This window comes from Sorex fumeus, unplaced genomic scaffold (genome assembly GCF_029834395.1).
Source record: "Sorex fumeus unplaced genomic scaffold, SorFum_2.1 ptg000008l, whole genome shotgun sequence".
Lineage (NCBI taxonomy): Eukaryota > Metazoa > Chordata > Mammalia > Eulipotyphla > Soricidae > Sorex > Sorex fumeus.
The window spans coordinates 74,057,340-74,318,628 of NW_026606065.1; the positions used below are offsets into that span (position 1 = coordinate 74,057,340).

The 261,289-nt window shown below is 41.4% G+C and overlaps 5 protein-coding genes and 4 non-coding genes across 11 annotated transcripts; 3 read left to right on the plus strand and 6 right to left on the minus strand.

Moving 5' to 3' along the window:
* Positions 1-2,853: 2,853 nt before the first annotated feature.
* Positions 2,854-120,754, minus strand: ELF1 (E74 like ETS transcription factor 1). Of its 3 annotated transcripts, none has more exons than XM_056109782.1 (9): positions 120,562-120,754; positions 52,175-52,473; positions 30,424-30,604; positions 19,983-20,090; positions 16,836-17,003; positions 10,956-11,039; positions 9,939-10,131; positions 7,065-7,511; positions 2,854-3,738 (listed from the first exon to the last, which is right to left on the minus strand). In XM_056109782.1, exons 2-9 carry the CDS (start codon positions 52,244-52,246, stop codon positions 3,135-3,137), a joined length of 1,857 nt encoding a protein of 618 aa, XP_055965757.1. In that variant the 5' UTR covers positions 52,247-52,473; positions 120,562-120,754; the 3' UTR covers positions 2,854-3,134. The 3 variants fall into 3 exon arrangements, with proteins under 3 accessions (XP_055965757.1, XP_055965759.1, XP_055965758.1); XM_056109784.1 differs by having other exon boundaries at positions 16,836-16,931; positions 120,562-120,753; XM_056109783.1 differs by lacking the exon at positions 120,562-120,754 and adding an exon at positions 88,806-88,910.
* LOC130019427 (U6 spliceosomal RNA) lies at positions 31,220-31,326 on the plus strand. Its single transcript, XR_008791757.1, has one exon. It is a non-coding gene; the product is annotated as a U6 spliceosomal RNA (small nuclear RNA).
* LOC130019438 (U6 spliceosomal RNA) lies at positions 105,609-105,715 on the minus strand. The gene has a single exon (XR_008791768.1). It is a non-coding gene; the product is annotated as a U6 spliceosomal RNA (small nuclear RNA).
* TRNAE-UUC (transfer RNA glutamic acid (anticodon UUC)) lies at positions 120,460-120,531 on the minus strand. Its single transcript has one exon. It is a non-coding gene; the product is annotated as a tRNA-Glu (tRNA).
* A 613-nt stretch (positions 120,755-121,367) lies between the features above and the next one.
* WBP4 (WW domain binding protein 4) lies at positions 121,368-144,683 on the plus strand. The gene is made up of 10 exons (XM_056109785.1): positions 121,368-121,481; positions 122,456-122,528; positions 126,002-126,064; positions 126,141-126,264; positions 132,444-132,611; positions 134,883-134,929; positions 135,363-135,438; positions 139,012-139,205; positions 141,385-141,557; positions 143,395-144,683. Coding segments are annotated over exons 1-10 (1,131 nt in total). The 5' UTR covers positions 121,368-121,479; the 3' UTR covers positions 143,606-144,683.
* A 9,303-nt stretch (positions 144,684-153,986) lies between these two features.
* Positions 153,987-154,093, plus strand: LOC130019477 (U6 spliceosomal RNA). Its single transcript, XR_008791805.1, has one exon. It is a non-coding gene; the product is annotated as a U6 spliceosomal RNA (small nuclear RNA).
* An 11,546-nt stretch (positions 154,094-165,639) lies between these two features.
* Positions 165,640-170,031, minus strand: LOC130019207 (kelch repeat and BTB domain-containing protein 6). The gene has a single exon (XM_056109821.1). It carries the CDS (start codon positions 169,829-169,831, stop codon positions 167,819-167,821), a length of 2,013 nt encoding a protein of 670 aa, XP_055965796.1. The 5' UTR covers positions 169,832-170,031; the 3' UTR covers positions 165,640-167,818.
* Positions 170,032-205,127: 35,096 nt separating this feature from the next.
* Positions 205,128-209,773, minus strand: LOC130019220 (kelch repeat and BTB domain-containing protein 7). The gene has a single exon (XM_056109839.1). It carries the CDS (start codon positions 209,730-209,732, stop codon positions 207,660-207,662), a length of 2,073 nt encoding a protein of 690 aa, XP_055965814.1. The 5' UTR covers positions 209,733-209,773; the 3' UTR covers positions 205,128-207,659.
* A 6,439-nt stretch (positions 209,774-216,212) lies between these two features.
* On the minus strand, positions 216,213-245,484 carry MTRF1 (mitochondrial translation release factor 1). Its single transcript, XM_056109826.1, has 10 exons — positions 245,420-245,484; positions 244,084-244,500; positions 241,503-241,594; positions 236,503-236,584; positions 235,724-235,831; positions 233,126-233,298; positions 228,988-229,105; positions 227,312-227,448; positions 224,754-224,852; positions 216,213-216,523 (listed from the first exon to the last, which is right to left on the minus strand). Exons 2-10 carry the CDS (start codon positions 244,490-244,492, stop codon positions 216,410-216,412), a joined length of 1,332 nt encoding a protein of 443 aa, XP_055965801.1. The 5' UTR covers positions 244,493-244,500; positions 245,420-245,484; the 3' UTR covers positions 216,213-216,409.
* Positions 245,485-261,289: the final 15,805 nt, after the last annotated feature.

Below are 261,289 nucleotides of genomic sequence, written 5' to 3' on the forward strand. Positions count from 1 at the left end.
GGAAGTAGTTCCTGTGTACTTCTGAATGTGGCAAAAAAAGTGGAGTGTGGGAGGCAAGTACTGATTTTTATTTATTGGTGTTGGAGAGAGAGTACAAAGGGCAGGGCGCTTGCCTTGCAGGTGGCCAACTGGGGTTCAATCCCCAGCATCCCATATAGTTCCGTAAGTACTGCTAGAAGTGATTCCTGAATGTATGTAGAGCCAGGCATTATTCCAGAGCCCATTCACACATACACACGTATGTATGCATATTTATATAAATATACCTGTACTTATTTTTTGTTTGGAGTTCACACCTGGCAGTGCTTACTTCTGGCTTTGCACATAGGAAACTCTTCACAGGGCTAGGGGAGCATATGGGACGCTGGGGATTGAACGTGGGTCACCCACATGCAAGGCAAGTGCCCTACCTGCTGTTCTATCTCTCTGGCTCCAAGATAGTAATATTTTTAAGGGTTCTGGGCCATTCCCAGTGGTGCTTAAAGGACCATGTGGTGCTGGGGATTGAACTAGGGTTGACCATTATATGTCATATGCCTTAATCCCTGTACAACATTCTGATCTGAGTTTTTCTTGTAATATTTTGTTTGCTTTCCAAATTTTGGGTTTTTTAGTCATAGCCAGTGAGAGGCTATTCTCATCTTGATGCTTTGGTGAGGTCCAGGAGTTTTGGGAGATCTCTGCAGTGATAGGGGTTGAACTTTGGCTTCCATGAGTAAAACATATGCCAAACCTTAAAAACAAAAAACAAAAAAACCCAGAAAACAGAGAATGAAATTTTGGAAATAAATTTTAAGGCACTGTAATTTACATGGGCTGGAGCAATAGCACAGCGGGTAAGGCGTTTGCCTTGCACGCAGCTGACACGGCCGACCCGCATTCAATTCCTTCGCCCCTCTCAGAGAGCCCGGCAAACTACTGAGAATATTCTGCCCACACGGCAAAGCCTGGCAAGCTACCCACGACGTTAAGCTACCCATGACATATTCAATATGCCAAAAACAGTAACAACAAGTCTCACAATTTGTTGTGAGACGTTACTGGTGCCCGCTCGAGCAAATCGATGAACAGTGGGAGGACAGTGCTACACTGATTTACATATTGATAATGACAGGATTTCGTTCATTAAATACTCTAACAATAGGATCCCACTACTGTGTCAGCTTTCCTCCACCATGTCCCAGGACTGTGCGCCCCCTTCAGTGTGCCATGATACGCTTCCTGCTAAAAAGCAGTATTGTTTCTGTTGCCCTGAGGTAAAGAGATAGCTCAGTAATCTGAGTGCATGCCTTTATATCCCTATCTTTCTTTATATCCCATATATGAGGGCAATCATTCTGTATGTCTCTCTCCTGACTAACTTCACTCAGCACGATGCTCTATGCTCTCCAGAACCATCCACACAGCAAATTGCATGATTCTGTCTTTTCTTATACCCGAAGGAAATTTCTGCAATTCTAATCTCATTAGAAATTTGGCCTGAGTTGTCATGGACTTTGTTACATAACCAGTTAATACCACTGTATATACTTCTAATATTTTCAGTATACTGCACTTAAAATAACGTGTTTGAAAACAGACACACTAAGGATTTTTTACATGATTTATTTAATAATAAACCAATTAAAGATACAAAAACGTTTAGGATTCCAAAATTAAAATTTTTGTTTAAATACAAATTCACTCTGTATATGAAAACATACAACATTAGACTCTAAACATAATTTTCCATCTACAAAAATTTTTTGCTACACTAGAAAATTTTCAGAAAACATTTTTTCCCTGTGAAATTAAATGTACATTATTTACAGTTGGAAAAACTAATCTAAAAACTTTATTTCAGAAAATTGGATATATATGTATATTCTTTATATGCAATTTCCCCCTCCACCCCCAATAAAAAATGATCCAAAATACAAAGCAATTATGCTTCTTACAATAACTGACTTCTCAGCCAGATTAGCCCAAAACTCGGTTGCATTCGGAGCCTGTAAAAGCAGCCTTAACTCTTTCAGAATAGCAGTATATCATTTAGCCCTCAGCAACTTAAGTTTATTAAGGAACCACATTGGATAGTGGTCTAGAAAGTTAATGAACAAAGTAGGTAGAATTCGGGTTCTATGGATAATGAAAGAATAAATTTGTAGGTCACATTTTTTGTAAAGTATTTCAGTTATATTTACATTAGAAAATAAGCTGATAATGTCTTAATGAATATAAATACAGATGTTAGAATAATACAACTTAGAAGAAGAAAAGATGTTGATATTTGATACCATCTAGTCTAATTCAATGCATCTCTTTCTTTTCTGGGAGAACTGAGCCCCAAAGAGATCAAGAGGAGTTCCTGACACAGTTAGGAAACCCCCTCTCGGGCTGATGCTGTTACACTATCCTGCTTCTGACAACAGTTTTAGCCATCTTGTGGGCAGGTTTTAATTTTAATGTTGCATTTTATATATTCCGTTTAATATACAGTGCTGTTAACTAAAGTCAATCTAAGTGAAACCATAATTTTAACAAAGTACATAATAGATATCTTGTACTTGAAGGAATCAAGACTTAAATGGAATGAGAATAGTTTCTATGTTAATTTCAGTTGTTTTATATTTATGTACAAAAGAATCCAAAAAGGTCATGTAAATTTTTAATAAAAAATATTTTAAATGTTTGTGAGGGCTGGAGAGAAAGCGCAACAGGCTAGAGTACATGCTTTGCATGTAGGAGGCCCGGATACACTCCCCAGCACCACATGGTCCCCTGAGCACCGCCAGGAGCAACCCCTAAGCACTGAGAGGGCAGGGGAGAGCAGGAGAGCAGCCCCTGATACCCCCCCCACACACCAGGTGTGGCCCCAACCCCTCCCCACCACAAAAAAGTTCATGATATAGCAACTGGGGAAAAAAATCTTGACAGAATGTCTTCATAGTGTAAAATGCCTTTTCCTTCACAAATGATTTAGAAAACAAAGAGAAACACTTGGGTTTTCCCCTCATCTCATGAAATCAAAATTAACTCTAAATTATTTCTTACAATTAACTACAAAATTCATAGACCACAGAATTCAGAATCAGATCGTTCCCATACAACTGAAGATGACTTAAAAAACACAGACAATTTCTTTGGTATGGCAATTAAAAAGAGTTCGGTTCCAGCAATTCGTTTTGTTTCACAGCTACCTGAGAGGTAAATCCATTGGGATTGGACACCACCATCACATAAGGCTGTGGCTGTTGCTCAGTTTTCTCAGGGTCTTCTTTCAAATTATCTTCAATCTCCTTTTTCTCAACTTCCTCTGCTAGAGTTTTTGTTTCTTGAGCTTTGATAACCGAAGTGATCACAGTGCCAGGTGGGTGAGCAACGACTTGTGAACTGCGAGGAGAAAAGGTCACCACTGGTGTAGTGGCATTGAAGGATGGAGATGAAGTCATACTGACAGTTCCATTGCAAATGGACTGAACATTGCTGGTAAGAACCTGCTGGACCTGGGCAGGGCTGAGGACAATGGAAGAAGGAGAACCAGGCTTCTGGGACTGTATCATGACATTTTCTTTCAGTACAGTCATGGGCTGTGATGATGGAATGGCTTGCAAAATAAATTTTGGAGACGCAGCACCTGAAGATGGATCTGTACTGGCTATAACTGTTGTGATTGGCACTGTCTGGAGTGTTACTGTATGTAACTGCTGGTTCCCAGGAGACACGACCACTGGGACTTGGGCTGGAGCCTGTATGGTCCTATTGAGATCATAAAACAAAGTGAAAAATTAGCATACTCTCTAACGTAAACATATGATAAGTCATTTGACAAAATATTATGCATCTTAAATGCAACTTCCCATATTGTTTTCAACACAAAACAATTTTTTGTGAAATCCTGTATAATCACTGTACATAATGATATAAAGAAATCTCCAACAGAAAACTCTCAGGCACTTCAACTATAATATAATCTGGTGAGGGGCTGGAGGGCTAGTACAGTAGGGCATGTGCCTTGCACACGGCCTACCCAGGTTAGATTACCAGCATCCTATATGGTCCCCTGAGCACTGCCAGGAGTGACCTAAAAAGCAAAAAATAAAATAAAATAAAAAAATATATATATACATACATATAATCTGGTGAAAAAAATCTTGGGGTCAGAAAGAGAACTTGATGAGTTGAGCACATGCAGGCAGGAAACCAAAGGAAACCAAGATTGGATCCCTGGAACCACATGGTCCTTTGTGTACAGAGTACAGAACCACTTGGAGATCCCTAAGTACAGAGCTGAGAGTTGTCCCCAAGCATAGCTGAGTATGGACAAACAAAAACACAACCAAAAAGACGTCATACCGGGGGCTGGAGAGATAGCACAGTGGGTAGGGTGTTTGCCTTGCACGCGGCCAACCCGGGTTTGATTCCCAGCATCCCATATGGTCCCCTGAGCACCGCCAGGAGTAACTCCTGAGTGCAGAGCCAGGAGTAACCCCTGTGCATCACCAGGTGTGACCCAAAAAGCAAAAAAAAAAAAAAAAAAGACGTCGTACCAAGTCCATTAATACAGATGGGAAAGTGATTTTGTTGGATGAGACTATTATTTTAAAATAAATATATCTGATTCACATTCATCATTTTGATATTTAAGAGATGATGCCATCAATAGAATCATATACAGTTATCAAAATTCAATATACTTGTAATTGTCTTCAACCATTCTCTCTAGAGAGAGAGGAAAAATGTTCAATCAACTTAATATAAAAGTCACTTTGGAGCCAGGAAGCAGTTCAATGTGCAAAAGCACATGATTCACATCTAACAGCCCTGGGGACCCTCCTCAGCACATGATCCCTAGGGAACCACAGAAAGCCCTGAACACCAAGCTTAGAGAAGCCTCCAGCTCCACTAGACTTGGCCCAAAACAAAAGACAAATAAACCACTTCAGAATTAAATAAGCGTGTGACAAGATTATTCTAAGAATTTTATCACTTTTATTATGCTGCGCAGAGCTTTAAACTCAGGAGCTCACATATATAAGTCAAGTATTCATAGTCCACAGTTCATGTAGCATATCATATGACACAGTCATAAATTTATTTACCTCATAAGAGTTCTATTAGCTAGTGGAAAGCGCAAAAACTAAGTTCAAGTTTAGGCAAAAGTAAATTCAAGCACAAAATTTAGCCATAAAGCCACAAATTTAACAAAATATATTAATGCAAAATTCAGTTTATTAATATTAATTTCATCTATCTAAGATGGGCTGGAGCAACAGCACAGGGGGTAAGGCATCTCTCTCTCGGAGAGCCTGGTAAGCTACTGAGAGTATCCCGTCTGCACGGCGGAAGCTGGCAAGCTCCTCGTGGCGTATTCAGTATGCTAAAAACAGTAACAAGTCTCACAATGGAGACATTACTGGTGCCTGCTGAAGCAAATCGATGAACAATGGGAGGACAGTGCTACAGTGCTATTTAAGATGTACATAATGATATGAGTCAGTCTCAGAATTTCATAGATGTGGAAGTTATAGTTATTGCCTATTATTTTGGGTTTTTTTTTTTTGGATTATATCCAGCTGAGGTCAGGGATCACTCCTGCTGGGGCACCTCGTGCAAAGCAAGCACCTCACCTGCTGTATTATCACCCCAGCCCTTACTATCTATTGTTAACGTGAAACTAATGTGTTTGAAAAACTCAGCAAAAAACTGCATTTCAACTTTTGTTTCCTCTGAATTGTATAAAGCTATTTTACAAAAGTTAGATAATTTCTACTTCAAATGGCCAACATGTGGGTCCAATAAACCAAAGGGGTTCAAGTGCAACAGCTGAAATGTGCAACCCTCAGCAAGCACGACAACTAAGTGTATGCGTCCCATGCTCATCACAGTAACAGCAAAGGGAAGGGAAGGGGAAGGTCATAAAATAGAGCGTTGTACAAAATTGCTTTTTTTTTTCTTGGTTTGTGAGCAGCGCTCAGGGATCACTCCTGGATCTGCACTCAGAAATCATTTTTAGTGGGCTTGAGGGACTGTATAGGATCCTGGAGATTGAACCCCAGTCTGCTGGGTGCAAGGCAAGTGCCCTACCTGCTGAACTATCCCTCCAATCCTCATACAAAACATTTTTTAATCCTCCCTTCCCTAAAAAAAAAAAAAAGAAGGAGAAGTACAATACAACAAAGGAACTGCAAAGACATCAGATGAGTAAAGTCTACCCATACATGGAGAATACTGATACCAAAGTGCAAACTGCCACCCATATCACTAAGTTGTCAAGATCAGCCTACAACAGGATATTCGGTATTATCAGGTTTTTTTATTTATTACAACTCTTAAAGGGATGTAAAAGGAACCTTATATTCTTCACCGCCATACCTGTTTGAGTTTGAGAATTGTTCCATCAAAGTCTCTTGTTCAAAGAATAATGTCTACTTCTTAAGACCTCCATGTGTACTGAAAGGCCAATCTCTCTCCATTTCCACTAAATTTACAGTTTCTCATTTGGTTTGAAAAAAAAAACAAACTGAAAGTACTGCCTGGATATTCTTATAGGTGACTCACTCCAACCTCTTTTCTAAATTAAGCCAGTTAAAAATGTGTAGTGAAAGAATTTCTTGCAAATTATCATTATGCTAGAGAAATGATATTAAAAGGAAATTTATGGACAATGTATTAATAATCAGCGTTGTATTTTTCTCAGAGAAACATTAAAGATCAGAGCAATTAAAATTGAAAAAACTAAAAAAAAAATGTATAGTGAACTCAACCCAGGAAGTGGCTCTTGGATGTGTGTGTGCCCTGGATGAGTGAGAACCAGGATACCGCAGACACACAAGCACAAAGTAGAGTGGAATAGACAAATCGACAGGTTACAAGTAATGCTAAAGTTTAAAAATGAGAAATCTTAATACAAGAAGAAGGCATTGATTATACTGCTGCTGAAACAATTTGTTGACAAAGTATTCTAGCTTGAAATCTGTTTCATTTTTATTTCCACTTCTGAATCCGGAATCACTTAAAAAAATAATAGCTCTGGTAAGCAACATCACATAATGATTATGCAATGGTAACTTCAATTTTCTCACCTAATACTCTGAACGGAAGAATTTAACGTTTCATCCTGCACATTATTGGTTCCCGTTGCTTCTCCATCTGGGACAGCTTGTACTGGTTGCACTACATGAATAGTTCGGAACAGCTGGGTAGGATAAGGAGACTGTGTGGGTTGCACTGTCCTCAGAACTTCTGGTGTCTGTGCAACTTCCACAGGATCTTTGGATTTTGTAGCTTTTGAATTCCCAGGTTTCAGAACTGTAGTGACTCCTTTTATTCCCGAACTTGAAGATACTCTGGATCGGCCTGGTTGATTTCTACTTGCAGTGGTTGTAGAAGACAGTGATGAATCTGGAGACTCTATGCTGGAACTAGGATCCTCATCATCTATATAAATGAGATCTTTCGGCATTTCCTTGAACTGATACACCAAGCGCTGACCTTCTACTTTTGCCAGAATACCCCTTTGATAATAGTACCTATTCAAAGCAAATAATTTCATATTTATTCCATTAAATGTAAATACAATCAATTAAAACTGTTTCTAGTCACAAAATTACAAACTAGTGAAAAAATTCTAAATGAAAGGTAATCTATAAGAATATTTTCTTAAAAGTTCTTTTCTAAATATATGAATGCATACAGTTATTTTCAGATAAAGTCCTTATTACCAAGTCAACCTAAAGGTAACTCTGATTAGGAAATCTTCAATAAAGTATAAGGATTAGTCTAGCCCTTCATTTTTTCCTTTCTTATACCCTTCTGCTGGGCTGGAGCGATAGCACAGCGGGTAGGGTGTTTGCCTTACAAGCGGCTAACATGGCTGACCCGAGTTCGATTCCTCCGCCCCTCTCGGAGAGCCCGGCAAGCTACCAAGAGTATTCGATATGCCAAACACAGTAACAACAAAGTCTCCAATGGAGACGTTACTGGGCCCGCTCGAGCAAATCGACGATCAATGGGAGGGCCTTTACCTTTTACCTTTACCCTTCTGCTAACTCTCTGGAATAATCAAATCTATTACAAACCTCAATTTATGTTCCATGCCTTTTAATCATGTCCCTGCAAATTTTTAAGTTCAATTCTAAAAATCTAACTTATGTTTTATATAGAATTAATGTACAAATAGAAATAATTAAAATTTTGGGGGTTGGAGTGATAGCACAGCGGGTAGGGCGTTTGCCTTGCACGCAGCCAACATGGCTGACACAGGTTCAATTCCCAGAATCCCATATGGTCCCCCGAGCACCACCAGGAGCAATTCCTGAGTGCATGAGCCAGAAGTAACCCCTGAGCATTGCTGGGTGTGACCCAAAAAGCAAAAAAAAAAAAAAATTAAAATTTTATTAATTTTAATTCCATTTTTAAAATGTAGGCTTTAGGCCCCAGTACACATTATAACTAGCTCTAGTTTTAGATTACCAAATTGTAAAATCATTGCTACTGTTAATAAATCTTTCTCACATACTTGCATACTATGAAGAAAAGATGGTATTACCAAAAAAAAAAAAAAAACCCCAAACCCAAATGTCAGTTCAAAAATAGTGTATGGCAGAGGAGGAGGGAAGAGTTAGAATCCGAGCACATAGCCCTGAGCACCACTGACAGGTGGGGGTGTGGGTTCAGCAATGGGATGTCAGGCTGTGTATTTGAGCCCCCTGAAAAACACCCCACCAAAAAAAAATCACAATGTTTAACCGTTCCAAGGTATTAATGTATCGCATCAATAACAACAATCTATCACATATATACCTAAATTCTGCATTTTAAAACTCACCTTCCTATAAACCTTATTCAACTATTTTACTGTGCTGAATTTTATGTTTAATAGCTCAAAACAAAAACCCTGTGATCAATGTACAATTCCTGATAACAGAGTGTTTCTGCTCCGTTTATAAATGAATATCTGCTGCTGCTTCTTTTTTTTCTTCCGGAAGTAAAACATTCCTCCTATTGGACTAGGATTTTAATTAAATGAGCATTTATATGGCCCAGAGAGATAGCACAGCAGGTAAGGCTCTTGCTTTGCATTCAACTGACTCATGTTTGATCCCAGCATCCCATATGGTTTCCAAGTCACCCAGGGAGCGATTCCTGAATGCAGAGCCAGAAGTGAGTCCTAAAAACAGCCAGTGTGGCCAAAAAGCAAAACAACACAAACCAAACCGAGTACTGGTAAATCTGGAGAGATAGGACAGCAGGTGAGGTACTTGCCTTGACATGGCCAATCCAGTTCAATCAGTGGTGCCACATACCCTGAGCACCTCCAAGACTGAATCCTGAGCACAGCCAGGTGTGACCTCACCCCAAACTACTCAAACTCCTCCAAAGAGATTTTTTTAAATCCCTCTTTTTGAGGGAAAATTTGTTGCTTTAGCACTTAAGATAAAATACAGCATTTCTTTGATTCCTTAATTTTTTTTCATTTTTTGAAAGTTTCTTAAAAGCACTTACCTTATACTTAAAGTATTTAAGAAATATTCTTTTGTTACTGTTGTTGCTGTTTGTTTTGGGGCCACACTCTACAATGCTCAGGGGCCACTCCAAGCTCCATGCTTGAGGGTCCACTCTTTTTTGTTGCTGTGTTTTGGATTACACCCAGCGATGCACAGAGGTGACTCCTGGCTCATGCACTCAGGAATTACTCCTGGTGGTGCTCGGGGGACTATATGGGATGCTGGGAATCGAACCCAGGTTGGCCACGTGCAAGGCAATGCCCTACCCGCTGTGCTATGGCTCCAGCCCCTTGGGGGTCCATTCTCTCAATGCTTGGGGTTAGCTGGGGAGGAGCCATGCAGTCCTGATCTCACCAGCCCTCCTCCATGCAAAGCATGCATACTACACCCGACTTATCACCCTGCCTCAGAAATGACACTTTTAACTTTCAGCTACACAATTTCACGTACCTGAGAGCTCTTCCCATGGTCTCATAATTCATATCAGGCTTGTTTTTATGCTTCCCCCACAACCTGGATACTGCTTTGGAATCTACCAACTTAAAAATGCCTTTTTCTCTCTGGGTCCATTTGATATATTTAGGACAAGTAGCTTTGTCTTGGAGCAGTGCCAGTAAAAACTCCCACAGATAAATTGTGTTTCCTGAAACAAAAGCAATTTATTTTTAACTAAATTTATTTGAAGTAACACAATGAAACACATTAAAATTCCTTTAGGTGAATTTTATAATAATATAAAAACCTTACACAATTAAATTAGTATTACTTACATAAGCCAGACTTTTTTTTTTCTTTTGGGTGACACCCAGCAATACTTGGGTTACTCCAGGCTCTGCACTCAGGAATGACTCCTGGCGGTGCTCAGGGGACCATATAGGATACTGGGATCGAAATCAGGTAAGCCTCGTGCAAGGCAAATGCCCTACTCAATGTACTTTCGCTCCGGCCCCAGACATACATTTTAGGAACTAATATAGATCTCTTTCTTAGTACTATAAAAGATGCCTAACGAGCAATCTTGCCAGTTAGGTTTTTGATGACTTAGTGAAAAAAAAAAAAAAACACTCAGACAACTTTATTCCTTTTGCCTCTTTAAAAACTATGATACAGAACAGTGAAAATATGAGGTCCAGATTTTCCATAAATATTTTATTCTGTTTTGGTAGCAGTTATGAAAATTCTAAAACTCCACAACAATGAGGCATCTTTGAACTAAACACCTAACCAACCTGAACTCAAAATTTTGGCAGACTCTTTTTGAAAGAAAGGATGGATTACTTTGACAGAAAAATAAAATTGTCTTGAGTTCTATTATCAGTTTACTTATACAAAGGTATTTCAGAAGTGTAAGGCAGCACTCAGATATATCTTACTATGGTGGTTTCTACTTATAAATCTGCATATTTCGAAGCGATGTGAACGTTACTTGACATTTAAGTAACTCAGGGAAATTAGAGTGTAGCTTACCCTTCCCATCTTTGTTTTTCTTCTTCACAGATATGTTTGGGGTCGAGGCTGGGGAATCTGGTCGTGGTGGTTTAGTTTTTCTCCCTGAAATGAGAACAGCTCTATGTAAATAGTTGTCCTCAAAAATGAGAGTGTGTGTGGACAGTTTAGTTGTTTATAAATACTATTCTGTTGTTTACTCGAAATTTCAAATACTTTATACACAAGCCATATACACTGGGTTTTTATTTTGGGCCTGGCAGTGTTCAGGACTCACTTGTGGCTCTGCTCTACGGGGTCACTCCTGGTAGGACTCGGGACAATATGGGGTGCTGAGGGTTGAACCCAAGGCCACATGCAAGGCAAGCACCCACCGACAGCACTGTCACTCTGGCCTGCATAAAAATATTTCTGAAAGTAAATAATGCTTTAGCTCATTTGTAAAAATGAGATGAAGTTTAAAATGTTTTACTTCAAACTTGCTTTTGTCTCTTCTGAATACATGTCTGCATATAGTTTTCAATACTAAAATCTTCCCCAAACCTTTAAGATACAGAAAGTAAATGAGGCATATTTGTGACATAGAAAACAAACAACTTAGTTATCCTTCATATAATTACTAAAATCCCCCCTAACTGTGTTAAATTGTGCTATATGCAGCCTTACTTTGGGTCAACTGACTATCCTAGAGCCTGTGATCTATTTTTGCCATATAATTAAATCACAGTTCAGTGTCTGTCCTATAGGTTAAGAAACCCCTGCTGGCCAAACAGATTACTACTCTGTGAGAAATATTAAAAATTAAGAACAAAAGGTTATTCCAGCTAGTACTTCATACCTAGTTAGTACTCATACATTCTTTAGGCTCACTGTCTCTGTGTCTATTACAAGGATTAATTCAGGATAGTATAGTATAGAACAGTAACTTAGTCAACAACACATTCCTAAACAGAGTAAAATAACATTTCTGAAGTTATCTAGGTAACTAAAAGTCACAGTAAAGAGAGTCAAAAAGATCACTCTTGGGGCTGGAGTGAAAGCACAGCGGGTAGGGTGTCTGCCTTGCACGTGGCCAAATGGGGTTCGATTCCCAGCATCCCATATGGTCCCCCAAGCACTGCCAGGAGAAATTCCTGAGTGCATGAGCCAGGAGTGACCTCTGTACATTGCCAGGTGTGACCCAAAAAGCCAAAAAAAAAAAATCACTCTTAGGGTCAGTGAGAGTGGACAGAGATTAAGGGAGGGCCTGCCTGGTATGCAGTTGACTCAAGTCTGATGCTTAGCACCACATATGGTTCCCTGAGCAATGTCAGGAGCTATCCCTGAGCCAGGAGTATGCTCTAAGCACTGCCTGGTGTGACCCATTCTCAAAAAACAGCTCAATATACAATTGACATACAATATAATAATTGCATATTTGATTAAGACTTGGTAAATTTTGACATATGTGATACTTCCACTAGATACACACTCCTGAAGGTACTTTCTGCTCAATCATAATCCTTGTATCACATCACTCTGCACCCGGAACAGACATATAACTACTCATTGTAGCACTGTCCTCCCACTGTTCATTGATTTGCTTGAGCAGGCACCAGTAATGTCTTACTGCTTTTGGCATATCGAATACGTCATGAGGAGCTTCCAGGCTTTTCCATGCGGGCGACATACTCTCGGTAGCTTGCCGGACTCTCCAAGAAGGGTGGAGGAATCGAACCTGGGTAAGCCGTGTGCAAGGCAAACACCTTACACACTGTGCTATTGCTCCAGCCCCAAGAGTGATCTTTTTGACTCTCTTCACTGTGACTTTTAGTCACACTCAAATAACCACTCATATTTTGTCATTATATATTAGTTTGTAGTTTTCACAATTTTATATGGAACACATTATTAATATCATTGTGTTGAGATTTGTATCAATAGTATGTTGAGATTTGTATCAATAGTATTATCACATAAGGTAAGTAGTTTGAAATCATTTTCTTCCATCATGTAGGTCACTTTTTTCTTTCTCTACTTTTGTTTCTTTTGCTCTTCCAAGAGATTCTGCAGTTAATATAGCCCCACTTACTAATTATTGCTTATGTTGATTGTGCTCTAGGTGACATATTCAAAAAGCTGTTACCAAGTTCTGTTATTCTGTGTTGGCTAAAAGAGAGAGTACCACTTAGTCTTTGTTAATAGTCCTATTCTTGAGCCAGATTACTTAGTTTCAAGAAAGTTTTTGTTTTTGTGCTACACCTAAGCAGTGCTCAGGGCTTATTCCTAGCTGTGTGCTCAGGGATCACTCCTACTGGGGCTATGGGACCACATGTGGTAGTGTGAATCAAACCCAGGTGAGAATCGTGCAAGGCAAGTAATCTACTCACTGTCCTATCTCTCCAGCCCTAGACTATATATTCTTTTGTTTATTTGGATTTATCTGGGGGCTGTGGTGGCACACCCGTGATGATCAGAGGTTACTCCTGGCTCTGCATTCAGGAATCCCTTCTCTGTTGGTGATCAGGGACCATATGGAATGCCAGGAATGGAAGCCAGGTTGGCCATGTGCAAGACAAGTGCCCTACCCTCTGTACTATCTCTTTAGCACCGTAACTCTGGGATTTTCTTTCTTTTTAAAGATTTTATGTATCTTATTTTTACCTAAAGGTGACCCTAATTTATTTATAACTTCATTATTTTTTTAAATTTTATTTTTATAAAGTAGTTAACAATATTTGATTACATTTAATATTCGAACACCAATCCCACCACCATTACAACTTTCTACCACCATATTTTGGATGTTTCCATCCAGAACCCCAACCCCTGCCCCAAAGTAGAAACAAAATAATTTATTTTGTATTGGGCTGGAGCAACAGTGAATAGGGCATTTGCCTTGCACGCAGCCCTTAGCCAACCTGAGTTCGATTCCTCCACCCCTCTTACAGAGCCCGGCAAGCTACCTGTGATGTATTTGATATGCCAAACACAGTAACAAGTCTCACAATGTTACTCACTCAAGCAAATCGATGACAAATGGGAGGACAGTGACACTGACAGTTTGTTATGAATAAACTACTGAAAATGATCCAAAAAACTTTCCTCAGAAGAGCATGTAGGGCTGGAGCCATAGCACAGTGGGTAGGGCATTTGCCTTGCACGCGACCAACCCGGGTTTGATTCCCAGCAACCCATATGGTCCCCTGAGCACCGCCAGGAGTAATTCCTGAGTGAAGAGCCAGGAGTAACCCCTGTGCACTGCTGGGTGTGACCCAAAAAGAAAAAAAAAAAAGAAGAGCATATAAAGATTGTTGTATTTTACCCAGGGGCCATTAAGCCCTTCTATAAGAGATTATAAATATGTTGTTAATGGTTGAGCCTTGTGTGCTCATAAATATATATATGTAAAAATATATTTCCCACTAAGATTGGTTGCCTTCTACTTTAAACCCCATCAAACGTGGTGTGCTACTCTAGGAGCATGAGTCTTGTGAGGTATAAGATGTTGCACTGCCGCAGGGATCAGTTTACACGTGGGTGAGGCTAGGCCAGAGCATGTGGAGAGCAGCCATGAGCATGGCGGTTGAGTTCTGGAGGTTTTCGGATGCCAGGGTGGGGTCCCTTGGGGTGGGGAGGGGCCTCACCCGCCCCTCTCCAGAGTGCCACTCTGGGAGTTTCTTCTACGCTTGCTGCTTCTCATTCAGGAACTTACTTTTTCTGTGTAATTCTGTTCCAAGGAAATATAATTCATCTGTAATGGTCTTTATTAAAGGAATTCCAGTGTAGCCTCGATTAAATATATGACTTTACCAAGCAGTAGTTTTTTTGTGTGGAAGGGGGTGAGCACACACACCTGGAGATGCTCAGGGATTACTCCTGGCTCTGAACTGAAGAATTATTTGTGGAGGTGCTCAGGAAACCACATGGGATGCTGGGGATTCAACCTGGGCCTATTACATGCAGAGTAAGCACCCTACATGTTGTACTATTGCTCCAGCCCAACCAAGCAATTTTATAAGAATTTCTGCCTGCATCCCAAGGTATTCCCATACTTGGGGTCAATTAAATAATATCCTTCTATAGTGGTCACCCTTAGTGATGCTGTGAGGGCCCCGGAGGCTACTCCCTATGATATACACAGAGACCACAGTGCTTTGAGGATAATGCAGTGCCAGAGTTCAAATTCAGAACCTTGCACATGATTGGCAGATGCACAACTTCATGTGCTACATTGCCAGTCCACAAAGCTATTTATATTTGTGTGTGTGTTTGTAATGTGTGTATATGTGTGTGTGTGTGTGTGTGTGTGTGTGTTTTCAGTCACACTCAGTGGTACTTGGGGTAACTCCCAATGATGCTCAGGGAACCATGTAGTGCCAAGGATCCAACCTGGGGCTCCAGCATGCAAAGCATATGCTCCATTCTTTTGAATTATCTCCCCAGCCCCTTGGGATAATTTTTATGTTAATTATTTGACCAGGAATCCCTAGAGTCAGTCAATATTTAAAATTTAATTGTAAATGCAGGTGAAGACAAGTTGTCTTATGAATAGCTCCCCTACCCGCCCCCCCAGTCTTGAGCCCCAGGTGAGAAATACAAGTGTTCTCGACAGCTGTATGTGATAATGGGTGAACTGTTTTTCTCCTAGGGGCACAGCCGTTCAAGGATCTTAACTGCATGCAAGAAAATCTGACCAATACCCTAGCTCAGTAGCCTGCCAGTTTGTAGCCTGCCCACACGGCAGAGTCTGGCAAACTCCCCGTGGCGTACCCAATATGCCAAATACCAGTAACAATGATGGGTCTCATTCTCCTAAAGAGCCTTGAATATAATCTCAGGGCTAGGGTGAAGGAGACGTTACTGGGGCCTGCTCGAGGCAATCGACGAACAACAGGATGGTCGTAATTCGTGATTTGTGACCCTAGCTCTAACTGGACTACAACTAAGCATTTACTTCTAAATGAGCAATAAAACCCAAGCCCCTTGGATTATCAAGACTGGCACGCCTTTCTTTCTTTCTAGTCCTTCAGAGCTGCAATGTCAGCGCATTATTGCTTTTTATTTTCCTCCTCATTTACGACTCATAGAATGTTACCGGATAACTTGTGAAATATTTAACTGAGACAAAAACTTGAAGTATTAAACAAGCTGAACCAGATGTGGAAAACCATGGAATGAAAAGGGTGTGACACACGAGTAAAGACTGGTCCTAAAACTTGTGAAGTTAAAAATTTTCTTTAACATGGCCTAACACTTTCCTCTTAAATTCCTTACCTGTCAATTCCCAAGGCTACATTTTCCCCGCTGGAAACTTAGATTAAAACTGTATTGTTAGCTTTTAAACCATGTGCCAGGAAGCAAGCTGACATACCTTAATCCTAAACTCTTATCTTGGATAAAAGGGCTTAGCTAGAGGACCAAGGCTTAGGAAGTTAGAAAATCCTTTTTCTATAAGATAAAACTGAATATTTTAAATTAGAAAATAGAAATTTTTAAAAAAGAGTTAAGTACAAAGAAATATCTCTCAATAGAAATTGAGAAGCTTTGTGCTCTTTCCTTTTATGTCAATTTTAACTGGAATAGAAATACCCTTGAATAAACACTGTCCTTCCATTGTTCATCGATTTGCTCGAGCGGGCCCAGTAACGTCTCCATTGGAGACTTCTTGTTACTGTGTTTGGCATATCGAAGACATCACGGATAGCTTGCCAGGCTTTGCCATGCGGGCGAGATACTCTCAATAGCTTGCCGGGCTCTCTGAGAGGGGCAGAGGAATTGAACTTGGGTCGGCCATGTTGGCTGCGTGCAAGGCAAACGCCCTACCGCTGTGCTATCACTCCAGCCCACCCTTGAATAAAAATTTTATTTAAATTTTACACCAAGATTTGATTGTTTCCCCTAAACAAATACACCACCCACCTTTCTTCCTCTTAGGCTGCTCCGGTGATGAGGCTCCAGGGGAGTGTGCGTACGTCTCTTGAACTTGCTGCGTTTCCATGACTTCAGGAATCCCATCTAATGTGACGGATACATGGGTGATGGGGGCAACAACAATGTCATCTTCAGATGAACTAAATATATTATTATCTAATGGAAATAAAATCAACTAATTATAATCAACTTTGGTTTATAAAACTAAATTTCATAAAATAATTTCCTGCTTCTGTGGAAGATGGAAAGGAAATCTTGAAAGCTAGTTTCTGGATTTTTTATTTTCTCTAGTTCTAACTCAGGTACCTTAAATTAGGCCAGATTACAATGGACAATTCCAATGCCTTCCTTTTTTTTTTTTTTTTTTTTTTTGCATTTTGGGCCATACCCGGTGGTGCTCAGGGGTTACTCCTGGCGGTGCCCGAGGGAGCCAAGTGGGATGCTGGGAATTGAACCTGGGTCAGCTGCGTGCAAGGCAAACGCCCTACCCACTGTACTATCACTCCAGCCCCCCAATGTCTTCCTTGTCCGACTTCCTAAACCAGTCAATCTTTTCTCCTCTTAACTTTTTTTCTTTTTGGATCACACCCAGTGATGCTCAGGGGTTACTCCTGGCAGTGCTTGGAGAACCATATGGGATGCTAGGAATCGAAACTCGGGTCAGCCTCATGCAAGGCAAACACCCTACCCTCTATTCTATTGCTCTGATCCCTTTCCTCTTAACCTTCTTCACATTGTAACTTACTCTCTGAAACATCAGAATGATCTGATCATACTATTCTACAAAAATCCTATATTAAAAATTAGAAAAAAATTGATGTATCTTCCCATAGTTGGGTGGTGGGCATTAGTTAAGAACTCCAAACCCACAGCATGCTGAAGTTCCCACAATCTCTATCAGACTTATCTTTCCAATCTCATCTCCTATACATCAAGAATCTTACACTTCAAGAAACTGGTAAAATTAAGTACAGTGGGTAGGGTGCTTGCCTTGCACATGCCAACACTGGTTCAACCCCCAGTTTCCTGAACCCTGCCCAAGAGTGATCCCCAAGCACAAAGCCAGGAGTGAGCACTGAACAGTACTTGCCATCTGTGGACCCACCAAACAAACAAAAAATAAATCTTATACTTTACCATTGGAGGGGAGGGGAGAGATGGGTTACACCTGGAGGTGTGCAGGGGCTGCTCCTGGCAGTGTCCAGGTGACTGTAAGTGGTTCCAGGGATGAACTGGCCACACTATGTCAGCCACATGGAAGGAGAGTGCCTTACCCCTTAAATACACTATCTCTCTGGCCCCCTCCCACTGAAGCATATTTTTAATCTCTAACAATTTTTCTCCCCACAGGCCTGTGGTCTTTGGCTCAGTTCCCTCCTCTCTATCTTAAACGTCCCTTCTGGATTCCTCACTTATAAAAAGCTTATTATCATTTATAGCCCACTCTAAACACTCCCTTGAGAAAGCCTATCTCTGAGATTCTCAGCTGGAATATTCTCTACGTCCAGGCCATCTTGCTTTCTCTCCAATACCTTTATTTTTCCACTTTTATAGTTATTCACCCAAAGTACTTCCTTCAAAATTGTTATAAACTTGAAAGAAAAAATACCTGTTCATTAGTATATCACATTATTGTCTAATTCATGACTATAATACATAGGATAAAAACACCCTTAAATGACTTAGTAACAATTTGGTGAGTTTGACTATTTTCTTTTCTTTCTCTCTTTTTTTTCGTTGTTTTTTGTTTTTTTTTTTACACCAGGCAGAATTTTCCTGGCTCAGGAATCACTCCTGGTAGGGATCAGGGAAGCATATGGGGAACTGGGGATGGAAACAAGGCTGGCCATGCGCAAGGCAAGGCCCTACCCACTCTATTGTCTTTTAAACTGACTCTGAGCTCATGAATTGCTTCTGGCAGGGCACTGGGTGAGGTATGTGGTATTGAGGGTTGACCTGGGTTGGCCAGGTGTACCTTATTTGAAGTACTATTGCTTCAGTTCTGAGAACATATATTTTAAAGCAGAACAAAGGCCAGAGGGATGGTTTGCATGATGGAGTCCCAGGCTCAATCCCCGGCACTGTAAGGTCCTCTGAGCACCTCTGGGAATAATCCCTGACCACTGAGCCAAAGGTGGTGACTTGAACACCATTGGGTACAGAAACAAAATGAAACAAATAAATATAAAACAAACTAAAGTAAAAGCAGAACAAGAGGGTTAGGGTTGTAGCTTAGCAGTAAAGGACTTGTATTGCATGTAAGCGTGTATTAAACACCCAGCAGCGCGCGCACACACACACACACACACACACACACACACACACACACACACAGAAACACACACAGACACAGTGAGGGTGATAAAAAATTAAAAGAACAATAAGGACAGGGAGATAGCTCAGTGATGGAGTCCAGGTTTAGAATGTTTGAGGCCTGGAAAACTCCCCAGCAAAATTAAAATAAAAGCAGACAAACAATGTCACAATAAACTTTATGCAATGAAGGGTCAGAAAATTTTCAAAGATTTTTGCCTACTCACTCATAATTATCTAGAAATTATTAAATTCTAATAGAGTCATCTATAAATGCCCAAAAAGTGAGTCTTACAGAAGACATACTGAATAGTTAGCTATTTGACAACTTAATTACTTTTTTATTATTTCTAAAGGCCTCCTCAATTTTTATAAAACTCTTGTTTAAACGGAATACTTTAGCAAAGGCACATCAACTACTACTATAAATACATTTATGAAGGGGGTATATGAGTCACACCTGGTGATAATCGGGGGGAATGCCTGGTTCTGTGCTCTGTATTCACTCCTGGTAGTGTCCAAAGATTTGAACCAGGACCAGCCATATGCCAAGAAAAAGCCTTACATCCTATACTATCAATCCAGCCCCCTGGTCTCTCTCTATTTATTTTGGTTTTGGGTCACACTTGGCAATGATCAGGGAACCATATATGGTGTCAGGGATCAAACCCAGGTCAGCCACATGCAAGGCAAGCACCTTACCCACTTTACTATCTCTGTGGCCTCTCCATGGTCTCTTGATATATATCATCTAATAGAAAAAGAAGGTGAAACTGAATTTTCAAGGTAATAATTATGAACATTCATAAATCAACCACTCACTTAGCCGTTTTTCATCCAGCATTGGGCCAGGGGAGTCCATATTGAGGAGAGCTTCTGCAGCCTCGATAGTTTCAATAGTTTCATCCCCATTTTGACAAGAAGCTTCAACTATAATACATTAAAAGGAAAAGAATATGAGCTACAGGACAGATGTTGCTCTGGAACACATACTCTGGTCATTTGAACCATAGTACATCCCTTAATAAACTCCAAGAGAACATAGGACTGCTGAATCTTCCTAGGCAGACAGGCTCAAGACAGGACTGAGACCTCTGTTGCCTTCTCAGAACAGGGGTGGGCACATGCCCCTTGCTGCCTGAAGACACAGCAGCCAAGTCATAGCCAGCACCCTCCAACACAGACACGGCCCAGCTCCAAAAGTGAACCTCATCAAACTGCCAAGCCACCAAATTGTGGCAGATCTTATAGCTTGTGGACTGTGTGGTCTTGACACCTCAGAATTTCATGGTATTGTCATTCCAGTAGAATCACAGTAAATCTGACTGGAAAGCTGTACAGAAGACCACGCAAGCTCAATGACTCTAAAGAGTAACACAGAAGGTTCAGCTAGCACTAACCAGCACAGAAGATCCTCAGACAATGACTTCAGTAACATCACTGTGAGACATGACAATTGCTACAAACTGACTCTTATTGATCTAAGATTTGATAATTCCATTTACCTTTGAAATGGAACAAACAATAAGAAGTGAATCTGATTGTGTCTGCAAGGGGGCAGGCTGGGATGGTGAGTGGGAAACTGGGGGCTTTGGCAGAGACAACGTCACACTGGTGGCAAAACTGGTGTTGGAACATTTAGTGCCTCAAATAACTATATTATGAACCACTTGGTAAATCATGGGATGATAATAGAGAAGTATATAATAAATATAGATATTTATTTATATACAACACTTTTTATACCAACACATAAAACATGATCAGGGGACCATGCAATTTGGGGGATCAAATCTATGCTTCTCTCGTGCAAAGGAAGCACTCAGTTCCTCTACGTGCTATCTCCCCTGTCCAAAGACTGGATAGAAATTTTAAAGATGCACATGTGTGAAAGTATCATGCTAAGCAAAATGAGTCAGAAAGAGAGGGATAGACATAGAAAGATTGCATTCATCTGGGGGATATAAAGTAACAAAATATGAGATTAATACCCAAGAATAGCTGAGATCAGCACCAGGAGGATTACTCCATAGCTTAGAGGCCAGCCGGGCATTCTAGGGGAAAGGGCAGCTCAGATAGAGAAGGGAGCACCAAATAAAGGATGTTTGGAGGATCCTCCCAGGAGGGGAGATGCATGTTGAAAGTAGACTATGGACTGAACATGTTTGCCACTCAATGCCTCTTTTGCAGACCACAACACCCAAAAGGAGAGAGAGAACACAAGGGAATGCCCTGCCACAGAGGCAGGGTGGGATGGGGGTGGGGGTGGGGGTGGGAGGGATATTATCCATGGTGGTGGAAAATGGGCACTGATGGAGGGATGGGTATTTGATCATTGTATAATCGAAACCCAAGCACAAAAAATTGTAAATCTACAACTGTACTTCATGGTGTTTCACTAATAAAAAGGAAAAAAAAATGTAAAAAAAAAAAGATGCACGTGTGTGTGTGTGTGTGTGTGTGTGTGTGTGTGTGTATGCATGTGTAATGATAAGTTCCAGGGTTGAACTGATAGTATATAACTTAATGAATGCTGAATGCAAGTCTTTAATTTTATACAAAAAATGAGGCTGGAGAGGTAACACAGTTGATAAGGTGCTTGTCTTGCACATCACACTCACCAGGAAGAGTGTTCAAACTTTTTCAAAAAATCACTACTCGCAGACTTTAACACGCTGGGTTGCAGAGCACTGCCGTGATGCCAGGGGCCCCAAATGTCTCCAGCCCCAAAACCAAAACTTATAAAATATTAAAAGTTTATAGCTGGGATCGAGCTCAGTTGTACTTTATTTGTTGTGTGATTTTGATTTGGGGTCACACTTGGCAGCACTGGAGAAAGGGGAAAAAAAAAGTAGGTCTGCTGGGTAGATGGAATAGCAAAAGGAATGTGTCTAACAATTTGGCCATCAGCTATCAAAAGCAAAAAAATTTTTTTGGTAGAGAGGGGGGCCCATATCCAGTTGTGCTCAGGATATACTCCTAGCCATATGATCAAGGATTACTTTATTAGCACACAATAAAAAAATATTATTTCCTTAATATCAAAAGACATGCAAATGTCTTAAATAGTTTCAAGTATCATAAATGATCATGTGTGCAGGCAGAATGGGTGGAGGAGTAAACAGTCTTTTGTTTGGATCAGGATCCAAATATGGTCCTCTCAGTGCAAATGACTGGTAAGTTTTCTACTTTGTTTTGAAGGTGGGAAATATTTGAGGCCACACCTAGCAGTGCTCAGCTGCAGGCAAGGCAAGAGTCTTGCTGCTTATTCTATCTCTATATTCTTCTTCTTCTTCTTCTTCTTCTTTTTATTATTATTATTATTATTATTATTATTAATCTCTATCTTCTTATTCTATAAGAAGTAGGACTCTTGCCTTGCCTGCAGCTGAGCTGATATGTTTTCTTAAGATCTGGGGTACTCCCCCACTTCTCCATCATCCTTATCTCTATTTTTTTCCTTGCAAATGAAGAAATTAGACTGTTTGCTACACAGAATCCAGAGTCTGGATCTTGCTAATTGTAATCCACTGTGCAGTGCAGCATTTTTTTTTCTATTTTCCTCTAAACTCATAGTCAGTCCTAAAGGCTCAATTAAATTCTGATTAAATTCGGGGGGAAGGTTGTTTCATATGTGAAGATACCATCTTCCATTCAAAAAGCTCAAACATTTGATATTCTCTTTTGTGATATTATCAACTGTTGATGCTCAAAACATAGACATATTAATCATAGATTACAAAATGCTGCTATTTCACTTTCACTTCTTGTTTTTGCTTTTTGGGTCACACCCAGAGATGCTCAGGGGTTACTGCTGACTCTGAACTCAGGAATTACTCCTGGCGGTGCTTGGGGAGACACATGGAATGCAGGGGATCGAACCCAGGTTAGTCTCATGCAAGTCAAATGCCCTATCATTTGAAGCATGTGCTTCAGGGGGCTGGAGCTACAGTACAATAGGTAGGGCACTTGCCTTGTACATCGCCAACCTGGGTTCAAGCCCTGGCATCCCATAAGGTCCCCAGAAAATCACACAGAGTAATTCCTGGGCACAGAGCTAGGATCAAACCCTGTGCCCCTCCAGGGGTGGCCCGAAATAAAAACAAAAGAGCATGCACCTCAATCCTCTGAGCTGTATCCCCAGCCTAAAATTAATTATTTAAGAATGAAATAGTTTGAGGCTGAAGTGATAGTACAATAGATGAGGCATGTGCATTGCATACAGATGACCTAGGTTTGATCCCTGGCATCCTGTATGGTCCCCCAAGCACTGCCAGCAGTAATTCCTGAGTGCAGAGCCAGGAGTAATCCTTGAGCATTGCCAGGTGTGACCTAAAAAGAAAAAATAATAATAATTCTTTGTGTGATTATGCAAAAACTCAGTAGGACAATTAGGCTGATGCTCTACTGTGCTTCAATTTTTAGAAGTTGCTCATTTTTTTTCTCTTTTGAATTAAAACTTTTACAAGGATCCAAAGTAAAACACACAAAGTACCTGAGATGAATGCTACCTTTCATTTGTACTCCCTCCTTTTTTAAAGTAACCACTTTAATTCATTTTGATGTATCTTTGTTTCTTTTTTCTTTCTTTCTTTCTTTCTTTCTTTTTTTTTTGTGCTTTTTGGGTCACACCCAGTGATGCACAAGGGTTACTCCTGACTTTGCACTCAGGAATTACTCCTTGCAGTGCTCAGGGGACATATGGGATGCTGGGAATCGAACCTGGGTTGGTCATATGCAAGGCAAACACCCTACCTGCTGTACTATCGCTCTAGCCCCCCATCTTTCTGTTTCTTAAATATAAACCAGCACACATTTCTGAAATGACATCTTATTTTGAATGAAAAGTAGCCAGTCCCTTGCTATTCTGATACATTGGAACTGGGCCAGGGAAACAGGTCAAAGGGCTAGAGTACATGCTTTGCATGCCAGAGCCCTGGGTTCAGTTTAGTACTTCATCGTCCCCCAGAGAACTTCTGGGAGCACCCCCTTCCCCAAGTACCATGCTGGGAATTATACCTGAGCACCACTGGGTGTAGCCCAAATGACAAACAGAAAGTTAACTCTGGAATCCATTCCATAGTCATATCTAGAGATCATGCACTTGGGGGTACCGTAGTCATGTACTCCCAGGGCAGAACTCAGGGGATCTCTCATGAGTTTGGCATGTGTTCTACCATCTCATCTAGCTCCCTGCTCTGTACCTTTTGAATTTCAAAATGTGAGGCAAGTTGGGGCTGGAGTGATAGCACAGCGGGTAGGGCATTTGCCTTGTATTCGGCGAACCCGGGTTCGATTCCCATATTCCATATGGTCCCCTGAGCACGGCCAGGAGTGACTCCTGAGTGCAGAGCCAGGAGTAACCCCTGTGCATCGCCGGGTGTGACCCAAAAAGCAAAAAAAAATTTTAAAAATTAAAAAAAAATGTGAGGCAAGTTAACCACATTTAATATCAATGATCTGCTTTGTAAAATCTGTTTCATTCAGTTTTGAATTTAGGTCAATAAAAAGTAAATTGTTGGATGCTACATGAAACAAAATACAAAAAGGGAATGTCTAATTTTTAAAACAAAATGTTGCCTCTTCATTAAATGGATGACAAAGGTTTTGTACAAGTCTTATGACTTACTGATTTCAATAATAAATCCTACACACCAATAAATACACACCAATAAGTTCAAACTTTTTAAGTTTTTTGTAACAGATTTGCTAGGATCTGGCAAGTATTAATTTAAATCCCTTTCTAAATTAGGGAACAATTTATTAAAGGCATTTAGTTTCTGTTAATTACAAACCTTAAGTCTGACCTTATAAAACAAGCAATTGTCACAAGAGACAAAAACCAAATTGTCTGAAAAAGAAGATTTACTCATGGATACAGTTATCACATCTGTAGAAAAGTAATTCCTACCATCTTCTGTAATCATTTCCCTTTGGTGTCAGGTGTTTTAGCCTCAGGAACCTGGGTTTGATCCTCGGAATTGTGGTCTCCCAGCACTGGTGGGTGTGGTCCTGGACCCCTCTACTCTCAGTCTGCCACCTACGCTGCAGGGGATGACCCGAGCAGTTCAGCATCTTCTGACCCCAGCATCAACCCATCTGGTTGGCTGAATGTCAGTGGGGGTAGCCCCTGAAGACCCTGAATACAGTTCGAGAAGCACCTCCTGGACCAACCCTCTGCCCCCCCCCCCCCCCGCCACACACACACACACACACTACAAAATGCAAACAAAGAATTCACTTTTCTTTTCTTTTATTGGGATGACATCCAGCAATGCGGTGGGGGCACCATGGCCATTTGCTGTGGTGCTCAGGACCTCATGATGTTGTGGATGAAACACAGGACCTAGCACATGCCTTGCATGTGCTCTACCACTTCAGCTCTATCTCTGGCCCCTAGCAATTTCACTTTCATCCTCAAAGATTGGCAACAGAAGAATATCCACATAGATAAGAGTTCTTAGTCAAATGGTTAAAAAAAAATGGGGGAGGAGGAAACACACCTAGTAGTGCTTAGGGGTTACTCCAGTCTCTGCACTCAGGAATTAATGCCTGGCAGTGCTTGGGGAATGATACAGGGAGTTGGGGACTGAATCTGGTCAGCAATGTGTAAGGCAAATGCCCAGACCTGTTGTACTATCACTTTGGCCCTATTAAAAAAAAATTTTTTTTTAGCAGCACAATCTTTTCCAAATAAAACCTTGTGAACAATCCCAAACATATAAATAGTACTATCTCTTTGCCCTTCTGTTTCTTGGGTGTTGTGTTCTCCCTCCCCCACTCTAGATTAGAAGGATTTTTTTTTTTCTCATGACACTGAATGGAAGAGAAAACAAAAGCTGGGGGTGGAAGATAAGAAGAGGCAGGAGAAAAAAAAAACACAACTAGAAAATCTAGGGAATTCTTCCACATTTTTAAGAAATAGCTTGGTCTCTGTACCCATTCAATACCACTTGCATTTTTCTGGAAGAAAGAGACCTGTCTTCGTCCTTCTTCAAGTGGAAGATTCAAGAACATAAAGCACTGAAAGGTAGAAGCAGTTCCTTTTCTTTAAGATCCCAGATCTGCTTTCCTAGTCTATTTCTTCCCCAAAGATTAAAACCAATGAAAATACCTTTAGGGAAAATCCTGGTTCTTCTAGAGAGTAGCCATAATGAAGGCATAAGTAAGTTGTATTAAAATGCAACAGCAAAAATCTCATCAGTGGGGCCAGAGAAAATTTATCTTACATGGTTAACTTGGGTTCAATCCCCAACACCACACTTGGTACCCTAAACACAGCTAGGAGTGATTCCTGAGCAGAGCTGGTATGGCCCCAAAGCCAAGCAAACAAATGAAATACTAATTACCCAAAAGAGCTAGAAACCTCTGATTAAACTCTTTATGTTGTTCAGAACAATAATGAAAATTTTGAAAGTTTTATTAACAAAAATCATTTAATCCGTGAATTAATTTTAACTAAATCTTTGAAAATGTACATTAATATGTACTAAAAAGGTGATGAGGCCATTGCTGTGATTTTTGTTAAGGGCCACCTAGCAGAGCTTGGGGGCTGCTCCCCATTTGGTGCTCAGGGGTCATTCTTGGCAGTTCACTGGGGATCACTCAGCCTTCTGTGTGCAAAGCATGTGTTCCAGTCCATTGAGCTATCTCCTTCATCCCTTCAGTGGTGCTCTTGGCCAAAATACTTGATATCAGTACAAATATAAAAAAATACACATGTAAAATTGAGTGATATTCTATAATGTCTGACCAGCAATTTGACCAGCAATTTATCCAAAGTGTCAAGAGTATGAGAAATGAAAAATAAATGAATTTATTACAAACTATTACAAACAAATAACATTAACAGAGCAGAGGCCAAGATGCCAGAAAAGGGTATCCTGTGAATTGCAGTAGGTAGGGAATATGACAAAACAGATATGATCCAAAAATTCTGTGAGTGGTCCTGCAGAGAAAGAATGCGGCAGCAGGGGCTGGAGCGATAGCACAGCGGGTAGGGTGTTTGCCTTGCACGCAGCTGACCCTGGTTCGATTCCCAGCACCCCATATGGTCCCCCGAGCACCGCCAGGAATAATTCCTGAGTGCATGAGCCAGGAATAACCCCTGTGCATTGCCGAGTGTGACGCAAAAGAGCAAAAAAGAAAAAAACCCAAAAAAAAGAATGCAGCAGCAATCTACCTGAGTGTTCCCAAGTGGGAAGAGCAAGGGCACAGTCATCTGCTGGATCCTATACCTAGAAGTTTGGAGAGCCGACTGCAGAGGCTGACCATGGAGGCACTGTAAGTGCAGTGAAATTTGTAGGTTGCAAATACACTGTGGTCTCCACTGCACAGAGCCTGCGCGGGTAGCTGGTCCAGTGCCTCACAGTCTCCCAGGCAGAAAGAGTGGGATGCACCTTTGCAGCTACAGGCACAGAAGCCTATTTCCACCAGCCCTTCAGGCAGAGACTTCTGACCCTATGGAGCACCTGACAAAGACAAAACAGTGTGTTCTCACCCCACACCCACACCGTGGAGGAGTTATCTATCGATTTAGTTAGAGAATAAGCTGAGTCAGAGTGGGGTGGGGAAGAGCAGAACTGTGAATACTGGAGGGCCCAAACCCAAGAACTGCAGCCAAAGGACCAGGGTGAATCACTGGGAACTCTATATAAAAGAAGAAAGCAGAGATTCCTTCTACAGAAGTTCAATAGCAGCTGGGCTCAACATAAACACAGCAGCACAGGATCCAAGCAGAACTGGCAATGTAGGATTTAAATTGCAACCTCGGCCTACACAAAGCCAGGCCCTCACCCATAGCCCTCAGTGCTCAGCAGATCTAATGAACGCATGGAGGAGTCCATCAAAATTAATGGGTGAGGATAATATTCTATAAGGGTCCCCTAGTACCCAACAGGTCTATAGTCTCTCAATGACAATTTCGAAGGAAGCTGTTTAATGAAATGAAAGAAAAAATAATGCAGATCTCCAATAAAGAAAGAATTATGAGAGAAGACATGAGAAAATAACAGTAGGAGTGACAGTGCTGAAAAACATGGTAGATAAAATAAAAATCTCACTCAAGGTCTCATAGTAGAGTGAGAGAAGCTGAAAAACAAATCAGTGAGCTTAACGATGTAAGAAATCATCAATAAGTAACAGAAGATGGGAAAATGTCTGAAAGGAACTGAAGAATGTATCAGAGAATTATGGGAAGAGTTCAAGAAGAACAATATAAAACTCATGGGTGTCCCTATGGAACAGAAAGGCAAGATGAAGAACTATTGGTCATAGAAATTATATCTGAGATTTTCCCAAGTTGAAGATTGAGTCACACACCCAGATTCAAGACGTTCAAAGAGTTCGAGTTAAAATAAATAAACCCATATAGGAAAACTCCAAAACACTGTAATTAAAATGACAAAGCCAAAGACAGGGACAGACTCCTGAGAACAGTAGGAACTTATATACAAAGAGGATCTCATTAAGATTCGTAACAGAAACAAAGGAAACGTACAGGTCCAAAGAAAATGCTGGGACATAGCAAATAAGCTGAACAAAATAAACATCTTAATAAAGCATATCCTATCTGCTAGATTGTCTGTTACTCAAAGGAATGACAGAAAGCTTCATGGATAAGCTGAAGAAGTTCACAACTCTGAAACCAGCTTTGCAAGAAGCATTAAATGGCCTTATTTAAGAGGCAAGAAAACCTTCACACCCGTGATTTATACAGAATGATGGCAATAAAATCTTTCACCTCAATAACCTCAATGGTCTGAATTCAACAACCAAGAGGCACCATATGGCAGGATAGATTAGAAACTGCACGATTCATTTTTCTTACAGCTTAGTAGTATTTCATTGTGTATATATACCAAAATTTCTTTATCTATTCATCTATTCTTGGGTATCTAAGTTGTTTCCAGATCTTGACAATTAAAAAAAAATGGGAGGTGGAGGAACCAGAGCTTATTGTTGGCACTGTGCTCAGGTTTAACGGCACTAGAGGCACCAATATGTGGTGCCAGGTACCAAACCCAGGTCATCAGGGTATACAACAAGCACCTCACCCACTTTACTATCTCACTGGCTCAGGATCTTGGCAATTGTGAATAGTGCTACAGTCAATATAGGGAGCGCAACTATCTTTTCAAAATAACCTTTTTGGACTTTTGGAGCATATGCAAAGATGAAGAATTTGTCATGCGGAAATTCAGTTAATTTTTTTTTTTTTTTGGTTTTTTAGGTCACACGTGGATCTGCACTCAGGAATTACTCCTGGTAGTGCTCAGGAGACCATGTGGGATGCTGGGGACGGAACCTGGGCTGCCGTGTGCAAGGCAAAGGTCCTACCTGCTGTACTTTGCTTCAGCCCTCAGTTCTTAACTTTTAAAAAAGTTTCTATATCATATTCCAGAGGCTGAACCGGACAACATTCCCACCAACAGTGAATGAGGGCTCTGTATAGCCACAGCTCTACCAACACTGACTGCTTCTATTATTTTTGATGTGTATCAGTCTCACTGGTGGAAGATGATATCTCCATTTTTCCATTTTATTTTATTTTAGGCACCGTGGCTTATAATACTATTAATGGAAGGGTTTGTTGTATAAATCATCCTGGCACCACACCCTCCACCAGAGTACCTACTTCCTTCCACCATTGTCCCAGTGTCCCCCTATCCGATTCTCCCCCCACACATCCCCAACATGGTAAACATCCTACTTAAGACCAGTTCTCAGTTTAATAACTCACTTTTACTTTTATTTGTGTTTCTCTGGTGATAAAAAGCACTTCTGCATATACCTATTGGCCATCTGTATGTCGTCTTTGGGGAAAAGTATGTTTAGCTCCTCACCCCGTTTTGTAATGGGGCTGTTTATTTTGTTGTTAAGTTTTGTAAGTGCATTATATATCTTGGATACTAGTCCTCTGCCAGATGTGTAGCCAGAGATTATTTTTTCTAGTCTATAGGGCGTTTTTAAATTCAAGTTATCATTTCTTCTGTGGTGCATAACTTCTTTATTTGATTTCATGTAATTATTTTTATTCTTTTTGCTTGGTATTGAAGATGCTGCTAGAGCCAATATCATGCCAAGTTCTACATACAGTTTCCTCAATGTAATTTATGGATTTGGGTCTACTATGGAGGTCTTCTCTTTGTATGTATCTCCCAGACCCTGTCCTCCCTTACAGAAAAAATAGGGGGTAAGGACACTGCCTAAAACTCTGCTGAAATGTTCTGCTAGTGGGAGCACACCTGTAAAGGTGACATACCTGTAAGGGTAATGTCATCATCATCATCATCTATGATTTCTTCTTCGGCAACATCTAGGGAGCTCTCAGTAATCATATCATTGGGTTCTTCCACACAGGCCAGACCTGCATAACTATTGAGAATATCAGCACCAGGAACATGTTCCACAATTACAGCAGGAAAAACAGCTGGATCACCAAGCTGGGAAGGACAAGAGGGAGAAAACATTAAGTTTTGACATAGCATAAAACAAATATACACCTATATATATATATGTGTGTGTGTGTGTATATATATATACATAATGAATATTTTTATAGAGCCAGGGATCAAACCCACATTTTCCATACACAAGGCAAGCAGCCTTCTACTGACCAACATTTCCCAGTTCCACCCTCCAGCCTGCCAACCACACCCCAGCTACTGTTACCTTTACTATTAAGAAAACTTTAGACTTAGGAAAGTTTCAAGGGCTGGAGCAATAGTACAGCAAGTAGAATGGCATCCCATATGGTTCCCCCAGGATCGTCAGGAGTGTAGAACCAGGAGTAACCCCTGATCATCGCCGGTGTGACCCAAAAAGCCAAACCCCCCCAAAAAGGGGGGGAAAGTTGCAAAAACAGCATTAAGAATTTCCATATAACCTTAATCCATATATATTCTCTTGGTTTTAATATATAATCATGTATCACTCTCTTCACATATTATTTCTATATCTCTTTGTCTCTTTGTTTGAAAATGGCAGGCTTACTTCTTTAACCCTGAAGTGTAGATTTCTTAAATACATAAATGTTTTATATAAAAATAGCAGTTATAGTGCTCGCTTCTGCAGCACATAAACTAAAATTGGAACGATACAGAGAAGATTAGCATGGCCCCTGCGCAAGGATGACATGCAAATTCGTGAAGCGTTCCATATTTTTTAATTTTACTCCATGGCTTGGAGGCCAATCACACATGCTAGGGGGAAAAGGAGCTCAGATAGAGAAGGGAGCACCAAATAAAGGGCGTTGGAAGGATCCTCCCAGGATGGGAGAAGCATGCTGAAAGTAGACTATAGACCAAACATGACTGTCACCTATTGCCTCTTTTGCAAACCATAACACCCAATAAGAGAGAGAGAACAAAAGGGAATGCCCTGCCACAGAGGCAGGGTGGGATGGGTGGGATGGGGGGTGGGAGGGATACTGGGACCCGTGGTGGTAGGAAATGGGCACTGGTGGAGGGATGCGTATTTGATCATTATATAATTGAAACCCAAGCACAAAAAATTGTAAGTCTACAACTGTACCTCATGATGTCTCACTAATAAAAATTTTTAAAAAATCAGAGGTAGAAAAATAAAGTATCAAGACAAAGAAAGCTAAGGAAGGAAAAAAATAGCAGTTATAAAAAATCAGCAAAGTATATAAAAAGAAAAGCAAGGTAGCACTGACTTAAGGAACAACTTCATAGTTTCTCCACTATAAAGTTATTTTTTTCTTTTGCTAATAATAAGAATCTATGGGAAGACAGCTTAACCATGTAGATATATTGAATTTTGTTTGGGGAACCCACACCAGGCTATGTGCTAGGTCCTTCCCATAGAACTACTCCAGGCTCCAAGGGAAGGGGCCACAGCTGGCTATGCCCAGGAGATCATAGGTGGTATTATGATTTGAAATGTGTGGCATCAGCAAGGCAAGTGCCTTCTCCTCTGTACTCTCTATCCTCTCTCTCCAGCCTAGATATGCTGTTTATTAAAGAAAAATTACCTTGAAGAACTATCATAAAGATATGAAAATGTTTTTGCTTATACATATCAAGCACTGTTATTTCCCATGAGTAAATCGGCTATGATACTATTAACACAGTTTCTTACAACTAAGCAGCTTCACTGTTTTAAAGTTAATGTCTACAGCATGTCACAGAAATTAAATATTATTTTCTATCGTAAGAACTTAATTATCTAAATTAGATATGTCATGGGTGCTAAATGGAATTCATGTCTTCAAAAGCTATTTGAGAATTGTCTTATTTCAAAATGTTTCTATTTCAGAAAAAAAAGTAGAACTTTGGGCCAGAACAACAGTACAATAGATAGGGCATTTGCTTTGCATGCAGTCAACAGAGGTTCAATGTCCGGAATTTCATATGGTCCTCCAAAGCCCGCCAGGAGTAATTCCTGAGTGCAGAACCAGGAGCAGAGCCAGGTGTGGCTCAAAAGACAAGTGTAGCCCAAAAAACTTTCATTTCTCCAAAAATTCATTAAGATCCTAGTCTTCCAGCCTGGCTAAGGTCAGAAGTGGGTTAATTTTCACATGATTTCATTTTTATGCTGCAAAAATCTAACACACCAGACGACAACAGGACTACTCATCTGCATCACAGACAGAAGAGGAAGTGCAGTAAGAAATTTATCCAAGGTCATACATAAATCAGAAACAGAGGCATCTGGAAATTCCCAGCAGTAGTCCTCAACCAAATGGAACTAAAGAATTTCCATTTATGCGAATCTACTTCACTCCAGAGTGTGGCCATCACAAGGATTATCTCCAAATTGTTATCTGAATTTAATTACTTGAGTTTTTAAGCCCTCTAAGTTTCAATAACTATAGAAAATTACTTACCACATTCTTCCTTGCTCTATTTTACCAACATGTAATAGAGCTGGGTATTCTACAGAACTTGGAGGGTTTCAGAAATAACAGTCACAGTTTATCATTAGAAACTGGTCCTCCTACTCCAGTTTCTCCACTCCCACGACCCATTTCTTTGTTCCCTCAGAGACAATCTATAGGTAATCAAGCAGTAACACGGTCTTTCACTCAAGCAGTAATACAGTCGTTTACTCAAGCAGTAATACAGTTTTTGTGTATCCTAATTTGTTTTAAGTAATCAAGTCTAATTTGAAGATTTTAATAGTGTTAAAGCTTTTATATAAGAAAAAATTAAAACCAAAAGGAGGAAAGAATCAGTTTCTTTGAAAGAAAAGACTGACTTAAAACAAAAAGGAATAAATGGTTCAATGATTTAGAAGGCAGCACACATTAAAAATGAAAGACCCAACAGATCAGAGCTTTCTCTAATTCTGCTCTGACTTCCTCAAAAGAAGAGCAATGGGGCCATGGAGATAAGTTATAGGGCTGTGGATGATTATGGGAGGCCCAGATGCAATTCACAGCACCAAATGGTCCCTGAGCACCACCAGAAGCAACCTCTGAGGACTGAGCCAGGAGTAGTCTCTGAATACCACCAGGTGTGGTTCAAACACCCAAAGTCAAAAAGAGAATGAAGAGCATCAGATTCCTAAAACTGACTGAGTTTATAATAGTACAATAGAAGGTAATATGCATTTTTAAAACTTTGTTGTGTTTGGGGCCACACTGGCAATGCTCAGGGGTTACTCCTGGCTTTATATTCAGGAATTATTCTCAGTGGTGCTCAGGGGACCATATGAGATGCCAGGGATCAAACCCAGGTCATCAGCATGCAAGGCAAATGCGGCTCCCACTGTACTATCACTCTGGAGTATATTATGCATTTTTATGGAGTAAATATGGGTAAGTAGCATGCATGTAGCAGCCGTACAGCTACTGCCTTTCTTCTGCTATTAGTTAACATCTATTAGCTCTTTACAAGTGCCAAGAATCCTATTCATGGGGCTGGAGCAATAGCACAGCGGGTAGGGCGTTTGCCTTGCACGCAGCCGATCCGGGTTTGATTCCCGATATGGTCCCCTGAGCACCACCAGGGGTAGTTCCTGAGTGCAGAGCCAGGAGTAACCCCTGTGCATCGCTGGGTGTGGCCCCAAAAGCCAAAAAAAACCCTATTCATTATTTTACAAGGATTATGATCTTATTTAATCATCACAAAACCTATGATAGCAATATACTGGTTCTCATTTATGGTGGGGTGGGGAAAATGGAGGGCCCAAAGAAAAAGGAAATAAATTATCCCAAATTATATAGCTATATTTACTTGAATAAAACTATAGGTAAAATTTTTACTTGAATCTATAATCACTTCCTGTACTATTACAGGAAACCTTAGACATGGTGCGTTCTCTCTCTTTCTCTCGCGAGATAGTTTTTACTGAATGAAACTTAGAATGATTTGAGGGGAGAGAAATAGAGGAAGTACTTGTTCAAGAGAGACCATAGGCTTCCCCAGAGTAGAAGCAAGACAAGCAAGCAAGATATATGCTCAAGAATACATGCTGAAGAGCAAACTGGTTCTGATTTTTGTCATTGTTGCCATATTTAGCTGGTGTTGGGAAAAAAATAGTAATAGGCAGAAAGTTGAAGCAAGGTTTAATAGTATCTTTAGAAAAAAATAGATAAAAAGTTGAAGTATGGTTTAATAATATCTTTTGCAGGGCTTCTCCAATCTGAGACTGCTAGAATATATTATAATTTTTCCCATGAACATAGCCAGTTTCCTTGGCTTCCCAATTCGGCTGACCACTTGTTCTTCTAAGGTGCTTGCTCTTTCATTTCTAAATCCACTGAAATGGAGATGTACATCCAAATATATTCACCCTTAATTTCTCTAGGATGCTAATAATTAATATATAAAAACAGACCAACTCTGACACTCTTCTCTCTCCTTCTCTCTCTCTCTTGCTCTCTCATTCTCCCTCACCCCTACACACACACCTCAAATTCTGAACTATGATCAGGGTTGATCATTCCTGGAAGTGCTTAGGAACCAAGTGGTTCAGGAGATCAAACCTAGGGATACTCACTGTACCAAGGCACAGAACCAGAAATAAGCCCTAAGCACTGTCAGGTGTGGTCCTCCCCCACCCCACTCCCGACAGAAAAAAAAAAAAGAAAAAAAATTATTCCCCCACATGCCAAGTATGTGCTCCAGCCCACAGCCAACTCTAAATCTTCAGACACATTTGAATCTGTATGTACAACATATGTCACAGAAACCCCTCACAGCTCACTGGAGAGTCTCCCCCCTATAACTATAACTATAACTATAACTTCAGAAATTCCAGGTGCCAGCTGGGCTTATAATAAACTCCTGCCTTCAAAAGTGATTGACTAGCTACTAGTTAAATCTAATTACATTTACAATAACACTATTCCCAAGCAAGGTAACATTCTGAGATACCAGGGGGTAGGACTTAAACATTTATGTGGAGCAAGAAACAAAAGGGCAGAGACTGGAGCGATGGCACAGCGGGTAGGGCATTTGCCTTGCACGTGGCCGACCTGGGTTCGATTCCCAGCATCCCATATGGTCCCTTGAGCACTGCCAGGAGTAACTCTGAGTGCAGAGCCAGGAGTAACCCCTGTGCATCGCCAGGTGTGACCCAAAAAGCAAAAAAAAAAAGAAACAAAAGGGCAGGAAATGGAATCCACCCACAACAGATTTCATTTAGCTTCCTGGTTCCCTCTACTCTAAATAATTTCTATTTTATACATATATATGTTTATAACTTTGGCAATAAAGACAAATACAGGCTAGAGAGATAGCACAATGGGTTGAGTGCATGCTCTGCAAGCAGAAGGCTCAGGTTCAACTCCTAGAATCACATGGTCCCTCAAGCATTGCTAAGAGCAACCAAGCACAGAGCCAGGAGTGCCACCACATATGACCCAACAACAAATTTATATGATTATATATAGAAATGACTATGTATCTATCATGAATATATATACATGTTACTATCTAATATTTTAGTTTTTGTTTGTGGGCCACACCCAACAATGATCAGGGCTTTACTCCTGGGTCTGCACTCAGGAGTTACTCTTGGTGGTCCTTGGGAACCATATGGGATGGAGGAATTGAACCTGGGTCAGCTGCGTGCAAGACAAGCATCCCACCTGCTGTACTATCTCTCCAGACCCTACATGTTACCATTTCTAAATTGGGAAAACACATTATTCTCCAACTCTTTTTGATGAAGACCAATCAAGTCTTATCTCATCCATTTTTCCCTACATCATTTCAAACAGACCCCCTCCAAATATTTATTTAAAAGAAGAACTTCAGGAATCCAAGCATTATTCATAAAATGGCCACCTCCCTAACAGCGAGCAGTAAGGTGTTACTGCCTCCATTCTGAGGAACTGGAATGGGTTTTGAGGTCACACCCAGAGTGCTCAGGGCTCACTCCTGGCTCTAGGCACAGGGATCAGTCCTGGTGGGCTCAAGGACAGTATGTGCTATGAGGGATGGAACCTGGGTCAAGTATATGCAAGGAAAGAGTACTGTACTATCTCTCCTGCCCTGATAACTGCCTCCTTTAAGAAATGAAAGTGCCAGGGCCTCAACAGAATCAAGTCAATCAGAATATATAGAGATATAGAGATATACAGCTCATCAAGGGACTCTAGTGTGATGGCAGAGTTCAGAACTGGGGAGGAGTGGGCCCTTCTCTTTCCCCTCACACCAATGGGACTCTCAAGGGATGCCACATCCGGCCACTGTCTACTTAAACTCCCACACGGCCATGATCCAGAGACACACAAATGAATCTTGGACCCGAGCAACTTGCTGCAGCAATTTCTTCAGACCCTAATTATTAAAATGTTAAAACTCCTGGAGTGTGTGGCTGCGACATTATATTGTATCATAACAAGCAATACAAAACACATTGTCTAGCATTGTGTTTTCAGCAGGTATGAATGTTGGTGGGTCTGGTCTCGAAATATCAAAGGTAGCTAAAGTAGAGGAAGAGAGTATTGTGCAAATTGTCTGCCACACAGGCAGGGGAAGGTGTGGAATGAGGGGGGTGGGGGTACTGGGATTTTGGTGATGCAAAACATGCACTGGTGAAGGGATGGGTGTTTGATGACTGCACGATTGAAGCTCAAGCATGAAAGTTTTATTACTGTACCTCACAGTGAATCAATTAAAAAAAATTGTTTTGGAATCACACCCAGCAATGCTCAGGCTTATTCCTGACTCTGCACTCAGGGATAACTCTGCCTGGGAGACCATATGGGGTGCCAGAGATTGACTGAGCCTGTGTTGGGCCCGCACTCTACCAACTGTACCCACTGTTCCCCCCCCCTCTCTCTTTTTCTCCACACACACATCCCCCCCTCTCTTACCCACGCCCACCTCAAATTTATACTCAGTTTTTTAGTTCTTCATTGAAGTATCTTGTGCAATTTAGGGGTCCTGAAAATGTGTGATTTAGAGATCTGTAGTTATTTAGACATAGTTTACACACACGTGTTATAACCTTTCCATCATCCTTGCTTTCCTTCTCTTATTACTAAAGTACTATTAAATTTTCAGTTGTTTGAGTTTTCTCAAATTCCCTAATTCTTAAAGGTCAGGAAGATGTTAAGTGTTTTTCACTGATGTTTTAGCTGCTCTAACTGTTAAATGTGTCCTGTCCTTATGCCAGAAACAGTAGAACAGAAAGTTTATCCTATACCACTTTACTGTCTTGACACCCTTTCCAATCTTGAAAGTTATGATATCCTTTCCCAATTTTGCATTCTGTAATGACTTCAGAGAGCTGTTGGGTTTTGTTTATATTTAGTACCATTCATAGTTGTTCTCACCAGCACTAAAGGTATATGAACTTATCACACCCTAGAAGTGGTACTCTCAATGAAAATACAGATTTTTTTTTTCTTTTTGGGTCACACCTGGTGATGCACAGGGTTACTCCTGGCTCATGCACTCAGGAGTTACTCCTGGTGGTGCTCAGGGGACCATATGGGATGCTGGGAATCAAACCCGGGTAGGCCACATGCAAGGCAAATGCCCCACCCGCTGTGCTACCTATGCTCCAGCCCCTACAAATCTCTTTAATAATATATGAGGACTATCAGAATTAGACTCTTATCTCATTCCCATCACATCTTGTTTCGTTTACCCATTTGCTCATAACTCAAACACACCTTTCATAAACATTCCAAACTGGTTCGCCTTTAGCACCTTTTTGTATATTTGTTTGTTTTGGGGGTCACACCCAGAAGTGTTTGGCTCTGTGCTCAAGGGAACTTGTAGTGCCAGAGATTGAATCTGGGAATCTTTCATTTAAAGGATACACTTAGATTTCTGAGCTCTCTCTCTCACCCTCCCTTAGCAGCTTGTTTTTATCTTGCCTAATATTCCTTAACTCTTCACTTAAATGATTGCTCATTTTCATGAAATCATGAAATTATCATTTCGCAGGTCAAAAAATCTGTGTATTTACCATTCGTTTTCAGGAGGTGCCTATCGTGTTCAGGCGTCCATGGAGTATCAAGGACAGAACCCAGAACTCCTATATGCAAAGCATATGCTCAGACCTTTGAGTTACCTCTCTGGTCCCACTACTGTGTATCTAATAGAACCAGTGGTAATTAAAATACAGTAAATAAAGGGACAAAAGTAAAAGGTTCACTGTGAACACTGTGAAGAATGCATAATTCCAGAGTGATAATTATTCCAAGATATAAATTAAGAAGATCTGGCTGAAGCGAGATACAAGTGTGTCCAAATCTATAACTAGAAGGTAGAACCTGACCTATTACTAAGAAATAAGATGTGATTGTAATCTTCATATTCAATTTCCAGAGTTTTTAATTTTTTTGTTTAGATCATTATGAGAATAATACAAACAACACACAATAGAGGGAAAACCAGTGCAGATAATCCTTTTTAAAGATAGGTGCAAATGGGAATACTTTCAAGCAGTTTTTTCCTATCTCTTTGCCTCAGGACAAGGGAAGAGGGGCTGGGAATGTGGCTCAATAGCAAAGGGGTGCTGTGTGTGGGGGGGTGGTACGCGGCCTCCCCCAGTAACACAGTGGGTAGAAACCTTATTTCTTCCAGGATCTTCAAGAGCTCACTCCCTTCACTTCAAGGACTCCTTCAATAAACTTACAAATTAATCACTGTAATTGTGCTAGGAACTGAATCGAAAGGCCCCATTCATATTTAAAATAATTTCCTTATTCTTTGATATAAAGAACAAAAAAATTCACACCATACTCAATCAGGAAAACTCTGACAATATTTATCATAGAGAAAATATATTACATAGACACATGGTGAAAACTGAGTGATGAAATTAGTGAATGCACGGGGTCTGGAATTAGAATGACCAGATTTAGGATCTTCAGCTTCATACCCGTGGTGTCTTCAGTTCATATTCATCTAAAATGAAAATAGTGGGCTGGAGAGACAGTACAGCAGGCAGAGCTATTTTTGCACTTAGCCCACCTGGGTTCAATCCCCAGCATCTTATATGGTCCCCCCAATGCTGCCAACTTCTGACTACAGGGTCAGAAGTTGCCCCTGAGTATTGCTGGGTGCCATCCTCCCCCGACAAAAAAAATTAAAATTGTAATAGCATCCAGACTTCTAAGAATTAAACAACATGTAAATATATCCCTTGTTATAAAGCATGACACATAATAAACATCCAATAAAATACTTGGATAAAAGTCCTTTAATATTTAATTTAGATAAAAACACACTTAAAACTTGGCTTACTAATTATACGCATACATAAAATCATCACATTGTGTACCTTAAACAATGCCGCCATTATAACTCAACAAAACTGGGGGGAGAACTTGGCTTACTACAATCTTTCATTGACAGACATGGTTTTGTTTTCAATGAGAATAGTCCTTTCAGAACACTGGTGAATAAAACTTAATCATTTACAGCTACTCAGCAGCAACCTTTTTTTCAATTAAAAGCAAAAGTTGGTCACATACATGTGTTCACTGTGTGAAAATCCCGTACACTCGCAATCTGTATATGTTCGCTTAAATGTCAATAAAACGTTTATGATGCAGAAGTCCATCTGAGGGAAGCAGGAGACTTTACAATAATTTCACTCCCTATTCTCCTAGTTCTCTCAGCTGTGGGTGTATTCTTGGATAGGGTGAAAGTCAGAAATTGGGAGGAGGATACCGAATAACCAGATCAAATTCTAGGAAAATATTCCTTCATTACCTCAGATGAAACAAAAATTAAATGAAAAATCTAGGGCAGGGGAGATGAGGTGGCACAGGGATCAGGGACACATGGGTTGCATGTGCAGGACCCCAGTTCAATTCCCACCACAGCATATCCCACCTCTTACCCAACCCTAGAAGCCCCACTGAGCATAGCAGGGTGTGGTCCTAGAGTCCTTCGACCCAAAATCAAGTACCATTAGACCAACCAGCATTACGCAAGTAGGGAAGCCTAGTACTGAGTCACTCAACCCGGTTGGCAGAATCCTGCCTGAAGTGGCCCCTGAGCTCCTAAGCAGTGCTTGGGAGTCTTAGCCCCCACCAAAAAGTAAATAACTAAATGAAATTAAAATCTATAGGGACGGAGAGATAGTACAGTGGTGAGGAGTCTGCCTGCCTTGCAGGGTTCAGAAATTATAGAAAGAGGACTATAGACATCGCATATCCAGATGGGAACACACACACACACACACACACACACACACACACACACACACACACACGCATGTGCGCACACGAAAATCAAGATAGCTGCTAAGCAAAATAGTTCTAAATTAAAATCACTTCAACAGGTTCCAATGTACATTTACAAAATGCTTTAGGGACCAGATTAATATATGAATATATTTGTATTCCAAGAAGATAATCTGACCCCTTCTTTATAATTCCCTGACCCACTGTACTATCTCTCCAGCCACTAGCTTAAACTTTTTGAGACAAAGTTGTGTCTGTGAGCAACATTTAGTCCTTAATTCAACCTCCCAGAAATGTCTCTTTAGTTACAAAGGACTTTCTTAAGACACTGAAGAAACCAAGAATGACCATACTGCGCACAGTATTGTAAGGACTCCAGATATCTTCCAGTATCTGTATTGCAAACCAAAATGCTTGTGCGTGCGTGTATGGATGAGCAAGAGAGAGAGATGAGAGAGAGAGAGGGAGAGAGGAGGAGGAGGATGAGAAGGAGGAGGAGTGCTTGTCATAGAGGCAGGCTGGGGGGTGAGGGTTTGGTGGGAGGGAACTTGGGAAACACTGGTCACTGGTACTGGGAAATGGACCCTGGTGGAGGGATGGGTGTTGGAACACTGTATGACTAAAACCTAATCATGAACAGCTTTGTAAGGGTCTATCTCACAGCAATTCAACTACGAAAAAAGGACATGCATATAACCAAGCCTACCTGACAAAGTTCCCTGCCCACCCCCCAGGGCCAGGGACTTAACCCAGCTTTCATGCATGCAAGACATGCACTTTAACTTAGCCACATCCCCACCTCTAAACATTAACTCTTAGTACTTGAACAAAATACCCATCTTGAACAGAACTGATTCCTATCGAAACGTTTAGGTTTTCATTAAATCTTGAGTTTATTTTAAAATATGTATTTATCCATTTCGAAATTCGTTATTCAGGCCTATACACACACATCTCTCAGATTTTGGTAAGAGTGTTACGCTGGGTTTGTAAAAATAAGTTAGGAGGGGATGTAGAGAGAGTACAGCAGGCAGTATCTGTATTGCAAACCACATGGGGTGGGGGAGGAAAGCGGGAAGAGAGGGAGGGGAGAGAGAGAGAGAGGAGAGAGAGAGAGAGAGAGAGAGAGAGAGAGAGAGAGAGAGAGTGAGTCTTGCACACCCATCCTGGGTTCAATCCCTGAAGCAGATCTGGGTTCTTTTCATGTTATTCTATACGGTCCCTTGAACACCAGAAGTAATTCCTGAGTGCAGAGCCAGGAGTGACCCCTGAGCATTGCTGAGTGTGCCTTCATGTCTGCCCCCTCCCCCCCTCCCGACCCCACCAAAAAGTTAGGAAACTCTTTCAACTAAAACTATTTTTTTTTCTTTTTTTGCTTTTTTGGGTCACATCCAACAATGCTCAGGGATTGCTCTTGGCTCTGCACTCAGGAACTACCCTTGGTGGTGCTCGGGGGACCATATGGGATGCTGGAAATCCAACCCGGGTCAGCATTGTGCAAGGCAAACACCCCACCTCCTATGCTATAGCTCCAGCCCCTGTCAACTGAAACTATTTAAACGATTCATTAGAACTTAAAATAACTTGGGGCCTAAGCTATAGTGCAGGGGGTAGGATGCTTGCCTTGCATTCGGCTTCCCATATGGTCCCCTTAGCAGGACCAGGAATAATCTGAGCATCACCAGATGGGACCCCAAAACAAAACTGAATAAACAATAATTAAAATATAGTTAAAAAATAATGAAATAACTATGTATGACACTCTTTTAGGCCTGCCAATTTTATGCAAGTGAGTGATGATTTTTCCCCTGAATATTTTCTCAATATGTTGTTCTTTGAGGGGGTACAAGGAGGTTTACTAATCAATCTTCACTAAACAAAATATCAAATATACAGAAAATTATTTCCTAATAAATTTTCTATTTTTCACTGGGGGGAGAGGTTGGGTCAGATTTGGCTATGCTCAGAACTTACTCACCGCTCTGTGGCAGGGACTACTCCTGCCTGGTAGTGTGTGGGGAACCATTTGTGGTGCCAGCGATCTACCCAGTGCATGAAGGGCAATCACCTTAACCCCTGGTACTATCTCTCCAATCGCATTAGTAGATGCTCTATAAGAAGGTTACTAAGTCAGAATCAGAATCCAGGTATCTTTAGGGGAAAACTAGTAAATGAGTAGACGTTATTTCTTTTTTCTTTTTTGGGTCACACCTGGTGATGTACTGGGGTTACTCCTGGCTCTGCACTCAGGAGTTATTCCTGGCGGTGCTCAGGGGACCATATGGGATGCTGGGAATCGAACCCGGATCGGCCACGTGCAAGGCAAACACCCTACCCGCTGTGCTATCTCTCCAGCCCGACAACGTTATTTTTAACAAGACTCTAAAATGTCTTCGTAATCCTGCCTTAGAATCTGTTCTAGGGTTCTATAGCATTTCTTCTGGTCCCAGGAATAAATTCAATAATATTCTACTGGGGCTGGAGTGATAGCACAGTGGGTAGGGCATTTGCCTTGCACGTGGCTGACCTGGGTTCGATTCCCAGCATCCCATACGGTCCCCTGAGCACCACCAGGAGTAATTCCTGAGTGCAGAGCCAGGAGTAACCCCTGTGCATCGTCAGGTGTGACCCAAAAAGAAAAAATAATCCTACTATTTAAGACAGGAATACTGTCTCTGACACTGGGTGATCTGTGTGACACAAATGAGGTGGAGAGCGCTGGTGGAGGGCTCAGCAGTAAGAGCACTTGCCCTGTGGACGGTAGGCCACAGGCCCACAGTCTGTTTCCCAGGGCTGCTCCACACTGTCGGCTGTGATCCTGGGAGCACTGCTGCTATGAATCCTGACATAACAAGTGTGCTATCTCCAGTGTACTGTGACCAATTGTGCAAAACCTAATAGCAGCAATACAGCTACAACAACAGGAAGAGAAGGGGAGAAAAAAATGTATGTGGAGAAAACTAGTAAATGATTAAGGACTATGGAGACGACAGAAGATAATGTTTAATGCTTTCTTGACACAAAGATTAACATCTTTTGTTTTGTTTTGGGATCATACCTGATGGTGCTCAGAACTTAATCCTTGCCCTGCACTCAGGATCACTCCAGTCAGGCTCAGGGCAAATGGGTGCTGTGGACTGAACCCTGGTCAGTTGTATGCAAGGCAAGAACCTGGCCAACAGCACTATGCATCTATCTGGATCCAATGAAAGTCACCATCTTAAAGCAACATCACGGTACGAAATTCAGTATTTTTCTATTTGTTCTTTCAGTTTCCAGTGGCTCTTTCCCTTCAATATTCTAGGGCTCATGGATCATAAAAAATTCATTCATTCATTCATTCATTCATCATCCTGTTATTCGTCGATTGCCTCGAGCAGGCCCCAGTAATGTCTCTTTCATCCTAGCCCTGAGATTATATTCACGGCTCTTTAGGAGAATGAGACCCATCATTGTTACTGGTATTTGGCATATTTGGTACGCCACGGGGAGTTTGTCAGACTCTGCCCTGTGGGCAGGCTACATTCGATAGCCTGCAAGTTTGTCCAAAGTAGGAATGAGATAATAAGATATCAAAAAATTCATGATGCAAATATTTTGTTATAACCACTACAGTATAAAGGGAAAATTATTTTAATCTTTAATAAGATAAAGTAAAGGTAAAGGCCCTCCCGTTGATCGTCGATTTGCTCGAGCAGGCCCAGTAACGTCTCCATTGGAGACTTTGTTGTTACTGTGTCTGGCATATCGAATACTCTCAGTAGCTTGCGGGGCTCTCCGAGAGGGGCGGAGGAATCGAACTCGGGTCGGCCATGTTGGCCGCGTGTAAGGCGAACGCCCTACCCGCTGTGCTATCTTTAATCTCACTACAATGCTGTGTAAAACATGCTCCCAACCTCTTTGAAAGTTCTTTAATACAATAAGCAATAAGATAGAATAAAAATCAAAAAGCACTTTAATGTGGTTAATGGTGGTGGTGAAGAAGTATTTCATAAGGGCTATGCCAGTTAATTCCTGTAGCATGATGCTATTTTGTTCAGATAGGCCTACTAACAAGGGAGAGAGAGAGAGAGAGCTAAAATTTGAATTTAGGTAAGATAACTTCAGAGTCTTCCTAAGTCTATGAGCTTAATCACTACACATATTCTTTATGAACACTGAAGAACAGAACTACAGCTGGGAAAGTGTGTTTAATGTCTACTGGCTCCAGTTTCTGAAGCTATCTAGTTTAGCTTCACTCTTGCACAACACAGCAAAAAACAAAAGATCTAAATAAAAAGTCCTTTCTCCAAACTTCCCCAAGATAATGTTTGAAATTCCGTTGTAAATCCCTGTGGAGTTTATTTAGCTAAATCTAATCCCTGTTTAGGACATTCATGGTAAGTAGTCTTCTTTTAGTCTCAGCTCATATTTTTCTTTTAAAGTCAGGATAAATTACAACTGGCCATGAAAATCAAAAAAGTAAAAGTTACTGACTACAATCTCCCTTTTCTTTTTTTCTTTATTTTTCCAGGGGGCACACCCGATGAGCCAGGGGGACAATATGGGCTGGCCGGGATCTAACCCAGGTTACCTGCATGCAAGGCAAGCACTACACTCCAGCAAAATCCCAGTTTTCTTAATCTTAATGTCTTAAAACGTGTGGTATGGCTCACTTGTTAAACGTAAACAGAAGCAGTGTAAAGAGTTAAAAAATAAAATAAATACAGGTGTTGTCATTCAGGAGGCGCAAGATGGATCCCTAGAACTACTTGTCTCCCAGGTACTGCCAGGTCAATCCCCAAGCATAGCCAGGTATGGTCCAAAAACAAACCAACCAAAAAACAACGGGTGCTTTGGGGGGAGGGGGAGTAAATTTTAATCATGGTTAAATGTTTAGTTACAAACAAACTAGAGAAAATTATCAACAGAAGTCACTATCAGATTCCTAAATGTTGTAAACATGTAGGTACTATGTAACTAAAAAACTTAAAAAGCCAATTACTGGAGCTAAAAAAGATGGACAAGTATCTTATGTTATGTATAAAGCATTCAAAAAAATGAGACATAGCTTTCCCGAATATAGACAGTTTAGCTGTAACAAAGACTAGCTGATGACAGACAATAATGGAAATCAATCATCTCTCAAAAAAAACTAAACAACAGCAGATCAAATTACATCAAGATAAAACTACCTTATGTTATAATGTTATTACTATATTCCAATAGTGCAGTGAGAGTAGACTTGCCTAAAGTCACACAACTGGTAACTGAGGGAAGCTGGTTTCCCAGCTGATGCCTCAAGGCCAACACTCACTTCTCTCCCCCCCCCCCCACCCCCCGGAACACTCCCTTCTGATGTGGTGGTGGCCTCACATTTATATGCAAGATATGCAGTTCTATCACTAAGCCACACTCCAGGCCCTCGGCTGACAAAAACAGGTGCTGGGGCACTTGAGTGACACCAGCTTGATTCCCAACACCACATGCTGAGCAACCTGAGCGAACAGTGGCTGAGCACCTCCAAGGTGGTTCACACAAAACCAAAATACATCTCCCAGGGCTAGAGATACAGTTCTTGAGTTCAAGGTCCCCTGAGCAGCACTTGGCATGATCCCCAAATACTAAGCTGAGACTAGCCTCTGAGAACTGCTGGGTGTGGCCCAAATAACAAGATGTACCCTCACCCCAAAATAAAACAAAGAAAAACCAAAAATCTCTCTCTCTGGCTCAGGAAAAATTTAACAGGATTCAGTCAATAAATGTCTTAACTTATGCTAAATGCTTGCAGTGGGGGGTGGGGTGAGGCATACAGAGGAGGCAACTTCTTCAAATGGCTTGGTACTGATCTACAGAAATCAGTAATGCATATATAAAATTTTAACATGGCAAATAAGTGACAATGAAAATAAGAGACAGCATTTCCCCCTCCAAAAAAAGGATGAAATTGTAAATTCCCAAAGAATGAGTTTAACATACGTTTCTAAAAAGCCTGGTCCTTAAATCTTGAAAGGTGATTAGAACATCAGTAAATAACAAGTAGGAACACAGGAGATCAAACATGGGAAGCATAAAACAATTTGAGGGGAAAAAATCATACAGTAGATTGGCAAAATTAATGCAGTGAAAGAGTAAAATACTGAAACTTTTCTGTCACAAATTTTTTTTTTATGATTCGCCACACCTGGTTATGCTCATAGCTTACTCCTGGCTTAGTACTCAAGGATCACTCCTGGCAGCCATATGGGATGCCTGGGATTAAACCCAGGTGGGCTATAGGCAAGGCAAGGGTGCTACCCTGCTGTACTATCTCTACTATCTCCCCAGCACCTAAAAGCTTCTAACTATTAGGTAATTAGGTTGATGATATAGTCAAAAGAATTCCAACAGAATGTTTAATTTTAATTAGTTGAGAATATAAGTCAATAGCAGAATGCACTCTTTGCAAACAGGAGCTACTGGGCTCTATGCTTCCTTTCCCCAATAGGAGCAAGGGAAAGGAAGGGGGAATGAAGGAAGGAAAACAGGAAGAAAACGACAAGCAGGAGCACATTTGTCACATAAAGTCAAGAAATAACTGAAATTCTTCTATGGTTAAGTTTTCTCAAAGTCAGAATGTGGTCAAAGGTTCCATCCTCTGAGTAGTGGTGATTCCCTCAGTAGTTTGTCAAAAAAGAAACACAAAAATTGTTATTTCTTGCATAGGGCTGATCCCTAAAATCACATATTGTCTCCTGAACACTGGCCTGGCCACTGCTCTCTCTCCAGCCCAGATATACCTCATTCCTACCTACAAATATTCCCAGTTTGGGAAGAGACAGGAAGAAAAGACTTCCAAATGACTTGGCAGTGCCAACAAAGCTGGTATTTCTTTCCAGCTTCCACCTCCATCCCTACCCAGGAGAATGATTACAAGTAATATGAATCAATTAAAAGGAAATGATCAAAGTGGTAGCAACCAGAAAAATATGTCAGTTTCTTTAGACTACTACATTTATAACTAAAGACCATAAATGAAAGCAGGAAATATATTCAAGTCTAGTGGCTTTAAATACTGACTGTAAAATGAGCCAACCAAATCAATAAAGAATCATGAAACAAAGTCAATCACTTTAAAATATAAATACTTTTTAAATTTGAATAGTTAAAATCCCAGTCGTTTTTAATTTAACTGAAAAGCTAATTCTAAAATTTATTTTTAAATCTATTCAGTTTTTGAGGGAAGAAAATCATATCAGATATCAAATTTATAAAATGAAACTAAAAAAGCAATGTGAGAGACATAATCAGAAACAGTAAAATGTAACAGAATATATCAACAAGTTCAAAACTAATGTCTACAGATATCTTTGTTTTTCTCCCAACTTTTATTTAGAAACAATACTGTTAATAATTTCAATTATAATTGCAAACCACGGTGCCCAAAAGGAGAGAGAGAGAGAGAGAGAGAGAGAAGAAAAGCACATGCCATAGAAGCAGGCAGGGGGTGGGAGGAAAAGATAGTGCTGGTGGTAGGGGAAACGGACATGGTCTCTCTGAAGAATGATTTGGTGATGATTTTTACTTTTAGTAAACCCAGTAATTTGGCTTTTAGAAATTTAATAGTTCTAGTCATACACATGTACAGAGATACACTATATATATAGATACAATTAACAAAATGACAGTGCTAAATTACTATCTATATTCCAATAGGCATTTCAATACGCAAACTCATTTAACCTAATGACAACCCTAAAATACAGAATGCTATTACATTCTCATTTTCATATAAAGAAGCTGAGGCTTAGAAATGTCTTAATTGGGCTGGAACGATAGCACAGCGGGTAGGATGTCTGCCTTGCACGCGGCCGACCCAGGTTCGATTCCCAGCATCCCATATGGTCCCCTGAGCACCGCCAGGAGTAATTCCTGAGTGCAGAGCCAGGAGTAACCCCTGTGCATCGCCGGGTGTGGCCCCCTCCCCCCCCAAAAAAAGAAAGGTCTTAACCTTTATTATTTGCCCAGAGTTACAAATATATTAAGTAATGATGCAGGATGTAAATCCAGGTGTTCTGATTCTCACATCTGAGCTTTTTTGTTTGTTTTTAGTTTTAGGTCACACCTGGTCGTGCTTAGGGCTTACTCCTGACTCTGAACTCAGGGATCACTCCTGATGGGGTTCAGAGGACCATATGGGGTGCTAAGGATAAAACTTGGGTACTTGTGTGGCAAGGGTGGTGCCCGACTTGCTGTAGCATCTCTCTGGCCCCATGAGCATTTAACCACTATGGTGAGGTCTTCTGCCTCCCAAATGAAAGCATTCACAGCAATGTCATTACTTTTCTTTTTTTTAAAAAAAGCACTTACTGGTAACAGCCAATTATCTTTATCAAAAACTGGTAAATTAAATTACTCATTTATCAATGTGGAAAAATCAGTGGTATCGAACCAATTCATATAAGTAGAGAAATATACCAGGTAAAAACAAATCACAAAAAAAAATTAAACATCTTTTGTATCTTAAAAAATAACTTTTAAATGTAAACTTTTTTGTACATGTATTAGTCTTCTGTCTGGGGGGGGGGGGGCGGGGGGAGGATCCTGATCCAGGTATTTCTGGAGAGAATAGGAGCAGGGAATGAGGATGAAGAGAGACTTTTAAAGCACTGTTATTTATTTTATAATAGGTTATTTGTTTTGTTCTGTTTTTTGCTCCATCAATACTTTTTTAGTCAAGCAAACTTAAAATTCAGAGCTATATATACACATACTGTATAATTAATCTAACAATTTTTCTGAAGTTTCAAATTTTAAAAAAACTAGGTGATTTCTTCTTGAGAACAAAAAGAGTAACCTACTTTATTTGGTTTGGAAGAGAATATAAATTTTGAGTGTAAAATACCCATGCAATAAGATGAACATGAGTGACTGACAAGGAACCTGGGCTCTCTGTGTGAATATCCCCTGTCTTGGGGTCTCTGAGGGACCCCTCACCTATACCCCCTGCCCCCACTCCCCAGTGGGACCACCAAATTCTCTGGTTTACCCTGGGATGACTTAAACAATCACTGGTATGTTTCATGAACACAAAACACACCTTGTGGCTTCCAAAAACAATACCTGTGCAGTAAATACACCGCACTACATACGGTCCCCTGAGCACCTCCAGGAGTCCTAAGACTCCCTATTTCTTGAGAGAGCCAGAAACAGCCCCTGAGTAACCCCAAAATAAATTAATTTTACTTAAGAATAAATTTAACAATAATGAAGTAGAACCACAGGTTAGATACATGCTAGTAAGACTGACTCTACTAAATATATTTATACCCATGTCAACCAGTAGAGTTTGCAATGCTCATGATTACAGGTTAAAGAACACTATACCTGGCCAATTGTTGCAAACATTTTGATAGTAATTGTAAGTAAGATTGCGGTACATCCTTGCAAGAGTAGTTCATCAGTGGAAGTCAAACTGTTTAGGTTCAAACTGCAGCTCCACTATTAAGTTTATGAGTGGTAGCAAGTCACTTAACCTCATCATTGTGAAGTGGAGATAACTGGGTCTCGAGAAGACGTACAATGGGGCACTGCTTGGGAGCTCCTTCCCTCCGTCCCGAAAAAGAAATTCAAGTATCTGCCTCATTGAATAAGTTATTTATAAAGACCTTTTAAGCTAACATATCCATTTTTTTTAGAGAAAAATAAATACAAGAAAATATTTCTGTGTATAGTCTAAACTCAGGGTACCATCTCCCACCCAAAGACATTAGGAACCTTTCCTAGATAGACTAAATACATCATATGTAGCAAAGATAAGCACTGCTCTCTATAACTTCTTTTAAGGTAATGTAGACACACCTATCACTATTGCACCATTATGTAAAATGGATTTCTCATGGTCAAGAATGTCAACATCATTGTGCCAGAGCACAGCAGTGAGTGGCTGAGAGCTCTGTTCTCTGTAGCCACATCCTGAGCTCAAATCTCACTGCATCAAGTCTGAATCTTTCATCTGAGAGAGATGCAGAGTAAACACACTGTTCTCATGCCTTAACATACACAGAAACATCTGTTTCAAAACACTCACTCCTCCTAAGATATCTTTAATAATGTCTCTAGAGTAAATCTATGTAAATATTACTATTTTTAGATTTAGAAATCAAGTGGTCTTTCAAACCATTTTCCTTATTAGCCTATGTTAATCTTGAGATTAAGATATCTTAATCCAAATTCTCATCTTTTGGGGCAGGGGAGACAGCTCAAGGGGCATGCAAAAGGTGCCTTATTTGATTCCCAGCAGCTCATGGCTTCCCCAAGCATGCCTGGTGGCCCTTACCCGGGACCCCCTGCACTTCGCAACTACTGGGGAGGCCCCAATTAAAAAAAAAAACACTCATTTGTTCTCTCTCTCCTTTTGGGTGCTGTGGTTTTCAAAAGAGGTATTGAGTGGCAATCATGTTCCATCTATAGTCTACTCTCAGCACGCATCTCCCATCCTGGTGGTGGAGAATGGGCACTGGTGGAGGGATGGGTATTCGATCATTGTATAACTGAAACCCAAGCACAAAAATTTGTAAGTCTACAACTGTACCTCATGATGTTTCACTAATAAAAATTAAAAAAAAACACTCATCTTTTATGAACACAGCTTTTTTATTGTTACTTAAAAATACAATTGAAAGAGCACAGAAATTATCATGCCTTACCAAAAGCAAGAAACAATTTTATTTTTATTATCTGCAGAAACTCTTTCTGATTATGACCTGCTAAATTACATAGTCCCTAAGCCTCTAGCTTCCTCCTAAAAGTGAAGAGGGACTAGAATAAATTTAGACCTTTCCCTCAGTATCTCTTGGATCTTTAGAAAAAAGCAATTTTCGCATTTTGTGCAAAAAAAAAAAAACAATAAAAACTAACTTTAGAAAAATGCTTCAGTTCAATCCTCTCACACAACAGATGATGAAATTTTTTTCTAGAGAAGTTAAGTAACTTCCTCAAAGTCACATGCTTTGCACTGAAATAATATGTGACTAAGTGACGACTAACATTTTTTCATTGTCTCTAAAAAAAAAAGCCCAGGATTATAAATAATAATCAAACACATAAAGTTGAGTAATTGCAAAAATTATTGTAAAACAATATAAAAAATCATATGCCTTGTTGGAATGTGCTCAAAAACTTTTCAAAGCACTCCGGAATAATTACCAAAGGTATTTACTATGAAGTTTCACTTTACAAAAAAAGAAGCTTATCCCCTTTTAACCACATCAAAGATCTGGATAAGACTCTTAATGAATTAACTAATATTTGAAATGTAACATCACCTCCAAAATTTTAGACTATCTACTATTGTCTTTTGAAGTAAATTATTTTGATACAAATGAAGAAACCATTATCAAAATAAAGGTATTTCTGATTCTCATACCTGTTGTTCATCCTCCATGACGTTACTAGCAAATTCAAACACCAGGTCGTTCTGTTGCACAACAGCAGCCATAATAAAGCATTCCTCTTAGATCCACATGAGAAAAATTCCAAATACGTTCAAGTATCAGGCAACAATGTCCAGAGACTAATGATAAAAATCTTCAGTTAAGTCTGTGAAGCTACTGTATATCCAGGTTATCCTTAGGAAAGCTGGTTCAAATTTTCTCAGTTCACTGATAATTTTATGCAATCAAACTAAGGCACTTCTGAAAGTTTTCTTCGCTAGGGCTTCTTAACCTGAAAAGCAAAAGTTTGAGTTATGAGAAAAGCAATCATGGCAGTCTAGAATATAACAGTACTGAGTACAGCATTTCTAAAGTATTTTTGTGACAGTTTTCAATCAAAATTAACATGACAAAGTTAAAAGAACACAGGTTTCCACAAAAGACATATTTCCTCAGTAGACTTCATCCTTGTTAGTTCAGATAACCTCTCATTACAGAAAATAAAGCTGTTCTTCTCTTTTGCCCTTAGAGTACTAAATGTTAAAAAAATTAAAAAAAAAAAGTCACCCAGCAATCAACTAGGTTTGTATTCACATTAAGGCATATAGACAATATTCTGCTTTTCACTAATCCAGCAAATCATATACTCAGAATTCCATGAGAATTTCGTAATTAAAAATAAAAATAAAAACATCAGACAGTGTCCCTATTAGGAGATATATAGATAGAAAGGAATAATCTCATACATTTAAATTTTACTAAGCATTATTTTAAGAACTTTTAAAAAGCAGCAGATATTAAAGCCCACTCTTTGTTCTTTAAAAAAATAAAAATAAAAAGGTTTCTGATAAGTAGAATGCTTTACCCTGTCTGCAGTAGCTTCTTTTTAATGCACTGAAATGTATCCTTATCTCTACCACAGGCTTGCAAGCAACAGGAAGGAAACGGCACTTGACCACGTCATGGCAAATTAGAACATGCAAAGAACTGCATTTTACAACAGCAGAAAAACAGAAAGTCAACTTAAGAGTGCAAACGATTTCACAGTCAAAGGAGAGATGTTTAAAAAGTGCCTACCAAAGATGTTTGCTTATTAAAAGAAAAATCACCATTAACAGACAGAAAGAAGGGAACTTTTTCAAAAGTTTCTTGAATACTGCGTTAAGAGTAAAGGTGCCATAGCGACAGTACGGTTGGATAGACACTTGCCTTGCACACAGATGGCCTAGGTTTGATTCCCAGCACCACATTTGGCCCCCTGCTCTTGCTCAGAGCTATCCCTGAGTACAGCACAGGGCCAGGAGTAAGCCCTGAGCACAGCCAGGTATGGCTCCAAACACACACAGTTTCATTGCTTACTGCAATATTTGATTATAACCCCCAATGTGGCATGAAGAGAAAAAGATATAAAAAACAACTATATTAAAGGTCAGGGATGGGGGGCTGGAGCAATAGATAGCACAGCGGGTAGGGCATTTGCCTTGCACGTGGCCGATCAGGGTTCAATTCCCAGCATCCCATATGGTCCCCTGAGCACTGCCAGGAGTAGTTCCTGAGTGCAGAGCCAGGAATAACCCCTGTGCATCGCCGGGTGTGATCCAAAAAGTAACAAAAAAAAAAAAATAAAAAAGGTCAGGGATGAAGGGGATGAAGCTTCATGGCAGGCAGAGAGAGGACCTTGCATGTGGGAGGCCCTGGGTTCTACTCCTGAACCACAAAAATGTTTTTTTAACGTTTCATTTTGTTTTGTGAGTCACATCTGGCAGTGCTCAGGGCTTACTACTGACTGTATGCTCAGGGAGCAGTCATGTAGAGCTCAGCATATAGGATGCCAGCAACTGAACTCAGGTCCACTGTGTGTAAGTAAGGCAAACAAACACCCGACCCACTTTACTGTCACTCTGGTCCCCTAACTTTTCAAACAGTAAATGACCATATTACATAACATGTAGTTCTCTGAAATAATAGTTACCATTTTAAGTAGGGAACTGGAGGGTGGGGGGGGCACACCCAGCAGTGCTTTAGTGCCCTTATGGTGCAGGGCATTGAACCTGAGCCTCCCGCACACAAAGTGAGTACTCAATCTGTTGGACTATCTTTACAGATACCATTTTAAAGGGACAAGTTCTTGAAGGAAAACTGAAACTGTGAGTTAGTTTTCTTGAAAACCTAAATCTTGCGAGTATGTGCTAGCCAAATCACATACTCAATCTCCAAATTTCAGTAAAGTCAATTCCCTACATATTCTGGGCTCGAGGAGTTGCCACAGAGGATTGTGGATCCCTCACTGATAAAAAAAAAAAAAAGTTAGGGTTGAGAATCAGTCCTGGAGCAATATAGCACAGTGGGTAGGGCATTTGCCTTGCATGCGGCCGACCCCGGTTCGAGCCCCAGCATCCCACATGGTTCCCCCAAGCACCGCCAGAAATAATTCCTGAATGCAGAGCCAGGAGTAACCCTGAGCATCGTTGGGTGTGACCCAAAAAAGCAAAAAAAAATAAAAAATAAGTTCGAATGGGGCTGGAGCGATAGCACAGCGAGTAGGGTGTTTGCCTTGCACGCGGCTGACCCGGGTTCGATTCCCAGCATCCCATATGGTCTCCTGAGCACCACCAGGAGTAATTCCTGAGTGCATGAGATACACCAGGAGTAAGCCCTGTGCATTGCCAGGTGTGACCCAAAAAGCAAAAAAAAAAAAAAAAAAACAAAAAAAACCAGAATCAGTAGTCCGAGGCCTGGGATGTGTAGACAGGTTAGGGTGCATGCCATGTATACCTGGGCCCTCATCTGATCCTTGCCACCACAAGTGTGCCCCTCCAGCGTCACTGCCCTAGAGGCTCCTGAGCACTTCAGGGTTAGAGTACCATCAAATCCTCTGGCCCTGGCATAGATTTCTCAGGCCTGGTTGGTTGAGAATTGCCAAGAGTGGTCCTGCTCCCTCCTAAAAAGGATTCAACCCTGGGCCCAGGGAGGTCCTCCACAGCAGAGCACCTGCCTGTGGCTTTTGGCTCATAAGTCCAACCCCTAACACTGCTGACAAAGCAAATCTCATACCACAGCCACAACTATCTGATTTCTGGCACAGTGCAACCAATTACGTGATCCCTAGGGAGCGTCTAGTCATCATCACCTTTATTTAAAAAATAAAACAGACACACCCAGAGGTGGTTCCATGGCTAAAAGCATCTGCACTGCAAGCATGAAGCCATGAGTTCAATCCCTGGTGCCTTGCACATTCACCAAGCACAGTTCCAGTGCCTCCACTAATCACAGAAAACTGGCAGCCTAATAGTGTGCAATCTCCAAGCAAGTGCAAGTGGTTCTCTGTCACCATAACAACAAAGGCCACCAAGAGAAAGGAAAATAAAAGGTTTGAAATAATTCAATCTGGGTAATATTTCTACTCTCTTGAGTTCAACATCAGCAGTTTACACATTCTCTCTATCTCTCTCCTCTTAATAATGAGCTCAATATCAAGTAAGCATATTACAGTAATTTTTGAGCAATGCACTGTATCTGAAGCGGAGCTTGGGGGGTGGGGGGAATGTTGCTTATGGCCAGGGACATAGCTCAATGGTAGAGCACATAGTCTCACCATGTTTTAATCAATGGCGGCTCCTCCTCCTCCTCCTCCTCCTCCCCACCTCCCACACTGTACACAACTTCTTTGGGTAAGTGACCATTGTCTAAAATTTCTTCGGTACCTTCCAAACCTGTGTACACAAAGAAACGCACAGCATGGTCTCAAGCACCACAGAAGCAATCCCCTGAAAACCTTCTGAGAAGGAGCACATTAGCACCTCAGCGTACAGTCCCCAAACAAAAAAGGATTACATTAATAATTACATATATATTTTTGCTTTTTGGGTCACACCCGGCGATGCTCAGGGCTGACTCCTGGCTCTGTACTCAGGAATCACTCCTGGCGGTGCTCAGGGGACCATATGGGATGCCGAGGATGGAACCCGGATTGACCATGTGCAAGGCAAATGCCCTCCCCGCTGAGCTATCGCTCCAGCCCCTAATAATAATATATTCTGGATGCCAAAAGTATTTATATATTATTTAGAAACACAGTAGTTTTGATAAAAAAGAAACTATTATTCTAAATTTGAAAAAAATCACAATACGAAAATACAGCCAGAGTCAAGTGTGATAATGCACTTGCCTTCTATGTGTGAGGTCCTTGATTGGATCCCAGACTCTACAAGGTCCCTTGGGAGGGGACGAGGGAGGGAGGGAGGGGAGGAGAGGAGAGGAAGGGAGAAGCAAGCAAGCTGAGTGCAGGCTTTACATGCTCAATACCCATAGTTCTCTGAGAACTCCAGAGAGTAGACCTCAGGATTGCTAGGTGTGGCCCCAAAAGAGAAAAGACTTCTGAAACTATTTGTTCAAAACATGAAATGATACTCTAACAAAGACCAAGGTGAATAAGTCAATGACAAAGTTTCACCTTCTTTCAACTGCAAGTATATAACGTTTTTTTTTTTTTTTTTTTCCCCCAGGGAGGGGAGCCAGGGTGGTAAGCAGGGGGCCACGCTGTGCTGGGGACTGAGCCCAGGCTTCCAGTATACAAGGCGTGTATGTCCCTGCCTGTCGAGCCCTCTCCCCAGTTTCTCATATACTGTTTTCATCAGCACTTCCACATTGGCATTCTGCTTTAAAATAGAGACAAGCAATCCACACACCATCTCTGAACACACCAGTTATATACACACTACAGCAATCAACAGCAATACGCCAAAACCTAAATGGCAGCCTCTAATCACAAAGCGGCTTTTCTTGGATAGAGACACCTTTAACCTGATGAGTGTTTCTACTAATTTCTAGATAGTGAAAAGTTCATAAATTGAAAATGTGTATAACTTTTGCAGTCTTTTATTGGCTTAGTCGGGCTTCTGATCCTGCTTTCTTCCACTCCTTCCCATTCTATTCTATGAAACATTTGTAGTACCAAAATGGTTCTTTTTAACTCTTGGCCTTAAAATATTGCCCCAGGGGCCACACATGTTGCCTGGGAACAATCCAAGTCTCCTACATGCTAATTTGAAGCATGGACTCCAAGAGCTATCTCTCCAGCCACCAAGGTGGTTCTTGAGAAGAAATTTTCTGATTTCTGATTTAGACATATCACCTGTATATATTAATAGGTACATAAATAATAAAACCTTGGGGTATTAAATTTTTTTCAGTAATAGATGAGACTCAGCATCTAGATCAGTAACTCAATTTTATGAACATATTGTGTGCCACTGTCAAAGGTATCAATCTGACAGCATAACAGCGCTACAACTAGAATGCTGATTTCCTAAATCAAGACTGTCGGTGACTGCAATACACAGCCTCATCTCTAAAAGATAAAACCCTTTATGGCCGACCCGAGTTCGATTCCTCCGCCCCTCTCGGAGAGCCCGGCAAGCTACCGAGAGTATTCGATATGCCAGACACAGTAACAACAAAGTCTCCAATGGAGACGTTACTGGGCCCGCTCGAGCAAATCGACGATCAACGGGAGGGCCTTTACCTTACCTTTACCTATGTCTGGGATAGTTTAGAACAGATGTCTAATACAAATATCAATTTGAAAACAAATTCCATATCTAGTTCAGGTTCTGGCCTTCAAACCCACCCACTCACTAAACCATTAGGTAAGTTCCCTATCAGGGTTCCTCAAAGCTAATGTGTCAAAACCGGTTAAAATTAAACAATTTTATTCCTCAAATCTTCTCAAGTATGAAAAACCATGAATATTCGAGCAGCTCTTGGCACAGATCTCTCCAGACCCTAATTATTAAAATTAAAATTAGAATTCTAAGACCACATGGCTGCAATAATTCTAACCAGCAGTACAAAACAAATTATCTAACATTGCCTTTTCGGCAGGTCTGAGTGTTGGGGGGAAATTCCAAATAATAATGATGGGACTGGTGTCAAAATATTTAATATAATCAAAGTAGAGAGAGAGTAATGAGGAAATTATCTGCCACACAGGCAGGGGTAAGGCTTGGGATAGGGGTTATACTGGGGTTTTGGTGGTGGAAAATGTGCACTGGTGAAGGGATGGGTGACCGAGACCCAAACATGAAAGCTTTGTAACTGTTAAAAAATAAATAAATAAAAATTTTTGAACAATCTTGAGTATTAAGATTAAGGGGGGAAAGCCCCTTTCACCCTAATAAATTGTAAAGTCCTTAAGTAAAATTAGTGCCTGGTTAAATTGTCAACAATTGGTACATATAGTATATTCAGGAACACTTCTGTATTAATAGTTTCCAAACATGCTTCATTTTCAAAGTCATTTAGCTTTATAAAATAACAAATAACTGAAATAATCTGCTAGTTTCATTCAACACTAAAGGCTTATTTAATTTAAAGTCATCTAGCTGGGGATTCACCAAGTAATAAAAATTTCCCAAGCTGGATCTCAAGTCATTTAAGAGGTTAGAACCACATTTCTATTTTTTTTTCTTTTTGGGTCACACCTGGTGATGCTCAGGGGTTACTCCTGGCTCATGCACTCAGGAATTACTCCTGGCGGTGCTCGGGGGACCATATGGGATGCTGGGAATCGAACCTGGGTCGGCCATGTTGGCTGTGTGCAAGGCAAACGCCCTACCCACTGCGCTATCGCTCCAGCCCCACACATTCCTTTTTTTTAAGGAGACATTTCACCGGAATTTCTCACTAGTAAGATCCTTAGCCTTTAATCACCAAAGTAAGCTTCAGATTTAAGGTGAAATAGTAAAACAAATCAAACATCTGAGAGTATTGGCACTAGATCCAGACCACTGAGGTCTGACCCTTTTGCACTGCAGTCCTGGACAAATAACTTAGGTGTCAGTTCAGGGTCTTCCGATAAGCCGCTGCTTCTCATTCTGTAAAATGTGTATAGTAAATAACACAAAAACCAAGAGGTGTGAATATGAGATGCAAAATGTGTGTGCAGAATCCCTGGCACATAAACTTGACTCAACTACCATTAGCTTTGGTATAGCCTAAGTATGGGACAAGAGATATGTGATGGGTACATGCCAGGCAACTATATTCCGCAGGTCTGATTTCCATATTCTTTTACCACAGCTACTGGCTACACTCCACGAAAATACACCATAGCCTATTATCAACAGAACGCTAATTGTACTTTAGTGCCTAAATATTTGGTGCCTATTTGATAAAGTCAATTGCTGCAAAACTGGGACCTCACCCTGTCTGGCAAGCAGCCCTTAACATAGTGTTCCATTATAAATAAAAAATAAAGGCCCTCCCGTTGATCGTCGATTTGCTCGAGCGGGCCCAGTAACGTCTCCATTGGAGACTTTGTTGTTACTGTGTCTGGCATAGCGAATACACTCGGTAGCTTGCCGGGCTCTCCGAGAGGGGCGGAGGAATCGAACTCAGGTCGGCCATGTTGGCCGCTTGTAAGGCGAACGCCCTACCTGCTGTGCTATCGCTCCAGCCCAGTGTTCCATTATTCTCATGTTTCAGACAGAATGAACTTACTGATTATAAACACAAAATGCTGGTTACCACAATCAATTAAGATGGTTAATTTCATTATGAAAGATTCCATGTATTATAAAAACGTGATAGTCAAATAGATTAATACTTCTCATACTTACTTCCTTAATCCCTGGTTGAAAACAAATTTGGGTTTCCTTCAAAAGACTTTAAACCCTTGTGTTTAAAGGGTTTTTTTGTTTGATCATTTGTTTGGGGGCCATACCCAGAGGTGCTCAGAGGTCACTTCTGGCTCTGCGTTCAGGAATGCTCCTGGCAGTGCTTGGGAAGCCATATGGCAGACCAGGAACTGAACCTGGGTTGGCTATGTGCAAGGCAAATGCTCTAGCCACTATACTTATCACTCCAGTCCCCTTGTGTTTATAAGGGTTTAAAACAAGAGTTTAAACCCCTGCTAACTGAAAATAACATTTTATTGTGGTTCTAATTTCTGGGTCATACCCAGATGTGCCCAGGGTCTATGCCCAGCATGGTGCTGGGGGATCCCAGGGGTGCTCTGGAGACTATAAGTCAAAAGAATCTAACCAAGGACCTCCTACATACAAATCATGCACCAATAACCCTCTGATGTATCTCTATCACTATATTCCTACAATAGTATTTTAAAATGACTATTGTTACCCTATGGAACCACCAACCAATTATAATGAAAACTGGTAAAGAAAACCAATCAAATGGCAAAATAGGTTTTGGAAAGATCATTCTAGCTCAGAGGACAAAACGCACCAATCAGAGCTTATGGTAGTTGAATAACTACCCTTAATAAAGTATTTGACAGTGTCTGTAGGGCTGAGAGTATCTTTTTGTTGTTGTTGTTGTTGTTATATTGATTTATTGAATTACTGTGGGAAAAGTGGCAAAGCTTTCAGGTTTAAGTCTCGGTCATACAATGATCAAACACCCTTCCCTTCACCAGTACTTATTTTTCACAACCAAGATCCCCAGTGTACCCCCTCTCCCACCCCTCCCGATGCCTGTGAGGCAGATGATTTCTACTTAACTCTCTCTCTACTTTTATTACATTCATTATTTTGACAAAAGATGCACCATTATTGTTTAGAATTTCCCCCCAACAATCAGAACTGCTGAAAAGGCACTGTGAAATAATTTGCTTTCTATAGTTGGTTATGAGAACCATATGATGTCGCGAGGCTGCTACTGTGGCCGCGCGATTTTGGATTTCTAGTATTTTACTAATTAAGTCTGGAGGGATTTCTGCCAAGCGCCAGATAATAACGAGATTGGTTTCTGTGCATCTGGTGCTATGGCTGTGCCAGGGGGCAACTCATGACCTCGGTAGGGCATGAAGGACGAGCCGATACTGCCCCCCATCCCATGAGGCTGCAGTTGCCCCATCACCGCCAGCTCATACCTGGCTTTCCAATAAGATCTGCGGTGGCGGCCACCTTGCTGCAGGGAGGGGGGGGGTGGAAGGAGACAGACACCCTTTCCCTCTCAGAGAGGCATGGCACCATAGTTTACCACATAATCCATTCACTTTTCTGCTGCAAACTCCTGGGTTCTGGATTAAGTCCTTGTGCCTCTGGAGCCATGGCTATGCTGAAGAGCCGTTTGTGGGGGGCAACTTGTGACCGAGAGTATCTTAAGAGCTAGATTTCTATAAGTAACCACAGATGCCACATAACTGAACAGAAAGTTGTGCTGTTGTTGTTGTTTGGGGGGGCCCACAAACAGTGGTACTCAGGGATCACTCATGGTGGTGGACAGGGAACTGTGTATGGCCCTAGGAAATGAGCTTGGGTTAGTCACATGAAAAGTAAGCACCTTATCACCTGTATTTTCTCTCCAGCCCCCAGAGAGTATTTTTACATTTTACATAGTAATTTAACAAACTACTCTTTCAACATATATGCATGCCCATCATAAAAAGCAAGAATATTCTGAAAAAAATTACATTGAAAGAAATAAATTAAAAATGAACAAAAAGAGAATAAGGAAAGTTAAGAGACAAAAAGCTACACAAATTAGAAATGAGATGCAAGGCATAAAGCCATAAACTACAATGACTGAAATTCTTGCACAATAAGTTACACTTGTCTTTTACATGTATTTTATATTATGGTAGAGGACAGGAGAAATGAAAATATTAAACACGGATATCAAGGTAAATTCTGAACAAAACTCAAAGGGCCTGCCCATTCTCTAAGTGTTGAAGTTTGGAGCTGATAAAAGCACTAGGGATTACTTAGGACAGACAATGTACCCCTTGAATAGCTGTACTGGGTATTTAACAATCTGGGCAACCAAATCTAAGAGCTAAATGAGGGCCAGAGTAATAGCACAGCAGAGAGGGTGTTTGCCTTGCACGCAGCCAAATTGGGTTCAATCCCCAGCATCCCATATGGTTCCCCAAGCACCACCAGGAGTGATTCCTGAGCACAGAGCCAGGAGTGACCCTTGAGCATTACTGAGTGTGATCCAAAAACTTTAAAGGAAAAAAAAAAAAGCTAAATGAGGGGGCGGGGCAGGGGGTGGACAATATGAAAGGTCCAGATGCCCAGCCCAATTTGATATTCATGCCTGTATAGTTACATTAGTAAAATTTTAATAGTATTTTTCTTCAGCAGAATATCTGAAAAGATAACAACTCCCTTATATAGATATCCATAGCCAAGGTCTTTACATTATTTTATGCAATATATGTATATCTAGTAATTAATTTTCAATCATATATTTACATTTGCAGTATAAGAGTTTGTAGATTTTTCTATTACTGATTTAAATCTTAAAAGTATTATTATAAATGTTAATTAGCAAGCTCTAGCATATCAGCCCATCTTAATTTTTTTCCTTCAATCACATAAAAAGTGAAAAAGAACAGTGGGGGAGATAGTTCAAAGAGTGATCTGGCATGCACTGGCCCTGGGTTCAATCCCCAGTAGCTCTAGTCTCCCTAGAACTACTCTTGGGTGTAGGTAGCCCTAGTGGCTGCTGGCACTGCTGGGGGAGGCTCAAAAAGGGGAAAAAGAAAATTAATTTTTTTCATAAAGACTTTTAGAATTTAATAACTCACTAAAATACTTTCAAATAAATTTACTGACCTTCTTCCTAACTCTATAAATATGCCTATGATCGCTTGTTTTTTAATTACAGATTTGGAAAAAAAATAGCAAACACAGTTATAATTAACCAAATTTAAACTTATTCAAACAAGATCAGTGAGCCTTATTAAATAAGGTGTGGGGTGGGGGGCTGGAGCGATAGCACAGCAGGTAGGGTATTTGCCTTGCAAGCGGCCAACATGGCCGACCCGAGTTCAATTCCTTAGCCTCTCTTGGAGAGCGGGACGGAGAGTATCTCGTCCTCACGGCAAAGCCTGGCAAGCTACCCGTGATGTATTCGATATGCCAAACACATTAACAATTGTCACAATGGAGACATTACTGGGCCCACTCAAGCAAAATCGATGAACAATGGGAGGACAGTGACAGTGGGGGGGGTGGGGGGGAGGGGAGGCGGAACTGTAAAAGAAATCTCACTATATAGTCTCTCTAGTGGAAAAAAAAATTGTTTTGGGGGAGGTGAGGAGTGGAAGGTGGAGGTGTTGAGCCACACCCAGTGGTGATCAGGACTTACTCATTTACTCATGGCAGGGCTCAGGGAACCATATGGAGTGCCAGGAATCAAACCCCAGTAGGCCATGTACAAGGCAAATGATATAGCCCTCATTACATCACAAGAACAAATTGTCCCCCCTGCATTCAGCATGCTCCTACTTTAATTCAAAAAGAAAATGATTCTATTTACATTATTTCAAATAGTCAAGGATTCCAAGCAATAGAGGAGTTTCAAAATTATTTTGAAATTCACATCAACACTATATTACTCAATATTACCACCAATATCATAAGTATTCGATATGCCAAACACAGTAACAACAAAGTCTCCAATGGAGACGTTATTGGGCCCACTCGAGCAAATCGATGATCAACGGGAGGGCCTTTACTTTTACTTTACTTTTTATCATAACTAACTATCCAGTCTTAGATTTCTTTCTTTGGGAGGTGGTTTGGGTGAGGAAAGGAGTGGGAAAGGGAAGTCAAGTATCTAGAACTTTTTCAGAAGTCTGATTTTATTTTTGTGTGAATGAAGCACAATCTAATGTTTTCTGTATAGAAAGCCTCATGAGGCTTCTGCTGACGAGTAAGGCCAAAGTAGAACAAAGAAATCGAGTAAGATCAGCTTACTTTCAACCATGTTAAGGTTTTTGGTTTTTTTAAGTAGATATGCACAAAACAAACAGGCTAACTTCTCTATGCTTTTACTTTTTTGCTGACACCCTGATGACCAGTTCCAGAATTCTCCAGGGCAAGTTGCAATTACTCACTATCCAGACCTGAAATTCTGGTTCTTTCACATTGTTCTCCACTTTCCATCATTGGCCACTGGGGCCTGTTTGGTATCAGATTACTGGCAGGCAGCATTTATAGCACCTTGCAAAACAGCTGAACAGATCACATACCTAGACCTGTCCGTACCTGTGGTTTTAAGATTAACCCCTTTTCAAGAATGTTTTTAAAACAGGAGATATTTAGACCAAAGAGAAATGTCCAAGAGTAATCAGATACTGTTTCAACAACTACAAAAAAATTTTCTTCTTTCCTTTCTCAAAAAGTTGGAAAGTGATAATTTAACTGGTGCCTTTTAATTACGCAAAAAGTAACTACAGGAATGACCCTCCAGCACCCAAATCTGAACTCAGACAGAAAGACAAGTATTCGTAGAACACAAACATGTATTTATTAGCATATGTTAAAAAGGTATTTATTAGCAAAACCTGTTCAAGTAGTTAAAACACTTTTTTAACAAACAAGAATAGGCTTGCTAGGAAATTTTTTTCCCCTCTGGCTGTTTATCCAGCAGGTTAATATTTTCACCTTAGAATAATACATGGTCTAGTGCAGTGTTTCTTCAACAGGAGAATACAATAGAACAGGTTCCAAAAGAAACAAGTGTTTCACTCAGGTATAAATTAATGGGGGAAGAGTCAGCCATAGGTTGTTTAAAGTCCTTCAAGAAATGTGTCTGCAGCTCACCCCCACCTTCCACTTCTACTATTGCATGGCATACTACTATTTTAGAAGAGGCTATTTTGTCATAAAAGTTCCATTCTTCCAAGGAAGACAAATCATTAGCCGAAAGTAAAATGTAAAGGTAATACAAATAGCTTACTAGTTATTGATTGCATTTTTTTTTTTTTTTTGCTTTTTGGGTCACCTGGCAATGCACAAGGGTTGTTACTCCTGGCTCTGTATTCAGAAATTACTCCTGGCAGTGCTCAGGGGACCATATGGGATGCTGGGAATCGAACCCGGGTTGGCCGCGTGAAAGGCAAACGCTCTACCTGCTGTGCTATCTCTCCAACCCCTGATTGCAGTATTAAGTATTACTTGTTCCATGTATATTCATTTGGTGGATTTTTAGTAGCTCTACTCTAGCTAGCTTCCCCTAGGTTCTAGAGGAGAAACGCACCAAAAATGAAAAGATCAAGTTACTTCTCTACTTAACTTTTTCCACTAGCCATACGAAAAACTTCAAACCCATTGCTAGGGTTTAAGTGGCCTTCCTGATAGGAAAAAAAAAAGTATGAGTAATATGTATTCAGTTGGATTTGTAACATAGGGCATCCACTGGACAGGAAAGATGAACAGAGCAGCAACATTGTATGGATCAACAGTGAAAGTACACCTGTCACAGTTTTACCACTTTTCATTCCCACTTCAAAAACAAATACTGTAGCTTCTGTAGCATCTCTGTGATATCTTCCAAGTCACAGTGGGAATATATTTAAGAACAGACTGGAGCTGGAGAGACAATACAAGGCTTAGAGTACTTGCCTTGCATGTGGCCAACTCCCCTTTGATCCCTGGCACCACAAGGTCTGAAGCACCTAATGGAAAAACCCCAGAGCACAGAACGAGGAATAGTCCCTCTACACCACCAGGTGGGGCTCAAACAACCACCACCTCTCAAAAATAAATAAATAAATAAATAAATAAAATAAAACCTCCAGAGACTGAGGATTTAGGTCAGGAGTTGATACCCAGGTGCCACAAGTTTGCCCCTTCCCACTCCATCACTGCCAGTTGCGACCTGAGTGGTCCCCAGCTTTGCTGGCCCTTAACAGCACCTCATCACTGAGTCTTAGCATAGAACCATCTTACAACAGTTGGCAGAGAAATCACCCAAAGTGCCCCCCCACCCCCGGAACACACTGCTTGGGAGGCTCCCCATGCTTCCGCCAAAATGAATCAACTCTAGAAAAGCAAGTGTTTTCAGTTCTTCTCAAATGATCAAGTTTGACGCATTTGAAGATTCCTTGTGTAGTGTCAGAGTACAATGGGTAACGCACTTGTCTCGCATGCAGCTGTCCCAGGTTCAACCCTATGCGCCCTATATGTTCCCCAGGGTCGTTTGAAGAGTGATCCCTAAGCGCAGAGCCAGGAGAAAGTCCTGAACAAAGCCACCTGTGGACCAAACCTCTCCCTAAAAGCAGGGTCGGGGGTGGTAAAGAGACAGTATAAAAGGTAAGGTGCATGCCTTGTACCTGCCCAACCTAGGTTCACTCCCTAACACTCAAGTCCTACCAGGAGTCATGTCTGAGCAGAGCCAAGAGTAAGCCCTGAGCTTCGATGGATGCACTCCCTACCCAACAAAAAGGCTCCCTTGTTCACAAAACTTCCTGATTCCTAAGTATGATCCCCAAGCATGAACAGACCCCTCATGACTCTTAATAAACATTAAGTCTGTTTTCATAGTGTACCATTTTCTTCTTTAAACAAAACTATTTTAAATAAGTTCACATACAATCAATTAATTTTCATAGTCTATAATAATATGCTTAAAATGGAATCTCTCTACAATATTCTTCATAACTATTAGGCACTCACCTGATTCTAAACTTAATGGCACCTGAAACACAAAAGCAGCAAAACCAAAAATGATATGCTAAATAGAGCATGAGTTCAGTATCTTAGTTTATAGAAAATATTAAATAGTGATACATGGAGTGTACATATAGTAATATATTATATAGCATATGTAATAGAAAATACAGCAATATATTAGAAGCTTAAAATTCAGACATGTAAGATTTAGAAGTTATATGTAATTTTTACTTTTCTACTGCACATGGCTTAGATAAAAGCTAACTTTAATATGAAATTCATAAAAGAGAAGTGAAAATCTCTCATTAATATAATTCCTCAGTAAGCTTTTTAATCACGTAAGTCCAACCAAAGTACATGAGCAACATTTTATTTCCTAATATGAAGGAAGGAGTCAGGAAGGTTTCCAAGGTTTGTTTTTATTTGTTTGGGAGGATGGGTGTTGGGGGCAGACCCAATGGTATTATGGACTTACTCCTGACTCTGTGCTCAGGGATCACTGCTGGTGGTGCTCAGGGAACTCAGGTGCCAGGTGAGTTGTATACAAGGCAAACTTAACCCCTATACTATCTTTCTCCATAAGAAATATGTTTATTTTATATATATATATATTTGATGTATATCTAGAAATAAAGAGATCCCATAACACTCAATTTTCAGAAGTTATAATGCTTCTATTGATTGACTCAATAATAAAAGGTTGATGAATATATATTGAACTTCCTCAAAAATCTGTACTGTGAAAAATACAGAGCTAACATATAGCTTTGTTTCCCATAATTCTACTGGGGGAAGTAAGACCAAGAAATACAACAATGAAACACTCAAAATAAGTACAATAATTTCTCCTTATCCATAGCTTTGATTTCCAAGTTTCCAGTTACCCAAGTCAACTATACTCTGAAAATATTGTATATACTAAAATATTCTGAGAACTAGAGATCATAGTCATGTAACTTTTACTACAGTACATTTTCATTAGTTGATTTTCTTATTACTGGGGTTTGGGGCGGGGGGGAAATGTTCTCAAGTCACACCAAACAATACAATGACGTCTGGCATCACATATGGTTCCGGGTCACTCAGGGTTGGTCAAACACAAGGACCTTAACCACTCTACTATCTCACTGGTCCCCTTACTACTTTTTATTTTTGCTTTTTGGGTCACACTTGGCGATGCACAGGGGTTACTCCTGGATCATGCACTCAGGAATTACTCCTGGTGGTGCTCGGGAGACCATATGGGATGCTGGGAACTGAATCCCGGTCGGCTGCATACAAGGCAAATGCCCTACTCGCTGTGCTATCGCTCTAGCCCCCCCCCTTATTACTTATTGTTATTAACCTCTTACTATGAAAATTAAGCTTTATCATAGGCTTATATGTACAGAAAAATACATAGTGTATATCTAGACAACATGTATACACACACATTTGTATCTAGGATTTCAGTCATCCACTGGGGGGTCTTGGGATGTATCTTCCATAGATAAGGGACTACTGCATGTAATAAAATGCTAATAATTTTTTGTTGGTGTCATTTTTTATCCTTTTGGGGGGAAGGGCACACCCTGCAGTGCTCAGGACTGACTCTCAGGGGATCACATAAGATGCCAGTAATCGAACCCATGTGGGCAGCATATGTACTATTGCCCTGGCCCAAAATGCTAATAAATGTGGTCAGTACTTTAGCTTCTGAGAAGAGGAATATGATAAAAATGGGTGAAGGAACACTGCACAAACAAGCAAAAGACCTAAACTGAAATCTTAGAAGGATGCATAGAATGAGGAAACATTGTAGGGCAAGAAAAATACATTGTGTGAGAACAGTATGTGTGGATATCAATGCCAAGAATTGCAGAATACTGAGAATCAGAACTGATTAATCAGAGCTTAAAGAGATTTAAGTGGGTTAACAAGAGACCTTAGAGTTGATAATGGGAAATAATAGGAAATAAGATTAAATATGCAGAACAAAATCAAATTATGGACAGACTTAAAAGTATTTTACGTTTGATTTGGGAGAATTTGAAAATTCCTAGAAGTTATCAAAACCAGTTCAAGAACAGAATGCAGTGCCTATGTTTACAAAGCTCAAAGCAAGTAGTAGCTGTAGGGTCTGTAACCACCCCCAATAATAATGAGAGCTTAAACAAACATTCCACAGTTTTGCTACACTGTTAGCTTCCAGCCCTCCTTAAATTCTTCACTAATTACCTATCACACAGGCTCTCAAGAATTTATTTACCTTTATTTGTATGGGAAGAGGCAGGTTTGGGGCCACACCCAGCAGTGCATAGGGGCTATTCCTAGTTCAGTGCTCAGGGGACCGCTCGGTGCCAGGGGTCGTGCCAAGGACTGCACAGAGACCTCTTGCATTCAGCGCCTGGGCTCGGCCTGCTCAGTGACCTCTCTAGCCCAATAAAGGTTTTTAAACCACCTAAGCTGCAAGGAAATTTTAAATAAAAATGACTTGAATTTACTTCAAATTTTTCTTGTTCACCTTAGGATGGGAAGAGTGAAGAAACAGGAATAACAAGATTTTCAAAAGGATTAGATTCATTACCATATGACCTTTCTTCATACTTAAGTGCATATCAAAACTCCCCTTTTTCTATTAACAGACTGTGAAAATCTGAAACATATGAGCTACTTGCGTATATGAATAACTCGATCTTGTCATTTATACTAAACATTTCCAATGCATGAAGCTTAGTTACTTACTCAATTAAGAAAGATGCGTGATCGTGTCAGATATAAGTGCCTTGGTCACTTAACAGAAACCACTATTCCCAATACTCACTGTCACTGTCACTGCCCTCCCATTGTTCATCGATTTGCTCGAGTGGGCCCAGTAACATTGTGAGACTTGTTACTGTGTTTGCATATCGAATACGTCACAGGGAGCTTGCCAGGCTTTGCCGTGCGGGCTAGATACTCTCGGTAGCTTGCCGGGCACTCCGAGAGGGACGGAGGAATCGAATCGGGTTGGCCATGTCAGCTGCGTGCAAGGCAAATGCCCTACCCGCTGTGCTATTGCTCCAGCCCTTCCCAATATTCAAGGAATCTATTTCTTTCAGGGCGAAGGTGAGAACGGAAGAGCTTCTGTAATATCTAGTTGACTAAAGAGACTACACCAAAGTTGGCTCTTTATTAGAGGTAAAGCAGAAGATGAATTTCTACCAGGAATAACATAGAGGTAACCTCGGGGCCCCTATTTCACACTAATTTTTTATTTGACTTTTAATTAATTAATATTTAACAGCTGAGCTGTGAAATGTGAAGCCCTGGGCTCATCCGCAGCACTACAATCCATCAACCAATCAAAGAGTTTAATGGGATTTAAAAAAAAAACATTTATTGCTTTACAAATAGAAAATTCTCCCTGTATCATCCTATAATGTGTACTTGATGACTTTCAGAAATCACACCAGTACTCTCTATATTATTTTATTCCACAAGCCCCCAGTAAGGATCTCTTAGATGGACAATCCCCTCTATCAATTAAAGTAGCAATTAAAATAATACACTTGGGGCTGGAGAGATAGCACAGCGGGTAGGGCATTTGCCTTGAACACGGCCGACCCGGGTTCGATTCTCAGCACCCCATATGGTCTCCTGAGCACCGCCAGGAGTAACTCCTGAGTGCAGAGCCAGGAGGAACCCCTGTGCATTGCCAGGTGTGATCCAAAAAAGCAAAATAAAATAAAATAAATAAATAAAATAATACACTTGATAAAGGAGTAGATACAAAGTCATTCTCCATTGTTAATTCATCATTATTTACTATATGCATAAGATTATAAATCACTTGAGCATAAAAATATAAATTTTTTTATTTATATTCTTTATCAAATACATTTATTTAATAGTCAGAGTACACTATAAGGAAAATTAAAATTCGGTCACAAGATCAAAGGAAATCTTCTTTGTCAACTAAAAAGTACATAATGAAGTTCTCCCTTAGAATAGGTATAGAGGGGGTTGGGAATATACCTGGTCAGAGAGCACTTGCCTTGCATATGTGAGGCCTTGGGTTTAATCCCTAGCAAAGCAAAACAAAAGAAAAAATAAAAGTTTGGGCAAGGGAAATGGCACAAAGGTCTGGAGTACCTGCTTCACATGGAAGAACCCGGGAATGAATCTCAGGTATCACAGGTATCTCAGGTATCACATGACTAACACTAACACTCATACACACACAGAAACATACACACACCACCACCACCACAACACCCCATCACCAACAACATTCCCTGCTCAAGCACTCCTGGGTATGACTCCCTGCCCTCCAAAAAAAAATTTTTTTTAAATAAAATTTGAGGTCACTGTGTACACCAAGACCTTAGAAATGTCAACACCATTGTAAACATATTCCCTTAACTATAATAAATTTTAAATAATCATTAAATTAAATGGTAAAAGAAGGGCTAGAAGATAGCTCAAAGGGTTGGAGTGATACCTTACATGCTCAAGGCCATAAGTTTGATCCCCTCAAGGCCACCCCAGCAACAACAGGTGTGGTCCTGGTGGCCTCTAGCACAGCTGGCCCTGAGCACATTCAATCTGTCAAGGCAAACACTGATCACAATGAGCAGCTTCCCTTGAGTTACCTGGGCATTATTTAGGAGACCCCTAAAATCAACAAATATATGAAACAGTAAAAGAGAGCCAGGCCTGCATGAGGTCCTGTGAAGGTCTCTGAGGCCCAGTACATATAAAGTTTCACTCACCAATGTTCTCTACCACATACACACACACAAAAATGTTTAATATTAGTGTTCTCATGTTTATTTTATGTCTGTTTTATCGTTTTACAAATTTTACAAGACGTACTTGCTTGCAAGAACCAACCGGTAGTAGGCCATATTGGGTATTTTCTAACGTGGTTCCAGATATATGTCCCCACCAACAAATCACACAAGAACAGGAAGCCCTATGTAGGCTACATTCTACAACCACCTTATTTATTTTACACACACATAGCCTAAATTGGTTCAAAGATTCTTATGAAGCTCCTTAAAAATAAAATTGGTTTATGGAATTGGAGCAATAGTACAATAGCTAGGGTACTTTCCTTGCACATGACCGACCTGGATTCAATCCCTGGTACCCCATATGGTCACTGAGTCCTGCCAGGAGTGATTTCTGAGTGCAGAACCAGAAGAAGTAAGCCCCAAGCACTGTTAGCTGTGGTCCCTCTGCAAAATGAAAAATTTTTAATTGGTTTAATCTCTAAAAAGTAGATTTGAATTTTCTTTTATTTTTTTTGAAATGCCATGATTTACAAAGTTGTTCATCTTACAGTTGTTTCAGGCATTTAGTGTTCCAACATCATCAGTGTGACCTTCCCTCCTCCAATGTCCCCTTTTTCTTTCTTCCCCCATCTCCAAAGGTTTGAACTCTTAAATTTGACTTTATTTTTATTTAATCATATAAATTTGATATTAAAAGTAAGGTAATTGCCTATTTGTGCTTTTTATTGAGAAGTTGTCAATATACATTTTATAATATAAAAAGTCTACTAGAACAGGAAGGTCTATTCCAACTTGCAAAATATTTTGCTCTGAAAACTGTAATATACAAGCCAAAATTCCTGACCGTACAGAAGATCAGATATAAACAGAGAGAAGCAAAATGTTGTATAGGAAATAATCCATTCCATTTGATGCAGAAATCAAGAGAACAATAAAGCACAAGACATTCTTTTCCAAATTAATCTAACTGTAGCACTGTCTTCCCGTTCATCGATTTGCTCGAGCGGGCACCAGTAATGTCTCACAACAACTTGTGAGACTTGTTGTTACTGTTTTTGGCATATCAAATACGACCTGGGTAGCTTGCCAGGCTTTGCTGTGTGGGTAATATACTCTAGGTAGCTTGCCTGGCTCTCCGAGAGGGGCGGCGGAATCAAACCCGGGTCATGCGCATGCAAGGCAAACTCCCTACCCACTGTGCTATTGCTCCAGCCCAAATTAATCTAAAGACAGAAGCAAACCATTTTGATGCTCAGCAATCTAAGATAATGAAGGTGTTCTCAGTCACACTTTTAATTTTATTTATTTACTTTGGGTCACACCTGGAGATGCTTAGGGATTATTCCTGGCTCTGCACTCAGTAATTACACCTGACGGTGCTCTGGGGACCATATGGGGTGCTGGGGATAGAAACCAGGTCGGACATGTGCAAGGCAAATAGCTTTAACTATCACTCCGGCCCCCTCAGTCACACTTTTAAGAGGACCAGTACATAACCGCCACTTTTAACAAGGATGGATACAGATAAATTTCACGGAGATAACTTAATTTCAGTAAAAGTCAAAACGAATAGAGGAAAGGGAAAAATAGGGAGAAAATATATAATAAATTTTCTTACATATAAACCATAAAGAAAATTATAGCTTTTTCATTAGCTGGTTGATTCTGTAATGAAAAGAAATATCAGGCATGAAGTTATTTCTGCAACAATTATCTATAAAATTTGTATATACTATGTACTGAGAGTACCAAAAGGAAAAACAAAACCTGCACAAAGCTAAAAAAAAAAAAAGTAAGAGAAATAACTACCGTAAAATGTAAATAAGTCTACCAAGTGATAAAAGAATAAAGAGAAAAAAATACTTTTCTCTGAGGAAACATCACAGGAAATGATGTTTGTATGTACTATTCAGTCATTTCTCTTGGTAAGCAGAGTGTAAGAAAGAGATGATGCGGTGTGGTAGGGCCTGTGCAGTAAGGCTGGCATTCCAGGTAGAAGCACAGGTAAAGCTAATAGCTTACATCACTGAATATGGAAAAAAAACTTCCACCAAAATGACATAGATCTAGCATGAAAAGATTTACGGACTGTTAAGACAATTCAATCTTTACAAATTTCCATTCACTATCTTAAAGTTGTAGCTCAGATTTTACTTTTAAAAATATTTTAAGTATATACTTAAAATATTTTTAATCTGTTTTTGGAGGGTATGGGGGGTGGCCATAGCTGGTGGTGCTAGGGCTTATTCCTGGCTCCATACTCTGAGATCACTCCTGGCAGGCTCAGGGGACCATATACAGGGTGCCACGAATCAAATCCATGATGCCCACGTTCAAGACAAGCTCTCTATGCACTGCAGTACTGCTCCAGCTCTGATTTTTTTTTAATGTTTTAGAAGTTGCAAAGATATACCAAAAAAATGTTTAAGTACTGCTGATATACAAAAAAAAATTTAAGTATTAAAAGTTTGAGCTTAACATGCTAGCCTATCATTTTGTACTGAATATACGCCATATATACAAATCTGAACATGAATCTTTTATATCTGTAAAAGTAACACAAGAGTAAACATGTGAATTATGTAAAAGTTATATTTTCTATAGTAAATAGTTAGAATTCATACTATACGTATAATATAAAACAAGTTTATTTAACACACCTAGTATCGAGTGCCATAAATTTACGGAAACAAGCTTTATACTTAACTGGTCTCCCTAATTGGAAATTAAAGAAGTAATTGTACATCTGTGTCTCTGTTCCTCTCATCGTGGTTTAACTGACAGGAAGCAGAGAACAAGATATGGCATACAAATGTCAAGTATTTCCTGCCTTCTCTGCTACATCTTTATATCTTGTTTTATAAATAGTCCAATTATTCATGTAAAAATGTATCTAAATATGGTGTCAGAGAGACTATACACTAGGGGAAGAATGTTTATAAAAATAACAAAAAAAGGTCTTTAACTTGAAATCTACTATTATATTATGCACACAAAAGATTTGTAGTTTTCTGAAGTATTTTTAGGAGTAAACACTTTTATCATTAAGACTTAAAAACCACAATGACTGAGAGAAAAAAAAAATCTAATGTCTGAAAGATAGAACAGCCCTTAAACTATTTTACCTTGCTGGATAGATAAGTCAACTTGAGCACTGGAGATTATAACCCACTCCCCACCTGGTCCAAACCTCCCCCAAAAGATAACACAGCAAATAAAATGAACCTTGAAGAATCTGGTTCAGAACAAAGGAGGACACAAACCTTGCCTTTTAGATCTCCGCCCTTTTATCATGGCTTCTTATCAGCGCGCCGCCAGACTGTAAGTTGTGTGCCATACTATCTCCACCCCCTCGCTCATTTCTTTATAGTAATAACGTGGCTTACATTATTTACTTACATATCAATTATTAACTATACGCAAAACAAACAGAACTTCATTTTTTCCTTCTTTTTCTGTGGTGCTGGGGGTTGAATCCAGGGCCTCACACACGCAAGGCAAGCACTCCTTCCACTGAGCTGCCTACCAGCCCTACCTCTCTACGTTAGACAGGTGAATCCTTTAGCAAACTTTCAATTAACTGAAACTCTTTACATCATGGGGCTAACTTTCAATGCCTAGTTTCCCCCTAATTTATCACTCATATTTTTATAATTCAAAAAACACAGGCACAACACAATAATTTTCTCCATTCATATTGGTCAATTATTACCTAAGCTGTAAACTACCATAACTGCAATTAACCAATATTTGATGCTCTTCCACTCTAGGTCAATGTCCAAAATGACTCAATACTTTGCTTCACATTAGCATAATCTGAGCTTTTTGTGATCTCTCTGTCCTAAATGAATTTAAAATACACCTAAAAATCACCATTATACATGACACCATGCTACTGTTACTTACGTGAATGACTTGGAAAAAAATTCATTTTCCCTAGTATTTTTCAACTGAAAAAATCCAGATCTTCACACTTTTAAAAAGTACAAAAGGAAGTAAGTCCTATACTACGTTCCTCCCTAGCTGGGGAGTTTCTTCTCCTTTCCTTTCTGCTTTCCAGTAACCTCTCTATCTCCAAAAATAGGAAAATAAGAAGTGCAAAAGTTAATGGTGCCTTCCAACATAGTGAAATATGTTACATCTTCAGTATATTTCTGGTCTAACTTGTAAGTGCAGTACCTCAATTGTCCCTAAAGCCTATGGAATGAGATTTAAGTATTGCCAGAAAAATGAGGCGAGGGACTGGAGTGATAGTACAACGGTAGGGTGTTTGACTTGCATGCGGTCGACCTGGGTTTGATTCCCAGCATCCCATATGATATCCCTAAGCAAAGCCAGGAGTAATTCCTGAGTGCAGAGCGAGGAGTAACCCCTGAGCATCACCAAGTGTGACCCAAAAAAGCAAAAAAAAAAAAAAAAAAAGGCGAAGGTATAGTTTTCTACACACTCTCTTCCTACACCCTCTCATTCTGATGCTTGAAAGGATCATACCCTCATGGTGCACAGATAACCCACTACAAACTCATCAAATTAACAGAGATATAAAACTTTTCTATTCTACCAAAGCAAAAGACCATTCCATTCCATCTTCCTTTCTGCCTACTCTTAGGACTAACAGGGAATTAGCCCACAGCTAATTATAAATTACCTTATAGCAATACACAAGTTTATCCGTGACCCAAAAAATTCAAGGACCAAAGAGACTGTCTGGTTTAAAACGTTTACAAGAAAAAAACATTTTCATATGACTAAAAGTGGCTAACAGATAAAATCTGCTTCACATACAAACTTTTCAAACTATTTCTCAAACTAAAGCACTGGCAACACTAATTTGATTATTCCAATTTAAATCTAAAATTTTCTAATTATTTTGTTTTAAAACACATGCTTTGTGTTGTATATTTTATTTTTTGCCTTGGGGACAAACCCAATGGTGCTCCGGGCTTACTCCTGACAGTGCTCAGGGGACCATATTTGGTGTCAGGGATTTGAATCAGGATCTGTTTCATGCAAGCAAGCACCTTACTCACTGTACTATCTTTCTGACCCTGTGTGATATATTTAATAGTATTATTAAACTGCATATATTCTTCCTGCAGGTTTTAAAGTTCTTCAAGATAAAAAATTCTGAACAAATAAGGACTTGAGAGATGTACAGGAGGTAAGACACTACTGGCCTTGCATGTGGCCATTAAGTCACTCCTTAGCACAAAGCAAAGAATTGCCCCTAAGAACTACTAGGTATGGCCCAAAACAAAACAAAATTTTAAATAATAAAAGATAAGTTGTAAAGGAATATTACATATTAAATATGTCCTAGAATTAAGTGCTTAGGAAAATATTACTAAAGACAAACCATGATTATAGGCTTCCACTACAAGTATCTAAGAAGGATAAAGCAGCCTATGTTCAATTTGTCCCTCACAAAGCATTCTGATATATCAAATATAGTCCAACTTGGGTAAACCACTAATAAAATCCTTGGGAGCTTAATCCCATCAGTCTCTAACTTGCCTAACAGAAGAAGGCTTCACCACTACCACCATCACAGTAAGGACTACTGGCATATTCTAAGTTGCCAAGAAAAAACTCTCCAGCCAGTCTGACTAGAAGTTAAGTAAAATACAGCAATTTGAAGTTCTCCCAGATCACAAAATGACTAACAGAGGAACTGAATCTATAATTGAAGTGGCTTCAATTATATTCTCTTCAATTATTTGAAAGCATACTTATCTTTTCCACTTGGCATGTAAAAATGATTAGTATCACTGCCAATTCCTGTTACTGTGAAAAACTCAAGTCAACGCACAGAAATTTCTTAGACTGAGAGGGGCACAGTAATGAGCTGCCTTCTTCCCTTGTTTAATTTCCTTTCAGCCACAAGGATCACCAACTATGGAAATGCTGAGGTTCGGAATGGACACTTGCACTGTCTTTGAGAAATGCGCACTTCATTAGAAGCGTGAAAATATAGAAAAATACCATACAACATACCGTACAACATACATATTTAACACAGCACTGCAGCACTATCATCCCGTTGTTCATCGATTTGCTCAAGTGGGTACCAGTAACATCTCCATTTGTTCCTATTGAGTGCTAATGTAGCTCAATGGCATCTTCTCGCTCCAGGAACACTAAGTGGGACTTGTTGTTACTGTTTTTGGCATATCGAATATGCCGCAGGGATCTTGCCAGATTCTGCCATGCTGGTGGGATACTCTTGGTAGCTTCCCGGGCTCTCCAAGAGGGACAAAGGAATCGAACCCAAGTCGGCCATGGGTAAAGCAAACGCCCTACCTGCTGTGCTATCACTCCAGCCCATATTTAACATAAACTTGTATCTATTGTTGTTCAGCCACGAGACTGTACATATCACAATTTAATCAATCCTTATTTTTGGACATCTGAATTATTTCCAATGCTGCATTCTCAAAATGTAATCCTCAGGCCCAGAGAGGATCCAGAAAATTCTTTCAGGAAACTAATGAATCCACCACTACTTACACAGAAATGTTAATGAACTATTTGCCTGTTTACAGCATGTTGACAATTCCATTGATAATGCAAAGACAGACAACTGCTAGGGTCTAGTCTGAATCATGGCTACGTCGCCAAGGAGCCAGGGATTTACGTGGCTCAGTGCTAAAGCAGAGCCCTGGCAAGTGTGAAACAGAGTCCAGGCACAGAAAAATAAAAAAATAATGTTTCCTAACTATACCAGTCATTGTATTCCTTACTAGCAGTCATCCATTTTGGTTGTTTTTTTTTTTTTGCTTTTTTTTGGGCGGGGGGGGGAGGTTACACCCTGCAGTGCTCTGTGACAGTGCCTGAACTGAATTGAACTCGGGGCTCACACATACAAAGCATGCAGCCCTCCAGTCCAGGACTCACATTTAAAGAAAAAGACAACTTTAAGATCCCTGCTAAAGAATGAAAACTATTTATTCTTGGGCCAGAGAAACAGTACAACAGGTAGGGTGCTTGCCTTGCAAACAGCCACCCTGGGTTTCATCCCCACATCCCAATATGGTTCCCTGAGTGCAGAGACAGGAGGAAGCCCTAAACACTATCAGGTGTGCCCCCCCCCAAAAAAAAGAAACAACAAACAAAAACAACACCTATTTTTTCCATCTCATATATAAATATACCTTAATATTCTGGGGGATGAAAGTGGAACAATGGTGATCTTGAAGAAAAGCACTAATGCTATTGTTAGTTGTGAGCTAACTTAGCTGCTTTTCATGGAATGCCATTCTTACTTAAAAAGAACTGTTCATTATCCAGAATTGGATATCTGAAAGGCTTTTTCCCCAAAATGGACAAAGTGAGTCTGTGATTTCTGGAACAACAACTAACAGTTTATTTGAAAATGTAACTCTAGTTGACTTGAAAATGCAAGCTTCATTCATAAAAAGCAATACAAAAGAGAGTATGGGGGAGACTGTCTGCCACAGAGGCAAGGGGAAGGGTGCGAGAGGGGGATACTAGGGACCTTGGTGGTGGAAGATGTGCACTGGTGGAGGGTTGGCTGATCGATCATTATATGACTGAAACTCAAACAGGAAAGCTTTGTAACTGTATCTCACGGTGATTAAAAATAATAACAAATAGTAATTAAAAATAATAAAATAAACAACATTCTAAATTTTAAAAAAAGTAATGTGGAGTTCATGCTCAATTCAATCAGCTTAGTCAATGGCTGAATATAAAGAGCAGGAACGCTACATTTTTTAAAAAAAAGAAAAAAAAGAAAATGCAAGCTTCAATTGAAAATCAGAATGGGGGGAGGGGATGGTGTGTGGATTTTATCCACTACTTTGAGTTGTGTTAGTTCTCTAATGCATAGCCTTTGAACAAGTTTTGCTGTATTTTAAAACATTACTTTCAAAAGTATGTCAACTTCTGAAACACTCAGATAACCAATGAATGACTATAAAATCAGAAAAGCATTATCCAAAGAGCAAGACCGTTGGATTTTAATGTCACAAAGAACAAAGAGCTCATTTGAAATCAGGATTTCAGAGTCATTTGACAGTAACCTAAGTAATAAAATGGGAAGTTTGTTTATACAGACTATAAACATGCACATTTTAAAGGCATTGTCATCAACCCTTAACATTTAACTTCCTCAGTACATGAGTAACAAACTTTTTTAAATTTAATTTGCATTCCTTTACTAGAAAGTTTAATGTCTTAATAAGATAATTTAATATTTCCCCCAATTTTAAATATTTATTTAACAAAGGAATTTGAAGGAATACAAATAAATGTCTAGTAAAGAAAAACTACAAATAAACTTTAAGCTAGGGCCAAAATAAAAGATTTATCTCTAAGAATGACACTTGAAGCAGAAGTTTTAAATGTGCAGTAATTTTTTGTTGCCAGCTTTCCTTCAACACTCAAAAAAATTTAAAACCATGTAGAGACTTTAAAAAGTCAATATAAAGCACATATTTACCAATACACAAGTTCTTTACAAGAGGCTATTGTCCACAATTAGAAGAAAGAAGGAAAAAAGAATAGTAGATCTATAGTCAATCAAATCAAATACCTGGAAGCAAACTTAAAAGAAATTTTGTATAAAGACTATGTACTGAAAATAAGACATTGCTAAGAGAGAAATAGAGGGTGGCAAAGAAACAGAAAGATACTGAGCTCATAAAATGGAAGAAAAAAAAGTTAGATGACCATATTGGGTCAAAAAAATAGCTCAATAAACTGAATACAAGATTTGAAGGCAGGACGTCAGAGTTCAATCTTTGATACTACATGGTCCCAAAAGCACTGCCAGGAACAACTCTGGAGCACCAAGTTGGGAGTAGCCATTAAGTAAAGCCTGTATAGCCCTAAAATAAAAAAGATCATATCACCTACAGCAAATAACACCCAAAGCTATCATACAGGGGGAAAAAATAATCAAAATATGGCAGCATAGGTTAAAGAGAGAGCTCACAGGGCTTGAGCGCATGCTTTGCACATGGAAGCCCCAGGTGCCATCAGAAACCATCTCTAAGCATCATCCAAGCGTAATTCCCTGAGCACTACCAGGTATGACCTCCCTCCCCGAAAACAATGAATATGGAGGTTATCTCTCCTGAACTTCAAACTACACTATAATTAAGAATCAAAATAGTTGGTATTAGAGCCAATACACACAAGCTAATAAAATAGAACTGAAAGTTCAGAATTAAACCCAATCACATACAACTAAGTTTCAACAAAGAAGCCAAGAGTATAAAATAGATGAAGCAAGGAATTCTTCTTCAATAAAATGGTATTGGAAAATATGGATAGCCACACACATACACATTAAACTAAATTGTTATTTCATATCATTATTTAGGAGCATATATAAAAAGTAACTGAAAATGGACACATAGATACATGACCTGAAACCATAAAATACAAAGAAAACACAGACAATGAACTTTTGGGCAATCCATCCCAAAGATGTCATTGGTGGTTTGACTCCAAAGGCAAGGGAAGCAAAAACAAAAGTAAAAGTAAACAAGTAGGATTAATAGCTAAAAGAGACTATGTACAGACTGTGTGGGTGTGGGTGTGTGTGTGTGTGTGTGTGTGTGTGTGTGTGTGTTTATAATATTTTTAAGGCTATTGTATAATCAAAGAAACCACTACAAAAAAGAAAATCAACTCCATGGGAGAAAATCAAACATTTATAATATACAAAATGAAGAACTCATTGAACAAAAATACAAAGTCCCCAATCAAAAAATGGGCAAAAGAAAATATTTAAAGATTTCTCCAAAGAAAACATACAGACACAGACATAGATGGTCAACAAGCCAAAAAAAAAAAAAAGAAAGAAATGGTCATTATCAGTATCAGAGTAATGCAAATCAAAACCACAAGGAGCTATCACCTCACACCAATAAGAGTTTATCTACAAAGTCTGGAAAGAACAAGTGTGAGAAGGTGCAGGGCAAAAAAAAAAAAAATTCTTATAAACTGTTGGTGGGAATGTAAATATGCCCAGCCTCTATGGAAAACAATATGCAAATTTCTTAAGAAAACTAAACTTATAAACTAAAATTAGAAATACCATGACTCATAAATACCAAATAACCAAGTTTATCCAGGAATATGGAAATACTAATTTGAAAATATATATGCACCCTATGTTCATAGCAGCATTTCTACAATAGTCAAGAAATAACCTATATTGCACTCACAAATGACTAGATAAAGAACTTTTATATATTGAATGAAATACAATACTCTGATGTTTAAAAAGATGAAATAATTTGGCCAAGCATAACAGAGATTAAGGTGCTCGTATTGTGAACTCGAGGTTGATTCGCAATACCATATATGATCCCAGAGCATTGCCAAGTAATCCCTGAGTATAGAATCAGGAGTAAGCCCTGAGCACTTCTGGGTGTGGCCCCAAATCCCTGGCTACCCCATCCCCTCCCCCCCAAGATGAAATCATGCGTTTTGGTGTAACACGGATTAAATTCGAGAGACTTACACTAAACATAAATCAAAAATTTAAAAACAATCACCAGATGGTTTTACCCATATGAGGAATATAAATAACAAAAGCAATTACAATTAACTCTTAAGACCATGAGGAAAAATATATGGTTGGGGACAGGAATAGATGTGAAGTTGCATTCAAAATGTATTTATATTTACTGCAGCAGACAAGATATGAAAACAACCAATGACCGATGAGGGTCCAATGAAAGTGAAAAGGACAAAGATGTGCTGTAGGGGCCAGGGAGATATCTCAACAGGTTAAGAGCATGCTTTGCATGTGGTAAGTCACCAGTCCAATCTCTTCCATGTCATGGTCCCCAAATATTGCCAGGAGAAACCCCCAAACACAGAGCTAGGAAAAAACAAACACTGTGCACTACAGGATGTTGCCCAACTAAAAAAAACAAAAAAGATTATGTCATATATAGGTAATTATAGATAATGGATATATATAATATGGAATATTACTGCTGTAAGAAATAAATGAGCAGGGCTGGAGCATTAACACAGTGGGTAGGGTGTTTGCCTTACACGCGGCCGACCCAGGTTCGATTCCCAGCATCCCTTATGGTCCCCCAAGCACTGCCAGGAGTGATTCTTGAGTGCATGAGCCAGGAGTAAGCCCTGTGCATCGCTGGGTGTGACCCAAAAAGCATAAAATAAATACTTTAAAAAAAAAAGAAGAAGAAAGAAAGAAATGAGCATTATCATTCATGACAAAATGTGTGGAGTTGAATGGGGGGGGGGGGTCATGCTAAAGGAACTCAGGAGAAAGTAAAAAATGGGTTAACTTACTCATATGTGGGATATAAAAAAAAAAAACCTTTCAAGGAAACAAAGACAACTGAAAATAAACTCTAAGTTTCTGACCCCAGAACTGAGGTTACTAAAAATGGGAGGAAGAAAGGGGTTGAAAGGATGAGGGTGGGGTCCATATGGACTCTGGTGGGAGATATAATGATGATAGTTTTGGTTGGGCGTGTTACTATAACATATACTTAAAATTTATGAAACTACCCCCAAAACATAGTCCAGTAATCTTGCTTTTGGTTTGGGGCCACACCCAGTGGTGCTGGTAAATACTCCCAACTCAGTGTTTGGGGATTGCTCCCAATAGTTCTCAGAGGACCATAAAGAACTGGAGACTAACCCAGGGCCCCCATAAGGAAAGTATGAGTTTCCATCCTTTGACCTGCATCACCTAGCTGGTAGGTGTATTTCTCTTAAAATAAAATGATTTCAAGAGAACAAAATATGGAGATAAAACTACTAACTATAGAGAACTGACTACTACAAGAAGTTAAAGGGTAAATGAAAGAAATTCTGATACCATAAGGCAGAAAGAATGAAAGGGGGGAAAAAAAGAAGTTCTGATGATGAAGATGGTATCAATTCACATATTTATAACTGGAATAAAAAGTTTCTGCACAGAAATCTGAACAACCTAAATCAGGCAGGATGACTCTTTACTTTCTTCCAACAAAGCAACCATCATACATTATTTTTTTTATAAAGTGTGGGGCAACTTAACATTTGTAATACAGACTGACACTTTAACTACAGTATAACAGACCATTCGACCACTTATATACTATAGAGGTGAAACCAAAAAATAATCCTTTAGTAACTTCTCCATACTAATAGGATTAAAAAATCAGCTGGTTGAAACTGCTCTCATCAAGCTGACTCACTAGTATTATTAATTTTCAATACTTCCATGAAGCAGCTCCAAGCAAAGGAGCAAAATACACTAACCAACTGAAAAAAAAGCATTCATTTTAGGCAACTCAACCAATGAGATTCTTCCCATTCTTACAATAGTCAGTGAAAATCTAAGTCTGTTAGATGGAACATAAGACAAAGGCTATGTGTGTCTGTGAAGCAGTTGAATGTAAAAAACAAAACTAAAAACAAAATCAGGGCAGAGGATGTGGCTTAATGGTAAAGCACATGGCTCATATGTGTGAAGTCCTCGGTTTGATCCCTGAGTTTCAGAGCGGTCGGGAGAATGGAAGTATATATATATTTTTTGTTGTTGTTTTATTTCTGGGTCTCATTCTGCAGTGCTCATGGCTTATTCCTGGCTCTGCGCTCCAGGATCACTTATAGTGGTACTTGGAGAACCATTTTATGATGCCTAGGATCAAACTCGGGATCAGTCACACGCAAGGTAAGTGCTCTACCTGCTATACTACTGCTCTGAACCCAGAACTATATTTCTTTTAAGAATGAAACCTCAAAAATCATATCCAGCATCACTTAGTAGTAAAAAAACAAACTAGGGTCTGGAGAGAGAGGAAGTAAGGCACTCATACACGTTGCCACCAACCCTGGTTTGATACCCAGAAGCACATATGGTCCCCAGAGCCACACCAGGAATAGTGTGGCTGAGGAGTGTGGTAAGTCAGGAGTGTCTTAAGCACCGTGGATCGGAGCACCCCAATTTTTTTTTAAACTCCCTTCACTGTCTGTGAATAAGGAAATAAGAAAATGAGTTTGATCCTCAGAACCAAAAACAACTCAAACAAACAAACAAACAAAAAACATTAGGAGAGCTGTAGTCCTTTAAGAGATAAAGAGCATATTAATCTGATAACAAAGTCAATTTAATCTATATTTTGTGGTCAATGTCAGTAAGCTGGGAAGTGCAAAGAAGAAAATGAAAGAGGAAGAGTCAGAAAGAGCAAAGATGGCACAAAATATGAGCAAAGAAAAAAATAATGGGAGAAGAGGCTAACAAAATTAAGACGGAAAACATATTACTCCATTTTCATTATAAGACACAATGGGCTTCCAAGAATCATTGTTGCTTTAAAATTCAAATATTAAAGTGCTAAGTGAAAGCTCTTAAACCTGTAATCTCCTTTTCTGAGCGTGTGTCCCACCAACTGTATCACAATCATCTAGTGTATGAAAACAAATACTGATAAGCCAAACAGTAGTTCTGATAAATCAGAACTTAAGTTGAAATCATTTAATACTCTAACACAGGTTGAAATTTTTGCTTTAACAGCATATTATTAGGTAACTGTTACTTTTTTTCCTTGGTTACAACGCCAGACAAACCTTGGTTTTTAGAGGGACCTTACTGAACTTTCATTTTTGAAAATTAAAGTACACACAGTAATATACAAAAATATTACTCATGATAATAACATTTTTATATGATTAAGTACATATTGTAATTTAAATGCAGTGACCGGGTTAGCAGCTCACAAACCATCACATGGGGCAGTTTACTCCACCCATGGGAATCCCTCAGCTCAGGTGGTGGTAGGAAGTCTGGTTCTGGAGAAGCCTGGTTTTTCAAAGTTTCTCACTGAACTTTTGCTTCAGAGCTAAAAATCACACCCTCATGCTGCCTAGAAGCCTGGAACTTTAGGTCACCTGCTGTAAAGAAGCTTCAATCCTTGCCCCAGGTTCCTATGATGTAAATCTTCTCTCTGGGTTTATTAGTTAAGCTTATTTGAACTAAAGAGTGTTGTTGGGGAAGGAACACTTTATATGGCTTCTCTCAGCAGTTTCGAGGAATGGTCAAGGACAACCCCTTTGTCATAAGGAAAAAAACAAAGCACCCCTGAATTTGGAAACTGACTAACATGCTCATCAAATAGATTAAGTTGAAAGCCACAGGCCTTTTAAAAATTTAGCACCCCTAGAAGCAGTCTACTCAGGTACTTGTACTTATGTGTCAAAAGTTGGAAAATGCAAGAGTAATAGAATAAAGTATCTCTGATTTCAAATATATATATATATTTGAGTTACTCCTGGCTCTGCACTCAGGAATTACCCCTGGCAATGCTCAGGGGACCATTCAGGATGTTGGGAATCAAACCCAGGTCAGCCGCATGCAAGGCAAACGCCCTACCCACTGTACTATTGTGCCAACCTCTCAATTATATTATTATATTATTGGTGAAAATACTCTTTTGTTGTTGTTTTGTTGTTGTTTTAAGGTCAACTCAGGCAGCGCTCAGGGAGCCATAAGTGATGCCTGGGATCAAACCCTGGGTGGTAGTGTACAAGGCAAGCACTCTAGCTGCTTTACCATCTCTCCACCTCTGGTTAAAACAGGCAAATACCATTCGTTACCTCCTACTAATAATTCCTAAAGACCCATAAACTTTCCTGACTGTTAAAAGACTCAGTCATCTTTCATGTCTATGCAAACAGTCCAAACCTAAATTCTACTACTCAGTGATTTATTTCATCTACATCACCAAGCCCCAATTCCCCAGTAAGTTCTCAGTTTGTGAGAAAAACAGTCCATGTTTTCATGCCTTCTGTCCCTGCTTACTTTGGAGGATCTAATATGGAACTGTGTTCAGAGACTTCACAATCTAGGAGATTCAACATCATATATCAAGTAATAGGAGAGTAGAGAATCCAAATTTCAAACCCTAAAGTACAGAAGATCTAAAGTACATCTTAATCATCTCAATAAACATATAATTTCCCTCCCACCCCATGTCAATGGGGATATTAATGGTGGGAAATGTACAGTAGTGAAGGGATGGATGTTGGAACATTTTATGACTGAAACCCTGTCACCAACAACTTTGTAACTGTGTATCACACTGTGATTCAATTAAAAAAAAAAGAATTTTAAAAAATGTATTCTTAGCACCATACCACCACACCCAACTATATGTCATCCAGTTCATTAGCAACTCCTCTTGATCTGGAAAAAAAAAAACCCACAAAAAACAAAGCATAAAAATGTAATACGGCTGGGGAGATGGCTCAAAGGGCTGGAGTTAATCCCTTTAAGTATCTGTCTCCCATGCAGCACCAAGAGTGACCCCCAATACAACTGGGTGTGGCCCCAAAACCAAGATGAAAGAAAAGTGCCTATATATATAGTAAACTTTCTTTTTTTTGGGTCAGACTCTTGTCTTTAAGATTTTTTTTTCTTTTTTAATGAATCACCATGAGGTACAGTTATAGACTTACAAACTTTGTGATTACGTTTCAGTCATAAATAATCAAGTACCTATCCCTCCAGCAGTGCCCATTCTCCACCACCAATGTTCCCAGTACCCCTCCAGCCACCCCTACCCCATCCCCCCACCTGCCTCTGTGGCAGGCACACTCCCTTTTACTCTCTCTCTCTCTCTCCTTTTGGGTGTTACGGTTTGAATGCAGATAGTAAGTGGCCATCATGTTTGGTATGTAGTTTTATATAGTAAACTCTTAAAAAGAAAAAAGAAAAGAAAAGAAGAGATGTCAAATGCAATAAAATTAATTATGGGAAGGTTAAATTCAAGATGACTACAGAGACTCCAGATTTTATAAACTCATGCAAAGTTTCATTTACACAAACATACACATATACATTTTAATACCTGGCATCATATTAGGCAGTATTTATTTTCCTAAAGAATATGAGGTAAAACTAAAGTAGAAATAAGCACCTAAATTCCCAACTACTTGTTTTCCATCTACACATGCCCATGTTAATGTCACAAAGCTTCAAACAACGAAAAACTCTAACAGCGAAAGAAACCTGTTACAGAAGTTGAACAAATACAACATCATTTCTCTAATAAAAAAGGAAACGGGTTTGAACACATTTCCAAAATTATGAATCCATTTGGCTGCATCTTATCATCAAGCAACCTAATTAAGGTCTTATTTACTCTTAAGAAACTACACATCATTTCAAACAAAGCAGCAATTGTTGGGATGAAGGAGCAAGAGCAGTTCCCGAGTGTAAAGCCAGCCATTAAGCGCTGCACAACCTTGAGCGAGTCACAGGACCTCCACCCACCTGAAATGCACTGCCTGTATGTGCTGCATTTAAAAATTACCAGTATCTAAATTTTAGGAAACGAAATCCCTCAATTTCTCTTATTTTTGAATCCCTTGATTGCGCTCTTACACACACACACACACACACACACACACACACACACACACAAAGGCAGAAAAAAGTTTGATTAACTTCTTCCTACAGACCAGACCAGAAGTAAATAGAGCCTCAGCACTCTCAATGAGGTTGACTAAAGGAGAAATAAGCAAACAAAGATGCTAGCAAATGGCTCAAGGCTGAACTGGTAAAATGTCTGCTGTGCCTTTACTGTACAACCACAAAACTAGCTATTAGTAGCAACATTTCCTTCAAAGAAATAATAACTGGTTTTTTTTATCTTACCTTTCCTCTGACTTCAAGCACTTAGAAAGTTACCAGTTAGCAAAGAACTACCTAAATATCACCAGTACATAATAAGTAATTTGTAAGGTTTTATTTCCAAAAACTTCATTTGTAATCACTGTATACCCAAATTTACTTTCGATTCAGTGTGAATTACAAAACAATTTTTTCTAATAGTAAATGAATCATTCTAGTCTTTTCTTCTTAATAACCCCCTTTTCTTAGCTAAACAAACATTCCTTTCACTTAAACTACTATTTAAAAGTCCTATTTTTAAAGCACATGTTTAGAATCATTTCACTCACTTAAGGACAGAAAAGCCAGTGAGCCACGCACCTAAACCAAGCTGTCCCCAAACCTGCTCTTAACTAAGCTGCAAAAACAAAGCCATGGCCCACTATATTTTTCTCTTAGCACCCTGATTACCCATAAATATAGTACAGTAGTTAATCGTAACATCCAAGCTACCTTCGTAGCTACAATCAGATTTTTAATAAGTATAATCTGACCTAGTTTGCTTCAAGAAAAAAAATCTCTTTTCATTCTCGTCATAAAGAGGGGAGGGAAGAAATCACACAAAATATAAAGAATGCTTTACTAAGATCTAACTTTTGAACGCTTTGTTCAAGTTGTTAAGTGCAATCAGGCATGTGACTGACTACACACATTTTTTCAGAGAGTTTCAGCACACATTCAGCCATGTTGTTCGACAGGTAAAAACCACCCTCCGTTTATCAGCTCAGAAAATAGCCAGAAGCAAACATAAACCGTAACAAGTTACCTGTAAATAGTTTCTTTCTCTTTAGATACTGTCCTTGAGCTTGGAAATAAAAAAGCAATCCGGCAAGTTTTGTGCTGTTAAAATGGCTCCTGTAGATTGGGGAAGTGGTGTCTGTGCTTCAGCTTATGAGTCATACGTGAAACTAAGTGTTTCTAAGGGAGGCACGCCCATGTTGCTGTGAACCCAATTATTCTGCCAGGTCAAACATGCAAATCTACAGGTAAAAACGGGGAGAGGGACAGAAAAAGGAGGGAGGCAGAGGCAAGGATCAAGATCTACCTTGATTAAGCCATTACCCTACACATAGTACCATAATTTAAAAGCAACAATAAAATAGAATATGCATTTATAGGAAAGCAAAATTTAAATCCATGTTGATTTTAAAAAATAAAATCTCCAATTAAAAATATTTTTAAATAGTAAGTTACTTTAACTATGAAAGGGAAACAAAATGTAAGAGAGGGAATGAAAAGAAGACAGCAAAGTTTCTGGCTTTTAACTTAACAATGGACTGGGGAGTTTAACCTGGCTACTTATTAACCCTTGTATGAAAGGGCTATATTGCTAGTAATCTGGAAAAGCTAGCAAACTGCAATATCAGATGCAGATTTATAAGTTTACTAAACAGATAAAATCCACTTGAAAATTCAAAGTTCAATGGAAAAGTAAGTGTGCATTAATCTGGATTTTAAATTTTAAAACAAAAAATAAGACTTAGAAACTAAAATCTGATATAGCAAAAATGATTTTAAACATAAAAACAAGCTTGAGAAAAGCCCATTATAAGCAAATTACCGATGCAACTGTGGTTCATAATATCAACATCTAAGCAACAGTCATTGTTTTCTTCACTTTTCAAACAAAATCTTCCACAAATCCAAGTTTCCCATGTGTCAGACACCAGGCTAAGAGCCTAAAAATACCAGCAAAAACTGTGAGTGGTGAAGTCTTACCGTCTAAGTTATCTAACCTCTGGAAAGGTACCTAAGCAGCTGAAACAGTATTACCACTATTAGCCTTGCCCCTCACTGTGTAAATATTAATTTACTCTAAGAACATGAATTGATAAAAAAAAAAAAATGGTCTTACAGCACTTCCAAAAATGCCTTAAATACACTGGCGGAGGGATGGGTACTCGATCATTGTATAACTGAAACCCAAGCACAAAAATTTGTAAGTCTACAACTGTACCTCATGGTATTTCACTAATAAAATTTTTTTTTAAAAAATGCCTTAAAAAACAAAGTGCAATCACTTGTTAGCCTTCACGCTATTATTTTTACGAAAAGAAATAGTAAGAAATAGCCAGCATTTTTCTTTCAGTGAATTACTTGGAAGAAATCATTCTGTCTTATAGTACACCTGAGAGGACAAGCTGTTGCTGAATTACGAATTTTACACACTGCTACAAAAACGTGATTAAGAACCAACGTTCAGTCCATTAGATGTCTATTAATCTCAATCCTTGATAGTTATGTTTTACTAAAATAAAATCACTGTTTAATGATTTACCATTAAAAATGCTTTAAACATTTTTTCAATGGTTAAGACATCAAATTTAGCTTAGAGAGTGTTTATCTAGAATGACTATTCAGAACAGAAAACTAATAGGTCCTCTGAGTAGAACAGGATCATGTTTACTGAAAAACCTACTTGTTTTCTAGAGCTAAAAATTTAGACAACATCTGTGTACGTCTAATTATTTGGCTATCTTTTAGCTAATTAGTAATAGGGGGAGCAATAGTACAGCAGGTAGGGTGCTTGTCTTGCATGTGACCAACTCAGGATCATCCCCCAGAACCACACACGGTCCTCCAAGACTGTCAGAAGTAATCCCTGACCCAAGAGCCGGGAATGAGTCCTGAGCAAAGTCAGGTGTGCGCCCCCTCCATCACACACTCACAAAATAGACACAGAAATTACAAGGCATAAAAGAAAACAACAGGAAAGAATGATGTCAAAACAAACTAGTAACATGAAATAAGATTAAGACACTATAAAACTACAAAAAAAATATTGCTTTAAAGGGGCTCTTTGAAGCCATATCAATATAACCTATATACTACATACTATATATATCACCATAAACTACCTCCAGGTCAGCATTATCTCCAATAAAGGTTTTTAAAAGATATAATGAGACAGATCAAGTGTGTGGAGTTTTTGGTGTTTTTTTTTTTCTGGTTTGGGGCCCATACCCAGCATTGCTTACTGCCATGATACTGGCCGAGTTCAGGTGACCATGTCCAGCCAGTAATCAAACATCAGGCCCCCTGCATGCAAGGCTTGCAGCTTGGTCGATCTCTCCCCAACAGTAAAGCGTGTTTTTAGTAAGTATGTAAACAAAACAGGTAAGTTTCTGCTACTGAGAAAATCCATTTGTACAAACCTCACGACTTAGAATGGCAGATATTTAGAATATGATTTAAAAGATTTTGTAGTTTATTTTCTCCCTCCCCTTTGCTGTGGTTGTGATGATAGGGTCACATCCTTGGTTGTGAAAATTCACACTCTTTTGCTGTGAGGCTTGCCCACTTGGCTGTGGTGTACCGGTGCTGGATGCTTTGTTGTGGCACTGTGGGTCGCACATGGCAATGCCACTGGGATGGTGCTTAGTTTGTGGGGCAGAGCTGAGATGGAACGTGTAGCATCACGCCTGCTAGGCAGCCTTCTGCCCCAAAGCTATCCCTAGGCCAGGGATTTTGCAATTTAAAAGATTAAAAAGAATTTGGCTATTAAGTTAATAAGAGACATAAACTGTAAACAGTTATCCCTCTTCAATGGAAATCAATGTTTCAGCTGTTCCTAAGGAGATAATCCCAGAGTTGCTATGAAGATAGATCCTCGGTGAGGGGTGTCCATCTCGACATTATTTTATTACCTATAGGAATGAGATATTGGTTCTATGAAACAGCACCCAGAACTCGACTGTCATCCCCCTTCCCCTGCAACATACACACACACACACACACACACACACACACACACACACACACACACACCTGGCAAATAGTTCACAGTCCAAGTTCTAGAATCAATCTGCCTGGGTTCAAACCCCAATTCTGCTATTTTCCATTATCCTGGGCAATTATTTAACAATGCTGTGGCTTAATTTCTTTAGGCTATTTTAGGCTAAAAGGATTATGGTGACAAAACCTCCCCATGCACCAGTTTTCAGACACATAATTTCCAAAGATAAGAAAAAATCCAGGTTTTTTGGTTTGCTTTGTGTCTGTGGTGCCGAAGATCAAACTCCAAGCTTCACACGGGGAAGGCAAGTACTCTGTCACAGTGCTATATCTCTGCCCCTTAAATAATTTTTCAAATGATGAAATTATTCAAACAAATTAGCATTTCTAGGATTTTTATGTGAAATTTCATCACCTAAGACAAGATTTGACTAAGTTAGCAGTCAGAGATCTCAACATCATTGACCAACTGGGAAAAACAAATCAGCCACAATACCATTATATGCCATTAACATTATCTTTTTACAAAACCAGCACAACACACTGACAATACAAAATATTGGAGAGATTACGAAGCAACTACAACTTTCATAAACTGTAAGAATGAAAAATGTTATAGCCTACCTGGAACTAAGTTTAATATTTCTTATAAAGTTAGACATAGACATCATAAAATTCAGCAACCCCACTCCTAGATATTTACTCCAGAAAAATGAATATATACATGAAATAAATTCTACAGGGGCTAGAGAGATAGCACAGGGGCTAGAGAGCATGCCAAGCATGCATCAAACTACATCACAATGCCTCCCAGCATGATCACCAGATGCAGTCTTTTAGACAGTCTCCTCCTGACAGAACCTCTGGGTGTGTCCTAGTATTCCCTAGCACCACAGGCTACAATACCACTCTCTCAGGCCCTAGGGACAGAACACCAGCCAGGTTGGTGACATCATTGTCAGAAGTAGCCCGAGGATCCCTGGAGTTAAAAAGATACCCCCAAAAATAAAATTTCTACAGAGATATAGCAGTTTTGTTCATGATCAAAATACTAAAACCCCAAATATCCATAAAATGGTGAATACGTGCATATAACATATTCGGCAATTAAAAAAAAATCTAAGAACTTTAGGCTTATACTGCAACATGAATGAATCTGAAAACATTCAGCTTTGCATGTGGTCAACCCCAGTTCAATCCTTAGCACAGCATATGGTCCACCTGAAGCATCACCAGGGAACACTGCTAAGCACAGGGGCAGAAATAACCTTGGGGACTGCAGGGGGTGGTATTAAAGAAATTAGAGTTCATGGGGCAGAGTTCAAAGGGCTAAAGCATATGCTTCCAGCACTGCAGAATTCAGAAGCCACTCATACATCAACTCTGTACCCACCAAAAATAAAAAGGAAAAAATAAACAACCACTGATCCAGTCCAACTTCATTTTAAGAAGGGAAAGGAGGTCTATTAAAAAGAAATCAACTTGAGGACCAGAGTGGTAGTACAGTAAGTAGGGTACTTGTTGTGCATGTGGCGGGCCCAAGTTTGATCCTCAGCACCAGCCAATATAGTCCTCCAAGTCTGCCAGGAGTGATCCCTGAGCACAGATCCCCAAACACCACCATGTGTGACCCAAAAGCAAAACAAAACAACCAAGCAAACAAAGGATTTCAACTTGAGCAGTGTTGATATCTGATTTGAAGTATACCTATCCACTTATTAATTTAAAAAATATTTATTGACCATGAACAATGTGCCAGCACAGGTCTAGGACTTATATAGCAGTGAACAAAGATCCACTATTGATACATAATCTATACACAATCGGTGCTTACATCTTAGCAAGACAAGATAAACCTTATGAATGAAATAGAAGTATGCTAATTGTGAAAAAAAAGATAAAATGTTTGTGTGTTAGTGATAAAGACAAAGAAGAAAAAAATCAAATCTCAAAGAGTCAACTGCCATTTCAGAAAGAGTAAATAGGAAGGAATCATCTTTTCCATGTCACAAGTCATGAAGACACATTTAAGAATATTTTAAGAAGAATAAAGTCTGTGCAAAAATTCTGTAAGAATCCTTTGTGGCGTATTCAAGGAGAGCAAGAAGGTCAGCATGGTTCTCTGGAGGGAAAATATAAGGTGAGTAATTGGAGGAAGGGTACTCAGAACTGTAGAGGAGCCTCATTAGAGGCTTTAACTGGAAAGTTCGAGTATATGAGTCATATATTTGACTGCTGTGTTGAAAAGACAGTGCAGAAGGGCAAGGAGAAGATAATGTAATCACCCAAGAAAGATAAGGAGTATAAACAAATGAAGCTGCAGAAGGGGAAGATACAATTAAGGGCATGTTGAGAAATGTCCAGCACAATCTTGGAATGGATGAAAAAAGTAGGTTACAGGGGCAAAAGAAAGGCTTCAAACTCCATTTTTGAAAGTCGGAGAGCAGTAGCCACCAAAACTGAGATAGGAAACAATATTGATTGTGATAGCCTGGAGGGGGAAACATCAAGAACTCAGATTATAGCACATTAAGTCAGAGATATTCCTTGTGGGATGCCAAATTGGGTATATTGTCCTGGAAGTGACTATATAGTCTTGAAGCTGGTAGTAGAGGCAGATAATAAAGTAGTGTATGTTTATCCCACACACACACACACACACACACACACACACACACACACACAGAGCTATATGGGCAAACATTACTAAAGGCATAGATATCAATGATAAAAGTAAATATATGGGAGACTTTCCCATACACATTGCTATTCTTTGGGGCCACAGTGCAGTTAGTTTTGCACATAAGTAAAACCAGATGGTAACCCCAGAGCACTTGAGGCAGAACCTGGACCCTGCAGCTTCTAGAACCAGTGATGACTGTGGGACAGTTACTTCAAAACCATTATGGAGGGGGACTAGTAAGGCAGGGAGTTTTTGCCTTGCATGTGGCCAACCTGGATTCAATTCCCGGCATCTTCTATGGTTCCCCAGCACTACCAGGAGTAATTCTTCAGTGCAGAGCCAGGAGTAGCTCCTGAGCATTGCTGGGTGTGACCACCCCCCAAAAATAAACAAACAAAAAAATCTATTATGGAATTTCAGTTTCGTCTTATAGGAAATAATGGGAATCAAAAGATCTGGTAGTCTATAGTCTTGACAGTCTATTTCAGTTCTGACATTCTATGTCAGACTGTTGGTTCAACAGTCTCTCCAACTCTTCTGAATAGTGTTTAAGGAACTGAGATTAAGACAAACAAACAAAAAAACACATTAAAGCTATGCTTAAAAAGAAGTCTGCTCCACAACACCCAAAAGGAGAGAGAGAACACAGGGGATTGCCCTGCCACAGAGACAGGGGGGATGGGGGGATGGGGGTGGGAGGGATATTATCCATGGTGGTGGAAAATGGGCACTGGTGGAGGGATGGGTATCTGATCATTGTATAATTGAAACCAAAGCACAAAAAATTGTAAATCTACAACTTTAAAAAAAAATAAAATACAATAAAGGGGAAAAAAAAAAAGAAGTCTGCTCATAAAATTTATGTAGTTTTTTTCTGTGATAATAAAAATCATGCCTTTAGAATAACTTGAAAATTTTATGAAACCCTCAAAAAGTCACACCTATAATTTTAATAATAATCTGATTCATGTTTCAGCAATAGTATTTCACTCTTAATCTTATGGCAACAGTATATTTTAAACAAATGGGTTTTTAGCACAAATCCAAAAACATTTCACCTTAAATATACCAAAATTCCATTTACAAAAGGGGGGGGACAATATGATAAAAGACAAGCATTTAAACTTGGGGGGGTGAGGGGGTGTGGCTTACAGCTGGCTGCTCAGGGCTTACTCCTGGCCCCGTGCTAAGGGATCCTTCCTGGTGGGGTTCAGGGGACCATATGCTGGTGTTCTAAGCCAAGGCAAGCGCTTTACCTGCTGCTGTTTTCTGGCCCCACCTTTAAAGTTTTTTTTAACTCGTCTCAGCAACATGAATAAAAATTTACTTTATTAATTTTTCTCCTTAATAAAAAGAGCCAAGCATAAAGGAAGAAGCAGGGGGATTTTAGAATACGCTAAAAACACAAGACCTTTAATACTCCTGACCGAAACAGAGAAATGAAACCAACAGGGGCTTGGGTTTGAGTCCCCATCCCACTATTAACTACTTACATGCCATATGACTACTTACACTCTCTAAGCTAATGTTTTCAATTCTGTACAAAAATAATGTTAAGTCCCTATTTCATAAAACATTCATTTACAGGCTGGAGAGAGAGAGAGAGGGAGAGAGAGAGAGAGAACAGCAGATAAGGCATCAGCTTTGCATATGGCTGACCTGGCTTTGATTCCCGGCACTCCTTATTGACCTCCAAGCCCTGCCAGGAATGATCCCTGAACAAAGAGCCAAGAAAGAATACGCCCTGAGCACTACAGTGTGTGCCTCAAAACAAAATAAATAAAACAATAATTTTAATGTCTTATATTTGTGCCAGAATACATCATTTGTTTCCAATTACCAATAAGGGGGGGCAGTAAACACATGTATTAGCAGTACATTCATACTAGCAATAAAATAGAATTCACTTGATAAATATAACTTGGATGAACCGCAAAAGCACTGTGCTAAGAAAAGGAAGCCACTATCAAAGAATTACATACTATAAGGTCCTAGAGATGTGGTATTCTTAAGAAAACATGGCTATAGGATTACAGGCCCTGAATCCAAGAAGCCAAAGGGTCCCAAAGAAAACAGACCCACTAGGAAGATTCCAAGACACAACGTAGTCAAAATGAAAAACTCCAAAGACAGAATTCTAAAGGTAGCAAGATCAATAAAGCAACTTATATACAAAGGAGATTCCCTAAGATTCACAGTACAACTGTCAAATGAGACTCTATAAGCCAGCAGAGAATAAATGTTGTGCAATATCCCAGTATAAAAACTCAACAGAATGAACAACCTCACCAAGAATGCTCTTTCCAGCTAGATTATCATTCAGATTTGAAGGAGTGATAGTAACCTTCAGGAACAGGTAACAGCTTAAGGAATTCATAGCCTTGAAAAGTTTTACAAGTGTTAGAGGTGCTTCTTTAAAGGATAGGACAAACTTCTCTGCATAGGACAGTGAGTATGGCACTCATTCATGATGCTTGGAGCTGCCCTCTACTCCATTATGGAAGGTACATTTACTCTTAGCTAACTAAGGGATTTCATTCATTTTCAATAATATCTCATTTATATTGAATGTGTTGTCTTACTACTCTTTTCAGTATCCCCTTTCTTAGGATAAAACACTGTATTTTTTTTTCTTTTTGGGTCACACCCGGTGATGCACAGGGGTTACTCCTGTCTCATGCACTCAGGAATTACTCCTGGTGGTGTTTGGGGGACCACACAGGATGCTGGGAATCTAACCCTGGTCGGCCGCTGTGCTATTCAGTCTCAAAACACTGTATTCTCAGTTTCCCCTTTAAATTTTCTTCTTTTCACTCTTACTAAATTTTATAGTTGTAGGTTTACCTATTTCATGGAAACTCTGAAATACAGTGGCAAATAATTTTCTTAGTTTTATTAATGACAGGAAAGAGAGGATTACCATGAGACCTAAGTACAAAATAAAAGTTAATACAATATTTTCAGATACCAAAGTTGAAAAATTTATGTAAATCAGAGTATTAGAGTGAATGATTTTAATCTTCTCTATATAGGTTAAAATCAGATAGCAATCAATCACCACAAATCGGCTTTTATTGATTTGTTTTCTGATCATTTCATTTACCATTCCTCTAAGTTTTCTTGGAGCAAGCAATATGAAACAACTTGCTTCGCGCCTGCTAAGAGGGCAAGCTGGGGTTTGGGGGAGGGGGGGTGTGGAGTGAAACTGGAGACACTGATGGAGAGAAGGTCCCAGTGGTGATGGAATTGGTGCTGGAACATTGTATACCTAAAACAACTGTATTATAAGTACCTTTGTAAACCACAGCATTTTAAAAAACAAATTTAAAAAATGTATTCACAGGATGTCTTTGCAAGATGTGAACAGATGCACTGTAGCACTGTCCTCCTGCTGTTCATGGATTTGCTAAATTAAAAAAAAAAGTAAAAAGAAATAAGTAGACAAAAGCTGTTTTGTTCCAGTCCCAATGATGAGAAAATACCAAATCTATCCAATTAAGACATTCTACAAAATTTCTTTGGGTAGGTGTAGGATCAAGCTACATATGATATGCTAGGAGTCAAACCTGGATTGGCCACATGAAAGGAAAAATTCCTTAACCTCTGTACCCTCTCTCCAAATCCCAGAGTTCTTAATTATCTCATGGGATGTCATATTCCACTTTTACTGGCCTTCTCCACTCCGTGAGCCTTCTGCAAAACTGTTCTTTCTACCATCAGTAAAGAAGCGTTTACTCCCAGTGCATCACTGAAACCCAATCACAAACAACTTTGTATATCTCACAGTGATTCTATTAAAAAAAAAATTAAAAAAAGAAGTGGTTACTTCCTTCTGTGTCCTCCCACAGCATTATGTAAATATTCTTAAAGCATGCAAGAATCACATTGTTTAGCCATTCTGACAAATATTTACACGTTACTACAATGTGCAAATCACTCTGAATATTCTGGGTACACAGCAGTGAATTCATTTGCTTCCCAGTTTTTCCTTTCTCTGGTGAAATATCTGTTGAAGAAAAGCTTATTAGTTGTTGTTTTTAATTTTATGTTGGTCATTCATTTCAACCTGATGATATTCCCACAATTATTATTTAATCGGGCTGGAGCGATAGCACAGCAGGTAGGGTGTTTGCCTTGCATGTGGCCGACCTGGGTTCGATTCCTCTGTACCTCTTGGAGAGCCTGGCAAGCTACTGAGAGTATCCCACCCACACAGTAGAGCCTGGCAAGCTTCCTGTGACGTATTCGATATGCCAAAAACAGTAACAAGTCTCACAATGGAGACATTACTGGTGCATGCTTGAGCAAATGGATGAACAACGAGAGGATAGTGCTACAGTGCAGTGCTATTATTTAATAATAATTTTCAGGGGAAAATTCATAGGTTATAATATTTGGCTTGGGGCCGGAGCAACAGTACAGTGGAAAGGGCATTTGCTTTGCACAGGACCAACTGAGTTCGATCCCTGACATCCTATATGGTCCCCCAGCACAGCCAGCAGTTAATTCCTTAGTGCAGAACCAGGAGTAACACCTGAGCATTGCCAGGTGTGACCCCCCAAAAATAAATAAAATATAGGCTCAATTATAAATGTAATTTTTCACATCTACATAACCAAAACCATTTTCAGATTTCTGTATAAGCACTCTTAAATCATACAAAAAAAAAAAAGTAAGGCCTAACCAAACAACTATACAAACCCCTTCTTCCTCCCAGAATAGTCTATAAATTGGTTAGTTAGATTGGGTCTGGCAGCCCAGTTCTGGGAACATGCACAGTAATAAGTTAAGCTCTATGTTTGTTAAGAGAACAGCTTTTGGATTTGTCCCAGTGTTTATACTTGAATAGATCACAATGTTAACTACAAATAAGATTTTAAAAACTGGGGGGAGGTGGTAAGGAGGAGACGGAGAAGTTGTCCCTGAAAGATCAGGACAGATACATTTGGATTGTAGCCCTTTTCTCAAGTTTTGGTCTCCTAACCCTTGCAGGCTTATTTGTTTCAGTAATTGTATCACTAGGGGTCATACACTTGATTACTTTGCCAGGGACTCACACTGTACTAGATGAGTTAGTCCCAAGGACCAAAATCAGAACTTCATACATTGTGCTGAGCTACTGAACCACATCCCTGCTCCCACCTTCACACGTTTATTTACACAGTCCTCTGTCTATAAATTTATACGATGAAAAACAAGCTGAAGTGGCTGACTGAGGTGGGGGTGGGGTGGAAGGAGAGTACTGGGGACATTGATGGGGGGCAACACTATTGAAGGTGTTGGAGCAGTGTATGAAGCTCAATCATGGAAAAATTTGTAACTGCTTATCTCATGGCGATTTTATGTTGTTTAAAGTTGAGGGCTGGAAATAAATAGCAGTGTTTCTAAAAAAATAAATTAAGAAATCCAAGGGCTGGAAAAGATGGCATAGGGGTAAGGAGCTTGCCTTGCACACAGCCAACTCAGGTTCAGTCCCTAGCAACATGTATGTTCCCTGAGAACTGCCAGGATTGATCCCCAAGTATAGAGCCACAAATAAGCCCCCAGTACAACAGTTAGGTGTGGTCCCAAACACCACCCCATGTCTCCCCTCCAAAAGATGAAAAATCTTTTTCATCTCGGCAGTGCTCATAGCTCACTCCTGGCTCTAGGCTCAGGAGTCACTCCTGGGAATCCTCTTGGATCCACATCTGACACCAAGATTGAACCAGAGCTGGTCATATGCAATCCAAGAGTCTTAACCACTGGTACTATCTCTCTGGCCCTGGACTTCTCAATTTTAACATAATCAAAGAGTATTCCTGGCATTGGAGAGATAGAAGAGTGGGTAGGGGCTTTTGCCTGTTTGCCTTTCAAACAGCCAACCTGGGTTCAATCCCCAGCATCCCATTTGGTCCCCAGAGTCCACCAGGAGTGATCCCTGAGTACAAAGCCAGGAGTAAACTCTGAGGACCCTTGTCAACACTGGTTGTTGCTGTTCTTTGTGATGAGTGCCAGTCTCTCTGATGTGAAGTGGTATCTTGCTGATTTGCATTTTCCTGATGATTAGCAATACTGATGAGAGCAATTTTTCATATGCCTTTTGCTCATTTCTATTTCTCTTTGAGGAAGTTTCTATTCATCTCTTCTATTTTTTGATAGGGTTGGAAGTTTTTTCTTGTAGAGTTCTCCCAGTGCTTTACATGTCTTGGATATTCACCATTTATGAGAGGAGATGGGAAAATAATTTTTCCCAGTCACTCTGTAGGCTGACTTTGTATTCTGGTCTTTGTTTCTTTCTTTCTTTTTGCTTTTTGGGTCACACCCAGCGATGCTTAGGGGTTACTCCTAGCTCTGCACTCAGTAATCACTCCTGGCAGTGTTGGGGCGTGGGATGGGGAGATCATATGGGATGCTGGGGATCAAACCCAGGTCAGGCATGCAAGGAAAACACCCTTCCCACTGTACTATCACTCCGGCCGCTCTTTGTTTCTTTTGAAGTTCAGAAGCTTCTTAATTTAATGTAGTCTCATCTGTTTACCTCTGTTTACCAAGAAAGTGGAAGCATTTCATCCTTAAAGGTGTCTCTAACTTGAATGTCCTGGAGAGATATGCCTATATTTTCTTCTATGTACATTACAGATTTAGGTCTGATGTCAAGGTCTTTAATTCATGTTGATTTGACTTCTGTGTTTTGTGCATGGTGTTACGAAAAGATCTGAGTTCATTTTTTCACGTGAGGCTAACCAGTTTTTCTAACACCACTTGATGAAGAGGCTTTCCTTGCTCCACTTCCTATTTTTTTCTCCTTTATTAAAGGTTAATTGGCCATATACCTGAGGGTCTGTCTCTGGATTCTCTATTTATTCCATTGAGTAGAAGGTGTATAATTACTACTGCTTTATAGTAAAGTTTGGAGTTGGGAAAGTAATGTCCACCATCTTAGTTTTGTTTTTTTTTTCCAGAAGAGCTTTGACTATTCTGGGAGCTTTACTGCTCCGTGTAATTTTCAGAAGTGTTTGATCTATTTCTTTGAAAACTTCTATGGGTATCCTTATAGAGACTGCACTAAATCTGCATAATGTTTTGGGAAGGATTGCCATTTTGATGACATTAATCCCCCCCAAACCATGAGCAGGAGTGAATTTATCTTTGTATCTACCAGTTTCAGTTCTAGGAACTCATTCTAATTAAAAACATAGGCAAAGATGGAGATAAAAACTCAGCACTCATTGTTCTAACTAGTAAAAATCTATTAACTAAATCATGTTACAGAAATCACATCCCATTCTACAGAACTTACCATATTATTCATTTAATAATGACAACATTGAAGAGGCAGGAATAGCAGCCCTGTTATGAGGAAATGGTCATGAGTTCAAATCCCCAGTGTCCCCATTTACCAAGCATGGACCCTGCAGCTTTGTTTGTGCCTGGCAGCTCTCCTGTCTATAATACTCAGCACCACAAGTAATTTCCAGCTTCCCCCAACACCACCACAAAAAGGCAGCAACCTTCAGCTAGTTAAAACTGCAAAGAGTGCAAATATAACAGCCAGGAAGAATAATCTCTGGATAGCATGTCTGAATACTACAGTGATCACTGGTGAGCACTACAACCATAATCTGTGCAAGCTCTGGAGAGCACACACACAAGTACCCCAACTCAACAGTAACAACAATAGGAGAGAGGAGGGGAATTAGGGGGTGGGGTGAGATTTTCCTTCCTTTTCAAGACTGGAAAATATATCACTTTAAGTACATGCAACGTTTTGCTTATCCTTTTATCGACTGACAAACGTTGCATTTAGTTCTACCTTGTCAGTAGTGAGAATAATGCACTGAGAATATGAGTGTACAAATATCAGAAACTCTTTCACTTCATAGGGGTGTACAGCCAGAAATGAAATTACTGAATCATCGGTTAACTCTTAACTTTCTGAAGATTTGCCATCTAGTTTCTCTTAATGGCTGTATCAATTTACACTGCCACAAATAGTTGACAAAGGTCCCCAATTTTATTTTATTTAATTTTTTAATTGAATCATCGTGAGACACAAAGATGTTCATGGTCAAGTTTCAATCATACAGTGTTCCAACACCCATCCGTCCACCACTGTACATCTCGCACCACGAATGTACCCAGTCTCTCTTCCGCCACCCTCACCCCAGTCTGTTTGTATGGCAGGCACTCTCTCTCCCCTTAACCCCTCCCCCTCCTCCTTTCCTTTTGAGCATTATGGTTTGCAATGCAGATACTGACAGGTTATCATGCTTGTTCCTTCACCTGTTTTCAGCAAGCAATTCTTACTCAGAATGATCATTTCCAACTACCTTTATCATCATGGTCCCTTCTCCATCCCAACTGCCTGCTCCCCCAGCACTTGAGGCAGGCTTCCAGCCATGGACCAGTCTTCCTGGCCCTTGTTTCTACTGTCTTTGGGTATTAGTCTCAAATTATGCTCATTTTTCAAAAATTTTTATTAGTGAAACACCATGAGGTACATTTTTATATCCCACAAATGAGTCCAATCATTCTATGTCTATCCCTCTCCTTCAGACTCATTTCACTCAGCATGATACACTCCATGGCCATCCATTTACAAGTGAATTTCATAGCTTTATTTTTCCAAGAGCTGCACAGTATTTCATTGTGTAGATGTACCATGATTCCCAAAATTTTACAGATTTCACCACTCGTTGTTTTAAGCATGAAGTGGGAACTATTATAATGCTTTCTTTTCCCTATGAATGTGTTTTAAAAATTGCTCCTAAGAGCCACAGCAATAGTTTAGTGGGTAGGATACTTGTGTTGCACTCAGCCAACCAGGATTTGGCACCCCATCTGATTCCCCAAGCCCCACCAGGAGAGATCCCTCAGCACAGAGCCAGGACTCAGCCCTGATCACTACAGGGTCTATGGCACAAACACATAAAAGAAAGGTACTCTTGACATGAGGAAATGGAAAGATATCCCCTGCTCATGGGTCGGGAGACTTAACATTGTCAAAATGGCAATACTACTGAAAGCATTGTATAAATTCAATGCAACCCCTACAAGGATACCCATGACATTCTCCAAAGAAATGGAGCAAACACTCCTGAAATTTATATGGAACAATAAGCCCCCACGAATAGCTAAAGCAATTCTTGGGAAAAAGAAAATGGGAGGAATCAACCTCCCTAACTTCAAACTGTACTACAAAGCAGTAATAATTAAAACAGCATGGTACTGGAACAAAGGCAGAACTGCAGACCAATGGAACAGGGTTAAATACACTGACATCTCCCCTCAATCATATGATCATCTAATCTTTGATAAAGGTGCAAGAAATGTGAAGTGGAGCAAGGAAAGCCTCTTTAACAAATTGTGCTGGCATCACTGGACGGCTACATGCAAAAAAAAATGGGCTCAGAACTCTGCCTAACACCATGTACAAAAGTAAGATCAAAATGGATTAAAGACCTCAACATCAGACCAGAAACCATAAGGTACACTGAAGACAAAGTTGGCAAAACCCTCCATGACATTGAAGCTAATGGTATCTTCAAAGATGCCACGCCACTGGCCAAACAAGTGAAAACAGAGATAGATAAATGGGACTATCTTAAACTAAGAAGCTTCTGCCCCTCCAAAGAAACAGTGACCAAAATACAAAGACAGTCTACAGAATGGGAAAGGATATTCGCCGAATACACATCTGACAAGGGGTTGATATCAAGGATATACAAAATACTGGTTAAACTCCACAAGAAGAAAACATCCAACTGCATCCAAAAATGGGGCAATGAAATGAACAGAAACTTTCTCAAAGAAGAAATTCGAATGGCAAAAAAGCACATGAGAAAATGCTCTACATCATTAATCATCAGGGAGATGCAGATCAAAACCACAATGAGATACCATCTCACACCTCAGAGACTGGCCCACATTCAAAAGAACAAAAGCAACCGATGCTGGCGCAGATGTGGCGAGAAAGGGACACTCCTTCACTGTTGGTGGGAATGTCGACTGGTTCAGCCCTTCTGGAAAACAGTATGGACGATTCTCAAAAAATTAGAAATTGAGCTCCCATTTGACCCAGCAATACCACTCCTGGGAATATATCCCAGAGAGGCAAAAATGTATAGTCGAAGAGACATCTGCACTTGTTTGTTCATTGCAGCACTCTTTACAATAGCCAGAAACTGGAAGAAACCTGAGTGCACAAGAACAGATGACTGGTTAAAGAAACTTTGGTACATCTACACAATGGAGTACTATGCAGCTCTTAGAAAAGATGAAGTCATGAAATTTACATACAAGTGGTACAACATGGAAAGTATCATGCTAAGCGAAATGAGTCAGAAAGAGAGGGATAGACATAGAAAGATTGCATTCATCTGGGGGATATAAAGTAACAAAATATGAGATTAATACCCAAGAATAGCTGAGATCAGCACCAGGAGGATTACTCCATAGCTTAGTGGCCAGCCGGACATTCTAGAGGAAAGGGGAGCTCAGATAGAGAAGGGAGCACCAAATAAAGGGTGTTTGGAGGATCCTCCCAGGAGGGGAGATGCACGTCGAAAGTAGACTATGGACTGAACATGTTTGCCACTCAATGCCTCTTTTGCAGACCACAACACCCAAAAGGAGAGCGAGAACACAGGGGATTGCCCTGCCACAGAGACAGGGGGGGATGGGGGGTGGGGGTGGGGGGGATATTATCCATGGTGGTGGAAAATGGGCACTGGTGGAGGGATGGGTATCTGATCATTGTATAATCGAAACCCAAGCACAAAAAATTGTAAATCTACAACTGTACCTCATGGTGTTTCACTAATAAAAAAAAAAGAAAAAAAAAGGTACTCTCAAAATATGTTCCACCGAAAAATAACTATTCTAGATGCTATTACATTTTTTTTTTAATTTTCGTTAGTGAAACACCATGAGGTACAGTTGTAGATTTACAAATTTTTGCACTTGGGTTTCAATTGTACAATGATCAAATACCCATTCCTCCACCAGTGCCCATTTTCCACCACCACGGGTCCCAGTATCCCTCCCAACCCCCATCCCCCCCCCCCCCCCCCCCCCCCCCGTCCCACCCTGCCTCTGTGGCAGGGTATTCCCTTTTGTTCTCTCTCTCCTTCTGGGTGTTGTGGTTTGCAAAAGAGGCACTAAGTGGCAAAAAATATGGAACGATTCACGAATTTGCGTTTTATCCTTGTTCAGGGGCCATGCTAATCTTCTCTGTATCGTTCCAATTTTAATATATGTGCTGCCGAAGCGAGCACTGTCAGTAACTTTATAGGTCAGTAACTTTGTAAATCTGTCACTGTCACTGTCTTCCTGTTCATCGATTTGCTTGAGCGGGCCCAGTAATGTCTCCATTGTGACAATTGTTACTGTGTTTGGCACATCAAATACCGAATACGCCATGGGTAGCTTGCCAGGCTTTGTCGTGCAGGCAAGATACTCTCGGTAGCTTGCCAGGCTCTCCGAGAGGGGCAGAGGAATCAAACTTGGGTTGGCCATGTTCGCTGCGTGCAAAGCTAACGCCCTATACCCACTGTGCTATCGCTCCAGCCCAACTTTGTAAATCATGGCTCTTTAATTAAAAAAAAATTTAAAAATATATATGACCTTTCAAAGCATTATTTTAAGGGACACTAAAGTTTCTGTGAAACAGCAAACAAAATAAAACAAAATACTGGGGGCGGGGGGGGGAGGCAGACGAGGGTATAAATTAAAGGTCCTCCTAATGCATTGCTGAGATTCTGATTTCAACTGCCTGCTTGGAGTTTTCGCTTCTCAAACCTAGTTCTGCCTTCCATCAGGATTCCTTCCCTCACCCCCGTCCCCCATCTGTGTGCTGGGACATGGCCTGTGGCCAACCCTTTTCTTCAGCTCTTGCAATTGAGTCAGTGCCAGGCTTAGTGGGTGACTGAATGGGAAAGCCGTACCTCTTCCTAGTAATAAGGTCATCTCCGTCTCTTGGGATAACAGAGCATCAGTGATAAACAGATTCAGAAAAACTGAGATACAATAAATCCCATGGGAAGATGGCTTGAGGGCTGGAGCACATGCTCTGCATGTGGGAGCCATCTGATCCCTGGTACCCTATGCACTCCCCACCCCTACCCCCAAGCACTGCCAGCAGCCCACCAAAGGCAGGGTAGAGAACCAAATGAATAAATCCCATCACAATCTTGAAAGCTTGAATGAAACAGTTACTTAAATCTGGAAACAGATATAAAGCTTCAATCAGTCAATATCGTTGACACATTCTACATCAGAAATGTATCCTGGTCTTGGAATTGGAATCCAAAGGATACTTTAAATTAAAATATTAAATTAAAACTTTATTAAAAATTTAACGTTAAAATTCGAATTGTATAGAAAAATTTAAAAGACTTTAGACCATCTAAAAAGACACTCTGTGGGCTGGAGAGATAGCACAGCGGGATACAGCATTTGCCTTGCACACAGTCGACCCAGGTTTGATTCCCAGCATCTCATATGGTCCCCCGAGCACTTCCAGGAGTGATTCCTGCATGTAGAGCCAGCAGTATCCCCTGAGCATCGCTAGGTGTGACCCAAAAAGAAAAAAAATTGCTCTTAACTCATATCTATATACTTTTTTGGCAAAGAATGTGAAAAAAATAAAAACAAAACAACATATTTTTGGCAATAAGCAAGAAATCCTTATTTTATCATTTAATGTAATACTAAAAATCAGCATCAGACTGTACTCTGCAGTACAAGGGTTAAGGTGCATGCCTGAGCATTACTGGGAGCATCTCTGGAGGTCTCCAATACTGCCTGTTGTGGCCCTGTATTCCCTGTGCACCGCTGGGTGGTCCAGATAATCCCGCCACTGCAGGGCAACTGCAGTTCATGGGAAGGGGGACAGTACAGGCTCGTCCTTCATGCCCGACCAAGGTCACGAGTTGCCCCCCACAAGCACGGCCATGGCTCCAGAGGCAAAAGGACTTAATCCAGAGCCCAGCAGCTTGCAGCAGAAAAGTAAATGGACCATGCATTAAACTACGGCACCATGCCTCCCCAGGAGGGAAAGGGTGTTGCTCCCTTGTGCCTTTTTCCCCCCTAGCAGCAAGGTAATTGCCGGTATGAGTCGGTGGTGATGGGGCAACTGCAGTCTCATGGGAAGGGGGGCGGTACAGGCTGGTCCTTCATGCCCTACCGAGGTCACAAGTTGCCCCCCCACAAGCGGCTCTCGGGCACAGCCATAACACCAGACACACAGAAACCAATCTCATAATTATCTGGCTCTTTGCAGAAATCCAAAATCGCGGCCGCATGACATTATATGATTCTCATAACCAGCTATAGAAAACAAAGTATTTTACAATGCCTTTTCAGCAATTCTGATTGTTGGGGGGGGGGGGAATTCTAAACAATAATGGTGCATCCTTTTGTCAAAATAATGAATGTAATCAATGTAGAGAAGAGTTAAGTAGAAATCATCTGCCTCACAGGCATTGGGAGGGGTGAGAGAGGGGTATATTGGGGTCCTTGGTGGTGAAAAATGAGTACCAGTGAAGGGAAAGGTGTTTGATCATTATATGACTGAGACTTAAACCTGAAAGCTTAGTAACTTTTCCCACAGTGATTCAATAAATAAATATAAGAGGAAAAAAAATAAATTTATGAAAAAAGAAAAAAGTAAGGTGGAGTTCATGCCCAATTCAATCAGCTAATCAGTGGCCGAATAAATAGCAGTACTCCTACATACAAAAAAAAAAAAATCCCGTTACTGCAGGGTCTGAGCACCATTGTGGCCTCTGCCCCGGAACTGAACCTACTGTCAGGAGGAGCCCCTTAGGATTCCTCTTGGATATCCCTTAGGAGGCCCAAAAAACAAAAGCAAAATTACTCAGTGTTCAGCTGGAGATATAGCTCAGCTATAGGGTACTTGCCTTGCATGCATGAGGCCCTGGGTCCAATCCCTGACACTTCAAAAAAATATAGGGAAAAATATTACTCACTAGCCCTCAATTGTAAAATATTAAATCAATGGATGTAGCAAAAGATAATTCAGAAAAGTTTCCCACAGCCCCAGACATTTACTCTGAAAAGGTTAAAACTCAGGCATTTGGAGCCAGAGAAATAGCTCAATGGGTTCAAACACAGGAGGGTTGCACCCCACTGAGCAATAGGTTGCATGTAGGAAGTCCAGGCTCAATCCCTAACACTGTATACTCCTCTGAGTATTGCTGGGAGTGAGCCCCAGAACTGAGCCAGAAACTGCCCCCAAACCAAATCAACCAAAATAAATAAAACCCCCAGATACTAAAAGTATCATATTTATGATACTTTTCAGAAAAACAAACAAAAATAATCCCCTCATCATTATATTTGACAATTACTTCATTACCAAAATGTAAGTGTCCTAAAGATCAGGTTATTTAAGAGACTAAAAGTTCAATTAATACTTTGTCCATTTTCTTCCTCACCTAGATATCAGACTCAGGTAAAGGTAAAGGTAAAGGTAAAGGCCCTCCCGTTGATCGTCGATTTGCTCGAGCGGGCCCAGTAACGTCTCCATTGGAGACTTTGTTGTTACTGTGTTTGGCATATCGAATACTCTCGGTAGCTTGCCGGGCTCTCCGAGAGGGGCGGAGGAATCGAACTCGGGTCGGCCATGTTGGCCGCTTGTAAGGCGAACGCCCTACCCGCTGTGCTATCGCTCCAGCCCAGAAAGAACATATAATTGCTAACCTCAGAGTGCTGCTTCTGCCCACTTTTACTTCACTGATAACACAAAATAGCTCTACCATTCCTCCTGACACTGCAGGGAATACAGGTGTGGAGGCTATTTACAACACTAGGCTTCGAACAGCTCATCTGCTGGCAAGTTTTATTCTGTAGTGCTCAAGACTGAAACATTTCCTGACTTGCAGAGAACAGTTAAGTCTTTCACAATCACCATTTCATTTTGATCAAGCTGGTTTACCAGTTTAATTTGTGAGCAGACTGCTTTTCTAAATAATACATAATAACACAAATCACTTACATAAATGCAATCAAGGCCAATTCATTGAACTTGGATTTTTTTTTTTTTGCTTTTTTGGGTCACACCCCGCAATGCACAGGGGTTACTCCTGGCTCTGCACTCAGGAATTACCCCTGGCGGTGCTCAGGGGACCATAGGGGATGCTGGGAATCGAACCCGGGTTGGCTGCAAACACCCTACTCACTGTGCTATTGCTCCAGCCCCTGAACTTGGATATTTTTAACAATTAAAAACTAACTCCATTTAAAAAAAGGGGGGGAAGCTTAAGAGATATCTCATACAGCAGGTAAATCATTTGCCTTGCACACAACTGTCCTGGGTTCAATCCCCAGCATCAGATATGGTCCCCTTTGTACCACAATGTGAGCCCTGAGCACAGAGCCAGTAATAACCATTAGAATCAGCAAGTGTGATCCAAAAACAAACAACAAAAACTGGGAAAGAAGTCAAACTGTCACTATCTTCAGACAACACAGATTAAAAACCCAAAAGAAACCACCAAAAAACTCTTTAAAAACAATAAATCAATACAGCAAGGTAGCAAGTTACAAAATTAACACACACAATTCTGTGGTATGTCTGCATGCAAATAATGAACTAGAAGGAAAAAAAATTAAAAAGACAATTCTTTCCAAAAACATACAAACTTAGGAATCAACAAAGGAGGCAATACAAAGGAGGACATATAGCCAAACTGTAAATCACTGTTAGACTAGACAACACCAGGGAAAAGAAAATTGTTCCCTGTTCATGGAATTGGAAGATCCATCATCAAAATGACCTTCCTACTCAAAACATTCTAAAATTGCAATGGAATACCCATAATTCCAACAAAGTTCTCCAAAGACTTGGAAAAAAATTACTAAATTTGTTTCAAACTATGAAACTCCCTGAAAGTAATTCTAAGAAAAATGAAATGGAAAGTATTGTTTTTCCCAACTCTGAATTGTACTACAAAGCTATAATAATAAAACTGCATGGTACAAAGACAGACTCACAGACCAATGAAACAGAATTAAGTCCTAAATTAAATCCTCAGATTTATTGGCAGTTAATCTACAACAAAGGAGCTAAATGAAGTGTACTCAGAAGCCAGGAAAATAACTTCAACAAATGGTGCTGGGAAAACTAGAAAGCCACATAAAAAAAAAAAAAAAACTTGAACCGTATTCCACACCATTCACAAAAGTTAATTCAAAGTAGATTAAAGACTAGACGTCAAGATTAGACCAAAACCCATTAAAATACACTTAAGAAAACATAGGTGGAACTATTCAGGAAATGTATCTCAGAGGTATCTTCAATGAGCTGACCACTGAGACCAAGATAACAAAAACAAAAATAAGCGAATGGGACTGTATCAAATAAAAGCGTTTATGCACAGCAAAAGAAACTCAGGCTGAAATAAAAAGACACTGACAAACGGTAGAAAATTATCTGCACACAATACATCACATGAAAGTCTAGTAAGATTTATAAAACAGAAAGCACAGCAACAAAAATCCAACCCCTCCATCCAAAATGCGGAGAGATGAAGAGACACTCTTCTCGAAGAAGGTATCTGGATGGCAAAATGCCTATGAAAAGTGACTGTCAATGATCAGGGAAATTCAAATTTAAAAAATGAGGTATTTTCTCATACTACCAAGAATGGCACATATCAAAATGTCTGGAATTAGGGTCAGAGCAACAGTTCACTGGATTGGGCACTTGCCTTGCATACAGACAACACAGGTTCTATCCCTGGCATCCCATATGGTCCCCTGAGCCCCACCAAGAATGATCCCTGAGCACAGCACCAGGAAAATGGTAAGTCCTGCATAACATTGGATGTGAAATGCTAGCCTCCCCCCAATTTTTTTAAAATATTTTTTTATTGAGGTACTGTAATTTACAGTTATTCATAGTGCCCAACTTTACAATCAGCCATGATCAAATTCCATGTGGATGGTTTACCCGACCTCAGATCTCAACCCCATCACACCAGTATCAGACATCATTTCCACCTGGGCTCTGGGGCCACAGGGGGTGCCAGGGACCTAACCCTCAGCCACATTGCAAGGCAAAAGCCGTAACTGCTGTCCTATCACTCTGGCTCCACCCCCCAATTTTAAAAAAAAACTGAAAATAAGGCACTGGAAGAGATAGTACAGTGAGTAGGATACCTGCCTTGCACAAAGCATATGTGGGTTCGAACCCCAAGACCCCATACAGTCCCCTGAGCCTTTTAAGAGTGGTCCCTGAGCTTAGAGCTATGAGTAAGCCCTGAGCAATGCCAGGTGTGATTCCAAAACAAAAGACTGGAAATATCCAATGTTTGTAGGATTATGATGAGAAAGGAATCCTTGATTCACTGTTGGTGGGAATGTCATCCAGTTTAACTTCTGTATAATGGAGATTTCTCAAAAAACAAACAAACAAACAAACAAACACAACAACAAGAAAACCAACTCTCATATTATCCAGTGATATCACTTCTTTTTCTTCTGCGAAAACACAAAAACATTAATTTGAAAAGATATACGCACATCTATATTCATTGCAGCACTCACTACTACATCCAAGATACAGAAACAACCCAAATGTCCACCATGGATGAATGGATCATGTTATTGTTGTACTGGAAGTTTGCTTAATCAAGCACACCCAGACAGACTTGGCAGGAAAACAAGGAGGTCTTTATTTACACTGGCTGGCTGGGCTAGGAAACATAGCCAGGCAAAGCACCTAAAGCTATATACTCAGGGATCAGGGGTTCCAGGAGCACTTATACAGAGCATCTGTGGGGTTTGTGACTTCTTGTCTAGCATGAAACAGACTGTACAGGAAAGATGTTGGAGTAATAATATGGCAACAAGTGCAGCAATGATGCCTGGATTACATTATGGAGTCAAGTACAGCAATGACGTTGGGGTTACAGTTCAGAAGAATATCATTAGATAAGGAATTACAATTATGACATCCTAAGATAAAAGTGTTTATATCAAGGTAAGTTGGGCAAGATCATTTACAGTAAGAAAAAAAGGGAGTTCCCTAAAATAAGGGGGTCTTTTGGTTTTGCAGTTAACTGTATGTACATATAAGTTATGAATCACACATTACATTATGATATAAGTACACTACAGAATAGTATGCATCTATAAGAAAGGATGAAATCATACGATTTGCCACATGAATGGAGCTAGAGTTTGTCATGCTGACCATGCCTAGTAGCAAAAATTACCTGCATGCTTAAAAAAAATCTATTCATCAGACTTATTTCCATTAGACATATTTACTTCCTTCCTTTAAATGTTTCCTTAAATGTGCCACTTCTGTTGCTGCTACCCTTTTTAGGAAGAAAACCAGAGACAAGGATAGCTGTTAAGTTATTACACTACAAAAGACCGAGATCAAGGCCCAACTTAGGGAGAGTGGACGTAGGGGCAGGAATGAGAAAATGGGTACAGGCACCAAGACAACCTTCTATTCTCCAGTTCATCCTATACACGATTGCCAAGTTAATTTCATTAAGCATTTACCAAATTACTAGAAATTCCTTACTAGCTAAGTCAACACCTTACACCCACACTGAAGGACCTTTACAATCAGAACTTTACAAACTGTGTATGTCAAAGAGACAAAGGGCTTGCAAGAGTCAAAAAGATTCATAAAAGAAATTTCCCAACTTCCTTCCTTCCTTCTGGTGTTTTCTGAATGTTCAGCGTGCCAAGCACTGTACAAAGTGCTGATATCGAGGGAACAAGTCAAAGGTCCCTGCTCCAAGTAATACTTCTGACTAAAGGGCAAATCCCTGGTTCACAACCATTAAGAGGGTACCATAGCATGCATCTGAGCTCTCTGCAGGTTCGGGGTCTTTACAAGTAAGGGTCACTGGAAGCACACTTGGGGTCAGGGGCATAATAGAGATCTAAGACGACATCTGCTACAAACACTAATCTATTTGTGCTACCTTATTTTCCATTCCTATCCTCAGCTCAGCTAAAATGTGCTAGCAATTGCTCACATGCCTCTGCTCCTGCTTACTTCCTCTTAACTCCTTGTCTCCAACCCCCACTTTTATCACTGACAAAAAGTTTTAACCAGCTTTCAAAGACCATCAAAGGCCTGGTGGTCCCCAGCACTGCAGGCCTGAGCAATGAAGTGACTGGTTTATTACTGTCTGTAGGACCCTGGTCCCAATGAGCACTGCTTTCAAAGACTCCGCATGACCACCAAAGACACATGGCCAGACCAAGAAGTAGAATTTAATATATTTCCTACATTCAGAGTTGTACACTGATGAGGGTCAGGGACATAGTTTGAAGAGCTAGAATGCATACTTTGCAGTGGCAGGCCTGGGTTTAATCCCCCATACCACACAGTTACCCGAACCCCCACCAAAGTGACCCCAAAGCTATACAGAGTTGAACATTACCATCGTCTAATCTTAGGACTCTTTTCCCCCCCTTTTTGGTTTTTGGGCCATACCCAGCAGTGTGTAGCACTTACTCCTGGCTCTGTTCAGGGTACCAGAAACAGTTCCTGGGAGCAAACCTGGGTCAGACTTTCAAGGCTCCTTACTATCTCTCCGGTCTCAATTTTTAGAGCATTTTAATCGACCTAAAATGAACCCTTAATTATACATGACCAATCACTTTTTAACCACCTTCAAAAGTTCCTTCCCATCCTAGACAGCCGTTAATTTTTTCTCTATAATTTGTCTATTCTAGATATTATAACAGTAATGGCATCATGTAAAACTTCGGTTTTTGTTTGGAGCTTTTTCACTCCGCAAAATGTTCTTGAGATTGATCTGCGTTGGGCTGGAACAATAGCACAGCGGAAAGTCGTTTGCCTTGCATGCAGCCAACATGGCCGACCTGAGTTCAATTCCTCCGCCCCTCTCGGAGAGCCCAGCAAGCTACCGAGAGTATCTCGCCCGCACGGCAGAGCCTGGCAAGCTACCCATGATGTACTCGATATGCCAAACACAGTAACAAGTCTCATGATGGAGACGTTACTGGGCCTGCTCGAGCAAATCGATGAACAACGGGAGGACCGTGACCGTGATCTGCGCTGTGATACATATGGTATTTTGTTCCTTTTATTGCCAAATATTGGTGTGAATGTACACGTTTTATTGCCAAGTATTGGTGTGAATATACACGTTATATATTCATTTATCAGTTTGAACATGTCTGTTGTTTCTACTGTTTATGGAAAATGCTGTTGCTATGAATGTGTACAAACTTTTTATTTGGACATGCTTGACATGCTTTAATTTTTTTTTTAGGCATGTACCTATGAGTAAAATTATGGGATCATATAGTAACTATGTAGCTGTGTTGAGGGTGTTGTTGTGGGCTATATTTAAGCATTGCTGGGGGGGGGGGGGCAATCTTCTCCTTTAAGCTAGGATTTTTCCCCCAGCAGAGCAAGGGGCAGGATGGGAATTGGGCCTGGGACTTCTGCCTCCAAAGCACGTGATCCTCTAAATGTGCCATCTTGTTTAACATTTTGAGGGGATGTCTAAACTATTTACCAAAGTGATAGCACCCTTTCACACTCCACAGGTAATGCGTGGGTGTCCAACTTCCTCTCTGTTGTCTGATCCAACCCATCCTCCCTTCATCCCTCCTTTCTTACTTCAGACCTCCCAAGCAGTGCTCACATCTGGGGACACTCCTGCAAATACTCAAACCTCTTGGGATTAGTGGTTCAACACTAGGTGCTCTAGCCCTGAAGTGCCTGAGACCATTACAGCCACCTGGTGGTCTCAAGACATACCTGGTTTTGAGGGGATGCAGAGGGTGCATGGAGTCCACGTTCAAACTTCAATCCCACACACCCCCTGACTGCTGAGCTATCTCTAGGCCCTTACTGTTTGAATCTTACAGAATGAGTAAGACCCCACAATACAGTATCTCCAATACCTTATATTCTAGAATATAGTGGAATAAGACAAGAAAGTAGGGGATTGGGGCAATAGTACAGTGGGTAGGATGTTTGCCTTGCATGCAGCTGATCTGGGTTCAATCCCCAGCATCCCAATTTGGTTCCCTGAGCACCACCAGGAGTAAATGCTGAGTGCAGAGCCAGGAGCTGTGACTCAGAAAGCCAAAAAAAAAAAAAAGATTTTTTTCAAAAGACAAAAAAGAGACACAAATAGATTTCAGATTTTTTTTTTAAGAGTAATATAAAATAGGGATAAGTAACCAGAAAAAAAAAGAGTCTTTAGTCAGGCTGGTTAGAAAAGGCTTCTCTGCAGATGTGGCGAGAAAGGACCCTCCTTCACTGCTGGTGGGAATGCCAACTAGTTCAGCCCTTTTGGAAAACAGTATGGACAATGCTCAAAAAATTAGAAATTGAGCTCCAATTTGACCCAGCAATACCACTCCTGGGAATATATCCCAGAGAGGCAAAAAAGTACCGTTGAAATGACATCTGCACTTCTATGTTCACTGCTGCACTGTTCACAATAGCCAAAATCTGGAAAACAACCGAGTGCCCGAGAACAGATGACTGATTAAAGAAACCAGTCATCTGTTTCTTTGGTACATCTACACAATGGAGTACTATGCAGCTGTTAGAAAAGATGAAGTCATGAAATTTACATACAAGTGGTACTACATGGAAAGTATCATGCTAAGCGAAATGAGTCAGAAGGAGAGGGACAGACATAGAAAGATTGCATTCATCTGGGGAATATAAAGTAACAAAATAGGAGACTAACACCCAAGAATAGCCGAGATAATTACCAAGAGGTTCACTCCATGGCTTGGAGGCCAGCCGAACACGCTAGGGGAAAAGGCGGCTCAGGTAGAGAAGGGAGCACCAAGCAAAGGGTGTTAGGAGGATTCTCCCAGGATGGGAGACACATGCTGAAAGTAGACTATAGACCAAACATGATTGCCATTCAATGCCTCTTTTGCAAACCACAGCACCCAACAGGAGAGAGAGAACAAAAGGGAATGCCCTGCCACAGAGGCGGGGTAGGATGGGGGAGTGGGAGGGATACTGGGATCATTGGTGGTGGAGAATGGGCACTGGTGGAGGGATGGGTACTTGATCATTGTATAACTGAGACCCAAGCACAAACATTTGTAAGTCTACAACTGTACCTCATGGTGTTTCATTAATAAAATTTTTTAAAAAAAGGCTTCTCTGAGAACATAACACTGACACGAGATGAAAAGTTGAAGGGGAGAGTATTTAAGGCCGTAAAAACTTCAAGTAATAAGACAAAAAAGACCAACTTTGGCCTGTTCAGTAAACAGGAATGAGTCAGTGTGTATTTAATATAATGAAGTGGCAGAAGGTAGGAGACAAAGTTGGAGGTAAGTGAGACCAGCTGATGGTGGCATTGGAGATCACTTGAGAGTCCATGGGCTTTTACCCATACTCCCTGAAACTGTGGGCACCCGAGCACGACTTGGGAACACCCGTACCCCCACAATTCCTTTTTTCTTTCTTTCAGTATAGGTGTTTAGTTATGCGAATAGTAAACCCTGAACACTTCTGGTTACACTCAATGGTAGCTAACAGTAAAATACCAAAACTAATACATGCCAGATAGTTAGTATAACTTTATTTTGTCACCCAAGAGAGAATTCTTAAAATGATTTACCAGTGGTATTTTGGTAACAAGGCGTAAGCATATGAATGAATCCTCACAAACTCATCACTTTGTCTTAACAAAGTGTATTTCTTACCAATTACTAGCAGCTCTTAGAACAGTAGTTTTTAATATGGTGAGCAATAGCACAGTGGATAGGGCATTTGCCTTGCACGCTGACGACCCGGGTTTGATTCCTCCATCCCTCTCAGGGAGCCCAGCAAGCTACCAAGAGTGTCTCGTCCCCACAGCAGAGGCTGGCAAGCTCCTCTTGGCTTATTCAATATGCCAAAAACAGTAACAAGTCTCACAATGGAGATATTACTGGTGCCGCTCAAGCAAATTGATGAACAATGGGAGGACAATACTAATATGGTGAGGAAATAATTTTCAGATCATTCTCATAATTTAAATCTATTCATTCTTTTAAATTGAATTCCAGTTGATTGCTTTTTTTTTCAGTTTTATTTTATTTTAGTGTTTTGGGGAGTCAAACCTGGCAGTGCTCGAATGGACCATATGTGGTGCCAGGGATTCGAACCATGGCTGGCTACAAGGAAAGTACCATAAACTCTGTACTGTCTTTCTGACCCTCTTCAGTCTTTCAATTAAATATTCAATAGCACAGCGGGTAGGGCGTTTGCCTTGCACGCAGCTGACCGGAGTTCAAGTTCGATTCCTCCACCCTTCTTAGAGAGCCCAGCAAGCTATCGAGTATCTCGCCCGCACAGCAAAGCCTGGCAAGCTCCCCGTAACTTATTCGATATTCCAAACACAGTAACAAGTCTCACAATATTACTGGGCCCTCTCCAGCAAATCAATGACCAATGGGAGGATAGTGCTGCACTGCAATTAGTACTGAACTAATCAGGAGCTGCTGAGCCCTGCCAGGAGTGATCCATTAACATAAAGTCAGGAATAAGCTGTGGACACAGCTGGGCATGGTACAAACTCAAAAAATGAAAATATTCAATTGCTAAATCTAAAACCTAAGAACATGCTGATATAAACTATGAGCTTTTGGATTTCAAAAAAATTACCCAAAGTAAGTAACACTTTTAACACTCTATCGACATCATCAAAATTTACCACATTAAAACTCCCTCTGCAGCCTGGGCTTGACCTGCCTCGGCTTCCCCTCCAGGCACTCTGCTCCAGCATAACCAGAGTGAGTACCTGCCAGCCCCAGCTTCCCACTCCCCTCCTCAGCTTTATGATTCACATTGCCCAGTAGGAGAAATCCAACCAGTTCTTCAAGGTCCAATGCTCACTCTCCTCCCCAAGTGAACTGATTTTTCATTTCTGTGCTCCTGCAGTGCTTGTCAGATGTTGCTTTTACCTGGTTCCACCTAGCATACATGGTCTACGATGAGTCTGCAACTCCGACGGTGATAATCATCAAACTGCTCCCCTCAGCATACCCTCCAGTACACAGCAAAGGCACCATCTCCATGGTGCTCAATTGAAAAATCACTAGGTAGGATATGTGACACCGTAACAAAAGGGCAAAGTCAGAAGGGAAGACTTGAAGGCACAGGGATCTTTCCTTCCAAATTAAAATGAGCGTTTTCTTAATAATGACAATATTCAAATGAAACCTTTCCACTTTCACTGCCTAACCGAGTCTTGCAATTCTAGCTAAATTGTGGATGACCTGTGTTATCAAGAACTTCCAGGCTCCAAATGCAGAGCAGAGGTGAAATTACCTACAGGAGGTTACATACAGCATGGGGTAAAATGTGATTCCATTCAGCATTGTAGTCTCCGCCTCTTAATATGAAGAACCTGAGATCTGGTATCTCTCAAAAGCATGCTTTTGGTTTAATGCAACTATTCAAATGGGGATGACTAAAAAAATATTTTATAGTTGTGGAGGCTTATTTACAATCCATAGTAATTCTTAACCATGCCTACCCATATAAGAGATTTCAAAACTCACCGCGCAGTTTAAACTACCAGTTTGGGAATGCGCATACACTAACAACTCCAAACATCTTTTAGTAACGTCAAGGACCCGAAACCCATCCTCGGGACGGCCCGCTTTTTCAAACTTCCGTTTCCAGAAGCCCAATAGACATGATCGCTCACCCCATCTTCTCATTTCAGCTAGCTTTTTAAGATAACGCTTTTGTTTCGTATACAGCTCACATGCTGCTGACACAGCTGCCTCTTCTTTGTAATAAACACAGGGCTTCTATACTTAAAAACACAGTGAAACTTTGTTACAAAATCCCCTCTGCAGTCTGGGGTCGATTTTCTCTTCCAAGTCTCCCCCCGCCCCCCATACACACACCCCTGATTTCCTATCAACAGCGCTCCAAACATTGCTCTTTCGAAAGTCAATTTTCCCCTGCAAAGACATCTCATCAGAGTGGTATTTTTCTTCTCCGCAACTCGTGGGGAGGAGGGCCAAGGGGGGAGGGGGAGGGGGAGGGGAGGAGGAGGAGGAGGAGGAGGAGGAGGAGGAGGAGGAGGAGGAGGAGGAGGAGGAGGAGGAGGAGGAGGAGGAGGGCCAAGGGGGGGGGGAGGAGGAGGAGGAGGAGGAGGAGGAGGAGGGGGGGTGGGGGAAATTCCCGTTCCCCAAGGCCTTTCCAACCAAAAAAAAAAAAAAAAAGCATTCATGTCTCTCCGTGGGTTTTAAGTCTGGAGGGACAGTTTGTTGAGCTGCGACCAGCGCCCCCCGCCCCCAAAAAAGTCTAACTGGGATGGGTTACATAGCAGATGGGTTTCGGGGCTTGGCTCCTCCGCTGCCGGGAGGCGCGGGGCGACCCCCGGCGGTGCTGGAGGTGGGTCCCGCCCCAGGAGGTCCCCACCGCGCCCGGAGAGGCTGTTTTGTTGGGATGGGCGGAGGAAAGGGGGGGGGGGGGGGTCTTGCGAACGCGGGCCGGAGAGCTGGGGAGGCAGCTGGCCCGGCGCGGGCTCCCCGGGGGGGGGGGGGGGTAGGGGGGCGGGCGAGGGCAGGGGACAAACACGCCCCGCGTCGCTGGGGACGAGTCAGCCAGGGGCGGCCGGGAAGGGTGTGGGCCCGAGGGGGGTAGCTGGGAGGCGATAAGGCGAGGCCGCGTTAGTTAATCATCATCACCCGCGAGCCTGGAAAAGGACGACCCGGGGCGGGAAAGCAGCCCGGTGGAGGGGAGGGGGGGGAAAGTGAAACTCCGGCCGCTGCCGCTCCGCCCCGGGCGAACCACCTCTTGCTCCAGCTCGCAGGGCGCAGCCAAGCCGGCGACCCGACCGCTCCCGAAACCAACTGCATACACTCGAGTTCTTGAGGTTCTTTTTTTTTCCCTTCCATAGACCCACCCGGGGAGGAAAACGCGAGTTAGAAAGGGCGCCGGGAGGCGCGACCCAGAGGTAGAAAAAGTTAAAGTGCCCCCTGGCAGGATTCATTAAAAGAAAGGTTTCCGTTCCCATACCGGGAGTCGAACCCGGGCCGCCTGGGTGAAAACCAGGAATCCTAACCGCTAGACCATATGGGAAGCGCGACGAGAAGTGCGCAGATGACTCACCTGACAAGTGCAAGCACCTCGGCTCCCGCCGGCGCTGCCCACGCGCTCCGCCAGCGAGCAAGCCGAGCAAGCCGGCCCGGCCCCGGGCGCGGGCGCGGGCGTCGCGGGGGCGGAGCGGCTGGGGCCCCGCTAGGCACGGAAAGTTCTAAGGCAGACCCCCGAACTCCGCAACTCCTGGCGCTGAGAGCCAGCTGTTTCACTTTTTTTCCCCCCTTCCCTTTTTAAAAGACGAAGCCCCCCTCCCTCTTCTCCCACTCCCAGCCTACAGGTCCGGGTGACTCCGCCGGTCTAAGGTGCGGAGCGGACTTAGCGGGCCAAGTTGAAGGCGGCGAGCTCCCGGAGAACAGCTGTTTGCGCCGGGCGGAGGGCGGCGCGCGAGCCCGCGGGCCGGGAGCCAGCGAGCCCACACCCGGACCGATCTGGCTCCCGAGGGCGACCGAGCCGAGAGATCGGGAACGGGGGGCTGGGGCTGGAGTGGGTGGGGGGTGGGTTGGGGGGGTTGAGCGCCTGGAGGCGAAAAAGGTCGCTCGCCTCCAGCTCCAGTCCCCGGCGCGCTTTCGCCCCCTTCTCCGTGACCTCAACCTCTTTATACCGACCCCACCTCTCAGGCGCCCGGAGCGCCGCCCCTCGGGGAGGGAGAAATCGGCGGCGGCGGCGGCGAACGCGAACGCGGTTTGAGCCGCTCGGGCCCCCGTAGCGGGGTTGAGTTCGCGGGGAGGGCGGGGGGCCACCGGGGCACGCCGGGCCCGGAGGGAGGCGTCTCGGGCCCGGAGCTTTGGGCTGGGCCTCGTGGCCGGCCCGGCTCCGACTCGCCCCGCGTCTGGGGGTGGCGGGCGTCGAAGGGGGGAGGGGTGGGGTGAGGAAAAGACGAGCTGAAGCCGGGCCCGGAGGGGGACGCGCCGAGCGGCGGGTGCAGTCATGTGAGTTGGGGGGTCCCAGGCGGGGAACAACGACGCGTTGTGTCCCGGGCGGCCCTCGGCGTCCGCCGCCTCCCGCCCTCCGGCCGAGGGCGTGACCGACGCCGGCTGGTTTAACTCGCTCGCGGCTGGCGGGCGGCCGACCGGCGCGGCCGGTTTTCTGGGGCGCGGTAGAAAGGCCCCCGCGGAGCAGCCCCGGGGCCGGGGGAGGGACGCGGCGCTCCGGCCTCCGCCGCGCCCAGGGGAGGGGGCGAGGGTGGGGTGGGGTGGGGTGGGCGGGGGAGGCGCGGGCACCCGTTCGTGACCGTCGCGCTCCAGCCTGGCCGAGGGCGGGGGCGGGATATTGTGAAACTTCGGGGGCTGGACCGCGGCCACCGCGACCGCCTCCGCCTCTCCGGAGCGGACTGGCCCGGGTTCGCGGGCTGACGACTTTGTCGGGGGTGGGTGGTTCTGCTGGGCCGGCCGAAAAGCCCCTGGACCGGTCTCCACCCCCGCTCTCTCCTTGAGCTGTAGAAACAGTCTGCATTTCTGCACCGGTTTTATCTTGCCGCGGTCCCCACAGCCGCGTGCTTTTGTTCTTGGGAGGGGGCCCCAGCTTGCTTGGGGGGGCGGGGAACAGCAACCGTTTCCAAGTTTCTCGAGGCGCCCTCCCACCCGGCCAGAAAGACGAAAACCGAAAGGCTGAATCATCTTCTCTTCTGAGAGATGTTTCTTCTTTTCTCCGCCTTGGTGATCGTGATCAAGGAGAATTTGGCCAAGCTGTCTCATTGGCGAGACTTTGAAATCCGGCTTGCAGACCTGGGTCTCCTTGCCTTGCAGCGATTTAGTTGGACTGCTTCGGATCACGAAACAGGGTGCTGTGCATGTATAACAAGATTCGGGAGCAGAAGCTTGTGTTTCCTTAAGATGTGAAGCATGCAGAATTTTCACCTTTTGAAATTATAAGTAAAGCGTAGGCTTTTTCTCCCCTTTTGCAGGGCAGACTACTGGAAGTCACAACCAAAGAAATTCTGTGATTACTGCAAGTGCTGGATAGCGGACAATAGGCCTGTATGATTATTACACTATTAGACATTCTGTTAAGCTGTATTCGTGTGAAGTTTCTTTTTGCTCTAAACGCGGAGTTCATAAAGCACTTTCTTGGGGCCAGAGCGATAGTACAGCCGGTAGGGCATTTGCCTTGCACGTGACCGACCTGGGTTCAATCCTCCGCATCCCATATGGTCCTCAAGCACCATCAAGGAGTAATTCCTGAGTATCGCTAGGTATGACCAAAAAAAAAAAGCGTAAAGCACTTTTCTTATAGGTTGCCTTTTTTAAAAAAAATTGAAATATTTTATTTTACATTCCTTGTAGGAAAATGATTAAGCCCTTCTTTTTTTCATAAGCTTGTTTGATTGCATATTAAACCAGATTTTTCTCTGTGTGGCCCTTCAGCCCAATTCAGGAAATGGACAGAGTGAATTTTTTTTTTGTCTAGTAAATACCTTCAGGAGCTGGAGGCATAGTACAGCAGGTAGGGCACTTTCCTTGCAGGCACTGAGCCACTCCATCCTCTGCATCCCATATCTCCCATGCACCTCCAGAGTAATTCTTGAGTGCAGAGTGAGGAGTAACCCCTGAGCATCAGGTAGAGACCAAAAACTTAATAATAAATGCCTACGGGGGCTGGAGCAATAGCACAGTGGGTAGGGCGTTTGTCTTGTACACGGCCGACCCGGGTTCGATTCCCAGCATCCCATATGATCCCCTGAGCACCGCCAGGGGTAATTCCTGAGTGCAGAACCAGGAGTAACCCCTGTGCATCGCAGGGTATGACCCAAAAAGAAAAAAAAAATTACTACGTTATGGTATTATTTGTAACGCTGGTTTATACAAAAGAAATAGAGTCCTTAATATGAAGGAGAAGACTGCAGTTTTTCCTGTCTGTTTGGGAGGGCCCACACCCGTCTGTGCTCAGGGCTTACTCGTGGCTCAGAGCTCTGAGATCATTCCTGGCAGAGCCAAGGAAAATGGAATAGAGTGTCCCGGGTTTGATCTCAGAGTCTACTGCTCGCAAGGCAAGAGTCCTCTCTACCTGAGTACTATCTTTCCAAGTCACTAGTTATCCCGCATTACTGATCTGTTTAGACTCAGCTTTGAAGGCATAAATGCATCATTGATTTCTTCCCTCATGCATGTCATAGTCCTCACTCGATACATGGCATATGTGTGCTAGAGTGTGTTTTTCTATTTTATATTTTGTTTTTGTTCTCGGAACACACTTGGTTACTCCTGGTGCTATACTCGGGTATCACTTCTGGCCAGGCCCAGGATGCTATGTGGGGTGCCAGGGATTGAACCTGATCCACAGCGTGCAACGCAGACCTTACCTTTTGTGTTTCCAGCCGTATTAAGTGCTGTATGTTTTGCATATATTGTTTTTTTTTTTTTATTGATATGGATGTCCAAAAGAATCTAGGAACTGGGAATGTGGCACTAGCTCTAGAACTCTTGCCTCCATATATACGAGGTCCCTGTGTCCCATTTCCAGAACTGGGTGGGGAAAAACCTAACAATGTTAATATACTTCAGCAGACATTTACTATTGTTTATGAGGAATTTAGAGATGTTTTTCCTTGAGCATTGTCTTTGTAGTTGTTAATGTTTGTGCCTATCTTGTTTGACCTAAACCATCCTTTCAAATGCCACATATTTTAAGACCTACACAAATAATATTGGTCTATCTTCCATGAAGGTATCTAGGCAGTTAAATGAATTTTATTAATTACAGAGAGTAAATTACTTTCTTTTTTTTTAACTTTTTAATTGAACCACCGTGAGATACAGTTACAAAGCTTTCATGTTTGAGATTCAGCCATACAATGGTTGAACACCCATCCCTCCACCAGGACACACTTTCCACCACCATGTCCCCATTATCCACCCTCCCCCACCCCAGTCCTTACCCTGCCTCTATGGCAGACAATTGTTCAGATACTCTCTCTAGTAAATTACTTCTAAAATAACTTTTCTTCAGTCTTTGAATAGCTGATACACATTAAACTTTCATTGTAAAATTTTATATTAATGTTTCGTATGCTTTTTGAAACACAATAAACAAGGAAATTTAGCATATAAAAAATAGGTGATGCTTTACAGAGTCACATTTTGTTGAGGAATTCACTGTAATTACTCAGTTACTCCAGTCTGTAATTACTCGTTACTCCAGTATAGAAGGTTCAATTGACAAAACTTAATTTTGCAAAGTTTACCTGAAGTTTTTTTTGCGTACAACCACACATTTGCAATTTTGAAGGCATTTCCAGCTGTTCTAAATAGGTGATAATGTTCCTTCACAGCCTTTCTGCCTATCCAGTTTTACCTTCATTTCTAGTAGATTATCATTGTTTTCATTTTTGTCTCTCCTTCCATTGTTTCTATATTCATATAATTTCTTAACCCTTACAGCATTTTTCATATTTGTAAAAGGTAGCATACTGTCCTCCCATAGCTATTGTTTCATAAACTAAACCATATATATTGGTGCTTTCTTCATATCAGTATATGGGTAGCTTTTTTGTTCTCTATTAGTAATTAGTTTCTTATAGATGAATATTTGTTTTGCTTTAGCATACAGTACTCCAGTGAGTAACCTTGTATGTAACATTGTTTTGTACATGCACAGGTCTATCATTTTATTTTATTTTTGCTTTTTTGGATCACACCTGGCGTTGCACAGGGGTTACTCCTGGCTCTGCACTCAGGAATTACTCTTGGCCGTGCTCAGGGATATGGGATGCTGGGAATTGAATGTCGGTCGCGTGCAAGGCAAACGTCCTACCCCTTGTGCTATGGCTCTAGCCCTGGTCTATCTTTTTAGACAGAACTCCCAGAAGTGGGATTTCTGGGTCAGAAAGTAAACATATTGTAATTTTAGTATGGGCAGGGCCAGAAAACTCCTAAGGAGTTTTACATTTTATAAATGCTACATTTGTAGCATTGCAACAATGTATAAAAATGTGTTTACAATGTCAGAGATTTTGAAATATTTGTTCTCTTTTAGAGAAAGAGTCTCAAAGATCATTGTTCGTTTTCTATGACTTTTAAACCAGTGTGGCAAATAGAGTTGTACAAATACCGGAGAACTGGAGACTTACTGGTTTTGACATTTTATGTTGAGAGGTGTTTCTTGAAGTTAATGATATTTTTCCACTCCTCTTTTGGCTTCATGTCTTTGAGTCTTCATTACAATCATATTTGCTAGATTAGTCATCAAGGGTACTTTCTCAAAACATCAAAAGATTTTTTCCATTTCTGTGATCATCATAGTTTATATTAAGCACCAAAGGAAATCAAAGGACATAATAATAGTGTAGTCAGTTCCATAGCATCATTTGATGAAACAATTTGCATTAAAATTATTTTTATCTTTTTTCTGTCATTTGTTTTAGTTTCAGTGATGTTCTAGCCCCATGTTTACTTTTCTACTTTAGTATTAACATTATGTTTATGTATTTTTCCTTTGTATTTTCTCTTCCAAGAGTGTTGAATTTCATGAAAGAGGAAAGAATCATAAGGAAAATGTGGCAAAGAGGATCAGTGAGGTAATTCACTTTGTTTGCCAATTTTTTTTATGTAAATGTCAGTACTTTATCTAACTTTCGTATGTGTCTTTCTTAGATTAAACAGAAAAGCTTGGATAAGGCAAAGGAAGAAGAAAAAGCATCAAAGGAGTTTGCTGCAATGGAGGCGGCTGCCCTGAAAGCATACCAAGAGGATTTGAAAAGGCTTGGCTTAAAGTCAGGTAAAAAAGCAGCCAGCATGTTTTAAAAGTAACATCAGAGGTCATGCTAAGTGAGCGTTAGTTGTTTTTATAAAGAAGATTTTACTCAGTGTCTGCTCTTTGTGCTTTTCCTTATTACAGTCCCATTTATTTTATTGATGGGGTATTCCCAAATGCTACTTGTGGGGATAGGGGGCCTTCCCAGCAGTTCTTGCCATCCAGATTGGCAGTTCAGCGCAAACTTCTAAGGATACAGTGCTGTGAGGCTCCTACTATGCCACGGATCACTAAATGCACCCAAATGGTACTCTTGGGCCTCTAGGAAAATACTTGATGGAGCTTAGGGCCCTCCAGGTCTATATCTAACAATGCTTGGTGGAAAAGGGGCATGCAGTATCAGGGATCAAACTGGCATTGGAAACATGTGTTTGAACTCTCCATCAGCCCCCATCATAACCCCATTTAAACTAGGACTTCGTTCATGCACTTTTGCGTTGCTTTTATTTTTTATTTATTTTAATTTTTATTAGTGAAACACCATGAGGTACAGTTGTAGACTTACAAATTTTTGTGCTTGGGTTTATTATACAATGATCGAGTACCCATCCCTCCACCAGTACCCATTCTCCACCACCACTAATCCCAGTATTCCTCCCACCCCCCATCCCCCCATCCCACCCTGCTTTTATTTTTAATGGGGGCTAGTCCTCAGATGGCACTCAGGGAACCATGCAGTCCCGAGAACTGAACCCAGGCTGTATCACCCACCTTCCTTCATTTCTTCAGGCTTGCTGCTTCCTCTCTGTTGGAGTACATAATTCTTAACATAAATAAACTCAATCAATAAAACTGTTTAATTTCACTGTTTCTCTAACAAGTCTTTTCCTGCAGCAGTCCAAGAGCCTGAATGTGGGTAGTGATTGGGACTAATTTTCCTGCAAGGAGGATGACCTCACCTCAGTCTGAGAACCATGGCTTCCCCAGAATTTAGGTGTAGTGTCCAGCGTTCATGGTGTGCAAAGTGAATGAGTCTCAGGTTCTCCTTCGTGAGGCTGGCAGAAACTTACTGTGTGCATCCCTGCAGGATCTCTTGGAGATTTTTACACTCCCTACCTCACTGGGATCTCAACCCACCAGCATCACTATTACAAAGAATAAATATCCTGTGTCTGAGAAAAGTTTAAAAATTAAAGTTGCCCTATACATGATTAGTTCTGGGGGGTATACTTCACTTTATGAGGATAAGGGGCTCCATAGTTGTTTTATTTTGTCAGAGGGTGAGGTTTGGGTCATACCAGCAGTGCTAAGTGGGGAGAGCTACTCCCGGCTCTGAGCTTGAGGGTCGCTCCAGGTGCCAGGGGTCAAACCCGGGTGTGCTGTGTAGAAGGCAAGTACCTTAGTCTCTTAACTACCTGTCTAGCCCCGTATATTTGTTTTCATTTATTTTCACTTATTCAAGCACCCTGTGTTACTCCTTGCTCTGTGCTCAGGATTGGCCCCTGGCAGTCGTCAAAGAACCATACATCATGGCAAGGATTTGAACCTTTGTACTCTCTCCTGTCCCTTTAATTTTTTAATTAAATATTTTTTATATCTTTGTTTTCTTAAATGTATTTTTAAAGGAATGTATATTCTCTGAAAATTATAATAAAGAAAACTTTTGACTAAATTCTGGACCGAACATGTGGCTCAGGTATAGAATATATATCTGATAAATGTGAAGCCTTATGTTCAATTCTCCATGCAAAAAAAAAAACCAAAAACCAAAAAAACCATGTATCTAATTACAGATACATACACATGTGTGTAAAGTTACACCATATATTTTGTACTGTGATCTATTTGGAAGTTGAAATTTCATGTTTTTTTCTTTAATGATAAAATATTTGGGGGAGGTGTTGATGCTTAGGTGTTACTCCTCGCTCTGCATTCAGGAATTACCCCTGGTGGTGCTCTGAGTACCATATGAGGTTCCAGGGATCAAACCCAGCTTAGCTTCGTGCAAGGTAAGCACCCTCCCCACTGTACTAGTCCTTATTTTAGGGACTAAGGAGTGATTAGGAGGAGGTGGCGCAATAGCACAGCAGGTAGGGTGTTTGCCTTAATGCAGCTGACCTGAGTTGATTCTCAGCATTCCATATGGTCCCCTGAGCATCACCAGGGGTAATTCCTGAGTGCAGAGCCAGGAGTAACCTCTGTGCATTGCCAGGTGTGACCCCAAAAGAAAAATAAATAAAGGGTGATTAGGAATTATGTTTGGAATCAACATAATCACTCTTAGTACACAGATTTTACTAAAATAACTATATAAATTGTTGATCACAGTGATACTTGTGAAACATTTAATAAAGGGCTTAAAATGTCTTAATTAGTGAGCATTTAATCTTTATACATGTTTTTATGTTTATCGAATTCAGTTTCTAGAAATTGCAGAATCATGACATGACTGTATTTTATATATTTTTTTTACTTTTTTTTTTTTTTAATTTTTATTAGTGAAACACCATGAGGTACAGTTGTAGATTTACAATTTTTTGTGCTTGGGTTGTATTTTATATATTGATAACCAATTCCAAGCTGCCTTTAGAAGTGTTTGATTTACACTTTCGCTGGAAATAAAATTAATTTTTTATTCAGTGTTTGGAATAACTGCCCAATCCTTTGGAAAAAGTCCTACTACTCATCTTTTCACTCATGTAAAATTATTTGAAGAGTCATACTAACACTGAAATTGGTCATTCTTTTCAGTACTTAAAAGTACTACTGTAAAAAATACAGACTTATTTCAGGGCTAAAGAACTAGTACAGGGGGAAAGACGCTTTCCTTGCATGCAGCTGAACTTGGTTTTATCTTTGACACCATATGTAGTCCCCCAAGCACTGCAAAGAGTGACTCCTGAGCACCATCAGGTGTGGACCCTCCCCCAAATACATATATATTTTTATTTATTTGAATATTACATCACTGTTATACATCACTGTCCTCCCGTTGTTCATCGATTTGCTCGGCCCAGTAATGTCTCCATTGGAGACTTTGTTGTTACTGTGTTTGGCATATCGAATACGTCACAGGGAGCTTGCCGGGCTCTCCGAGAGGGGCGGAGGAATCGAACTCGGGTCGGCCATGTTGGCTGCGTGCAAGGCAAACGCCCTACCGCTGTGCTATAGCTCTAGCCCATTTGAATATTAGTGAAGGTAAATTAATTGTATGACTACAAATTACATTTGGACTTTTTTAGAATATTGGATTTGCAGGGGATCTTTATTAGAAGGCATTAACTTCACGTCATACTTGTGAATATTTATAGTAAATATTTATATTTTTATCTTATTGAATATGTGAATTTCCATGTTAATTTGCATTATTTTTTGAACATTTATTTTGGGGTGATTTTAAAATTTTTGCCATTTTTATTGAGGTACCATGATTTACAGTACTATAATACTTTTCCTTCATACATCATTCCAACACCACATCCATCACCAGAGAACCCACCTCCATCCACCAGAGTCCCCCCAGCCCACCCTTAAACCCCAGGTAACCTCAGTTCTGTGGACAGAATCACTAGCTCCAAAGGCTATTTATTGTTCCTTTACAATGTTTCTTTATATCTAGCCTATGAGAGAGATTTTTTTTTTATCTTGGGAGGTATGAACACAAGTTACTCTGAACACCTATAGATAAAAGCTAAACGCCTGAAATTCCACAAAATTGTAAACCTTAAAGTTTATAGCATTTTAAAAATAACTATATCTTTGTAATAGGTATAAATTTTAAAAATAAGTGGGAAGAAAATTAAAATTTTGAGGGGGTAGGGGCCAGAGTAAATGGGTAGGGCACTTGCATTGCGCGTGACCAACCTGGGTTTACAAGCTTGCACCCGTTATGGACCCTCGAACCTTACCAGAAGTGACCCTAGATCCAAGAGTAAGCCCTGAGAACTGCTGGGTGTGTCCGAGAAACAAAATATTTTTAAGGGGAAGTGTTTTACCCTAAAAAACAAATATTAGCTTTATGTTTAAAAATATCAATGATTCGTAAATGTGTTAATGTTGTATTGTAATAACAATCTGTATAGATGGGGTTGGAGAGATAGTACAGCAGGCAAGATGCTTGCCTTGGATATGATTCACTCAGGTTCAATGCCTAGCACCCAATATGGCCCTCCAGACACTGCCAGGACTAACCCCTGAGCATAGCCAGGTACAGCCCCAAAATAAAAAGTCATATAAGGATTACAGTGATAGTACAGCAGATAGGGCATTTTTCTTGCATACAGCTGACCTGGGCTTGATCAACAGCATTCCATATGGTCCCCTGAACATGACTGGGTATAGCCCAAAAAAACCCCAATTGCTAGATGTTTAAAAAAAAAACCTGAAAGGACGTAATACATTTAGTATAAACATGTTATGATTGAAAAACTATTTTCAATAGTTCAAAACCTTGCTAATAAACTCTTAGCAAGGTAGGAATAAACTAACCCTTCTTAATGTGGTAGAGGGCAACCACGAGTGCTGTGAGAGACTGCTAGAAGCCATTCTGGGCAGTACTCAGCCCACTGGGCTCGTGGTTCAGTGCTTGAGCCTGCGCATACAGTGCTACTCAGACACTGCAGTGCCAGGAACCACCTGGTGGTGCTCCATGGCCTCAGGGATACACCTGTTGATGCTCGGAGACCATGTGGTGCCTGGGAGCTAACCCAAGTTCAACACAGGCAAAGCATGTGCCCTACTGTTGGATAACGTTGGGTTGTCCTTGCTCCTCTCACAGGGCGCTTAGGTTTACTGAGCAACTCCCACAACAGTTACCCTAAGAGACCCAATTTTACCAGGCACTAATAATCCTATATTGCTTTTCTCTTTCCTTTATTTCACTGCATGGTTTAGCAATGGACTTTTTGTCTAGACAGAGGAAGACAGTTGATGCTATGCTTTTGTAGCATGGGAATTGACTCCGAAATAATATTTACTCGTGGGCATCCATCATATTTACTTCAGCCTCAGTTGCCCTTCGTTCCTAGCACTCCCAAAGCAGGGTCCCAGCAAAGGGACTGGATGGACCCACGGCAGACTACCCTGTAAGCTACCCTGGCGTTGGACAGGGACAAGCTAAGTGCCATAAGAAGCGTTAAGAGCATGGTCAAACTTTGTAACGACCCAAAAAGAAGTAACTGAATAAAGACCCTGCTGGGGTTAGGAAAGAGTAACCTGGCCTGAGGACTGTAATCTGGGATATACATGGCGAGATCTCAGAAAGAGCCCGTCTTTAAGCTTAATGTATCTCTTACTGTGCTCATACAAAATGACTAGAAATGTTATAAGAAGTAAATTCACTATGATTGTTTAAGTGGACTGCTAGCTGAGAAAAGGAGAAAGCGGTACTCTTTGGATGGAATCCCACCCTTGAGTGGATCTCCTAGTAATCTGAAGTGCTGAACCCTCAGATGAGATTTTGTCATTGAGTTCATCTAGAACTTCCCCTGAAGGAGTGGCTTTATATCTGTTTGTTGTTATGGCAGTGTTAACTCCACCAATGTGTACTTCACCCTTCATGATTTCTATATAACTCTGCTGTAAGGGGAAGAGAGGAGGAGAACTGAGACTTTTGAGACTTTCGGACTTTGAGGACAAGAATACAAGGACTATGAGGAGTCTGTGAGACTACAGGGAGACTAGGAAGGAGATAACAAAGGAGAGGACTTTGACGTCTATGAGGAGAGTAGGATGATGAACTATGATGATTGGGATTGCGAACAGAACTACGACTACGGTTGCGCTGTAAGGGGAGAGATCGGACTATGCTGGGAGGAGAGAAACTGTCTACTGACCAGCCTGGGGCCCAGTTCCTGTTTCTCTGGTTCCCCCGTCCTTCATTCACCTGTCGCCACGGTGCGCCGGCCAGGGGAACGGTTTTCGGCCACCGAACGCTCAAGTCCCTCGTGCCCCCACCTTTTTCCTTGGAAACTCTCACCCTTCTACCTGTGCTATCTCTCCTCCCCATAGAACAAATGTATAGAATCCCTTAACCAGTTATTTAGTTCTCTGTCATGCACGTATAGTAATCCAAATGAACTTTATGGTAAAATGTCAGGTTCCAAAGGAATCTTGTTAGGCTTTTCATTGTAATGATTTTAATATCTTGATGCCAGTGTTTAAAAAGTGTCTTGGGAGGCTGATTCACTTTTTTTTTCCCCTAGACATTTTGGAGGAAAGCGTATCACCAGTAACCAGCACTGTCCCACCTCCTCCTTCATCAAGTCAACCGAAAGAAAAAAAGAAAAAGAAAAAAGACTCTTCAAAGGACCGATGGATAGAAGGCTTAACTTCTGAGGGTTACCATTACTATTATGATCTTACCACAGGAGGTGAGTCATTTTAGGCATTAAACTCGTAAAGAACAGTGACTATTTTGTTGGGGGGTTTTTTGTTTTTAATTTGGGTTTTGGGAATAACTGGTAAAGCTCTGGGGTTACTACTGGCTCTGCACTCAGGAATTATTCCTGCGGTGCTTGGGGATCCATATGGGATGCCGGGATCAAACCCAGGTTGTTGGCATGCAAGGCAAAGGCCCAGCTGTGTTATTGCTCCAGTCCACAATGGTTGTTTTGTATCAGAACTTTTTAGTTAGTAACAAGACATTCCAACTATGATAAACTATAACTGCATTTTCCCTGAAGTGGTATAAGTGGTTAAAAAGTTATCCTTCTCAGGACTGGGCATGTGGCTCAGTAGTACATGCATTGAATTACATGATGAAGATGTGGGTTCTGTCCCAGCACAACAAAGAATACTGATAGCGCCTTAGTCAATACCCTGCTTAGTAAAGTCTTTAATAAAGGGTTTGCTACAGGTAAACTACATTTTCTCAATAAATCTTCTAAAACTTCTCAATAAATCTTCTAAAACTTCTCAATAAATCTTCTAAAAACTACATTTTCTCAATAAATCTTCTAAAACTTCTCAATAAATCTTCTAAAAACTACATTTTCTCAATAAATCTTCTAAAACTTTGGCCCTCACCAAAGTTACTTTTGCGTATACCTCAGATCTTCCTCAGACCTTCTATAAAATGAAAAAATCAGGAGGGATTATGCAATTTACTTTTGCACCTGTGAATCAGCACCTGTTCTGCATTTGATCCATGGACTGCTGACAGACCATTGGTTTTCAACCTTTCTAAACTGCAGACAAGCACCATCCATTCACCAGTGGTTGAATGCTGATTTATTCCACTTGTACATCTTAAAATGCCTGGTTCCATGCAGACTCTTCATAGATAATGTAATGAAAAGATTTGATAGGTTTTAAGCATGTATTCCAGGCATGTGAAATAATGTGAATGTAAACAGGTTTGAAAGTTTGGGGGAAAATTATCTGGTAGAGGTTCTTTGAAGATTTCATGGCAGACAGAAAGACTGAAAAAATAAACTGGGCCATATTAGAGAGGAGGATCTATTAACTAAGATATGAAATTCCAATTCCAAAATGGTCTTAAGTTTAAGTGTGCATTATGTGTTCAGTTGTAGATGTGTTGATAGCTATGTTGAGGTTGCAGTACCTTTAAAGCATTCATGCGCTTTTTCAGTAGTTACGAAGATAATCTGGGAGTGCAGATAATATTTTGACTTTTAGGATATATGAGATCAAATAGAAAAAGCAGACTAAAAGGTGGGTAGGAATGGATTGAAAATCCAAAAGAAAGTTGAGAATGGTCAAGAAGGTATGAGACTAAAGTTATTTAGTAAGAAAATCTTTAGCTACAGATAATACTATAATTCTTACATTTGGAACTTATACAAATAGTAATATTTTGTTTGCAAGTCTTTACCAGTTTTATGTAGAAATGTTAACATCTTTTCTCCCTGGTGCCTGTTGCTTTGTTCCATCCTACGTTATATCTTCCTGCTCTCAGCAGTATTTGTATTTGTTTTGAATTACTGCTTTTTTTTTCTTCTTCTTCTGACTTTCATTCCGTCATGTTTTGTTTTTGGGCCACACCTAGTGATGCTCAGGACTTACACCTGGCTCTGCATTTAGGGAACTCTCCTGCTGGGGTTCAGTGATGCTTGGGATCAAACCTGGGTTGGCTGTGTGCCAGGCAAACGTCCTACCCAGTGTACTATCTCTGTACTATGACCACGTTGCTCCAGGATGTTAAAAGATCATCTCATTTCTTTAAAAGTTTTCAGACCGTAATTACATAGTCTTTAAAAGATGCCTTGTTGAGGCTGGAGAGAAGGGTGCTTGCTCTGCACAAAGCTGTCCTGGGTTTGGCTCCCAGCACCCCCTATGGTCCCCGGAGCCCTGCCACAAATGATTCCCTGAAGCAGAGCTAGGAGTAAGCCCAGAACTGCACCAGGTATGCAGCCCCTCCTCCCGCCAACTCCCTGACCCAAACATAAAAGAAGTCTTGTCTGGTCCTATAATTCCTGTGCAGTATAAGGAATTTCTGATTTTGGTTACATTGTATTCACTTGTATTTTTGATTTCATATTTAAAGCTTTTAACTACATACCTGTAGTGTTTTGCACACATTGAATATTTTGTAAATGTTGCCAAACTTAAATCTTTTTGAAAGTTGTTTATTTCTGTTTTTTAAGCAGAAATAATATAATTGCAATGTATTTTACTTTAAGCAACTCAGTGGGAGAAACCTGAAGAATTTCAAGGAAGCCTAAAAAAGGTAACTGAAGTACATTAATAAGTAGTGTCTCTATTTCTTTAAAATGATTGACTTCTAGGGTTTGTGTGGAGTTTGCTTAAGTAAATTTACTCCCCAGATAAGAATACCCTGAACCCCAGAACACATACACTGTTTTTTTCTTCTTCTAGTTCTTTGGCCAAAAGTCTGGGGTGGAGAGGTAGAGGGCTAAAAAACAGATGTCTGCCTAAAAGCTTCACACAGGACAGTTGCTATCATTTTCAGAGATGGGGCTCTCCCTGAAAATTAGCTCATGATTAATTAGACCAGACTTTCAGGTCATGATCAGTACACCTCTTAACTCCTAAGTGTCAAAGAGAAAGGGTAGGCAGGCCAACGCTGCCTTACTTATTTAATATATAACTACAGCTTTATCTTCAGTTTATGCAGGATTTTTTTTTTCCCCTCCCATTAGACAGCATTGAAGACTGTTTGGGTCGAAGGAGTAAGTGAAGATGGGTATACCTATTATTATAATGCAGAAACAGGAGGTATGTATTGTTTTAGATTATTTTGACTATTTAAAATTGTACATCAATCTGTTTATTAGCCTGTTGTTGAATCATATGAACTTGGGGTATTAGTATATTGATAAGCATGTTTCTATAACAAATATGTGTTTTTTTAATTAAAAAATAATAATAAGGAGCCAGAGAGAGTATAATGGGCAAGGCACTTTCCTTACTTGCAGCCGACCTGAGCTCGATCCCCAACACACTTCATATGGCTCCGTGAGCCCTGCCAAGAATAAACCCTGAGCACCACTAGTATGGTCAAAAAACAACCCCAAAAATTAACCATTTAAAAAAATTCGCAACTGAAAAGCAAAAATAATTTCCATACTTTTTCAAGGATACTGTGTTCCACATTGTAATTCTCAATGCTGTATTTACAAGGCTCCCCACCCTTCCTTTATTATTTTTGATGCAGTAACTGGGGGCCACACATATGATTGCAGGCCTCATAGTTCCAGCCAGGGGGTGCACACCTTAGTTATACTTGCATATTTTCTGAGGCATGGGAGATTGCGTTAATTGTGCTACACTACCCTAGCCATGGTGCCTCCAGGGTGCTTGCGTTCCTCTCAGTCCTAGTACTCGCACAAACCTGGCTCTGCATCAGAGTTCACACATTCTGTTGAGGCAGGCCAGGGAGAGGGGTGTTCCCGAATAGAAGAGCTACTGGCACTGCACTCAGTATGTGTGAGTTGCACTGGAGATAGAATTCATAGTTTCTGTTTATGGAACGGGCATTCCCTGAGCCTGTACTTGAAAAATTTCACAAGATGATTACTTTATTTCCCATATTTTATTTATTTATTTTGCTTTTTGGGTCACAGCCAGTGATGCACAGGGGTTACTCCTGGCTCATGCACTCAGAAATTACTCCTGGCGGTGCTCGGGGGACCATATGGGATGCTGGGAATCAAACTCGGGTAGGCCGCGTGCAAGGCAAACGCTCTACCCGGTGTACTAATGTTCCAGCCCCCCATATTTTATTTTTATCATGATTTTTTTAGAAATATTTATCTTGGAAACTGAGAGATCACCTGATTTTCAATTTGCCTTTTGTGGAGTGAGTGTCGGGGGTTATGGCAGGTGGCAGATGAGTTATTTGTTTTTGGTGTTAAGACCCACTAGGCTATGCTCTAGGGATCCTATGAAGTTCCAGGGATTGAACTTAGGTGTCTGCAGTCAAGGCAAGCACTTTAGCCCCTGTTTTATTTCTCTGATCCCCTTTTTTTTTTTTTTTTTGGATTTCTGGTATTTTACTTATTACGCCTGGAGGTATTTCTGCTGAGAGTCAGATAATTATGATTGGTTTCTGTGCTCTGGAGGCATGTTCATGCCGGAGAGCCGCTCGTGGTGGGCAACTCCTGACCTCAGTAGGGCATGAAGGATGAGCCGGGAACGCCCCCCTTCCCATGAGGTTTCAGTCGCCCCATCACGACCGGCTCATACCTGGCTTTCCATAAAGCTCCAAAGTGGCTGCCATCTTTCTTTCCAGAGGGAAAAAAAATGCGGTCTCTGATCTCTCTTTAACGGTAGTGCCAGGAACCAGTTCTTTCAGCTAGGACTTCACATTTGCAAGGCAAGTGGTCTGCCTCTGAGCTACTTCCCTAGCCGCACCTTTTTTTCCCCACTTAGGGAAGGAGCCCAACAGTGGACAGGGAATATGCCTGGTTCCGTACTCTGAGGTCACACCTGCTGACACTTGGATCAAAATTCACATGCAAAGTATTCCCCCAGCACTCTGACCTCTCTCCCCAACTCACACCTTTTGGGGGGCATGCACTTTACGACTGAACCACAAATCTGGACACTTTTTCCTTTAATAAACCCAGGGGAAAAAAATCATTGACGTAACTGGATTGTTAAATTTTTGCTTTTACTGTTTAATAATGTTCATTATATAAACACTTATAAATATGCATGATTACCTAAACATCAGCTGAATTTCATAAAACTGGTCCTGAAATTTTTTTAATTTGTGCAGTTTCTACTATAATCAATTTTTCTAGAATTGCTATAGTATTTAATATTTGTAAAACTTTGAGAGTTTGGGGCCTTTTCCTGAATGCCTACTATCCAAAGATCTCTTCATAGCATTGAATGTTTAAAAGGAATGAACCTTTTAACCACCTAGTAGACACCTGCCCGAAGATAGCAATGTTTCTGTCTAGTAAAATTGAGGTACTCATTCGTCATAGAGATAAAATAGTGATTTGAGATATTTCTTGAGTTAGATCTGAACCCAGTATACATCTTGTTCCATTAGAACCCTGTGACTGGGCACAACACAGAATCTGCAGTTACATCTAGGTTAAAAAAAAAAATAGATGATTTATGCATTCTGTAAAGTCTTGAAGGACAATGTGTCAACCAAATTTCTAATATAATTCCTGGTACATAGTAGGTACTTAATTTATCTGTGTTCTGAAAATTCTTTGTGAATATATAGGTAAGGAAAATAGTGCTTTTGATTAGTGTTGGAAAGTACTTTATATTAGTAAGGCACTATATATAAGTTTGTCTTCAGCGGTTCTCATTTGAGCCAGAGAGAGAGTACCGGAGAGTACAGGAGGTATCTGGCCATACATGCTGCCACCCCTGGTTTTCCTTGACACTGCATATGGTTCCCTGAGTCAGTAGCCCCTGAGCATCACTGGATATGCACCCCTTCACACACACGCATACCCTCCCCCCCCCCAAAAAAAAAAGAAAAAAATTAATAGTTTTAGTTTACTTCTGGAACATTGTAATTTTCTCTCTTCTTTTGGACAACACCAGGCCATGCTAAGGGATAACTCTTAGCTCTGCAATTAGGAATTACTTTTGGCAGTAGTCAGGGAACCGTATGGATACCAGGGATCAAATCTGGGTGAGCCACATACAAGGCAAGTGCCTGACCCACTTTACTATCTCTCCACCTTCTGGAATATTGTAATTATTAATGGAGCTTCTTCTACTCTTTACTCTATTCCAGTTGGTCAGTATATATTTTAGAAGCCCTTTCCCTTTTACTAAATTAAAAGTAAAGAATAACTGCAAAATAATTCAAAATTCTTTATCCTTTTAAAAATCCATTAAGCCACTAGATGGCAGTAGAGTTTAGTGAAGTAGTGGGGTTTTTTCCTGGCATAATAAATATGACGGACTATTTTTATTCAGAATATTTAATTCATGTATTCAGATCTTCACTGTATGGTTTCACTTTGTAAAGATCCCCAGAAATCTTTGTGATAAATTCCGCGAAATCTGAAGTGTACTTTCAAGTGTACTTCTTATCACCTATTGCCAGACATTGTTATCAGATAACTAATGAGAGACTTTAGAAACCCAGGTCTTTGGTCTCTTTACACTGGGGCCTAGTTTTTACGTGTAAGATTATTTGGGGTCAGTTTCTGAAAGATAAAAGAGCAAGAACTTTGCATTTATTTATTCTCTTGTTCAAGCAATAATATGAAATAGATTAAATGTTGTTATATAAGTGGCAGAAAGTATTTGAGAAGTCTGAATATAATTGCTAATTAAATAACATGACTGTTAAAATGTGTTAAATAGAATCCAGATGGGAAAAACCTGATGATTTTATTCCACTATCTGGCGGTTCACCTTCTAGTAAGGTCAGCAAAAAGGCACATGGCACCCTAGAAGATTCCAAATCATCAGATTCACATAGTGATTCTGATGAGGAAAAGGAAGCAGAGAAAGGAGAAGTCTCAACAGAAACACAAAAACAGAAAATAAAGTTTACGGTAAGTTCTTGAATTGAGTTGAGTTTTTATTTATTAAAGTTTGTCAATTTTTATATAAGGCTCTCCAGACTAGTTTTTTAGTAGAAGGTAGAAATTAAGCAAAGACAACTAAGTACATGATTGTATCATAATGGTTTGTTAGCAGGACATTCAGAGCAGTTGCTATGAGCATGCAAGTCTTGGTCTAAACCAAAAAAGCTAACTTGAGTATCATCAACAATTTGGTGCCATAAATCTCAAAATGGGAAGCAAGAGAGATAGGTCAAAGGACTGAAGGCCTAGGTCCTGTCCCCACCACAGCATGGTCCTTGAATACCACTGGGATGGAGCCAGAGAGATAATAGAGCTGGTAAGGCTCTTTCCTTACAGCCAGCTGGGTTCTATCCCTACCACCCCTTAGGGTCTCTGGAGCACTTCATGAGTGATCCCTGAGTGCAGAGCCAGCATAGTTAAGATTAATAGGTTGAGGGAGTTTTTTAAATAGAGACCATGTAAGAGAAGTTCTAGGGACATGGAATTAATATCAAAAGAGGCACATTGTAGAGAGAATACAAGGTTTAAGGCTGACTCTGCATACAGCCAACAGTGACTCAGTCCCTAGTACTGCGTGGTTTCCAAAGCACTCCCTGGAGTGACCCCCTGGCACAGAGTTGGGAGTTGCCCCTAAGTAGTACAGGGTTCAACCCAAACACATCCTCCTTCCAAAAAGAGAAGGGGCACATTGTATTGCATTAATTTCTTTAATTGAGTCTTTTGATATACACGGTTGATATACACGGTTACAAAGTTGTTCATGATCGGGTTTCAGTCATATAATCTCAAACAACTGTCCCTTCACCAGTGTACATTTCCCTCTCACCACCAAGATTCGTAGTCCAATGGCCTCCCCACCCATTCCACCCCTGCCTGCCTGTATGATAGACTCACGCTCGCACTCTTTCTCTCTCTCTCTCTCCCTCTCCCTCCCCTTCCTTTCCTCCCTCTCCCCCCACCCTTCTTACTCCCCACCTTTCCTTCTCCCCATCTCATTGTAACGAAGTCACTACTACACTACTGGACTACTAGATATGTAACTGAGGAGGGAAGAGAGGAAGAAAAGGGCCAGCATATGTCTTTTGCGTTCTGGGTCATACCCAGAGATGTTCAGGGGTTACTCTGACTCTGCACTCAGAAATTACACCTGGCTATACTCAGGGGATCTTATCAGATTTGCAGTGTACAAGGCAAACACCCTCTCTGCTGTACTGTCACTCACTCCAGCCCCTCCAGAATATGTCTTTCATTGCAAAGCATTAAGAAAATCATACTTTATTATTTTAAAAAGCAACCTTTCATGGTAGTCCGAGAACTAAGATTACCTGAGGATAAGGACATGGGAGCAAGGAGATTAAGTGGGAAATGTGAAAATAAATAATTAGGTCTATCTGATTAGATTGATCTACTTGAAATAAATTGCTAGCAGAAATAGAAAAGCATGGGGGTGGGGAGGGGAATATGTAATTCTGGGTCCTGGCTTTAAATTTTGAGGATTGTTATCTTGTTAAAATGAAGTCTCTGAAAATTCTGTATTCTTGAAAGTGTCAAGCAATATCCAATTTGAAGCAGTATCTATTAAAAGTATGCTTAAAAATGTTTAGTAACTGAGGGGCCAGAGTAATAGATAGAATACAGCAGGTTGGAGGTTTGCCTTGCATGCAGCCAACCTGGGTTCTATCGCTGGCACATCATATGGTACCTCCAGCTCTCCAGGAGTGAACCCTGAACTCATAGCCACGAGTAAGCACTGAGCGTTGTCAGGTGTTGCTCCAAAACTAAAAAAATTAGTATATGAGGAAAATGAATATTACAAGCAGGGGCTGGAGCAACAGTACATGGATAAGATGTTTGCCTTGCATGCCACTGATCCAGGTTCAATTCCCAGAACTCTGTGTGGTCACCTGAGCCTGCCAGGAGTAGATTCTTGACTTCAGAGCCAGGAATAAGCCCTCAGGAAGAAGAAAAAAGAATAGCTTTTAACTATGTTATTTTAGACATAATGAAAATACTGTTATTTTAAGGACTTTGTTTTAAATACCAATTTAAGTGTGTTTGTAATAAGTATTTATAAATCAGTAAAACTAAAGAAATTGTTTTTATTCTTATTTAACATTTGAAGTGTATTATTTCTTTGACATTTCAGATAAAAAAGAAAAGTAGTAATGATAAAGGAAATGAATCAGGAACACAAAAAGGTAGAAAAAGCCAGGAACAGAATTCATCCATTTCTAAAGAAGAAAAGCCGAAAGTTCATAAAAAAACAACTCCTACTCCATATGGACAATGGCAAGAAATTAAACAAGAAACTGAGTCTCAGTAAGTACCCTGAAATGATCTCTTTGGTTTATTTGAGTAGGGGCTGCACCGTATAGTGCTGTAGGCGCCATTGTGCCCCTCCTGGCACTGACTGCTTGAGCCCACCTAGTACTCGGCTACCAGGGTTACAACTCTGGTTTCGGGATCTTTGTGGTACTGGAATTGGCTTGGGCTTAAGGGATCACTAGAACCAGATCTAAAACATTTGTAGAGGGTGTGTGTGTGTGTGTGTGTGTGTATGTATGTGTGTTGGGGTGGGGACCATACCCAGTGCTGCTCAGGACTTACTCCTGACTCTGCACCCAGGCATTACTCCTGTCAGTGCTCAGGGAACCACCTGGGATGCTGGTATTGAACCTGGGTCAGCTGCCTGCAAGGCAAGTGCCTTACCCACTGTACTGTTGCTCCAGCCCTCCAAAAATGTTTCATTTGGAGGCCAAAGTAGTAGGACTTACTCCTGGCATTGTGCTCGGGATCATAGGTGGTGCCAGGGATAGAACCCAAATCAGCCACGTTCAAGGCAGCCACCCTACCTACTATACTTTTGCTCTACCCCCTTTCTTTTTGTCTTTTGGGGACACTCCTGGCAATGGTTAGGAGTTGCTCCCGGTTCTGTTCTCAGGTATTACTCCTGGCATTGCCCAGGGGACTGTAATAGATGCCAGGGATCAGATCTGGGTCAGCCATGTGCAAGGCAAACACATTATCCACTGTACTATTGCTTCAGCCCAAGGAGTCATTATTTCCCAACTGTGCTCTTTTCTGCATGTCAGCTTTGTTCTTCTACATAATTCCTTTCTCTAAATAGCAGAATAAGAGATCCTAATAGTTTTTATTCTTAACCACTAGAGAGTTAAACATGATAGTCTTTCTAGTTCGTCTTCAAAGAGCTCATGAAAGGGACTGATTGGTGTATATAGCATGACTAACCTGATCTTTTATAGACCAGTTAATTCAAGCATAGGCTTCTGTTAATCAGATACTAATTTCAGGACTAGTCAGTTGTTACATATACTAACCACCTTCATAGTTGTAGGGCTGGATCTTAGAAAGAGGTGCTATATACATAACCCCATTGGGTCTACAGCCTAGGACATTAATATTCCTGTGTTTTCCTCTTTTGCTGCATAAAGCCACAGTCCTTGTCTGTCCATAGCTAACTTGGATAAGAGCTGTATCCTTACCCACCTATAGAATTTGTACAGCCACCTTATCCACCTATAGAATTTGTACTGCCAAACACATTCAGGTGCAAGTATTTATATAATTATATACACTTTATGATACAGGAATAAAAAATATGTGCAATATTTATGTGCTACATTTCCACATAGTAATTTTTTTTGTATTCATGTGATGCAGGGGATCAAACTTACAGCCTCACAAAATCAAGACAGTGCTGTACCACTGAACTAAATTACCAGTCCCAGTGTATAGTATTATAAATATTATGAAACTGGTCATTTAAGATATGTTTATACTCTAAAATAATTTATAGCTTATTACTCATTAAATGATCTTAGGGTTTTTGTGGACTCAGGAGATCTAGAACTTGATCATATTCTATGAAATAAATGTTTGTGGGGGTGCTCAGGAGACCCTGGGGGTCATGCATAGTTGTTCTCGGCCAAGCAAGCTAGTGGTTCAGTGTGAGGGCCTGGGCATGCAGCAGTGTCCTGTGGTACCAGGGGTCACTCAGGCTACCCCAGTAGTGTTTCAGTGACTCCAGGGCCACCACCAGTGATTCTGGGAGGGGACATGTGTGGTGGTGGAGATCAAACCCAGCTCCTAATCTCAGTTTCTGAAATAATGTTTTTATTTTTACTTTCTGTTCCAGTGAAGAGGTAGATTTGGAACTTCCAAGCACTGAAAATGAGTATGTGACATCTTCAGAAGTTGATGCTGATGGGGAACCCGACGTGGTATTTAAAGAAAAAACAGTCACCTCCCTTGGAGGCATAGCAGATGGAGTAGCCCCGGTCTTCAAGAAGAGAAGACTTGAAAATGGGAAATCTAGAAACTTAAGGCAACGAGGTGATGATCAATAGTTGTGATTTTGAACAGAATGGAAACTATACATCTTAAAACCCCTCTGTGTTTGTTTCTGAATACTTCTGTGCTTAAAAGTTTAGATTTATTCTAAATGTATTTTCTGTAAATTTAAAATAAATCTTTCATGTGAAACTTATTTTTCTTCCTAAAATGGAAGGTCTGCCACATGGCATTGTAATATGATGTATTATGTTCAGTGGCTAAAAATTGCTAATTATGTCTAAAATAGATACTATATCTTTAAAAATGGGAAAGCAAGGTCTTTATTCTTTCTTGTATGAACATACTTATGTAGCACTGAAACTGAATTATTTCTGTATATTGGTGATAACTTTTGTTATCTAAGAAGAATCAGAACACCTACGGGAAGATTCCCACAGAGTGCTTAATTAATTTCTGAGGATCCTGTTAGGAATTTGATAGAATATGGGCACATTGGTTTATCTTACCCTGAGGAAAAGTTCACGGACCATGAACCAAAGGTATTTCAAAGATAGTAGTAGGACCTAATACACAGGTGGGACCAAAGGTAGAAATAAGTGTTTTCCGAGTTCGAGTTAAAGCTTATTTCGCCATTTTTACTTTGAACAAGGCAAAGTAGTTCCAGAGTAAACTTTGGAATCTAAGGGGATATAAAGTTGTGTACATCATAACCCTTTTCTTATGGCTTCCCAGCCTTAACAGTCCTCTTTCCCTCTCAGTCATGTACCCCAGATAGCAGCGTTATATGTACTGTGAAGATAATTTTTGGGGGCGGGAGAAGATACTTTTTAAAGTTTATTAAAATATATACTAATGAAGATATACACCAAATTCGTATTGGTCCTACCATCAGTAAGTTTCAAGTGTTCCCTTAGACAAATTGGAAATTTCCTGTTTTCTGGTTAAATTTCTGAAGTGGTAGAATTTCAGTAATGTAATCTATTTTGAGTTAGGTTCCTTCCTTTATACTCAAATCCATTAAATTATATTTTTTATAAAGTTACAGTAGTCAGCATTTGGTAGTAGATATTTATCTTTTTAAGGTTGCTAGTATACATGTAAAAAATGTTAGCTTATTAAAAAACTATGTACAAATAAATATTGGGGTTATTTTCTTTTCTTCTGACATCAGAGACAATTTTTCATTGGTGAGATAGTATTTAGAGATTCATCTTAAGGGTTTGTCAGTCTATTTGGGTAATCCGGTTGTCATCTACTAACCTGTGCATTTTGACTCTCAGTTTATAAGCCAACACTATGCTGCTCTTTTACCCACATCTAGCTCCTACAAATGGGCAACTGAAGATGTTTTTAAAGCTATAACTTGCTGTATTAAGTATCTTACCTTTAAACTTTTTCCCTTTCCTTTATAATAATAAGGTACTCTGAAATGTTCGAAAAGAGATCTCCTTACAATCTCTTTTTTTTTTGTTTTGTTTTGAGGATGTACCTGGCAGTACTGGGGGATCCATTTGCAATGCCAGGGATTCAATTGGAAAGTACACTTGGCAAGTGGTAGGGCACTGTAGTCTTCTCTGGCTCTCTTTCTGTTTTTTAAACTGAGGTAACAACTGATTTTTGTCAGTGGCTTTCAACCTCTCTATACTGGCAGACCAGTGGTTGAAAATACTTATGTGTGTGCAACCGTGATTTGATTCTTGATAGAGAAAAAAAAAATGCCCCCCAAACACAGGGGGTGGGGGGCCTGAGAGTTGTATTTAGGGTTTTTGGTTTTTGATCTTATTTTAGGATTTTTTTAAATTTGAATTCTTCCCAAATTCTTGTGGGATTAGTTGTTGTCAAGACAACTAATAGCTAGTTGCTCAGTGCTCAGGGGACACTCCCAGTGATACTGTATGCTCAGGACCAGCCTGTTGCCGGGAACAAACCCAATGCATGATCTACAGCCCTTTAAGCCACCTCTGACACCCTGACCTCAAAACATATACACACGTTTAAGTTGTCACACACTCCTATGCCACCAAAGTGGCAAAATCCCTCCTCCACCCTCTTGACTCCCCACACTACCCTCTTTGTCTCCCGTGAACCCCCTGACATCCTTAGTTCTTCAGTCTGAACATGAGTTGACTATAGATTTGTGTCTTTGCTTTCTTTATACCTCATAAATGAGTGAAATCATCTTATAATTTATCTCTTTCCAACTTACCAACTGACTTCACTTAGCTCCATATCCTGCGAGATTTGTCAAGGTTTCATCTTTGTACTTTTTAATGAGATGGCATTGGTCTACCAGAGTAGAGCTATTTATTATGTTTGGGGAAGCATGGTATCACGCCACACCTATTGCCAAAGTGCACAGGGCCCTCTCAGCCCACTCTCCCCAGTGTTAGTGATCTCATTTTGGTGGTTATAGTCTATAAAGATTTGTTTTCACTGGACACTGTTGGTTGGCATTTTTTTTTTATATACTACACGAGTAAAATCATACAGTATTTGTCATCCTGACTTCCTTCACTCAGAATGAATTCCTCCAGTCCTATCCGTATTGTGGAAAGGTTCCATCTTTTCCTGAAGCTGAAAGGTAGTATTCCATGTGTGTGTGTGTTTTCAGTATCTTGACTATTGAGAATAATGAAGAAAGGTGTTCATTTATCTTTTCAGACAAAGTGTTTTTCATATTTTTCAGAAAGATACCTAGGGATGGAAGTGTCAGGTAGATCTGTGGTAAATCTGTTTTATTATTTTGGGATGTCTCCATGCAATTCTCCAGGTTTAACATGCAGCGGGACTGTCAGTTTACATTTCTGTCAACACTGTATGGAGGTTCCTTTTTCTCTTCACTCCTGTGAGGGCTTATTTCTGGCCTTTTTGGTATGTCCCACTTTCACAAGTCTAATGTTATTTTAAATGGCATTCCCCTGAGAACAAATGTTAAGTAGTTTCTCCTGTGCCTGTTGGACCAATTGAGTGTGTCTTCAGCTCTTTCCCTATTTTTTTCTGTTGGTGGTTGATGAGTTTTGTAAAATATCTATGTATCTTGGTTATCAGTCTTTGTTGAAAGTATCATGGTATTACTGTCATCCCATTGTTCATCGATTTCCTCGAGCAGGCACCAGTAACGTCTCCGTTCGTCCTAGCCCTGAGATTTTAGCAAGTGCCATATTGAAGGCTCTTTCAGGGTCGGGGAATGAGACCCATCATTGTTACTGGGATTTGGCATATTGGATATGCCACAGGGAGGTTGTCAGACTCTGGTGTGTGGGCAGGATACTCTCAGTAGCCTGCCGGGTTCTCCAAAAGTGAGAACTAGACAATAAAAGGCTGTGCGGCCATAAATGTGGCCACGTGCTTCCAGGAACTTTGTTTTATAGTCCTGGATCTTGGCCATTGATAGGATTACACAGCACCACATCCAGTTGGTGGGTGTAACTGTTTAGCCACTGGAAGATGGGGGGATCTGGGTGGAGGAACCCAGTCCCAATCTGAGCAGGCTTGGAGATCTCAGCCCCAGGTCCCGCACACCTGGGTTCCTCTGCCGGTTCCTTCATGCATGAGGCTCTTCCGAGCGTGTGAAGAGTGATCTTGAGCATGGCTTGGCTGGGTTCCGGAGGTCTTCAGTTGCTGGGGCTCTGCTCCAGGAAGGGAGGGAAACTCAACCCATCCCCTCCTCCAAGGGGCCTGGTGAGGACAGCCAGGTGCAGGGCTGTGTGGCTTTCATATTGTTGGAAGTAAAAAAGTATAAATATTTTCTCCTGTCCTGTAGGAGATTAGCCTTTTAGTTTCAGGGTTGTTTTTTTATTGATAGTTTTTTACTGTTTAGAAGCTTTTTAAATTGATATAGAACCATTTGTTTAGTTTTGCTTTTGTTTTCCTTGATGTCACAATGGAATCCCTAAAGACATTCCTGAAGCCAGTATTCTGAAGCATTGTCAATGTTATCATCAATGCATTTTAAGATTTCATGTCTAACATTATGTTGCACTTTAATCCCCTGTGCTATCTCTTTTATTTTTATTTGGGGGCTTTTGGTGGGGAGAGCACACCCTGCATTGTTAGGGCTGTTCGTTGCTCTGCTCAGGAGTCACTCCTTATGGTACCGAGAATCAAACTAGTAGTGCCACATGCAAGTGTCTTAACTCCTCTATGACTTCTCCCACCCCATTCACCTCTCATTTTTATTTTATTTTATTTTTTTTTTACAACTTCAGGCAGAGCTCAGAGACTATTCCTGCTCTGTGTCAGGAGTGACCAGTGGCTGTGTTCAGGGGACTTGAGGTGCTGGGATAGAACCAGGGTGGCCACATGCAAGGCAAGCAGTTTACCCTTGTAGTCTCTCTGATCCCATCACCTAAGTTTTCTGTTTGGAGGGAAAAAGAGACCACACTCAGCTGTGATGGTGGCCTAATTCCTGGCTCTGTGCTCAGAATTCATTCTTGGCAGCACTCAGGGGACCATATGTGGTGCTGGGGCTTGAACCCAGGTGGGCTGCATAGAATGTAATGCCCTACCTGACACTGTCTCTCCAACCCCACATCACCTGAATTTTAAATCAAAACTCACTGTCTTCGTTACAGTAAGACAGGCAGAACTGAAGCCTTCAAAGCCTCGCAGACCTGACAGTGTATATTAGTGCTTATGCAAGTCTGGCCTGCAACCTAGACTTCAATAGTTTGTGCTTGGGGTATCTAGGCACCAACTGGAGTAGGCCCAAGTGTCACACCTGCCCAGTGGCAGCTGTCTGCCAATTCTGAACTGGGGTGTAAGATTTCTAGTCCCACGGGGGCACCAAGTTTCATCAGGCTCGGAAAGTGGATACCAGAAATTAAGTGGACTTAAAAAGCTCCCAGGCACATTGGGCACCAACGTTGAGCAGACCTGAAGGATAGCTAAGGATGCATCCACAAGGCTCATTGGCAGCTCTGAGCCACGTTCTTATATACTGAGGAGCAACCTGGGGTTTTAGATCACAAATGCCCAGAAGTAGCTGTTTACCAAGACCTAGAGGGCCAGTGGAAACCAGGGTTCAAAGTCTCCAGTGCCCGGTGTTCCCCAGGCTGCCATGGCCATAGACCTGGGTGTGCTTGGGAATTGGGGTGGGGGTTAAGGGGGTCCTGAAGAGAAAGAAGCCTGGAGCCTCAGTGCGTGCCATTCAGAGCTGGCCCTGAAAGCTGGCAGTGGGACCCCCTTGTAAACTGTTTGGGGAAGTTTGTGTGTGCATTCTGACTGTAACTTGTGACTTGCTAGTAGTCTGTTATCAACTGGGATATCTGGTTCTGCAGGCTTAAGCAGTCAAGTGTCTCAGCCTCCAGTTATTAGTTTGGGGTGGGTGGAACTCACCCAAGGAATTTGCCCTCGGGGTCTGTAACTGTGGAAGTGACATCCAATGTAGTGTCTCAGTAAGATGGTGCCTATTGGTGACTAACCTATTTATACCCCCTGGTTTCTTACATCCAGTTCCAGTGCTGTAAGTATGTATATGATTTTATGATTGAGCTGCCAGGTATGTGCATAATCTGTCTCTCAGATTGCAGTTTCACACCTGAGAAATCTCTTCTTAATCTATGTTGTAGTTTCTTGGCAAGTTGTTCCTCTGTCTCCCAATCTGTCCGGTGCACTCCTGTTTCTTGCTGTGGGGCATGTGCAGGAGGGTTTCAGATGTCTTCTGTGTGACTTATTCCAAGACTTGGTATCAGTTTTTGCTGTGAGAGCAGTTGGATGGAAATACAGACTTTTTCAACTATCAACCCTATTTCAACCATCTTGACCTGACCCCATAATTTATTCATCTGGTCACTCATCTGAAGGGTCGCTCAGGGCCAGAGAGCTCTCTGGTCTGGAACACATGTGTCGTGTGGAGGGGGTCTGGATTCAGTTTCTGGCACTGCCTGGTCCTCTAAGCACAGACCCCGGAGTAATGCTGAAGCAACACCGAATGTGGCCCTGAAGCAAAGAAAATGCTACTCGGAAGATACAAAAATGTTAGTAAAATGAAAAATTCCTTTCTTGAAGAAGGCAGGACCAGGATAGTGGAGTGGGGAGTGAAATGAGAGGTGCCATCCCTAGGCGAAGGGAAGAAAGTCAAGCTCGACGAAAAATTTTTTATAGAATGCCACCCAGAGGACATCTTGAGCAGTGGAGTAGAGCGCACATCCTCAGGGAGGGAAGAAGGAATGCAAGGCACTTGAGCGCCACATCAGTGCCACAGTCTGGTTGAACACCAGATCAATGTACCAGCATTTGAACACCAGGATTCCACTACTGGACAGCTGGGCTCTTGAAGCCACAGATCGAGAATTATCAACAAAGCATAGATTCCCCCCCCCCCCCCCATTTTCTTCCCCCATAGTGTCCCATTCCCATGGTATCTGGCTGCAGCCACACCAGCAGATTGGGGATGAGAAAGAAACGGAAGCTCCAAGCTAGAGGTCCAGGGTTGGAGCTTATAATCCACCATACCCTCAATCTGGCAGCATGTTTAACGACCACTTGACTGAGGATGAGAGTGAAGGCGTGGTTGGGGTGTGGATGTTAACTGTCAAGCAAGCCCTATGCCACCCCTTTTTCCGCATTTGGCTGCCCAGTACACACCAACCTCCTGAAAGTGAGAAGGAAATGGAGCTTCCTTCTGATTGGATCCCTGACTTAGGCCAGACCAAAATCAGTCTTGGGAACGTCAAGTGGGTATTTCCCAGTACAGCTAGTACCTGACTGATAGCTGGAAGTGGTAAATTCCGACACCCCAAAGAATAGCATGCCTGCTTGGGGCCAGTCTGGAAGGACACAGCTGCGGTCAGGTGCTTGCAGGTGTGGACGCTAGGTGGCAGCACTGGCAGTCAGCTGATCTAGCCAAATGGCCAAATGCATCAGCACTTTCCTGAAAATGGGGCGGGGGTTGGGGGGGTGGGGGGGGAAGAAGGGATCTGCTAACAGAACTGCATACTGATTCCCCCAGACCTGCACAAAGTCATAGACCCTCGTCATCACCACTCTTATTGCACCAGACTCGATGAAGTAAAGAAACTCACTTTGCTTTAACATGAAGATGAAAGCCCAGGAAGCACTCCAAGCACACAAAAGCTCTCTGACCTGCTCGATGAGAATGCAAAGTGACTTTAGTAAGGCTGTCCACTGAACTAAAGAACTCCAGTGAACAAAGAGAAAGTCTAGAAAACGCTGAACTAAAGAGCACATTGGATGTGGAGCTGGAGCAATAGCACAGCAGGTAGGGCGTTTGCCTTGCATGCAGCCGACCCGATTTCGATTCCCAGCATCCCATATGGTCCCTTGAGCACCACCAAGAGTAATTCCTGAGTGCATGAGCCAGGAGTAAGTAACCCCTGTGCATTGCCAGGTCTGACCCAAAAAAGTAAAAAAAAAAAAAACCCACAGTGGATGCACAAAATAACAATCGTGAAAGTTGAGGAACAAATCACTGTACTGAGTACATGACACATGAAACCATCCAAATAACAGATAAGGAAAAAGGAAATCAAACATCAGGGACCTACAGGGTAATTTCAAAAGAAACAATGAACAAATTATAGAATTTCAGTAAGAGGAAAGAGAATGGGGAAGACTTTTCAATACAAAAGATTATTGCTGAGAACCTCTTATCTGGAGATGGCATCATATACCCAGATTCAAAAAGTTTAAAGAGTTTCAAACCAAATAAACCCTAATAGGGGGCTGGAGTGATAGTACAGCGGGTAGGGCATTTACATTGCACACGGCCAACCCAGGTTCAATTCCCAGCATCCCAAATATGGTCCCCTGATCACTGCATCACTGCCAGGAGTAATTTCTGAGTGCAAGGCTAGGAGTGACCCCTGTGCATATCTGGGTGTGACCCAAAATGCAAAAATAAATAACCCTACTAGAATTCCAAGATGCATTTTAATTAAAAAGACAGAAGCCAAAGATCTCAGACAGAAGAATCCTCCTACCTCTCCCCACTCTCCAACCCAGATCAGAGCTGGGAGTGGGAAAAAAATAAAACACTCTTGAAACACTACAATTAATACAAAGCCCTAAGTAGAAGGCTGAAAAGCAATCGTACAGCTAAGTTGTAAAGTAAAAACGTGTGGGAGGACCAAACTTACATTAGACAAAACACTTCAAATTTTAGTTTATTTTGGTTTGGGGCAAACCTGTCAATGCTCTGGACTTCTTGCCCTGTGCCCAAGGATTACTCCTTGTGGGGGCCATATGGGACCATATGCAGTGCTAAGGATAGAGCCCAGGTTAATTGCATGCAAGGCAAGCAGGATATGGGACTTTTAAAGGAAATTAAATTTTTTAAATTAATTATGGCTGGCCCTAACCCAGTGTTCTTATGAAGAATCAATAGGGAAAAGAAAATAGCACTGAGACCAGGATGGAGGTGTGGGCTAGTATAGGACCATATAAAATGTCCTCCCAAATACTACTCCAGGTGTCTCCCTGAAGACTTGTGAGTAATACTGGGTACATCGCTGAGATGCCCTAACAGCCCCTGGATCCACAGGGCCTCAGCAGCACTGCACAGCCAGGCCCTGGCATCAAACTGAATAGTACACATGGGTATGTAAAAGTTGTCCCTTGTGCCTTCTGAGCACTCTGAGGCAGAAATGTCTGATACAAAATTGGGCTGGGAGATGACTGTAAAAGGCTGAGCTCATCTTTTGCCTACTTAAACCAGGTCTACATGTTGCTCCAAGCACAGAGCAGGGAGTAGCCCCTTAGCTGTGCCAGATATGACCAAAAGAGATTAGACTAGAGAAAGAGAGGATCCATAGTAGGATTCACAGTGAAAAGACCAGATGAGAGGCTGGAACTAGAGCTCAGTGGACAGAGGATATGTCTGGCATTAGGGAAGCTCGGGCTTGAGCCCCGGCACCCCTGCATATGGTTCCATGAGCATCACCCATCGAAGCCCTCAAGCACCATCAGGTGTGGGCCCAAACAAAAGACCAGGTGAGGTCATGGCAAGAAGGTGGCAGGGCAAACAGAAGAGATCAAAGAGAAGAAATCCACCCACTGACTCCTTGATTTCGTATATGAAGCCTCCAGAAATGAGAAAAGAAACTTCTCTTGTTGGAGTCATCGAGATTTCAGGTGTTCTGTTATGGCAGCCCGAACAAACTACTACAGTGTTACAGACTTGAGAGCTTGGCAAAGAGTCTTGGACTGAGGGATAGTTCAGATGGTAGGGCATTTGCCTTGCACACTGCCAATTTGGGTTCTATCCCCAGTATCATATACGGCCCCCCCAAGCACCACCAACCCGAGTACAGAGCCAGAAGTAACCCCTGAATATTGCTGAGTGATGTCCCCATCCCCCCAAAAAGAGTTTTTAAAGTTATTAAGGTATGAGATGTATTCAGTAAAAATCCCAATACAGAAAGCTAAGGTATCCCCTTAAGCTTATTTATCAACTCTCTTATGCAGCAATAACTACCATTGCGTCCTTGCAATCACTTCTTTAGATACTCAGATACATGCATATACATCTTTACACAGATTTAATTGGCTTTATGAAAATGATTAAGAAAGTACTGATACCATCCTCAACTTGAGGTCTCAGCAGTAGAACAGCTATATGAATCTTGGTCCTAGGATGAAAATAACAGAAACTTCCTCTAGTTAAGAAAAGATGTGTTGAAAAGGAAAAAAACCAACTCATAAAACTTTCTGTAATTAAGATTTCTCAAGCAGCCAGAACTAAAGTCAGAATTAATTCAGTGCAAAGGTCAGTAAGTCTGATAACACGTTTTTGTGAAATGCGTGAGGAAATTGTAACCACCATTACACATTGCCAGTCGGAGCATAAATCGGCATAACCTTTCCAAAGGGCAATTTTGTAATACCTCATTAAAATTCCAAATTTGCATACCCTTTGAGAAATTTATTCTACAGATATCCTGACAAAGATATGAAATATTACAAATCCAAGAGAATTCATGATAGCAGATTTTTATAAATACCGAGAGTATAAGTCAACCGAATGCCTATCCATGGAAACTAACGAGAGTAATGAGGTATTTGTACAGTGTTTATTCTGTTGCTGTGAAACAATGAAGCAGTTCCTGATGTAGGCTAAGATCAGACACCTTGGTTAGAGCATGCTGCCATTTTAGTAACACAAAATGAAGGAGAACTATGCCATACTGTCAAGTATGTACAATACATGCACAATACCAATTGTGTGATGTTGGCCAGGGAAACTTTTTTTTTTAATTTTTTTTATTTATTTATTGAATCACTGTGAGCAGGGAACCTTCTAAGTATTGCTCAGAGGGACCGGGGCCACTTCAGTAATTTACAGTTTGGTTCAGTGCAAGAGACTGATGCTTACCTCAGTCAGCCAAATGCAAAATATGAATCCTAATCGTGGTAGTCTTTTCTCCAGCCCTGGTCATACATTTTTTTTCTTTAGTTTTGGGGTCACATGGCTGGGTGGTCGCTTCAGCAGCACCTCTAATAAAATTGGAACGATACAGAGAAGATTAGCATGGTTCCTGCTCAAGGATGACATGCAGATTTCAATTTTTTTAAAATCTTTTAAAAATAAAACTAAAATTTAAAAAATATTCAGGCTGGTTCAATACTCAGTAATCACTCCTGGCAGTGTTCATGGAACCAAATGTGATGCAGGGATTAAACCCAGGTCGACCCTATGTGCTAGGCAAGCGTCTTACCCACTCTAGTGTCTCTCTGTTCCCTCACAACTTTTTGAAGTAATTAAATATCATATTATTAGGCAGGGAGTAGTACAGCTGCTCGGGTACATGCCTGGCATGCTCCGGGCGCAGGTTCAACTCCCAGCCAACTCATCCCAGCAGCATCGTTGGGTGCAGCCCTGGAGGTCCCCAGCACTGCTGGGCTGCCCTGATTATCTTCAGCACCCCAGGGTCTGGGTAGCAGCTCACCCTCCAGCCCATACACTGAATTGCTGGCAGGGTCCCAGATCTCCTCAGCGCTACTTGGGAGCCCCCCTACTAAAATCCCAAAGGCTCACACTGCTAAAATGACAAAAAAAAAATGCAGTTCTTTCTGTTACTGACATCATCATAATGACTTCTAAGTTCCCTGATTTTTTTGTGTGTGTGTCATATCTAGGAGACTCATGAGACAGAGAAAAGGGAATCATACATTAAACAGTTCAAATAACAATAAATTCTTCAGCCAGTTCTTCTCTGATCAATACTCACAAATATACTGTATTATTTGTAGAAGAGTCTATAGTATAGTATGTTTACTGAATATTTTTTATGTACTTAGGATGACTATTTCAATATGCTGCTTTATAAATGATACAACAAACATCTTCTTCCTTGGTTGGTTTTGAATTGGGGTCACACTTCACAGTGTGTACTCAACGCATTGAGCCAATCCCACTCCAAAACCCTTAGCATTCATTTTTTAAAATATTTATTTTGTGTCTCATCAAGTGGTGCTCAGGTACAATACCCAATGCAGTACTTAGTGGTTACTCCTGGAGTGCTCAGGGAACCATCCAGTGCCAAGGATCTAAACCAGGTTCCAACATGCAAAGCATTTTACTCCAGCCCTTGAGCTGTCATCCCAGCTTCATAGATATCTTTGCATATAGAGCCTCTAGATATTACTGTGTGCAGTGTCACATGTATTAGAACATTTTTTTTTTTGCATTTTGGGTCACACCCAGCAATGCACAGGGATCATTCCTGGCTCTGCACTCAGGAACCACACCTGGCAGTGCTCAGGGGACCACATGGGATGCTGGGAATCGAACCCCAGTCAGCCGTATGCAAGGCAAATGCCCTAACTGCTGTGCTATCACTCCAGCCCCGTATTAGAACTTTTTGCTAAGTGGCAAAATCATCTAAAATTTAATTTATGGTGATCTATTAAATCTAGACAAATATATCTTTATTATAAATATGACAAAATGAAAAGGGCCTAATGTTTTTAAGGAAGACTGGAAGGAAGGACAAAATGGAATGGTATTGTTTATTTCATTGCAAAGTATGATATTTTTATACTTTCCAATGGAGTCTGTGTGTTACATGAGACGGAATCTCAATGCTGGGATTATCAACCAGTCTCGGTGCTATAATTAAAGGACTGCAGAGACAGTTTAAAGGGCTACAGTGCATGCTTTGCATAGCGGAGCCCCAGGTTTAATCTCTGGCACAACATCTCCTGAACTGAGATGGACCCAGGAACTTTGAACCATAACAACCCCGTCAAATACCACTCAGTTTAGCCCATAAACAGAGAAAAAAGGCATAATATTGTAAGCCAGTAATACCTTTGTGTGTGTGTGTGTGTGTGTGTGTGTGTGTGTGTGTGTGTGTTAAAAGAGAGAGAGAGAGAAAGAGAAAGAGAGAGAGAGAGAGAGAAAGAATTTTTTTTTTTGCTTTTTTGGGTCACACCCGGTGATGCACAGGGGTTATTCCTGGCTCTTCACTCAGGAATCAGTCCTGGCAGTGCTCAGGGGACCATATGCTGAGAATCGAACCCAGGTCGGCTACGTACAAGGCAAATGCCCTACCCGCTGTGCTATTGCTCCAGCCCCCAGAGAACTGAAAGAATTTTAAGGGAGAAACAGAATTTTAAGGGAGAGAGAGAAACAGACAGAGAGAGAGAACTGAAAGAATTTTAAGGGAGGATACCAATTGTGGGCTTCTCCAGAAAAAAAAAATGTCCAAAAGTAAAGGATATTTGTGCCCCAAAGACCACCTTGGGCCAACCTCAGAGTGCTGTGCCATTTGCCAGTATTATCGTGTATGTAAACATACATACAAAAATCTGGTTAAAAAAGAGGATATCATTTTTGGGAAGCAGAATGTTTTGGTTTGTTTTGTTTTTGTTTTGGCTTGTTGAGTCACACCCGGAGATGCACAGGGGTTACTCCTGGCTCATGCACTCAAGAATTACTCCTGGCGGTGCTCGGGAGACCAGATGGGATGCCGGGAATCGAACCCAGGTCGGCCATGTGGAAGGCAAACGCCCTACCCGTTGTGCTGTCCCTCCAGCCCCAAGCAGAATGTTTTGGAAAGCAGGTATTTGTTTCATGAAATTGTGGCTAACATGATTTTTCTAGTTTCCCAAAGTCACAGTCTGAGAAGTCGTTAGTACACTGACAGAATAAAAAAATATTAAAAGATAGGTGATTTGGTGCGTGAATTGATTCTACAAATAACGGAAGTCAATCTAAATTTAAAGAAGTAAATGACTGCTTGTGTTTCATAGTACTCTAAATAAATCCTAGATTGCTTCTTCTGTCTTCAGTTTAGGACAGCTATTTCCTGTCTCAATCCAAGAAAGATGAAACCAATTGAGAGGAGTGAAATGTAGAGGAATAAACTCTCACTGGCATAGACACAACATGAGTGACCATCTCTCAATATCATTGTGGAACTCAAACAAAATCGGTTTGTTGGGTGCCTAGGACATGACTCACTGGTTAAGTATTGCTATGTGTGAGACCCTGATTTCAATTAATAACAGCAATGAAGGGGAAAAAAGTGGTTTGTGGATGTTTAACTCCTGGAATTCTATCATTCCAGTAGTTAAAATATATAGCAATACCCGCCCTGCCCCCCCTTGCCAAAAATAAATTTTGAAAACCCTGAGAAATGGTTAGATGGTAAGAACCCATGATTTGTTCGTGAGTTCAAGTAATACATGATCCCCTGACACCACTGGAATAGGTCCCAAGGACAAATGGATGTTGCTCAAAAAGAAAATAAGAACAGAAAAAGAAACAAGAAAAATTCCAAATAACCATTCTAACTTTATACCTCAGGAACAAGAAAGGGTAAATCAAGCAATTCAAATTACTATACAAGGGGCTGGAGCAATAGTACAGCAGGTAGGGCGTTTGCCTTGAATAGGGCCGACCCAGGTTCGATGCCCAGCATCCCATATGGTCCCCCAAGCACCGCCAGGAGTAATTCCTGAGTGCAGAGCCAGGAATAACCACTGTGCAATGCCAGGTGCAATGCCAAAAAGCAAAACTAAACCAAAAAAAATTACTGTAAGAAATAAATAACAAAGTTCAAAGCAGAAATCATAAACTACAAACAAACACTGACCTCCCATTGTTCATCGATTTGCTCGAGTGGGCCCAGTATCATCTCCATTGTGAGACTTCTTGTTACTGTGTTTGGCATATTGAATACTCTTGGTAGCTTGCTGGGCTCTCCGAGAGAGGTGGAGGAATCAAACCCGGCTCTGCCAGGCTGGCTGCGTGCGAGGCAAATGCCATACCACTGTGCTATCATAAACTAATGGATTAAAAAAGACAAACCAAGGAAATGAAGAGCGGTTTCTTTGGAAAGATAGAACTGACAAGTCTTTGATCCTGGCTTGATTGATCCCTTTTCCTGGGGTACTGCATATGGTCCTCCACAAGCGCTGTCAGGAATAAGCCCTGAGCACAACCAGTCTGGTCCCCCCAAAAGAGAGGGGGGTAAGAGTTTAGGAAGTTTTATAGTTGACAACTGTGTTGGTTCTAATAAATAAAAGCACACTTTAATTTCAATAGATGCAGAAGAGGCATTTGACAAAATCTTTTATCCATTGATGATAACATGAGTATAGTGGGGCTGTCTCTTATTAAAAGCCACAGATGACAGTCTTATCACAGTCCAGCAACTGTTGCAAGACTTATGGAACTGGGCATCTGAACCTCCCCTGCAAAATATTTTCTCTCATTGCTACATTTTTGGGGAGAAGGCACATCAACAGTGCTCAGGTGCTGCTCCCAGATCAGTGCTCAGGGCCACTCTAGAAGGTGATCCAGGGACCGTGTGGTACTGGAACTCAAAGGCTTCCTGCATGCAATTCATGTGCCCATATCCTTGAACTATCTCACAGGTTTTCATTTTCATTCCTCCCAATTTTGATTTAAGCACCATGATTTAGAATACTTTTAATAAGAATTTCAGGTATATAATATTCCAACTCCACACCCACCACCAGTGTCAATGTCTTTGCACCCGTGTCTCTTTCACAACCCACCTTCTCATTTACTTTTTAACAACAGAACAATATCTACATTTTACTCTCTCAGAAGACTGATTATCTGACCTGAGGTTATATAATATTCTCTGCTTATTTTTTTAAAAATAAAGATAGTGAGATTTCTATAAGACAACACTTAATTTTTTACCAATAAATAAACAAAAAATCTTGGTTGGGGGGGTAGCAATTTGAGTCTCTGTTCTGCCTAAGCCCATTCAGGCACCCTCAGACCCCCACAGCTACCACTATCTCCAGCACCTCCCAAATGAGTTTGGCAGAGACACCAAACTGTTGAAAATTTCAGTACTTCAGTCTTCAGGCTGAGAACTCTGGAGTCCTTCTGAAGTAGGGGAAGGCAGCCTCCTCCCAACCCGTTCTTCCGGAAGCTCGGCAGCCACACCCATATCCCACAACTGCCACCATGTAAACTCACTGCCCAGTTAAATATTCTGGAGTTTCTGGAGCACTCAGATGCATTTGTGGTTGTGTTGACACCTCCAAACTCTAAGATACTGATATCCCAGTGGGAGCACACCGTATTAGACGGGAAAGTAACATAGAAGTCAACTAAGTTCAATAAGCAAAACCATTAACACAAAAGCTCAGCTAGCAACAACAACTTAGTTAAACCTCAGACAAGGACTTAATATCCCCATGGTGAGATATAACAATTTTCACAAATTTTCTTTTACTGAAGTACTTTTTGATAAATGGATTAACCACTTAGTTGTAACAAGCAATATAAAATAAGTTATTTTTCTGAGAGGGGGCAGGAAATGGGGGCTGTGGTGGAGGGAATGTCACGGTGGTGGGATTAGTGTTGGAATATCCAATGCTTGTAGTAAATGCATCATAAACAACCTTGTAAACTATGGTATTTAAATAAAGGTAGAAAAAAATTTTAATCTGAAGGAAGTTGGGTATGTGCATTCATGATAATACACACTATACTGCCCCCTCCTTATCTTTGTTTTTGTCCTCCTGACAGCAGTCAATAATATCTCATTGCATTTTATTGGGTATGACTCCACACATCAGAGCGGAAAAACTGATAATTTCAAAGACCAGGAGATTAGCTAATTCCTATATAACGTATTTTAGATAAGGTAGGACACTATTTACTGGTAGGAGAGTTCATAAAATCCTGTATGAAAAATAAGCGTTCTGAACTAAAGAGGAAAGGAATGTAGGAAAGTATTTATTATAGAATTTATCTTGGCATTTGGTGGTCCCTATTCTATTTAGCCCAGACCTCCAAAAGAGAAAATACAGTTTAAGACATATATAAGATCTCCTTAGTATATCTACTTTTAGACAGTAAACTCTTACTTGTTTTTTTTTTGTTTTTTTTTTGTTTGTTTGTTTTGAAGCCTCATTCAGTGATGTTCAGGGGTTACTCCTGGTGGTCTTTGGGGGACCATATGGGATGCCGGGATCAAACCCAGGTTAGCTGTGTGCAAAGCAAATGCCCTTGAAGTGGGCATACTATTGGTCTAGCCCTTAAATTCTTTTTTATTTTATTTTTTTGCTTTTTTGGGGGGTCACACCTGGCAATGCACAGGGGTCACTCCTGGCTCTGCACTCAGGAGTTACTCCTGGTGGTGCTCAGGGGACCATATGGGATGCTGGGAATTGAGCCCGGGTCGGCCGCATGCAAGGCAAACACCCTACCCGCTGTGCTATCTCTCCAGCTCCTAGCCCTTAAATTCTGACTTTTAAAAACTACATTCATGGAAGACCAGAGCTATAGTATAGCAGGTTTGGTGCTTGCCTTGTATGCACCCAATTCTGGTTCAATTCCCAGCACCCCACATGGTTCTTCAAGACCCACCAGGAGCACAGAGCCAGGAGCACCAGCGGACACGGACCCAAAACAAAAAATAAATTTTTATGGCTAGCTGAAAAACACAAAACGAAAAATAAAAAATATGGCTAGTTGAAAAACACAAATGACACCTGTATTAATAATAATGATATAAAAATAATAATGATAAAGCCATTATCTGACCCAGATTCTAAAGTCAAGTGAAGGGGTACCAGATCAACAGTACAATGGGTAGGGCATTTGCCTTGCACCTGGTTGACCTGGGTTAAATTCCTGGCATCCCATATGGGTCCCTGAACCCTCCAGGAAAGATCTCTGAGCACAGAGTCAGGATTAAACTCTGAGCACAGCAGGGTATAGCCCAAGCACCACACCCCACCAAAAACATAAATGGAAAGGGATAAGGGGGAAGGTGGCATCAGATGATGAACCTCTTTAGAGCAACTATCTAGTTCTGTAAGATTATTATCATTTCCTAATTTAATGTGAAAAAACATAACTGTGAATTAAAAGGAAAATATTTAAGCTATAACAGAGCCCTTTATAATTTGTTTTGTAGCTAACCCCTTTTAAAACTTCTCAGCTTAAACAAAAATCCAGCTGAATTTGCAGGTACTTACAAAGGTGGCGAGCTGAGAGGAAATAAGAAAGGACAGAGGGTAGAGACGTGTCATACTGCCTTATTTCCTGTAGCTTTTACGGGTTTGAATAACTTGTTTCCTTTCTAATTATCTGCCATAGTTATAAAAGGTAGAGAAATATACTGTGCGCAAAATGTGATTTATAATGGCACTATTATTCCATAATTGAAAACACTGTGTGCTTGGTTGTCTGGTAAAATATGCCCATCAGAAATAACCTGTAGCTCTGGAGGCCAGTGGGTTGCTATGACAACTAGACAAAAGAGTTTAATAATAGCTCTCCCTCAGAGCTGGAAAATTGGCAAAGATGAGAGTTCTAATGCAAGTGTTTCTCATATAAATGCAAACAAGCACGAATACATGTATTTCTTTTCTCAACAAATATTCACTGAATGCCAGTGCTGTGCCTGGCACTATGTTAGAAGCTACAGAAAGATAGATAGATGTGGTCCTTCCAGATAGAGGATACAGTCCGGTGCAGGAGACATGATGAAGAACAAACAAATCAATGTACTGAATGTAAGCTTTAAGCTTCAATTGAGTCAAAATAAAATAGAGAACAGTCTTGCAGCCTTTATTAATGTGGGAATAGGAAAACAACTACCAAGTGAAATATTACTCTTTTCTTGCTTGCAGAGGAGGGTTCTATATGAAAAAAAAAAAGGTTGCTTTCTCTTTTTAAATGAGTATACATTTTTATGACAACTAATGATAAAGGAGGTCTGAGGATTGTAGCCCAGTGGTACAGCACTTCCTTGCTATGTGTGAGGAGCTGAGTCTAATTGCTAAAAAGAAAGTTGCATGTGGAGTTCTGCCTAAAGATAACTCAGTGACAAAAAGTGCCTGTTTTGCAAGTGTTAGGCCATGAGTTTGCTCGCCTTTCCTTTTGTAAGCCTCAAGTTTGGTTTCATTGGCTCTACCTGTCTGGATCTCTGGCTCTGCAAGAGTATGTAATCTCCCTACACACAGCTTGATATGAACGAGCTGTAGACTAAAGTGTGCAACTCCTGGCAAGTACCATGGGCTCGTGAGTGAGTACCACACTGACTACCCCCACCCCACACCCAGCAAGTACATAAACCAGAATATGTGTATGCAATCCTCAGTGAGCACTGTAGTCAAATGTGTGAGCCATTGTGAGCACCACAACTAAGACTGCAAGTGCCACAAAGCAAACACGTGTATTAGCCCCAGTCATCACAACGACATAGGGAAGGGTCATTATAGCACATATTTGACAGAGACAACTATTCGAAATGCTCTCTGGCAGTTGTATTATAGTTCACATAAACACAAAAAAATAATAGTACATTTAATATTATCTGGTCATCTATATAGAAAGTCAGCAAGAAACTAAATTTAAACAGGCTTGTGACTAATGGTTTAGGCTTCAGCACTAAGAGAGAGTAATAGGTTACTTTCACAGAGCATCAGATGAGTCAGACAGAAAATGCTAGACTGTCTAGGATGCTGTAAGCAACATCCATTTTTCTTCATCATGCTGTGGTGATACCTCTTATTTTTAACAGAACAAATATTTGTTGTTTAAATTATTTAATATTGCCATTATTTTTACAGTCATTTTTTAATGTTCTTTCCTTTTAGGATGTTGGAATATTCCATGACAGAAGGCTGAGACCAGGGCTCATGAGTTAGGATATACTGGGAGACAATCTCTCAAACTCTATTTAATGAAACAAGAGGAAATGCCCTTATCTTTAATTTAGGGAAGCAGCACAATCCCGCTGAGACTAAGTCTTTCTGGGGGGAGGGGGCGGGAAGCCTAACCCAGGTTGTGTAGATTGTGGTAACTCTTGGGGCTATATTAAATTGTCATGTTGATGAAATCTGGCTTGACAGATGGTACAGCAGAGACTGCTCTTTAAGTTAATAGCCTTAATGTGATGGAGAACCTAGTCACAGCATATATATCAAAAATCTCGGTGAATAAACCAGCTCGGAACATGATGGTCAGAACTGTACCCTTAAGAAAAACATTTCGGCCATATCTTCTCTATAAAGCAAAGTCTTGAAGACACTGAGACTCTGGAACAGTCCTTGCCTGATGCTAGATTTTTAATGTACATCATTAAAAAAAATTTTTTTTAAATAATGAACTCAGTTGATATACCACTTAAGTTCTAGCTTTTATTTTTAGGGCACAAATATTCCTGTTTTGGAAGAAATGCTTTTCTTGACACAATGTCCTTCAAGACTGATTTTCCCAGAAAGAATGAATGACTGCCCCAGAATATTTCTTTTTTTTTTTCTTTTTTGACTTTTGGGTTACACCAGCAGAGATGGGGCTTACTCCCAGCCTTCATGTGTTAACTGGGCTTTTAGCATGCAAACCATGTACTCTAGGTCTTCAAGCCATCTCCATGTCCCATTTCTCCATCCCCAAGAATATTTCTTAATTGAGATATAGTGGTTATAGTCTCACCTCCAATGCTAAAATTGCTGTGCAAAACATTGACTCCAATAGTGATGACTTTCCACAGAGTAAGTGGGTCCTTAAAATTTTTGGTCAGGGGCACTAGAGGTGGTGGGGGTACTCCTGGACCTGTGCTACTTCTAGTGGTGCTCAAGAGATCCTGTGGTGTCAGGGAACAAACGTGGGACTCCCAAATGCAAAGCATGCACTCAAGCCATTGAACTCTCTGGCCTATGTTATTATTATTTTTGCTTTTTGGGTCAGATCTGGCGTTGCACAGGGGTTACTCTTGGCTCATGCACTCAGGAATTACTCCTGGCAGTGCTCATGGGACCATATGGGTTACTGGGAATTGAACCCAAGTTGGCCATCTGCAAGGCAAATGCCCTACCCACTGTGTTATGGCTCCAGCCCAGGGTTTTTTTTGTTTGTTTGTTTTGTTTTGCCTGTATTATTGTTGCATTTTTTGTTTGGACGGGCTGAATTATTCAAAGGTACATGGTGGTCACTCCCAGCAGTGTCAGGTATTGAACCCAAGCCTCCAATATGCAAAGCATGCACACTAGCTTTGAGCTATCTTCCCAGATTCTGGGAAAGTTGTTTTAGAAGAAAATGTCTCATACGTAAAAGTAATGTAATATAATAGTATCTGTTCTTAAACCAATACTCTTCCTCAGGGTTAAAGAAGTTAGGAAGGGAAGTTTGATAACATAGATTTTGGTATCAAATGGCTGAGTCACAGAGGGGGCTGGCCTCTCTTTTTTAAATCTGTTTCCATGAAGCCTGGAGCTTCTGTAAACAGCTGTTTCTTTCTTTTTTTAAGCATAGGGGATTGCATATTATGAAAACACTTGTTGGTTCTAAAATTAACATGAAGGAAGCCCAGAGAAAATTGGCTGAACAGTAAACACCTGCCTTGTATGTATGAAGCCAGCTAAATGCCTGTCACTGCCCTGCTTTGGCAACTGTGACCCACCACGCTGCCTATGCAGCACACTCCAGCCAAGTGGTGAGTACATCACCATCAAGTCTGTGGCCACCAGACATAGGGAAGAAAGGAAAAAATAAAATATTAAAGTAGCATTCTCTTTGGCTTCAAGTAAGTTTTGTAAATACATTTTCCTTCTAACATTTCCCCCTACCGTAGCATATTTGCTATAATGAATTTTCTTCCCTTGAAGTTAGGATGACACTAACTTTAAGGGAAAGTTAGTAAGGGAGTTTAGCAAAGTTCAGCAAAAGAGATGCAGCTTTTGAGCAGGCATATGAACGACTGTCACAAGTCCAATTACCTTGGATCGTGAGCTTCGAAAGTATCGTTAACAGTCTTAAAATAATAAACTATGAACAGGGCCAGGGAAATAGCTCAGAGTTAGTGCTTACCAAGCAAGAGACCTGTTCGTTCCCCAGCAACTATAAGGTACCCAACCCCCAAACACTGCCAGGAGTAACCAGAGCTTGCCAGGAGTTACCCGAGCACTAGCATGTTTGGTCCAAAACCCACAAAACAATTAAAAATAAATATATATGTATGTAACTTATAAATACTTGCCTTTGTCTTTAGAATAGATGAAAAGCTCTCCATGTTGTCAATGAGATCAGGTACAAAAAAAATTGATAGTTTATAATTTTAAGACTGTTATGCTTCTGAAGCTCATGATCCAAGTTGTTAAACGAAAAATGAAAATAACTTGATTTCCATTTTAATATGTATTTACATAAATTGATAAATTAATTTGCGGGGGTGGTTGGGCCACACTTGATGCTCGGGGCTTACTCCTGCCTCTGAGCTCAGGGACCACTCCTGGCAAGCTCAGGGGATCATGTCGGGTACAGGGGATCAAACTTGGGTCATGTGCAAGCCGAGAGCCTTGCCCACCCTATCTCTCTAGTCCCCTACTTTATCCTTTCTGAAACCCTAAAGTCACCCATCATTTGATCTTAAAAGAACTTGCAAATCTGGGCTCTTTTCAGTTAATCAGACTACAGGAACAGATAAAAAATTTCAAATGAAAGAGATTCTAAAGCTTGAAAATAGTAGTTCTGCAAACATATTCAACATTTACTGAAAGATGTGATTAACTGAAAAACTGAGACAGTACTTTCTTAATAAAGAAGAATTTTAGTAATACCAATTTTTGTCTTTTGGTGTGCAAACAGGAGTCTTATACATTTAGTGGAACAATGAATTAAAAGTCAGGATTCTAGTACCAGTTTTATTTATAACTAATCACATACAAACCACTTAGCTATAAAATAATGATTAACATCTATTCCATAATTCACAAACATGTCACAAAACCAAAATTCTTCCCAGAAAACCTCTTTGTAAACAAAGATATTACTACTATTTAGCTTAGGCTTTACCTCAAAGGCAGAAAATGACAAATTGAAGAATTTGTCCTTTTACAAACTGGCAGCATACCTTAATTCTGCAGACTGAATCAGATTTATCCTGTTTCAATCTGACAAAAACAAACTATCAACAAGAAGTTACTGGTGAAGAGAAGTTGGCCAAAAAAATAACACTACTGAAAAACGGCATTGTGTTAAGCTTATACAACTCTGCTGTCAAATGGAACAATATTTAGCCTTAAGACAACTAGAGCATGTTTGCCTTTTTGAAGGAACTGCTAGGACAAGCATCTAGTTCACAAAAAAAATGTTAAGTAGGAATGCTTTGTAGAATATCCAAATGGCCAAATTAGCTAAGACTTTCTTTACGTTTATCTCCACTTCTTCATTTTTATTTCTCTGTATATATCAAAAACTTAGATCTCTATCCAGAAGCACATTCCTCTATACTGTTTAAGTGTATGAAATGTCACTTTTCTATCACAGAGAATAAACAGAATAATTAGCACGTTATGGAATGAAGATTCTGGGAGATTATTCTAACTGAATATGGAAAATTATATACTATATGCATCTGGTGGTTTATCGTGTATATGTTAAGGACAAACATATTTAGTAAGTCCACATGAGGTAAGCACTTAAGATGTTTTTGTATTTAACAATGTCAGTTTTGTGATTTAGTCTCTAGTTCTGGACTTTCCCTTGAGAGAAGCAAGACTGGAACATGATTCACAGAGAAACATAGAACAAATACAAATACTGTAACAAAATAGTAGTGTTTACGCTGCTTGGGGAATCTGAGACAAAACAAATATATTTTCAGGACTGGCCTCAAATGCTACCATTCACTGTGTAAGTTAACTGTATACTTTTAATACAAAAATACCTTTAAGCTGATAATAACATTTAGTAACTTACAAAACTTACAGAATATGTCAAGGACACACAAAACAGTTCGATACACAATGAAGTTTTAAAGTTCTCTGCTGGCACTTGATTTTATAATTGATAGACACAATAACTACTGATCTCAACAAAATACTGTTCTTAGTTTATACATATTTTCAAAATCAATATTACCTCACAAAACATTAATAATAATCACACAGTTGACAAAATCTCTAAGATGAACACCAAAACTGTACAGTCAAAATATTTTAAGAGTCACATAAATTTTTTTTTAACACAATGGATAAAAATTTACATAATCATCTCCAGTGAAAAAGGATTTTTTCCTCTGATTCAATGAAGCCTGTGTCAAGTATGGATTTTTTGTTAAATATGAACCTACAAAGCAAGTTAAATTTTTAAGGTTTTCAGACAACTGACAATACCACTAGAATGAACTCTTTTAGATGGAAATTTGGTCACTTGTGGCAAATACCCATTTTACACTACAAAATTAAACTTCTTTCCAAACAATAGAATCCTCTTTTTTTTTGTTTTTACCTTCAGTGAGTTTAGTCATTCTTTATATAACTGCAAATGATATCACTATTCAGTCACATTAAATGTATAGGCATCATTCTTCACATAAGAGGACACTAAACTAAAACTTAGCAAACTACTGAAACTGTAACATATAAATTAGTGTAAATACTAAAGTTTTGAAAATCTATTACACTATTCTGAAAGAAAAGATATATTCTCTCAAAACCCTATTTAGTAATTCCTATCCAATAAATTTTCTATTATAAAAACTAAAATTCAAATTACAGCACTTGTGGCACTAAACAGAATATTAAATTCAATAATAAAAGTTTAAGAGCATAATGAAACAGATATAATAAAACAATACTGGGCTTGTAGAACAGTAAATTATTAATTTTAGTGTTTTAAAATTCTGTAACATTAAACGACAATTAGTAATTCAAACATACCCTTTCTAAACTGAAACTGAAAGAATCAACTTATTTTCTCCAGAAAATAGAAAGGGTAACTCTCTTAAGATACATTCCATAGCAGAAAATCACATTAGGTTTCAAACTAGCTGTAAAAAACTCCACTTTTCCTGTGCATTTCACTGAGGTGCTACTTGTACCCACAAATCATCATCAGATAAAGAACTTGAGCTTCCTGACTCGGAATCCAGCTCACTGAATCCACCTAAGTCCCATTCAGTACTAGACTCACTGGGCACTTCTTCTTCCTCAGTGAGAAAACTATGACCAGATTCTAGGCAGGAAGGATAAACACGAGCTGAAAGGCAAAAAAAATTGGAATCAAACTGAAAGAGACCTAATGTGGTCCCGATATTAATCCACTGATCTGACCCAATGTCATATTCATATACAGTCACACGATTTTTCTTCCACTGTGGAGTACGTGAGGTGATCAACAGCAATTTTTGGCCATGATTGATGATCCGGTAGTTGTTGGTCTCCGATACCAGGGGAATGTTATTCATCTGTCTCCATTCTCCCCTGACTGGATTGTAGACCTTCATAACAGGGATGTCACAGATACAGTAGATCTCATCATTGAAGACACAGGCTTCCTGAAAGTCGTTCCGCTTCAGAGACACACACTTCAGCCATATATTATGGCTAGGATCATAGCAGAACATGCGCTTACTGTTCAGAGCATAGAGATAGTTCTGAATTACCATTAGGTCAAAGGATATGAAAGAGTGGGGTAAGGGTGCCACCAGCGCCCACTGGTTCCTCTGGACACTGTAGCATTCCACTTCCTTCAGTTTAACTCCAGTAATAGGGTCTCGCCCACCCAAGATGTAAATATAGCCATTGAGGTAGGCCACATCCATGCCCTCCCGGCAGAGCAGGCGGTCAGCCAGCTGGTGCCAACTGTTCTGGGCTGGCTTATACACCCACAGGTCTTTCCTGGGCTGGGCAGCAAGGTAGATGTCATGGTCCGGAGATACACAGACGGCTAAGGTCGTCACAGACCTCGTATGAGCAAGGCAGGTCACAGGCGATGGCACTTTGTACATGTCCCCAGTGTACGGGTCACAGCACAGAAACGGATCCCTGGGATGTCCAAAGAAGATCACCATCTTCTTGGCACACACCCCCAGTCTCTCGGGTGGGTTCTCCACGGCAGATACCAGGGAGCTGCTGCTGCTGGTCTCAGGCTTGGGCACCACAGCCTTGAACAGCATGTCCCCATACCGCATCTGCAGGGCCCCTTCAATGAGGTCGAGGCAGTACTTCTTCACAATGGTGTTGGTCAACAGTCCTTCCAGGTAATCCTGGTCCTGGTCGGTGAAGTGAGTCCAGCGGACGCACTTGAAGACCTCGGCAGCGCTGGGCCCACGCTCCTTGGGGGCAGCCTCTAACCACTGCACCGCCACGTGGCACACGGTTTGCTCATTGTCAATATTGAGGCTGTCCAGGCGCAGGACGGTGAGCATCTGGGACAGGGTCAGGTCGGCCAGGCTCTCCTCCCGGATGGAGCCCATCTGGCTGAGCTGCTTGAAGTTGTGGGCGATAAAGGCCTGGGCCTGCGAGCGCAGCTTGCGATGACCGAAGGCGTCGGCGAACTTGAGGATGGCCGTGCAGTTGCTCAGGTCCAGGCGGCGGGCCAGGAAAGAGGCGCAGGCTTCGCGCACGTACTCGAGCTGCAGCATGTCGGAGGCGGCGTACAGGCGCTCCACGTTGGCCTCGCTCAGTGACACCCGGCCCGTGTAGCAGTAGTCCACCAGCACCTCGAAAGACTCGGCGTCCACGTCGTGCATGGTGATGCTCGTCTGCTGGCTCTCGTACATGCCGCCCGTGAACATGCTCTTGAAGTAGGGGCAGGCGGCGGCCAGCACGTTGCGGTTGCAAGGGAAGAGGCGGCCGGTGCCCGGCCCGCTGCCCGGTGTCACCACCTCGATGGTCACATCGCAGAGCAGCCGCGCATCGTAGAAGGACTTGAGCTGGGCCAGCAAGGCGGCCGAGTGCGCCGAGTCCTTCAGTTCCTCGGGGCCCGTGAAAAAAGCCGCCACCGTGGGCTTGTGGACTCGCTTGGGTCGCTTGCCGCCGCGGGGGCTGGCGAGGCGGCGCGAGCGCGGAGCCTCTTCCCGGGACTGCATGGCGGCGATGGCGGCCGGTGGGGGGGCGGCGAACGCCAACGGGTGCAAGGAGCGGGCTCCGGCGCCTCGTCAGCCTCCTCTCGCGGGCACCGAGCGCGCAGTGTCTCGGGAGAGACCGCAGCACGTGTCCATTTAACTTAATGCGACCCGACTCGACGCGGCCGCCTCCCACAAGCGCGCCAGTCAGGGTCTGACTCACCCTTCCCAGTTTCTGCGCCCGTCTCTCCACCTGAGCTCGCCCTCACAGGAAACCGCGCTCCGCAGCCAAGAAAAGACGCGACCGCCGCGTTGGCAGGACCTGTAAGTGCCTGGGCGGACTACGGGTCCCAAGTCGCCTTTCGGGCCCCGAGGCATGCCGGGCCCTAGGACTTCTAGGCAGCGGAGGGCGGGCAGCGCGCGCGGTGCATCTCGGGAGTGGTAGTTCCGCGGCTGTCGCGAGATTTGCCGGCCTTCATTGTCTCGCGGAGGGAACGCGAAATCGGTAATTCGCTTCGGTGCGGTTTTTTGGTTTGGTTTGGTTTTGAATTGTTTGACTGTATCAGATTCTGGGTTTCGCCTCCCGGATGAGGTTCTCTGCTGCTCGTTCGGGGACTCGTTTCTGAGAAGAGGTAGTCCTGTTTTTAAAACGTGGATCCTCCTCCGTTGCAGTTGCCGCGAACGCGACGATTCGCGTCGCGTGATGGCGTAGACCATGTCAGCCACCCGGAGTACATCTTTGCCGAATGCTGGAGGAAACGCGCAAGTCCTTTCGGGCCACCCGAAAACCCAAGTTTTAATCAGTTTCCGCGTTTTGTGTCGTGCGGGGTCTTTTTTGTTTTTTGGGTTTTTTTCCCAAACATTGAGGCGACGTTAAGTACCACCTGCGAGTTTGAGATCCCAAGTCGGTAGGAAACGTTTGAAAAGCCCCATGTTGCCGCAGAGATCCCGTTAAGCTTTTTCTTCTTCTGATTCATACATTTTGCCTTTTCGATCGATTTCCGCTTCGCAGGAAAAAGTACGACTCCACGTTTCACCCTTGCAGGCCATCTCCTCACACTTTTCGGTTCCGTCTCTACATTTGCGTATGCGTTTGTATCAGGTAATGAATTTAGGTGTGTGTTACTAATTTTTTTTTTTTTTTTTTTTTTTTTTGGTTTTTGGGTCACACCCGGCGATGCTCAGGGGTTACTCCTGGCTCATGCACTCAGGAATTGCTCCTGGCGGTGCTCGGGGGACCATATGGGGTGCTGGGAATCGAACCTGTGTCGGTCATGTTGGCTGCGTGCAAGGCAAACGCCCTACCCGCTATGCTATCGGTCCAGCCCCGTGTGTGTTACTAATTAAACCACGTAATCTTGCATATGGTTCTCTATTTTTACACTGTACAATTCCATGGTTTTGAAACACGTAAAGGGTCATATGTCCACCATTTACAACGATAAACGAATTTTCACTACCAAAAAAATCCGTGTGCTGCAGTTTTATGTCTCCCCCCACCCCCGTTCCACCTCCCTACCCAAACTATCCTCCACCGCGCATGGGAACTATGGATCTGATTACTACGTAGTTTTAAGACTCTCAGAATATCAAATAGTTGGGATATACAGCATTTTAAATATCAGCTCTTAATTTGCCCCCCTGTGGATGAATCTAGAAGGTATTCTTCCAGTGAATTCAGTCAGTAAAGGGACAGATAACAGAATGACACGTATCTGATTACAAGGAACCACAGCAAGGGAGCAACAAAAGGTCAAAGGGAATTAAATCTGAGAACTGGAATACAAAACTGAGCTTACCTGGAGGCAAAGGAAGGGGGTGATTTCTGGGACATTGATTTTATCTGGCCCTTTGGTAGTGGGTGTGGTGTTGGAAGATTGTGCATGAAACTGTCATTAAGAGGGTTGCAAATGGGGTGGCTCAATTAAAATGGGAGAATGGAAAGAAGTTAACTGCTCTTATTTATATACATCTCAGGTTCCTCCATTTCTTTTCACTTGCTAACTGTTTCATCTTAAACAGTTCTGCATACTATAAACATTCCTTACCCATTGTAAGTTACTTTGGTGGGGCTGGAGCATAGGGCATTTACCTTGCAAGCAGCAGACCAGGGTTCGATTTCCAGCATCCCATATGGTCTCCCGAGCACCACCAGGAGTAATTTTTGAGTGCATGATGCATGAGCCAGGAGAAGCCCCTGTGCATCACCGGGTGTGACACAAAAATAAAAAGAAGCTGCTTTAAATTTTTGGAGCTGTAAATAAAGATGCTACAGATACTTGTGCGTTGCTCTTAGCATGTTCTAAGTTCTTTTTGAGGTGGGATGTCAGTCCCTCAAGAGGTACTTAGGAAGGTGGGGGGATGGAGTAGGGTGCGTGTGTGTGTTTATTCAATGATTTCTAATTAATGAGGCCAGTGGTTCAATGCTAGGGGGTGAACTAGGGAGATCCCCTAGTCAGGGTGGACCACATACTTGGTCACAGTCACGGTCACAGTCCTCCCGTTATTCATCGATTTGCTTGAGCAGGCCCAGTAACATCTCCATCGTGAGACTTGTTACTGTGTTTGGCATATTGAATACTTCACTGGTAGCTTGCCAGGCTTTGCTGTGCGGGTGAGATACTCTCCGTAGCTTGCTGGGCTCTCCGAGAGGGGCGGAGGAATCGAACTCGGGTTGGCCATATTGGCCACTTGCAAGGCAAACACCTTACCTGCTGTGCTGTTGCTCCAGCCCGCATACTTGGTGTATACTTTAAATTTCTTGGCACCAGATCTAAGTTTATTTTTTTCTTTTTCAAAGACGTAAGTTGGTAATACACATTGATACATACGGAGTGATTGCTGGACGGTATGGCCAGACTATGTTAATTAAGCTTTGTAAGAAATTGCTAAAATGATTGGTTCAAGTACAGTAGCTGTGCTGTTTCCTGTTACCACCAACACGGTCCTCCCATTGCTCATCGGTTTTGCTCGAGCGGGCCCGGTAACATTGTGAGACTTGTTACTGTGTTTGGCATATCGAATACATCACAGGTAGCTTGCCAGGCTCTGCCGTGCGGGCGAGATACTCTCGGTAGCTTGCTGGGCTCTCCGAGAGGGGCGGAGGAATCGAACTCGGGTTGGCCATGTTGGCTGCATGTAAGGCAAGCGCCCTACCCGCTGTGCTATCGCTTCAGCCCATTCCACCAACAATTAAGAGTATTTTTAATTTTCCATAGCCTCCCTATCAATTTTGTTGTCAGTGTTTTGATTTTTTTTTTTTTTTTTGCTTTTTGGGTTACACCCAGCAATGCACAGGGGTTACTCCTCTACTCCTGGATCATGCACTCAGGAATTACTCCTGGCAGTGCTTGGTGCTTGGGGGACCATATGGGATGCTGGGAATCGAACCCGGGTGGACTGCGTGCAAGACAAACGCCCTACCTGCTGTGCTATTGCTATCTGTCCAGCGCCCCCAGTGTTTTGAATTTTAGATCTAAGAATTCAAACTTTCCTCTGGACAGAATAATATTTTAGATATTCACCACTTCTCTAGGTTCATAATATTTTAGACATTCACCACTCTAGGTTCATCAAACCCAGGTCAGCCACATACAAGGACAGCGCCTTACCATCTCTACCTTCACTCTGGTCCCCAATACCAGATTCTTAATGCTTATCATCATACACGACCAATACATCACACATGCACATATCTTCTCAAATATACAAATCAGGATTGTAAGTAGTTGTTTTGTGATCTTACAATATCAAAATTTTATATTCAAAAAGAGGTGCTAAAATTAAAATATTTCCAGTAACCTGTTGGCTGCATGCAAGGCAAACGCCCAGCATGGCAAATCTGAGTTCGATTCCTCCGCCCCTCTCGGAGAGCCCAGCAAGCTACCGAGAGTATCTCGCCCGCATGGCAAAGCCTGGCAAGCTCCCCGTGACATATTCGATATGCCAAAAACAGTAACAAGTCTCACAATTTATTGTAAGATGTTACTGGTGCCCGCTTGAGCAAATCAATGAACAACAGGAGGACAGTGCTACAGTGCTACTTCCAGTAACCTAAATGTAGTGTTACCTAGTTCAGTACAGCTCTTTCAACTACTCTCTTCAAATCAACAAGATTTTGGAATTTATAATTATTAACTACAAATTTTATTCACTCTTTTTTTGGGGGAGGGGGGCAATGCTCAGTGGCTATGCCCAACGCGTGGTCCAAGAGACAGTACAGTGAAGAAGTGCTTGCCTGGCACAGTCCTGACCCCCGTTTCATTTCAGAACCCTACCAGGAGAGATCATGAGCACAGAGACAGAAATAAACCCAGAGCACCTCTTGGTGTGGCCCCAAAACAACATCGTGCTTGGGGATTGCTCCTGGGAGTGCTCTGAATCATGAAGTGCCAAGGACTGAACTTGAGTCCACAAACAAAACAGGTACTTCATTCCTGTGAACTATGTCACTGGTCCCCATTAACTATTGGGTGCACATTGAGCCACACCTGGCAATACTGAGACTGCTCCTGGCTTTTTGCTTGAGTGCCACATCTGGTGATGTTTGGGAGATAATATGTGGATCAAATTGGTGTCTATCACATGCATGGCTAGTGCCTTAACTCATGATCTCTCTGGCCCCAACTGTGAATTTTAAATAAAAATAGTTCACCATCTTACTATACCAGATACTTTTTTTTCCTTCAGTTTTTGGGCCACACCCAGAAGTGCTTAGGGGTTACTCCTGACTCTGTTTTCAGGAATCACTATTGGGAGGATCAAGGGACTATATGGGATGGCAGGGATCGAACCTGGGTCAGCCACGTACAAGACTAGTGCCTTAACCTCTATATCATCACTCTGAACCCCCAATATCATATTCTTTATTGTTGTTGATGTTTTGTTTTTTTGCTTTTTGGGTCACACCTGGCGATGCACAGGGGTTAACTCCTGGCTCTGCGCTCAGAAATTACCCCTGGTGGTGCTCAGGGGACCATATGGGATGCTGGGAATTGAACCCGGGTTGGCTGCGTGCAAGGCAAAAGTCCTACCCTCTGTGCTATTGCTCCAGCCCCACCAATATCATATTCTTAATGTTTATCATCAAACATGACTAAATATTCTTTCACTTAGTCTAGTCCCTAACTTCAAATTGTTAGTATGGAGTTGTAACTTAATGTGCGGGAAGCAAAAAAAAAAAAATCCTAAAAAATTTCTTTAGGGAGCCAGAGTACATCAGGTAAGGCATTTACTTGTATGCTATTGACCCAGGTTCACTCCTTGGCATCCTATATAGTCGTCCAAGCACCAGGGGGTGATCCCTGAATGTAGAACCAGGAATAAGCCTTAAAGCATTGCCAGGTGTGACCCAAAAAAACAAAACAGAGAAATTACTTTAAGGGGCCAGGAGAATAGTACAGGATTAGGGCACATTCCTAGCATGAATCAAACCCTGGCTCAGCCATTAGCATCACACAGCCTCCCAAACATCACTGAGTGTGACCTTTAGCACCACCAGGGTGATCCTGGAAGTCCTCTGCACCACAAGGATCCAACCAGCACTGTATCCCCAGTCCTCACACTGAGTCACCAGGTCAGCTGGCAAAGTATCTCCAACAGTGTCCCCTATTCTCCAGAGCACTCGTTGGGGAGCCCCCTAAAAGTTTGTTTTAAACTACATTTCCATATGATTTATTTCCAGTAGATGTTTTATTTGTGTATTTATGTTAGAAGTGCCGAGGGGTCACCAGAGGCACATCCAGTGGTAGGACACAAGCTGACTCAAGGAGGTGATTTGTGGTGCCAGGGATCAAACTTAGGGCCTTGTACTTTCTAGGTATGTGTTCTATCCCTTGAGCTATCACCTGGCCTAACTATGCCATTTTATATAAAGGACTTGAGTTACAAAGAATTTTGATCTCTTCTTCAGGGAAGGAGTTGGAGAGGGTATTTGGTGCCTTTATGAATACAGAGAGATGACTACATAAAATCCTTAAAAAGCTATCACAGTGACCAGAGAAATAACTCAGTGGGCCAAGAGTGCACTTTGTGTGCAGGAAGCCTAGGTTTGACCCCCACCACTGTGTAGGCCCTGAATACTGCCTGGAGCAACACCCAAGCACCACTGGGGTGGCCCAAAAGACAAAAAGTTATCTCCATTTCTGAGGGATTTTTTTCCCCATTTCTGAGTCTTAATTTCTTAACACGTATTTTAACATTGTTGCTTGTTTTACATTGTTTTTCACTCACTACAGAATAGTTAATAAACATAATGATGTCAGTCAATAGAGATGTTATGTATCTTCTCTATTCAGGGTGATAGCCATGAGCCAAAGTGGCTCTTAAGTACTTGAAATGGAGCTAATGCAACAGAAGGAATGCTTCACATTTAGAAATAGCAAAAACAAAAATGAAAAAATAATTTAAAATATAAAAACAAAGGGCTGGAGCGATGGCACAGTTGTAGGGCGTTTGCCTTGCACACAGCCAACATGGCCAACTCGAGTTCGATTCCTCCGCCCCTCTCGGAGAGCCCGGCAAGCTACCGAGAGTATTACCGAGAGTATCTCACCCACACGGCAGAGCCTGGCAAGCTACTCAGGACATACTCGATATGCCAAACACAGTAACAACAAGTCTCATGATGGAGACGTTACTGGGCCCACTCGAGCAAATCGATGAACAACGGGAGGACCGTGTATAAAAACAAAAACAAAGCACTGTCCTCCTGTTGTTCATCGATTTGCTTGAGTGGGCTCAGTAATGTCTCCATGTTGAGACTTGTTGTTACTGTATTTGGCATATTGAATACGTCACGGGTAGCTTGCCAGGCTTTGCCGTGAGATACTCTCGGTAGCTTGCCAGGCTCTCTGAGAGGGGCAGAGGACTCGAACCCGGCTTGGCCAGGGTGGCTGCGCGCAAGGCAAATGCCCCACGGCTGTGCTATCACTTAAAATATAAAACAAGAAAAAAATAGAATTGGGAGCAAAAAGTTCAAAAGGAGAAAATTTTTACACAAATGCTATTAGAAGTAACTGGATCATAATATAAACAACAAACTTGAAAATCAACAGTGTTGATCCTTATCTAATACCTGTGCACTGAGGAAAGTGCAATAATCATATTCCTTCAACCCTTTCTTCCTCCCCCAAATCTGCCCACCCTTTGGTGCTCAGAGAGTTTACCACAACAAACCACCTTTCCTCATATGCCTTACATAGCACTCACTGTCTACTCTTTTTCTTAGCTGCTGTCATAATCACAGATGACCCTGTTACCTGAGAGAAGGTTAAACAAAATGTTTGCATTTTGCCTAAACTTGCCAACAAAGCCAGATACAGATTCTCTAATTTCAAGATCTTTGTTTTTTGAATGATCAAAAAACATTTTGATCTAGATATAAAGCTAAAATCCACCTGGTTACAAAAAACTCTTGTTGGTGGAAGAAGAGGGGAGGGGTACTCCCAGACAGTGCTCTGGAGGTCCAGGGGCTCAGAGCTGCAGTGCTGCTTCGTGCTCTAGGCCACCAGGGGCATGTTCAGTGTTACAGTGGACAGGGTGGGGTGTACATGCATACCAGCACTTTGCACTATCACTCCAGCCCCTGCAAGAACATCCTTAGCCACAAAACACTCTATCTGTAGCTTTTCTAACTCTTCCCTATACAATTCTAAGAGAAAACACCATTCTAAGCCAAAACATTGATTTCCAAGTTGTTTATATTATGATCCAGTTCCTTCTGATGGCTTGAATTTTTTCCCTTTGAATTTTTTGCTGCCAACTCTGCATTTGGTTTTTTTTTTTGAGTTTTAAGTTATTTTTTCTCTTTTGTTTTTGTTGTTTCTAAATGTAAATCGCCAGAGCTGTTTTCCATATTGCAAGAATCTGAATAAAAATCAGTATCTTGTTTGGCTGTGTGTCTTTGATTGGTGTTATTACTGATTGGTACCAGGAACATTTCAAGGACTTCTGTTTTCACTTCACAATCATCATCTTTATCTTCTTCAGGTTTTTCTTCCAGTATTCATCTTTACCGTTATTCACAGAAATTTTTTTTTTGCCATCATAGGAACAATCAGCAGTACACATGAACTGAAGGGATTATGGAGGTTCTTATTTCTTCTTATTTTTTTCTACTGATTTCTTCTTGGACCTTCCTTAAATATAAGCCTAAGTCATTTAACTTTAAATGACTAAAGTTCTTTCTTTACCAGAATTATGATGACCAATTTCTCAACTAACCTGATGTTTTTTCTCTTTTTATTTTATTGTTTTGAGTTCACAACTTAGCAGTGCTCAGGGCTTATTCTGACTCTGTGCTCAAGGATCACTCCTGGTGGTGCTTGGGGGACACATGTGTTGCCAGGAATTAAACTAGTGAAAGAGGTGTGCAAGTTAAGTACCTTAATGCTTGTATTATCTACGGCCCTAGATTTCTTTTCTTAGAAAGAATGAAACCCAGACATATGTTTTACCACTGAGCCACACCCTCAGTCCTGCTCATGATTTTGACAAATGATTTTACTGTAATCTCTTGTCTATAACAGACAAGTCTTTTGGGGGACTGTGGAGTCATATCTAATCGTGTTCAGGTTTGTACTGCTGGTTCTGCACTCATGGATCACTCCTGGGGCTCAGAACACAGGTCAGCTGTTTGCAAGGACCTATTTTCTTAACTATGGCTTCAGTCCCAGGCAGTCCTTTAGAAAGTGCAGATAAAATTGTCAGTCCCTTCAAAAACACTGTGTATATAATATCTCTCTCTTTTTTTTTTTTTTTTTGCTTTTTGGGTCACACCTGGTGATGCACAGGGGTTACTCCTGGCTCTGCACTCAGGAGTTACTCCTGGCGGCGCTCAGGGGACCATATGGGATGCTGGGAATCGAACCTGGGTCGGCCGTGTGCAAGGCAAACACCCTACCCGCTGTGCTATCTCTCCAGCCCCATATGATATCTCTTTTGAAGAAAAACTCTGTTCTTTAGATATATTAATAACGTTAAAATTCTTTGTTCTATAAAACCAAGGATGGTGTTATTGACTATTGCTATAGTATAGAAATTATCCTATACCTAGAATTATTTACTATTGCTGAAATTAGATTCCTAGCTTTTTTTCACTATTGTGATAAATGTCAGTTCCCCTAATTGAACTCCATAACTTCATTCAAAACCTGAAAATACCTATTCTACCCTCCCATGTTTATTGCAGCTATTTATTATTCTACCTTATCCTTTTAATTTTTTTCTCTTTTTGGGTCACACCTGGCAATGCACAGGGGTTACTCCTGGCTCTGCACTCAGGAATCACTCCTGGCGGTGCTCAGGGAACCATATGGGATGCTGGGAATCGAACCTGGGTTGGCCATGTGCAAGGCAAACGTCCTACCCGCTGTGCTATTGCTCCAGGCCCCCAAAATTTATTTTTTTAAGTAAAACACCATGATTTGCAGTTACCCATAGTTGAGTTGCAGACATACAGTGTTCCAAGACCAGTCCAACCACTGGTGTCAAATTCTTTCTACCACTATCCCCAGATTTCCAACCCCTCCAGCGCCCTCCCGCCCTTCCTTGAAAGGCACATTTTGAAGTTTAGTTGTCATAGTTTGGATCTCACGCTTTTAGTGTCTGTTTCCCTTTTATACAAAATAAGGAAGAACTTCTATATCCTTGTTGGAAGAATGGTTACTAGCAAAAGGCTACAGTCACAACTGTAACTAATCTGTTCCAGAATTTCCCCCTCTGGAGGATCCCTTTGTTCTCTAATGAAAGAGAAAACTCACTTCAAAGCTAAGGCTTTTCAACTAGTACTTGCCCTATTACAAAATTTGACTATCTTTACCACTCTCAATTCTCTGGAAAAGTAAAATAATTCAACAATCACCTTGAAACCAAATGAGCTATTTAAGGTACTCAACCTTCCCAAAGTCCTACACTTAACTTTGAAGACTGTTGAATCCTTCCCCTCTAGACAATAAATTTCCCTTATGAGATATACTGAAAGGTTTTACCTCTTCTGGGATTAAGGTGACTATAATTGTATCCCGTCCAGTATATATCATCATGTACTCCCAAAATCTTATTAAATGTATTGATATTGGTATTAGAGCAATAACACAGTGGGTAGACATTTGCCTAGCACACAGTCAGCCTGGATTCTATCCCCGGCACCCCATTTGGTCCCCCAAGCCCACCAGGAGTCTTCCTGAGTGTAGAGACAGGAGTAAGCCCTGAGCACTTCTGAGTGTGGTCCAAAAATTTAAAAATTAAATACACCCATCCTGAGGCTGAGGAAATAGCACAGGGGCACATGCTTTGTACTTTCAGGACATTCGTTCACTCCCTACACTGAAAAAACATCCTTAGCTCCGTCAGATATAGCCCTAGAGGACCCCAGCACTTCGGAGGGCCCTGGTGATTCCTGACACGGGCCTGAGTAGTGCTGTGCTCTCAGGCCCTGCTGTTGAACCGTCTGGCCCAGTTTGGCTAGTATCTCTAGCCAAAGCTTAGTATGATGTGTGAGCCAAGCATCTCAACACCTCAGGGTGTGGTGCCTGTGAATCTCTAGCCAAACTGGGCCAGGTTCTGGGAGTCGTCCCTGAATCTCCTAGCACCTCCTAGGAGTACCCCCACCCCCCCATCCGTGATTTTTTAAATACTTATACTATGTCAAAAGGTTCTTTCTTTTCTACCATGTGCCATATATTATATTCAAAGCAATTTCATCTTCAGGGAAAAAAATACTACCGAACACCAATTTTGTATACAAGTGGAAGGGGTCACATACTAATCGTAACCACCAAATTTTGCTAAAAAAAAAATACTGTAAGGAATACAACATATACTTACTGTTTTATGGTTGCAAAGAAATACAACTTCAGTTTCAATATTAGGAGTTTGGAAGTCACCATTCTGCCTTAACAAGTAAAATACTGAAGAGGTGGAAAAACAACAAATCGCCTATGACCATATGCTAGGGTATTGGAGACAGACAGCAGTTATCAAGATTGGAGAAACAGAACATCCTGGCTTACCTGATAGGAGAGTCACATATCTCTTCCAAGAAAGAATCAAGTCTCCGCCAGGGAAGGAAACCCTGTCATGAATCATTATCAATCAGTGCGACTAATTCTAGTGACAAAAACTTCAGGTGATCCCATCGTGAGGGATGGTTGACATGGTAGTATGACTTAATTCCAGAAGCTTCACTAGTTTTCGCAACAAATATGGAGAAAAATCCCATCATGTTTCTAGCAAGTAGTAGGCGAAAGGAACCACTTTTAAGTTCACCAGACCGTGCTTATTAGGGCCTACCCACAAGTGAAACTAGTTAACAAGAACCTAACCTGCTGGGATCTTATTAGCCTAACTGACCAAATGGAGGAAAAAAATGCAACTCATATTAGCCTTCCACCTGGGAGAAGGGAAACAAGTTAACTACAGTTCACTCTAGACATTCTATTTCATAAGAGCAAGAAAAAATAGAAATAGGCGTTGGAGAGGGACTTCAAAGGGCTTCGAGTGTTCTATGCATACAAGAGGCCTAGATTTGATTCCCAGGACCATGATCCTGAGCACCACGGGGAGTGACCTCCAGGACTTGCCATTACGGCGCCCAATCCAAAGTAAATAGATAAAAATAGAGGCGAGTGAGAGCCAAGTGGTTGAGCATAAGCTTAGTATGATGTGTGAGCCAAGCACTTCAGCACCTCAGGGTGTGGTGCCTGTGTAAGATAATAAATGTACCATATATAATGATAAAAACCTATGTTACTCAATAAAAAAATACAAATTTTGCCTACTTACCTATTAATAGACACAGGTTGTTGCTATATAATAACTATTGTAAATAATGCTGCAGTGAACGTGGGGATATATACATTTCTTTAGATCCTAGTCAGATTTCCTTTATTTTGTTTTTCTTTTGGGGGGAGGAGGGCTCACACTCAGCTGTGCTCAGGACTTAGCCCTGACTCTGTGCTCAGGATCACTCCTGGTGGGGCTTGGCGGGGCTTGGGAGACCATATGGAATATTAAGGATCAAACCCAGGTTGGCACTATTCAAGACAAGCATATTACTAAGAATAGTCATGATGCTGACCCCCAACAGTGCTGAAATATTACATATATATAAAGAGAGTGAGAATATATGAATTCTGATAGTCATGTAATCATGTAATCTATTTGAAGATTATATATATTTGGGGGCCACTGATACTCAAGAAGGGATTCAGGTATGGTACCCATCTCACTCTTAGATATGCTTGGGAGACCATGTGTGGTGCTGGAGTTTAAACCCAGGTCTCTTGCATATGCTATTGCCAATTGAGCTATCTCTCTGGCCCCTGAAAGTTTTATTTTCTAATTATTAACATACAAGTATTATGGTATTTGTGTTTGACTCTTAATGATGTAGATAATCTTGTTCTATAACCAAATCCAACCTCATGAATATTAGTAAAGTAAAGTAAAGTAAAGGCCCTCCCATTGATCATCGATTTGCTCGAGCGGGCCCAGTAACGTCTCCATTGGAGACTTTGTTGTTACTGTGTTTGGCATATCGAATACGTCACGGGGAGCTTGCCAGGCTCTGCCGTGCAGGCGAGATACTCTCGGTAGCTTGCCGGGCTCTCCGAGAGGGGCGGAAGAATCGAACTCGGGTCGGCCATGTTGGCTGCGTGCAAGGCAAACGCCCTACCGCTGTAATAATTGAATATACAAACATCTAAAACAGATCTGGGACACAGTGAAAACTCAAGTAATCAAAGTTCTGTATGGCTAGGAGCTGAAGAGATATAGCAAACAGGGCTGTACTATCCCCACATATGATCCCCCAGATCCTGCGAGAAGTAATCCCTAAACTCAGAGCAAGGAGTGAAAGCCCTGAGCATTGCTGGGTGTGGCAAAACAAAACCCCAAGCAAACAAAAAAGATCTGTATAGCTAAATATCTTGTCCTCTCCTGGCAAAGCCTTCCATTTCAGTAAACTATTTTTAATTTTTATCAATAGATATTTAGCTTTAGCTGACTTGAAGGTTTTCTTATTTAAAAGAGGAAAAAAGTCAAGAGACTCAAATCTCGGAAGAGAAAGAGCAACACACCACAGAGATGCCTCCAGACCCTGCACTAGGCTTTCACATCAGTGGAACCCCGGGAGTGTGTGAATCTCTCCATCTGCCCCAACAGAGCCCTGGCAGCCAAAAACATTCAGAACCCAGTCACTGACATGCTCGTGGTTGATCTCCACAGGCTTGAAAAGAGCCTCATCCATGAAAATGAACCTGCTGAAAAACTTGGGTATGCAGATTTTATGACCAAAATCTCCAGGAATTCACAGGGTCAAGAATGGACGACCTCCTCCATCTCTCTATGCTTCCTGGAGCCTGGCAGTCACACCCACAAACTGCCTCTGCCACCATAAAAGCTCATTAACAGCCATGATCCAGAGACTCACAAATAAATCTCACAAGAGAAAGAGAATGAGAACACAGCACAGAGATGCCTTCTCACCCCAAAGTCACCATCCAGTTAAAAATTTAACTCTATCTGTACCAACCTATTTAAAAGTTTAGAATTCCTGGAGCGTGAATGTAGTCCAGAGACATCTAATACTCTGCCCCAGTAATGTACCTAGAGTAGCACACCACATTTGATGGGGTGTAATGTAGAAGACAATGTATTACAGTGTATATATATATATGTATGTGTGTATACACACACACACCAAACATATTATTAGCTCACAAGGGGCAACCTGTAATAACATGTTAATAATCTCTTTTACACGGATTTAATGGATCCAGGGGGACATACAACACTTCATACATTTTTCTCTAAGAAAATTTTTTGGGATCATTTTTTGAGGATTATTCATAACAAGCAATACAAAATAACTTATTTAGTATGTGCTTTGGGTTAGTTTGTGCTAAGTTTGGTTTAGTATGTGCTAAGTTTCGGTGGTGTTCGGAAAATTCAAAATAATGGTGATGGGATGGTATAATGGTGTCAGGATTAGTGTTGGAATATTAAATGTAATAAATTATTATGAGCAACTTAAAAAATAAAATAAAAATACTGTCAATGTTTATGCTTTGGGTGGGGAAAAAAGCATAGAATTTCTCAATGGGCTGAGCACATGATTTGCCCGCAGGAGGCCTGGGATTGATCCCCAGCACCACATGGTGCCAGAGCATCAAGCCAGGAATAACCCTTGAGTACTGCTGGGTGTGCATGGAGAGTTATAGAAATATAAAATGAAGTTCTTACTAATGTATATCAAAAGACCACAGGGTTCTGCTATCTTGTACTACTACATGTATTACATGTACATACTACACTGCTTCCTTTTCTTTGTCCTCTTGACAGCAATCATTAATATTCCACTTGATCACTTGCTCACTTGACATCCCGTTACTCATCGATTTGCCCGAGTGGGTGCCAGTAACGTCTCCATTTATCCCTGTCATGTGCTAGTGTAGCCCAATGACATCTGCTCGTTCTAGGAACATGAAGAGCCTCAAACCAACCGTTCAGGGTCTTTTTTTTTTTCTTTTTGGGCCACACCCGGTAATGCACAGGGGTTACTCCTGGCTCTGCACTCAGGAATTATGGATGCTGGGAATCAAACTCGGGTTGGCCATGTGCAAGGCAAATGCCTTACCCGTCGTGCTATCACTCCAGCCCCTCGTTCAGGGTCTTGACGAAGAAGTCTGACCATCTCGTAGGTGGGTAGCCACACCGTCTTTTGGCATCCTGTGGAATCCAGTCAGTAACGGCTCTAGTCCAGCAGTAGTCTCCAAATCTCATTACGAGTCCAGCCTATCTGATTTTTGACACCTTGGCAAACGAGACAGTGTCCCTGATTTTTGACCATTGACGGAGGTCAGAACTCTGGATTCTTTCTCTCATTGGAGTGAAACGTGATACTCCAAGCATAGCTTTTTCGATTCCTCTTTGGGAGACCTGAATAGTGTTCTCATCCTGTTTTCGTAGGGCCCAGGTCTCTGGGGCGTATATTAATCCAGGAAGAACAGTGGAATCAAAGAGATGTGCCTGGAGCCGGAGATTCTTTGTCCTCTTAGCTATTTCTTCAGTGCTCTTAAAGGCGTTCCAAGCCACTCTCTTCCTCCTGCTTAACTCAGGTGCCAGGTCATTCGTCATGTTGACTTCTCGACCTAGGTACACATAACTGTTGCATTCGGAGATGGTCATTCCGTTGAGAGCAAATGGAACGTCAGGAACGAGACTGTTTCTCATAAACATTGTCTTTGTGAAATTCAGCTGTAGTCCGACCTTTCCACACTCACGGTCGAAGTCGGTCAACATTTGTGCCGCTTGGCTAACGTTTGGTGTTATTAGAATGATGTCATCAGCAAAGCAGAGGTGGTGTAGTTACCGACCATCTATCTTCACTCCCATTCCTTCCCATTCCAGCCAACGCATGACATTCTCGAGGGTGGCACTGAAGAGTTTCGGTGAAATGGTATCACCCTGCTGAACCCCTCTCTTGACATCAATGATCACCTCCCTGTAGAGTGGTGAGATCCTGGTAGTGAATCTGCAATACAGCTCATGGAGAATCCTGATGTATTGAGTTTGAATGCCCTGTTTGGCTAGGGCTTCGATGACCGCTTCTGTCTCACCAGAATCAAAGGCTTTCTTTATTTTTAATTTTTTTATTATTCTTTTTTTTTATTATTTCTTTATTGAATCACCATGGGAAAGGTTACAGAGCTTTCAGGTTTAGGTCTCAGTCATGCAAATATCAAACACATTTCCCTTTACCAATACTTATTTTTTACCATGAAGAACCCCAATAAAACCCCACCCCCCACCCCTCCCAGTCCCTGTGGGGCAGATGAATTCTAGTTAACACTCTATCTGCTTTGATTAGATTCATTGTTTCAATAAAAGATTCACCACTATTATTTAGAGTTTACCACCCCCCAAATCAGACATGCTGAAAAAGCATTGTGAAGTGATTTGCTTTCTACAGCTGGGTTCAAGAATTAAATGTTGGTTTTGGATTTCTGCTATTTTACTTATTGACCCTGGAAGTATTTCTACTGAAAGTCAGATAGTTAAGAAATTGGTTTCTGTGCTCTGGCGTCGTGGCCGTGCTGGAGAGCCGCTCGTGGGGGGCAACTGGTGGCCTCGGTAGGGCATGAAGGGCGGACCGAAACGCCCCCCTTCCCATGAGGTTTTAGTCGCCCCCACTCCCCCGGCTCATACCTGCTGTCCACAAGGCTCCCATGTGGCCGCCATCTTTCTTTCCAGAGGGAGGAGGGCGGAAGGGACCAACACCGTTTCCCCTCCGGGCAGACATGATGGCCTGGATTAATGCATAGTCCTTTCACTTTTCTGCTCCAAGCTGCTGGGTTCTGCATTAAGTCCTTGTGCTTCTGGGGCTGTGGCCGTGCTGGAGAGCTGCTCATGGGGGGCAACTGGTGACCTCGGTAGGGCGTGAAGGGCGGACCGAAACGCCCCCCTTCCCATGAGGTTTTAGTCGCCCCCACACCCCCGGCTCATACCTGCTGTCCACAAGGCTCCCATGCGGCCGCCATCTTTCTTTCCAGAGAGGACAAGGCGACTGGGGCAACACCCTTTCCCCTCCGGACAGACCTGATGGCCTGGATTAATGCATAGTCCTTTCACTTTTCTGCTCCAAGCTGCTGGGTTCTGCATTAAGTCCTTGTGCTTCTGGGGCTGTGGCCGTGCTGGAGAGCCGCTCGCGGGGGGCAACTGGTGACCTCGGTAGGGCGTGAAGGACGGACCGGAACGCCCCCCTTCCCATGAGGTTTTAGTCGCCCCCCCTCCCCCGGCTCATACCTGCTGTCCACAAGGCTCCCATGCGGCCGCCATCTTTCTTTCCAGAGAAGAGAGGGCAAATGGGCAAAGGCTTTCTTTAAATCAATAAATATTAGACAGAGCGACATCTTGAACTCCCGAGAAACCTCAATGAGCTTGGTTATCGTGTGGATATGGTCAATCGTGCTGAATCCTTTGTGGAACCCGGCTTGCTCGCATGGTTGTCCTTCATCTAGTGTTCTGCCAATCCTATTCAGGATGACTCGAGTGGACAGCTTGTAGATGACAGACAATAGGCAGATCGGGAGATAGTTGCAATGTCATAGATGTCTCCCTTCTTGTACAGTCCTGCTTGTTTTCCATTGAGACAGAACCTTGCATTCAGACAGGTAGCGTGTGAAGAGCTGATCCAGTGTATTGAAGAGTGCTGACAGCAGGTTCTTAAGGTGTTCAGGTCTGACCTTGTCTGGGCCAGGTGATGTTTGTTTCTTTACCGACAAAATGGCGTGTTGGATTTCAGAAGGGAGAACGTTGGGAATGACATATCCATCCTGCAGAATTTGGTATGTGGGCAGGTGGGCGTGGCTATCAAAGAGATCTGAGGAGAAGTGATGGATACTCTCCATTTGCTGTTCTGGAAGATGTAATAGATCCATCAGTACGTTGGAGGGCAGTCATCTTGGTCTTGTAGTTGGCGAAGGACAGGCGGGCATTGCGAATGCTTTTCCTGGCTTCTGCCGCATCTACCAGCACTGTTGCTCTTCTCTCTTTGAGGTATTCCTTTATCGCTTCTCTGCATTCATTAATATCCCATTGCATATTATTTGATCTGTTTCCATGTGTAAGTGTGGTTACTGATAATGACAAAACCCAGGAGATAAATGAATTGCATATGACTTTTTTTTTTTAGATAAGTTAGTGAACTGTTTACTGCTGGGAAATCTCGTATAATCTTCTGTGTGAAAACAGCATTATAAACTAAAGAGAGGAAGATTTCAGTGACGTATTTATTCTGGGACCTATGTTAAAGAAGAATGTTGTGAAATATTTATTCTAGGGACCTATCTAAAAACTGATTCTCCCTAATTCATTTGGCTGTAATATACAGGTGAGAAAATATAATTTAAATGTGTACAGTCATGCCTTGTTGAATGGCCCAGGTAAAACTTGTATTATTGACTACTAAATTTGAGTTTTCTATGATGACTAAACCTTAAACCTTTCTCAGCTCTCTCCCTAAGTTGTGAGATGTACTCGGCTTTGATTCCCAGCATAAAACAATTAATACACAGAGCTGGGGAGATAGTTCCAAGAACTGAGAATATATGCATTCCACGCTGGAGCTCTGGATTGATTCTTAGCACAGGATAACATTTATTATTAAAAATAAATATCCCTGGGACTAGAGAGATAGCACAGCGGGTAAGGCGTTTGCCTTGCACGCGGCCGCCCGGGTTTGATTCCCAGCATCCCATATGGTCCCCTGAGCACCGCCAGGAGTAACTCCTGCATGCAGAACCAGGAGTAACCCCTGTGCATTGCCAGGTGTGACCCCTGAGCATTGAGAAAGGAGTAGATGCTAAGCACTGCAAGGTATGGCTCTCAAAAATAATAAATACACAAGTAAAATATGAGCCAGGGAGGGATAGAGGATACTATTTTGGGGGTGGTGGGAGGGCATAGTGGTTGGTTCTCAAGGCTTTCTCCTGGCTCTTTGCTCAAGGATCCCTCCTGCTAGTGCTTGGGGAACCATATGGGGTACCAGAGATTGAACCCTGGTAGGTAACATCAAGACAAGCAGCTTACTATACTATAGTAGGGTGCTATACTGCTATACTATAACTCTGGCCCCAAATTCTTTTAATGGACATTTTCATGGAAAATACCAATTTAACATGTAATTTTAAGCAAAAGGTAGCAAGGAGAAAAAGAGACAATATTTAGGAACTTTAAAGTTCTTTGTTTTGTAGCATAAAATTATAGATTAATCATGATTAACAACTTGATCAGAAAGTTAAACCAAACACAAAGAAACATGGAAAAGTCAAGGAAATGACTTAGAAGTGGAGCTCTGTCTTATATGGCTTTGCTTTGTTTTTTGTAGAAGCACTGCTTTGAATAGATTTGTTTTGTAATTCTCTGTTATATTCATAAAAGATAAGGAAAACAACTTAGTGCCCTTTTATAATATGTGAACTATGATTTATAATAGCATCATCTCAGAATTGAAAATACAGTTTGGTCTTCTGGAAAGAAAAATATGTGAATCAAATTAATTTGTAGCTCTGGAGGCCAATGGGTTGCTATAACAACCAGAAAAAATGGTGCAGTAAAAGCTTTCTCTCAAAGATGGATAACTCACTAAATGATGAAATCTGTAAAAGCAGGTATTTGTTATATAAATGCAAGCAAACCCCAAATACATTAATTTCTTTCATGAGCACCATATCTTGTAACTGTGCTAGGAACAGGCAGGGTTCTTATAATGGAGTAAACATTTTAGTGGAGGAATTAAAAAAAAGTGAGTAAATAAATACATTAAATATTCTAGCTTGTGAGAAAGTATCTAAAAACATAGGATCTGATGTGGACAAAGAAGAAAATTATTGCTCATATAATATGGGTATATAATAAATCTTGACCTTAATGGCATTAGTAAACTAAAGGAATAAGAATAAAATTGGGCCAGAGACCTGGTATGGGAGTTAAGGCACTTACCTTGCATGTGCCATGCATCATATGGTTTTCTGAGTGCCCCCAACTACCTGGGACTACTGTGTGTTCCCCTTACAAACCTCCTTTCAGGGGATGGAGAGAAAGCACAGCGGGTAGGGCTTTTGCCTTGCACGCGGTCGATCCGGGTTCAATTCCCGGCATCCCATATGGTCCCCTGAGCACCGCCAGGAGTAACTACTGAGTGCAGAGCCAGGAGTAACCCCTGTGCATTACCAGGTTTGACCCAAAATGCAAACAAACAAACAAACAAACAAACAAAAAACCTCCTTTCAGAAAAAAAGAATAAAATATTGCAGTCTTGACTATCAAGAATAAATGTAACTACTAACAAAGCATTGCTGTCATTTGACTAGGACAGTTTAGCATACATAATATTTATGATTTCTCATGAACTATTTAACATGAAAGTAAAAATTGTTTAATTAAAAGATGAGTATTGATTGGGGGCTGGAGAGATAGTATAGCAGTTAGGGCACTTGCTTTGCATGCATCCGACCCGGGTTCAATCCCCAGCGTCTCATATGATCCCCTGAGCACTTCCGGGAGCAACCCTTGAGTATCACCTGGCAAGGCACAAAAAAGGAAACAAAATGAGTATTGTCTCATATCAAGCAATTCTTGCTTTTATTTGTAGTAACAGAAAACTAGAAACAAATCTTCATGTTCTTACAAGGGTGAATGACTAAACACACTGTGATACTGTGATAGATACATATGCTATGAACTTTTTATTCAGCAATAAAAGGAAAATCAACTTCTTTTCTTTTTCAACTAATGTTTTATTTAAAATTTTTATTGTATTTTATGTAATGGCTACAATAGTGTTAACATTTATGGTCTTAATGTGTAAAGTTATTGCACCTTCACAACCACAAAAGTGCTTAAGATCCTCCACCACTGTCCTTATGCCACTTTTAGTCTTCTTCCTTCCCTCTACGTTCTCTCCCTAAACTATTTTTTTTAAATAACAATGCCTTGGAGATATTATTATTATTATTATCATTTTGCTTTTTGGATCACACCCAGCGATGCACAGGGGTTACTCCTGGCTCATGTACTCAAAATTACTCCTGGCGGTGCTCAGGGGACCATATGGGATGCTGGGAATCAAACCCGGGTCGGCTGCATGCAAGGCAAATGTCCTATCCTCTGTGCTATCGCTCCAGCCCTTGGAGATATTATTAAAATACCATACTTTATCTTTTTAAAGTTTACGGTTCAATTTTTTTCTTTTTGTGTCACACCCAGCCATGCACAGGGGTCACTCCTGGCTCTGCACTCAGGAATTACCCCTGACAGTGCTCAGTGGACCATATGGGATGCTGGGAATTGAACCCGGGTTGGCCTTATGCAAGGCAAAAGCCCTACCTGCTGTGCTATCTATCGCTCCAGCCCCAGCTTACAGTTCATTTGTTTTTTGGTATAATCATGTTACAAAACCCAGATGTATATATTATTTAGTTGTGCAGTCACCCACCATTGCACCACTAATTTCAAAACATCACCACCAAAAGAAGTTCCCTACTAATTAGAATTCTCTACCCATTTCTACATAATCCTCCATGTGCCTAGACATGCCACCCTCCTTTACTTCTAGTTAACTGTATGTTTTTACCGATTTACCAGCTTACATTCTGTCTTTAGAGATTTGCCTAATGAGGGTATTTTAGATAAATGAAATAATATAATAATAATATAAAATGTCTATATCTAGTTTTTCACTGAACTGATTTTCAGTATTCATCCATGCTGTAGCCAAATTATTCTTATGGCCAAATAATATTCCATTACATTGATATTAACATTTTCCCCATATACCTCAAGATGGAACTACTTGGTCCTATGATTCTGTTTCAGTTTCTGAATAACTGCAAACTGTTTTCCACAGAAATTACCTGTTTCTAGTGAAAAGGGATATTTGAAGTTGATTAAACTGACTACATCTTGTGTCCCAAACTCTATCTTACTAAACATGTTATTGTTACCATTGTTTGGGCCACATCTGGCGGTGCTTAGGGGTTACTCCTGGCTCTGCACTCAGGAATCACTCCTTGTGGTGCATAGGGGACCATATGGGATGCCTGGGATCCAGCCTGCATTGGCCGCATGCAAAGCGAGCTCTTTACCTGCTGCACTATCGTTCCAGCCCCCATATTACTAAAACATTTTGTTTATGTTTTGGGGTCACACCTGGCAGTGCTCAGGAGTTATTCATGATTCATTGCTCCAAGGACCATACAGGATCCAGTTTTGGTCTCCTATATGTGAAACATGTGCTCTCTGGCTTGTAAATTTCTCTTTAATCATAAACCTGAGGCTTCTCCTGTTCCTTCAATCATTAAAGAACCCTTCAAAGAAAAACTTAATAAAGAAGATTCAAGGACTCCCTCAATTTCTTTTTCTTTTCCTTTTTGTGGGGGAGGTAGGCGGGGAGGGTTCGGGGATAAGGCTTCCAAGTGGTGTCATGTGGCTTAGGGCCCTGTTAGCTCCTCAGTCAGCTGAGCCTGTGTTTCAAAGGCCCAAGGATGCAGTTCTGCCAGGCCTGCAGTACTGGGGATTACCCAGGCTTTCCTGGCAGTTCAAAGGCTTCTAGGGCTGCACTGGACAGTGCTTTGGGAACACCAAGGATCAAACCCCGGTCAGATAGTGCTGTACTATCTTTGAGCAGTGAGACTCCCTCAATTTCTTATGTCCCTCAGATTAAAGTTGTTATGGCTATGACTAAGGAAATTTTTTCTTCACAAAGTGATTTTATTGCTTGAATACACACGTTTCCACCAAGGTAGAAGTTGTTGATGATTCATAGTTTTAATTTGGGGAACGGGAGAACTTGTTTAGTCTTGTAATAATGAGCCAAACAGTGAAAACCTCTCTTAGAATTAGATGGAATTTAGCATCCTTATCCTTTCTGTTACTTTCAAAATGTTTTAGGACAGAAACAGCTTTCTTTTTTTCGTTACTTTTTTTAGTGTTTGGGTCACTCCTGGCATTGTACTCAAGAGTTCACTCCTGACAGGGCTCAGGGGACCATATGTGATAGGCGAATGTGATAACCACTACACTATGGACAACCCCGCTAGGGGACCACATGTGGTCCTGGGGACTGAACTGGCACTCCCTGTCGCAGCAACAACTTTCTTAATTAAATAATAGATCTTCAGAGAGATCAGGAGCAAGTCCTTTAGAATTCTTTAGAGGAAAAAAAAATTCTTGAGGGCCAGAGAGATAGTATAGAGGCAGGGCTTTTTTTTTTTTTTTTTTTAGTTACAGAAGGGCTAATTTATTCTGGTGAGGGTTTTTTTTTTAATTTTTTTTTTATTAGTGAAACACCATGAGGTACAGTTGTAGATTTACAATTTTTTGTGCTTGGGTTTCGATTATACAATGATCAGATCCCCATCCCTCCACCAGTGCCCATTTTCCACCACCATGGATAATATCCCCCCCACCCTCATCCCCCCATCCCCCCCTGCTCTGTGGCAGGGCAATCCCCTGTGTTCTCTCTCTCCTTTTGGGTGTTGTGGTCTGCAAAAGAGGCATTGAGTGGCAAACATGTTCAGTTCATAGTCTACTTTCGACATGCATCTCCCCTCCTGGGAGGATCCTCCAAACACCCTTTATTTGGTGCTCCCTTCTCTATCTGAGCTCCCCTTTCCTCTAGAATGTCCGGCTGGCCACTAAGCTATGGAGTAATCCTCCTGGTGCTGATCTCAGCTATTCTTGGGTATTAATCTCATATTTTGTTACTTTATATCCCCCAGATGAATGCAATCTTTCTATGTCTATCCCTCTCTTTCTGACTCATTTCGCTTAGCATGATACTTTCCATGTTGTACCACTTGTATGTAAATTTCATGACTTCATCTTTTCTAACAGCTACATAGTACCCCATTGTGTAGATGTACCAAAGTTTCTTTAACCAGTCATCTGTTCTTGGGCATTCAGGTTTCTTCCAGTTTCTGGCTATTGTAAAGAGTGCTGCAATGAACAAACAAGTGCAGATGTCACTTCGACTATACATTTTTGCCTCTCTGGGATATATTCCCAGGAGTGGTATTGCTGGGTCAAATGGGAGCTCAATTTCTAATTTTTTGAGAATCGTCCATACTGTTTTCCAAAAGGGCTGAACCAGTCGACATTCCCACCAACAGTGAAGGAGTGTCCCTTTCTCGCCACATCCGCGCCAGCATCGGTTGCTTTTGTTCTTTTGAATGTGGGCCAGTCTCTGAGGTGTGAGATGGTATCTCATTGTGGTTTTGATCTGCATCTCTCTGATGATTAATGATGTAGAGCATTTTCTCAGGTGCTTTTTTGTCATTCAGATTTCTTCTTTGAGAAAGTTTCTGTTCATTTCATTGCCCCATTTTTTGATGGGGTTGGATGTTTTCTTCTTGTGGAGTTTAACCAGAATTTTGTATATCCTGAATATCAACCCCTTGTCAGATGTGTATTCGGCGAATATCCTTTCCCATTCTGTAGACTGTCTTTGTATTTTGGTCACTGTTTCTTTTGAGGTGCAGAAGCTTCTTAGTTTAAGATAGTCCCATTTATCTATCTCTGCTTTCACTTGCTCAGCCAGTGGCATGGCATCTTTGAAGATACCATTAGCTTCAATGTCACGGAGGGTTTTGCCAACTTTGTCTTCAATGTACCTTATGGTTTCTGGTCTGATGTTGAGGTCTTTAATCCATTTTGATCTTACTTTTGTACATGGTGTTAGGCAGAGTTCTGAGCCCATTTTAGCCAACCCTGGTTCTGATTCCTGGTATCACATATTCTTCCACCACCACCTCCGCCACGAACACTGCCCCAAAGAGAAGACAAGTAAAGAAAAAAGAAAAAGTACTTCAAGATTTTTTTCTCGTGACAGAACAAACTCACACAATGCATGGAGTCTCTTAAAGGTGACATAGACCTGTGAAGAGTCAAAACCCTCTTTGTCCAGTTTGTATATCTTCCCTTCACAGAGTCAGAGAGCATTTCAGCCAAGTTGGGATGCTATAGCGATAGGGCAGAGAGGACTGGGCTAGGCTCTTCCCAGGAGTATTCATGCAGTCCTGATGATGGTGCGCATGTGGCAAAGAAAGGGAATTTCTTTTTGTTTGGGGATAAGGAAGGAGGTGGTGGTGGTGGTGGTGGTAGTGGTTAGGGAAATGGCCATATCTTGCCGAGCTCAAGGCTTCCTGGATCTGCGCCCAGGGATCACTCCTGGTGAGACTCGGGACCACATGTGCTGCTGGGATTCAAATTAGGGTTAGCTGCATGCAAGGTAAGAGGATTAATCTCTGTAACTATCTCTCCACCTCCCTTTCTTCATTTTTATATCAAATTACTTGTGTTTTTTATTGTTTTGTGTTGAATATTCTGAGTTTCATTTAGTTTGAAAATGAACCCTTATCCATTAAAGGATCCCATAGGTGGTATTTTAATTTTTGTTTTTGATTTGGAGGCAACACACAACAATGGTCAGGAGTTACTCCTGGTGGTTCTCTGGAGACTATATGGAATGCTGAGGATGGAACAAGGGTTGGCCACATGCAAGGCAAGCCCCTAACCCACTGTATTCTCTCTCTGGTCCCAGGTTGTGTTTTACTTCTATTGATTATTGTTTTTGCTCTGCAGAAGCTTTTTATTTTGGTGTGAGGGTTGGGGGTTGGCACTGCCCAGCAGTGCCAAATCTGTGCTCAGGTGCACTCCCTGTGCTGCTTAGCAGATTGTGTGGTGCTAGGGATTGAATCCAGGCCACCCGTATGGAAAATATGCAGTCAACCCTTGGAACTCTCTCTCTGACCCCTAAAGAATCTTTTTTATTTTTGTTTGCTTGCTTACTTTTTGGATCATACCTGCAGCACTCAGGGCTAGTACTCCTAGCTCTATGCTTAAGGGTCACTCCTGGCAATACTCAGGGCCATTTAGTGCTGGTGCCAGGGTTCCAATCACAGTAAATTGCATGCAAGGGATGTGCCTAACTCCTGTACTATCCCACCAGCCCTAAAGAACCTGTTAAAGGTAGTCCCTCTTGTGATCTTTCTGTTTGTGCTTTTGATTTAATAGCAAAAATAAATAATTTCTAAGAGTACTATGAAGGAACACTGTGGTTATGACTCACCCTCTCCTTAAGGACTTTTCTCCATGCTCTGCTCCCTTTCATTCAACAGAAAACCCAGCATCTCAGTTAAAGAGAAATATTCAGGTTAGAGTCATGATCTTCCTGAAGTCCAAAAACACACCTAGAAACTCATTTCCATCTGGAGGGATCTCAGTCAATCCTCCTGACTCCATTTTAAAAATTATTTTTATTATTGTTTTAATTAAATCACTGTGAGGCCCTTACAAAGCCTTACATGATTAGGTTTCAGTCAGTTTTCGAACATCCATCCCTCCACCAGTGTACATTTCCCAGCACCAGTGCCTCTAGTTTACCTCCCATCGCACCCCAACACTATTCTTCTCTCTCTCTCTCTCTCTCTCTCTCTCTCTCTGGTATTGTGGTTTGCAATACAGATACTGAAAGGTTATCAGGTATATATCCCTTTACTTACTTTTAACACTCAGTTCTTATCCAGCGTGATAATTTCCAGTTATTATACTGGTCCCTTCTATATCTTACCTACACTTTCCCCCCCTACACACTTGTGGTTGATTCCAACCATTAACCAGTCCTCCTAGCCCCCATTTTCCCTGGCTGTGGATGTTAGTCTTCTACTATATTTTATATCTGCCCCTCTCCTTCTGACTAATTTCATTCAGCATGATACCATGTCCATCCATTTATATGCAAATTTTATGACTTCATTTTTTCTAACAGCTGCATAGTATTCCATTGTGTAGATGTGCCATAGTTTCTTTATCCATTCGTCTGTTCTCAGGCACTCAGGTTGTTTTCAGAGTCTGGCTATTGTGAATAGTGCTGCAATGAACATAGGAGTGCAGATGGTGTTTCTGTTGTGTGTTTTTGGGCCCCCAGGGTACATTCCCAGAAGTGGTATTGCAGGTCAGATAGGGGCTAAATTTCTAGTTTTTTGAGGAATGTCCGTATTGTTTTCAAAAAGACTGAACCAGTCAGCATTTCCACCAACAATTAAGGAGAGTCCCTTTCTCCTTGCATGTGTCACTACCGGTTGCTCTTGTTCTTTTGAATCTGTACCAGTATCTGTGGTGTGAGATGCTATCTCCATTGTGGTTTTGATTTGCATATCACTGATGATTAGTGATGAAGAGCATTTTTTTCATGTGCCTTTTGGCTATTCGAATTTCTTCTTTGAGAAAGTTTTTGTTCATTTCTTCTCCCCAATTTTTTTTTGATGGGGTTGGATGTTTTTCTCTTGCAAAGTTCTACCAGTGTCTTGTATATCTTTGATATCACTGTCACTGCCCTCCCATTGTTCATCGATTTGCTCGAGCTGACCCAGTAACATTGTGAGACTTGTTACTGTGTTTGGCATATCGAATACGTCACGAGTAGCTTCCCAGGCTTTGCCAGGCGGGCGAGATACTCTCGGCAGCTTGCCAGGCTCTCTGAGAGGGGCAGACAAATCAAACTCGGGTCAGCCGGTTGGCTGCATGCAAGGCAAATGCCTTACCCACTGTGCTATATTAACTCCTTATCAGAAGTGTATTGGGTGAATAAACTTTCTCATTCCATAGGCTATCTTTGTATCTTGGTCACTGTTTCTTTTGAGGTGCAGAAACTTAGTTTAATGTAATCCCATTTTTCATCTCTGCTTCCACTTGCTTGGTCAGTGGCATTTCATCTCTGAAGACACCTTTAGCTACAGTATTGTGGAGGGTTGTGCCTACATTTTCTTTCATGTATCTTAAGGATTCAAGTCTGATGTTGAGGTATTTAATCCATTTTGCCCTGACTTTTTTTAAAAATTTATTTATTTATTGAATCACTGTGGGAAAAGTTACAAAGCTTTCAGGTTTAGGTCTCAGTCATGCAAATATCAAACACATTTCCCTTTACCAATACTTATTTTTAATCATGAAGAACCCCAATAAAACCCCGCCCCCTACCCCTCCCAGTCCCTGTGAGGCAGATGAATTCTAGTTAGCACTCTATCTGCTTTGATTAGATTCATTGTTTCAATAAAAGATTCACCACTATTATTTAGAGTTTACCCCCCCCCCATCAGACATGCTGAAAAAGCATTGTGAAGTGATTTGCTTTCTACAGCTGGGTTCAAGAATTAAATGTTGGTTTTGGATTTCTGCTATTTTACTTATTAACCCTGGAAGTATTTCTACTGAAAGTCAGATAATTAAGAAATTGGTTTCTGTGCTCTGGAGTCGTGGCCGTGCTGGAGAGCCGCTCGTGGGGGGCAACTGGTGACCTCGGTAGGGCGTGAAGGGCGGACCGAGACGCCCCCCTTCCCATGAGGTTTTAGTCGCCCCCACTCCCCCGGCTCATACCTGCTGTCCACAAGGCTCCCATGCGGCCGCCATCTTTCTTTCCAGAGAGGAGAGGGCGAATGAGGCAACACCCTTTCCCCTCCGGGCAGACATGATGGCCTGGATTAACACATAGTCCTTTCACTTTTCTGCTCCAAGCTACTGGGTTCTGCGTTAAGTCCTTGTGCTTCTGGGGCTGTGGCCGTGCTGGAGAGCCGCTCGTGGGAGGCAACTGGTGACCTCGGTAGGGCGTGAAGGACAGACCAGAACGCCCCCCCTTCCCATGAGGTTTTAGTCGCCCCCACTCCCCCGGCTCATACCTGCTGTCCACAAGGCTCCCGTGCGGCCGCCATCTTTCTTTCCAGAGAGGAGAGGGCGAATGGGGCAACACCCTTTCCCCTCCGGGCAGACATGATGGCCTGGATTAATGCATAGTCCGTTCACTTTTCTGCTCCAAGCTACTGGGTTCTGCGTTAAGTCCTTGTGCTTCTGGGGCTGTGGCCGTGCTGGAGAGCCGCTCGTGGGGGGCAACTGGTGACCTCGGTAGGGCGTGAAGGACAGACCAGAATGCCCCCCTTCCCATGAGGTTTTAGTCGCCCCCACACCCCCGGCTCATACCTGCTGTCCACAAGGCTCCCATGCGGCCGCCATCTTTCTTTCCAGAGAGGAGAGGGCGACTGGGGCAACACCCTTTCCCCTCCGGGCAGACATGATGGCCTGGATTAACGCATAGTCTGTTCACTTTTCTGCTCCAAGCTACTGGGTTCTGCGTTAAGTCCTTGTGCTTCTGGGGCTGTGGCCGTGCTGGAGAGCCGCTCGTGGGGGGCAACTGGTGGCCTCGGTAGGGCGTGAAGGACAGACCAGAACGCCCCCCTTCCCATGAGGTTTTAGTCGCCCCCACACCCCCGGCTCATACCTGCTGTCCACAAGGCTCCCGTGCGGCCACCATCTTTCTTTCCAGAGAAGAGAGGGCGTTGCCTTGACTTTTGTGCATGTCTCCTGCCTCCATTTTTTTGTTACAAGGGCCCTGACTCATGTTCAGTGTAACCTTGCCACTTGTCCTCTGAGCTATCTCTTTCCTTCCCTGAATTTCTGAGCCCATGATATTCATTATTCTCTAAAGGCTTTAAAAAAATTTTTTTTTTGCCTAAGCCTAGTAAAATGTTTAAAACTTATTGCAATGAAAAACACAATGTAGGTATTGTCTCCCTCGGCAGAGATTGGATATTATCTTCCAAAGAACAGTCTATGCTTGCTGCCTCCATTTTCTTCCGTCTCAGCATGAGGAAGATAAATTACTGTTGACCTACTCAGTACTCCTATTGGAAACTCCACAGTTCTGATTTGGCTGATGACGCTATTTCAGTGGTCTTTAATCTGCCCTCTTGTCATTATCTTTCCTATTTGGCAACCTAATAGTTTAATAAAAATGAGGTTTTATTTCTGGGAGTATGACTCACTGGTAGTGTGTATGCCTCATCTGTGTGAAGCTGTGGGTTCAATCCCTGGCAAAAAACAACAAAAAGACTTTTGAAAATAAAAATTTCTGTTTTTCACCTATGTATTGGAAAACCACAGTTCTTTCCTGCTGTGTTTTTTTTTTCCTGTGTATCTTCTTTATTTTCACACCATCACCACACACAAGACACTTCACTTCTCACATTTTTGGTCACCGAGTAGGATTTTTACCCCCACCTGTACCCGGAACCAAATAATTCTTTATGACATTAGCTGGGTGCCCTGACATTTTACGTAAATCTGACACCATCTCTCTCGTGATAGTGTCTGATTCCATATACTAAAAAAGCTTAGTCTCAAAAAGCTGTTCCCATTAATCTCAGATGCCAAGAACAAGCATTTGTCCCTAGGTTACCCAAACTTTTATCCAACTTAACTACAAATTGGAGGTTCTTAGAACTCCCTCTTTGGATGTATTAGAGTGACTCAGTAACACAGGAAAACACTAGTTTAGAATATAATTAATAAGCATTCTTCTGCCGTAGGTATAGAAAGGTTGAAAACCTCTGGTCTACCACTAAGGTTATAACTGCCAACTTTGGACTGGTGTGTAGGGAGATGATGGTCTGCAGGTATATAAGGGTACAGACCATTGAGATAAAGGATAAAGGTGAAACAGCAAAGATAATGAGTAATTTATGTTGAGTTCTGGCAGGGCTCTGAGATAGAATGAGGGTGTATTGCTTTCCTTCCCCATGTGGATGTGTTAATGCACTCTGCTGTTGAGATTCAGTGGAATCTGTCTTGTGTGGACATGATTGATTATTTCTGATTTTCCTCCCCTCTCTGAAGGATGAGGCAAATGGAGCCAAAAATTCTAAGATTCTAATCATGATTTAGTCTCTTGGTGACCTCAGTAGAACAAATATGTTCGTAGTTGTCTTATTCTTTATATTTTCAAGGATTTTAGGAGACTTGTAAATATGTTATATTATCTCCCAATTTCCAGGTTATTATTTCCCCATTTCCAGGGAGGAACATAAGACCTTATTTTTGTCTGTGCTCTCTATAGGTTGAGTACACCCATATTTTGCCTGTGGTTAACTAAAGGTTCATTTCACTCATTTTAATCCACATTGTTTCTGCTCCCAAGCCATAGTTCAGATATTCAACTCAAAAAGTGGCCGTCTCACTGCCAGATCAAATATTTGTTTTGTGACATGGTTGACTATACTCTGAGAAAAATAAAAATGTGTTGTTGAGTCCATTGCTGCTGTGAAAGATTGGGGTCTGATCCTAATGGGGACTTAGAAACTGAATTCAAAGTTACGAAGATATATATGATTGAGTTTCAGGCATGTATTGTTCCAATACCGATCCCTTCACCAGTGCTCACACTACCCTCTACCAAAGTCTCCAGTTTCCCTCGCACTCCCCAGCCTGCTTTTATGGAAGGAACTTTCCCCCATCTCCACGTTGTCCTCGTTTTCCCTTCCCTAACTTATCTCCCAGTACCAAGCTTCTACTGAAGACCAATTCTCCTACTCTACATTTCTATTACCATTGAGCATTTGATACATCCCTAAGAGGTTTCTTTATATCCCACATATAAGAGAGAGGATTCTGAGTCTGTTCCTTTCCTTCCGGATGATTTTACTCAACATGATGCTCTTCAGATTCATTCCTATTGCAGCAAATTACATGACTTTATCTTTTTTTAAGGCTGCATAGTGTTCCTCTGTGTGTATGTTCCATAGTTTCTTTATCCAGTAATCTCGAATTGCAAGGTCATATGGAAGCCATTCATAGTGTCTTGCAAAAGGCTGGACCAATCAACATTGCCACCAGCAGTGAATAAGAGTCCTTTTCCTTTACATCCTTGACAACACTCGTTCTTCTTCATAAGTTCCAGTCTTTATGGTAAGAGGTGGTATCTCATTGCTTTGATTTGCATTTCCTTGATGATTAATGATATAGAGCATTTTTCATATTTTTTTTGCCATTTATATTTCTTCTTTGAACAAGTTCCTGCCTGTCTCTTCTCCCCAGATGGGGACTTTCAGATGCTCAGTATAGCTTGCATTTCAAAATTAACCATATTTAAAAATATAGAAGGCATAGAGATATATCTACTGATACTTATCCTTTATTGCTCAAGGAGCACCAACTCCTGTGCTGTGGCTGCAGGTACGTAGCACAGAGAATGATCCTTTAGAGAAACTCTGAGACAAAACAAATGAATAAAGTGGTCTGAGTGTCTGTCATAGTTGCAACTGAAATCAGAGATTGGCCAAAGTGATGTCATACTAGACATCACATGCTTCTACTAATGTCTCTAAATCTGGGCTGACTTCCATATTCTCAAACTCACTGAGGGACAGCGCTATTCAGTCACCTGGGACAAAGAGTGCACACTGTCCCGTACACACTCTTCTTTCTTTTAATAAAAGAGGATACTGGAGCTATAGAAGCTTAATTTCTGTAATTCTAAAAAAACCTTCAAGTTGAATTAAATGCCAAGGATGTTGTGGTGTGTGTGTGTGTGTGTGTGTGTGTGTGTGTGTGTGTGTGCATTTACAGGCATTTCAAGGTACACTTTGTACAAAAAACACGAAGGCTTGCACTTCAAGTTCATTTTCTCCCTTGAACACATATCTTGCTTGCTTGTATCTTGTTTGCTCTATATCTTTGTTTGTTTTTTCTACTCTGAAGTTCATGTTCTCTCTTGAATACATATTTCCTCTAACATTTTTCTAAATAATCTTTAATAAAAACTATCTTGCTTCAAAAAATATTCAGCATTACGTGTAATTTAACTTTTGTTTGGAAGGACAATTAGGGAGATTTGAAATGACCATCATAGCAATAAAACCTCTATGGTGCTTTGAATATTTTTGGTGGGGGTGGTTACATCCAGCAATGCTTAGGGGTTAATCCTGGATCTGCACTCAAGAATCACTCCTGGTGTTGTTGTAGGGACCTTATGGGATACTGGATATTGAAGCACCTTATGCACTGTATTATCTCTCCAGCCCCAGTGTTGTGAATTTTCTGTATTTAATATAGAAAGCCCGGACACATCTATATTAAATATAATAGTTCATTAATCTATTTAATAGTAGAACCCTCTGAGTTTTAGTGCTCTCTCTCTCTCTCTCTCTCTCTCTCTTTCCTGCTCCAGCGATAGCACAGTGGTAGGTTGTTTGCCTTGCGCATAGCTGAGCTGGGTTCGATTTCTCCGCCCCTCTCGGAGAGCCCGGAAAGCTACTCTTGTCAAAGTTCTTACTTAAAAATTCCCAGTGAGATAATACAGTGGGTTAGGCACATGCCTTGCACACATCTGATCTGGATTTGATCCCTGACATCCTGTATGGTCTCCCAAGACCTGCCAGGTCGAGTGATCCCTGAACAGAGCTTTGGAGTGAGCCCTGAACACCCAGGTGTGGCCCCCAAATAAACAAAAATTTATGAATAAATTCACAATGCAGTAGTCAACTGGATACAAAAATTACTTGCTTGACATGGTATATAGTCTTCAAGATTTGATGATTACCAGCATTACCAACTTGTTCCCCTCACAAGTCTCCCTAACATTTAGGATCATTACATCAAAATATATCCAGTCATTGCTTTAGGTTTTTGAAAATAACAATTTTGAAAAATTATTTTATTTCAGGTAATATGATTATATTAAAGAGTTATTGTTTTGAAATGGGAGACTAACACCCAAGAATAGCCGAGATAAGTACCAGGAGGTTCACTCCATGGCTTGGAGGACAGCTGCACATGCTGGGGGAGAAGGCAGCTCAGATAGAAAGGGGAGCACCAAGTAAAGGGTATTGGGAGGATCCTCCCAGGATGAGAGATGCATGCTGAAAGTAGACTGTAGACTGAACATGATTGCCACTTAGTGCCTCTTTTGCAAACCACAGCACCAAAAAGGAGAGAGAGAACAAAAGGGAATGCCAGAGGTGAGGTGGGATGAGGGGGTGGGGGATGGGAGGGGAGCTGGGAGCATTGGAGGTGGGGAATGGGCACTGGTGGAAGGATGGGTACTCAATCATTGTGTAACTGAAACCCAAGCACAAAAATTTGTAAGTCTACAACTGTGCCTCATGGTATTTCACTAATAAAAATTTTTAAAAGTTATTGTTTTGATGTAGAATTATTGTACCTTATCACCACCCTAGTTTCCAAGACCTTTCACTATAGTCCTTATGTTGAAAATGAAAATTTCAAGGGAAATTACTTATTGTAAACAGGATCTTGAATAACATGATTTTGTTCAGCATTGGAGGGTATTCTTTTTCATCATTATAATGAAATGAGGTAATGAGGTTGAATAAAACATTATCTAAGAATATGTGATACCCTGATCATTTCCATCTTTGGAACTTAACTGTCCAGCCTCTCCTACAGTAAGATAACTCAGTATTTCTCTCTTTTTTTTTTTTTTTTTTTTGCTTTTTGGGTCACACCCAGCAATGCTCAGGGGTTACTCCTGGCTCTGCACTCAGGAATTACTCCTAGAGGTGCTTGGGGGGCCATATGTGATGCCGGGGATTGAACCCAGGTTGGCCGCATGCAAGGCAAATGCCCTACCCACTGTACTATCACTCTGGCCCCGAGAACTCAGAATTTCTTTGTTGAGGTTATTTCCCTGTTTTCCTCAACATTTCCATCCCCTACAATTTCATCTTTTAGAGGTGATCAGATTTGATTATTAGGAGTTCTAGGACTTTCAATTTGTTTTCCCCAGGGATTCTAGGGATGGGAGTGCTGAATGCCTAATATATAGGATTTCCAAGTTGGATGGGGGTTTTGGGATTTCTGGCAATCATTTTGAGTACTGAGTGGTCATGTCTAAGCATACAGTCTGATAAATAAACCTTAGTATCTTTTCTCAGAGTTTTTAAAAAATTAATACTACATTGTTATGTTTAAGGTGATAGAATTTGGAATTTGATTTTTCCTTCTGCCTTCACTTTGTTGTTGCAGTGTTTGAGGGTGTGCACTTGATTGTGGTGCTTATGCATGCTTGGTTGCAGTGAACTGAGGTCAAAGTCAGTAATATGGGGCAGTACAAGGGATTGAACACCCCGATCCCATACCTGCAAGGTCGGTACTCTACCAGTCGGGCACATCCCTGTGTTCTCTTCCTCAGTATTCTACACGAAGGAATTCGTGAATTTTAAAAATTGAGAGAGGGAAAAAGAGTTCACCTAGGAAACCTTAGTGTTACTACGAGTTTATTCTATTACTATTTTATAGTTGCTGATATATTTTGAGCTGTTTTCCATTTTGCCTTGGTTTGGGGACTTACCTCAAAGGACTCAGGGGTTACTCCTAGGTAGTTGCTTGAGGTTGTTCTCCATATGCAAAGTATGTGCTTTGAGGTACTAGCACTTGAGGCTCAAGGATCCAGGAATCCCATAGCTAGCAGTGATATTCCTTGTCATTTTGAGGATTATTGTCAGGAGTTCCATGTAACTGCCATGCTAAACTGCTTTTACCTGAGACATAGGGGGGAAAGACCTGTTTAAATTCCTGGTAGTTTCACTTTTCTCCAACCTGACTACTTCAAGGCTTGCAAATAAAACTGGATTTTTCTTGTTAATTGTTCTTCTTGTCCTGGGACTGCTCAAAACTAAAGTTATTTATTAATCTTTCTTATATCCTCTTAAATATCAGTCATTTATCATTTGAAGATAATTTGAGTTCTTCCCGTTTTCAGATAATAGGTTTACAATGAATAAAAGAGCATTCTAAGCTAATGAAGGGTAGTCCTTCTAAAGACAGTGTTTGTTAAAAGGTGTGTTGATTAATTATGAAACAGTCAAGGATGCTTTTTCCTGTCAAAGGGAATTAAAACATCCTAGTTGTGTCACTCACAAGTTCTATACATTTATCAGAAACACTAAAGTAACAGGTCAGGAAGGCTTGCGTTCTAGTGTCTCTTTTATTTGTAATTAACCATATACAAATCACATCTATAAAATAATAATTCACAAATATATCACAAAATCAAAATCCTCAATATAGCTCTTAAAGTTACTTCTATTTAGCTTATACCAAACTCAAAGGTTGAGAAGTAACAACTTGGAAGTAAGTTTCTTTTATAAACCGGTTGAATATCTTATTTATACAGATGAATAATCTGAGATCAGCATTGTCATTTCAACCATACAAAACAAAAAGCTATCAACAAGAAATTTATTGGTAAAGAGAGTTGGCCAAAAAATCCCCAACAATACTATAAAGAAATAGTTTTGTATTTGAGCAGTGCTTAAAATGTCCCTGACATCAAATGGAACAAAAATTAGCCTTGGGCCACTAAAGCTTGTTTGCCCTTTAGAAGAACACTTAGTGCTCTACAGGAAGAATCTTAATTTCACTAGGAATAATGTTAAAAAGGAATGTGCAGTGCACGCTTTTAATGGTCAGTCCAAATGCTAAGAAAACAGAATTTATAATCCTTTTCTTTCTTCCTCACTCCTTTTATGTTCAAAATTTACTTCCTAGGGCTGGAGCTAGTTTAGTGGTAGCTCACTTGGATTTGTGAGGCCCTGAGATCCCCAAGACTCGTCCCCCCACCAAAAAAAAAAAGGGAGGGAAAAAATTTCAGTCCCTCATCTCTTAACACACTTATCAGCAGTATTCTTGAGTATAAGAAATGTTAGCATTTGATTGCTAGAATATAAACATAAGAGGAAGGATTAACAAATTACTGACCAAAGATTCAAGGAGATAATTGTAAATAATTGTACAGAAAAAAAATTCTACCTAAACAAATATCACCATTTACCATTTGCTTATATTCTAACAACCACATGTGTCTGTTCCTCAAAAGGTATGTACTTACATTTCCCAGTATTTAACAATGTTTGTGCAATTTACTCTCTATTTCTGGACACATGGTTTAGAGAGAAATACACAAAGTATGCACAAGTGACATAATAAAATAACCATGTATAGTATACCACTGCTTAGGGAAATACTGTAGAGGAAACATTCCTTCACTATTGACCCCAAATGCCATCATCCTTTTTTATTCTTTGTCAATTTTTAATAAAAAAAATCTTTGAGCTAATAATTATTTACGGTGACTTATAAAACTGACAATAGTCAGTCCCACACAAAAGAGTTCTACACACAGCTTAAAGTTTTAATATTTTCACTTCTGGCATTTAATTTTATAGCTGATGACATATTACTGATCTTAGTAAAACTTTATATATATTTCAAAACCTATAGTATTTCACAAAACCAATAAAGAATAAATCACTTCCTGCTAAAAAATCTAAGATGAACACCAAAATGATACAGCTAAAATATTTTAACTATATACTCTTTTTAAAATAAGGCATAACCAATAGATTGAAATCTTAACACCGCCCAGCCATATGTCCAATGACAAAAATGACTGTTCCGCTGATTCAAATGAAAGATACAGATGAAAGATATGAATCTATGAAATGTGGGGCTGGATGGATAATACAGTGGGTAGGACGTTTGCTTTGCACGTAGCCTACCCGGTTTGATCCTCAGCATCCACAAGGTTCCGACACTGACAATGGCAATACCTGAGTGCAAAGCCAGAAATAACCCCTAAGCATTGCCAGGTGTGACCCAAAAACCAAAGAAAAAAAGAAAAAAAAAAGAAATGTTACTTATTTGCAGGGATGAGAAGTGGTGTTTAGAGGGTTTAAATAAAACAAACTACTTTTTTTGAAATAGGGAAATCCTGATTTTTACATTCTGTGAGCTTTTAAGACCATTCTATACATTATTAAATTAAAATCATCATTCAATAACCTCTTTCTATATATACCCCTTTTTCGAGGGGTGTAGGTTTTTGACAAGAAGCTTGGGAGACCATGTGGTGCCAGATATCCAGCTCGGGTTCACTGCATGCAAGGCAAGTGAATGTATTTTTCCAGTTCTAATATAGTCCTTTTTCTTTTCTTAGCAGAGGGAAGAAAACTAAACCAAATGCTAAGCTGTATTAACTTAGACTGCCAAGAAATAATATAAAATTGGGGGTATGTACTACTTTCATTATTCTGAAAGAAAAAAAGAGGCCTTTCAAAGCTCTACCAACAATTTCTACTTAAAAATTATATTCTTTGCAGCACTAAATAGAATTTTAAAAGTGAACAGAAATCTAAATTAATCAAAAGATAAACACACAGTAACTAAGCAAAACAATCCACAAGTGCACTGAGTACTTTAACAGTGAAAAAATGACCAAGCATCCTAACAAATTATATAGCTCATTTTTGTATATTTCAACCCCAAACTTTTAGTACAACAATAAACAAGTTGATTTTGTGCTGTTTAAAATTTTGTAATATTAGTAATTCTTTTTACGTTTCTAAACCAAATCAGTGGTCCTAATCTACTTTTATTTTCATGAAAAAAGAATATTTTTAAAAGATATATTCCATAACAGTAGTAACATCTTAGTGTTTCAAAATATTTACAAAGAACCCCGCTGATCCTGTGCACTTCGCTGAGGTACAACCTGCACCCAGACTTCGTCATCAGAAAATGAACTTGAACTTCCTGACTCAGAGTCCAGATCGCTGAGTCCATCTAAATCCAATTCAGTACTAGACTCACTCCGAGCATCATCTTCTTCAGTGAGAAAACTCTGGCCAGGTTCAAGGCAGGAGGGATAAACACGAGCACAGAGGCAAATAAAGCCAGAGTCAAAGTGCAAAAGTCCTAACATGGTACCTATATTGATCCACTGGTCTTCCCGAGTATCATATTCATAAACTGTGACCCGGTTTTTTTTCCACTGTGCAGTAGTAGAAGTGATGAGCAGCAACTTTTGGCCATGGTTAACAATCTGGTAGTTGTGAGTCACTGAGTCCAAGGGAATATTACTAATCTGCCTCCATTCTCCCCTGGCTGGATTGTAGACCTTCATGACAGGGATGTCACAGATACAATAGATCTCATCATTGAAGACACAGGCTTCCTGAAAGTCACTACGTTTAAGAGAAGCACAGTTGAGCCACATATTATGACTTGGATCATAGCAAAGCATGCGCTTACTGTTGACAGCATACAGATAGTTCTGAACCACTATTAGTTCAAAGGAATAGAAGGAATGGGGTACAGGGGCCACCAGTGCCCACTGGTTCCTCTGGACACTGTAGCACTCCACTTCCTTCAGTCTAACTCCAGTAATGGGGTCTCGTCCACCCAAGATGTAAATGTAGCCATTGAGGTAGGCCACATCCATGCCCTCCCGGCAGAGCAAGCGGTCAGCCAGCTGGTGCCAACTGTTCTGGGCTGGCTTATACACCCACAGGTCTTTCCTGGGCTGGGCAGCAAGGTAGATGTCATGGTCCGGAGATACACAGACCGCAGAGGAGGTAATGGTCTTAGTGTGGGCCAAGGTGGTCAGAGGTGAGGGCATTGTGTAAATGTCCCCTGAATAAGGGTCATAACAGAGAAACGGATCTCTGGGATGTCCGAAGAAGATCACCATCTTTTTGGCACACACCCCGAGTCTCTGGGGCGGGATTTCCACGGCAGGTACAACGGAGCTGCTGCTGCTGCTGCTGCTGCTGCTGCTGCTGCTGCTGCTGCTACTGGTCTCAGGCTTCAAAGCCTTGTACAGAATGTCCCCATACCGCATCTGCAGGGCCCCTTCAATGAGGTCGAGGCAGTACTTCTTCACAATGGTGTTGGTCAACAGTCCTTCCAGGTAATCCTGGTCCTGGTCGGTGAAGTGAGTCCAGCGGACGCACTTGAAGACCTCGGCGGCGCTGGGCCCACGCTCCTTGGGGGCAGCCTCTAACCACTGCACCGCCACGTGGCACACTGTCCGTTCGCTCTCAATGTCCAGGCCGTCCAGGCGCAGGACGGTGAGCATCTGGGACAGGGTCAGGTCGGCCAGGCTCTCTTCCCGGATCGATCCCATTCGGCTCAGCTGCTTGAAGTTGTGGGCGATAAAGGCCTGGGCCTGCGAGCGCAGCTTGTGATGGTCAAAGGCGTCGGCGAACTTGAGGATGGCCGTGCAGTTGCTCAGGTCCAGGCGGCGGGCCAGGAAAGAGGCGCAGGCTTCGCGCACGTACTCAAGCTGCAGCATGTCGGAGGCGGCGTACAGGCGCTGCACGTTGGCCTCGCTCAGCAGCACCCGGCCCGTGTAGCAGTAGTCCACCAGCACCTCGAAAGACTCGGCGTCCACGTCGTGCATGGTGATGCTCGTCTGCTGGCTCTCGTACATGCCGCCCGTGAACATGCTCTTGAAGTAGGGGCAGGCGGCGGCCAGCACGTTGCGGTTGCAGGAGAAGAGGCGCCCCGTGCCCGGCCCGCTGCCAGGCATCACCACCTCGATGGTCACATCGCAGAGCAGCCGCGCATCGTAGAAGGACTTGAGCTGGGCCAGCAGGGCGGCCGAGTGCGCCGAGTCCTTCAGTTCCTCCGGGCCGGTGAAAAAAGCCGACACCGACGGCTTGGAAATTCTTTTGGGCCGCCTCCCGCCGCGGGGGCTGGCGAGGCGGCGCGAGCGCGGAGCCTCTTCCCGGGACTGCATGGCGGCGATGGCGGCGGCGGAGGCCGAGAACAGGTGCAAGGAGCGGGGCTCCAGCTCCCCGTGAGCCTCCTTTCGCGGGCACCGAGAGCGCGGTGCCCCGACTCAGCTTCCAGCAGGGGCCGCACTTACGAACTTGGGTCCCGTCGCCGCAGTGCCGCCTCCCTTTATCGCGTAAGTGTCTGACTCACCCCCGTTTCAGTTCCGCGCCCTTTCGCAACCTCCACTCGCCCCGCAAGGAAACCGCTGGCTGGGGCCGACACAGCCGCCAATGCCGCGCTGGCAAGACCAGTAGACGACCAGAACCACAGCTCCCTGGAGACCTTTCGCGCCGCAAGGCATGCCGGGCCCCCCAAGACGCACGGCTATTGGCCGGCAGCCCGCGGGCGCTTTGCATCCTGGGAGTCGTAGTTTGGCTAGTATCGCGGGGTTTCTTTGCGGGCGGGGGGGGGGGGGGGGTGCGAGGGGAGCCGGATCATTCAGTGCGCACAGTTAGAAAGCCTTCTTTCTCTCTGGATGCTGGTAGCCCCCTTGACTTTGAAGTCGGAAGTAGAGCTCGGGATTTAGGAGGCCTGGCTTGTGTGAATTGCCCCAGAAGTTTCCCTCCTTGTATCTTGGGGACAACAGTATTCTTGGGATTGTGAAAGAAGGGAATGAAGTAAATGACTTTGGACTTGAGCTTGCTTCCCTAAGTACTTGATGACTGGAATAATGATCCAGTGCTTACACCGTCTGAGACAATGATGCATTGTTAGTTTTTATTCTTCGTGTGAAGCGGGACACTCACTAATTTGAAACATTAACGATTTTCCGCAAACAGATCCTCCTGGTTTTTAATGTCGCTTCTTTTTTTTTTTTTTTCCCCTTTATTTTATTTTATTTTTTTTAAAGTTGTAGGTTTACAATTTTTTGTGCTTTGGTTTCAATTATACAATGATCAGATACCCATCCCTCCACCAGTGCCCATTTTCCACCACCATGGATAATATCCCTCCCACCCCCATCCCCCCATCCCCCCGTCTCTGTGGCAGGGCAATCCCCTGTGTTCTCTCTCTCCTTTTGGGTGTTGTGGTCTGCAAAAGAGGCATTGAGTGGCAAACATGTTCAGTCCATAGTCTACTTTCGACATGCATCTCCCCTCCTGGGAGGATCCTCCAAACATCCTTTATTTGGTGCTCCCTTCTCTATCTGAATAGCCCTTTCCTCTAGGATACCCGGCTGGCCTCTAAGTTATGGAGTAATCCTCCTGGTGCTGATCTCAGCTATTCTTGGGTATTAATCTCATACTTTGTTACTTTATATCCCCCAGATGAATGCAATCTTTCTATGTCTATCCCTCTCTTTCTGACTCATTTCGCTTAGCATGATACTTTCCATATTGTACCACTTGTATGTAAATTTCATGAATGTCGCTTCTTTTGAAAGAAACTGTAGGGTACATTACAATATTTTCATTACTAAACCATATCTGGAGGTTCATCAAATGGGTTAGACAAAAGCGACGTCCTAGAGAACAACACTTATAAATAGCCTCAAATCAGGCATATCAGTGGACCACTGGCATCTCACTGAGTCACCACTTCGTCTGCTGGGAAGCAAGATTATTTCCATTAAGGTATTATTGTTGTTGTTTTGCTTTTTGGGTCACACCCAGCGATGCTTAGAGGTAACTCCTGGCTCTGCACTCAGGAATCACCCCTGGCAGTGCTCAGGGGACCATAGGGGATGCTGGGAATCAAACCCGGGTTGGCTGCGTGCAAAGCAAACGCCCTACCCACTGTGCTATTGCTCCAGCACCCTTTCCATTAAGTTGTTACTATGAATGTTTTCAAACTCCCTTTCCACAGATAAACGCATGTCTTTGGAATGTCTTTATGGAGTTTTAAGGAACGTTTTAAAGGAAAAGATTTTAATAACCTGTACAAAAGCAACTTTCAAGAACTCAGTATTTATATATGCCTTGATTTTCCTGGTATTAATATAAAACAATCTTTGCTTTCCAAATGTGTTGCATATATGTAACACATTTGCATATAAAATAATCAACATTATTTTAGGCAAATATTCAAAATCAAGTACTTAAAAGATAGGCTGGTGTTTTTGGTTGTTTCACGATCCCCTACCCCTCATTTAGGGCCTATGTCTTGCAATTCTGGGCTCCAGGCTTGGTGCCCTCTGGGGTTTGAGCATAAAAAAACATTTTTGAAAAATCGGGCTGGATAGGGCATTTGCCTTGCAGGCCAACCTGGGTTTAATCCCTGGCATCCCTATGGTCCCCTGACCACCTCCAGGAGTAATTCATGAGTGCAGATCCAGGGGTAACCCCTGAGCATTGCTGGGTGTGACCCATAAAACAAACCAAAAAAAATTTTTTTAAATTAAACTCCTACTGCTAGTTTATCATGATATCATAACCCAATAAATGAAATCTTCAGTATAACTTGAATAGGTGGTTAATACAGACTACTACCTCAAATTTTTTCCTTTTTTTTCCAGTACCTAAATAATCTACTGAAAACACAGGAGAGAAGATACCTTAATTAAGCTCAGCAGGGTGCTGGGCCTACAACTCTGTAGTGTCTCTCAGATGCTTCAGAAATTTAAAAAAAAAAAAAAGAAAGAAAGAAAAAAAAAGAACAAAACACAAGATACTTCCACCCAGGAAAATACTCCAAAAAGCTGGTGTGCGTGTGCTGTATGTGGGAGGGCTGGGTTCCAATGCAGGCACCAAAAATCCCTGGAACACAACTGAGTGCGATCCTCCCCACACAATTAGTAAAAGTAACTCAACAAAATTGGAAGCTTTTGCCTCTAAAATAGCAATTAAAAGAAAAGGCAGGGCTTGAGCTCTTATTTAAAAGTCCCGAGTTCAAAGTCCTGGATTCAATCCCCAGCTCCACATCATCCCTGGAGTGTCAATGGGCCCTAGCACTGACCATCAGGCCTGGATAGCAGGGTATCAAGAGTAAAATGAAAGCAAAATCGTATGTTCATACAGTGTACTACCCAGAAATAAGATGAGGGTTTAGAGGGAGATTACAGGTGGTAGGGTGCTTGCCTTGAATGCAGCTGACCTAGGTTCAATCCCCAAAACTCCATATGGTCCCCTGAGCACTGCCAGGAGTGATTCCTGATCACAGAGCCAGGAGTAAGCCCTGGCACAGCTTTGGCCCAAAGCCAAAAAGAAAAGCAAATAATAAAACTGCTGACATGCAAGATAAGTTTTGAAATTTTAGTGAGCAAAAAATGCTAACTATGAAAGAGAACATACTTAAGACAGAAGAAAAGTGCCTGCATAGACAGGATGATGGGTGAGGGCGGGGAGCGTGGCAAGAGGGATATAGGGGGATATTGGTGGAGGGATGTACACTGGTGAAGGGATGGGTATTGGAACATTGTATGAAGCCCGATCACAAAACATTTGTAACGGAATCCCACGGTAATTCAATTAAAAATAATAAAATTTTACTTGAGTTTCCAAAACAGTTAAAATAAGTTCTGGTGAATAAAAATTATCATAAGAGCCGCAGCTGTTGGGGGAGGTGAATTGGCAGATTGCTAGATCAACTGGAAAAGAACATGTAGAAACCTTCAGAGGTGGTGGAAATGTTCTCTTCTTGGGCTATTGATTACACTGGGGTTTGCAATTGCCAAAGTCAGTGAACTGAGTCAGTACCTCTTCTTAAATGGAACCACTTCATAATTGCTGACACTAAATAAAGTTGCAGAATTCTTTGCCTTGAATTTGTGAGGAGAGTTCAGTAATAAAATAAGCTTCTCCTAGTCCTAAAGACCTAAATGCCAGCATACCTGATTCTCAGGAGATAGTTTTCCAGAACCCTGTTCCTCAGGGTAAGGGTGGATGATTTAGGATTTTGGGGGTTTTCAAATGTGCAGAGTAGCTGAATGTCCCAACATCATACCCCAGTATTCTTTCATTCCTATAACAGCTTCATTAACTCCACAGTCTTTATTCCCTGTGTTTTCTCAGTATTTCTTATAATTTGCATAATCTACAATGAAGTCAGATTCTTCTAGATCAAAGTTTAAGAGCTGTTTTGTCTAGTCATCAGCCTTAGTCATCAATAAGCTATAATTTTAATTCTTCACACTTTATAATTCTGCTCATCAATGATTTCAACAACATGACCTGCTCTAGGACCTTTCCTTCTGAGTAGGCTTGAGGTATCTCACAGGTCTTGCCACAATTTCCACTTGTTGGTGACATTAGTATTTCTCTCCTTTCTTTCCTGAAACACTTCCTCCCTTGCTCTGAGTATTCCTTCTGATTGGATTCTGAGAGGTAGGTTCCTAAGTGTGATCAGGGAGCCCAGAGGCTGAACGGTTAAATGCAAGAGTCAGAGGACGTGGTGCTGCTTGAGACCTATGATGCCCAGTGTCTTGGGGCTTATGTGTTGCTGGGGATCAAACTGAGGTCAGTTATGTGCCTCTGACCCCTATACTATCTCTCTGGCTTCCGACTGGGTTCCTGAAGTTCTATTTCTGTACAGTGGTTTCCTTGTACCTGAGGACTCTGCTTGCTGAAGGCACTCATTCCAGTTTTTATTCCAACTTCTGTAATTTATTAAGTATTTTAAGTATTTCACTTGTGTGTTCATATGTTCTTTACAATTTCATAAAGAAGCTAATGAGGGCCAGAGAGAGTTACAAGGGGTAGGGCATTTGCCTTGCATGTGGCTGAACAGGTTCTACTCCTGGCACCATATATGGTCCCCTGAGCCCTGCCAAGAGTGTTCCCTGAACGCAGAGTCAAGAATGAACCATAAGCTCTACTGGGTGTGGCCCAAACAAAAAGTTTTCTAGAGAACCAAAAACAACATGGGGCACAAGATAGTACAACAGGCAGGGTACCTGCCTAGCCCATGGCCAATCTGGGTTCAATCCCCAGTACTCCATATGGTCCCCGAGAGTGTCAGGAGTAATTCCTGAGCACAGAGCCAGGAGTAAGCCTTGAGCACAGCCAAGTATGCTCCTTCCCCTCAACAGCTGCAGTTCTGTTTGTTACAGTAATGGCATTAACAGTAACTATAGTGGCTTTCTATTGATGAAGTATTTTCATAGGCAGTATGTCTATGCTTATGTACTACAAGCTGTACTATCACTCTGGCCCCAGTGTTATTTTTATTTTTTAATTTGGGTGCTACAAGATTAAGATCCTTCCAGATTTGAAATCAGTCCATTGTAACTTTCAAGCATTGTTGGTAGATGAAATGCATCAGATTTCACTGCACAATCATCACCATCACATAAGCATTGCACCGTTTTCTCAGTCCAAAAATTGGCTTGTAACCTTGCATTGTGTAATTGTTGCATGGCATAATTCTGTTGGTTACATCACTAAAGAGGCAAAAAGAGTTGCTGGAGCAATAGTATAGTGTGTAGGACACTTACCTTGCATGTGGTCAACCTAGGACACTTACCTTGCATGTGGTCAACCTGGGTCTATTCCCTGGTGCTCTGTATGTTTTTTGAACCTGCCAGGAGTAATCCCTGAACTCAGAGTAGGACTAAGTCCTGGGCACTAACCCCCAAAAGGCCACACCTAATGAATGGTTTGAGGGCTTACTCCTAGCGGGACTCAGGAGACTACATTGTGGTGCTGGGGATTGTACCCAGGTTCGCCACATACAAAGCCTGACCCACCTCCCTTGCATGAGGTTGATCCTAGTTTCTCCCAGCTGATCACCACTGGGAAAACAGCTGAATGAACTGAGCACATGGTTTATCTATGGGAGATCCAGATTTGGTCCCCAGCAACACATGGTACCCCAGTATCTCTGGAGTAGACACTAGCATCTCCTCTTGGTACAGAGCTGATATAGCATCCTCCAGCAATGCCAGTGTGGCCTCAAAAAACAAAACAAAACAAAACAAAACAACTTCCTGATAAACACTAAAAATTATTTTTTATCTTTTTTCTTTTTGGGTCACACTCGGCGATGCACAGGTGTTACTCCTGGCTCATGCACTCAGGAATTACTCCTGGTGGTGCTCAGGGGACCATATGGGATGCTGGGAATTGAACCCGGGTGAGGCGTGTGCAAGGCAAACTCCCTATCTGCTGTGCTATTGCTCCAGTCCCCAAATATGGTCTTCTTAGCACTGACCAGGTGTGATTTTTTTTTTTTTTTTTTTTTTTTTTTTGCTTTTTGGGTTACTCCTGGCTTTGCACTCAGGAATCACTCCTGGCAGTGCTCAGGGGACCATATGGGATGCTGTGAATTGAACCTGTGTCGGCCGCGTGCAAGGCAAATGCCCTACCTGCTGTGCTATTACTCCAGACCCCAGGTGTGATTCCTGAGTGCAGAGACAGGTGTGGCCTCCAAACCAAGATAAATAAATATAAAATGTTGCCTTTAACTTAATAAAAATTATTTTTAAAAAAGAGGGGGCTGGGCAAGTGACTGGCCCTAAATCCATGAATCAGTTCTCAGTACCTGTTTTCTCAACAACACATTTTATTAGAACTGGACTGCATTTCATAGAAAACCTAAAATAAACGCTTAGGCCATGACATGTACCTTGATTTATTAAAACATAAGGACCAGAGAGTTTTCAAAAGGATTTCCATTCATTTTGCTTCTTGATGTGTATGTCTTTTTATTGTTTCATTTGTATGTAATAATCAAACTAAAAACCAATAATAATCAAAATAAAAACTATTTTGCTGATTTAAGACTCTCATCTAAAAATTCAGTAATGGCTTCTTCATCTGCTGATTGAAGCAGTTTTTGAATTAGTTGATCCAGGCACTTCTCCCCACATAAAAATCCCTAGGAAAAGAGAGAACTATTGTTAAAATTTAATTACTAGAAATGAAGCAAAGAATTCTGTGTACATTTATTTCATTTCCTTGGAGTTATTATTTACTTAAATGCAACAAAGAATTACTAATATGCCTCAACAATACAATAAAGAGAATTGCTAACTTGTTGTTGTTTTTTTTTTTTGCTTTTTGGGTCACACCTGGCGATGCTGGCTCTGCACACAGCAATTACTCCTGGCAGTGCTCAGGGGACCATATGGGATGCTGGGATTCGAACCTGGGTTAGCCGCATGCAAGGCAAACACCCTACCTGCTGTGTTATCGCTCTAGTGAGAATTGCTAACTTGGAAGAATTCCCAATTAGTATTTTTTTTTCCTTAAGGATGGGAATGGTTTCTACCATATTTAGTGGAATTCTGTGGCTGCTCCAGTGAGGTGTTCCGGGGACCCTGCAGAGCTGGACATAGAACCTGGGCTACTACATAGAAAGCATGTCTTCTGGCCCTCTCGCACTATGCCCAGTCTTAATTTTTTTTTTTTTTTTTTTTGCTTTTTGGGTGGGCTGGAGCGATAGCACAGTGGTAGGGCGCTTGCCTTGCAAGCAGCCAACATGGCCAACCCGAGTTCGATTCCTCCGCCCCTCTCGGAGAGCCGACAAGCTACAGAGAGTATCTCGCCTCACAGCAAAGTGCCAGACACAGTAACAACAAGTATCATGACTTGTTACTGGGCCGGTCGAGCAAATCGATGAACAACGGGAGAACCACTGTGATTTTTGGGTCACATCCGGCAATGCACTGGGGTAACTCCTGGCTCTACACTCAGGAATTACTCCTGGCGGTGCTTGGGGGACCGTTTGTGAATCGAACCTGGGTCAGCCACATGCAAAGGAAACGCCCTATCACCCTATCCGCTGTGCTATCGCTCCAGCCCCCAAGTCTTAATATTTTTATGTAAAGAGGAAATCCAAAAAGTATCAAAGAATTCTACTCTTTGTTTTTGTTTACCTGGCTGTGCTCAGGGATTATTCCTGTATTCCTGGCTCTGCATTCAGGAATTCCTCCAGGCAGTGCTCAGGAGATCTTATGGGATGGCAGCAATTGAATCCAAGTTGGCCATAGGTAAGGCAAGCATCCTACCATCTGTACTATGGCTCTGGCCCTAGAATTCTACTCTTTTAAATCTCAATCACAAAGGATTTGGACCCTCCCAATCATTCTAGAGGTAACAGAACAATGAGATCAGAATTAACATTTGAAATGCACCACCTTCCTCTCTTTAAAATTCCATTCCTTGGGGCTGGAAACATAGTATGGTAAGGTAACTACATCTCCAGCATCATGGCCGCCCGAGCATGTCTGGGGTGTGGCCCTTAAGTCCTGCTGGGTGGGCCTGGTGGTCCCCAAGGAGCTTACACAGGCCCACAGGGCCCAAGCAGCACCCACACCACTTGGGCTGTTTTCTCCCTCTCTCGCAGTAAATAATTCCTTTCCCTGACCTTTCTTACAGCAGTTCTAAATTCTCTGCCATATTTGGGGAAAATGTGTCTGCTGAACCCTTTCTATTCATTATCCTTCTCCCCTCCCCCAGCAAAGAGGCTTTTTATTCTTGTCCTGAAAACTTTGCTCTTTTCATTCAGAGCACCTCATTTTCCAAAAGGAAAAAAAAAAAGACTAAAATGTCATAATGACCCAGGCACCTAGTTGCCATGACAATGCACAGCTGTGCCTTGCCATCTCGCTCTGCCTTGCTAAACCCTCTAAACCGGATTCAGATCAAACCTCCCCGATCATTCTCAGCCCAACCCCAAATTTCAACAAATTTAGATTTGCATGATTTCATCTGGTTAAGTGGCTCTTGTCCCCCTCCTCTAATTAAATACAGTGTCTTATATATTGAGATAGAGTGGTTCTCTTTTGTTGTTTTGTTTTTCTGTTTTGGGGGGTGGGAGGATGTTGTCTGGAACATACCCGGCTATTGTGCTGAGGACCACAACTAGCTCTGTGCTTAACGATCACTCTTGTCAGGGTTCAGAGGGCCATGTGTGGTGCTAGGGATCAAGTCTTGGTTGACTATATGCAAAACAGGCATGCACCCTAACCCTGTACAATTTCTCCTGTGTTTTTATTGTTTGTGTGTTTGGGTTTTTTGTTTTTTATGTCACAGCAAAGAGCTCAGGAGCTATTCCTGACTTTGAACTCAGGAATGACCTCTGGCAGTGCTCATGGGACCATATATGGTGTCTGGGATTCAAACCAGGGCTGGCTGCAAGAAATACTATCTCTTCCCCACCTCCTAGTGGTTTTAATTTGGAGAGCCTGTGTAATCAACAAGTATTTATGTTGAAATATTTAGGGGCCAAGTGTCTTGCAGTCTTCAACTTCCTTTCACATGGGCTAGAACCCATAGTGGTGTCCTCTCTGAAGGAAGAGAAGGAAAATGCAGAAAATGCTAACAACTGATGTATCAAGATATAGAGTATAAATGGAACTAGTCTTTAAACATGCACGCTTGGAAATTTTCAAATATAAAGCTGAGAAAAAACAGACTTATATTTAACTCAAATAATTTAATTGGACAAAATTGCTTCAGTTTGGGCTGCCCTGTGATCTCTGCAATTCCCTCTGAGATACAACTAAATTAATGACTGCAAGTACCTTTCCTATCCTGAAAAAGTTCTGTTTGGAGTAGTGAATTAACACAATCTCAGAAATCTTAGAAATACTCTAAATACAGATTTGACTTAACTATATTAGTATCTGAAACAGAATGTTTACAGTTTTGATGTACACATGAACATATATTTCGTTTTTCCTAAACAGCCCTGAAGTTGAACTTTAGAATAAATATACAATTTGTTTCCCAAGGTAAACTGTACAGGAAAGTATAAATGCCTTACTACCTTTATTTTAGACAAAAAAAACAGCATGTAGTAAAACGAATTTAAAACTTTATTTATGTTCCTAGCTCTGCACTCAGGATCACCCCTGGCAGTGCTCAGGGGACCATGTCAGGAATTGAACCCTGGTCAACAGTGTGCAAGGCAAGCACCTTACCTGCTGTATTATCTCTTTGGTGAAGTTTTCAATTAAGATTTATACTATTTGTGCATAACAAAAACCTGGTTCTAAAATTAGTGAAGGACAGAGACATTGCTCAATAGGAGAAGCACATGTGGGGCATGCTCAAGGCCTGCGTTCGGTTCACAGGGTTCACAAAACACTGTTGGGGTGACCCCTAAGCATGAAGTTTGAAATAACCCAGGAGAACCAACAAGTAGAGCCTCAGAACAGAAAAAATGAAATAAAACAAAAAATAAAATTAGAGCCACTTGTAGCTTCATCATGGTATTGCCCAAGTAATTCAATCATTTAGAAATTATGGTTATCACTTATACTGATAATTACATCACATTGAGCGTTCAACTGGATTCACTAGATTGCAAGAGATGACATGACCGGAGTTTAATAAGCTGTAGTTTCTGACTTCCAGAAGCTTGTAACTGACTGGGAGATCCTGTTAGGCAAATACATATGCATCATCGTGGTGTAAGACATTTTAAAAAATAAAGTGAGGTTTGTAAGCAGCTATTAAAATTCACACAAGGGGGTGATAACAAGGAAGAATTCAGAAAGGAAAAAAAACTGAATTGTCAAAGAGAGACAAGTAAACAATACAGCTGAAAGAATGCGTGCAAAGGGCCAGGGAGGCGGCACAGAGAGGTGGCAGTGCAAAGGGCACACCAGGACCTGGGTTCCATCCACAGAACGGCCCGGTGCCCCACCACTACTGGGAGGAAATAAAGTATATTAAACCCCTCCGAAAGGGGGGAACCTCCCCATGAAACTGATAGGTAGTCTGTAAGAAACTGATACAAGGAGGCTGAAGCATGTGACGCCCTCGGGTTTGATCCCCCGTACTGCTGAAACAAAAGCAAAAAATGGAAAGAATCTCACAGGGATTTTGTGAAAATTAAGATGCCAAATACTATGTATTAAATGGCAGACTGTGCTAATTACCTTAACGAAATGATCCTTAGGGGAGTTCATTATAAGAATCCTGAGTGAGGATTGGCAAGATGGCTCAAAGGGCTGAGCTCGGGGGCGAGGGGGATAAGGGTAAGGCACCTGCTTACATTTGGTGACTCTGGTTTGATCCTGGCACTACATGCAATGTAGCAGCAACAGGAGTAATCCTGAGCACCAGCAGGAGTAATCCCTGAGCACAGAGCTAGGAGCAGTCCTCTCCCCCCAACACACATAAAAGCTCATGCTTTGCATGTGAGAGAGAAGCCTCATCTTCACGTTTCCCCAATCACCTCCAGGACTGACCCTCAGCACAGAGCTGGGCGTAGACCCCAAGTATTGCAAGGTGTGGCACAAAAAATCAAAAACAAAGAAAAGAAGGCTGGGTGATCTCCCAGAACAAGCACGGCTGTTGCAGAACCGAGGGGCAAGGCAGGGCCTCTGGGCTCAGGGCTCAGGGCTCAGGGCAGGGAAGGCAAACCATCAGGCTTCTTTCTACCGCTGGAGGCTCAGTTTTGCTCCCTTCAATTCTATCAGATTTTTTTTCTCCTGAAGGTTGCTTTCTCCTCAGGGCTGAAAATGTGGCTTTTAACCTCTTACAAATTTTATATTTTAGCTTTAGCGATGAGAGAGAAAAAGAACCATCTTTGTCTCCAAATCAAAAATCCCGAGAAGGAAGTCACTTGTTCAATTTCCTCAGCTTGTTCAATTTCCTCCCCAAACAAATCAATGGTTGTGCTGGCCAGGGGCACAATGACGTCAGACCACAGCACTACTCCAGTGTGGATGTAGTCTGGAGAAGTAAGAGACAGGCAAGCACAGCTGCACGTCTGACAGACATGGCACTCCCTCCCTCTCCATTCCCTCCATTCTACAGCCACTTGGTCTGTGGGGAGGGCACGCACCCTTCTTTCTGCCCCATCTACAATGATGCAGTCCCTAAATTATCACTAGTCTCCTGTTCTTCGTGTAAACTGTAATGTTTTACTACAACTGCCACCCCCCCCCCCAATACTGGTAAAGCTCTGGGGTTACTCCTGGCTCTGCACTCAGGAATCACTCCTGATGATGCTCAGGAGACCATATGGATGCTGGGGATCGAACCCAGCACAGCCATGTGCAAGATAGGTGTTATACCTGTTGTATTATCTCACCAGCTCTTATTTTACTACACCCTTTGGGAGACATTTTGAATTTTTCTTTTCAATAATATGAAACATTTTCTTTTTCTCAGTAAGTTAGTAATGATCAGAATATAATTTTCCTCATTATTTCCAAGTCTGGCATCAAAGTTAATAAGAAATGTTAGCATTTAGGCCAAATTCAATTTATTTTGTAACTTTTATATAACAGGTAACTAACCTGACTCTGTTGTATAACTGAACACTAAATGGGGCTCCTATATGTCACTCTAATGGTACTGGTTGGAGAGATGCTACAGGGGTTGAGGTGCTATCACTGGATGCGACCAACCCAGGTTCCGATCCCTAGCACCACATAGTCTCCAGAGCATCACTGGTGGCAGCCCTGGAGGCCCTGGAGCACTACAGGTACCCTTGGGACTTAGTATAGACAGGGGCTGGTTGGCTGAGAGACAGGGGGAGGGGCCCATTGAGACACCCTCACTGAATATATGTATGTAACTGGCAAAGAACAGGGAAGTAGCTCAGTGGTGGAACACCTGTTTTGCATTTGTGAGGCCCTGTATTCAATCCCCAATACCACATAAAATGATGATGATGATGATGATGAAAAAATACAGGTCCTAAGAATGTAGTTGGATCAAAGAACTTTGAGGAATCACCACTACCAGAAAAACTACTGAAAGAATACGGCAAGAGGTCAGGGAGATGGCTCAAAAGACTAGGGCACAGGTTTTGCCTATGGGAGCCTCGGGTTCAATCACCAGCATTGTGTTCCCTGAAGAATGCAGGGAGTTATTCCTGAATAGCCTGTTGGGAATAGCCAAATGACCACTGGGTATGTGCCCCTACACACACTCAAAAGCAATATGGTGATATGGTATAATTAAAACAATATGGCCAAACATGTTTTGTTATTACTATGTGGTTCCCGAGGAAAGGGAAATTAGTAAAGATTTTCTCCTCTTGGTTATGGTTGGTTATCTTCCTATGCAAGATAGCCTTAAATTACTGAGAAGACAGAGGAAATGGCATAAAATTAACAAACATTTCTAAATATGTTGGCTGCGTGCAAGGCAGACGCCCTACCCGCTGTGCTATCGCTCCATAGCACAGTTGTAGGGCGTTCGCCTTACAAGCGGCCAACATGGCCGACCCGAGTTCGATTCCTCCGCCCCTCTCGGAGAGCCCGGCAAGCTACCGAGAGTATTCGATATGCCAGACACAGTAACAACAAAGTCTCCAATGGAGACGTTACTGGGCCCGCTCGAGCAAATCGACGATCAACGGGAGGGCCTTTACCCCCTTTACCCCCCTCTAAATATGTAAAAAACATACATTTTCTTTATGAAATTGTCTTTCATTTTGAGTACAGAATAGCATGAATCAAGTAAGAGAAGTCTTGGGCATCATATATAACTAAGGAAGACTAAAACCTTCTGTCTTCTGCCCTTTCCTTTACTAGAACCACTTTACTTTCTCCTTTAGCGAAAGCAACGGGATCATTTTACTGTGGTCCATCATTACTGCCTTAATATCAATGGCCCTGGCTAGATGAGATTTAGTTGGATTAATATTCAAGACCCCTTAACAGGGTCTTTTCCTAGTACCATGCACACACAACTTGAATAAAAACACTCTGTAGACGCAGAGTTCTTTCTTCTTTCCCTTCCTCAGTTCCTCCCTTCCTTTCTTCCTCTCTGTTTTGTTTTTGGGTGACACCCAGCAATGCTTAGGGCTTACTCCTGGATCCTAGGAGAGTTCTAAGATGCTGCCTGCTATCAGCACCTTGCATAACTAACCCTTAAGTACAGATAGAACTAGTGATGGACTATCCTTCCAGGGATTAGATGACTCAACAGATTACACTCTGAAAGGAATCCACCCAAGCGGGCCTGACCTAAACAAGTGAGTTTTTTTTTTTTTTTTTCAGTTTGTTTTTGGGCCATATCTGGCTTGTGCTGGGGGTAAAGCGGTCTCTTCTGGCACTGCTCAGTGGATCATGTGATGTCAGAGATTGAACCCTGGTTTTCTGCATGTGACACGTGCTCTAGTCCAGTGCTTATTAATTTTTTTTTTTTAACCATGGCCCTCCTGTTTTCTGCCATGGTCCACAAGTCTCATCTGTGGCCCCCTTAGAACACCCTGAGGGCCTACTGGGGCTTTTCAGTTGAGAAACACAGGCCTAGCCCTTTGTACTATTTCCCTGGCGCAGTGGCTCTTAAAAAGCTCTCAGCCATTTCTCTAAGAGATTCTGAGTGGGAGAGGGCCATCAAGCAAGAAGGCTTAGGAGCTACCGAAAGAAAACTCCACCTGAGCGAAATAAATTCAGATTTATGACCTACAGTAACTATGGAAGAATGGATACTGTTTTATTATTATTATTATTATTATTAGTAGTAGTACTAGTATTAGTATTATTTTCTTTTTAGGTCATACCTGGAGATGCACAGGGGTTACTCCTCGCTCTGCAGTTAGGAATTACTCCTGGCAGTGCTCAGGGGACCATATGGGATGCTGGGAATCGAACCAAGGTCGGCTGTGTGCAAGGCAAATGCCCTACCTGCTGTGCTATAGCTCCAGCCCCAAGAATGGATACTGTTTTAAGCCACTTCTCTAATTCATTATACAATGAACAAAATCTAATATTAATGTATATATGATTATATAAAAAGAACTTCAAATTTAAAATGAAAACAAGTTTCAAAGAAACTTGCATATTTCTTCCAAAGAAACAAATACAAATAGCTTGCAAATTTTATGGTACAAACATGAACACAAAATGGCTTTAAATTACTTAGGGGCTGGAGCAATAGCACAGCGGGTAGGGCGTTTGCCTTGCACGCGGCCGACCCGGGTTCGATTCCCAGCATCCCATATGGTCCCCTGAGCACTGCCAGGAGTGATTCCTGAGTGCATGAACCAGGAGTAACCCCTGTGCATTGCCGGATGTGACCCAAAAAAAGCAAAATAAATAAATAAATAATTTAGCAACATTTAAACATAACTGGTATATGACACTTTCCACAAAAACCTAAAAAGACACATAAAGCATACTTAGCAATATTACCTTAATATCACGAACTTCATATGCTATCCTGTGGTCAGTGACTCTATCTTGGGTGAAATTATATGTGCGAATTCTTTCTGACTGGGCTCTTGTTCCCACCTATGCAGTAAGAAAAAGTCATTATTATTACTATTGTTATTATTATTATTTGATCTAGAGATCAAAACCAGAGTTTCACAGGCAATTTCTACCATTGTGCTATGCCCCCAACCCTACTTATAAATATTCTGACTTCATAATTATCTTTATTGCAATAGCAAAAGCACTTATAAATGTTTCATATTCCTGGTGGAGGGAAGAAGACACTGATGGTGGAATTGGTGTTGGAATGTAATATATCTAAAACCCAACGATGAATCGCTTTGTAAATTATGGTGCTTTAATAAAAAATTTTAAATGTCTTTCTTTTTTTATAAAGTTAAATATTTTGGGCTGGAGAGATAGCACAGCGGGTAGGGCGTTTGCCTTGCACGCGGCCGACCCGGGTTCGATTCCCAGCATCCCAGATGGTCCCCCGAGCACCACCAGAGGTGATTCCTGAGTGCAGAGCCAGGAGTCACCCCTGAGCACTGCCAGGTGTGACCCAAAAAGCAAAAAAAAAAAGTTAAATATTTTTCTAAAAGTTATATATACAAAATGATGGGAAAAACAAGGATGAACAGAACTTAACATTTAAGACTACACACTTGTATAGCTTGTTTACGAAATAAAAATTCTTTGGTACTTCAAGTTCCAATTAAGTTTCTGTTATCGTTCCACCCCAATCATTCTTCCTCAAGATTTCTCTAAATGACACCACAATGTTCCCTTCCTTCTGACTTCTCTAAATGGCACCACGATGTTCCCGTCGTTCTGATTTCTCTAAATGACACCACAATGTTCTCTTTGATCTACGTAGATGACCCAGGCATCCAGCAATTTAACAACCATTTTCTGGGAGCACACTCTCTCTGCCAAGCTTTGATAAGAGTTACTGAGGCAAAACCTACCTCAAAGTCATCTATTGTATAACTACTCATTTTTAATGGCTTCAAAGTCTCAGATGCTGCCTTTCCACTTCCTCTAGCCATCTTTCAAAGGCTCAGCAATTTCACAAACATTCCTTTAAAAATCTAATGATCATTTTTCTATTTTTCTGTTTAAACTGTATTGCCTGGGCCAGAGAACTAGTTTAAATGGCTAAAGTGCCGGAGGCCCAGGTTTGATTCTCAGCACCACAAAAGAGGCCCCCAAGCATTGCCAGATATGGCATAAATTACACCCCCTAAGATAAAATTTTAAAAAACAATGCATTCTGGGGCTGGGGAGTTAATAATGTGAGTAGGGTGCTTGTCTTACGCATGGTGACTTGGGTTCAATCCCCAGCACTCCATATAGTCCCTTAAGCACTGCCAGGAGTAATTCTTGGTAAGTCCCTTAAGCACTGCCAGGAGTAATTAATGAGTGCAGAGCCAGGAACAGCCCCTGAATATCATCAGGTGTGACCCCCAAACCAAACACCTGGCAATACTCAGGGGTTACTCTTGGCTCTGAACTCAGGAATCACTCCTGACAGTACTCAAGGAACCATATAAGATGCCGAGGATCAAATCCAGGTCCTTCATATGCAAGGTAAGTACTTACCGCTGTGCTATCACTCTAGCCCCCCGCCCCCCACCCTTTTAAAAAATTCTTTCTTGTCTTCTAAACTCAATTCAGCATTTAAGGCCCTTCATAAAGTGACCCATTTCTCCAGCACTTTTTCTGAAAAATTACATAAATCTTCACAATGCCACTTATTATACTGTATCATTATTAGCTCTGCTAAAATATCTCAAGGACAAGGGAGATAGCTCAAAGGGCTGGAAAGCATGTACTAACCCTAATTTCACTCCCTGGTCCCATAAATATCTTGATTAATACATATATTCAACCAATAACAAATACTAATCTGCTACATTAAAATGATCACTTTTGTTTTAATTTTTATTGAGGCAGTACAATTTACAAAGCTGTTGATAACAGAGTTAAGGCATACAATATCTGAACTCTAACTCCACTACCAATGTCAGTGTCCCTACACCAATGACCCAAGGTTTTCTATCTTCCCACCCCGCCTTCTTAGCAAATTCATTTTTAGAAATACTATTTATTATAGCTTAGGTCATATATTGCTGACTCATGGTTTTAATGTAGATATCTCACAGCTACAAAATGATCACATTTTAGAGCTGGAATGATAATACAGAGGGTAGGGCACTTACCTTGCATGTGGCTGATCTGGTTTTGATCCCTGGCACCCCATATGGTCCTCCAAATAACACCAGGAGTAATTCCTGAGTGCAGAGCCAGGTGTAACACCTAAGCATCACTGGTTATGGCCTCAAACAAAATGACCACTTTTGTTGGTTTGTTTTGGGCCACATCTGGCAATACTCAGGAGTTACTGCTGGCTCTGTACTCAGGAATCACACCTGGTGTACATGCAAGGCAAATACTCTACCTGCTGTACTGTCTCTCTAGCCCCAATAATCACATTTTTATGTACTAATTAAATAATTACATCAAACAAATCTTACCTGCAGTTTTCTTGCACTTTGCTGTTGATGCCTGTCTTTTTCAATAATCTGCTGGTATAGTCTAGCTTTTAACACACGCATAGCAATTTCTTTATTTTTTATCTGTGATCGTTCTTGTTGGCATTCTACTACAAGTCCTGAAAAATATCAGGGATCAGAGGCAATAATAAGTTCCACCTGTTTAATTTAGATAGCAGAGAACATTTTAGGCTTTTAGTTGTAACTTTTTGGTTTGGAGGCCAACACCTGGCAGTGCTTGGGGGTCACTTCTCCCAGTGCTCAGGGGATGTGACGCCAGGAACCAAATCCAGGTCACCAGTATGCAAAGCATGGCACATGCAATGCCACTCTGGGCTCTAGTCCTTTGAGCTATCTGCCAGTCCCTGAAGAACATTTAAAATTTTTTAAAAGTTTTGAATTGAGTTATCAATTTACAGCAGTTGCTGAGGTGACTGTTTTGTAGATGCAGAGATACTCTACCAATCCTTCTACCTGTGTGTCAAGAAGCCTGCATCATGGCATGGCCCCCTACTGCACCCCCACAGTCCCAGCTCTAGTCACCATGTCTCCAGGTTGTGCTGCGCACTGGGGATTGTTTAACTGAAATTTTCATTTGGTTTGGGACACACTCAGCTGTGTTTAGGGCTTACTCCTGGTTCTGTGTTCCGGGATCATTCCTGGAAGTGCTTGAGGGGAACCGTCTGCAGTGCTAGGGATAGGACTGGAGTTGGCTCTGTGTAAGACAAGCATCTTACCCTTGTACTATCTCTCCAGTGTGCTGGAAAACATTTTATTTATTTTTGGTGTTGGAGCCATGCTCAAGAGCTGACTCATGGCTTTATGCTCAGGGATCACACCTAGCTATACTTAGGGTACTATATACAGTGCTAGGGATCAAAGTGAGACTGGCTGCATGCAAGGCAAGCACCTTAACCTCTGTACCATCTCTCAGCCCTGAAGAACACTTTTTTGGGGAGGGTGGGGAGGCCACAACTGACAATGCTCAAGGCTGACTCTTGGTGGTGCTCAGAGAACCAAATGTGGTGCTGAGGATCCAACTCAGGCTGGCCAGATGCAAGACAAAAGTCAAGAGTCTTACCCACTGTACTATCTGAAGAACATTTTAAAGGGAGAAAGGCTCATCAGTAAATATAAAGGAATAGCACTCATTTTATAGTTAGAATATATAATTTGTTTTGGTGGGGAGTCGGGGTATGGCACACTCAGTTGTGCTTAAGGGATCAGGTAACCACGAGCAATTTGCAGCTAACTGGCTGATGGTTCAATGTAAGGGTCCAATGATGCGATGCTGCTCAGGACCTGACATGCTGAGATTACCGAGGCCACCCCAGTAGTGCTCTTGGAGGTCAGTGGTGCCACAGATTCTAGGCTGAAGGCCTGTAAAACATGCAACTTAACCCTTGTACTGTCTACCAGGCCCCTCTGTAATTCTTTTCTGCATCAAGAACAAGAACCATGAGCCAGAGCGCAAGGGCAAAGGCCCGAAACGCATGCTTTCAGTGCGTTTCAATGCCTGGGTTTAAGCACTGGCACCACATGGTCGCAAAGGACTACCAGGAGTGATCCCTGAACGATTCAGGAGCAAACCCTGAGCACTGCCCGGTTAGTCCCAAAACAAACCAAAAAAAAGTACAAAAGCACAGGAACTTGCTCACCTGTGGGGACATGGACAAGTCTGACGGCGCTATCAGTTGTATTAACATGCTGTCCTCCTGCTCCTTTGGCTCGAAATGTATCTATTCGCAAGTCCTTAGGCTCCACTTTCACGTCTACCTAGAGCAAAGGTGCACCATAAGTAAAGTCCTTATTTATGAAAGATAAAAGGAGGTTCAGAAGTATTAAGTGAGGGGCCAGGTAGGGCATCTGCCTTGCAGGTGGCTGCCTCAGGCTCAATTCCTGGCATCCCATATAGTCCCTAGCACCATCAGGAGTAATTCCTAAGTGCAAAGCCAGGAGTATGCCTGAGCACTGTCCGGTGTGGTTCAAAAACAACAATAACAAAAAGAACTATTAAATGAAGCCTTTTTTACTAACAGGTGCCCTAGATGGAATTCAAACCCTATTCACCTGGTCCTAGTGTTGGAGTTTCCACTCCCATCTGCATCCTGTAGTCACCTCTAAGGGAGAACTTACACAAAAAAGTAAGAGTGTCACCTTATTCGGTCTCAATTGGGAACATGTACATGGAAAGTTGCTTACAATTTTTGTTGCTCTGTACATGTAAGCAAATGACTGAAAGTACCGCAGTAACTAATTTGGGAAAACAAATAAATCTGAGCAAGCAGGTAAATTTGCAGACACAAAATCAGGGAATAATAAGGATCGACTTTACGTATAGATAAGCACTTATATATACATGCGCATATAAACATATGTTTTGTAGGTTGTATCCAGTGTAGTTTTGTGAGAGAGGGATATTATGAAATATATTTTGCAAGATATATAACTTAGTAAGCTCTGAACATAAGTCAAGGGTTTGGAAAAAAATAAATTGCATCCATTAACTCCTGGACCAATTAATGGTTATTGTATCCATTAACCCCTGGGCCAATTAAAGGCTACCATAGCAGGGCAAGAGAGGCCTAGATAAATTGGGTAAATAAAAGGAGATATAGAATTACACTTTTAGTAGAGATTTCGGTAAAGTTGTCAGTAGCTCCATAAAGTGGGGAGCACAGGATGAACACTCGAGAAAGAGTACTTCCATCTCTCTGCTCGATCCATCTCAGCCACCAGCACACGAGGAAAAATGCCTGGCCTAGATCAGGTCAGGCCTAACCTCAGCACAGGTATTCCAGGTCCATCACTTCCCTCACAGAAATGAATTTCAGTAGGAGGTGAAATGGTAAAGCAAGACTTTTTTATTATTATTAAAACTGATTTAGAACGAAATGAGCAGAAAGAGAAAAGTCCATGTTTAAGAGAGAATACAGCCTTCTCCAGAAGAAATGGGCAAAGAAACAGAATCAAGGGGGCTGGAGCATTAGCACAGCAGGTAGGGCGTTTGCCTTGCACGTGGCTGACCCGGGTTCGATTCCCAGCATCCCATATGGTACCCTGAGCAACGCCAGGAGTAATTCCTGAGTACAGAACCAGGAACCCCTGTGCAATGCCATGTGTGACCCAAAAAGCAAAAAAAAAAAAAAAAAAAGAAATAGAATCAAACAAGCAATAGATGTGTTCGAGGGAGAACATAGGCTTGAAGAGCAAGTCCCAGATGGCTTTGGGAAGGAACTTTTCTACAATTCTTCCAAATGGGTTTTCTGGAGTTCTGCATACATAAAAATTAATCTGGACATTGTCAAAGGAAAGTCTTGCACTGTTTATATCTCTTCATAATCTCATGGATTCTTCTGTAGCATCTCCTTTTTTTTTGAAGGATCCACTCTTCTCTGGGTTTCTGCGCCTACGTGGTATCTCAATTTTCCTTCTCCAAAGAGCTCAAGATTTATATGTGTCAAAGGGATGTGATCTTCATGGCTCTGGGCTACTTCGGGGCTAGGGAATCTCTTAAGTTTTATTTTTGAAACAAATGCTAAAATAAATGAAATTAAAAATGTTTTTTAAAAAAGAACAAAGAAAACCAGGAATTTGCTCTAGACTCACAGATATTACTGTGATGTGTGAAACCTCACAGACTCCTAGTATAAAAATAAATAATAGTATTTTTGGGGAAAGGAATCCAAGGAGATAATTCAGATGGATGGAGCACAGGCCTGCTTACAAAGGGATCTGGGATCAACCCCTAGTACTGAATGTGCTCCTGAACACTGCTAGACAGCCAGCTGGTCTCTTCCAATAGATGATGCTGGGAGAGAGTAATGCAAAAGAATGAGGCCGAATTAAACTCTAACCCCATACACAAATGCAAACTCAAAACGATTAAAGGCCTAGAGGAAAGAACCAAAACCATAAAATACACAGAGGATAATGAGGTGAATCATTCCAAGACATTCTAGAGGACTTGATCCCAAGAGCATAAGAAATTAAAGAAAAGATAATCAGTTGGGATTACATAAATTTGAAAGCTGTTTTTTTTTTGATGCCCCAGTATAGTAAAAGAAAAAAAAATATATATATAAAAAGGAAAAACAAAGACAGCAGAATAGATGATTTCTACACACCTTGCTAAGAGGTTAATATTAATACCAAAGGCATATACAGAGAGCAGAAATTTAACAAAAGAAATAATTAGCATAACATTTTAATAGACATTTCCATGGGGAAGACACACAGAGAGCTGATAGACATATGATCAAATGCTTATCATCACTGCCAGTCAAATGAAAATTAAAAATACAATGAGATGCCAATTCACACCTGAAAATGGTTCACAATGTAAGCAACGGCAACAACAGGTGTTGGAGGTGTGGAATAAAAACGATTCTCAGACTTACACCTGAGAACAATGGAGACAAGGAGACAAGGGCCAGGAGGATCACTCTACAGTTTGGAAGCCTGCCTCATGAGCTGGGGGAGAAGGCTGTTAGGATGGAAGAAGGGACCGCTAAGTCAATGATGGTGGGAGGGATTGCTTGGGATGGCAGATGTGTGCTGAAAGTAAACAAAACACCAAACAGGGTGGCCTCTCAGAATCTTCATTGCAAATCACGGTCCCCATAAACAGAGACAGAATAAGAAGGAAGGTGCCTACCAGAGAGGCAGGGGTGGGGGTGTTGGGGGTGGTGGGTGGGATACTAGGGATTATCAGTTGTGGAAAATATGCACTGGTGGAGAGATGGGTGTTCAATCATTGGATGAAATATTGTATGATATTTCACTGTATGACTAAAACTCAATCATGAAAGCTTTGTATCTGATCTCACAGTGATTCAATTAAAAAAAGAATTCTCAGGTAATGTGGGAGAGTGGTCTAACTATATACCCAAAGCACAGACCTAACAACTCTCAAAGCCTGAGCTCTGTGGGATGGGGGGTATGAGGGGTGGGAGGGATACTGGGATCCGTGGTGGTGGGAAATGGTGTGGAGGGATGGGTATTTGATCATTGTATAACTGAAACCCAAGGACAAACATTTCTAAGTCTACAAGTGTACCTCATGGTGTCTCACTAATAAAAATTAAAAAATTAAAAAAAAAAAAAACACCTGAGCTCTAAGCTGTAATCACTGAACTTTGTAATGTCCTGTCAAGGTCATGATGGTGGTGGGTGAGGATAGAGTATGGGAACACGGGTGGAGGAGGCTGACACTGATTCATGGTGGGATTAGTGTTGAAATACTACATGCCTAAAACTCAACTATCAATAACTTTGTAAATCATGGTTCTTTAAATAAAAAATTAAAAATTTTTTTAAAAAAGCTTTAAGTATACAGTTATACAGTCACTGTCACTGTCGTCCCATTGTTCATCAATTTGCTCGAGCAGGCACCAGTAACGTCTCCATTGTGAGACTTATTGTTACTGTTTTTGGTATATGAATATGCCACGGGGAGCTCGCCAGGCTCTGCCGTGCAGGCGGGATACTCAGTAGCTTGCTGGGCTCTCCGAGAGGGACAGAGAAATCAAAGAAAAAAAAAATTTAAATAAAACAAGCGTGATGCATTCTATTTTTTTTTTTTTGAAAAGAGGTGACTTCTAGTCATAAAGCAAAACATCTCAGTCAGAGACAAGAGGGACAGTTTTATCTGGGAAACACTTAAGGATTCCCCAATAGAGAGTACAAATTTCCACGTGTAATTCTGAAAGCCAAAGCTTTTCTCTGAAGCTAGAGTTTCTCGGCACAGAACCCACTGATGTGGGGTAGGTTATCAGTGTCCCCTAGAGAGGTTACCTCTTCTGGCTGAGGAAGGACAATAACTGACATTGTTCCTGTGTGAATGCGCTGCATCCTGGATGACAGGCCCACCTCTGGGATTCGCTGAACTCGGTGGATCCCACCTTCATACTTCAAATGCTTATAGACATTGTCACCTGAAATTCTGGCAGCTGCATGATGCAGCCCACCTATAGGAAAAAAATCCAGAAGTATTAATGCATTCTACTTTGAAAGAGATCAGGATATTATATACCCTAAGGCCTGAATGTAAAACCAGAACTTGAAATGCAATAGGTAAGAAAATTCATTTTATATATATGGTAGCACATAAAGTTATCTATGATTATGTGGAGAATGGAATAGCTTTCTGTTGTTCTTGGAAATATCAACTAGTCCAGTCTTTTTTGGAAGACAATGTGGGCAAGTCTCAAAAAATTAGAAATTAAACATCCAAATGACTCAGCAATTCCACTCTTTGGTATCTACCCTTGGTATCTACCCAAAACTCTATTCAGAAAAGACATTTGCACTCCTATGTTCATTGCAGCACTATTCACAATAGTAAATATCTGGAGACAAATCAAATGCCCAAGAACAGATGATTGGATAATGAAACTATGGTACAAATATACAATGAAAAACTACGTGGCTTTAAGAAAACATGAAATCATGCTATGTTGATGAATATGGTGAGTATCATGTTGAGCGAAGTTAATCAGAAAGAGAGGGAGAAACAAAATGACCTATCTCATAAGTGAGATAAAAAACAAAACCCAAACAACTAATAGTATAACAAATGCCCAAAGGCAATAGAAACTGAGAACTTATCTTTAGCATGAAGCTTACCACAGGGGAGGGGAAGGGAGAAACAGGATAAGGGGAGGGAGGCACTGGGACAATGGTGGAGGGAGGTGGACACTTTGCTGGAGGGTGTGGTGCAGAAATGTGTTATGCATGAAACTCCATCATTAACAGTATTATAAAGCATGGTTCCTAAAATTAAAAATAAATAAACAATTGTCTTTATTGGTCCAAGAGATAATACAGTAGTTAAGGCATTTACCTTACATTCAGCTGACCCAGAGTGATCCCCAAGGGCAGAGCCAGAACTAACCCGAGTATAGGCAGGTATAGCCACCAACAAACAAACAAGACCAGGGCTGGGGAGATAGCTAAATGGGCTGTGCACAAGTGTTGCATGCAAGAGTGCCAGGTTTGGTCTTTGGATCCTGTGAACCCCAGCACCACAGAGGGTGGCCACCAAGCACAGAACCCACAAATACCATCACGTGTGACTTCCTCCCCTATATTTAATGAGACTGTCATAGGGTTGTCATAGATTCACTGTCTTCATAAGTGCTCTTTTAATATGTGACTTTGGGAAGGGAGTGGAGCTCACAGGTACACAAGTCACTTGCCTTGCATGTGTGAGACCCTGAGTTTGATCGCTGGCAAGATAAAAATAAATAATAACTATGTAGCTTCAAGTAATCTTTTCCTAAATCTGAGGTTTTTTGAAATACAGATGTTAGTATTTGTGACAGGCAGTCTCAGAGAGTGTCCCCATAACCCTTGCCTTCTGGTTTCTAGCCCAGAGAGTCCCTTCCTAGTGGGCCTGGGAGCTCTATGGCAGATGGCAGATGTGACAAGCAACTTCTGAGATCAGGTCATGAAGAGTCACGAATGCTCTCGCATTACCTACTCTGAGTGATACAAGCTGTCATCCTGTGAGAAGCCTTACAGAGAGGGCTCATCTGATGAGAAACTGAGGTCAGATGACAGCCATGTAAACTCTGAAGCAGGCCCTTCAGCCCCAGACAAGTGTGCTGAATTGACACCTACCCAGTTAACAGCCTGATATGCAACCATGGAAGAAAACCTGAACCAGAATGGCACAGGAAAGCTGCTCCCTAAACTCTGACCTTCATAAAAAATTGTGAAGAACTAGGAAAGTGGTTCACTTGTATTGGGCCCTTCATCAGGCCCTTCAATTCCTGGTGCTACAAGGAAATTAAAAAAAAAAAAAAAAGTCTGGGGCCAGAGAAACAGGAAGTAAGGCACTCGCCTTCCATGCTCTGTTGGTAGCTGCTATCCTGCTCCAAATCCCCAGCACCACACGTGGTCCTCCAAGCATAGCCAGGCGTCACTCGTGAGCACCAAGCTGGGACTAGCCCTTGAGCACAACTGAATGTGGCTCCCCAAAACAAAATGAAACAAAAGTGTGTTGCACAGTGTTTAATGCCGAGTGGGAGTGTGGCTGGCTTCAAAGTGCTCATGATGGGAATATTGCGGGAGGAGGAAGATACCTCACAGACGGTGAAGCTCCCAAAGACCCACAGGGTTCCAGGTCCAGAGAGGGCTGCTGGAAGCCAGCACTGCCACTGTCGCCAGGTGCGATCCCTGGCACCAACGCAAGTGTGCAGTCCCTACTGAGCAACACAGCCAGGTGTGTAAGCATCAACACTGAAGAAAGATGCCATCTCCCAGACATTGCAACAATGATAAAAAAAAGGGGAGAGAAGTGGGGGCAATCGGACAGGGGGGCTCTATGGAAGATTCGTACTATAACAATTTTCAGCAGCATCTATAAAACAGTCTTCAAATAACACCTACCGTAGTCAGCTGGGGTATAATTCAGAAGTTCAAATTTCCAGTGTTTATAGTTTGAATAATTCTGGTACATGTCAAATATTTCCCGGGTAAACTGTTGACAGATATCACCTATAGAAGACACAAAATACTAAGTCAGCACAAATTTCTAAGAAAGTTATCCTTGGTTACAGGCCCGTTAAGAAATGAGGAATAGCTGCTTCTAAAGTGAAACATACTCGGGGCCTGAGCGATAGTTCACTGGATTTGCCTTGTTAGTGGCCAATCCGGGTTCGATCCGTGGCATCCCATATGGTCCCTCGATCACTGCCAGGAGTGATTCCTGAGTTCAGAGCCAGGAGTAACCCCTGAGCACCACCAGGAGTGACCAAAAAAGCCAGAAATAAATTAATTAATTAAAATTACTTTGAATTTGAATTAAGTATATTGAAATATACTTGTAATGGCCCTCCCGTTGATTGTCGATTTGCGCGAGCGGGCCCAGTAACGTCTCCATTGGAGACTTTGTTGTTACTGTGTCTGGCATATCGAATACATCACGGGGAGCTTGCCAGGCTCTGCCGTGCGGGCGAGATACTCTCGGCAGCTTGCCGGGCTCTCCGTGAGGGGCGGAGGAATCGAACTCGGGTCAGCCATGTTGGCTGCGTGCAAGGCAAACGCCCTACCGCTGTGCTATCGCTCCAGCCCATATACTTATTAGACCTTTAACAACAGTGATGGCCAAATCAAGATAAAATGCAAGTCTTTTTAAAGGTTATTTATAATAAAATTATTTTACTGACCACCAGTAGTTCTTCCAGATGTCACCTCTAAAATAACACCATTTTTGTCACACTTCTCCTTTGGCAGCAGAGTCTGGAAAAGCTGTGCAAAAAGAAAATCAGCTCAAGTGTATATGTTTTTCATTGTTTACTATTATTTTTTAAATTCCATTTATTTACTCCCTCCACACACTATTTAAACATTGTGCTTTACAAAGCTGTCAATGATGACTGCCACAGGCATTCCATATTCCAGTACCAATCCCACCACCGCAATCACCTTCCTTCTACTATTGTCTCCATTTTCCCAAGCCACCTGTCAAGCCTGCCCCTGTAGCAGGCCAACAATAATTTATGCTATATTGCTTATTACCTCCAAATGGATAACGAAATGATTAAAAATGTTTCCGAATCCTTTTGGTATTAGAGAGATATGGGCTTCATAGAAACTGTTTGGGAGAGTTTCCGTTTTTTCAATTTCCTGGAAAAGCTTGAGAAGGACTGGCAGCAGGTCCTCTTTAAATGTTTGGAAAAATTCGCTAGTGAATCCATCTGGGCCCAGGCTTTTGTTTTTGGGAAGGTTTTTGATTGCAGTTTCTATTTCGTTGATGTTAATAGGTCTATTCAGATACTCCAGGTCTTCTTGATTCAGCTTTGGGAGATTACAGGAGTCCAGGAATTTGTCCATTTCTTCTAGGTTCTCTTGTTTCGTGGCATACAGACTTTCAAAGTAGTCTCTGAAGAACTTTTGAATTTCTTTGGTTTCTGTTGTGATATCCCCCTTCTCATTTCTGATTCGGTTTATTAGGGTTCTCTCTCTCTCTTTCTTTGTGAGTGTTGCGAGTGGTTTATCTATCTTGTTTATTTTCTTGAAGAACCAGCTCTTGGTTTCATTGATCTTTCGGATTGTTTCTTTGGTTTCCATGTCATTGATTTCTGCTCTAAGTTTTATGATCTCTTTCCTTCTGCCTGATTTAGGCTCTTTCTGTTGATCCTTTTCGAAGGTCTTGAGCTGTGAGGTCAAGTTGTTTATGTGCATCATTTCTACAGACCTAAGATATGCTTGCAGAGCTATAAATTTTCCCCTTAATACGGCTTTAGCTGCATCCCATAAATTCTGGTAGCTCGTGTCTTCATTCTCATTTGTTTCCAAGTATCTTTTGATTTCGTCCTTGACCTCATTCCTGACCCACTCGTTGTTCAGCATTGAGTTGTTTAATTTCCAGGTGTTTGATTTGGTTCTCCGTGTCTGTGTGTGATTCACTTCTATCCTCAGTGCATCATGGTCTGAAAAGATACTATTTCTATCTTCCTGATTCTGTTGAGGCGAAACCCTCCATGACATAGAAGCTAATGGTGTCTTCAAAGATGTCACACCGCTGGCCAAGCAAGTAAAAACAGAGATAGACAAACGGGACTATCTTAAACTAAGAAGCTTCTGCACCTCAAAAGAAACAGTGACCAAAATACAAAGACAGTCTACAGAATGGGAAAGGATATTTGCCAACTACACATCTGATAAGGGGTTAATTTCAAGGTTATACAAAGTACTGGTTGAACTCCACAAAAAGAAAACATTCAACCCCATCAAAAAATGGGGAGATGAAATGAATAGAAACTTTCACAAAGAAGAAATCCGAATGGCTAAAAGGCACATGAGAAAATGCTCTACATCATTAATCATCAGGGAGATGCAGATCAAAACCACAATGAGATATCACTTCACACCACAGAGACTGGCCCATATCCACAAGAACAAAAGCAACCAGTGCTGGCGCGGATGTGGTGAGAAAGGGACCCTCCTTCACTTGGTGGGAATGCCAACTGGTTCAGCCCTTTTGGAAAACAGTATGGATGATTCTCAAAAAATTAGAAATTGAGCTCCCATTTGATCCAGCAATACCACTCCTGGGAATATATACTAGAGAGGCAAAAAAGTATAGTCGAAGTGACATCTGCAATTGTCTGTTTATTGCAGCACTCTTTACAATAGCCAGAATCTGGAAAAAACCTGAGTGCCCGAGAACAAATGACTGGTTAAAGAAATTTTGGTACATTTACACAATGGAGTACTATGTAGCTGTTAGAAAAGACGAAGTCATGAAATTTACATACAAGTGGTACTACATGGAAAGTATCATGTTAAGCAAAATGACTCAGAAAGAAAGGAATAGACATAGATTGCATTCATTTGGGGAACATAAAGTAACAAAATAGGAGACTAACACCCAAGAATGGCCGAGATTAGTACCAGGAATTTTACTCCATGGCTTGGAGGCCAACCACACATACTAGGGGAAAAGGGAGCTCAGATAAAGAAGGGAACACCAAATAAAGGTGTTGGGAGGATCCTCCCAGGATGGGAGAAGCATGCAGAAAGTAGACTATACATTAAATATGATTGTCACCCATTGCCTCTTTTGCAAACCATAACACCCAATAAGAGAGAGAGAACAAAAGGCAGCGTGGGATGGGGAGCATGGGGGGTGGGAGGGATACTGGGATCCATGGTGGTGGGAAATGGGCACCGGTGGAGGGATGGGTATTTGATCATTGTATAACTGAAACCCAAGCACAAAAATGTATAAGTTTGCATCTATACCTCATGATGTCTCACTATTAAAAATTGTTTTAATTAAAAAAAATGTTTCTGTAGAAGAAAATGTGTGAGAGTTGTTTCTCACCATAGAGACATTAAGTCCTTGTCTGAGGGTTTACTAGGCTTTGCTGCAATTTAAACTTCTATGTTGATGTTTTTGTTAGTCGAGGTTGACACTGTATACTATTAATACTTAAACTTAGATTAGAGGAAAAAAAACCAAACATTAAAAAGCCAGTAATTAACAAAATCATATAGCAAGCTAATGAGGTCGAGTCCTAAAATGCTGTCAGAAGCCAATCTAATTAAATCTGAAACAAGTGTTCAATTCATGTTAACAATGAAGTGACTTGTCAGGCCTTTGTCTACAATGTTATCACATTATCTTAATTTTTGAAAATGGAGACGTTTAGATCAAAGTCTAAAGTGTACCACTTCATTTTCTTCAGATTTCTGCCTCTTATTAGTTTTGAACAATAGCTTCTTTCAGCTAATAAATGAAATAAAGCTTTGAAAGTCTGAAGGAAATAAGAACTTTTAACCTAGGATTGCATGTTCTCTGCTGTCATAAATGAGAGCAGACACAAGGCTGTGCCCTGCTTCTCAATAGAGTGACCCTATTTAGACCATGTTTAGGATTCCAAGATAAGCCTCCAATTGTTTCAGAGCTGTGACAAGGAAAAAAGGGGTGGGAAAGGGGTAATCTTGTTAATTAAAAAAGTTACCAACTTTCCTCTTAGAAAAAGAAAATCAAACTTTAGTACCTATGTGCTATGACCCTTTATACTGTCAAATTTTAAAAAGGTCCATCTCTGCTAGTAATGATAGTCGGTGGACAAGATCAGATTAAAAGTCAGGCATCTTTTGCATTTAACTACCAGGTTAAATTATGACAAAAATAATCTCCATCTCTATCCTCTTCAACCCCTGAAAAACCCAGTCTTAGATCCCCAGAGGGGAAGACTCTCAAGGAAGAAGAATGGCAAATCTGACAGACGAAGACAGGGTACCTTGCTGTCTAGGATGGTGGTTTCCACTTTCTTTTAGACAAGTCAATGAAGCCATGAAATAGATACTTGTATTATCCAACTGCCTCTATATCTTTTACTTCATTTCATTTTTCTAAGAATGCAAACTTTTAGTCATACTGTATAAGTAACAATCATAAGCCACTCCCCCCGGATTCTCTCCTGGGGGCATTACATGTCTACTAACATGTATTCTCTAGCCTGGGAAACTAAAACAGATTTTGCTTTGGAATATTGCTTTTTTTTCCCCTCTTTTTGGTTTTGAGGGCCACAATCAGCGATTGCATAGGGCTTACACATGGTTCTGTGCTCAGGGATCACTCCTGCAGTGCACAGGGGGCCATATGTGGGGCAGGGAATTAAACCAGGACTGGCTTCATGCAAAGGTGAGTGCTATACACACGGCACGCAGAAGATCCCTGACACAGAATATCGCTTCTTTCTTTCTTGTTCTTTTTTTTCCTTCTGGTTTTAGGGGCCATACCAGGTAGAGCTTACTCCCAGCTCTGCACTCAGAAATCATTCCTTGTAGGGCCCCAGGGACCATATGAAGTACCAGATATAGAACCCAGGTCAGCCTTGTGCAAAGTCAGCCACCTTACCCACTGTACAGTCGTTCCAGCCCCAGAATATTGTTTCTTGAGGAGAAGGATTTGCTTTATTTTTGATATTACAATCTCTTCTATCTCATTTTATCAAAAATTACAGCAGTAAACACAGATTAGTCACATAAGGAGATGATACTTTTTCCACACCGGAGAAGGCCCATATTCTCCTTTTGAATACATATCACTTTCTCTTTCTTTCCCTTTATATTATCTCTGAATGTCTTTTCTTTTTTCTTTTTATTTTTCCCCCTTTTTTATTGATTCACCGTAAGATACAGTTACAAAGCTTTCACATTTGAGCTTTGAATGTCTTTTAATAAAACTAAGAAAGAAAAAAAGAAACAAGAAAGGAAGGAGGGAAAGAAGAAAGGAAAGAAGGAAGGAAAGAAGGAAGGAAGGAAGGAAGGAAGGAAAGAAGGAAGGAAGGAAAGAAGGAAGGAAAAGAAGGAAAGGAAGGAGGGAGGGAGGGAGGGAGGGAGGGAGGGGCAGGTTTGCCTTGCACATAGCTGACTTCAGTTAGATCTCAACGCTGCATATGCTTCCCTAAATACCACCTCTGAGCACTGCCAGGTGTGGCCCAAAGACCAAATAAATAAATACTTTAAGCACTAAAGCATAGGGTAGCAGGAACAGTATTCCTAGAAACAGAGAAATAGTACAGTGGGTAAGGCACTTTTCCTGTATCACCATGAGTGACTTCTAAGCACAGAGCTCAGAGTAAGCCTTGAGAACTACCAAAGGTGGCACAACCATCCACTCACCCACTCCCAACAGAAAAAAAAATACCTCATTGTACAATATGCTGATTTTCTGAGCCATGGTTTGCTTTTCTTCCAATGCAAGTTCTTGTAACTGTTTTTCATCTTGTTTATTTAGACCTATAAACCAGCAAGAGAAATAGTGGTAAACAGAACAGCAGTAAAAGTTTTATGTTTGTTTTAATTTGGGGGCCATACCCAGCAGTGTAGCGGGACCATGTGGTGGCAGGGATTGAACACAGGCCTCCTGCCTGCTATGCACTCCACCCAGTAAGCTATGGCCTTGGGTCCAGTCAAATACAGAGAAATACAGAGAATACAGAGAAACCCTAAAATACATAGAAACCCTAAAACAACTACCTAATCTCTGCCCAGCAAGTTTCATTTCAGTGTTGAAGGCAAAGTATTATAGAAAAGAATAGTCAGAATAGAGAATGCCCATTAATAAGAATTTGCTAGAAGAATGTTAAAAAAAACCAAACAGCACAAATAAGAGAAGATGAAATATTGCAGTTTCTGCAACTTGGATGTGATTAGAGGATATCATGTAAATGAAGTCACAAGGACAAATACCAGATGGTCTTATTCATCAGTAGGATATAAACAAGACAAGGCAACAGACAACCTCACATAAGGACAAACCCAAGGCCTCTGATAGCAGAACTGAGATTATAAGCAGTGGGAGTACAGGGGCAGGCAAAGGGGTAATGCAGGGGTGGGTGATGGCGGAACGGGGTCCTAAGCACTTCGGCTGGGGTGAAGAAGGTACAGTAACTTTGTACAGCAAGACCATACGTCGGACTAGAGGGTTAGCTCAATGGGCTGAGTGCAGGCTTTGCATGTGGGAGGCTGGGTTTGGTCCCCAGACTCTGAGAGTCTCTTGAGCACTTCCAGGAGCCACCCTGCCCCCTCAGCACAAAATCGGTTGTGCGCCAAAAATCAAAACAAATTTTTCTCATGGTTATTTTGGGTCTGTTTTAATTTGGGGCCACACCCAGCAGTACAGGGGAGACCATGCGGTGGCATGGCATGAAAGCGGGCCTCCTGTGGTTTCCTGAGCCCCACCCAGTGGTTCTCAGGGGCTATTTCTGGTCCTGTGCTCAGGAAGGACTGACCCCTGGCAGTACTCAGGGACAATATGCGGTGCTGAGGATTCAAATAGGGGTCAGTGGGATGCAAGGTAAGGCCCTGAACTCCTTTACTCTCTTTCCCTACTCTCAATTTTGTTTTTGGGCCATACCCAGTGGTGCTCAGGGTTTACTCCTGGCTCTGTGCCCACTGCTTCTGGCAGTGCTCAGGGGAACCATATGGGGTACCCGAGCCGAGAGCGAACCCACATCAGATGCGTGCAAGGCAAACACCCTACCTGCTGTACAAATGCTCCAGCCCCAAATCCCCAATTTTTAATAAATCCCCAAGTGTAAAAATAAGCCTAACCAAAGCTAATGATGTGACTGTAATTATCTAAGCCCATGAACACTCAGATAGGATTTAAAAGTAACTGGTAGGGGGGTGTTAGTATATAACTCACTTTTAACAAGCATACTTTGCATGCATGGGATCTGGGTTCAATTTCTAGTACCACACAAAAATTGGGGGGCGGGGGGGCTGGGAGTCAAGGACTGGAATTCATGCTTTGCATGTGGGAGGTCCAGGTTTGATCTCCAATACCATAAGGTCCTTTAAACACCACTGGGAGCAACTTTAAAGAACAGTACTAGGGGTAGTTCCTGTACAGAATTGGGTGTGGCCCCATTTTATTGAGGTTTGGGTCAGGGAGATAACTCAAAGAGCTGGAGCACATGATTTACATGTAGGAGACCCAAGCTCAATCCCTGGCACCAATAGGTTCCCCAAGTACCACCAGCTTTATTCCCCACCAAACGTATAAATAATTACTCCTGGTGGCGCTTGGGGGGGACACGAGATGCCAGTGATCAAACATGGATGAGCCACAAGCAAGGCAAGTGCCCTACCCACTGTACTATTGCTCCATATAGGCTTGGCCTTTAATAAACAGTTCAATAAATGAGATTACAAAAAAACTGGGTGTGCGGGCTGGAGAGATAGCATAGCAGGTAGGGCGTTTGCCTTGCACGTGGCCGACCCAGGTTCGATTCCCAGCATCCCATATGGTCCCCTGACCACCGTCAGGAGTAACTCCTGAGTGCAGAGCCAGGAGTAACCCCTGTACACCGCCAGGTGTGACCCAAAAAGCATAAAAAAAAAACAAACTGGGTGTGGGAGCTTTGATTTTTTGGGCTATATCCAGCAGTGCTTATGGGTTTCTCCTAACTTAGTGCTTAAGGGCACCTCCTGGTAGTGCTCAGAGAAGCCAGGGATCAAACCACATGCAAGGCAAGCACCTCAACCCCTGTACTATCTCTCCAACCCAAGATTACAGAATTTTCATATTCTAAACTAGGAGAATTTTCTGGTACTTCTGACCCACAGATTAAATAATGTCATTATTCAATAAGGCTTTTGGAAAAATCAATCCTAAATTTATACATTTAATTTTAATTATAAATTAAATTATATTTATATTTTAATTATAAATATTAAATATTTTACTTTTACTTATAAATTAAAAAATATATTTGACCTACTTGTACACATTGAATCTAATTCTTCAATTGCTTGCTCAGCCTCCTGAATTTCTTGGTAAATGGCTGCAAGTGGTGCCAACTCAGAATGCCGTTGACTCAAGGCCCTTCGCTCGCCTTCACTTACAGGTATGTGCTGCAAACTATGATCCAGTGTCTGGAACTCCCTATTCACATCTTCCATATACTTTTGCAGTGCTTTATGCTTCCAAGGCATCCTGGAATGACAGTATCTCTTGGACCAATTCTTATTTAACAGATGACGAAGAAGGTGATTCTGGTTTTGTCTAGAAATCCACAATCTTGTATCACGATGTATCTTTTGAAATTGAGAATGGAAGTGGATGTGGCACTGGTGGTGACGATTAAGACACAGGTGTCTGAAAAGCCAAACATGTAAGTGACGACTCATTGCAGCGTCTGAAATATAATAAAAATATCTAAAATCAACCCTACATATATAAGAGCTGGAAGGAGTCTAAGGAATAAGTGATGAACCACTGCATCATCTGAAATGTAATAAAAATATCTAAAATCAACTCTACATATATAATAGAGCTGAAAGGAGCTTAAGGAATCATGCTCATTTCACTGTCTCAAACTGCTCCAAACATAGTAATCCAAGAATGAAGAGATGGAAAGCAAGTAAGGCACTTGCCTTGCATGCAGCCGACCTGGGTTTGATGCCTTACAGAACGTTCATTTTTGTTTCTACTGTGTCCAGTGCACTACTATATTAATCCCTCTGATCATTTTAAGTCTACATCATCTTCTAGGAGATAATGTTTCCACAACGGTCTCTAAAATATTAAAATCTGCAAGGTCTTAGTAATAAATTTTAACATGCTGAAGCACACTTGGAAAGGAAAAAGGTCTGTGCAAAATTCTTCAGTGTCCAGTAGTCACAAAGGCTGCAAGTCGCCCAGCAGAAATTTCAGCTTCTTTTCAGTTTGTCCATTCCAAACACTGGGAACTAAAGACCAGCGAACAGATAACCTGGGTTGTTAGAACGCTTCTAGCTAAAATTTCCCTCCACGGGCAACAGTGGAAAGAGCCACTCGAGAGGGGGCAAACCACCGTGTTACGACGGGAATAAAACGTTTTACTCTGTGGGATCGTCTACACCCGAGCACCGTCTCCATCAGCCACCAGGGCTCTTATCTCGGATCAATGAGCGAGAAAGAGGCAGTGTCAGAAGGTGACCCAGGACATGCTGTAGCCCACACTGTGACCCCGATGTATGCACGGTGGAACCCCGTGGGAAAGCAACACGGAGGGGAAGGGCCGGGGAAAGAAATATTTTTTTAATAAAAAGAAGAAAGGAAAAAATTGTCAGTACCTAAGCTTTCCTAACTGAGCTCGGGGCTGCGAGAAGTCGCCACCCTGCGGCGCCGGGGACGCCGGGTCCCTTCCACTTCCGGGTCGCCGTTTCCGGGGTCACGAGCTCCGGGATCCGCTTCCGCGCGCGTCCCGGCCAACTCCCCGAAAGCGATACCTGGGGGAAATGGCAAGTGGGGAAGAAGACGGAGAAAAAGCGGGGAAAAGGAAATTGATAAAGCTTCCTGGACACGCGGGTCCTTGCCCTCGGCCGTGTCGGTTGGAGGTTGGCGGGTGGGTTAGCTTGGGTGTGTCCACACGCTCCCTAGATCCGGTGTTATCCCAGGCTAGGGTCTTCGCCCCCGCCCGCTTCAACACTGGGGGGTGGGTGGCGGGGGTGCAAAGATCTACCTTTGGTTGTCATAGTTACAGGTAAACTCAAGGAAAAAAATATGACTACTTTGATTAATAAAACAAATTACAAATTTGGGTCCGGGGAGATGCAGTGAAGCGCGAGACCCAGAGTTCAGTCCCTGGCACAACATGATCAGTGACGCTGCACTGCCAGGGAGACCCAGGCAGTGCCCCCTGCCCTTCACAGGTGGGGCAGCCCAGTCCCTCCAATGTATACACAAAAGATACAAGATTTACAATTTAGTGGCTGGAGCGATAGCACAGAGGGTAGGGCGTTTGCCTTGCACGTTGGCCGACCCAGGTTCAGGTTCGATTCCCAGTATATGCCGAGCACCGCCAGGAGTATTTCCTGAGTGAAGAGCCAGGAGTAACCCCAGAGCATCGCTGGGTGTGACCCCAAAACCGAAAGAAAAAAAAAAGATTTTACAATTTATAAATGTAAAATGTTGTTTCCTAGTATAGGAAAGTCACCACTCCTAGAGGTTTCCATTGAGTTTACTTCCCTCACAAGGTGACGTTTCTCCTCTTTTATGGTGCCAGCAATTGAAGGAATGAACAATTCCATTGTAATAACTGTACTTTCTATTTCCATTACTTATATACTGAAGATGAAAAGAGATGTTAAGTCTGTATTGTTGTTTTTGTTTTTTGTAGTCCTGGAAGCCAGGGCAAGGTTTTACACATGCAAAGCAAATGCCACAATCCCTTCCATCCCCAGCACCCCAAATGTTCCCCCAAGCTCACCTGTAATGATTTCTGAGTATAGAGTCAGGAGGAACCCCTGAGCTCTACAGGCTGTAATCCATACCCCCTTTTCCTCCTCCAAAAAAGTAAAAATGTGTGTTTTTTAAAAATAAGAACTTTTCTAAAGGATAAGCTCATTTACATATCATCCCATATGCATATATAATATGTACATATGTAATATATAATATATACAGTATTGACAAATTAGTGATTTTATAGATATGTGCACATAGAGAACTCAGGGTTCAATTTAGGTTCATAGCTTGTATGTCACTGGTTTAATAACTAGAATGCGACTATTGCACAATTCCAAGAAAATGAAAATATATTGCCTTACTTTGAACATTTCATTGAAGTATAGCCCCTGATGATTACATCTGCATGTTATTTGATCCCCATGCCTCAATATTCCTTCCTGAAATGCAAAGGGAAAATAATCCTGTACTTATTAACTTCTCGAGCATATTTTCTACATGCCATGACCACATATATGAAAGAGATTTTGCCACAGTATAATTGTCTTTTATTACCTACTTGAAGTACTATATCTTCTATATTTTACAGATTATATTTTAAATGGTTTAAACACAATAATTCATTTTATCCTTTCAACAATCCTAAAACACCTTTTGTAGAGGGGAAAACAAAGTCACAGAAAACTTATATGATTCATCTAAGATAGTAGAACTAGTAAGTGATAGAGCTGAAATTTAGTCAAAACAATCTGTCTTAATGACCTGTGACTTTTAAGCTTTGATGTTATTTTCTTCCTCCCTTAGGAAACATTCAATCATCCATTAAAAATTTAGCACTGGTTATATAAGACTCACTGTTCTATATATGGGAATTTATTCATGAATTCTTTTTAGGACAGGGGTTTAGGTCATACCTGGTGGGGCTCAAGATTACTCCAGTAGCACTCAGGGAACCATGTGATATCAGAAATCAAACCAGGATCAGATTTTTTGCATGCAAAGCATGTAGTCATTTCTTTGAGCCATCTCTCTAACCTATAATTCTTGATTTTGAGTTGTATATACACATATGTGTGTATATATATGTATATAGAAAATTTGTATAAGATATCTATATGGGGGGGCATTACTTTTGGGCCACACCTGACGGTGCTCAAGGGACCTTGTGGTGCCAGAGACTGAACCCAGGTCTCCTGCAAAGAATGCCCTTGAATAGGAGATGTGTGCTGAAAGTAGACTCTGGACCGAACATGATGGCCACTTAGTACCCATATTGCGAACCATAAAACCCAAAACAAGAGAGAGAGTAAACGAGAATGTGCCTGACACAGAGGCAGGGGGCATGAGGGGGTGGCAGGAGGGATACCGGGAACATCGGTGGTGGAGAATGGGCACTGGTGGAGGGATGGGTACTTGATCATTGTATGACTGAAATGTAATCACGAAAATTTGTAAATCTGTAACTATCTCACGGTGATTCATTAAAAAATTTTTAAAAAAAGAATGCCCTTGAGCTATCTTTCTGGTCCTAAACAGGATATTTTGTTTGATTCAGGACTAGCCAGATAGTACAGGATAAGATGCCTGACTTCCATGTAGCCAAACCTGCTTCAATCCTCAGCACCACACATGGTCTCCTGAGCACTGGCAAGAGTAATTGAGTACAGTAATTGGTTCTGGAGTACAGAACTAGAAATAGTACCTTGTATACTCTGGGATGTGGCCTAAGCCCCCACCCCAGCCCCCCACTCCCAAATTGTAACATCATTTTATTTAGGAAATATAAGAGGGTAAAGAGAATCCTGCAAATAAGGAAATTACACATTTCAAGTTAGGTATTATGTGATTCCATAATGTGAATGCGAAAACACATTTTTTAAAATAAAAATACCTAAATACAGTGTGCCAAAAGTTGGCTCAGTGGCTAAAGCTCCTGCTAAAGTGACATCACTGGGGACCAGCGAGATTGTACAGAGTGTAGAGCACATGACCAACACAGGCTTCAATCCCTGGCGCCAGATATGGTCTCCCAACCCCTGCCAGGAATGATCCCTGAGCACAGAGCCAGAAGTAAGCCCTGAGCACTGCTAGGTAAAGTCCCCAAACCATGAGTTAGTGCCTTGTTTCATCTCAGGGACTTTTGGAGACTCTGAAAGCAGCATAAAGATCCCTGCACATAGCCATAACATATTAGGATTCATTCATATCAACCTATTATTGCAGAAAAAGTCTCTGCAGTGAGAGCTGTCAGGTGGTCCCACATTCATCCAGGCTCACTGAAAATTGGCTGCCAGGCGTAAGAGTCATAGTTGCAACACAGAGAAAGTTTATTTGGAGTAAAGGAAGGAGTCCTGAATGGGAGGTTATCAGAATAGCACTAGCTTGGACCACTACTCTAAAGTGCACTAGATTTTAAGATAGCTCATTTCACTGTATCTGTTCTCTCTTTAGATGACTCACTAAGTTAGGATACCCTGACATCTGCAGATTTAAGACATATTTCTAACATCTCATTGGTCTGCAATGCAGCTCTGGACATTTTTAAAGTTAGCTAAGCCTCTGATGGAGGCTCACTGACCTTGAAGGTTGTTAACACTTGCTTCCACCCACAAGGATTGTTTACATTTTCTGGCTGAGGAAAATTGTTAACTCTTTCCCTGCCATAGCCTGTGAAAGATTATAAAGTATATCAATAATTCTGTCCGAAGGGTTGTTTGTAAAGTACATTAGATTTTACAATAGCAGAGTGAAGAAGTTTTAAGGTGGTTTAAAATGTAGGGTCTCCTGACAACTAACAAAGGAAAAATGAGGGATTCTCTGTCACCATGAAAATACATCTAGTTCTCTTGTTGCCTGAAGTTTTGGTTCTTGCCACACCTTGAGATATATCACAAGGTGAAGATTTCATTTGGAATTTTTTGTTGTTTGTCTGGGAGCCACAAATGGAGGCACTTGGAATTGAACCCAGGACTCCTATATGCAAAACATGTATGCTCACCCTTGAGCTATCTTTTCATCTTCATTTTCTTTTTTTTTTAATGTAGCAGTACTTCTATTTATTCAGCCACTGATTAGCTGATTGAATTGTGCATGAACTCCACCTTACTTTTTTTTTCATTTTTAATAATTTTATTTATTGAATCACCGTGAGAGCGGTTACAAAGCTTTTGGGTTAAAGTCTTGGTCATACAATGAAACACCAGTACCTTCACCAGTGCCCATTCTCCACCACCAGAAACTCCAGTGTATCCCCATCCCACACCTTCCCCCTACCTGTGGGGCAGATGATTTCCACATTACTCTCTCTCTACTTTGATCACATTCAATATTTTGACACGAGACCCACCATTATTATTTGGGATTTTACCTCAACACTCAGATCTGCTGAAAAGGCAACATTTCTATTACTGGCTAAGAATAACATATGATGTCACATGGCTGCAGTAGTGGCTGCACGATTTTGAAATTCTGAAATTTTAACACTTAAATCTGGAGGGATTTCTGCCAAAACCTGCTGGGTTCCAAGATTTGTTCCTGAGTCTCTGGGATCATGGCTGTCAAGCAGCTTGATAAGGAGCCAGAAAGGTCATTCATGGGTGGAGACTCGGGGTCTTGTTGGGACAGGGGCTCCACCCCCATCCCGTGAGGCCCTGCGTGTCTCATCGCTGAGGGCCCAAACCTGACTGTCCAGTGGCCTCTGGAGGATGGCGGCCACCGGGCCACCAAGGGAAACAGACCAAGGCACGAAACCTATTCCCACCTGTGTTGGCCCAGCGCTGGTAACCTACTGCAGGGACCAGACGCATTTCTGCCAAAATCTGTTGGGTTTCGAGATTTGTTTCTGAGTCTCTGGGATCATGGCCATTAAGCAGTTAGATCAGGAACCAGAGAGGCCATGCCTCCAGTTATATAGCTGAGCCGGAGGTGGTTTGTGGGTGTGTTTGCCACATACCTAACTTTTGGCCATTTACTTTCTTGGTAAACTTTGCCCCAAGTGCTTGGGGTCTGGCCAAAGGCACAGCAGCATTTTTGGGGTATCTGGAAATCTGAAGACTCCATGAGGCTGCTGATGCACTCACCTCACAGGTACAGATTGACCTGCTGGCAGCACCATACCCCCATTATTTTTTTCATTTTGGATGGTTCTCAGGGATTAGTTCTGGCTCTGTGCCAGGGATCACTTTTGGCATTACAAGGAATTGAATCTGTGTCAGTCACATTCAAGGCAAGTGGCTAAAGCACTTGTGCTATGTCTCTCTCCCCTGAGCTATCTTCTTGATCATAGATTATGGGATTTAAACATATTATTTTACTATAGAAAAAAATTAAATTAGGAATTATTCATCAATTCGATGCAAAATTCAAATTCTGAGCTCAGTAATGAAATTCATTGGTAGATTGTATCGCTAACTGTAGAGCATGTGATTTGCATGTTTTGTTTGGGGTATGTGTGGAAGGCTCCCCATCTGTGATCAGTGGTGTGTGGGGACCACCAGAGCTACATCCAGCAGCTTGGCAGGGGGGGTCAAGTAAATAATACTGGAGATCTGACATAGGCTTTTGAGGTGCCTCTCCAGCCTTGCCTTGCCATTTCTGAGATCCTAGGTTTAAAACCAGCACTCTGCAGGGAGTGTGGGAAATGGGAAGGAGGTAGCAAAACTCAGGCTCTCACTAAGGAGGAAAAGAATTGGGTGGGGGGAGCCAAAGATCATTGTATTTATGTTCTTATAAATAATTTGCCCTGAGAGTAGATTATGAAGAAAGAAATGGCAACATTTCTTGTTTTCATACGTTGGTGATGGTTTTCAATTTTTTCTAGCTTGGGGGTGGGTGGGGGAATAAAAAAGCTATGAAGGTCGCCACCTGGTGGCATTTTAAAAATATTAAATCACAAATAAGTCAGATGCTCAATAGAAGTTAAAAACAAAACAAACTAGACTGTTCTGAAGTTGATTGCATTCCAGTTCTGGGTGCATAATTTCTTTCTTTCTTTCTTTCTTTCTTTCTTTCTTTCTTTCTTTCTTTCTTCCTTCCTTCCTTTCTTTCTTTTTCTTTCTTTCTTCTTTTTTAAAAAATGGGGTAATTCTCTGTGTGTTTTTATGTAGGCCAGTTTTGAGGCACCTGGTAATGTTCAGAATTTATTCCTGGCTCTGTGGTCAGGGGTCACCCCTGACGGTGCTTGGGACCAGATGTGGTACTGGGGATCAAACTGGGTTGGCTGCATATAGATCAAGCGCCTTTACCTCTGAACAATATCTCTGGTTCACTGACAATATGCTTATTGCCTTTATTTTGTGGATTTTATAAAGATCCCATTTTTCTCATTCTTGACATTGGTTACATTTATACTCGTTTTTTAAAAAATTTTATTTTGATAAGACCTTCCCCAGGTGATTTTCAGTAGTGTTCATTCTAAGGAAATGGATTGCTGTACATCAACATAAATTAAAAATAGTACACCTCAATCTGTGGAGTTAAGAGGTCAGGCAAGTAATTTCTCTTGTGGGAGTAATAATGTAGGGAGCATGATGAGTGCTTTGGGGTACAGAGAGTACTCTGTTGATAAGAGTGTTTCTAAGGAGATCCACTTTGTGAAAATTTATTGAGTTGCTTACTTAATTGCGGGAACCTGCCACCGTGCGTTTGGGGTGCTGGGCTCCCAGGCGGCTCTCACCGCCCATGTTCAGTGCTCTCAAGCCACTTCCCCACCAGGGATTGCCGTTGCCATGGGCAGACAAAGGAAGAATGAGGGCCAGGCTGGTTGGTGTGATCAGTTGCCGTTTATTCCATTCTTCTCACTCACCTATTCCAGTCTCTCTAAGCTCCCCATTCTAGTCTCACATTGCCCTTCATTCCTGTCTCCTACTGTTCACTTTGCTAAGTCTCTCTGCGCTCCAACTCGCAGCCTTGCTCCCTGTCTAGTCTCTCTCCAACTCTCCATTCTGGTCCCTGCTCCTCACTCTGGCCCCAGCATCCACTTCTACCACCTCTTTTAACCACACCTCCTTACTCCTCTCAACCTTTCCTCACTTATACCTCTCTTCTAGACCTCCTTCTCAGGAAGCTCAAAGTCTTCCTGACCACCTGCAGCCCTCAAAGGCAAAACAACACTTAAGATGTCTTTCATCTCGCCTTAGACCCCTGACTTGAATAACATCTTAATTCTACTTCCTAGTGTTTGTTCTTTTGTATGGACACAGTAAGAGATATCAGTAAACTTGTAGGGTGGCTCTCCTGGGGATATCTCCCTACAAAATCTCAGACTACAGAGCTCAGGCCAGATTAATCTTTCCTAACCATAGCAGGGTCTTTTTGGATCATGACAGCATTTGTCCATGACCATACTCTGTTTTTTGTTGTTGTTGTTGCCTGTTTATTTATTTATTTATTTATTACAGTTGCAGACTTACAAATTTTTGTGCTTGGGTTTCAATTATACAATGATCAAATACCCATCCCTCCACCAGTGCCCATTTCCCATCACCACGGATCCCCATGACCATACTCTTAATTTATAGTTAAGTATTATGGCACTTTGGCCTGGCCCATTTCGATGCCAGGGTAGCTCACAGCTTTTCCTGGGTCCATTCAGTTCCTCTTCAGGACCCTGCTTTGGGAGAATCTACGAAATGAGGGCAATTGTGGCTTGAATGGAGAGAACAGTTGTCCAGGAGGTAAAATTATCTGGAGTCAATTAACTCCCAAGTCACAAAAACATGTCTTTTTAACTGTCTTTCTGTGTCCATATAGAAGGCAACAGCTCTGAAGTAATTAACTATGCAAAGGACATTAAGGAGAAGAGAAAAACAATATTTAGGAGTCAACAGAGTCTGATCAGGAAACAAAAGGTAATTAACCAGTTAGGGGAGCAAAACACAAAGAGAGAGGTTATAAATAAATAGAGATGGGAGTAACCAACAAACCCAAGCTCCCTAGGACCAGGGAGAAAGAACAAACCTAATAGTATCTTACACTTAATTATGTGTGAATTTTTCTGTATGCTCAATATAAATCAATTCAAGGGCCTGGAAAGATACTACAGCAGGTAGGGCACTTGCCTTGCACGTGGCTGACTGGGGTTGGATCCCCAACATCCCATATGGTCCCCTGAGCACCACCAAGAGTAATAGAGCCAAGATTAACCCCTGAGCATCACTAAGGGTGGCACTCCCCCCAAAAAGAAAGTAAAAATCAACTTGAAAGATAGTACTATAAGTAAGGTGTTTCTCTTGCATGCAGCTGTCCAGATTTGACCTCTGACACTACATATGGTTTCCCAAGCCTCATCAGGAGAAATTCCTGTGCATAGAACCCTAAGCACATCCAGGACTAAACCCTGAACACAGTCAGTTGTGGCTCAAATTTTTAAAAAATAAACTTTAGGGGCTTGAGAGATAGTGCAGCAGTTAGGGCACCTGACTTGAATGTAGCCAACTGAGAGAGGTTTGATCCCTAGAATCCCATATGGTGCCCTGAGCACTACCAGGAGTGACCCCTGAGCACAGCCTTATGTGGCCTTAAAACAAAAATGAAAACAAAATAAATAAACTTAAAAAACAAAAGTAAATTATGGTAATTATATTATCATCCTCAATGCAATTGTAGTAGCTTAGTTTTTTTAAGGCCTAATTAAATTAGTAAATAAAAGATATTTTATAATTAATTTTATAATTAAAATATCCACTACTTCCACTACCCAGCCACTGCCATGCTCCAGGATGCTTTCCGGACACTCGGGCCAAGACTCACGCATGACTGAAGCCCCACAGAACAAGATAAGCGGAACTCTGAGACCTTGGACTCCAGGCTCAATGGACCCGGGGACAGAGATTCTCTGCTTGCTCCCACCAACCACAGGTGACGAAGGGATTAAAATCAGGAGCCCCACCCTACCCTAATGAGATTTAGAGAGGACTGCTGGACTAGAACCATTACTGACTGGATTCCACGGGATGGGACGTCAAAAGACCACATGGCCGCCCACCTACCAGATGGTTAGACTTCTTCATCAAGATCATGAATGATCGATTTGACGCTCTTCGCGTTCCTAGAACGAACAGACGCCATTGGGAACGCGACAGGGACAAATGGAGACGTTACTGGTGCCCGCTCGAGCAAATGGACGATTAACGGGAAGTCAAGTGATCAAGTGATAATTAAAATTACATAAATATTCATTAAATGTTTAATAAAATGATAGCAGTGAAAAGGAGTATATTTTCTTTCTTTTTTTTTTTTAAATTATACCAGTTGTGTTCAGGGCTTATTTCTTTCTCCATGCTCAGGGATCACTCCGTGGGGCAATCATATGCAGTGCCAAGGATCAAATCCAAATGACACTGTGCAAGGCAATCATCCTACCCACTGTATTATCACTCTGGCCATGGAAATACATTTTTCATAACTAATACTGCAATAAAAACTGAACTCTTGGGTGGAGGGGGGGCAGATTATTATAGTGGTTGAAAAAAGAGAATATGAAAAATCAAGTAAAGTTTCCAAAGAAGATTGTGATGTGTTCCTTCCTAAACATACATTAAAAATTAATTCTGGGTAAGCTAGAAGGCACTGCTCTTGCTGAGATGAGAAGAAAGAAGGAAAATTACAGGTGCTTAGCAAATGTATATGAATAGATGAAAATGAAAACATAGTGTGGTAGAGAAACTGCTAAGTTAGGAGCTAGTTAGAGCCAGTGTGCCAGCCTAGATTCCCTGCAGCTTGAAGAGTGAAAAGCAATTACTAAATTGTCACTGTCACTGTGTTCCCGTTGTTCATTGATTTGTTCGAGTGGGCCCAGTAACGTCTCCATTGAAACAATTGTTACTGTGTTTGGCATACCGGATACGTCACAGGTAGCTTGCCAGGCTTTGCCGTGCAGGCGAGATACTCTTGGTAGCGTGCCGGGCTCTCCGAGAGGGGCGAAGGAATCGAACTCGAGTCAGCCATGTTGGTTGCGTGCAAGGCAAACGCCCTACCTGCTGTGCTATCACTCTAGCCAATAAAAGCTTATTGAAGGAAAAATAGGAGATTGTCATTAGATCATGGGACTGCTCCCAAAAGAGTATGATTGAATCATTCTCACCAAAACTTATAGATGTAGGGGCCAGAGAGATAGTACAGTGAGCAGGGTGCTTGTACTTGTGCATGTCTTGCACAAGAAAGATCTGGGTCCAATCCCTGGCACCCCTTATGGTTCAAGCCCTGCCACGAGTGATCCCTGAGTGCAAAGTCAAGAGTAAGTCCAAGCACTGCCCAGGTGCGACCCCCAAACAAAACACTTTCAGATGTATATAGAATAGCTCTACAAAAGTGTTGGAAGCAACTAATAGACTCTCAATAAATGCAGAAAATCTTCTCTCATAACTATCTGGATGGGCTGTTAAGCCCTGTAAGAATCCAGCAGTTCTCATTGTCAAATACATAAATGCCTGTTATAACTAGTTTTTTGAAGGTAAAAGAACATTGTTCAATTTTATTTAAAAATAATAAGAAAAAAGAGAGTAGATTGTTGAGATTTATTTTTCAATTGTTATTGTTGGATTTAGGGGCCATAGTTGGTTGTGCTCTGGGCTTACTTCTGGGATTTTGCTCAGGTGAGGATCAAGGGAACATATGAGGTACTGGGGATTGAACCCAGGTTGGCCTTGTGCAAGGTAAGCACCCTACTTCCCTACCTGCTGTATGATCTTTCTGGTATCTCCAGCTCCAAGCTTAAATTTTATACTGTGGTTTGGGTAACAGGACTACAATAATGTGTTGCACCAACACTATATAACCTATTTAGATTCATTTCCTTCACTTAGACATTTCTTCTGTCTTTTCATGCTTGGTAGCTCATGTCTTTTTATTTAAAAAAAAAAAAGGCACTACCTAAAAACACTCAGCTGTGTCTATGGACCATTTTTTGTTTATTAAAAGTTGGAATTTACAGCATTCCACATAAATATTGGAATCATTCATTACATATGAATAATAAGAATTGAGTGGAAAAACTAATAAATGAAAGATAGGCGTTGATTGGAAAGAATAACCAGTCAGGCAGAATCTCTTGCCCCCGTACCAGGCTGTCTTCACCGGGGCACCTTAGAGAGTGGCAGGTTGAGTTTCCCTCCCTGCCCCAAGCAGAACCCCGGCAGCCAAAAACCTCCAGAACCCAGCCACAGCCATGCTCAAAGCCACTCTCCACACATTCAGACGAGCCTCGCCTATGAAGAAACCGGCAGAGGAACCCAGGTATGTGGGACCAATGGCTGAGATCTCCAAGCCTGTTCAGATTGGGACTGGGCCCCCTCCACCCAGCTCCCCAGTTTTCCAGCAGCTTGGTAGTCACACCCACAAACTGCCCCCAGTGCCATGTAATCTCATCAACGGCCAAGATCCAGAGACTTAAATAAAGCTTCCAGAAGAGGGCAAGGCAGTATTTCCTGGCTGGAGCATATGGCCGCATTTGCGGCCATGAGATCTCTTACATTCTAGCCCACTGATGTACCTAAAGTAACACACATGTTTGGTTTTAACATACTTGCTTGTATTCTCTTATATACAGGCTTAAATGACTCCAGAATGAAATACAACAACCTTCACACACTTCCCTCTTATTGTGGAGGGAAGATGCTCACTGGTGGGGTGGGTGTTTGAATATTATCTGTAATGAACTACTGTGAACTACATTATGAAAATAAAATGTAAAAAAAATCAGAAAAAAGAATAACCAATCAAAGATAGTGATCAAGATAAGAATAAAGAGGAGAATGATAGAATGGATGACTGTAGACTATGATTAATTTCCTTTTCTTTAAACGAAGGTGAACTACTGTGATTAGGAGAGGCAATAGGATGGAAAAATGAAAATTTCCTCCCTCACCAATTTCTATTGTATGAAGGAGATGTAGATGCAAAGTGAGAGACAATGTTCTTGGTGAAAGGCTTGGTATCAAATCAGGAAAGGAGGAAAAATGTGCTCAGTGAAAGGGATAGAGAAGAATGCCAGGTGAAAAGATGGTAGAGAGCCTAGACTCTGAAACTGTGGGTTGTGACCCTTCCATGGGCTTATGTAATTTTAAAATTAACATAACATTTTATCAATGGATGTTTGATTTGTATCTCAATTCTATAGATCTATATACATGGGTTGTGTAAAAAGAATTCTTGAAGCTCTGATTTAGAGCACAGCAGTGGGAAGAGTTGGAAGAGAAAGTACAGGGTCAAATGAGTAGAAGAGAATAGAAGCAAGATTACTGGAGGCATGTGACACTTAGGATAGTTTTGAGATAACGTTTGTGTAATGATGTTTCTAAATCAGGCCATTCAGAGTGGTATTGGCCATACACGGAAGCAGCATAATAGTGTTTATATACTGACAAAAACGATTTTGCAGGGGGAGGTAGGAAGAAGGGTTGGGCCACATCTGGCTGATCTCACGACATTCCTTTTTCTGCTCTGGAGTCATACCTGGTGGTGCATAAGGGACCATATGTAGTGCCAGGAATAGAATTTGGATTGGCCCCAAGCAAGTCAAGTGTTTAACCTTTGTACTAGCTCTCCAGCCAGACAGATATTTGTTGGTTTGCTTTTGTGCCAAGGATCAACCCAGAACCTCACATATTGCATACATCACTGACACACCCTTTTTTGTTTTTTTATTTATGTGGAATTTTATTTACAAATATCATATGTATATAATATCTGAGACAGAGAAAGCACATAATATACTGTGAGAAGTAATTCATGTTCAGTACTTTCTGCTTGTTTTTTGATAATTAATTTCTATTAATTTAGTAATTGTTATTTTTTGATAGTACAATATTGTTTGCTCGAGCAGGCCCAGTAACGTCTCCATTGTGACAATTGTCACTGTGTTTGGCATATTGAATACGTCACGGGTAGCTTGCCAGGATTTGCTGTGTGGGCGAGATATTCTCGGTAGCTTGCCGGGTTCTCTGAGAGGGGTGGAGGAATCAAACTCGTGTCGGCCATGTTGGTCGTTTGCCTTGTATGCAGACGGCCCAGCTGAGCCAGGTTCGATTCCTTCGCCCCTCTCGGAGAGCCCGGTAAACTACCAAGAGTATCTCGCCCGCACGGCAAAGCCTGGCAAGCTACCCATGATGTATTCAATATGTCAAACGCAGTAACAACAAGTCTCACAATGGAGACATTACTGGGCCCGCTCGAGCAAATTGATGAACAATGGGAGGGCAGTGGCAATGGCAGTGACAATACTGTTTTATACTCTGATCACTGTATCGCTGTATCACTGTCATCCTGTTGTTCATCAATTGCCTTGAGCAGGCCCCAGTAACGTCTCCTTCATCCTAGCCCTGAGATTTTAAAAAGTGCCACATTCGAGGCAAGAGGGAGAGGGTGGTTCACTGTGGTTCAAGAGGGTGGTTCAAGAGGGTGGTTCAAGAGGGAGAGGGTGGTTCATTGTGTGAAATTCTATTGAGGTTGTGGAGTCAAAAAAAGAATCTTTGAATAGAGCCACTGGGAATTTTTTGAGCACTTCTCAATATCATATATCGAGCACTTCTTGATATATGAGTAAGCTCAGGCTTACTCTGCATGCAAGGCAAGCCCTTTAGCTGCCATACTCTGTCTGCAGAAAAATGATTTCCCTGTTTTAAATTAATCACCATGAGATACACAGTTACAAGGTTGTTCATAATTGGGTTTGAGTAATATAATGTTCCAACACCCATCCCTTCACTAGTATACATTTCCTGCCTCCAATGTTCCTGGATTACACACACACACACACACACACACACACACACACACACACACACACACAGCCTGCCTCTATTGCATATATTTTTTCTTCCCTCTGTTTCTTTTAGGCATTGTGGTTTACAATACAGGTACTCATATATATCACTTTACTGCCTTTCAGCACTCTGTTCTTGTCCACAAAAATCATTTCTAACTCTCACTGTCATAGCGGTCCCTTTACTACATTCCCTGCCTCCACCACCACTTTTGGTAAACATCCAACCATGGATCATTCCTGTAGGCCCTTGTTTCTACTGTCTTTGGGTATTAGTCTCAGACTAAGCTTTTTTTATATATATATATCATACAAATGAGTGCAATTATTCTGTCTGTGCCTCTCCCTCAGACTCATTTCAGTTAGCTGATATGCTTCTTGTTCATCCACGTATAAGAAAATTTCATGACTTCATTTTCCCTAGTGGCTGCATAGTATTCCACTGTGTAGATGTACCATGTACCATCAATTTTTTTTTTTATCCAGTCATCTGTTCTTGAGCACTCAGGTGGTTTCCAGATTCTGGCTATTGTGAATAGTTCTGTGATGAACATAAAAGTGCAGATGGCTTTTCCGCAGTGGGTTTTCTAGCCCCTAGGGTCTATTTCCATCAGTAGTATTGTTGGGTTATATGGAAGCTCGATTTCTAGTTTTTTGAGGAATGTCCATATTGTTTTCCATAAAAGGCTGGACCAGTTGGCATTCCCAGCAGCAGTGAATGAGAGTCCTTTTCTCTCATATCTGTGCCAGCACTGGTTGTTCTTGTTCTTTTGGATGTGTGCTAGTCTCTTTTGTGTGAGATGTCTCATTATTGTTCTGACTTGCATCTCCCTGATGATTAGTGATATAGAGAATTTTTCATGTACCGTATGGACATTTGTATTTCTTAAGGAAGTTTCTGTTCATTTATTTCCCTATATTTTGATGGGGTTGGATATTTTTTACTTGTAAAGTTCTCCCTTATATATGTTGGATATTAACCCATTCTCAGATGGGTATTTGGTAAATAATTTTTCCTATTACATGGGTTGCCTTTGTTTCCTGGTCATCATTTCCTTTAAGGTGCAGAAGCTTCCTAGTTTAATGTCCCATTTGTTTAACAATGCTTGCAGTTGTTTGGTCAGTGGTGTTTCATCTTTGAAGATGCCTTTAGCTTTAATGTGATGGAGAGTTCTGCCTTTGTTTTCTTCATGTAACTTACAGATTCGGGTCTGATATTGAGGTATTTAATTTGATTTCACGTTTGTGCCTGGCGTTAGAAAGAGGTCTGCACAACACCCAAAAGGAGAGAGAGAACAAAAGGGAATGCCCTGCCACAGAGGCAGGGTGGGAAGGGGGGATGGGGGGGGGATATTATCCATGGTGGTGGAAAATGGGCACTGGTGGAGGGATGGGTATTTGATCATTGTATGACTGAAACCCAAGCACAAAGATTTGTAAATCTACAACTGTACCCCATGGTGCTTCACTAATAAAAAAAAAGAGGTCTGAGTTTATATATATATAAACATATATATATGTTGTTATGTTGTTTTTGTAGGTAGCTGCCAGGTTTTCCTGGCACACTTGTTGAAGAGGCTTCCCTTGCTTCACTTCATATTCCCAGAAAAAATCTTAACATGTAAACTTAATGAAGGTAGGCATGCATATTGTGCTCAATAATTAGGTAGTGAAGAAATGAGCAGGTAATATTTTTAAAAATTTTTATTAGTGAAACACCATGAGGTACAGTTGTAGACTTACAAATTTTTGTGCTTGGGTTTCGATTATACAATGATCAAATACCCATCCCTCCACCAGTGCCCATTTTCCACCACCATGGATCCCAGTATCCCTCCCACACCCATCCCCCCCCCCCATCCCACCCTGCCTCTGTGGCAGGGCATCCCCTTTTGTTTTCTCTCTCCTTTTGGGTGTTGTGGTCTGCAAAAGAGGCATTGAGTGGCAATCATGTTCGGTCCATAGTCTACTTTCAACATGCATCTCCCATCCTGGG

What these genes read in the sequence shown, in the direction of transcription:
- MTRF1 (XM_056109826.1), bottom strand. Translation starts at nt 244,492, where the DNA reads ATGAGTCGTCACTTACATGTTTGGCTTTTCAGACACCTGTGTCTTAAT. An exon ending in TTATACCCCAGCTGACTACG is followed by an intron (nt 233,299 to 235,723) that starts GTAGGTGTTATT and finishes TTTTTCCTATAG; the next exon opens with GTGGGCTGCATCATGCAGCT. An exon ending in AAAGTGCAAGAAAACTGCAG is followed by an intron (nt 224,853 to 227,311) that starts GTAAGATTTGTT and finishes CTTACTGCATAG; the next exon opens with GTGGGAACAAGAGCCCAGTC.
- ELF1 (XM_056109782.1), bottom strand. Translation starts at nt 52,246, where the DNA reads ATGGCTGCTGTTGTGCAACAGAACGACCTGGTGTTTGAATTTGCTAGT. An exon ending in GCAGCCTAAGAGGAAGAAAG is followed by an intron (nt 11,040 to 16,835) that starts GTGGGTGGTGTA and finishes TTCTCATTTCAG; the next exon opens with GGAGAAAAACTAAACCACCA. An exon ending in ACCATGGGAAGAGCTCTCAG is followed by an intron (nt 7,512 to 9,938) that starts GTACGTGAAATT and finishes TGCTTTGAATAG; the next exon opens with GTACTATTATCAAAGGGGTA.
- LOC130019220 (XM_056109839.1), bottom strand. Translation starts at nt 209,732, where the DNA reads ATGCAGTCCCGGGAAGAGGCTCCGCGCTCGCGCCGCCTCGCCAGCCCC.
- LOC130019207 (XM_056109821.1), bottom strand. Translation starts at nt 169,831, where the DNA reads ATGCAGTCCCGGGAAGAGGCTCCGCGCTCGCGCCGCCTCGCCAGCCCC.
- WBP4 (XM_056109785.1), top strand. An exon ending in TGGCAAAGAGGATCAGTGAG is followed by an intron (nt 126,065 to 126,140) that starts GTAATTCACTTT and finishes TGTCTTTCTTAG; the next exon opens with ATTAAACAGAAAAGCTTGGA. An exon ending in AAACAAGAAACTGAGTCTCA is followed by an intron (nt 141,558 to 143,394) that starts GTAAGTACCCTG and finishes TTTCTGTTCCAG; the next exon opens with TGAAGAGGTAGATTTGGAAC.